The 288358-nt window shown below is 39.2% G+C and overlaps 1 protein-coding gene across 1 annotated transcript; it reads right to left on the bottom strand.

Annotated features, from left to right (window-relative positions):
• Positions 1-49209: 49209 nt before the first annotated feature.
• SPON1 (spondin 1) lies at positions 49210-274035 on the bottom strand. Its single transcript, XM_069857516.1, has 16 exons — positions 273798-274035; positions 267083-267189; positions 233657-233790; positions 180481-180554; positions 179725-179847; positions 174852-175000; positions 84002-84066; positions 61061-61262; positions 60140-60280; positions 59717-59792; positions 59099-59281; positions 58616-58786; positions 58336-58503; positions 57262-57426; positions 53563-53826; positions 49210-52705 (listed from the first exon to the last, which is right to left on the bottom strand). Exons 1-16 carry the CDS (start codon positions 274018-274020, stop codon positions 52542-52544), a joined length of 2409 nt encoding a protein of 802 aa, XP_069713617.1. The 5' UTR covers positions 274021-274035; the 3' UTR covers positions 49210-52541.
• Positions 274036-288358: the final 14323 nt, after the last annotated feature.

Raw genomic sequence — 288358 nt, 5'->3', positions numbered from 1 at the left:
AGAGCTGGGGTTGTTCAGCCTGGAGAAGAGGAGGCTGAGGGGAGACCTCATTGCTTTCTACAACTACCTGAAAGGCGGTTGTAGAGAGGAGGGTGCTGGCTTCTTCTCCCAAGTGGCAGGAGACAGGACGAGAGGGAATGGCCTCAAGCTCCGCCAGGGCAGGTTTAGGCTGGACATTAGGAAAAAAATTTTTCACGGAAAGGGTCATTGGGCACTGGAACAGGCTGCCCAGGGAGGTGGTTGAGTCACCTTCCCTGGAGGTGTTTAAGGCTCAGGTGGATGAGGTGCTAAGGGGCATGGTTTAGTGTTTGATAGGAATGGTTGGACTCGATGATCCGGTGGGTCTCTTCCAACCTGGTGATTCTGTGAAGGGAGAACACCCCCATGGTGAGATAAGGCGCAAAGCAGTGCTTTACTTATGGCATAATATTTTGACAGAAATTCGCGTAAAAAAATAATCTTCTGCACATGTTAAAATTGGTGCATTGAGTAGAGCATTTCTGGTTTACCCATGACACATAATTAGTGTTTGCTGAAAGGGAAATGGAAGTCCTCTCCTGAAATTCACTGATGGTGGCATTGGCTCCTGCTCTGGCTGTTACTGTTGCGCCTACAACCACGTCAGGCAGTAATGCCTTGTGCTTGGAAACCACAGCAGGTCAGCAAGAACTGCTTCTGTGAGATGCCAGCAGCCTCCTAGGGTAAATTCCAGATCCAAAGCAAGCCAGAATCTATTGCACTCGGTATCGTAACGTATGCTGACATGAATGATAATTTCAGTAAATCACTTTGTCGCTATTGATTTTCTTTCATTGGATCAATGCAGCCAGACTTAATGTGAGAATGAAAGAGAAGAGCTGCAAGTAATAACCTACAGAATATTCCAGCAGTTGAACTTGCTGTACAAATGCCAGATTTTGATCAAAGCATATCTTCATATTATTGGATTGTAAGGAAGTTTTAAGATGACTTGAACAGAAGGTCTCATTATTTTTGCTTGAAATAAATACACGGATTATTTCCTTTAAGAAGAACAGAATGTTATGTTTGTGCTTTTTTTCTATGTCCATGCTGGAAGAGTGAATATTACATAAATATTGGTTGAAGCAAGCCTTTTTTAATTTTTGTACTCCTTTTGAATTCTAGGTTTTCAGCATGAGAATTAAAACACCTGTATATTCTTCTTCAGGTATACCAGTCAGAAAAGGAAGGTCAAAGAAGCATAGCCACCAAGAAACTTGTAAACTGGAACAACAGACAAGGAGAAGGCTGAGGTACTCAACAATTTTTTGCCTCAATCTTCTCTGGCAACCTCTCTTCCCACACTCTCGAGTGGATGGACCAAAAGATGGGGGCTGCAGGAGCAAAGTCTCTCCCACTGTAAGAGGAAATCAGGTTTCCAGCTAAGAGGTAAGTTTCATGGCAACTTCTGATCTGCTATAACGAACCCACCAAACGCACAAATACTGATGTGTACAGTTTTTATTAAAATGTCCGCTTTGAGTGAGAGTGCTGAGATATAGTCTACAAGTAGTTGCTGACCCTCAACTGAAAATTAGATTCTGATTTGGATCCATTTGGATTCTGTTTTAACAGCGCACAATTCATATCTTTGTTTCCTGCTCTAAGCATGTGTATGGGAAGTTAGATGTGTGAAATGCAAAAAGCATCAATATAGCTTGGGGATAATTTTTGCAGCATCTTAAAACCCAAGATGCCACTTGTCAGTGTGGAGAAAACCCAGTTATCTCATTATTGCTTCTGCATTGCATAGGCAAGGCTGGCAGAGGATGCTGGAAAAAGCAGCACAGCCTGCTTGCCAGAACATTATTCCCATTCCTGGGTACCCATTGCTGGAGGCAGAAGACAGGGATTAGATGGATTTAGGATCTAATGGAGTATACTTATTCTTATGTGCTCGCGCTCATATGATTGCAAATGTGACAGTAAACTCTAATCTCTTTTTCCTCTTCACTTCTGTATAATAAATCATGGTTACTACTAATTTTTCCTTGTTTGTGTACATTGAAATTAACTGTAAAAAATGGAGTACATAAATCAGTATTTATTGAGCTGAAGGTTGATATTTACTCCAGTTGTCCCATTTAAAATGTATTTATTTATAAGGCTGTCATATTTGAAGATAACAAATAGGCTTGAGTGGGTTCTTTTTAGGTTTTTAATTTTACTTATTTTCTGCTTAATTTTATATGTGTGACTCAAATATTCTAAACTTAGAGTAAATCAAAAACTAGATATGCATAGCTCTGTGTGTGTGTGCATGCATATGCAATGCCCTGATTATGTTGTTTTTTCTGCTGTGGGTCTGGACACAGGATATTCTTAGTCTAGGATATTCTTAGTTTTTGTTTTGCTTCCATGCTGATGTGTGTGACTGGCTAATGTTTCTGAGGGCCTTTCATATAAATCAGACTGTCAGAAGCAGAATCTTTGAGGGGGTTTATTGAGTCTATTGTTCTTCCTGTTTAAAGTAAACTTTTATTGGAATCAGATTTTACTTTATTTGTTTCAGGAATTGAAAAATATTTTACTTTTTCTTATTGAAAGATGATGTTTTCAAGCATTACAGTGGTGAACACCAAAAGCATCATAATAGCTAAACCTCGGATACTGAGGCTCCATAATTTATATAGCGTTAAAATACACCTGGTGCACCAGCGTCTCATCTGTAAATGTGTCTTTATTTTCATTGATACCCAGCAGAACAATCTTTCCTCATACAGACTTAAACAGCTCCCAGTTACCTTTGTCAAAAATTACTGTGTTTTTTCTGACTGAAAAGAAATGTTTGTCTTAAGTAAATTTTGAAGTGGGTAACTGCAGGAGTTCTTCCAGGCAATTGGCTTCTATTATATCTAGAAGAATCAGGTGGTAATTTGTATTTTTTATATAAACATGTAAAGTAGACTTGCAGCGGCCAGACTGTTTGTTCGCAGTATGATTCCCACTTGCATTAAGACTCCTGCTGGTAAACAGCCAGATGAAGAGAAAAGCTTAAGCAGTGCATTAGGACAGCAGCCTACAGCCAGGAGAAACAGCCTGTCTTAATTTCTTCAAAAATGCTGTTTGAAGAAGGATGGATTTATTGTCTTTGCTGGCATCAGTGTTAGCCATGCCTAACACAAAATACAAGTTGCACAATGCACATGAGCAATGGCGTAGGAGTGAGTTCACCTCAGAAAAGGAAAATCATATGATTTAAAACTAAAAGTGAACTCATTCCATGGTTACAAATGCTCTCTTAGCTGAAGATGTTGCCCTTGGGAGGACAAACGGGCGCTGTCTCAGCCCAATCACTGTTTCACTGGCAGCCTTACCTGGCCCAGTGCACTGTCAAAGCTTTCAGTCGACTGTAGGGTTTGCATTTGTACTGCATGTTGTGCTAATGAAGTTCTTAAAAATGCTTTGGTTAGGTTCTGTAAGTTTGGCAGTTTGTAATCAGGTTAATATATATATATTCAAATCTTCAATCAGAAGGAAGGAGTCCTTCAGAAGAGGGATTGTAAGTGAAAAAAGAACTTTTGGGCCATGAACTTTTGGGTCAGTCTGACCTCAGTGCCAGGGAGAGTCATGGAGCAGGTGATCTTGAGTGCTATCATGAAGCACATGCAAGAGAACCGGCTGATCAGGCCCAGTCAACATGGGTTCACAAAAGGCAGGTCTTGCCAAACTAACCTGATCGCCTTCTATGACAAAGTGACTCGGCTGCTGGATGAGGGAAAGGCTGTGGATGTATCTTCCTGGACTTAAGTAAAGCCTTTGACACGGTTTCTCACAGCATTCTGCTTCAGAAACTGTCAGCCTCTGGCCTGGACAGGCGCACACTCTCCTGGGTGGAAAACTGGTTGGATGGCCGGGCCCAGAGAGTGGTGGGAAATGGTGTGAAATCCAGCTGGAGGCCAGTGACAAGTGGGGTTCCCCAGGGCTCAGTGCTGGGTCCAGCCCTGTTCAATGTCTTTATCAATGACCTAGATGAAGGCATTGAGTGCACCCTTAGCAAGTTTGCGGACGACACTAAGCTGGGTGGAAGTGTTGATCTGCTGGAGGGTAGGGAGGCTCTGCAAAGGGATCTGAACAGGCTGGACCGCTGGGCGGAGTCCAATGGCATGAGGTTTAACAAGGCCAAATGCCGGGTCCTGCACTTGGGGCACAACAACCCTGTGCAGCGCTACAGACTAGGAGAAGTCTGTCTAGAAAGCTGCCTGGAGGAGAGGGACCTGGGGGTGTTGGTTGACAGCCGACTGAATATGAGCCAGCAGTGTGCCCAGGTGGCCAAGAAGGCCAATGGCATCTTGGCTTGTATCAGAAACGGTATGGCCAGCAGGTCCAGGGAGGTTATCCTCCCTCTGTACTCGGCACTGGTGAGACCGCTCCTCGGATCCTGTGTTCAGTTCTGGGCCCCTCACCACAAGAAGGATGTTGAGGCTCTGGAGAGAGTCCAGAGAAGAGTAATGAAGCTGGTGAGGGGGCTGGAGAACAAATCTTATGAGGAGTGGCTGAGAGAGCTGGGGTTGTTTAGCCTGGAGAAGAGGAGGCTGAGGGGAGACCTCATTGCTCTTTACAAGTACCTGAAAGGAGGTTGTAGAGAGGAGGGTGCTGGCCTCTTCTCCCAAGTGACGGGGGACAGGACAAGAGGGAATGGCCTCAAGCTCCACCAGGGGAGGTTTAGGCTGGACATTAGGAAAAAATTTTTCACGGAAAGGGTCATTGGGCACTGGAACAGGCTGCCCAGGGAGGTGGTTGTGTCAGTATCCCTGGAGGTGTTTAAGGCATGGGTGGACGAGGTGCTAAGGGGCATGGTTTAGTGTTTGATAGGAATGGTTGGACTCGATGATCCGGTGGGTCTCTTCCAACCTGGTTATTCTATGATTCTATGATTTATTACCTACTTTGAGCCAAAATAAGCTGACAAATTAGAACTGAACACATTGAAGATTACTTCGATTATTAGATTTCTTTTATTTATTTTTTTATTCAGAAACAAAAATTCACCGTCTGTTGTATGCTTTCTAAATGCACATGTGGAGTGGTCTGGGTAGCAAAAAGGCTGCAAATGTTATTTTCTCTGATGGCCTGTTTCTTGGATGCTTTTCCCCCAGTCCAGTCCCTCATGGGTTCATTAAAAGGAAATTTCACTGTGTGAACCTAACAGAATTTGCTGGGTCCAGTTGATACTCAGCTTATACAAATTATTCCCCCAAAAAACGCACTAATTCCAGCAGGACAATCAAGTGCTTTTTGTGTCTCCGTTCTTGAAATCAAGTGGCCTGTTCTTAATCAAGTTTCATGCTGAAGCTGTTAATTTTACAATTATCTCATCAGCAAAATTTCTTATAGGCTTTGATAAAAAGACTGACAATCTACATGGATCAAAGAAAAATCATATAAATGTCCTTTTTAAACTATGTGCTGGAAAGAGCATAAGCTCCACATTACTGACAAAGCTGACCTTCAACCCTTACAAAATTTTCTTCATGCTGTATGAGTAATAGTTTGTTTATTTTTTTTAATAAATGAATAGAATGTTACCTTGTTTCCTTATCATCAAAGAGATTTTAGGTTAGTTTTCTTTTCGTGTATTGCAAGCTATCACCTTTAAAAATAATGAGGGAATTTCTTGTGTTTTTCAGAGCTCTTATTCCAGGGGTTCTTTTATACTTGGGTGTTCTGTGTAAGTCCTCCCAAACGTCAAATGAGAAGGAAGGGCATTTGAGCCATGCCGAAATGGACCTGTTCAAGGTCAAAAAAAGAAAAACCTATATCATCATGTCACTGGTGTGTGATCTAACCATTATCTTCTTTTTCCTCAGTGGTGGATGAAAATAACCACCCTGCTTAAACAGAAGGCAAAAATCATAAATCATCTGTTCTTCCTGAAATTTTTTTCTCACTGTTCTTTTACCAGAATTTGAAGAAAACTTTTGTGAACTAAAAGCAAATTGACTGACCCAAAATGTCAACACACCTTCCATCAATGGATTTAAATAGTGAAAGCATACAGATGTTTCTCAGTATTTAGGCACTCAGATTACTAAACTCTGGAAATGCCAGCAATAATGCCAGTTCTTGCCCTGTTTACTTTCTATATTTGAAATCCCGTATAACCTTTGCTGAAACCTTTCAGGAAATTGAAGCAACCTGAGCTTAGCTTCCATTTCCTCAGTGATCATTCAGCATACATGTTTCCCTCCACTCGATCCAACCTATACAAACTGGTTCATTTATCATTCTGCAAAAGTCTGGAGGTAGGATCCAAAACATTTTTATTCATAGAGAAGTTTTGTTTCTGCTAAGTTATTCAATTGGAAGACCATTTATGCTATATTTATTCATAAAGAGAATTAATCATCCTCAAAATACGGCTGCTGCTTTACAGTAACATTCCCATTTAACTAGAGGGACTCCTTTCTCCCTGTTGCCCAGTAGACATACGCTTAATTAAGAGTCAAGAGTTCAGGACTTCTACATTTTGGTCATGTAGTAGTTTTCCTTGAAGTTACCATTTTTAAAATGAGGTTAATATTTCCATGTTCCATAAGAAAAGAAGCAGGCAACAGTGATCTTAAAGCATGATAAATGCATTTGCTTTTTATACTTAGTTTTGTTCCAAATCTTAGCTAGTCCAAAGTTACAATTTTTATAACAAGCAAGATAATTTTTAATATAATAAGTTTGACATAAATTGTATGACCTAGTATTCTCATAGACTAATGATAGAACATTTCAAATTTCCATAGGAAGCTCCCTTTGTCTTGTTACTCTATATCCACTGTTGCCTGACACATGGCAGTGAAATGACATCATGAATTTAAATTCTGGTCTGCTGCTAAAAAACTCCCGATTTTTCTGTCCAGCAGACAACTGCTTAGAATGCCTATAACATTTCAATGTGGCTGAGGTAGTAAGGAGACTCATTGCTTTTGCTCAGAGCACCTGTTCTTTCAGCTTCTTGGGTTTTGATATATTTTAAATCCCTTGTATATACTTGAAAAACAGCTGTTAGTTTCAGGTTTATTTGATTTTAACTTTACTGGAGTATCTTAATGTTCTGTAAGCAGTTATCCTATAAAAAACCTCTTGTGTCTGATAGGTAAAAGGGAATTTTAAAGTGTGTTTCCTGTTTTTTCAGTATATCTGTAGAGAAGAAAACCCTGGGATTTCTGATCTGGGTATATTTCTGTTGCAGCTGTTGTACAAGGAATCAGGAACAGGGAGGACTGTAGGGATAGGTAGTTTATTTTATTATACCATCAGGTATAGCTGGAAGATGCATTGAAGCCGTGGGATTTTCTGTCTTTTTGTCACATCTAAGAAAGAAAGATCGGTCTCCAAAACTAGTAGGCTAACACCCAAAAAGTAGAAAAAGATACGTGCACAGGAGAAGTAGGAAGCTCTAGATTTGGCAGTCACACATACAGCCTGTTACGCTCCACACATAAGCAAAACAATATCCTCCTGAAAGGAGGATTATGCTCTGAAACCCTTCACCTGAAAAAAAAAAACCCTTCCCCTGCAAAAAAAACCCCTTCCCCTGAAAGAAAACCCTTTTATATTTTTTAGTACTGAGAATAATGCAGTTGAAGTTTACTGATCTTTAAATTAAATGTGTATATATTTTTGGAAACTGTGATAATTAAGCAGATATTTGTCTGCTGCATATTTTTATTCTTCTAAGGCGAAGCACTTACAGACCACCGCTGCTTTAACTAGGAAGCTGTAATTTTAAAGAGAAGATGTTTTTTCTTTCAATATATAATTTGTATTTGCATCAAATTTGCCAGCTTTAGTTTTCCCCTGTCCTTTTTATAACGCAGTTTTTACATCAATAATAAAAAGAGAACACAGATGCATATGCTATGGATATAAAAGAAGAAAATGCTACCAAAATTTAATCAATAAACTGACTTTATAACAGAATTTTGAGGAAAATACAAACAATATAGTTCTGTTTTTTCACGGTAGGGCTCACAACTGTCATGAGAGTATTTGTTTTATTATAATCACCTGATTATCAATGATATCGCCACGGAGCAGTTGTATTGCCAAATTAATAATTCCTATTATGTACAATTGCTATAATGCATGTTTATCTTCTTACATGGGGCATGGTTTAGTGTTTGATAGGAATGGTTGGACTCAATGATCCAGTGGGTCTCTTCCAACCTGGTTATTCTATGATTCTGTGATCCCAAGGAGGGTGGCCTTAATTTTCTATCCATCTTTTTTTTTTTAACTATTATTACAATGTTATTTAAATATAAAATGCTTATTTAGACAAAATATGTTATTAACATCACTATCAGGACCAGTCATGGTATCAGGGCTAGGAGGTGGATATGAGGTGATGTCGTGTTTTTAATACAAAAAAGAATGGGTTTTTGCGAACATTACTGAATTAAAGTAGGCTTTCCATTGCACTCACTGCATGGATGCTTCATAACATGACATGGGGCGTTCATCAGACTGTCCTGTTAGAGCAATCCAAGTCCTCACAGATTAGTTACTTCATCCAGGAGAAAAAAAAAAAAAGCATTATTTTCTGTCCTGACCCCACCTCTTGGAGCTCCAGGTGGATTTTCCAGGGCATGCATGGTTGCCAAAGCCATCTCCAGGTCACTGTGTGCTCGAGGCCCTATCCAACCTGGCCTTGAACATTACAAGGGAAACATATTTCACTTTCCTACATTTGTGCTGATGTGCTGTTCTTCCCTCTAACTCTTTTCTGAGCTTGTTGTTCTAGAGATTTCAGAGGAGCATAATTTCCTTCCAGCTGTGTGTTTGTGCACTGCTTCAAGTAAAAATAAAAAAAAAAGCAGACAACCTTCTGATCTTGTTTTGGGATAATATTTTATTCAGTAAAAATTATTTATATGAACTGGAAAGAAGAAACAACTTGGTGTTTAGCACACAGGTGTGTGTTTAGCCTAGAGAAGATGTTCAAAGAATACTTTTCACAGGCTTCGAAGATTTTGGTCTGCTTAGTGTGGTGGGGAGGCCATTGTATTCATTCTTTCATTTTAAGGATGTTGATTTATGAATTGCTGCTTTCTGAAATCAGCTCCTGAGTAATGCTGCATGCACATGGAACTGCTGTTATTTACCCACTATATTGTCTTATAAATAATAATAACAAAAATTACTTAGGGGTTATGTAAAGATTAGATGCTTTTCCCCACAGCAATATGAATATTGACTCTGGAAAGCTCTTTTTGCCAGAATAGAAACTTGCAATTTCATTGCAGCCTCAGAGGTAAATACTGGTATTTGAACAGTGCTTGGGAGGCATAATTAAGTATTTTAGTGACTCTGAGCTTCATTGGTGTGGGTTCAACAATTACTGTTGGAGTTCTCATCATGAAGAGGAAAGCTTTTTCTCCTTCAGAAAATACTTAGTCTTTAAAATGTAGGAATTCTGCTACACCAAAGACTTACATCATAGGCTTACCATTTACATGGTATTCTTTCACATACAAAAGTTAGAATTACAATGAAATTTTGACTAAGCTGGATTCAGATATCTGAACTATCTGTCAAAACATAGCAGGTAGCATAATGCAGGTGAAATGTATGTTTCCTAAGGTGGAAAAAAAATACATAGTTTCCTTCCTCCAGCTATAGCAAATGCACAGTGGGAAGCAAAGCTGAAAGGATGAATGAGTGAAATGGTCGTTAATGTAGGAGACAGGAGTAATGTAGGAGATAGGAATAATAAAGGAGACAGAAGGGGTTTTACTGCATTTCATTAAATGTATGTAATGATACATTGTTCTATATGTAACTAAATCTGGCACAGGAAAACACACCAGACAACTCAGAAAACAGAAGAACACAAAGGTTGCCCTGATTTACAGTGTAAAATTCTGATATTTTTGGGATGCTTTTACCCTTTAGCTGAATCCAGTTAGATACAGAAGTCATGGGGAATGAGAAAGGGTGGCTAATCAAATAAAGTAACAAATAGTTAAAGGCAAGAACAAGTTAAAAGTAAGAAGAGCAGAAGAGACTGAGTGATGCTGGGCAGCAGGAAGCAGGCAGACAAACAGGCTTATGCAAAAGGGCATCTGCAGTGGCTCTGTGACCTTTGGCAGATTGCTTCTCTTTCCTGGTCAGCTTCAGCTACAGCTGGGGATTTCAGAACATGAATTAACTGATGTGGTGCAAGTCTGTTCTTTTCCTGTTATTTTAAGACTAAGGCCTGGATTTGGCGCAGCTACCTTTACATACTCAATTGAGAAAGGCTAAGGAGCTGCCTTTTATAGAGCTCTGTGTAATGAAGTGGAAGATCTGAATCGTGCCCTGGAGGGTCCCGTCTTTCTTTCGTGGTTGACTGTTCATACAACCTAAGACTTCTGAGATAGGTAACTTCTGGTGCCTGGGGCTAGGTGGGATGAATGTGGGTCTAAAAGCTTTGTACTTGGCAACAAAAGAGCAAAGGCTGGTGAGTGTAAGAGCTTTGTGCAGCCCTTATTCCCTTCTGTAGAATCAGGATCACTTACATTGGGCCTGAGATATTATGTGCATTGTGGGCTCATCCTTTTGTCAATGGGGTGTTTTTAGAGTGTAGTACCTCTGAGACAGGTCTGCTTCACAGATTATGGAATCTGAGAGCAATACGTGTCCTGTTCACGTGTTTGTTCAGGATAACAGCAGCTGAAGAACATCTGAAAAAGAGAAGTTCTTTTATTTTTCTGATTGAAAGGCACAGAGATGAAAGATCTTGTACAACTACTGTAGTAGCCTATCCTTTTTATTATTAATCAACATCTCTGTTCTTCACAGAGTAATAGTATACCTATAATGAGTTCAGAATTTACTTCTTAAACTCATTATGTGAGATGTGTATGAGGAAAGAGAGAGTGATTCTAGACAGATAAAAGATACAGAATGATGTCAAATAATATTTCAGAAGTGCTTCAGGTCGAAAAGTATATGATACTATATTACACATGTTGCATAAAACCAGAAAAACTTTGATTACTCTAAGCTGTAGTCGGAATGTCTTTGTTGGAGCTCTAGGTGCTAGGATGTGATACATAATGCTGATCTCCAGCCAGCATCTTCAAAATCAGCCTGTGAGCCATAGTGAACACTATTTCTCAAGAGCAGTTTTTTCTTTCTGAATTAAGGGTTTCAGGATACACAAGTGTGTGTGCAAATGATGAGCCCTTTCCTTGCTGTTCTTATTTCCTTGAACCCAGGTAGTATAAATATTTCCAGTCTTTGTATATTCAGCTGAACTACCTTTTCTAAAGACTTCCTTACATTATTGTTTCAGGAGAAGAAAACCTTGGGTTTTGTCAGCTGTACTCAGCTACTCTGAACAGTAGAGAAGCTTCTATTGCTGATCTCTGTTTAAAATCATTTGTTTGTAACCACATTGCATTTCAAATCAATGAGCTTTTTGCCTATGGGTGTATGGAAAAGGGTGATTTCAGCCAGCATGCTGCTGAAGATGTGGATGCTTTCCTTGAAGACAGTCTGACTGATACAGAAATCAATCAAATCCTACTACTAAGAGCACTCATTAGAACAAAACCACAACTTGCTCAAAGGGTAGTATTTATGTTCTTTATAAAACTTCACTTGACTGAAACTTCGCTAGATCCTAAAAAGTGTTGTGCATCCTTATGAGGGCACAATTTGTTGTAATAATGACGTGAATACTGTTGGTGCATTTAAATAGTCAGTATGAAAACACTTGTGTAGGCATCATGAAAACTTCTGTGTACATCAGACTGGTAGCAGAAACGAAGTCCTGTGTTTGATTTACAGAAAGAAAAAAAAAACAAAACCAAAAAGCAGAAAAAAACCCAGGCCCTGAGTCAATGATATGACAGTATTTTAAGAGCCCTAGACCCTGAAGGGGAGTATAACTAGGGGGCATAGTCCTTTTTTCCGCCCTCTGATCAATAGCTGCTCTGCATGCATTAGGTCTCCTTGTCAGATAACCTCCTTTGTGGGAAGTTGGAGCTCGCTCTTCAGCCCCAGTCTGCCTTCCAAGGTCATACACGTGAAACACCATAAGAATAAGCTTGATAAAAGGGCTGGATGAGGGAATGTGTGCAGAAAGGGGCTGTAGAGTGTGAACTGTCTTTCTTGATTCTAAAAATACCTCTGTTACATGTAATCTTGCCTATGGTACTTATAAGACCAATATGTGTATATGCTGGACCTATTTTATGAAAAATGGATGGTTGGATGTCCAAAAAATACTTTTTTTTTTCCAGAACACATGATTTCCTACTGGTTTATGAGCAGAAGCATGCAGTATCTTCACAGTCAAGTAAATTTTTACTTCTGATGAATGCACTGCTGTGCGTGTTTTTATACACAGCATAAAAACAGCATTTTATCATGATTTTAAAATGTTGAAGAGCAGATAGAGTTATTTCTGCTTTCTGTTTCCTACAGGAGGCATCATATTTTACAGTCTGTCTTCAAAACCATCAGCTAGTACATCCTGAACCTTCATTACGTGAAATTGCAGTATTCATTTTCAAAGCAAATCAATCTCTGAAAATTTAGGTGATGCCAGATTTATGGATGTTTTTACCACAGCAGAGAGAGATTTCCACCTCCACTTTCTCAGTTTGGCAGAAGTAGTCCCTAATTTGCTTAGTGCAATGAAAGCTGCCTCATCTCTTTTTCAGTCTTCTGAAACCAATGTCTGTTAAAGACTGCAAAACATGCTCTGGGGCTTGAGATTCAGTGATGATATGGGCTAGTTGTTTTGAAGTTTTTTTCTATTTATGCAGTTGTAATTATTGTTATATTGGTCAGTGATAAATGATGATGATGAGAAAAGGCCATTTTGTTCTTCATGAGTTCAACCTCATGAGCAGCTAGTCACATCCTGGGAGGTCTTTCAACATATAGATTGTCTGATTTTTCTTAGACTGAATAAATATGGATTTACTACATCCCAGTAGTGATAAATGCAGGTAAAATCCCTGGCTGTTTGAAATTGCACCTTATTTCTACTAGGAATGGAGAAATTAATGAAATTGTTTAGATGAAGCATTATAGAGATCCCTTTAGATAAAATGAATGGCTTTAGCTAATACGGTTCTTCTGGGATGGAAGGGAACAAGTATATTGAAAAACATCATATTTAATCTCATCATTTTCCTGTACTAAAGGCTTTTGTGAGTTATTAGGTGAAGGTATTTGAGTTGAAAACTTGTACATAACAGAAAAATATTTCAGTCAAGTAAGTTATTTATTTTTTGAGAGCCCCGTTACTTATGAACCTGACCAGAATGGTGGATGCACTCAAGAGGGTTAAGCGGCAGCCACTGTTATGTGGAACACCTACCAGAATTGAATTACACTGGAAACAGGGAAAATATGTAGAATGTGAGAATTACTGTCCTCTTGAAAATACGAAAACAATCTTATGAGCATGCTGTTCTGTAGCACTGTAAGAGCTGTTTCAGTGTTAGAGAGAAAATACAACTTCCTTTGATCAGCTGGGAAAACATGACAGAATACTTGGGCACAATTTGAAAGCTACAAAATCCACTTTTTCGATTTAGCAGAGGTGAAATTTCTGCCATTCTTTTTGCACCAAATCTAGCAAGTGATTTCGTCAGTCTAGCACTGCCTGCATCTGCGTTTCATGTCAGTGATAAATATGAGATGTTGACGAGTGACACCAGAGAATAGATGTGAGCTATATAGGAGGGAAGCATGAACATGCCCACAGCTGAGCTCAGCGTATGTAACTGTGGCAGTGTACACAAACCCTGTCTGCAAGGTGATGGATGCAGATTTTTAAAGCAAGCCATTAGTAGTAGCTGCCACATTTGATTAATTGAATAACACACCAAACAAGACACATGGGAGTGTATGTGAAGATACATACTTATCAGAGGCTGTATATAGGTACTATGTCTTTGACAGTCTGAAATCTATTAGCGTGTTGACAGATTGGAATTATCTGTGGAGCAGGAGGAGGAATATATCAGAACCACTCTTACAGGAGAATCAGCACCAGAATGTATGCAAAGGATCTGTGATTCAGTTTCTGTTATTTTCCAATGGTTTTCATATGTATTTATATTGATATGAAAATAAAATCTTTACAGATTCATTTATTCCCTCTAACATAATCCTTCCTGTCTCTTCTGCTGCCTTTACATCATCTGATTTCTTTGCAATTGTAGACAATTTTGCCATGGGCAATGGAAAGCAAAGTAGATGGAACCAATTCTGCCTGAATATGCTAGGAATCTCTTGTATAGAACCAGATTTTTATCTAGGATTTAGGACGTCAGATGAACACTTTTCCTGCTACACCTGATCATGTCCTTTTATTTCAGAGAACTATGAGCTTTTGCTTCAGTGCTTCCCCACTACCTTTTTCAGGATGATACTGTCACCGTGCTGATACTGTTCTGTGAAAACAACTCTCCCTTCTGCTGACTCTTTCTACTTAAGTTTTACGCTTAAACCTGTGTTGCATTTGAAGAGTACGAGATTATTCTTTCTTCCTTTATATCTCTGTCCCCTCTGATCACATCACTGGGTGGAGTAAGTCTCGTCTTGTATAAAAATTAATTTTGTTTCATTCATGACAACAAGCACCGTATTTACAGTGGTTTGGTTATTGCATGACACCACTCTAGGACAGCTTAAAAATTTATCCTAGTGTAGTTGTAGGTTGATATTAGATGTTGGAGATCAGATGGAGCAGAGGAATGGGTAGCATGCCTGAAATGCTACCCTGTTTTCATGGTTCTGTTGTCTAAAAGCAGAATATGTCCACCATCTCCTTCCACAGACTCTTGCCTCCAGTGCTTCCTGTGATGGATGAGATTTTTTTTTCCATCCAACATTTTCTTTAGAATGATTGATTTTGTAGTACTTTACCATTAAATTATACCTATATGCTCATAATTTAACATGATTATAATATATGCGGGGCCAAAATATAGACTGAACAGAGCTGGCAAAAGAAAGAAATTGATGGGATTTGAGTTATAGAGCATCAGATAACATGGTAGCAAATCTTTTCTGATTTTCTCCTGAGGGAAAAGCAGAATATTGTTGCAGAGGTTTCCTGTTTGTTTTTAATGAAGAAAATGCAATTTTGCCCTGCACTTTGTAGCTCTGGGAAGTGAGACAATTAGGAACAGTTTAACCAGAGAAGAAGAAAAAAGCATATCTGTTGCCTCAGCGTGACCCAAATGAAAATAGGATTTCTGAAATTGTAGGCAAAAAAAAAAAAAAAAAATCTGTACTTGATCCACCTAGGAATTAGAGCCTTTATCAGGATTCATAAGGTTTTACATGATTCCTCCTTTTACAACTTGGTTACATGTGTCAGGGTTGGTTTTTGTGAACAACAGTATGGATTTACAAGTAATGAAAAAGTTATTGAATATTTCAATATTTTTTTAAAAGAATGCTGTAGAACAGATTGATGCTTGCTGTTTTTCCACTGGAGTCAGTGGAGTTATGCTATGAATAAACTGAGGACAAAACTTCCTTTTAACTAATTTTGATGTTAAATGTAAGGAGCTTTTAAACTATCAAAAAAAAAAAATCAAGTGTTCAACGTTGTCAATAAAATGTCCTAGTGGAGAAAAGAAGTCTATACATAAGTGAAGAGAAATGTATTCTCCTGACCTACTTTTTCTTCAAAAAACATCTAAAGAAATAACCTCTTTCCCCCTTCCACCCCCCTAGAAAACCCATATCTACAAATTAGAGGGAATATCATGAAAGCTCTTCTTACTACTAGCTGTTTATTCAATTAACTAGATTAGAATCTTGTTCTGGTTTTGGCTGGGATAGAGTCAGTTTTCTTCTCAGGAACTGCATTTCTCAGTAGCTGCAGCATTTTAGGTTTAGTGTGGGAAGAATGTTGATAACACATATGGGTTTTAGTAGTTTTATGCTCAGCTGGGATAGAATTAACTTTCTTCTCAGCAGCTGCTGTTTCTCTAGATTTTGGTATGAAAAGAATGCTGAAAAATATTGGTGTTTATAGATGTTGTTAGGGAAACCAAGGATCCTTTTCAGTTGCTCATGTTTTACTAGTAAACAGGTGTATAACACTGGGAGGAGCAGATGGAAGACGGCTGACCCATATGGACCAAAGTATTCCATACCATAAACATCATGCTCAGTATAAAGTGGGAATCTTTCTGGGGGTGGCCCTCTTCCTCCTCAACCGTTTTTTCTAGGATCCATTGCTCTCATGCTTTTGCTTCCTGTGTCCTGATTCCATGATCTTGGTTTCCATGTCTGGGGATCTCTGTGTCTGCTGTGATGCTCTCATTGTGCTGGAACTGCAGCGCTCACTGTGTTCACCGTTGGGCATTCACTGCTGGAGGTGTGCGTTCCATGGGCTAAGTATCATTCTGTATATTTGATTGTTTTATTGCAGTAACAGTAACAATTATTATCATCATCAGAATTGTCATCCTTTTCCTTTATTGTTTTATTAAAACTGTTTTTGTTTTAACCCACTAGTCTTCCTCCCCTCTTCCTTTCCTCCATCCTCTCTGCCCCCAGTGGGGGAAGGTAAGAGAGCAACTGCCTGCTGTTTAGATGGCAGCCAAAGGCTAAACCATGACATATCTGAATATTGGTTTAAAGACTTAATTGCAAACTTTATTTCCAACCCTTCTAGGACCAGGTTTAGTTCTGGAAACCACTTCTTTATCCAGGGATACAGATGGAAGGGGTTGAAGAGCAACAGGCTGGCATTTTTGGCCTGGCCTGGTTTCAAGAATAGTGGCAGGGGCACATTAGTGCAATTCAGAAAAATATCCGATTGAAATCAAGAGAAGCCGTTACTACCAGTGCTAGCTTATAGTGGTTTAACCCAACAGACAGCTAAATGCCACACAGCCATTGGCTCACACCACTCCCCCAGTGTATCCCCTGTATCTTTTCTTACAGGGCTGTATGAGAAGCTAAAAGATACGGGAGCAATGCCAAATATATGGAAGATTAACTGGGACTAAGATAAAGCATGAAGTTGGAACCAAGCATATTAGAATAAACATTGTTAAAAAGACCAGGCGTTCTGAGCTAGACACACAGGATAACAAATCTTGAATGTGTGAGGCCAGGCTGGAAAAAAACAGCTGGGAATAAATGAACCGAAGACATGATTGAAAACAGTCACTAGAGTGTGGAATAGACAAAGCAAAATATCTGGGTTGTCTTATTACTTTGGGAACCAAAGAGCTATGTAAAATCTGCTTGAAAGAGAGAAGTCAGTGTACTTTGACTTCTGCATGCTGTGCTGATTAAAAGAATATACTCAGAGAAAACTGCAAGGTCTGCTTCTCCTTCCTTGCCACAAGAAAGGTTCTTGACTTAATGTAAGCACTGCTTAGCAACAACTAAAACATTAGTGTGTTATTAACATTATTCTCATCCTAAATCTGAAACACAGAACTATACCAGCTACTAGGAGGTAAATAAACTCTGTCCCACCTGAAACCAGGACGTAGCTACAGAAACGTACAGGTCTGCTCTTCATGGTATCATAGAATAACCAGGTTGGAAGAGACCCACTGGATTATCAAGTCCAACCATTCCTATCAAGTTTGTATAACTATGACTTTTTAAAGTGGGTAGCCTACATTCGAGATGATGTTAAATGTATACAAAAGACAACATTCAACACATCCTAAAAGTAGACACATTGGAGGTGGAAAACCATCTAAGCACAGCATTTCAAGGTATTCATCATTCCTGAGGGCACTGATACCACAGTGGTAAAATACTGTATATATGCAGCTGGATCTGTGTCTCATACAGAAAAAAGCAGAGGACCTGATTCAAGAAATACTGAATAAGTATAATGCTTATTGATCCGCGGGGATTCCTGTGAACCTGCCTACTTTAGAAACATAAAGCTAGTGCTAAACATCATAAAGCTGTTAACTTTTCAGCTGTTACATAAAACAATGGGCTTAGGAAAGAAAGCTAGCACTAATAACACCTACAAAACAAATAATGACCCCTTGGGATAGAAAGAGGTCTAGACTAACCCTTCTTGGAATGTCAGTGGCATTCATGTCCTCTGGCGACTGTTTAAGGGGTTTGCAAATGCATATTGAGAGTATTTTGACAGTAACTGAGAAGCAGTTTTTAAATTAAAGCTTGAATGGGCCCTCATTTTTTTCTTCTATTTCTTTTTTGTAGTCACTAAAACTACTCATGGTATAGTAGCAGATTGTGGGCATATTCTTGCCATTGAAACTGTTAGCCCTCTTTGAGGTCAGCACTCTTATTTGTCTGCTTGTATGTAAATAAGACTATCACTGTATGAAGTGTGTTCCTGGCATAACGAACTAAAAGATCTGTAGAAAAATAACATCAAGAAATGTTTGTGAATAACAGCATGGGTTTTAAAAACTTTTGAAAATATCTGAGTCATCCTTGATTTTTACTGTCAGATTACACATGGAGATGTTAAGGAATAAGTTTATTCTGAATTTGCTTTATTTTCTCCAGCCGTTTAACTTGGTTTGTCATTTCTTTGGCTTTTGTTTTGTTTTATCTTTTTTGGTTTTTCTTACCAACTTTATGGCCAACTAAAACATTGGATTATTGCTGTGGAGATCTAGCACAGATGGGTCAAATCGTGGGCTCAGCACGTGGCTGGAAGGCATGTAGGGAGGGTTGAGATGAGCAACTCTTGCCCTCAGGCAACAGAGAATTCACTAAGCTGCTTCATGGAAGCTGCTTCTTCCATTTGGCTATATGTAGTCCCAGCCCTTTTCCTCAGGCCTTGGGAGAGTAGGATGGGAAGCCAACCCTTCTTGACTGTGTTTTTCCTTTCTTGGATATGCTGTGTTTTTGCTTATGCCGGTACAATGTATAATGTCTTTCCCACACTTCTACAAGGGAAGTTGCTCAGTTATGATGAGAAGAACCTCTTAATGAGAGGGGAAGGGACGTGGACTGCATTTCTGTACATTCTAGTCACAAATGCTTGTGAATAAAGCTTGCAGGTTCAGCCCTCTGGCAGAGAAAGGTGTCTATACACTTAGATACCACCTTTTCTAGCACTAGAACACTAGAAAGGCAAGGTCTCTTCAAGGCTACAAGGAGCACTTTACACAGAGCACTTGTTTCATAAAGAAACATTTGTGTTTTATAATGTGGATTTAAAGTAACCAGAATAAATCCCTCACATACCTTAATTTAAAATCACAAGATTCATACTGTTTTTTTGTGCTGGGAAGGTTGTTTATTTTGTGAAGCAAGCCACTGAAATAGTCCTGTTGAGGAGGGGAAGAAAGATGTTTGCTTTTTTTGCTGTAATTTTGCCTGCTGTTCTCAGTTATTATCTGCAAAGTTGTGAAATTCAGTTAAAGCATTTTAGTCATCTCTTGGCAGCAGGAAATTTATAACTTGGAGATATAAAGAATTATGAATTTGTTGAAGAGTTAAGTATCTGCCATGTAAATGTTATATTTTTATACAATTCTTGCTCACATTATGCACTCCGTTTTGTAGGGTTCCCAGAGAGATTGATTAATATATCTTTGAATATTAAAAAAAAAAGAATGCGAGAGGATAGTGAAGAGTTTTTTAAAGAGCAAACGAGTTCCAAGAAATACTTTTCAAATTTATTTCCTCTTTGACCCACTGAAATCTTATTGAGGTCACTGGGAAGTTTGACTTTCCTTGATTCATGCAACAAATGAACTGAACTAGGTTATGAACATATTCCAAAGTTTGCATGAGAAAACACTAAAATAATCTTGAAAGCACCCACCCATTATTATTCTTGGTAAGATTTTTGAGGAAAAATTTTCCCAGTTCTGAACTGTTGATTTCTTCATTTTGGAAGGGTTTTTTGGAGGGTGAAATAGATTTAGACTCTTCTGCTCACTGCACGGCTGAGCTAGCCACAGTTATAAAATGTCAATACGTGGCACTGTCTTTTGCCAGTACACTGTTTGGAAAAAAATTAACAGCAAATATTCTCTGTCAGAAAAAAACCCAACAAATGAAGCAAAATGCAGCCATGCATAGCATTGTAATGTGTCAGAATTTAAATAGGAGATCAAAATCCTCCCTATTCCTGTCCTTGTATTGTTCAAATGCTGTAGTTATTACAGATGCTGGAGTAGATGAAGCAAACAGCTATGTGTGTTTATTAATATGTAACTTATATTTGGCTTTTATATAGTTCTTCTACATGTTGAGTGTTCTCTACCATTTGTTCGTTGAAGCCATAACAAAGTGTCCTGTGACGATCTCATTTAAGACTGTGTTGGAAACTGTTCCCAGTTTGTCTCTGTACCAGTGCAGTACCATGCAGCCCCTCAATTTTTGCTTTCATTTTAAGCCAGAGCGATACCTGAGCACAATTCAATCCCACAAATAATTGCACCGGCATGACTGGAAGTTTGTCAAAATCAAGGAGTTTTTTTGGTCCATTAAGCCATGGTATGAAACAGCAGTTGGAAGGATCTGTCTTATTAATGATATTCATAATTTCATTTATTCCAAAATGAAGTCTGTGACACACAAATCCTATTTGAACAGCAGACACAGATCTCGAGCAGCTAAGACCCTTCTACTGGCTTCTGTGTCTAGGGGAACTGCAGCACTGGTAGCAGCCAAAGGAGATGGTTCACATACAGCAGTAAATCAACCATGATTCAGTCTGTAACCTTTTGAGAAAATATTATGGGACAAAAATATATAGTTTCGGTAAATGGCATCAAACAAATGTTCCCTATCCATATTTTACCAGCCAGTACTTGGAAGACTGCAGCCTAGTCTGACCTGTAGACAATAAATGCTGTTCTTTTGGTGGGTTGGATGATAATATAATGGAAAAAAAATCTCCTTCAATGTTAAGCATACGTTCAGAGTCATACATGCAAAAAGTATTCTATCTATCTGTAAAGCATTCAGTCAGAAGTACTCTGAACGTATATGATTGTCAAAGAGTGAGTCTGAAATGTGAACTTCCAGAAACTTTTCACTTAAATACAGAGAACATTTTTCCTCTTTTGTTCTTCTTTTCCTTTTAGTGATTTTTAATGATTCCATGAATTTCAGATGAAGTCTGTTTAAGTGGTGGACAGGTTTAACTTATCAGAAGAGAAATGAGGAACAGCACAATCATTAATCACAAAGCAGAAGCCCTGGCTATGGAGTCAAAGTGCATTGTCTGCCAAACAGTTTTCTGCAGATTACTTGATAACGATATTAAGATTGATCACACAGTACTGATCTTTTAGGTGATGTGAGCTAACCTACTTTTAAAGGGGGTTAATTTGCAATTTCACTGTAGCAAATAGAGATGTTGGCTTGTGTAATGTAATTTGCTAGTAGAATTCAAAACATGCACAAGGTTAACCCTATTTTGGGAAGAAAGTATGATCATTTCACCTTGTCAGTCCTCTTTTCTACAGGGAAGAATTGTTTTTGCAGGATCAAGTTTTCAGACATTACTGTTACTACAGCGAAGAAATAAATAGTGAATGAGAAAGTTGTAATGGCTCATTACGCTAAACAGCATACTATAGAATAATACCTCATCTAACCCGTTCCCCAGGCTAATAGGCAAAAAAGTGGGAGGAGAAATTATCAGTCTTTCTTTACAAATAAAGCAGGGAGGCATAGAAAGCTGGTCCCACAAAGTAATTTCAGCTCTGCAGCCCAACAGTTCTCTCTTGTCAGCCCTCCCAAAATGCATGAGGAGAGTTGGGCATCAAAGCACAGTAGTGTGAAGTAAGTGAATCTGTGGAATGCACCATGCAATCAATAGCTGTGCAGTGGTATTGTGGTTCTCCACTGACCTGTCTGTTGAGTATGACAGCAAGTCCACCTACAGCTGTGCATCTTTTCACAGGCGTGCTCCTTTGCAGGCATTGTGTGCTCAGAGCATAACGTTCTGAATTGCAACTGAGGTGCCAAATAAGAAGGGCAGAGCAGGTCTGGTGACAGTAACAAAGGTCAGGCCCAGTTCCAAATCAGTGGACAGGCCTGTGACACAAGACAATCACCACAAGGCATCTCCAAGGCCAGCGTAGTGCAAGAGCAGCCAAGCTCAGGCAAGGGCCCAGGGCAAGGGCTGAGCTTGCACTGCAGCTCACTGGCCAGCAAACCCTCGGGTATGTGGGGGATGGGTATACCTAGGATACTCAGCAAAGGTTCCTTAGGGCAATTAGAGCCTGTTAGTGTACACTGATGTTCATTATATAGCAGTCTAGTTTATCCATTTGTGACTTTTCATGAAGACAGATGATGGTGGGAATGGTTGGACTCGATGATCCGGTGGGTCTCTTCCAACCTGGTGATTCTGTGATTCTATGAGTACCTTCCTTTCACTAGCAATAAAAGGACATCCTCCTTGCTACAATGCATGGTGTGTATCATGGATAGAAATTTTACAAAACTTTGGTGTATGAGTAATTTAGTATTTATTAAGGTAATATTGCAAAATTCCTGTCAACACTTAGTTATCTATTGATTAGCAAAGTGATCAAAGTATTCAATATATATGTTATAATCACATTAATCAGCAGCTTAATCAGATTTGAAAATAAAAGATTTGAACATAAAAAGATTCACTCCTATTTTCTACATGGTGTGATAGGTCAAACATAAAGATATAGAGAGATATATGCATACAAAAATATATCAATATTTAAGCATAAGAGAAGTACAGGTCATGACAGAGAGAAAGAGACACTAGTTTGAAAATTTCCTTCTTGAGATTTGATGAAAGTATTTGCATATAATGAACGCACTAGCATTCCTGGCAGACAATGGTCAGATCTCAAGAGGAGGTAACCTTGCCTAAGACCTTTTTATTTGCTATGCTAGCAAATGAGATCATGTATTACACCTGAGAAGTGTCCCAACAGAGAGAGATTACTGGCTGCAACCTGCTGCAGTCCAGAAGAACTTAAAAAGGCCTTCTATGTAATTGCATACTTACAGGGTTTTGAGATAATTGACTTTCCTCAGATATTTTAATATTCATTTTGATGTTTTAATATTCACTTTGGCTGCACTTGGAAGATGCCATACTAGTGGAACTTTCCACTAAGTGCATCACACCACCTGACTTGGGCCATCATCCAGGTATCGGGTGTCCAGGGGGGTATGACTGATGGTCAGTCTCTCTCAGGCAATGACCGAGCCTCTTCCCAGGCATGCAGGACCCCAAGAACACTGCGGGAGTGCCTGTGTGCTCTGGAGTTGTAACTATGGGTATTGTTTCCCCATTGTGCCTCGTCGAGATGACCGGTTATCAGTCCTGTTCTATAATTAGGCAATTTCCCAATTACAGCAGTTTCAGGAAGGCTGAGGGGCTGCTTTGGTATCCAGGATGACTGCCTCTGCACAATGGGAATTCATCTCCCTATGCAGGCTGCGTTCCACTGGATCAGATGATAGCCCAAATAAGGGTGAGGGGTTGTTTTTCTAAGTGCATCAATGAGGTTGTGCAAAGCAGCATAGTGGTCTGTGTGGCTAGTGGGGTGGGAAGAATTCCCACTACCACAGCAAGTTACAAACATTAAACATAGGCAAAGGAATACATGTTCTCTTAAATGAAATACTGGAATATGTGAACATTTTTAGCGTATGTGAAATCAGGAACATAACATGCAAAACTTAAGATTGAGCTTTAGACTGAAAACATTTTATACAATTAAAAACTAGATTTTTAGGAAAGCAAGTGTCAAGGAGATGTTGATGTGCATTTATTGTAGTCATAGCAACATAGTTCTTTCTTTTGTAACATTCTGGTCTTTTGGGATTTGAGAGAAGGGAAGAGAGGACAGATTTTGTTGTTTCAGTAGCAAAGTTTTTTCAGCTAAGATTGTGCTTTGTTCTGGCTTTTCTGTAGTCATATCACTAAGCATCCAGTTACTTTAATAAAATCACTTCATGCCAGCAGGCATAGCTCAGGGAAGACAGTAGACCTAAAGAAGCAGATTGAAAACTAGTGGTTGAGCAATCAGTACCGTGCTGTTATTTATGGGACCAATTCTGAGAGGCCTGACTCTTCCACAGCTTTCAGCAAGAGATTTCAGGTTCCTAAATTGTTGTTGCAGGTATGTTCTGTAGGATATATACATAGAAATTAAGCTCTAAAATGCTGATGACTTTAACAGTTAAAGTTATTTTTTGGATCTCTACCAAAGTAATATTGCTCAAAAGTACTGTCTTAATTAAAGGAGCAATGTCGCTTTTAAGATGTGGTGATTATTTTAGGGCGCGCAAGAAGTCTGTTCTGAGTTGGAGCTGTGTTCAGTAGGTCCCTGAAGAATGAACTGACCTGAGTTTCTAGAGCCCTGCTGGGTTGCAGCAGCCCATCCTCTTTCATACACACCGACTGACCCACTCTCTTGTTTATTGATGCTTGGTGGGTCTGAATTTGTGCTGCCGAGCCTGATAGCATTTTGCAGCAGATCTAGCTTTATAGCTCTCTTAAATTCAAAATCACTCCACTGATTTACAGGAAGCTCTGCTTACTCCTGTTTATCATCCTGCTCCCTGGTTCAGGTGTGTGCAAGAGCTGCTTGCTGGAGCTTGGATGGGTTGAGAAGAGCAAAGCCGCTGTGTTTGATCACTGCTCTCGTGCTGCCGCCTGCAGACATGGTGGAGGAATCTTAGACAGAGACTCCAGCCTGGTCTGGAGGCAGAGGTTACAGGTTTTCTTTCTGCATATTTCTTTCTTTTGGAAATAGCTTCAAGCAATTAGTTGAAGGATCTTGAGGAATTAATTGAAATTAATTTTCCTGGGATCAGTGAAGCACAAAAATAAACACCCTCTATTTCAATTAGAGGTGTGTTCTGCACAATCAGTTTTGTTTTCTTTTCTTGTAATTTTTCTTTTTAATTATTAACAGGAAACAAAAAGATCACTGCAGCAGGACAGAAATAACCAAGCTGTGCTCAGTTAGAGAAGCTAGTCTGCTTTTGGTCACCACAAAAATAAAAAGCTCTAAAAAATGGATCTGAGAGCAAACTGTTTCAGATAGGTAAACTATTAGTTATGAATGTATTTAAACATATTAAGCAGACATATAGGAGATAGACCTACCAAGCTCCAGGCATGTTTTTGTGTCCTGCTTTAGAATAAATGATGCATTTCAGCTTCTAGCAATATAAAAAAGGCTAAATCTATTCTCCACAGGTTCTGTTAGTCCTCTGCTGAGAGAGGACTGTGTGGAAGAACAGCTTTGCTCACAAATTACTCCTTCAACAACTTTTCTCTTCTTGAAATGTTGCAGGCAGGATGCTTCACAAGCTCGTGCATGCCATAATTTTCCATCTAATGGTCTGAGTACAAACTGAAAAGAGAAAGCTAAGTGAGAAATCTAATATTTTAAAGTGATATTAAGTTGGCTGGAAGTTATATTTTACATTTTAAATTCTAAAGTGAGTGAATAAGCTGTTATATAGTTCATAAAATAAAAATACATTAGGAGTACTCTTTGTGCAATCTAATTGCCAATGTAAAATTCGTACCAGCATCTATTGTAAATAAGAATTAGTTTGGTAACTGTTACCTGGAATAAAATGTGTACTTGTTGTTCTTATTGATAATCAGATTTTGATTCTTTTTCCTAATTGGCAAAAAAGAAGAAAAAGAATACTTAATAATTCATAATTTTGCATAAAGGATTTTAAATGTTCTGCTTTTTTAGGTGACTTGTACTAAAAACATTTTCATATTACATCAGAATAGACAAACCACTGTTCTGATTTCTCAGAATGGTTTAATCTTAGAATGTACTTGAATGTGAAAAAGGAGAGAAAGCTATTTAGAAATAGTTAGCTCATGTGAAATTAAACAATGCATTTAAAATATTTGATGTCAACTGCAGCAAAAATGTAATCAGTACTTGCATATGAAGTTTTAGAAGTTCTGTTTAACCCTTAAAAGACTGATTTTTTAGATTTCTTTCCCCTTTTCTGATTCTGAGCCAATAGCCTTGATGTATTATACCCAACTGGTAGCACAAGCTAATGTTTAAATTTTTTTTTTTCAAGAAAGACATACAGCATTTTGAACCTAGGCCTCCTTGCTCTAGAAACCCCCAAACCCCAAAACCTTTAAAGTGTTCTTTTGTCATCAGTCTCTTTTAGATGATGTGGCATACAGCTTTACTTCTGCAGGTTATGCTTACAAGAGGACATGCAGCCTGGCAGCATGAAGCTGGACATGGCTTTGGACATGACTTAAAACTTGTACAAAATAAGTATTACTGATTTTTCTCTCTCTTTTTTTTTTTTTTGGCATTATTTATGTTACATGGTGAAGAGTATTTTGCCATTTGTTAATAATGAGTGGGTCGTTGTACATAATACTGTAATTCTTTTTTTCACAAAGGCAATGCTTTCTAAATGCTTTTCAACAAGAGAAAAGCTTTCCTGTCCTGTAAGCTTCACTTTATATGAGCACAGAAGAGATTTTAAGTAGGTAGGAGTCTGTGCGGTACAACTGCCTGTTACACTCAAACCAACCTGTGAAGGCTGGGGAGGTGCATGGTCTGTAATAAGGCATTCAGGTTTCTTAGTGATTCTAAACCATTTTCACCTCCAAAATGTTTATCTTTACAGAATAGTTGTGAATAAAATAGTGCCAGCGCAACTATAAAAAGTGCTTGAGTAGGTCTTGAGTGCAGAAAAACATTACTCAAGAAGAAACTGGGCACTGAAAAGGCTTTTGAGTCACACCAGCCTCAAAACCCCATGTGTGGTTCTGACCCTGGCTTCAGCCAATGTGTTTTCCTCCATGCCAGCCCTGTGGGTGAGTTGTGAAGCCCAGCTACAGCCCCAGGGTCAGCTTGGTCACCAGCCCCTGTACCCCAGCACAACCACTCAGGCTGGCTGACTTTAAGCCTCATCTCCTTGTCCTCCCTTGCAGGAGTTTTTGAAGCCTTAGGCCTCCTGTGTGCTAGCCAAGTAGTTTATTCGCTGGTCTGTAGGATTTCTAAAATGTAGGTACTTCTGAAGATTCATAAAACCACTTTAGGGGAAGGTATGGATGACTCACTGGAAGAGCAGTCTACAGGGGTCTGTGGCTTCATGAACGGAAAAGAGACTGTTAGTTCATTTCATCACCTCCCCAGCCAATATTTCCCATCCAATTTGTGTCCGATAGCACTTCTACACCTAATTAAAGAAGGTCAAGACAAGATTCATGTCTCTCCGTTTAGTGCCTAGCGTGTCTGGATGCAGCTAAGCCATGGTAAGGTTCTCACTGCCAGCAGTTGTGAGCTGTCAGATACAGAGAGAAGAATGCTGACTTACACCCTGTGCAGATCCTTTCCATCCATGATACTGTGCATATAGGCTTTATTGCTTAGTTGGGGTGTTAGTATTCTTTTTAAACATGCAGTTGTGTGTGTTGGCTTCCATTGCCATCTAGTGGAATTTGCTTTTATTTCTCTAGTAGGTAGGTTTCCAGTAAAGACATTTCAAGCCTGTGGATGTATGTGCATTGACATACTTTTCTATACAGCACTGTGTCCCTGAGGAATGATCCATCTACAGATGTTTATGTTCAGTCCTGATATTTAATGTACATATAAGCTAAAAGCTGAAGCATGTTGTAGAAAAGTAAACAGAACTATATGTTTGCAGGCTGATGGTGTGAAAAAAATACACCTTTGTCATTAATGAAGACTTCTGACATAGAGCATAAATGTTTTTAACTTTTCTAAGTGGTATGGCTGCTTGTTTGCATGTGGAAGTGCTGTTCCTATACCTGTACGTCTTGTTGTCCACGTATTTTTTTATGTAAGTGGCATAAATATTGTATTTTCCTTAAATAATATTTTATCCATTTTGAAATCATGATATAAATCACATTTAATTTTTTTAATTAGAATATAAATTGGACCCCTTCTTTTCTTTTTGAGACATTGGTTTGGTTCCTTTATTGCTCAAGTGGGTTTAAAGTTTCTGTAAGTACAAACCTACAGTTTTGTTGGTTTTAAATTCTGAAAGATGTTAAAGTACTGTGGGCAAGTAATACCTATTACCTCAACCTTTTATGGATGAATACTTATATATTTTTTCAGCTGTTCCCCCAACTACCTTGGCTCATTGCTTCTATTGATACAAGAAAAGCATAAATCCTAACCTTAACCTCATTAGTCCTATCTGGGGGAGTTACTTAAGAAGAATTGTGGATGCACCACTGGCTACTCCTATATTGTCATCCTTCTAAGTCCCCAGGAGCTTTAGGGTTCTATTAGGACCCCTCATTCTCCTGGCCTGACTGTTAATCTCTTCCGATGCAGGGTAAATCCTCTGGTTCTCCCCAGGTGGTGCTCAAGCTGATCTGCAAGAAAGTCAGCTCTGGGATGCATTTACTCTCCTAACTCTGGCATCAGTCCTGCCCAGTCTAGTTTTACAGGCACTATTGGCAGAGGAACTGTAGTTGAGGTACTGGTGCTTTCTGCATAGACTCAGTCATACTGCCTTCTCGGTGACAGCTCCAGCCACCACAGGCACAGGCAGGGGAGAACTTCTTTGCGGCATCATCTCTGTGTGTAGGTGGAAGAGGTCACTTGGAAAAGATTCTGTGATTTAGTCACACATCCCATTTTGTGCCCATCTGTTGCCTTCGGAGGGCGTTACCTTCGGAGGCGTGGCGACCTGGTTCAGGAACGGCACCGTGACCAACCCCAGGCCACTCGGTCCATGAGCTCACAAACACCAATGTGGTGGATGGCAAATGGCGTTTATTGATACGTAGCACAGCCTTATATAGCCTGGGCTTGCGACGTCACTTCCGTCCGCTTACATCATGAACTAATACGCAATTGGCTACCCGGAGGGGGTCCTACCTTTCCGTACATCGCGAGATCTTCCGACCGCCGGGCCTTAGCTACCCACATTTCCCCCCTCCCTATGCTTAACGAAATAGCGAAAAAATTATAAAATATAAAAATCTTAGCAAATATAAAATCTTAACAATATATAATCTTACCAAATTTAAATAAATTAACAAATATAAAAATCTCAACAAGTCTCAAATATAACATCAAAAGTCTAAATTTAAAATATAAAGTCTAAAAAGGTGTAAACAACAGTTTCATAGTAACAAACACTTGGCACACTTGGGCCAATGGTAACTTGAATGTAACTGGGTGTAATGCTAACCAAATACCTTCTTAAAGCAGCTGCTGGTGTTCTACAAACATGTTAACCTTCGCTGGCCAGCTCTTAACAAACGACACAAGCTTACTCAATATACAGGGTCTAAAGACCAATACCAATATGATTATTATAATCAGCCCTAAAATCAAAATTACACAAAGGGATAGCAGCCCCTCCCCATAGAGGCTGTGTCGTCATTGTTTGGATTCTGCCGGTGTGGAACTCTCAGGTGCAGACAGGATGCTTGTCGACTTGTCGTCCTCTCCTGCCACCGTGGTGTACGGGTTACAAGGGCATCTGATAATCTGATCCTGTGGACAGAAACTCACAGTTTTCGTTAGCTTTATTCTGTAAGTCCGGTTTAATAGACTTAAGCGGGCACCACTTAATTTTACTATCTTTCTTGATAGCAGCATACCCTTGCCGTGTCAGGACTAGCCTCCACCCTTGTTCCCATTCTCCCAGCTCATTTCTAATTGTGACCAACGGGCCTTCCTCTAATGCTCCAGTGGCCCAATGTTTTTGGGTGGGGCTATTCACCTCTTCCCCCCGGGGGAACTGATTTAGTGCTAGCAGAGCAGTCGCTAGCAGGCGTGCTTGGTCTCCCAGGGGAACGGCATTGACAAAACCTTCCATTTTTGCTAATACCTCTAATTAAGATTTCAGCGTTTGATTTGCTCGTTTGACTATGGCTTGTCCTGTGCTATTATACGGGATGCCGTGTATTAAGGTGATACCCCACTTCCAAGCAAATGCCTGGACTGATTTGGAGACAAAGTTCAGACCATTGTCCGTTTTGATCTGATTAGGGATGCCAAGCCATGCCATAGCCGTCAGCCAATGTTGGATGGTCGCTTTGGAGTCGGTCTTAAGGTGTTGCGTAGCTACAATGACTCCGCTATATGTGTCTACGGTTACTGCTAGCCATGCTTGAGGTTTCAGCAACTGACAGAGCGTGAAATCCGTCTGCCACACCTCGGAGGCCTTAAGGCCTCTGGGGTTGACTCCACTGGACCACAATGGCGCTTTCTGACAGTGGGGACACGTGGCTACTATGTGTTTCGCGTCAGTAACTGAAATCCCGCACCTCTTTGCTAGCACTTTAGCTCCAATATGGAGAGACTCATGCAGCTGACGGGCATCTCTTAGCGTCCACAGTCCTTTCGCTGCGGCGTCTGCTTTGTCATTACTGGTTTGGAAGAACCCTTTGATTGGGTTATGGCTATTGACGTGGATGACCGATATGGTACCCTTTCGGGAAAAAAGTGCTTCTTCTAACATTAAAGCTGCTGTGGATGTTGACACGCCAGGCCCCGTCATGGCTAAGCAAAGCTTGGCCACGAACATTGAGTCAGTCACTATGTTGAGGTGTTCCATTGGGAACAGTCCGCATGCTAGTACTACGGCCATCACTTCTAGCTGCTGGACTGAAAGCGCACGATCAGTCATTTTAATGCAGTGCGTTGGTGCTTGTTGGGGTCGGTCCATGATTTTCTGTGGGAGGTCGATGTCGACAATTGCCAGCATTTGAGTCCAGAGGGGCTTTGTAGCATACCGGACTTCTCCGCCGAATCCGACAAGGGCTATGGCCAGATACTCTGACATTGCTACTGATTGCATTGGGAGCTGTTTGCGGAAAGGTAGGTATATCCTGGCGGGTTCGATACCTAGGTGTCTTAGGGCAAGTTTTCTGCCTTTCATGATGAGGTTACCAAGGCACTCGATTCCTGGAGAGAATGCACGTGACCGTTTTCCTAGGACTATCCATTGTATAGGTTGAGCTTTATCAGGGGGAGCCTGGGCTAGTGCCCCTACTCCCCCTCCTTCCGTGAAATGTACATACAGGTCAAGTGGTAAATTCGGGTTCCATCTGGCAAGTGTGCTTGACGATACCTGTTGTTCGATGAAGTCGAGAGAGTTCATTGCTTCCGTCGTCAGTGTTTTTTGCTCCCATGGGTGCTTTCCTTTTAGAAGATCATGCAGAGGGGCCATGGTTTCAGGAGCGATCAGGACGATATTACGGAGCCATTGCAAAGACCCCACTAGCTGTTGCATATCATGGAGTGTTTTGATGCGTCGACGGATTTTTATTTGGGGGGGGGTCACATAAGAACTTGTGATCCCCACTCCCAAAAAACTGACACATGGCCCTCTTTTAATTTTCGCGCTCGCAATCTCGAACCCGTTTATTTTTAGAGTTTCTGAGACTGTCGACACTAGCTGGTCCACCTGACTTTCTAACAGCGCAGCGATCAAAATATCGTCCATGTATTGAATGATTGTCACGGTCGGGTCACTGCGCCGAACCGGTGCTAACGCTCGATCCCCTGTAATTTGGCAAATAGTAGGCGAGTTGATCATTCCCTGAGACAGCACTTTCCACTGAAAGCGCAAGTTGGGGCGTTGGCTATTTGGGAACACGACAGAAAAAGCAAACCGCTCCTTATCTGCCTCATGTAGAGGTATCGAGAAAAAACAGTCCTTAATATCAAGGACAGCACAAGGTTGTCCTTCTGGTATCATAGAGTTCATAGGCAACAGCGTTTGGACAGAACCCATTGGTTGAATTTTCTTGTTTACCTCACGCAGGTCATGGAGGAGATGAAACCCCTCGCCGGCTCGTTTGGGTATTACGAAAACTGGGGTGTTCCATGGGCTAGTGGAAGGCTCTATATGACCTCGTTGTAGTTCACGGTCAATTAGCTCAAGAAGAGCATCCATTCGAGGCTTCGACAGGGGCCACTGCTCGACCCATACTGGGTTGGACGGTTTCCACTTCAGTTTAAGTGGTGGAAGTGGGTATGCGGCAGTGGCCCTTATGGTAAATTTGTCACTCTGGCTTTTAATAGGGCCAGAGCGTCCCTTCCCAGCAGGGGTGGGACTCCCGACACAACATATGGGAAGAGGATAATAGTTTTCTCCGGCCCCTTTTCAGTGTGAAGCGTTATTGCTATCGGTTGAGCGCTCTTCCGAGCTCGGGTTAATCCCCCAACTCCACCCACCATAGGGGCGTCTTCCAATTTCCAACGTGGGGGCCAACTCGTCTCGGGAATAACTGTAACGTCTGCTCTGGTATCGATCAAAAAGGAGACACTAATGGTGGTGCCATTTAGGGTATTATAAAGGGAACAAGTTCCCCACACCACTGGTGGGTTATCACACTTCACTGCCAGGGCCACCCTAGGGTCTCACCCCCAGGGGGTGGTCCTTGCTGTCCCTGAGATAAGGGCAGGTTCGACTGGACCGCTGGTTGAGCCATAAAGTTGGTTGCTTCTCGGGGGGGCAGCAGGTTCGGGGGCACTTCGCCCCATTCGGGGTTGGCATAGTTGGGCCGCCTGGCGTCCCAAGTGGGAGAGGGCCGTGCGCGGCCCAGGTGCCCTCTCCCCCTCCTGTTTCCCTGAGTTTTAGATCTGCATTCCTTGGCAAAATGCCCTTTATCCGCAATTGCTTTAACAATTGCTTGTATGTCCTTAGGGTTTATTGGTGAGTGGATCCTCTGTCCCCCATCTGTCACCTGGACCGGGAATGCTAGCGTGGCCGATGGGGCCCAATCGGCACATGCTATCATTATTTTTCTCCAATCCGTGAGAGGGATTTGTCCCCCTCTCGGCTTTTCTTTAATTCGAGTGGGGATGTGTCGGCTTTCAACTCTATGCACCCCCACTTCCTCCTCCTCTGAGCTTGAGTCGGTTCTGAGCCACCGGCTCCAACTAGTATCCGAGCCTGAGTCAGAACTCGACTGACCGGTCACTTCTGGTCCCCGATCTGTTTTTGTTGGGCCCCAGCCCCGCCCACCTCCCTTGCGGGCGGGGCCGCTCCCTCTCCCCGGCTCGCCCCGCCTGCTGCTCGGAGCAGACGGACGCTGACTGGCTCTCCGCCCCTCGCGCGCACCACCCTTCTCTTTCACGGTCTCCTCCCCCTCACGCTCGCACGCGCCATTCAATTCCATCGCTATCTCCGTGTTCCCGCCGCGAGCGTTCTCACCCCGCCTTTCCCTTTCCCGCTCGGCGCCGTCTTGGGGCGCATAAGGTGCCGGTCTCTCCGAGGTCTCCTCGGGCTCCGCTTTCCCAGCGGCGTCCCGGCCTCCTCGGCCAACCCAGCCCAGAAGGATTCTGCTCGTTTCTGTCCCTCTGTAAGCGGGTCGGGGTTTGGGGATTGAGGGGACGTATCACCCTCTCACAAACATTTAGACTCTGCATAATCATCACCACGTGGGGGGTGCAGAGTCCGTGTGGCCGCCCCAACCCCCAATTCTGGGCTGGCCGACAAACAGTCCCTTGCCGCCCTCCAGGTCTCCTGCGTGGCCTCCTGCAGGGCCTGTACGACTTTCCCCCACGACTTAAGGCTTTTCGCGCAACCCGAGGACATCGCCTCCTCGGCTAACGCTTTGGTGCATTCATCCCGCGCCTCGGGGTGGAGAATATCCACCGGCTGGTCAATGACCCCAAGCTCTAAAAGTCTCGCAATTGCGAGAATAAAATCTTTAGGCTTACAATCTCTCTTATATAATTGTGATACGACCTTCCCAAGGGCTTCCATCTTCCTTGCGGGTCCGAGAGCGTCCTCCCCGCCAGGCTGGTCCAGCTGCACTGGCCGTCGTTCACCCGATTCCAAGCGACTTCCCGATTCCCAGAGCTCCTTCCCGGCTCCCGGGTTTCGGCACCACTTGTTGCCTTCGGAGGGCGTTACCTTCGGAGGCGTGGCGACCTGGTTCAGGAACGGCACCGTGACCAACCCCAGGCCACTCGGTCCATGAGCTCACAAACACCAATGTGGTGGATGGCAAATGCCGTTTATTGATACGTAGCACAGCCTTATATAGCCTGGGCTTGCGACGTCACTTCCGTCCGCTTACATCATGAACTAATACGCAATTGGCTACCCGGAGGGGGTCCTACCTTTCCGTACATCGCGAGATCTTCCGACCGCCGGGCCTTAGCTACCCACACCCATCTACAAGAAGGGTCGCAGGGAGGATCCAGGAAACTACAAGCCTGTCAGTCTGACCTCAGTGCCAGGGAAAGTCATGGAGCAGGTGATCTTGAGTGCTATCATGAAGCACATGCAAGAGAACCGGGTGATCAGGCCCAGTCAACATGGGTTCACAAAAGGCAGGTCTTGCCGGACTAACCTGATCGCCTTCTATGACAAAGTCACTCAGCTGCTGGATGAGGGAAAGGCTGTGGATGTATCTTCCTGGACTTCAGTAAAGCCTTTGACACGGTTTCTCACAGCATTCTGCTTGGGAAACTGTCAGCCTCTGGCCTGGACAGGCGCACACTCTCCTGGGTGGAGAACTGGTTGGATAGCCGGGCCCAGAGAGTGGTGGGAAATGGTGTGAAATCCAGCTGGAGGCCAGTGACAAGTGGGGTTCCCCAGGGCTCAGTGCTGGGTCCAGCCCTGTTCAATGTCTTTATCAATGACCTGGATGAAGGCATTGAGTGCACCCTTAGCAAGTTTGCGGACGACACTGAGCTGGGTGGAAGTGTCGATCTGCTGGAGGGTAGGGAGGCTCTGCAAAGGGATCTGAACAGGCTGGACCGCTGGGCAGAGTCCAATGGCATGAGGTTTAACAAGGCCAAATGCCGGGTCCTGCACTTGGGGCACAACAACCCTGTGCAGTGCTACAGACTAGGAGAAGTCTGTCTAGAAAGCTGCCTGGAGGAGAGGGACCTGGGGGTGTTGGTTGACAGCGACTGAATATGAGCCAGCAGTGTGCCCAGGTGGCCAAGAAGGCCAGTGGCATCTTGGCTTGTATCAGAAACGGTATGGCCAGCAGGTCCAGGGAGGTTATTCTCCCTCTGTACTCGGCACTGGTGAGACCACTCCTTGAGTACTGTGTTCAGTTCTGGGCCCCTCACCACAAGAAGGATGTTGAGGCTCTGGAGCGAGTCCAGAGAAGAGCAACAAAGCTGGTGAAGGGGCTGGAGAACAGGCCTTATGAGGAGCAGCTGAGAGAGCTGGGGTTGTTTAGCCTGGAGAAGAGGAGGCTGAGGGGAGACCTTATTGCTCTTTACAAGTACCTGAAAGGAGGTTGTAGAGAGGAGGGTGCTGGCCTCTTCTCCCAAGTGACGGGGGACAGGACAAGAGGGAATGGCCTCAAGCTCCGCGAGGGGAGGTTTAGGCTGGACATTAGGAAAAAATTTTTCACGGAAAGGGTCATTGGGCGCTGGGACAGGCTGCCCAGGGAGGTGGTTGATTCACCTTCCCTGGAGGTGTTTAAGGCATGGGTGGATGAGGTGCTAAGGGGCATGATTTAGTGTTTGATGGGAATGGTTGGACTCGATGATCCGGTGGGTCTCTTCCAACCTGGTTATTCTATGATTCTATGATTTGCTCTCCTTTTCTGTATATTCAGGTGCACTTGCTCTCTGTTTTAAGGTCAAAGGCAGTTTAAGTAAGGCTAGTTTGGTGCACACCATGGTGCTTTGGAGTTCTTTCTGCATTTGAGACTTGGGTGGGTGAGTGTTTAAGGGCTTTGGTCATTTATGGTGTGAATGATTGAGGACCAAGAGTGTGATTGCTCACCAAGTCTGGGGATTCATAGTCCAGCCTGTTGTGCCTAAAACCAGAACTTGTGATACACCCTAAAAAGCAGGTGTTGTACTGATCCCTTAACAGCTGCTCCTGCTGTGCTGCAGAGGTGGATGTGTATTGGATATACAGGACTGTAATTACCACCCAACTTGAAACATATGACTCCAAATATGGAGTATCGTTTCCCTGTCCAGGCAATGGATCCTTCAAAGCATCTCCATATCCCAAATTCCTGTGAGAACCTGCTGAACCATATTTGTAAGTTCTTTACTGGAAGAAGACACATATGGGAATAAATGACTGAATATTCAATAAATGTAATTGAAAGAGCAAAGAAAACAAAATAAGAACGCCCAGCAAAGCTCAGATGAACATGCAGGAAGACACATACGTTTTACATAGTCACACAAATTTTTTTATAGTTTTTCATACAATAAAATAACAAGAAACATTCATTCATAGACCAAAACCTTACCTACCCCTACGAACAATACAAGCTAATACTTATAGACTAGTATCCTAAGAACTTATCTAAGTTTAAAACAACATTAAAAAGCCTAAAGAAAAATCTTAACTCTACCACCCACTTAACTCTACTAACACCCCATAAAAACCCTATCCCACCTCCCCCGTCTCCCGCTCATCCAGCTGTATTTAACCATACATTCCCACCCCAGAGCTCCCTGCCACGGCCCTGCGCTTGCTGGGGGGAGCTGGAATGGCAGATGTCTGATTTTCCCTGACCCTTTTGGCTGTTCCATGCTGGGGCTGTGGCAGGTAGCTCCCTAAAACTTGAAGTGGCTGCTGAGGCCCCATCCCAATGATTTTCTTTTGGCCTGTGCTCTGTCCGGCACTGGAGCTCTTCGGGCAGGTGTCTTCAAGAGAGAGCTGCTGGAGGCAAAGTGACACGGCATTGATGTCAACACGGCAAATTTTGTTCAGGGCGCATCCAAGCTGCCTCTTCACTGTTACATGAGGCACAGCACAGTGGCTAAAGGTGTTTGTTCCACGTGTGGTGTTGTTGCCATTTGCCAGACCCGCAGAGATGTTTCTTTCTGAGATGCTGAGTCTGGCAAACATTTTCTCCAGCTCCTGCACCCCTGGAAAAGCACGCAGCAGCACCGGGTGAGTCTTAGTGCCCAGGATCTCCCTAGGGGTCTCTGATTGGCCCTGGGGTTTCCCAGGGTCTACCCAGATGAGGGGAACTTTGGAGCCCCAGGGATCCTGCAGGGCAGCACCTGGATGAGACCCAGAGCTGCAGCGGAGCCTGGTGGTGGTGGCTGGTGGGGGCGGGTTGGTGTTCCTCCACTGGATAAGGCTAAGCCAGGGGATGGAAAGGTAGCCATATGGGGCCATGGGCAGGCCTGCAGAGGGGAGTGGGAGCTGTGCTACACTGGGGAGAGTCTCCAGAGTCCCCTGCCGAGCTGGCTCTCACGGCCATCTCCCCCGACTCTGCACCAGCTTGGGGCTGGGGCACTCCCCACAGGGTGAACTGGTGTGTCTGTGGGTTGGGGTTGCAGATGGTGAAGGAGACTCGCTTGCAGGATATCAAAGAGGAGCAGTGGCCTCTAGCTTTGGGGAATTGTCAATTGTGTTTCCTGGGCATGCAGCACTCAGGAGAGGGCAGGGAGAGTTGCAGAGGATTGCTGAAGGCTTGTTCCCAGAATGCCAGGTGGACAGTGTGTGCTGAGGATGCTGAAGGTGCCCGGGTGTCAGGGATGGGGAAGGTGATGGGGTGCCAGAGCAGATGGGGGTGCCATACCTGCTGGGATTGATTGTGCTGCCACCACCACTGGAAGAGCCCAGGCTGCAGGAAAGCGCTGTGCCTGTTGGTAAATGCTGGACCGGTTAATGGAGCCTGAAAGAGAGACAAGAGCCATTGCTGGGGGTCATCTCTGCTCTTTCCCTCAAGAGCATCTTCACGCTCCAGGGATGAGTCCCTACCTCGGATGTAGGATGCTTTGGGGTTGAGGGAGGACCGCAGAAACCAAGACATGTTGGAGCTGCTTCCACTCAGACCGCTGGTCTGCTAGGTCTGTTGGTTGCTAAGGACTCTTGGGGCTCCCTGTGTTCAGCCCCGCCTCCAACTGACACCCCAGGTCCTCGTGGGTAGGGAAATGGTTAAGGGTGGGTATAAATAGGTTGGATGGTTGTATCCAGCAGGTGGTGGTGGACAATTCAATGTCTGGATGAAGATGAGTGACAAGTGGCATCCCTTGAAGGTCTGCATTGGGACCAGTACCATACAATATTTTCAGCAATGACAGTGGGGTTGAGTGCACCGTCAGCTAACTCACAGTCAAGGTGAAGCTAAGTAGCGCAGTTAACTTGCCTAAGGGACAAGTACAATATCTGCTGAGAAACGATGTCCCTCCTGAACTTGTTCTGTCCTGCCAACTCTCTTTTTAACCTTTACGTAGCTCCTCAGAAGATTATTGTTTCACACACTCGGTTCTTCTTGTTAACTTTGTTTTTTTCGTGTGTGCTTCCATTCTGATCTCAATGTGACCATCAGTCACCAGCTTCTAGGAAAGGTATTCTGATGTTTGCTACAATTCCTGAGACATGATCTCAGCTCTCTTCTCAGTGCTTTTTCTCTGCTCCAGCATCAGGGTGAAGCGTGGGATTTATTACCTACATTTTTTTTTCAGCTGTTGCCCCAACTACCTTGACTTATTGCTTCTATTGATACAACAAAGGTATAAACCCTAATCTCAACCAGTGCCCCCCCTACCCTCTTGTCCCAAAAACCCCTTCTAGGATGTGAAGTTTTGTAGAAAGTTGTCTCTTGGTTCAGACAGTGAGGCATGCAGGAATAAGATCTTTGTGTCAATAATAACCAAATGAGTGGAGTGTAGCTGCTGTCTCTGTTGCCTGCTTTTCGGACAGCCTGTTACTTGACTGCCTTGTTTCAGCATTAAAACTGGGCACATTAGCAGATTACTGGGCAGTGCTCTCTGTATTGAAATGACTGTATGCTCTGGGTCTGCTTTGGAGCCTGGTGGCTGGTATGATGTTTGCGTTTTTGTGGATACATTAATGGCAGGAACAATCTTCAGCCTTGAAGTGTCTGTGGACAGTGTCTTCTTGGTCGTTTCAGCACCTGATTAGCAGGTGCAAACCCATACTTAGGTGTCTAAAACCTTGGCTAATGGTAGGCATAAACTGTGACTTCAAACTAGATACTACTCACTTAATGAAGCAGCCTGTATTCAGTGGGTGGTGTTCTTTGTAGAGAGGATTACCTTGCATTACCTTAAGGTTCCAATGTTAACCTTGTATTGCCTGATATGCGTTTGTTTGGTTTCAAAAAACTTAGAGGGCATTAGTTGTTTCATCACTGGTCTGAGTCTGCAGGTCGCAGTCCCAGCTTTATGGGCATCACGAGAGTGTGTTACATACAAATGGTAACTGTCTGGCTTATTCCTAATGACCTCACAGAATCACTAGGTTGGAAAAGACCCACTGGATCATTGACCAAGAACTTGCCTTTTTGTTTGAGGTAGCGGTTATTCTAAACACAATAAGTACATTTGAATTGTCCTGAATGGTTCCTTGGGCTCAGAGGAAGAGGGTGTGCGACTGTGCCCAGACTGGATATAAAACCCACTGTCTCGGGTGCTCCAGGTACAGAGGAGGGGGAGCAAGGGCCACGGGCTGTCTTCCTGGGCAAGGCAGGGACTCCTCTGAGTTGGGGAGCATTGTTGCCCTTCTTCGGTCATGGTCCAGCACATAATACGGAGCGTGGTGATGCACAGGTTGCATGTGTTAGAAAGAACTGCAAGTGTAGGAAAGCCAGCAAAGTCCAGCTTAGCAAAGCTCGGATTTTCTTCCAAAACCCACAAACTGCCTCACATTGCAGGGACTAATATTTATTTTCTTTTAAACAAACAAACACACAAGCAAACAAACAAGCAAACAGAGAATTATTCACAAGTTTGGGATTTAAAATTGTGAATCTGGGAAAAATTGAGTATCTTCTGGTTTGGCTGCATCTGTCATTGATGAGCTGGTGGGGCTGTGGTAGTATCAGAGGTTACTCAAGGTCTGTGTCCTCTTTGAGTTTGTAGAGTGCCCTGAATTTCTGCATGTATTTCTCAATGTATTCCTTTGCTTTGCATTTCACATTTTTGTTGCATTCCAGATGATGTGGGTTGTTGCCGTATTTCAGCTTCTTGTTCATGACACCGTAAGCCAGCTTGCCTGAGAGGTGTTTGAAGTTCCCAGTGGAGGTTATCAGCCCTACCTTGCAGTCGGGTTTATGTTAGGGTTCAGGCAAGGCACAATGAAATGTGGTATTTCTTTACTGAACCGCCTCCATGCTGCTGTTGGCTATGTGGCTCCGCAAATCCACTTCTGCCATCTTGAGCTTCTTGGAAGACATCATGGGATTTTTTGTTGTATGTTGAAATCCCAAGGTCCCTTTCAGCTTTGGGTTGAATGCTGGAGTCACCCGCTGTGCTGTCACAGGTAAGAGTGTCCCACCGGAATTGCCATGTTCTTGCCTTGTGGTAGTAAATATTTTCCTCTATATCTTGGCCTGTTTCCTAGTTGAGTGGGAGGACTATGGGTTTTCTTTTTAGAGGAGATGTTGGAGGCTAGTTGAGGAGGTAATTGCTTACCTCAGGCTGTGGCTGCTGGACAGGCTGCAGCTACCTGGCTGTGAGAGTCACTGTCACCACTGTTGGTGGCTGCTTGGTCTCTCCCTGTGGATAATCCGTGTCAATTTGTTGGCCTTGGATGTTCTGGAGACCTGGGTGGCTGTAGGTCTCCACAGTCGGTGGGGTCATTTACGAGCAGGGTAATAGGTCAGTGCTTCTTAATGCCAGGCTGGTTGGCACTGGGCTGGCACGTAATGCGGTTGTGGGGCTACAGTCTGCTGGCTGCAGTCCCAGACCCCAGAGCTCTGTCTCTGCACCCAAGTCTGCGGGTGCTCGTCTGCCACCAGCAAGCCCATGGAACCCATGCTGGGTGTGGGCAGCAGCATCTTGCCAGCATTGGGGTTGCTGGGGTCTCTGTGGGCTTGTGTGGGGTAGCCCCAGGTGTAGCCGTTGCAGCTGTTGTGAGGTGCGCCGTAGCCCATGGAGTTGTAGAGCAGGGTGTGCGCCATCGCCCAGTTTTGCTGTTGCTGTTTCTGGGCCTCTTGCTGGATGAACTGCTGCTCAAAGAGCTTCCTGCGCTCTGCTAGGGACAGCCCATGGTGGCGCTCAAATCGGCCTCTCTTGTTCCAAGGCGTTGGAGTGTCATATGTGTCTACTGGCCTCTTCCTTTCTCACTCATATGCTGAGGGCAGTGGTGATGACTCTCTCTGTCTCTTTCCCCAGCTCTGCCTCTTGGGTTCCTGCTGTCCACTGAGGATGTGCTGTTTGGGAGCAGGCCTCTCATCCCTGTGGCTGATGGTCTCTCTGCCACAACTGGTGCTGTTGTCCTTTTCTGCTGGCCTCTTCTTTGGGATCCAATACACGTGCTTGAGCTGCTTCCAGGTGCTGAGCAGCCTGGTGGCTATGTTGGTCACATCCTGTATTTTGTCTGTTTGGTTTTGGCTTTCCTTGGTCTGCACCCAGCGCTCGATGATGGGAATCACTTTGCTCTCTTCCAGCCTGTTCTTAGTGGTTATGGGCAGGAGCTCCAGTGTCTTTAGAATCTCCAGCTGCAGCTGCGGGTTGTTAGCCGTGCTTCCGTTCCCATAATCCATCTCCACCTCCTTCATCCAAATCCAGAGGAGAGATAGGCCATCATGCTTCAGGAAGGATTTCAGGCCAGATTGTGAGCGCATGTTCTGTATGATTCTGAGGCAGGTGAGCTTCTGCTCCAGAGTTCTACTTTGAAGCATCAGCCAGATTAACGTGAGACCTTGGTTCTCATTGCTGTCAGTGTCTCCATTCTCCAGCAGCACTTGCAGCTCCCTGTCCACCGAATGCCTCTTACGGGAGCGTGCCTTTTCCATTGTTCTTTTGGCAGGTCTGATGATGACCCTCTTCTCTCCTCCCAGGTAACCCCAGCAGTTAGCTGAGCGGCAGAAGCATTTCTGAGCCTCTTTGCCGTAGTGCTGGAAGTGGTAATCAAATGTCAGCTCTGAGCCCGATGGGACTAGTTTGGTGGTGAAAAGTCCAACTCGGAGCTGCCCATTCACCATCCAGTTTTGTGCCTTACAGTTTGGTTCGCAGCTGTGGTTCATGAAGCGAGAGCAGTTTCCTTTCTGGCTAGCATCAATGGTCTCCTTTTCCTTCATGGCTGTGAAATAAGAATGAATGTTCTTGTTGCAGGCATATTCCTTCCTGCGAGCCTTGAACTCCTTGTGATCCAGCACTTCACAGTACTCCAAGATGAAGGTGTCTGGTGGCAGATCTTTGGCAGCCCTCAGCCCCCAGCCTTTGTCTTCAGTGAGGATCACTTCAACGTCTGCATAGTGTTTCTTCTGGATGCGCCTGTTGGAGCAGTAGTTGCCATTTGGGCACTGGGAAGAACACTCTATCAGGAGCAGGCGATTGAGACAACGTTCTTCGCAAGAAACTGCTCCCTTAGCTCGCTGCTCTTTAGAGAGAGGAGGGCATTGGCACACTATGTGCTTCATATCCTGGTGAGATGTTTTGTTCTTCCTTTCTGTCACGTACATGTTCTCGTCAATCAGCTCAAAGTAAGGGGGCATCTTTCCTTGCTTGGCTAACTCCTTCCAGCGCTGGGGGAAGACTTCTCCTAGTCTGTAGCTGCACAGGGTTGTTGTGCCCCAAGTGCAGGACCCGGCATTTGGCCTTGTTAAAGCTCGTGCCATTGGTCTCAGCCCAGGGGTCCAGCCTGTTCATATCTCATACTTCTTGATGATAATCCATGAATAAGGCAAACAAGTGTTATAATCCTGCACTGGTGCACTGAGATTTTGATTTATCTTTGGGTAGGTTGGTGGTACCATGTACAAACTCTTCAGTTGGGACAGGAAGGGTAGGAGAGGAGGTGGGGTAGCCCTCTATGTAAGAGAGGACTTGGAGACCGTTGAGCTGGATAAGTAGAAGTAGTAAGGAGATCGAGTAGTGATAAGGAGATCGAGTGCCTGTGTGTTAAAATCAGAGTAGTCCAATGGAAGTCAGATTTTGTGATGGGAGTCTGTTACAGACCACCCAGCCAAGAAGAAGCAGCTGATGAGCTGTTCTAGAAAGAGCTGGGGATAGCCTCTAGATCAATGCCTCTTGTTCTCGGGGAAGACTTCAATCTTCCAGTTATCTGCTGGAAGTACAATACAGCAGAAAGGAAGCAGTCCAGGAGGTTTCTGAAGTGTGTGGAAGACAACTTCCACGCACAACTGGTGAGTGATCCGACAAGGGAAGGTGCCCTCCTGGACCTGCTGTTTGTGAACAGAGAAGGCCTTGTGGAGGATACGGTGGTAGGAGGACGTGTGGGAAAAGGGATCAGGAGATGTTAGGGTTTTCATTTCTAGGTGAGGTTAAGAGAGTGATTAGCAGGACAGTCACATTAAACTTCCAGAGGCCAGACTCTGGACTGTTCAGAAGGCTGGTTGGCAAAGTCCCATAGGAGACAGTCCTTAAGGGCAAGGGAGCCCACGAGGACTGGGAGCTCTTCAAGAAGGCAATCCTAGCAGCTCAGGAGAAAGCCATCCCCATGTTCCGGAAAAAGAGCCAGCGGTGGAAAAAAAGTCTTGGTTGAATAAGGAGATCTTGAGAGATATCAAAAAGCCCTTCCTGTCCCGACTGAAGAGTTTGTACATGGTACCACCATCCTACTTGAAGTTAAATCAAAATCTCAGTGCACTAGTGCGGCATTATAACACTTGTTTGCCTTATTCATGGGTTATCATCAAGAAGTATGAGATCTGAACAGGCTGGACCCCTGGGCTGAGACCAATGGCATGAGCTTTAACAAGGCCACACACTTCAGGAACCTCCTGGACTGCTTCCTTTCTGCTGCATTGTACTTCCAGCAGATAACTGGAAGATTGAAGTCTTCCCCGAGAACAAGAGGCATTGATCTAGAGGCTATCCCCAGCTCTTTCTAGAACAGCTCATCAGCTGCTTCTTCTTGGCTGGGTGGTCTGTAACAGACTCCCATCACAAAATCTGACTTCCATTGGACTACTCTGATTTTAACCCACAGGCACTCGATCTCCTTATCACTACTCGATCTCCTTACTACTACTACTTATCCAGCTCAACGGTCTCCAAGTCCTCTCTTACATAGAGGGCTACCCCACCTCCTCTCCTACCCTTCCTGTCCCAACTGAAGAGTTTGTACATGGTACCACCAACCTACCCAAAGATAAATCAAAATCTCAGTGCACCAGTGCAGGATTATAACACTTGTTTGCCTTATTCATGGATTATCATCAAGAAGTATGAGATATGAACAGGCTGGACCCCTGGGCTGAGGCCAATGGCATGAGCTTTAACAAGGCCAAATGCCGGGTCCTGCACTTGGGGCACAACAACCCTGTGCAGCTACAGACTAGGAGAAGTCTGGCTGAAAAGCTGCCTGGAGGAGAGGGACCTGGGGGTGTTGGTTGACAGTGACTGAACAGCAGCCAGCAGTGTGCCCAGGTGGCCAAGAAGGCCAATGGCATCTTGGCTTGTATCAGAAACGGCGTGGCCAGCAGGTCCAGGGAGGTTATTCTCCCTCTGTACTCAGCACTGGTGAGACCGCTCCTCAAATCCTATGTTCAGTTCTGCGCCCCTCACCACAAGAAGGGTGTTGAGGCTCTGGAGTGAGTCCAGAGAAGAGCAACAAAGCTGGTGAAGGGGCTGGAGAACAGGCCTTATGTGGAGCAGCTGAGGGAGCTGGGGTTGTTTAGCCTGGAGAAGAGGAGGCTGAGGGGAGATTTTATTGCTGTCTATAACTACCTAAAGGGAAGTTGTGGAGAGGAGGGAGCTGGCTTCTTTTCCCAAGTGCCAGGGGACAAGACGAGAGGGAATGGCCTCAACCTCCACGAGGGGAGGTTTAGAGTGAACATTAGAAAAAAAAAATTTCACAGAAGGGGTCATTGGGCACTGGGACAGGCTGCCCAGGGAGGTGGTTAGTCACATTCTCTGGAGGTATTTAAGGGATGGGTGGACGAGGTGCTGAGGGGCATGGTTTAGTGATTGATAGGAATGGTTGGACTCAATGATCCGGTGGCTCTTTTCAAACCTGGTGATTCTATGATTCTATGATTCTATGATTGCAGCGACGAGGGAAAAGTATAAACGCTAACCTCAACCTCATTAGTCCTATCTGGGGGAGTTACTTAAGAAGAATTTGTGGATGCACCACTGGCTACTCCTATATTGTCATCCTTCTAAGTCCCCAGGAGCCTTAGGGTGCTGTTAGGACCCCTTATTCTCCTGGCCTGAGTGCTAAGCTGTTCAGATGCAAGGTAAATCCTCTGGTTCTCCCCAGGTGGTGCTCAAGCTGATCTGCAAGAAAATCAGCCTTGGATGCTTTTATACTCTGAACCCTGGCATCAGTCCTGCCCAGTCTAGTTTTACAGGCACTATTGGCAGAAGAACTGTAGTTGAGGTACTGATGCTTTCTGCATAGACTCAGTCATACTGCCTTCTCAGTGACAGCTCCAGCCACCACAGGCACAGGCAGGGGAGAACTTCTTTGCGGCATCATCTCTGTGTGTGAGCAAAGCTCAGAACCCACAGGAAAACACACACATCTTACATAGTCACACAATTTTTTTTTAATAATTTTTTATACAATAAAATAACAAGAAACATTCATACATAGACGAAAAACCTTACCTACCCCTACGAACAATATTTCTATTAAGATATGAGCTAATACTTATAGATTGTTATCCTAATCCTAAGAACCTATCTAAGTTTAAAACAACATTAAAAAGCCTGAGGAAAATTCTTAACTCCACCCGCCCAGTTTACTCTGCTAATACCCCACAACAACCCTATCCCACCTCCCCCATCTCCCACTTAGCCAGCTGTATTTAAGCCCGCATTCCCACCCCAGAGCTCCCTGCCACAGCCCTGCGCTTGCTGGGGGGAGCTGGAATTGCAGATGTATGATCTTCCTCGATTCTTTTGGCTGTTCCATGCTGGGGCTGTGGCAGGTAGCTCCCTAAACCCTTATGTGGCTGCTGTGGCCGCGTCCCAGTGATGTTCTTCTGGCGACAGCTCTGTCCGGCACTGGAGCTCCTCGGGTGGGTGTCATCAAGAGAGAGCTGCTGGAGACGAATTGATAGTGCGTTGATGTCAACATGGATCACTTTCTTTGTGGTGCTTCCGAGCTGCCTCTTTGCAGTTACGTGAGGCACAGCGCAGCGGCTGAAAGTGTTTGTTCCTTGGGTGGTGTTGGTTCCATTTGCCAGACCCGCAGAGATGTTTCTTGCTGAGATGCTGAGTCTGGCAAACATTTTCTCCAGCTCCTGCACCCCTAGAAAAGCAGGCAGCAGCACCGGGTGAGTCTTAGTGCCCAGGATCTCCCTAGGGGTCTCTGATTGGCCCTGGGGTTTCCCAGGGTCTACCCAGATGAGGGGAACTTTGGAGCCCCAGGGATCCTGCAGGGCAGCACCTGGATGAGACCCAGAGCTGCAGCGGAGCCTGGTGGTGGTGGCTGGTGGGGGCAGGTTGGTGTTCCTCCACTGGATAAGGCTAAGCCAGGGGATGGAAAGGCAGCCGCATGGGGCCATGGGCAGGCCTGCAGAGGGGAGTGGGAGCTGTGCTACACTGGGGAGAGTCTCCAGAGTCCCCTGCCGAGCTGGCTCTCACGGCCATCTCCCCCGACTCTGCACCAGCTTGGGGCTGGGGCACTCCCCGCAGGGTGAACTGGTGTGTCTGTGGGATGGGGTTGCAGATGGTGAAGGAGACTCGCTTGCAGGATATCAAAGAGGAGCAGTGGCCTCTAGCTTTGGGGAATTGTCAATTGTGTTTCCTGGGCATGCAGCACTCAGGAGAGGGCAGGGAGAGTTGCAGAGGATTGCTGAAGGCTTGTTCCCAGAATGCCAGGTGGACAGTGTGTGCTGAGGATGCTGAAGGTGCCCGGGTGTCAGGGATGGGGAAGGTGATGGGGTGCCAGAGCAGATGGGGGTGCCATACCTGCTGGGATCGATTGGGCTGCCACCACCACTGGAAGAGCCCAGGCTGCAGGAAAGCGCTGTGCCTGTTGGTAAATGCTGGACCGGTTGATGGAGCCTGAAAGAGAGACAAGAGCCATTGCTGGGGGTCATCTCTGCTCTTTCCCTCAAGAGCATCTTCACGCTCCAGGGATCAGTCCCTACCTCGGATGTAGGAGGCTTTGGGGTTGAGGGAGGACTGCAGAAACCAAGACATGTTGCAGCTGCTTCTGCTCAGAGTGCTGGTCTGCTAGGACTGTTGGTTGCTAAGGTCTCTTGGGGCTCCCTGTGTTCAGCCCCGCCTCCAACTGACACCCCAGGTCCTCATGGGTAGGGAAATGGTTAAGGGTGGGTATGAATTGGGTGGATGGTTGTATCCAGCAGGAGGTGGTGAACAATTCAATGTCGAGATGCAGATGAGTGACAGGTGGCATCCCTTGAAGGCCTGTATTGGGACCAGTACCATACAATATTTTCAGCAATGATAGTGGGGTTGAGTGCACCCTCAGCAACCTTACAGTCAACTTGAAGCTAACTAGAACAGTTGAGTTCCCTAAGGGACAAATACCATTATCTGCTGAGAAACAATGTTCCTCCTGAACTTGTGCTGTCCTGCCAACTCTTTTTAACCTTCACGTAGCTCCTCAGAAGATTCTTGTTTCACACACTCGGTTCTTCTTGTTAACTTTGCTTTTTTAGCGTGTGCTTCCATTCTGATCTCAACGCAACCATCAGTCACCAGCTTCTAGGAAATGTGTTCTGATGTTTCCTACAATTCCTGAGACATGATCTCAGCTCTCTTCTCAGTGCTTTTTCTCTGCTCCTGCATCAGGCCTCAGTGGGCTGCAGTCACTCGGGGATACTCGTGCTCTGGGTGTGTGGCCTATAGTCTGCCAGCCCTTTGAGGTGTCCCTGTCCTCACGTGAATGATTCATTCCTACAGCCCCAGCAACAATGCCCAACTTCAGCACCTAACACATCCTTGCAAGAGCACATTTCTAACCATCTTTACCACAGCACATCTTCAACAGTGAATGTCCAAGACCATTTCCTTCATTTCTGCAACTGCATCTTCCTGTCCTTCTTTGTTAAATAGGCCTTAATATGGATACCACAGAGTCCCTGAACTGGTTGCACCGTTGCTGTGTCATGGCATCTTTACATCAGCCTTGGAGATAACAGGAACTGGCAAAAGCAGCACACATGGTACTTTGTGGCCTCATCCCATGCAGGGCACTCCTGCAGAGTCCTTCTACCAAAACCTTACCAATCATGCCCACACAAGCTGGGAGGAGAGTCATAAATGGTCCCTAATAGTTTGATTGCAATTTGTATCAACACATCATGCAGCAGGTGTCTCTGATACAAACTAAATAAATATATAATGCAGTGGATGCTCTGCATTTTGCTAGGCCCTTCCCATTGCCCAACAAGGAAGGCAACATGCCAGCTTCAGTTAAGCATGTAATGGTTAACAGTGGAATATTTGCTTTTGATCTGTCAGTATCTCCTCGCCCTTCCCTCCACACATTTTCTTTTGATAAAGGCATGGACAGGGTCAGGAAGAGGTTCTCTAAAAGATAAAATCCTTCTGTGTTTATAAGGAAAGTGATTACTCTTGATGCCTGCTGGAACAGGGTTTTTCCATGATCATGCTGGTAGCTTCTAGCTACCTGCAAGATACTTAGAACCATGTTTCTACAGCACCAGCACTGGGAAGTGTCTCCCCCTAACTGCTGTACTTGTCTGTGTAATTATCAGTGACATTCTAAAACTACCAGCATACCTGAATACTCCTCTAGTAGCACAAAATACCCGTTGACAGTTTCAGAAAATCTCAGCTTTTTTGAATGCTCATTTCTAACAACTTTTCCATTCATGTATCATCAGACTTTAAAATGTGTTCTTTTAAATAGGTTCTCTTTTATTAAAATTCAACAAGACCAGCAACAAAACCAGCATGAGAGTAACACAGGGCAATTTCAGTAATGATCCTAAGTTACCCTGTTATTTCTAAAGGACGAGAAGCTATTTGACAAAAATCTTCATGCAAATAATTTCGAAGTGGAAAGAGTGATTTGCTGTAGTAAAATCCTGCTCATTTTAGACATCCCATTAGCTTGAATGGGAGTAAAATGTAAATAGAAGCGTGACTTGACTTCTAATACTGATAAGCATGTGGATTTTTCAGGGAACATAACCATATTAGTTGAATAGAAACTCATACAAGTGTAAAATTCATAGTAAAGATGTCTTTATTCCAAAATAATAATAATGTGTTAGCCAGAGAGCTACAAAACATCTACACAAGACTTTGGTAAGAAATATTCATGGTAGCTTTTTCATAATTCCACAGCAAACAAACAACAAAGGAAATCTAAAAATGCAAACAAAATTTTGTTTAAATTGTATGCTGCACACACAGAGTCCTACTGTACATTTGTTAAGCCCCTAGCTTTTCTTTTTTATCATGTGTAAAGCGTCTACAATTTGTATGTTAGAAAAAAAAACCATACACACAATGCTAAAATCTGATCGCTGAGGTCTACAAAACTGGAGTGACATCTGTGCTTTCATTTTAGCAGTATTATTCAGGAAATAAGAGAGATAACAGTTCTCATTTTTATTGACTGATAATCAGTGGCTATTACACTACTAGAAAGTTTACAGTAACAATGCAATACTTCTACACATCGTATATCAGAGCTTTTTTCCTGAATAGAAAATCAACCTCTAATTTTTTCTTCATTTGTTTGTTTTTGTGTTTTTTTTTACAAAAAGCTTAAATATTATCTTGTATCAAGTTAGAAGAAAGACAAGTGACTTGTAAAATGTTTCAACAGAAAAACTGTGAAAAGCTGAACATAAGCAGGAATGATCACATGTTTTTGACCCAGTGCAATTTATGTTATCATTTCTTGTATTATCAAGGTGTGGGGGGAGAAATTTCCGACATTCATAATGTTTATAAGCCTAAGAGAAATGACTGGAAATCAGATTTAACAGCCTCCAGAGAGAAAAACAAAGTGTATGGAGAATCAAATTAGTAGGAGCCACAGTGAAAGGAATGCTAGATTGTTTTAATGGACAATTTTGTGGACACGTTCAGAAAGATGTTACATATTTCCTACGTAACTAAATGTGTATTTGGACAATATTGCCTTTGGCCAGGGAGTAATTAAAAGACAAAACAGCTTGATGAACTGGAACAAACATGAAAATGAAAATAACATTTGTTTTAATTGATTATTTGCAGAAACAGGCACAGTTCAAGATTAGCCTGAATAAGTGGCAAGAGTTGATGAGATAAAATATAGTGCATAAAATCTTAGCATTTTTTTTTCCATTCAGGAGAAACCGTCTGCTGCTGCTCCCTCTGCCCCAAACATATATCTAAGCCTGTCACACATTTCTTAGTCAAGGTTATGTTCTGAATGATTAGCCTCAGCTGGGATAGCCTCTGTCAGGCTCAGCAAGAGCAGCTCACAGAAGTAGGTGGTGTGTGGGTCTTGATTGCATATGTAGCTCTGCCCTGGCTTAGTGCCTGGCATAAATTGCTATAGCCCTTCCCTGCAGCCATTTGTTTCTTCACCTGAAATACGTTCAGCTGGTCACTCCTCCAGTATCATTCCACTGTTTCTTCATAGTGTTTTTTGGTCATAAGAGGGTTATGTGCAAGGTAAGATCATGAATACATCACCTAGGGACAGTCTTGCAGCTATACTGTAATGACAGTGCAATAGAGACATAAACTGCAGAATTTTTGAACAGGCACAAGGAGGCAAACTATCTGAATTAATATTATTAAATGAGCCAAGCTGTGCAAAATGTAAAATGTTTGGTTTTAGCATTAAACCCAGTTGTATTCTTTTTTCTCCTGGTTTGGTTCACTATGGGCTTGCATCCATTTCATTTAGCAGTGGTGGGGGAGGCTAAATACTGTGGTTGGTCCCATTATTTCTCTGTTCCACCCTTCATTCCAGGTCTGAAAAAAGAAAAAGCTGTAAAATACCTTAAAGGGGTGGGATGCAACAGCTGTGGAAGTCCTGAGCAGTCCTTGCAGTGTTCAGTGGAGAAATGGTGATGAAAAGTCCTACAGAGTAATGCAACCAGCCTATCTGTCCTGTTCAGGTACAGGGAGGTCATGAGAGGATCCGCAGGATAGTGATGGTGATGGTGAAGTTAAACTCAGTGGGTTGTGGTCCATAGTAAATTCAGACACTTAAAACCTGAGTGTCAGGTTCTCAGGATTGTGACCAAGTGTTAAGGAAGTGAGTAAATTACTTAGGGCTGGTTTAAAAAGACTATAAAATGAATTTATCTCCATTCATTTCTCTCAAGCTTTTTTTTTTTAAGCGTCAGCATCAACAGTCTTTATTTTCAGTGCATTGTTATTACTTATGTAGAGACATAGGTGTATGCTGTCTTTCTTGGACCAAAAGATAACCCATCCTCTTCATCTCTCATCACTACTGTTAACTTCTTGAACTTAGAGGGAAGTATTATATCACAATACAAAGTGAAGCCCAAGGTCTCAGTGGTCCTACACCTGTATATGTGCAGGGATGAGAGCTAAATTCTACAGGAGATGGTGTAAAATAGTAAAAGCAATTAGAACGGTGAGGAGCTATTTTCTATTTTCAGGCATTTTGTTGACTGCTCAAGTGGTCAGGAGAGATATTTATCCTGGCTAGTTTACCTAGAAATGAGTAATTCTCACAAATTTAGTAATTTTAGTAATTTAGTAATGTTATAGTAGATTACAAATAAAAAAACCCCATACACTGCTGTAAATATCATCTTGTGTAAATCTGTTATTAATATTTTAAGATGCTGTCATTGTCTTATTTCAGAAGCTCCCTTCCCTTTGTTGGTTAGAAGGGATGCATGAGAACTGGGCTCACCTCTTCTCTACTATTTTTATATTATAAATCTCTTTCTCTCTTCATCTGTGAATAACATCCTCACAACACTGCATCTAATTTTTTAGTATTTCTCATATGGAAGCCTTTCCATGACACAGTTGCTGCGACTGTGGTTGGACCAATTTCTATTATTTCTTTATCCTTTCTAAGAGGCAGTGGGTAGACCCCATAGAAGAATATGGCATCTAAATATTTTATGACATTCACACATTTTCTCTGTTTGCTGTTTTAACTGTAACTATTTAGTGGGCTGACATCACTATTGAGCTGCTCAAATTGCTTCCTTTTTAAGTTTTAAAGACACAAAGACCATTTTGGATGGTGGCACGTGAAGAAAAGTATATAGGATAATTACCATAACTATCAGCTTAACCCAACAGTGTAAAAGGATAAAACATGCACCTTTGATATTATTGAACCAGCATCACTGAAATTACTCCTTGGCATAGTTGTGTAATCACATAGGCACTGCGCTTTGGATTTTCAAAATCAAATTGAGAGAGAAATCCTCCCATGTATGAAACATGTCACTTTAACACAGTTATTTTAATATGCATGCATCCCATGTCTTTACAAGTAGTATTTCTATATGGCTATTCCGTGTCCACAGATATGTCTGTATTTTAGTTAAATGATTCATAATGACTTACTATTTTTTATGCATTAAGGGCTGGCTGGAGTACCAAAGATTTACTCTCAGCATAAATTTGTGAGGAAATATTTATAAAATATATTTCTTGCACCAGCAAGACTAAAAAGCAAACCACACTGAAAAAATGAAACTAATATACATTTTATATTTTTTCTGTTTTAAAAACCAAACCAAGGTTGACTTTCCATTTAGCTCAGAGTGCATCACTTGGAATCCTGGTGTATTGTTAACAAGGATGAACATTACATGCTCTTAGCTCCTTTTTGTCTTTGCAGCTGGTAAACTGAGTGCTTTTGGACCTCTTCTTTACCATCATGTAGCGTTCCTGAATTCCACCTCCACAGAGTGTAGAACATTCTGTCCAAGAAGTCCATGGTTTCAGCCTACAAACTAAAAAAATAAGTAATTTGATTAAGTTTTAGTTTTTTGGTTTAACCTACATATCTCAATATGTGTGCCACTATGCACATGTACACGCTTCCATCTTTTGAATGTAAGATACCATATTGCCTTGTTTACTACCGCAGGAATTAAGAAACCCCACTTAAATATAATCAAGGTGCATTACTCAAACACTGAAAAAATATATTCAATAATAAATTGACCGTCTTCATTATAAGACACAGATAAAGTTAAGAAACTGTTAAATGTCAGACAAGCATGAATCACAGCTTAGCAGTAATTCATATCCTGATAATGTAAACCGTACCACAAGATATTATGTTTTATTGATTTGAGTCATTAGTGCTTGATAATACTGCTCTTTATTGAAAAAGCAGCCTGAGCAGATCCCTCAGACCAGTCCGAGTCTGAATCAGATTATTGAGGTGGAAATCAATTCAATTTTGAAAATCAGTACTCGATTCAGAAACAAATACTTTCAAAGTGCAAAAGTAACTGGATGCAAGATCGTCACCCTGTTCTGCTGAATTTGCTAGCAGTCATTTTCCAGGTCAAAATACTAGATTTTTCATATTCCACACTTTGTAGTGAAGAAGCTAAAATGTTCTCAATGATGGGACATAGACAGATGTAGACCTTTCTCCCTTGTGCCCTAAACTTACGTCCTGCATTAATGATGACAGGCAAACACTGAAAGTAGCTCTACTTTACTTTATTACTGAAACTTTCCCTAGACTGAAATGCTGAAAATGTTCTCACAGCATGAAGGGGAGCTACTCACAAACTCCTGTTATGCAGAAAACACAAACAGACACGAGCATTCTAAATAACAGTTTAACACTCACCTGGATATTGCTCACTATCTATATTTTTTTTCGCTTGTTCACTTCTCCTTTTCTCCCGGGCCTCTTTCCAGCGTCTTTTTTCCATACCTGGGCCTCTCAGGCATTTCCTTAGTCGACATTTTGTACGTTGGACAGTTTCTGGGCATGCTGCTCCTCCAAACTGTGGTTCTATTTTAATCATTCTTGTCCTGATCATATGGCCCTTTCCACATGAGGTATTGCATTCAGACCACTGGGACCACTCTGTTAGTTCACAGTCGATGGCTGCAAAGAATCAGAAATATTACACAAAATCCATGAGATCTAAACATAGGGTCAAGAAGAAACATACAGAGATGTACCTACCGAGTTTTTACATACTAAATACATAAATGCAACTTAAGACTCCAGTCTTTTCAGCAAATTTTATGAGGCTACACATCAAAATTTTCTGAGACCATTTCTAGCAGAAATATTATTTGACACTTTCCTCAATTACTATTTCAAGAACGGTGCTGGCAGATCACTAAAATTACAGTAAAAAATATAAATAATTCTCCTGTGCCCCCACAGGCTGGTCCCGCGCGGTGCCTGATGGGAGGGGGCAGTCCCGGCGGCTGCCGCGGGAGATTTAAACAGTCCCCTGGGAGCCCCGCGACGAGGAGTGGGGCAGTTTGAGCGGGCAGGGCGAGAAGGCAGGGTGCAGAGAGGACCTAGGGACTAGACTGAAGACACCGAAGACCATGGTGGCCACCTGGCAGAAGGTTAAAGCTGCTCTGTGTGCTGCAGCAGGCAGGATGGATGCTGCTACTCAGGCAGAGCCACAGTGGGTGCAGGCAGCTCCCCAGACCCTGGGCTGCAGGCAGGGCCCCCCTCTCACACCAGCTTGTGCCTCTGGTACTGGCTCCACTTGTGAAAGCTGCGCTTGAGTCGGGGAACTCCTTCACATGGTGGAGGAGTTAAGGGAGGAGGTAAGGAGGCTGAGGACCATCAGGGAGTGTGAGAGGGAGATAGACCAGTGGAGCAGTGACCTCTCACTAACTCAGCAGGCTGCTGGAGCTGGTGTGTCCAAACACCATCCACCTGCAAACTGCAAGGTTGGGGGAACAAGAGATGGGGAATGGCAGCAAGTTCCTGCCAGACGAAGGAAACCTGCTCCCCTCACCCAGACACCAAAACTCCAGATCCCCCTGGTGAACAAGTACCAGGTGCTCCAGGTGGAATCTAACCCTGAGGATGAGGGTGATGGTTCCCACAGCCTAGAATCCTTCCCTAGGCCACACCATCCTCAGAAAAAGATAAAAACATACCTCCATCAAGAAGAAGGGAAGGGTGATTGTTGTAGGGGACTCCCTCCTAAAAGGAACGGAGGGACCCATTTGCAGACCGGACCTGCTCCACAGAGAGGTCTGCTGCTTACCGGGGGCATCAGTGAAGGAGGTAGCTAGAAAACTTCCTTCCCTGGTCCACGAGACAGACTACTATCCTCTGATAGTAGTCCAAATTGGTAACGATGGTCTAGTAAACAAAAAGACCAAAACCATCTAGAATGACTTCAGGGCCATTGGGAAAATGATAGAGGGCTCTGGGGCACAAATAGTATTCTGCTCCATCCCAAGGCTAAATAGAGAGGAGGAGGAGGCCAGGAAGAAGAATTCGATTAATGCCTGGCTCTGAGCCTGGTGTGAGGAGAGGAGCTTTGGCTTCTTTGATCATGGGGTGGCTCACGCACCCCCAGGCTTTCTTGCTAAGGATGGGACACGTGGGTCTCCTAGGGGGACTAAAGCCCTTGCTAGAAACCTATCTAAGCTCATAAATTGAGCTTTAAACTAGATGTGAAGGCGGAGGGGGTTGAGCCCAGGCTAGACAGGAGCGAGCCTGGACGTGGGGCGCTGGTGATTGGGAGAGGGTGTGCTGGTGAGGACCACCAGTACATCACCACACAGAAAGTGGGGGAGAACACACCTGGGGTTGCCAAGGGAGATACGGGCACTCTGGTGCTAGCTACTCCAGTTACCAGGCAATTGGGAATGAACTCTGTTCCCTCTAAGAGGGCTGAAGGGTCGGCAGCTCAGCTGAAGTGCATTTACACCAATGCACGCAGCATGGGGAATAAGAAGGAAGAGCTGGAAGCTGTTGTAGGGCAAGGAGCCTATGATGTCGTTGCCATCACGGAAACCTGGTGGGACGACTCATATAACTGGAGTACGGCTATGGTGGGGTACAAGCTCTTCAGGCAGGATAGGAAGGGTAGGAGAGGAGGCGGGGTAGCCCTCTTTGTAAGGGAGGACAAAGCTGATGAGGGGGCTGGAGAGCAGGTCTTATGAGGAACAGCTGAGAGAGCTGGGGTTGTTTAGCCTGGAGAAGAGGAGGCTGAGGGGAGACCTCATTGCTCTCTACAACTGCCTGAAAGGAGGTTGTAGAGAGGAGGGTGCTGGCCTCTTCTCCCAAGTGACAGGGGACAGGACAAGAGGGAATGGCCTCATGCTCCGCCAGGGGAGATTTAGGCTGGACATTAGGAAAAAATTCTTCACAGAAAGGGTCATTGGGCACTGGGACAGGCTGCCCAGGGAGGTGATTGAGTCACCTTCCCTGGAGGTGTTTAAGGCACGGGTGGACGAGGTGCTGAGGGGCATGGTTTAGTGTTTGATAGGAATGGTTGGACTCGATGATCCGGTGGGTCTCTTCCAACCTGGTTATTCTATGATTCTATGATTCTTCAATTTTCCATTCTGATACACCCATATGACTACTCTATAATGAAAAGATGTGAAAAATTGTGTTCTATTTACAAAGAATTTGATAATTCTAAGTGTTGCTTTACTGGTAGTGTTATGCAATATGCAAGATTCACTAATACCATTAGGTTTTAAAGGTTTTTGTCTTTCAGCACTGTAAAACTTACAGCTCCAATGAATAAGAATCAAAATGATATTTCACATTATTTTGGATAATCCAAATTAGCAAATTATAGTGTAAAAGCCTTTTTAACCAATACTTTCTGTGGAAAATAATGTAATTAGTTATAAAGTCTCGTAAATGAGCTGGCAACAGGACACTAAAATCCATCATATCTTATTCAGTACGCAGTCCCTTAGGATATCATGCTTCACAAAGACTGCAGAGCAACTAGAAATTTGTACCACCCAAGTAGTGGGGGATTTTAGTGGAGTAAGGTAAAAAATCAATGTGGCTTTCTCTACACCATCCACTGGCTGATGTGCTATTCTAGATTTCAAAGGGATGCAGGTCAGTAAAAAGGCTATGATACCGTTCAGAGATGCATGAAAGATGAACCAAGCTTCTTTTGTGCTCTTTCTGTGAGCTAAAAGAATCACTTAGGTGACTTTAATCCTTCTTTCCTTCCTTCCTTGTATGCCTTCTGCATTTGAGTGAAAAATAGGTTTTATAATTCTGACTGACTTACTGCTAGGAAGTGCACAAAGTGTTCCCTGAAGTTGTAGTGTGTTAAATACACAGCAACTGTATACCCAGAGCAATACTGGTCATCAGTGTACAGTTACGTAAGGTAAAGCTGAAATTAAGACATGGTCATATTCCAGCTCTCACTAGATGAAAATGCATAATAATAATATATTCCACAGTTGTTATCACTTTTGTCTAAGAAGTGATGCCAAAAAAATGGTGATAAAAGTTTTGACCCATAGACCGTGACACACATAATTAGCCTCTTCTTTCCAGAGTGTTCTCCACACTTACGGCATTCAGGCAACATGCATTTTTCGGCTTGTTCCAGTTCTTCATTGCAGTCTCCAAGCTCAGCAGCAGATTTCAGCATCCTTTGCCGAGTTCTCATTCCTTTCCCACATGTCACACTGCAGTCACTCCATTCAGACCAAGGAGAGAGCAGACACGGGATGGTATCTAATACATAAAAAAGGTGATAAATGCTTGTTCTATATAAATTATGAAGGTATACGTCTTGAAAATAATACAGGTGAAAAATGTGCTATGTTTTATCTGTCATCAACCAATTACCCTTTGTTGTCACTTTGGACAAAATGAATCACAAGCAGAATGATATTACTGAAGAAACTCAGAAAATGCTATATTAAATTGAAAGGCTTGCTTGATTTTAATACCTTTCCTTTGGTATCTTTTTCTATATCTTATTCATATCTACAGAGTCCCAGTGCTTCCAGGTAATAAATAGTTTAAGAAGCTATGTTTCAATCATAACTCACGTAAAAAAACCTGGTTTTGTTGCAGTGGACAGAACTGAAAGTAAAATTGATATAATCTAAAATGCAATATTTTCACATTTTATCTACTAAAAATCTTTTTTTAAATTAATTCTTTCTGTCTTTGATGAAAATCTTAACATTTATTGAAGAAATTAAAAGCAATATTAACACTGTTTTTATTTTCTTCTTTTATTGTACCCCACAAGGGTAACTGTAGTTGACTGCACAAAAGGAGCACCTCAGTTTCTGAACTGTTCATGGGCTAAAAGGAGAGAGCACCCTTTTATTCTAGCCTTATGATTAGATATACCTCACATTCCATAAATAAGAGTTGCTTAGGTATGGTTTGCTAACATACACATCACTGTATGGGTAATACAGCAAAAAGATACCACTGAGTATTTTTTACTGATACTCTCATCCTGATGGTGAATATGGATCTTCATGCACGTTCCCTAAGGGATCGAATTTTAAGGAGAAGAAAAAGCAACATTGCTTCTGATTTAGATATATTCTTTGTGTGATGGCGCAACATATCAGAAAGAATGCCTCGCTTTAAGGCAGAGGAGATAAACTTAAGGACACTTACGGCACTCAGGCATCATGCATTTCTCTGCCTCTGTAGTTTCTGCCTTGCACATGGATCCATCAGCGGGAGTCATCTTGATCATCCTGTGTCGTCTCTTCATCCCCATGCCACAGCTAGCACTGCATTCATCCCACTCTCCCCATTCAGTGACAAGGCAGCTGCTAGGGGCTATTCAAAATGGAGAGAGAAAATAATTTGCTAGTAGAGTTCATATGAAAAAATAGTTTGGGCAGCGTTCCTGCTGTTGACTGAATTCCACAAAGCTAAATAAAGTACTTACAACACTCCTCATTTACAATACATTTCTCAGTCTCTTCAGTTGGCACTTTGCACATAGAGCCATCTTCAGGGAATTGTTTTACATATCTCTCTCTAGATCGTGTTCCCATTCCACAGGAAACACTACAGGGGGACCATGTAATCCAGTCAGACATCATGCAAGTGGAACCATCTAAAATACAGAGAAGCATTTCAATTGCTATCATTAACAGAATTGTTGATAAATCTGTAGCTGTGCATTTGTGTGCAATATCACTTTTATGCTGTCCCTCACATTGTCTTCTCCTTTACTGCTTACTTTACTTTATATTCTGTGTACTGCATGCACTGACTCAGATGAACTGCAGAACTGACCAGAGATAGCTTCAATTATTCCTCTGTTTGCCATAACCCAAGTTACACTACAGCAACCAACAGTTTCAAGATCTATAAAAGAAAACTAAACCCTACAAAGTGTCCTCCTCTACCTCTTCCTCTTGGTTACCTTCATCACTGCAGCCTGGACCCATGCACGGCTGAAAATCTTGGGTATCTGGGCAGGGCACACTGAGGTCCAGCTGGGCTTTAAGCATTCTCTGCCTCATCCTCTTGCCCTTTTCACAGGTAGAAGAGCTGCAGGCTGACCATGGGGACCAGTTTGAATATATGCAGGTCTCAGGAGTGTCATCTGAAAAGTAAGAAAAGGCAGCAAAGATTAAATATACATTGTCCTCCGTTTGCTTCTTTTTACTTGGGTGGTCATCACTTTAGATACTAATAGGATACATTCTTCCCTCCTGCACTTTAACCTAAAAGAAAAAGACAAGACCAATTGCCAACTTTATTTAAGAAAAAAAAAATCCCAGCAACTTTTTATTTGAACCTCAAAAGGCTTATTTTATTGTTTTTAGTGTTATTGTAATCTTTCAGGTATAGGTGCAATTTCTTTGTTGTATAAAGAAAGGCTAATAGCAGATACCAGAAAAAGATGAAAATCTTAATCAATTTTTGTCAGTGAGTGGGAGTTTTCACTTCTAGGTCAGTTTTGTATTTTACCCAGAAAGGACAGTGGAGAATGGAACAAAATATAAATTAGCACAACACAAACTAATTTAAAAAGTACCTTCTTCTTTTTCCTCTGGTGCTAGATCTGCCACAATATCATCTATGTTATCAGGTACGATATTGCATTGCTCCCCCTGCAAAGAAATTATTGTGGAGATTGGATATAGAAAACTCATATATGTACACACCAAGACAGACTAAAACAGTATACTGTGAGGCATTAGTGCATCAGCAGCATTTTTTTCTCTTCACACTTTTAAAAAAGTCCCCATTAAGCAGATGTAGTAATTATCAGAAGTAGGAAAAATAATACTTTAAGACAGTTTTAAATTTAAGACACAGTTTTAGTAATATTCTTTCACTATCCTTCTTGTTGGTGAGTTAGGGAGTGTAAGTTGCAGTGGCAGAGAGGAAGGCTTGTTTTTTTTTGTTTATGAAATAGGTTATTTTTGCTTGCCTGAGACTTTTATATAAATTATACCTTGCGTGCAATTCTCTCAATGACAACTCTGGCTACCAGCTTGATAGATCCTCCTTCTGGATCATAAAATGGACTTTGTGGATGATCTAAGCTTGTAAGTGGTCTGATCTTCTCTTGAGGCACTGTAGGCTTGTTAGGAGACTGCAATCAAAAAGAAAAAAATACGTTTAGAAAGAAACATGGCATGGTTTAGTGTTTGATAGGAATGGTTGGACTCAATGATCCGGTGGGTCTCTTCCAACCTGGTTACTCTATGATTCTATGAAACCAAACATTATTAATAATAAGATAATTAACATGCAGAAATTAAAACTTACCAAAAATGCTGAACTAGTAAATTCTAAAATTCTAAGAGAAGATAAACTGGATATATTTATACGTAATGGTAGGGTGGGTTTGTTGTTGTTTTTTTAAGAAACACTTCTCTAACACTTTGGGGTTCAACCCTGAAGCTGAGTTCACAATAAGATGTGCATCTTGTAGTGTGGTTAATAAAATATTCTTCAATATGCCTCCAGAGTTTCATTGTAACTGCAGAAATTCATTAGGTTCTAAAGACATTAAATCTGCAAGAATAAAACAACCATCTCCTGTGATCTGAAAAGCGAATATGCATGGTATTTGAGTATATGACTAATCTTGTCTGACTTCAGCTTTAATGCTTAGTTTAGAGCAAACTAAGTCCTCCACTTATTCAATAGGTGAATATAACGATATCACAGGTAAATGTAATACTGTCCTCTTAATAATGCTCAGGGAATTCTAACACAATGACTGACACTAATGTAGCTAGCATATGTCTAAATTACTTTTAATTCATTTTAATGCATATGTGGCGGTATCATGCATCAAATAGCTTTCATTGTTTGCTGCTTTGAAGTAAACTTTACATTTTGAGTATACTGCAAATAGCCCACATACCTCATAGGTAACACCACTGTCTGTGCCAGCATCCCAGGGTATTAAATCCTGAACGACTTTCTGAACCCAGCCACAGTCCTTGGTGCAGAGGTCTTCAGCAGACAGACCCACGTTCCAGTCCGGGCTGGGACCAAGCATGGTGAGGAAGGACATCAGGTGCCGGTGCCGATCAACAGAAAACTCAGCAGAGGGAGCAGCTCTCCTGCAAATTGGCCATAAGGCAACTTAACAACTGATTTCAAGTTTGCTGTTAGAGGGTAATGAAACTGGTATTTCAGAGTGGGAAGTACTGAACACTGGCATGACAGGCGTTTGGTATGCAGAGGTGAAAAAGCAGGACAAGGAGAGGACTCTTGCTTGGCACTCTGTATCTTAGCCTCCGTGAACCACCTGAGAGACAATTTTGACATCATTCAAGGAGATTTACAGTTTAATGGGTGAGAGAGATGTAGCAAGAGCTGCAGCAGCATGCTTATGTCTTAGTCGTCTAGTAATAAGAAGAAATACTGTCACAACATTTTAAAAAAATTAAAGTAAAAGAGCAGAGAAATACTTTGAAGTTTTGATTGCTGGGATGCTTTTAACCCCACAAAAGATAATTCAGATTTCAATGCCAAAAGTGCTTGGAAGTGCTACTGTGCGTATGTGTGCGAAAAAGCACTCATTAATAGAGTTTTAGTGTTCGTGTAAGTGAGAGATTAACGGCCATTGCCAGCACTAGAGAGTTCAGCCAAGACTTTTGCAGGTTTCTGCCAGCGTATGTGAAAACGCCTCTATTCATCCAGCCTTTGTCAGCCGTTCCCTTGGGAAGAATTTGTGCTGAATCATGCAGTAGTTTTCAATGCTGATGAGCAACTATCACGCTCCTATGCAAACAGACAGTAAAATCAGGCCTGAACTGGAGGTTTCTGTTCACCAGTGAAAACGCAGACCTGGAGTTATTTCAAATATGATTTTGGCAATTCTGCTCTGCCAAATACTGGTCTGACGTCAACCCAAGATTTCTTCAGTTACAAGTTACAGGACTTGGATCAATACAGAGTTAAGTTCGGGGCAGGGCGGGAGGTGGGGGTGTCAATTTTATGCCAAAACACACTGCTTTATGAGCATCTAAAGACCATGTTTATTTTTCATGTGAGTGGTTTTTACAATGTTATTAATATCTTCCCTTTTTGGGTTAGGTAGCTGTACATATATAAATAAAATGAATATACACTGTTCTTCTCTAGTCATAAGGCGTTTATTCTTCCTATAAATGCTTGCCTGACTGTAAAAATGTGGCATTTCCTATGTTTACTTTTTTTTCTGTCTCATAGCACTCTCAGTGCATTAAAAAAAATAGAATAGCCCAAAGACAGTGATTTTGAGCAGTTATCACACAGATTCAAATATAGATGTCTAAGTTAACATATCTAGTTCCCCTTCAGAAGGCAACTTGCAGAAGTAGGCATTTGCTAATGGGTAAAATGTTCTGGCCATTTCTGTTCCAGAATCTTTAGAAGTTGTTTCTGACTGTGTAAATAATATTACATTGAATTAAATACTTTGAGTAGAAGAGTTTATAAGCGTTTGATGGCATTAATCCTGCCTTTCCCAGAGAGAGATGTAAATGACTCCTTTTTGTGAAAGATAGAACTGATTTCAATGGTACAATTTATCTAATGCAATGTAATAAAATACTGAATGATGGTATCAGCTCTGCTCTGTGAATAAAGTATCCTGATATATTTGTCAAGTACATAGCAGTGCTTATTCTTAAAAAGCCTGCTAACTGACTTCAGTTAACTAAAGGATTTACTGCATTATAAGGGTTTCTAAGAATTCCCTAATGGAATTTTATATTTAAAACTGTACACAGCAGAAATCTAAACAGTACACAGAAAAAACAGCAGAGAGAAACGTGTTTGTATACTTGATCTTTAGATTAAGTCTAATATGGACTAATTGCAGAATTATTGCAGAATAGAGATGCAGGTCAGCTTTTTCAAGGGGAACAGATGAGCAGTGTGGACCTGCTCGCTACTGTGTTTGGCACCTGAGCTGATACTATGTTGGTTCATATGTATTGCAAAACATTACATTTCAATGTTTTGTGCACACATTCACTCAGAAAGGACGAGAGCAGCAGATGCAAACGCACCATGTAAAGGCAGAAGGTTGGAAATCACCTGAATACCTTAGACACGTTATAATTGAAATCTTTTGCCACCTGTTATTCCTGTGATAGGTGTGTACAATTAAAGCTTTGAATGGTTTGTATTAACCATGTTATTAATATAAATCAAAATTAATTGTGTATTTAAATTATAACTATATCATTATTGAAACTATGTAAAGGAACACTTCAGCAAGAGATACTTTTTGCTTACAAGCCTTTGCTTGTTTAGATCAGTAAACCCCAGCGTCCCATAATTTCCAACTTCAGAGCATTTCACAAAAATTACCTATCTCCTGCTTCTTCTTTAAGACAGAGTTTCCTGGCCACTTCTATTTTATTTTATCACATAATTGTTTAACATAGAAATTTACAGATTAATAGAGGACAAACAGAAGCAAGTTTTCTCCTCTTCCTCCCTCTGCTCTTGTGCAGACACGTACACAATGCACATACACTTTGCCTGCAGTGCAGGATAACGTGCTAGGTTAGGCATTTAGAAATTTTTGATATGAAGGTTTAAGAATGAAGAATTTAAAATATATATTATCAAAAAAATTATTCGTTGCACATGCTGCTTTATTGTATTAAGTAATTTCTGTGTGGATATTTGTTAGCAGTAAGCATAGAGATTTGAACCGCAATTGTACAATGTTGCCCAACTTTCACAGTCCTTCTTGAGCTGCTGTAATTAAGGAAGAGAAATGGAACGATATAAGCACCATCAATAACTACTAGGTAGCCATAGGGATAAGCACTGTTTGGGCTTATACAATAGAGATATTTGGTGTGGTTTTGGTTTTTGTTCGTTGATTATTTTTTTTTTTAAATAAAATGACAAATTTCAGATGTTTCCAGTATCCACATGAATGACGAATTTATGAAGCTGGCAGGAACCGAAGTACTTCCATGCATACCTCAACAAAATATCTGGTTCTTGTATGCCAAGACTGACGTATGGATCTCCCTGAAGGAGAACAGTGTAACAGCATACCCAAGTGCACCCTAAAGGTGACATTTTTCATCTGTATTGTCAGCATATCTGATGAAATCGGAATCTAGATCATCAACTTTATCTCTGCTTTCAATACAATATTGCCATCTTAAGGCTTTTAAATTTTAAGGAAGGTTGAACATATTTGGTAATGCTCACTGGACAAGCCCAGAGTTTGAAACTGATGTGAATTTCCTGTAAGAGACAACTATGTCCCTTTTTCTTCCCCTACACATATACATGCATAAAAACAGTGGCAAATATGAGTTGCAAAGCAAATCTGAAACATTAGTTAAGTTGTAGGTGACAACCTCAAGGGCTGGGGAATCCTGCTTGTCCTGGTTGAAGCAGACAGTACTTTTCCACTGTGAGCCTGATGAGCCTGCTGACAATTCCTGTCACATACTACAGAGTGAAGCAAAGTACTACATAAGTGTCCTGCATCCTAATGTTTTCTGTTTTCTCTTTGGTAGCATGATTATCCAGCTATAGGGAAGCCATATACTGAGCAGTATAAGAAAATGCTCTTTCCTGGCCACCCCCTGCCCCACACCACTGGGTTGTTTAATGTTTTTTCTGAAGTTAAGAGCACAAACATGATGTTGCTTTGTAAGTTTTTCCCCTAAGTGACAATCTAGTTGCTATCACTATAAGCATGCGTGTGTGTTAAGAAAGTCTTTGACAAACCAACAGAAAGCTTAACTTGCTGCAAGACATATTTCTGAGTGTTGAATCAATAATGTTGTGTTCTACTGATATCCTTCTCAAAGGTAATACAGCACACATAAGGAAGATGTTTGTTAAGAGTTACTGTATAGAAATAGTAAAAAAAAATATTTTGCAGAATAAAACTTTAAGGTTGCTTTTAGTTTAATATGATTGGTATATAAGTAAGAGAAGTAGAAAAAAGCAGCCTAAATATGTAACCTATGATACCAACTAGCTCAACAAATAAGACCATTCATAAGGCTGAGCTTGTACCATTAAAATATATGTGAATTTTACTACTGGATGCTATGTGTATTTTATTCATTTAAGAAAGCCATTTGTTTCATCCATGCATAAAGAATTTTCCAGCAACACAAAAGCTTATTATATTAGGACAGATTTGAACATGAAGAGCATCTGTATTTCCACTGCAAAGTGCAGTGTAGTGCAGAGGATCTCTTGCTAGCTGTTAAACTCACCAGGCTGTCTATTAGAAGTGATTCTAGCTGTGGAAGCACAAATGCAAATCATTTTTTCAAATAAATTAAAGCAATGTATTAGATGCTTGTTATGCAGCAGTGGAGGAAAAGCCAACAACATGAAACATATACATAAATATGGAATTTGTTCAGTGCCTCACCTTTATCAAAGTTCTGATTTTGTTTGTGGGTTAAAAATAATGTTGTGATTAAGTGGGCATATTAAAGAGAACAGGAGAGCATAAACCACTAGTTTTTAAGACAGCTGTTTGGAATTCAGTTGGTCTTATATATTTTATGCTGGGGGAAAAAAAATGATTGATTCCATGGATTTAATAACTATATGAAGAGTATGGTAGTTTGAAATAGCTTAAACCTCTCCAGGTTTCTTCACAGAGCTTCATTAAGCTATAATCATACTAAGACTCTTATTAGAGCCCGGATACTAGATTCATTGGGCATACCAGGATCTGATCTCACTTGTGCTAAGGATAACGTAATTGCCTTTTCAGGAAGAAAAAAGTGTAAACTCCAGAGAAACCAGTCCAAGTCTGGTGTTTGTTGGAGGTGCTAGGTAGTTATGAATGCTGTGGGCCACATTGGGACTGGTTTAGTGTCACTTCTGAGTGGTGCTGATGATGTGAAAACACTTTTTTTTTTTTTTAAGCTGAGAATTCAGCTGCTACATAGATTATGAAAACTGCATATTTTAGGAAAATAGTAAAGGATTTGCCTATTATACCTCTAGTCAGTAAAAGTTACATCCTTCTTTTTTAGAGCCTTGCACTACATCACATATACACTTGCCATGCTGAATGATCTATTTATTCATCTTGAGAACTTATTGCTCTTGATACAAATATCATGACGAGCATGGGAACACATTTCACACCCTTGAACTTCCAACTCTGCAAATCCTGCCTACCAGCAGCACCTAAAAAATATCTATTCTATTGAATAAACTTTAAAATCATAACATCTTGGAAGGGCACTTAGCTTTAAAGACAATAAATTAAGAAAATTAAGATCTAAAACTGAACAAAAAATAATACTCTCTTAGAAGTCTGCAAATAACAAAACAAATTAGAGGGTATATTTAGATGACCTATTATTAAAAAACACATTTATAAAGTGAAGCAAAATTATTAAGACAATTCCAAGGACAAAAAAGTTTTATGCACAGGTATCAACACCTGAATATAAAAGCAGAAGCTCAGAGCTGCACAGAAAGAGAGGGAGAACTCAAGAAGAGTTATGCTTAAATGTAGGGCAGGTAAGACTTTAACCTAATGAATAATTTAAACACGTGCACATCCCAAAAGACTCAGGGAAAAGAAAACTACAATAAAATGAATACTAAATCAATGAAATTTGACTGACATACAGATAAAAAAGTCAAAAAGTGCTTTAATGCCAAGCTGTTATTGTCTATGAGCAACAAATCAGAGAAGGAGACAGTAAGAGTCTGGCTGTTTTATTTCATAATGAAAGACAAAAGCAAGGTGCAACAAATTTATACATTTACGTTTTGGACTACAAAATGGCCTGCATAACAATCTCTTTACTTTGCTGTACGTAAGTGCTTAAAATGAGAATGTTGCCCATAACCAGCTAAAAGTGACGGCTATGTAATTGCATACAGAACTAAGGGATTACATCATTACCACTGACGTTAACAAATGCTAAAATGCTAAAACAGCACTAATCTGAGTATTTTTTAAAATCATTACAAAAGGAAGGGACTTTGTGCAATGCATTTTTCAGACATTTTTATATTGTCATTGAAATATACCTGGAATGCTGCTTTACATAATAATGATATGTTATTCATTAATATACCAGCTATTTTATTTAATACCTTCAGAATGGGCATACCTTACTGATAGGCTTAATAAATGTGAACAGGCTTTTCTCACTGAAAAATATTCTCAGCTAATTCAAGTTAGGACTGCCGTTTCTGAAAACTGCTGCGTGTGTTCTTTGCAGGTTGTCACAAACCAAGATAGGTGTGGTTATACCACAGGATGCTGTCAATATTTGCTCCTATTTAGAAAAGCTTCGTGTCACTTTTCAGATAATTTACTGTGCATTTGCAATCAAACCATTTTTCATGAATCCTTTTGCAACATATGGCATTACTGTGTTTATTTTATACAGGCCAGGCTGATTACATCTTACCCAGGCCAGTCTGGCTACGAAGCTAAAGGACTCTGCCTGGGTGAATTCAGGAAACTTCTCTGTTCTTCACTTCCTAGGAGATTTGGGGCTACAAATTGTCTCTCCAGAGTAATTACAACTATATTTAGAAAGGAGAGCCTACAAGATGTTGTAAGAGCACACTTGGTTTGTATCTTCTTTTCACCTGGCTAAGCTACAAAGCTCTCACCATGCTTTCTTCTTCCTGAGAAACAGTGATGAGAGATCAGTTCTTCAACCCAAAATAAGAACTATCACAGCCAGATTTCTGATCCTTTCCTCTCCCTTTAACAGTATCAAACAAACAGCATAGACTTATTTACGATACTGTTTTAGCAATGAACTTTGGTTCAATTTAATTTATTAACAAAAAATTGAGGCTATTTACTGGAATATCTACAAAATGTAGACACTCAGATTCACAGAATTGTTTAGCCTGGAAAGACCTTTAATATCATTGAGTCCACCTGTAAACCTAACACTGCCAAGTTCAACGCTAAGCCACGTTCGTAAGTACCACATCTACACATCTGTTAAATACCTCCAGGGATGGTGACGCAACCACTTCCTTCAAATTAATTTCAAAGATTTTAAAATAGCATTGTCATGCATTTCAAAATAATTTATTTTACAAGTGTCAAAAGCTCAGAATTGCATTTTACATTTCCCTGGTCCCTGTGTAACCTCTAAAGATTCCAAAATCTCACCATCTGTATTAATATGATACATATTCCATTTCATTTGGCATCTATGTACATCTAAGCTACATACACCTTTCGGTGTCTGAAGAGGTAGAGTAAATGTTTAATTATTTTTATATTCATAACAATGCAAAGAGATAAAAATTGAAAGTTTGAAATTTTGCATACAGATTTCTGTTCACTAGAAATTTAAATGGCAGTTGTTCCAGTTAATCGGTGTTTACACAAGAATGAGGAGCTAGGATTAGTAAGTAGACATATAATTGCGTGAAAATAATCCATACACGATTACTCATGAAATTATAAAGGGAAATTATTTTGGCACAAGGAAAGACAACAGATGGTAGGGAAATAATCATAAAACAGTAACTACCAGTGTAAGTCACATGTAAAGAAAACAATAGCAAGTATAGAATTGGTTAAGTATGTTCAATTTAATTGGTTTGTCATTAATTTCCATGAACAATTACTGTAAAGTTCTTGTAGTCATTGTTCTTAATTAAATCTTTTCTATGTTTCAATATCCAACTTTTTTCTTTGCCTAGTGACATTTGAATTTTAAATAGAGAGTAGATGGTACGTGATAGAAAATGGAACTGCCATATGTGCTTGCTCTGACAAAAACCTGATTGATACAATTTTTTTTCTTTTCCAAAAAACACAAGTCCTGCCTTACTTTTTGAGATTGAATTATAAATTTCTTAATGTGGGCGTCAGGCCATCTGTCAGACAATGAAGTTTCCCTATGTCTCAACAATACATGTAACACTTAAGACATTAATTCTTTTTATAAGTGTTGTGAATAGGTATTTTAGTCATACAACTATAAATGCAAAGAGTTGGGTAAATGCAGTACTTTACAACAGCATGTGACTGCATGCTAGGAGAAGCAGAAATTTACAGCCTTGAGCTGCTAGTATACAACCCAGCATTGCTGAGTCCTGTTTTCTGTGAAAAATAAAGAGACTTTGTTCTTTGCTCATTTAAATGAATCTCTGTAGAGTCATTAAAGTAGAATAACCAAGTTGCTAGGGCAGCATATGGCGTTAGGTTTACTGATTCTTGTTAAGTTCTTAAAATATTATTAAAATGAAATTCATATAATTAAAGGTTTTATATTAATTATCCAAGTATATACATGCATTTTGAGCGCAATAACATCCAATCTCACATTTAGATCAAATAGCAAAACTAGTAAAAATGCAATTATTATATAGATTTTTAAAATATTTTTTTTCCAAGATTTACTTCAAGGATTCCTTTTGGATAAAATTTAGAATTTATACTAAAACACTCTAAAAAACACTAAAAAGATTTTTCTGTTTTCAATGTGAAACCATAAATTTACCACTTAGATCTGATTCTTATGTGAAAGCTTTCATTTTTAAGTCAAAGCCTTTTAACAAAAGTGTTTTGATTAGCTTTGCTGATGGATGAACTCCTCATTCAACGTAAATTACTCCTGCACACAGCTGTCAGGAGCTTACTGACACATCTGTGAAACTTCCAAAGAAGTTCAAGTCATATGAGCATGGATCATCTCACAATTTAGGGAAAATAGTGATGCTTAAGACAGCACATCAACAGTGCAGAGAAGTTATATACTGCAGGAAGTTTTCTGACCTAAAATATAGTTTAACCATTATCCAGATGCAAAGCTGGAACACTCAGAATTGTTTTGCAGCTCCAGAAAGAAATATGTATTTGCTGTTATATTATCAAAACTCCCAACTGACTTTTTCAGTATATATAGTTTTCTACATCAGATTGTTCTTTATGCATTACTCTTTCTGAAAAGATCAAGGGTCGAATTCTTCTATTTTTTTACAATATTAAATTTCACTGGATTAACCCCAACTACCTATGAAATTATAAAAGGAAAAAATAGCTGAGCTAGACACACCATTGTGTTGCCATAGAAACAAGGAACTCTGTCTGGCTTTCTCTTTCTTCTCATTTTGTACATAAAATCCCCGAATTTAAAAAATATTTCCTAGTAACTATACTGTAATTTTGTGGAAGGAAACTTCATCTACACCTGGTTTGAGAGATATTGTCTTTTACCCCATTTAAGGATAGATAGCATATCATGAGAGTGGGAGATAACAAGAGAGATAAGGATCTGGGGCAGGGGAAAGAGAACTCCAGAAATGTACAGACATAAAAAGTAAAGCCACACATGCTGTAGTGGCACTATCAAAATAAAATGTTACCATGCAAGAATAAAAATATATAATTTACAGAACACTATATTTGTAGGTGGGGGGAAGAAATAGAAATCTTTACAGTCTATGATAATCATATTCTACTCCTGGGATGCATGTCATCAAACTAACTTAATATGACCCTTAAATATAAGGCTCAAATAGTACATCCACGCTAGCAAAGGATTACACTTAAGAAGCACCTAGCTACCAGAACATGGTTTTTATAATTTTTTTTATGACTATATCACTTTGTAGAAAAAGATATGGAATGCCTAGAAAGTTTTGCCAGAATTTATTGTTACTACTGCAGCTTATGGCTAACTAGATTTTTTTTTTAAATCCTAAACACAGAAATATTAATTATTAAAATTTCACTCCTATCCCCTTGTGAGCAGATGAATAGGAAACCTTTATCTTTTAAAGACAAAGCATTTTCATTATAATTTTCATAATACTCATCAAGAAAGCATTTTTCCATATATGGCTATAACAAGAGATCTCATCCAAAAAATTAAGTTCATAAATCTGAACAAGATGATTGTTTTAGTTGAGGTGCTAGCATTTAATCTACAGATAATGTATTTTCCCTCTGAAAAATGGCTTCTTCTTGCCTTTGTTATATTTCCTATGAAAGCTTTTACTTTGAAGAAATTAGTTTCTAAGATTGTCGGTTGGAATTTGACAATCTCTTAGATTTAGGACTTCAAGATATTTTTTTTTCCTTATAAGTAATGTTAGGAAATATCACTTATTATGGAAACAGTAAAGAAGGAGTGTTCCACATTTACATCTGCCTATGTGTTATATAAACTCGGGTCTCAATTGGTTCTTGAACGATTAATACTGTTGGCCATGCTACAGTGAGCAAATGCCAATTCATATGTGCCATTTTCCTCCACTTCTTCCTGCAGGTTCACTAAAATATCTCACTTTTAACTATTTCAAATTATTTTACACTCCAAAAGGCTTTGATCTGAAAATGTTTCCTCCATCAGTCTGAGCTCTGCATTCTGATTTTTTTATCACTGCATTTTACTGGCTTCCATAGTGGGGGCTTTTGCAAAACTTTTTTCGTTCATTTATGTTTTACATGGTATTACAAATAAGGTCAGTTTCTGAAGAAATAATGAGCTACCAGATGATACCAACTGATTATAGGAATACTGAGATCTTTGTACATTTGTTAAACTTGGTTGGATGCAGCTGAGTTTTTCCAGAACATGGCAATACAAGACCATCATAGTTACACAGCCACACAAAGGAAAACAGCACGAAAATTTCAGTCTAAACACTTAACATGCAGTGAAATTCAACCAAGGTATCATAATGGGCACCCTTCAAGGTGAACTTTAATTGAGATATAATGTTTCTAACATTTTACACGTGTTAAAAAAAAAGAATCCATTGATCAAATTCACTCAGATAAGGAAATGACTGAATATGCAATTTTCCTCTTTTAAGACAAACCCTGAAATCACTTTCTCCTCTTCTGTGCCAGCAATGAATTGTGACCTGTAATGACACTGCATGGGATCCCGTATGAGAACATACGGATGAGTATATGGGTGTTTTAGTTGAGATCAGAGGTGCACTGTTGAAGTGAATTTCGCATTGTGCTTTGGTTTGCATCCCAGAGCAATCTCGGCGTGCAGACCTTATTTCTTTCTGATCAACCTAGCCTGGATCTTTTCCCCTGTGCTCCTGCTGCCAGCAGGCAGCCACACTCCATGTGACCAGCGCAGTGTCCACTCAAAGCAATCTTCCATCCCCAAAATGTGTTTCATTCTGCTTTCACACAGTACTGTTTCACTCTGCTGATCTACTCCCCTTGTAGTGTATTTCTTATGGATGCAGACAACTCAGGTATCTATTCATTATGAAGACTCTTCATGGTTATAAATACATACACTATAGAGATTGTAATGCTTTCACCGTAGAATTAAAGAAGGGGTTTACATTTAGACAAGACATACCTCACAGAGAATCTTTTTAAAATAGTCCCAGAGCACCTATTTAAGGCAAAATATGGGACATACAATACAACATTACAACTCTTACTCTTATAAAAGCATATCTGTACTTGGAGAGAGACACTTAGGGATTTAAAAGAATACTTTCAAGTATCTCAAAATTTAAATCACCTCATCTGTCAAGAGAAAAATGTATCACAATTCTTCAGCAAAAACCTTATATATTTTCTTTTAGGATAACATAGATCCAGTGAGGTGTCAAATATAACCACATTTCACTCATCCCACTTCATTAAAATGGCAAGTTACTGAGAATAAATTTGTAACTCAGACAGTTCATCAGCCTATTCCTTATTTCAATCCTTCATTCTTTAGCTACTAGCAATTTTATGGCCTTTTATTTTCAGTTGCTCACGATGAGTTGTTATCAATGAGACAGACAAATTTAATTATTTCTTTGCAGGAAGTTTTATATTCGTAGATGCAGCTGTTACTGACGGAAAATCTTGTTATTGTGAATTCAGTGCATGAGGAGTACAGTAATGTTGCTGTTAGAACATCAATGACTGGTTTGGTTTTTATGGCAAACTTCCCAACCATGTGTTAGCCAAGCAATGTTCACACTATGGTCAAAGACCTGGTGATATTTTAAGCTATTAGCTGCAGTTAACAACATGCTATTTTACCCCCCTCAAGAATCCCCCAAATGGTCATTAATGTTTGCTTCAGGCAACAATTTGAAACTATCTTAGCATGATAGATCATTTAAGTTCCATTTTTAATCAGTTATTCTTTTTGAACTATTCATGCTATCCACTTTGCTGTATGGAGAGAGACTACTCTCACAAATCATATTTAGATAACTATTCACATGAGGGAAGTCAAATGCATGAAATTGTTCCATATGCTAAATGAATAGTTACACACCAATGAAATTATTTGCACCTTAACTTTGAAGTAAATCTAACTAACATTAATGGCCTTACCATGCATACTGACAGAAGAATTTATCTGTAGTACAGATATTAATTGAATTATTTTTTTTTTAGAAAATAATCTAAAACTGAAGGAATGATGAACTCCATGAGATAAATGTAGCATTCAATTAGGAGAAAATGTCTAACAAGCATGCAAGAAAAATGAATGTTATAAGGAATATAAGGGATAGCAACAAATAATAAGCTTTCTTATTTGTATATAGCCCTCTACTGACTCTTAGTCACACTAGGTGAAATTATACATGCATGATTTATTTTTCAAATCATTAGGTGGAACACTGTTTATAAGCAATTTGTATAATCAAATGTTAATGATATACAGTGCATAGATGATTAAAGGACCGTGATCTGAGCTTTTCTTATCACTTTGGAGAAAACAACAAATGAAATTGAAACTATGTCCATTACAGCTGGTTAATTGCAGTTCAGTCTGTATTTTGCCATTTGGAATGCCGGTTAAACCCAAATACAAGTATGAATGTTCAAACATGTCTTCTTTTTTTTTAATTCTCAGCTGGGTAGTCTGAGGACTTGATTAATTAGGCAACTGAATAATTTATTCATTTCTGATGTGTGTTTTTATAAATTACATTCTGATACCAATACCAGCTATTTATGGGCAGCCCATTGCATGGCAGGACAGGAAATCATTTCAGCATTCTAAATTGGAAAAGAGTCACGTAACTGAAAGTGAGCAACTAACCTCAGAATTTGTTCACCTGGACATCACAGAAAACAAAACTTCTGTGACTACATAATATTTTAGAAAGACTAAATGCACAGTTTCATTTCATGTGAAATACTTTAAGTGGACGAATAGGAACTGGAATGACTGCAAAATTCAAACCCCCTTCCTCTCTGTTGAAGTTGATTAAAGAAAGTTAGTAGATACTTTTCAATGACTTTTACCTTGTGTGCTATGAGGAGTTTGATGTGGTACTTGTGAAAAATTCTGTAAACCCTTAATAAGATGTTCTAGGAAGACTAATTCACAGAATTAACTTACAGACGTTGTCTGGTCTCTAGGGCTCTGAGCATTTCATTATTTTTTATCTAAAGCCTCTCTGTTAGCAAAGCTGAAAGGTGAACTGATTTGAATCTTCCCCTCTCAATGCTGATTAATATAGATTTAGTAGGGAACAGCATTTGGCTCTGATATCGGGCTTCTGAATTGCACACAGCAAAATGTCTGGCTCCAGAGAAAGACAGTAAGAGAGGAGTTCTGGTGTGGTTTAGTGCATAGGTGTGTCCACGCTGAGCCAGGAGGTGGGAGTAAATTACTCAAACAGAGGGTACGGCCTCTTACTGGCACAGAGCGTACAGAATAAGGGATGTGCAAACAGATGGGCTTATTTTATAAGGACACAACAAAATGGACTATATTTTAATTGTGTGGATTTCCTAACAGTTAAAGAAAAACTATCAGATCTGAAGATGTCATGTTTTTTCTGTCCTTACAGAAAGGGTAACATTCTCTGCAGAAAGTGAAAGAATTTTTGTAGGAAGGTTATTTAAGTTGCAATTATATGCAGTTGAGGTGGTTTTATTTCAGTGCATTCAAGCAGCAGCTGCTGCAAGACTTGGGAGCAAGTGTGTCGGTGTGAGCTCGTGCTGAACACATGTTGGGGTCTAATCTGATCGAAAAGCTGCACAACTGTACCTTCTTTGCTCTTTCTGTTCAGACTGGCTCAGACCTGTGCTGCTGTCATGCATGATTTAAGCACATACTGACCTTATCAGAAATACCTTAAAAAATGTAGCTGGTATACACTGCTTAACTATTTTAACTTTATTATTTATAATAATTAACTGCAGTGGAGGATGTCAAAATTAAAACCTGGTAACATGATACAAGGGAAGAAGCAAGTTATTTACACTAACTTGTTTTTTTCCAAAACCAGAGGCAGCAAATAAAAGGGGAGAAAACAGGAATCTTTTTTTCCTCTGGTAAGATCACCAGTCGAGGCAATGAAACTACCTGTAACAATCTCCGTATTAAGCTCTCCAAAACACATTATTCCAAACATAGGTAGTGCAATAAGGCACTGATCTTGGATATATTCTATAAATATTTTTAATATAGGTCTTCCTAAAAAAAAATGCCAGCTTTAGTTGTGCCATGTGTGCATGTACATTTTATCTACATATGCAGTTTAGAAGGAGATAATTCACATGGATAAGGAGCTTAATTTCTCAAATTCTTCAGGTACATAGATGTAAAGATCAGTTACATAAATCCTAAAAAATATTGCTTCTAAAATATTTTCAGAAAACCTTAAAATGATCCCTCAAATAATATATATATTTTTATAGGACAACACAAAAGGAAATGTCTACTTGAAATCTTCATTCTAAAAAACTTACTCCTTTTATTACAAATGTAATGCAAATGTATGTAACTTTGTCCTTCTTCTAGGACAGAGAAATTAACCAAGTAATGGAAGATCAATATTTGCAAATTATAATTTCTTTTAAAACTGCATTTTTAGGTGAATGGAAACATTGTCTTTTAAATTGAGTTCATCTAATACCAGTCAAAAAAAAGGAGAAATCTAAGTGTTTTCTTTTCCAAAATGTACCTAATTCTTGTATTCTAGTTTAAGGAATGTGATGGTGTTTAAAAAAAAAAATAAATCTAAAACTGCAATAAAGTATTTTGTTGGCCAGGAACAGTGTCTCTTCCAAGGCTGCCAGGGACCTGAAAAGGCTATAATCATTGCATAAGTGCCATAAAATAGTGATTTCTAATTAATGGGACCATGAGACTGATCTGTACTTACTCCACACATACCCTTCCCCTCTCTTACAATGCTGGTTAACTCACTGTTTACCAAACATTTTAGCTGTTAATATCCACCACAGAACTCTTCTGTCTTGCCTCCCTTTTCTTGAGGGGCAAATTTTAGTGACTGCTTTCGTTTTCTGGCTAATAAATATTTAATTATTCTATGTAAAATAGCAAGGCTTGAGCTACAAGAATATGATATGTAATAGAAAAAGGGCTCATTGTGCAGGTTGCTGGTTTGCATTTTATATTCAGAGCATTGACATTCAGATCTCGTCAGGAGAAAAGGAGCATTAAACCTAGATCTTCCAAGTATCAGGAAAGTCTTCTCCATATTGGGGGACATCATTTAATTTGCTGACCATATGTATCTAATTTAAATGATATGCTTGAAGAGGAGGCCCTCACCAATAAAACACGCAGGGCAATAAGTAAATGATGGAAGTTAACAAGGTTTAGTTGTGATCTGTGATCCCTTCTGTCTTTGGAAAATATAATGAGCTTTCTCAACCCTGAAAGTCGATGGTATTTTTATGCATTTAGTAATGTTACTAGTAGCTATTTAGGTATGTAAACATTTCAGGAAGTGGAAGCTTACAGCAAATGATTGCCTAAATGCCTTCCAATGTCTTTTTGTAAATTAACCTCTCTCTTGAACCTCACAAAACTTGCAACATGTGAGAGGATCAAGAGAGAGGTTCAGCAACACACTGTTTTTACAGGCATAGAGTTTATGTTTCAGCTCTCTGTCATCTGATGGAACTTGATTAGATAATATCAGTAACATTAATGAAGTATCAAAATGTTAGTAAAGCTGTTTTCACTGCTGAAAATTTCTTTTAAGTATGCAACTGTATATATAACCTTGGCTAGTTTTACACAAGGGCATTTATCAGTAAGACAACATCACATTAAGGCTGTGTGAGTAATAAAGAGTTGAATACCAGACACAGTAAATACAGATTTTTAACAACGATGCATAAGATGGGAAGAGAGAGTTCACTCACGACATTCAGAAGATAGTAGAATTCCATTTATTACTTATTGGTTCTCCGTGTAACAACATCTAAGTAATCACTCAATGACCTAAATGTGAAGGCTTACATTAAGGAAGAGAAGTTTTGTGTGCACAGGAGTAGCAGAAGATTACAATATACTAAAAAAGCCCCAATAAGTAAAAAATGATAATAAAAAAGAAGTAGAAAAAAGAAACAAAGAAATTCTAAAACCTTAAAGCGATGTGATTCCCTACTCATCTGTGACTTGGCTGTCAATCCCCAGATGCTGTAATGAAGACTCATTGATCATAGCAAATTCACTGAAGGATCAAAACATACAACAAACACTTATTGCTTGAATTGCGGCAGAATAATTTTGGAAGAAAGCAAAGACTGAAAGAGCTTTCACTCAAGAACAAAGGAAGGAAAATGCAAAAGAGTATGTCAATATTTTTTTTCTCCAGCTAGTATGATCCATCAACTAAAACATATTTTGGATCAGAGCATTTTTGCATCTTCCATCACATTTCTATAGCATACTCTTTGTCTGATTTCTCGAACAGTTTACTTTGTTGCCTAGTTTCATCCTCCTATGTATCTCCATGCTGAAAACCATATTTAGGAATATCCTTTCGCATTTTCTGATATCCTCCTTGCCACCTAGGAAAAAAACCCCTGGAAATGGAAGGGGATTGATGGAATAATTTATATGGGATGATGAGGCAACCATACTAACTTATAAACTGTTTGGACCAAACAGTTGTATCCATCTGAAGTGAAAAGGAATAGGCCTCCTTTTTTTTTGCTAAGCTTCACTTTCAAGTGCTTACTGGAGTGTTTTCAGGTAATCTTCTAATAAATGGGAAAGAGAAAAAAGTAGTCTCTCTGCATGGAAAAGAAAAAAGTACGCTCTGCACACACTTAAGAGGCAGAGGAAAATCACAGGACCATGACTGCTTGCTCAAACACCATGGAAAGATGAAATGGAAACAGGACAGACATAAGAAAGGAGGGGGTAATTTTCCAAACTTCAAATAGTTCAGCATTATAATAAAGAAAAATGACTTGGTTGTAAAATCAAATGTACTGAGGAGTTAAAAGATTGGAAAGCAGTGTTTTCGCAAAAAAGAAAAAAAAAAATGGGAGGAGAGGATGAAAAGTAATGTTTGTGAATATATCAGAAAAGCCTAACCTTGCGATGTAGGCTACTCTAACTATGCTGTTTTCCTAGATAAAATACTTTGAATTTTAGCAATGAAATATATTGTCCATAGGTTGACCTACTAAGCATAAAATAATTAGACAAACTGCAAAAAATAATAATTAGAAAATTCATGAGGTTCTTAGTAATAATGCCAGGGACGCCTATCCAAACATATTCTTTCTACTAACTAGGGCTGCAAACTGAAACTGTAGCAGGAAAAGACAGGAAAATAAGCAGTCAATTTATGTAGGAAGTGAGTTGTCCTTGCTGGTTTTTTTTTAGAATCTGAAAGCTTTTAGCACAGAAAGTTAAAGCTACTTTTTCTATTAATATACTTTTTTTTTTAATCAATATTGTGGGTTTATGTATCAGGAAAAGCCAGAATGAATATATGAAAATGAACATATAGATGCACTACCTGTAGCAGTATTTAATAATTTATAAGGAACTCAATGTTTAATAATGGACATACAGGAGAATAAAATTTCCTTTCTATGTCTGATTTGTACTTATATTTAGTAGCATTAGGTTCTATGTACATGTAAGTCCACACTCCATAGTGATGAATGGAGTTGAATGCTTTCCTGGTTTACCAGAACTACAAAATAGTAATTAGATACAAGAGTTACAATTCAAGTATTTCTCTCTTTGCCTGTATTAAGAGCCGTGTACTTATATGAGGCATCTTTTTGAAATGTCAGGAACTACCCAGAGTGATGTCTATTAATGTGTGACTTCTGTTCCAACTATCCATTTTCAATTCCAGTTTTTGTTTGGTTTTTTTTTTCTCCAGAGAGCTGAGAGCTGTATGACGTGATATTCCTTATTCTGATGCTTGGAGGTCCTGCCACTTTTGAAAATCAAAGATCCATCTGGAGGATCTGCTTTCTCCTGTTCACCAATCATCACAACAAACATGCTGCTACATAAATGAAAGTTATGTGCATGATAATGCCTTTCCCTGATGCTGAGGAGTCACAGAGGACATAGTGACTGTGAAAAAACAGGCAGCTGTAAAAACAGCAAGTGAGCTGACAACACTGCATGTCTTGGAATTCACCATTTTGAAGACAATCCAGCTTATGCCAAGATGTGGAATTGACAGCTCTTTCCCATTTTTCTTCTTGTAACTGACTCTGTAATTCACATTATAGAGTGGGACTAATTGATCAGGATTTATACTTATTTTCTTCTTGTGAATTATTCTGGGAAGCTCTTATTTAGATAAAAGTGTTTGTTGAATGAAACAGGCGTTCTCACTGTAGAGACACCTGGATTTGAAATAAAGGCCCACTCCCCTCCCCCTAAAACCCTCCCCCAGCCCCACAAAAAAAGGAAGCATCCATTTGGGGAAGGGGAATACAAGGCAAGATAATTACAGGTTTTAGCTCCAATGAAATCTGATGCATACCACATTTAAAAGTCTTCCCTTCTTTATCCCTAAATTCCTCTGTCATGGCTTGATTATTTTACAGGTGCCAGATATGCAGATTTGGATACTGGTTCTACTATCTGTACTTGCTGGGTTTTATCCTCCATACTGCCAAAGGCCAAGAATTTGCAGATGAATATAAAAGTAACATTTGATTCTGCCTGAAACACAGATGAGCGGAAGGAAGCAATGAGCTGTGCTCTTGTATATACAAGTAAGATAAGACAAACTACTTTCATTTGACAGCATGCTGTATCCTGCTACCATTACACTCAAGGAAGAATGCATTCCCTGGGAGTACTTTAAAGTCAGAATTTCAGACACATAACTTGGTAATGCAAATATAAGCCACAGGAAATTGTTTATTACTTGGTCTGGCTGTCCTTCTCATGCTACCAATACTGCTCTCTTGGTTGGGTAACCATTCAAAAAGATCATCCAAAACTGTCTCCTGCATGCAACGACTCTGAACAATTTTCTGCATGGCAGTGCCTTGGGTAAAAAAGTGAATGGAGGATAATGAAAATGAGTGATAGGAAAAAACCCAAAAAACAGTAACAAAGAGTAAGCATATATAGAAACAGAAGAGAGGAATGATAAAAGACAACAAAGTGTTAAGTCCATGGTAGGATATACGTGCCACAGCACTATACTGTAGTGGCGGATGACAATATCTTAAAGTGCACTGGCCTTACCTGTAATTAACAGAAAGCATTTAAGAAAATTACTTAGTGCCATTAAATGCTTCCCTGCTTAGGACTGGCAACTTGTCTCAGACCCTTCTGTGATGTCCTACATCTAAACTCACATCTGAAGACAAGGACCTCTCCCAGGGGAGGCACTTTTTGTCCACTAGATCTGCACTGAGAAGTCTCTATTTTCTTCTTCCTAAGCAGAAGAAATGCTCTCAGTTATATTTCCCTTCTTATCTCTGGTGTCAAAAGCCAAAAGCATCACTGTCAGATTTAGACATAGGCTTACAAACTTCCATGCCCTCAGTCCACACAGAGCTTGAAACATTACTTAATGAGGTACAACTGGCCTCAGGAGTCTGAGCTTCAGTGACTGATATCAACAGAGTAGAGGAAAAGCCATCTAACTCCATGATGAATCCTTGAGAGATGCCCAGCCAAGACCATCATCTCACACGTTACTACAGATGACAGGAGTAGAAATACAAGGGATCACCAATTGGTCAAGATGACGTCAAGAATTAGCAGCCTGCCTTGCTACAACCTCTGTACAGCAAGGAGGAGATGCTATAGTCTACCTTGCTGTTTTGGAAAGACAGGAGAGGACCTGGAAGTCTGAGGTGCAGGTGTGGTGCCCATCCTAGCTGGCTGGAGATTACCTCATGTAGGCAGTAGGACTGGTGCCCAGAGCTGTGCTGAACCTTGGTCCATGCTCCCATGGGGTTTCATTTCTCTTGGGTTTCCCCTGAAAGAGATGGGTCTGCCTACGACAAGCAAATACTGAGCCTGTAACTCTCCCTGCCATGATAGTATGTGACTGTCAGCTACACTTGAGCCCCGTTAACTGTGGGTTGTTACTCTCAGATAACCTGGGGGCAGCCTCCATAAATTGGCTCGCTAGTATTACACATTTTATAATTGCTGTAAAACACATTCGGGAAGGTTTTTTGGCTGTGCTTATTGTGACACATTGTGACACTGCTATCACACTGTATTTTGTACGTTGGATTATATAATTAATGATTAGGCAAAAGAAGGTTACTCGTGGCTTTTAGTCAATTCTTGATGAGGAAGGTAGCTCTGTTATGCATAATAATAAATCAAATGTTTATCCAATACTTCCAAAACTCTAATTTAAATTCCAAAAACCATCCATACCAGGAAATGGGAAATTAACATCAGAAGTCAATGACTATTGAAAGTTTTGTTTTCTTTGAAGCTTAGTTCACATTTTAGAATGGAATCAAAATGAAGGACATAATGACAAAACATGATTAAAAATTATTTAAAAGCCCAAATTCTAACAGTACCTGTAAAGTGAAGGAACATTGGTTAAGGGAACACTTGCACAGCATTTGAAAGCAGAAATACCAAGACTTACTCCTTTTGATGTTACTGAAAGGTGAGAATTGCCATACAGAAAAGGTAAGAACTGACTGAAAGAACATCTGGAGGATGTTGCAGAAGCATTTGCAGGTGTGTCTATGAAAGAATGTGTCTAGGAAATATCTGAAGTTGTTTACTGTCAACTTTTTTTGTGAAATTTCTCAGTGCTATATAAAACCAGCTATTATGACCAGGGGCAACATACTTTAATTAGCTTTGCTTTTTGTTATGTAATATATTCAGTGTATTTGGAAGATGATGGATTGAGACTCTGGAGCAGGAGATCCTTTCTCTGTCTTTCTGTGAACAAAATACAAACCTGCTCTCCTGCCAGTGCCAAAACCTTCCAAGCACCCAGAGCAGTCAATTAATAGTAGTATCGGTCACTTTGATAGAGAACGCCATACAGAAATGTTACTTCAGGAAAGCAACCAAAATTAGAAGGAAAAAACCCAATTGGCTTGTTTCGGTCAGAAACTTAAACATAGTAGAAGAGAGAAGTGGATAAAAGTTTCCACTTTAAAATGTTGATTTGGAGTATAGAAAAAAAGGTAGCAGCAACAAAAAATGCTTTTCAGGACTACTATACGGCAAACACTACCAAATCCGAATATTGAAGATTTCATGTGAATAAGACTATAACTAAAGAATGCTTACTGTCACCTTGACTGACCAATTACAAAAAAAACAGTAAAAAAAAAAAAGAAAGGATAACCCACAATTCCTGTGCAAAGCCTAAAACTGTGTCAGGGCTAAAATATATTCAAGTGATGGAAATCCATCTCATGTTCAGGTAAGCTACTCTGAAGGTTAGTCACTCTGTTAAAGCCTTTTCCCATACCTTTAGTAAGAATTTTCTTGTCACAAATTTCCTTAGCTTCCATGCTATGAAGGATTTCATAGGGTTTTTTTTTTTTTTCTAGATTAAAGAAGGATCAGCTATCAGAAATCTTTTCACTATTTAAGCTGCACTCACCTTCTAACCTTTTTTTTTTTTTTTTTTCAGGAGGGGAAGGAATAAACTGAATAGCTTAAGTCGTAAGCTGCTTAAGACTTTCTAAGCCTCTTACAGTAGGGGATGTTTCCTAAAAAATGAACTCTTTAGCAGCTTTTTTCTGACTAACCTCCAAATTTTCACATATTTTCCAAAATACAGATGACAAAACCAGATGCAGTTCTCCACTAGCTGCTTCCCTCATCCTTTTTACAGAGGAAACAGGTCTACCTGGTCTGTTCAGTCCTGCAGTAGACTAACTGCCCTGCTTTCTAAGGGCTTCATTTGACTCTCAGCTAATGGGGTGACCCTTTATAATGCATTCTCACCTTTAGTCACTTCTTGTAAGTCTCATCCATTTGGGCCTGGATAATTAGCATAAACTTTGGACTAAGCACAGATAAATTCTGTAGGAACCACCACTCCAACCCTCACACACATACACACACACACCTGCCCAAGAAAACTAGTAAGTTCAAGAGTGTCATGAAAGAAGAGTTCTGTCTTTTTTTCTGCTGAAGTGAGGAACCTGGGAAGCTTGGTAGGTTTCTTACTTGGAAAAAAAGACATGGCTATACTACCGTCAGGATCAGGATGCTATCGTAGAGTATTTCAGAGAAGCATGTTAAAGAATTAGTCCTTTAAGAGTTTTTTTGTTAGTAGATTGAGGATTTGTGGTATTGACACAGTTTGCTGTCACAGTGTGGGACACAGGATGCTAATACTACTACGTGTAGGATTGTATAATATATATTCAAGCAAACATTGAATAAACACAACGTTCAATGAAGGCACGAACTCCATGGGATAATCCTTCTGCAGTAACAGTGAACCAGAGCATGTAAAAAAACGAAGAGATGCTAAAGAGGAAAGAAAGAGAATCAGTTGGCAAAAGAAAAAAAAAGATTAAAAACTCATCTATCAGAATATTTTTAGATTGTTTCTTTACAAGAGTGAATGATTATATGAGACAAACAGTTTAGAGCGTTCCATTAGCCAACACTCAACACAAGGCTATTGAGACATACTATTCCCTACTTACACATTCAGAGGTTGCCAGGCAGGCCACTGTGCTTTTGCCTTGATGACTGTTAAAACCTCATCACTCTGTGAAGAGAAACAAAACAAGAAAGTGATTGGGACAATTTTACAATGAGAATTACATGATTTACAGCAAAAAGTAAGAGGCAATAGATCAAACGGTGCCTCCAAATTCTGACTGTGAGAAATGTGCTTTGTCCTTTTTGTTATCTGGTGTTATCTCATATCCTCAGCTGCACAGGGTTCATCAAGGAGCCTATATGAATGCAGGAGGCAAGAGCAGAAAGAAAAGGCAGTCACATGTTGGGCAGAATCTCTTCCACCTCAGCATGAACTGAAATTAGCTTAAAACACCAACAGTAGTTTGCAGACCATGTTATTTTTGCACCATGAGCTGAAGGGAAAGCTTTCAGAGTGGTGCGCAGTGAAGACAGCTATAAATAAGGACGACTCTGCACTGGGGAAACACCTCAAGCCAATATGACCAAACTGATTTTGTCCTGGTAACGCTTATCATAGAAAGACGAACTGTATCCTGGGCTGTTGGTCCACATGTGGTAGTTCATTGACAAAAAGTACATCTTGGGCTGTTGATTTTGTTTTTTGACAATCCCCGTGGCCAGAGAAATTTATCAGGTTAAAGCAAGCGAAGGCAGAAAAATTGCTGTTAAGGTGGGCCAAGATGCAGGCAAGAACTAGAAGATGCTGCTCTAGGCGATCAAACACACCCTGTGAGCATGTATATTATTTAATATCTTCATATATGTAAGGATGTAAAGAGGATACGCGGTGGGTGCACTGCAATCTCCTCCAAGTCAAGTAACTGATAGCACTTCTCTTTGTTCTCCATTTACTCATGTAAAAATTACAGAGTGAAACATAGCTTGCACCTGTGGAAACCCATACTGTGGCAAAGTATTGTACAAACTTTATTTCCTAAAGTCTGTAGGAACTCCTGCATCAGCAGTTCTCAACTTTATATTGGTACAGTAAAACCAGGACAAAGGCAGGAGATCGCTAACAAGGCTCTGATGCCCAGAAGACATCTATCACACTTTTTTAGAAGTATTTTCCCCAAATCCCTTAGGAATCCACCTTGGTAGTTTGCCTAGAGGAACACAAAGTTCACAACTCACTCACATGATTTTGACTGTCTTTTAAAAATTTTTCCCAATTAGACTAAGAAACCCACCTCATACGTTACCAGTAATTGGCACTTCCAACACAGCTGGCCTTTCAGTTTAGTGATAATAGTTTCCTGCTTGATAGCAACAGTTCTGACACCCTAGGTGAGCTCTAGTTCATATACAACCCTGTTTAAAGAAAATACTTTTCACTGGTTGCTTCTACTACTCTCAATATTGTCTGACCCCCTGTTTTTATGAAAACAAGGTAATTACAGGACTGATGGGCCCTCTCTGTAACACACAAGCTTTTTAGTCTTGGGAACACATCTGTGACATGATCTCTTCCTTAACCTGAGTGGAAGGATAAGCCGTTTCTTGAAAATCCTTTTTAAAAATACTTGACGCTTGGCCAAAGTCTATACTGCTTTAAACATCCTGAGCTAAGACAGCTGAACATTTGACTCTATAAATGCAAGTAAGTAACAAAGGGTTTAATCAAACTCCCCTATTACTAATGTAGTTCCAGTAAAGAGAACTTTAGGATGGAGGGGAGCAATCACAGCCTTAATTTTTCATTTTCCTTGTTTAACACCCTAAGACTTTCCAGCCAGGCATAACTTAATTTATTTGCCTGGAGAACACATTTGCATTCAAAATCATTAACTGTGTGTTGTACATCCCAAAGAAAGTTATGTTTATTATAATAATACATCTCTTATTTAATAGAAGCCAATAATTATGTCAGCAAAATCCAAATCACTTGTGCCTGAAAGCATTTTAACATCTGCTATTCAAATTAAAAATGCATACCAAGAGTGGATGAACCACAATTAATAGTTCAGTAGTAACTGCAGAAGAAGGAAATAAGGAACAAAGCATAGTGCATTCAGACATCCCTGAACTTCTAAATAAGGTTAAGATTCAGACACAAGAGCTGAATTCATCACCACTTCCTGAACAGTAACCAAAATCAAAAGATAGAGAATCCAGCTTTATGATAGGCCTGGAATGAAAGCATGCATTGTTGATACCTACAGCTCCTTGACAATTCCACAAGATAAAGCTGCAACTTGAATCAAATCATTATTATTCCAGACTGATATTCTAATTATGCAGTCATCTCTAGCATGGAGATTTATATTGTTTTAATTATTAAAAAATGTAACAGTTACACTGTTACTATTGCCAGTGTGTATTTACTTCTATGTGCACTGACAGACTGACAGATGCCTGAATAGATGAATTCTACAACGAAGAGTTTTCCTTAGATTAGTGTTTATGTCAAGCAAATGAAATCCTGAGAAACAATACCGTAAATTCTGCTTGCCATCTCCTTGGTGTGTGAGGCTGTTGTCATGTGAGGTCTGGCTGCTAGGTTTTGTGCCAGCTTGGGAAACCCAGTTCCACTCACTACCCTACTTGTGGTGTCACCAGCTCACATCTCTCCAATCTCCTGCAGGGCGCAGGCTCAGGGCATTCCTCCAGAAAAGCAGTGACCTTCTCCTGCTTCCAGCTGACCTTCGCATTTTTAAAGGAATGTGATAAACTTAAAACAGCCCAGAGAAACAGATATTATCCATGACACAAATTCACACCTATGTGAACAATCTATAGATAGACAGCAATCTATAGAAAAGATACAGTGCTTGGATTTGTTGGCCAACTTAGGGCTTGGTGTATTAGATTTGTATCCATGTTTCCCTCCTCTTCATATTCCCAAAGTTTGCTTTGATTTTTAAAGTAAGCAAACTCTCAAATTCACAAAATATGGCAAAGGAATTAAAATGTTTTACTGTTGTACATTGTAAGCTGTCTTGTCATCATTTATGTATTTGGCTGGGAAGCAATGATTCCCAAGTAATGAAACTTAGATTTTGAAAAACAAAACTACACCATTTGCTAATGAGTGTCTAAATGTTACAATGCCAGAACGAGTTGATGGGAAGGGCACCAATGCACTTGCTTGGAGCTGCTGAAAACCATAGAATCATAGAATCACCAGGTTGGAAGAGACCTACTGGATCATTGAGTCCAACCATTCCCACCAATCTCTAAACCATGCCCCTCAGCACCTCATCCACCCGCACCTTAAACACCTCCAGGGAAGGCAACTCAACCACCCCCCTGGGCAGACCGTTCCATTGCCTAATGACCCTTTCAGTGAAGAATTTTTTCCTTATGTCAAGCCTGAATCTCCCCTGGCGGAGCTTAAGGCCATTCCCTCTTGTCCTGTCCCTTGTCACCTGGGAGAAGAGGCCAGCTCCCTCCTCTCCACAACCTCCCTTCAGGTAGTTGTAGAGAGCAATGAGGTCTCCCCTCAGCCTCCTCTTCTCCAGGCTAAACAACCTCAGCTCTCCCAGCCGCTCCTCATAAGGCCTGTTCTCCAGCCCCTTCACCAGCTTTGTTGCTCTTCTCTGGACTCGCTCCAGAGCCTCAACATCCTTCTTGTGGTGAGGGGCCCAGAACTGAACACAGGATTCGAGGAGCGGTCTCACCAGTGCTGAGTACAGAGGGAGAATAACCTCCCTGGACCTGCTGGTCACACCGTTTCTGATACAAGCCAAGATGCCACTGGCCTTCTTGGCCACCTGGGCACACTGCTGGCTCCTTTTCAGTCACTGTCAACCAACACCCCCAGGTCTCTCTCCTCCAGGCAGCTTTCTAGCCACACTTCTCCTAGTCTGTAGCACTGCAAAGGGTTCTTGTGCCCCAAGTGCAGGACCCAGCATTTGGCCTTGTTAAACCTCATGCCATTGGACTCTGCCCAGGGGGTCCAGCCTGTTCAGATCCCTTTGCAGAGCCTCCCTGCCCTCCAGCAGATCCATACTTCCACCCAGCTTAGTGTCGTCTGCAAACTTGCTAAAGGTGCACTCAATGCCTTCATCCAGGTCATTAATAAAGACATTGAACAGGGAGTCCTTTAGGGAAAGTCTGAAACACAAATCTTCCAACAATAAAAGTTAAAACAAAAAAAAGGAGAGGAGGGGGGGAAGAAAACTGTGAAGCCTATGATATGCCTCTGTGCGAGTGGAAGTTGTCAAGGAGTGAATTTGGGACTACCCACCAATTGTTACAGAGAGAAAGTTGCTACCCTCTTTCCTTTTCACATTTAAAAGACTTTCCTTTGTCAATAAAAATCACAGAATTGATACTTGCGAATTTGCAATTGCATTTTTTTATCAGTTTCTTCTGGGCAGATTGATATCATGCAATGGAGTACAGGTGCGAAACTCTCCCGTGAGAGAAATGAGGGTGCAAGGCACCATGCAGTCCCAGCACACCACAGCCATGTGCAGGCAGCTCCTCATGGAAGCAATTAGCCCTCCTCCTCATGGCTGTGGTTCTACTTACTGTAGGAACATGCTACCCTTGATGCGGCATCTCCGCTTCTCCTGTATATAGGAAGTCAAGATTTAATAATTAAATTAGTATAAGCTCTCGGGAGTCCTCGTGGTAACTCAAATTGAAAAGTGTATTTAGGTAAACTCACAAACCCTTGTAGAGCCTACTGAAGTCACCTTTTCAACTTCAGTTAATAGCTCAATTTTATGATTTCAGTTTCCAGTTCAAATATAATGACCCACTCTCTACAAGCTTAAGGCTTACTCAAAAAGCCCAGTGGAGCTAAAGTAGTTTCTAGATAGACTTCAATATTTTTTGATTATGGCCTAAATGAAAACATCCAAAAATTGAAAACAATTATGCTGTTTTCTAGATCCCCTTTCTATATTTGTGCTTCAGGCAGAGGGTGGGTGGTTGACTCAGTAGCTCTTCCCTATGGAAATACTGTCCTCCAAAAAGTCCTAATAGTGTGATTTTTATAAGTCTATAATGTCATTAAAATACAGACAGCCTTACTGACATTTTGAAGTTGGTAAAAATTAATTGTTCCCTTTATGTCCATTTGTTTCTGCAACGCAGAAATGAAGGCACACACAGAAAAAAGTCATTAAATGGCAACAGACAGAATCCTGTGGCATGAAACTAAAGCTAAATTAGATCTTTCAGCTGTGCACTTTACAAATGATTAAAAAGATTTCCCATTTCCTCATTTTGAAGAACAGAAAGCAGGACAAAGCTCAAAAAAGCAGCACTGAAGAGAGAATTTGAAGTCTTTCTCAACCAAGGGGATTTAAAACAACTCATTTAAAGGGTAACATCCATCAAAATGTAGTGAAAGCTTTCAGCAAAAGTTTTAACTATCATCTGAATACCTTCAGAAAAAAAAGAGATTAATAGAATCTGGAAAGCCACATAAACTATTTCATGCGCTCCTGCTGCTCTTTGGTAACCAGCATGATTAGTATCTTTTCTCGACTGGAAGTTATTTTTACAAGTAATTGTTAAAATTATTTTTATGTGTGCCAAATAACATTACAAAATATTACTGTGCAGATCACTTAGCACTTCGTAATATCAATTTGATTCAGTTCAGCTAAACAAATGACAGCGTATTATCTGACATCAAAATCAGAGTCAGAGTCAATGAACTGTGGGAATACAAAACACCTGGTTTGAGCCAGAGCTTAATTTCAGTCATTTCATATCACCACTGCTTGGCATTCATTCGATTGTTTTAGAATGGAGAACATTTAATTCCTTCCACCACACTCATCCTCATAATATTGGAATGCCTTTCAATCCACAGTGGACTCATTTTCACAAGATTCTTAGAAAGCAGAAAAAGCAAAATCATCCTCAATACACAGATGACGAATTGAATGTCTTCTGGAAACAAACCTAGATATCTGAGTTTTAAGATAGCATCTCCACTGCAGGATCATCCTTTCCCTCAAAAAATAATTTGTGATTGAAGAGGAAAGAGATAAGCTGAGAATGAAAAACTATATTGTGCAGTACGTCTTCTGAGGAGAATCGAATGCTATGAAAATGTGAATGATATAGTGCTTTGGAGGGATAGCTGGGTGCTCATAAAAGCTGATCAGTCTTCTATGATGAGTATAAATATACTTTATTCCACCTCCACACTATGCAGACACACATAAATCAGTTTAGGATGTCAAAAGTGTGTCTGGTATCCCTAAATTCTTCAGTTTATGAAAATAGTTCCAGACTAACAGAAGCCTTCCAAATCTCAAATTTTGGCACCTTGTTCCTACACACACTGTATAGTTTGGTGTCTTGTTAAAAAATGGTGTTAGAAGGAAATATTTAAGAGATGATACAAACATCTGCTTGTGTTCTGAGCAGCCAGGTAGTCCACAAGGAAGCCTGAAAGCATCAAAGTCAAGAGGATGCTATAGTTATTCCTTTTGTGGGCTTATGTACCTCACTCATTAATAAAAGGACATGTTTACTTGGGACTGATAGCACGAAGCTCCCTTCTGAAAGAAGACCCCTTTCTTTGCTGATAGAGTTTAATGGCAATAGCATTTCCTGCAATATTCTAGTAGTGTTTATACCTTTATATCGGTAAAATTTTCTACCAAGGGTCTTATATTTACAACTGTCTTCCAACTGTCCCTGCTGAGTGAAAGACTATGTAGATGACATTGCTGTCTACTGATGAGACTACCAGAGCTGGAAAAAGGCTTCAGTTTTGGGGCCAGACTACAAAATTCACAGTTAGGCTACTTGCTGCAGAAGGAGGAGTTCTGAGCTCTGGACTATATTTTTTTCATCTAATCACCACTTAATGCTAGAAATATGTTATCAGATACGAGAGAAGTGTCTGTTACTGTATGTGCATGTACTTAAATTCTACTTAAGTTATGAGTGAGGTGTACTTTGATGTCATAGGGTTGTTATGATTCAATCACATAGCTTTCTGTAGAAGGTGAATTGCACGATATACATGAAAAATTCAAGCACAGCAACAGATGTGCCAGAAGGTACATTAAAAGACCAGAGTAAGAGAAAAAGTTCTGTTTAACCCCAATACAAACACATACTTTCCTTTCAGGTTGAGAGAAGAATAAAGACCAATCTTGTCTTTAAAGTATTAACACAAAATACCTGGTTAATGAATGTGCAACACATTCCATGGTTATTAGTTGAAATATGACATGTTTTCTCCTGGTTGATAAAATCTGTAGACATCTTGCCTATCTCAGTTTTACAGATTTATTTGAATAAAAAGGAGACATTGGTGTAGGCTTATTATCAAAGTGTGTAAAAACTTTTTTTTAAAAAAAAGGAAGACGTTTTCTGCTCTGTAGTAACAAAATATTTCTGGGATAAAAGTAGCTACATACAGCTTTATTAGCTCTGGAGTTCATATTCACATAAATATACACATTTGCTTTATAGCAATTGTGAATGGGATCTCCTGTAATGCACTCTGAATGGGTATGTTTTATTAATTCCATAACCGATCAGGCTGCTTTAAGTCTGCCCAGGTTTCTCAGGATTTCTTGTTTATGTGGAGCATGTCAGAAGTTTCCCGTAACTATTAGTACGGTCATTAAAAAATCTTACTTGCAAGGCTACTATCGTGAGCTGGTAATACGTTCTGCAAGGTATCTATTTTCCTGTGGATTCAGCCAAGCGGTTGCTGAAGTTGCTCTAGGCCTCAGTGCTAAGATACAGTTCTTTTTAACACGCAGAAAGCATGTTCATTTCATGAAAGAATGTGCAGAAGCTGTTTTTTTCCAGTTTTTTAAAAAGAGTATTTTTGTAAAGGTTAAGCTTTTAGTTACAAATTACTTAGTTTGGAAGAAAAAAATATCCCATAATTAAAAACAAAGACTTATTTTTACAATTTGATGACAACTAAATTCTGTTTAATTCTATGACTGACTTAGATTCAAGCAGATTATACTTAAAGGCAGTAGCACAGATTTACAGTTACTTTAAGCAACAGCAAAAATACATTTCAGTCAGTGGAATTATACTGGGATTGTGCTTGCCATTTTATTTTGGCTTCTCTATCTTTATGATAGCAATTTTGTGGCAGCTGAGAAAATCACGCATATATATGAATACGACTGAATAAAATTCATTTTTTGATCAGAGTGCATACAAATTCAATATTTTCCTGTATAAATAGCTGTTTCTTTAATTAAAAAGTCTTATTTCTTTTCTTCAAAAACATTTAAGAGAACATAAAATTTGTGGTTTTCAATTCACCAAATATGAAAGTCTGGAGGAAGTTCCAGGCTTTTAATCAGATCCACTGAATCACAAAAGCACAGTTTTGGGGATGAGGTAAATAAAGAAATAATGTTGGGGTGCAACTGAAGACAAATGGAAGGAAAGATGAACAGATAAATGCAGTCCCAAATTGTTACTATCTGAACAGGTCCCGTTTCAAGCAAGCAAGTAATTGAGTGCTTCATACAGTCCAAGCTTAACTGCTATGCTGTACAGGAAAGTTTTCCCGAATTGGACCCAGCAATTCTGTATTCACTTTTATAAAGAAACACCCCTGTGATAGATAATAAGGCTGAGATTTTTCCTATAATGTGGATATTGTGCATGTTTTCCACAGAACATGGATGTATTTGTTAAAGCTACGATTTCAGGATGGTGACTGCACAGACGCTAGCTGACAATGCACATTTAAAAAAAGATTTTAAAAGGGAATTATAGGAATTAGAATACTTGATTTGGTTAAAAATTACTAAGTTCTGATGCAAAAATAATAATTATTATTATTATTCTTAGTATATGTCCCAAAAGCACTTATTCACTTTGCAATAATAATTTGCTGCATTACCCCACAGGTTTTATTTCAAAGCGGCTGTTTCAGGAGGCGAAGGTAGGATAAAATTTGTAACAGAACTGTTGCTAACAGCAACAGTGAAAATCATGAGCTTTGTTTTACTTCCATCAAGGTGCAGTTACATAATCTAGGGTGTCCCCATAAAGCGATAATTCATTTTTGCATAGTATAAAGCTTAGCAGTCTGTGTTAATGAACCTAGGTATGCTTCGAGTATTTGAGCTCCCATTTTCTGTGGATGAGTAGATTCTATAGGAAAATGATCTCCCTTGTGAATCCACTTCTTGATAACATGTTGATTTTCTATTATATATTTTGCTTTCTACATAGAATGCTTTACTATCTCTGGGATCACAGAAGAATTTTGGAATCCTAAATTATTTTGCAAAAAAAGGGAATCTTTTTACTATGCTTAGCAATGTCTACTTTTTAAAGTAGGGGATTAAATCAAATTTTGAAGGTGACCATGACTGGTCATGGTCATCCCACCCTCTGCTCAGTTGGTTTATTCACTAGATACCGTTTTGTCCTCCTTCTATCTTAACTTTCCCAATTTCATCAATCATTTACATTAAACTAGATTTTAAACCTATTTGAAGTGCTATAAAGCTACTGTTATTTTAAACTCACAAATGATCTGGAAATGGTGAGCACACCAAAAAAAAACCACCCCAAACTGATGCAAACCTAAAAACAATCCAGCACACCAACGCATTCTACGTATAACAAAGCAAACATATGAAACTTAATGGCAACCTGCAAGCAGCTGCATTCATTGGAGTTAATGATAAAAAGTGTTTTAAAGCACTGGGTTCACTCAGTAGACTCACACTCAGGCTAACTACAGAATTTTTGTGCTCAGACTCCCTCAAATAGTTTCAAAGGAGTCAGCGATGAAAGTTCTTAGGCTTACTACGAATAAGTGAGTTTCAACTGCTCATATATCAGCAGGAAACCTCAGGAGAAGGTTGGGTGTGGTCTGAGAAACAGCTCAGAGAATGAGGACAGAGAACAGTCTGTCTTCTGGTAAATCTGGTAAATGTTGGTTGTAAGACTTCAACTATCACGATTATTCATCCTGCTGCTCCTCTCATACGTTAGCCAAATGCAGTAACTTGAACAGAGGATAAACAATTATTCAGATAATAGAAAGTGATTTTAAATAAGACCAGCAAATTAGTTCAGGAGGCGAGTTTCCTGACCCTTGATAGCATTTTGATGAATCAATGTTGGGTTGTTTTTTTTCATTCAGTATGTACAACACAAATATTCTAAATGTAGTCTTTAAACAAATTAAGGAACTGAGGATCATATCGTACGTTTTCTATAATCTGGAAATGAGTATTCTTTTAGAGAAATCAGTTTCACATCTCTTACTCCCCCCATACACTTTCAGCCATTGCTGTGACAAGCAGATTGCTGCCCTGTGGACCATTTCTCTAGCTCTGTGTGTAGTCTCATGGTTTATGCTTTGACATTAACCTGTCTCAGAATTTAATGACCAAAACACATTTGTCCCAGATTTTGGATAAAGTCATCTCAATCTCTAGCAGGACTTACAAGAGCAGGATTTTAAAAGGAATGTCAGAGATTTCTCCAATGAGTGGAAATGTTGCCTTTTTTCCCATCAGAGGCTGCCTTTACCATCTCCTTCCTCTCCTTGCAACCCCCTTCCCTTTGAAAAACAGTTTAGCCTAGACTGTGTGACTCAAAGGTCTATCTACATAGCCCTCCATGCATACCGGGTCCAGTCTAATATGCCTGATTCTGCCTATGGACTTCAATTTTGCTGTATCTTTGCTCCTGCACTCCTGTAAGTAAGGACAGACAGACAGAGAAGGCAAGCGAATGCGCTACCCATCCTGAGGGCACGGTTAGCTCTTATGGGAGAGGATAGTTTTTGTTTTTCTCAGACAAGGAACTCTCTTGTCTCATGTTCTCCATGGTGGATTTGTACATATTTAGAAAGATATTGTTTAGGTAGATGGTACATGGAGGCAAATCCAGAAACTGAGACTGACCCAGAAAAGTTTCCTTGCTACTCCTTATAAATTTCAGGGGCCTGGGTTAGGTAACATTGTCTCCCATCTGTGATGGTTCACTATGGCTTTCCAGCAGTTAGACAGCTGGGAAATGCTATTATGATTCTTTCTTTTTTATTATTTTTTTTTGTAAGCTATTTAGCACCAACTGTTCTCTCAGAACAGTAGGGGAGGTCAGATGAAGGTTATCTCCCTACCTGGTGCCCACACTACATGTTGCTTAAAAAGCCTCAGATATCTTTGGATCAGTTAATATGGCTATACTTTACATGTGCCATTAAGCAGAAATAATATTAGAAAAGGAATTACATAAGACTTACAGCTTTAAAAACAGTAGGAGTTGCTATTAGAGTGACATCTGCAATTGATGTAATTAACATACCAGGGAAGAGCTATTAATTCCACTGTAGCAAATACTGCTTTGGTTTCTGGTTGCTTACTTAGAAGAGCAAAAACAGAACAGAGAAATAAGAATCAAACCTCATAGCCACAATACTATATGTCATCCTATAGTAATCAGAGATAAATGGGTGATGTCTCTGCAATAAGACAGGTATGAGGAGTTGTGTTTGTCTTAAGAGCATCTCTGAAGTACCCTGGGAAATTCCTAGGACATCAAATTGTCGAGTGTAGCATTCATGTAGTTATTTTATGATTAGAATAATTCAAAATTAAGGAACCTAAACAGATGCTTGCAATCTAAAAGAATATATTCACCATATTGCACGGTACTTGCTTGCCACAATATTAATTCTAAAAAGAATAAAATAGTGAGAAACAATCAGTGCAGTGATGTCAGGATAAATGTAAGTGTTTTCCTTTTAGCTGTAAAATAACGCTAAGTGGTAAGGACACACCTTAGAGCTGTGTCTTTAAGTGTATGGCTAAAAATGCTTGTTGTGATATACATGCCTTGCTGTTTCCCATGGTTGTTTCAAAATTAATATACAGTGACCTATTTATATGCTTAGCTCTAAAGTTTAGGTGGTGAAGGTGGGTTTAAATTTTAGAGTTTAGCTGTTAGTCATGTTATCATGAAATGACACATTGCATTATTATGCCATGAAACAGGCATTTTGAATATTCCATGACATGTTCAGAGTCAAAAAAAGCATGCTTCTCATTCCAGTATTAAAGCACATATTTTTGTTGTGATCATCTCATTTGTATTCCTGTAGGCATCTAATAAACTCTTTTCTAATAACTCCATAATCAGAACTGTACAGTATTAGTATCGTTCTCAGTTCTTTTAAATCAGGAATATTGTGTACAGATATTTATTTTCCTTCATCCTTTTTTTTCTCACTCTCTCAAGCCCCCTCTCATATCAGACTTCTGCTGGGTGATTTCCAGAAGAACACTGAACACAAACATCATCCCCTTCTTTATCTGCACAAAAGTCGCAGGCCAGACTGGTGCCCATGAAGGTCCAAATTTCAGATATTAAGCCACATTATTAAAATCATTTACCATCCCTTAAAATAAAATTAGGTTGTTGTCTTTCTACTAATGTCTAAAGAGGCTAGAACTGCTCCATTATTGCACGGCAGACTTCCAAAGTGGTTAATAATCACAGCAGCACAGCATGGCAAATACCAGGACTCATTATGAAGCCAGTGCTTGGACTATATTCACTGGAGTAAGCTTAAAGGTACGTCATCCTTTGGTTAATCAGGATGAATGTTTTTAGCATTCACATTTCAAATGCACAAGTATGCAAAATTCACAAGGTCATTCCATCTTGTCTTCTCCTGGCACTGTAATTGTACACTGAAAGGAACCGATGGAAATGTTCCCTTATAACAGAGCTGACAAGATGTTGCACCACAGCAACTACTGAAAGACTATTAAATATGCAATTACAGTGGCATTCTCTAAAGTCTGATGAGCCAATTAATAGCACTTGGTATTTTCATGGCACCTTGCCTCAAGGAATTTAAAAATGGTTTTAAATAATAATTAAGTTTAGAGCTCTTCTGTAAATCACTTTCACCATTGTACAGACACAGAAACTATGGCAAAGTTAGCAGACCAAATAAACTACTCACAGCCCAGAAAGTTCTTTCCCAAGCATATTCACTGACTTTCAGTGCTATGATGATAGAACAACATGCCTTGCAAGAAATAAGACTGCCAGTCATACCACCAGTGGTCTTATCCACAACTCTGAAGAAGTGAGACCTGCTAATCCACAAGTAAAGGTGGAGACAGCAGGTTTTCTCTATAATACTGAATGACTCGATGATCGACCTTCTAGTGATCTAACTAATTACATACAAACATGGCACCATCTGCAATCTGGACTGTCGATTTGAATTTGTGGTTAAAACATTAATTAATCCAGCAAGCACAATCAAGCTGTCTGTGAGATACATTAACTTTGTATTAACTAACAAACAAAAATAATCTATGGTTCCAATGACATTTTTCACAAAATTAAAACACATGCAAAACCAACCTAATAGGCATTGTATACACCAGGCCCTAGGCAGGCATGCAGTTGACTTTGAAGAACAAATGTGTGTTTTTCCAATATGCATCTGACTATAATGGGCTTATAAGTGAGGACACTTGTCAAAAAAAACGAGGACTCCTCAAAAGTGAGAGGAGTATTTGGCACAATTCCTTTCCCCAATACCATCTACAAAATTGGAAGCTTGTTACATCTCATCCTGTTCTGGAATCATTGCATAATAATCTATGCTTGAAAAAAAGTGTATCACCCCTCAAAATAATTTCTCTCAAACTATGAATTCAGCCTTATCTATCACTACCCCAAAAACCAAACGGCCTTTTGCCACTCCATCCAGTCCTGACAACTGTAATTTCAAAACTAAGTTTTCTGTGTACCAACAAGCTTCACGAAGTGCTACTTGCTGTGCCAAAACCCCAAGAGAAGTCATAATATTTCACAGGAACTACATCTCCTCCCCATCACCCAGCTATATAATAAATTAAATGCTGTCAGTGTTCAAACTTTAAATTACCTTAAATTTTGAACACTATCTCTTCCTGTAAAATTTCCTCCTTTTTCAGACACACATTTCTGAAAAGTCTGGGAACAAAACCCAGTACTAGTGAGCTAAGGTTTAATGGTCTTAACCACCCAGCTTCAATTTCTCCATAAACTTCTGCTCATTTTATAGATTAAAACAAACTTCTTTCTCATGGAAAGATCTGAAAAGATTCTAATTGCTTGTAGGCTTACACTTTACCAATTATTCATTTTCTGAGTCAGATTTGCTCTCTACAACAGGCAAGAACATTTGCAAGTGCAGATATTATTCATGAATAATGTTAGCTTATTCTCAAATAACTTAATTATACAAAAGTTATGGCTGTTTTTGAAGGAAGGTACTACTTACTATAAAAATGGCCAGGTGAATCTGAATTTAACACTTTATAAGATATGATCTGACTACTAAAGTAATTAAGAATTTTTTTCCCACCTATTTTAAGTATAATTCTTTGCACCTTGCCCAGATGCAGACATTTGTACATTATTCTGAGTACTTCTTTCTTGCTTATAGGAATACAGTCTTGATTGTGCCAGCCTTTCTCAAAGACTGTTCTCTTAATCACTACTTCCTATGGCTCCACAAGAATTTACAAAAAAAAGCCTTAATATTCACAGTTGCTTTTTTTCCTGTTTTCAGGTCCACATTTCTACTGATTTGTTCTGTACCTTTCTTCTACACTAAATCATCCAGAATTATTGGTCCAATGTAGCTGCATGTTTTTCATTTTTGTGAACTAAAATCCAACTATCTTATTGACTGCAATTGCTTTTAAATATACTCTGGCGTCAGCAGTGATTTACTTTTTTAATTATATTATTTTATTTTAGATGAGTGGCTCTGTTGTTTTCTTAACAGCTCCTTTAAAGGCATTGCTTAAATAAATGAAACCACAGCATTTGAGCAAGGAAAACAAGTTAATTCACAATTCCTTGACAAAAGAATTTCCTACAATAACATTCTTGATGGAACTATCACCACACTTCCTGAATCTTTTACATTTTAGCATGATGATTAAAGCAGTCATTTACTTGAAGTATGCACTCACTGAACATTCTTGGGAGATTCCTGATAAAAAGACCAGCAGGGACAGTACAATGATAAGATTATTTCTATCTCTCTTCCAAAAGCCTGAGAGACTTTTTTTACTGGTTGCTTATTTCACCTGCAGAGACAAGTTCTGAATCCAGTGCTCACCAAAATTAAAGACTAGGGATTTGATCTTAGTTGAAAGCCCATTTTGGGGTATGCGTCTGATATGCGTATGTAATTTCCGTTGTCTGTAGGAGCAGATTTATGCTTTATCTGCGGCAAAATTGAGCATATAGGTAAGCTGGTATTTCTCCAGGGAGAGATTATAATCAGTAAAAACAAAAACATACAATCCATGGCAAAAAGGTACTCTGTGCATTGAAAATGTTAAGCAAGAAAACATTCATGAATGTGAAAGGTACATGTTTATCCATGTTCTTCTGAGTGGTTTTTGACCAGTATTTCTTGAAATAAACATCCTAGGAATGCAGGAAGTATATTGTTTGTTTGATACATGCATTAAGCAAAAGATATTAAAATATTTATGTAATTTTATAAAATATTTGATGCACTTTATGACTACAAAATATAAACATGTCCAGTGGTTTCAGAGCAGGTAAATGCGCTCCAATTCTATACTACTGGCCACTATTAATCTGGCCACTATTAATCTGTCTGAATGAAGCACAGGGAATTGTACATTTTTGTAACAATATTTTTGCTGACAGAACTGAAAAGTAGCAAAAATAATAAAGATGGCCCACAATTCCTTCTGATTCTATGTATTTGATCAGAAAACATCCCAGTGCAGTGCAAGGCTAGCTTCATAGTGAGGCAATGGGGTTTTTTTTGGTTGTTTTTTTTTTTTTCCAGTTACCTTTGTCAGTCTGAAGGACTTCTGCTGTTCCTTGCATTTTCAAAGAACAGAAAGGAGGGCAGAAAGGGAAGGAGCAGATGTTCTAGGCTAATGAGCAAATAATAACAAAGTAGTTACCACAGGGGTCTTAACATTACTTTGAATCTGGGCTTTGTTTATTCAGTACTAGAAACCTGCTTGGTTGCTGAAGAATATGTGACGACGGGTCAAGATATCTTTCAAGGAGCAGTTTGCAACCCTTGTCCTTCTACGCGACTGAACTCTGAAGGAGCACGTCCAGAAAGAAGCCCATTGAGACCACCCCAAGAGAACATCAACCACCAGTACCTCCATTTACTGATTAACCAACACAACTCTGGTTGAAACTGAGTTGTGACAGTCACCTCCTTACTCTTCTGGAGATGGTCAATCTGTAAGTGCCCTCCTGCTCTCCTTGTAGCCATGTTCAGAACAGCAATGATCTGTTTTAAAATGCGTCCTGACAGCTTTCAAAGAGTGCACCGCTATGGACTGAAAATAGAAACAAGCCAAAAAAATAATTCTAAACATAGTCAATTCAATTTCGCATCTAAACAGTTCCTTTTAGAGATAACCAGCTATCTGCTGAAACCAAAAGCGTTACCATCACTTCTGAGGCTGGGATGTAACTTTTATTCCTAAAAACAGGAGACTAAGCATTTATTCCTACTGCAATCTCTTGCTAGTATTAGGGCAGGGAGCTCTTAGGAGTGTCCATTAGCTATGCATGTTTTGCTTTCTTCAGCTGTTTGCTTACCTAGGCAAAGAAGGGAAGGTCTATTTAGGAGCTTCATCATTCTGCAGCCCACAGAAGGCTTCATGAATGCACTGTGCCAGCGTTTCAGAATCTATACCCTCCATATACCACTTAATTTCATTATCTTTACTACAACATTACCTCTGATGTACCACAGAAATCTCTAGGGCCTAGAAATGACTAATGAATTAATTACCTGAAGCATAATAATTAAGAAAATAAATTTAAACATCATGATTTCACACTCTATTTCATTAACATTCTGAAAAAAAGGAACATTCAGCAAGTTTTCACGTCCACATGCATGCATTTTTATGCCAGGACAACACACTGAAGGTGAAAAAAAAGAGCCTTGTGAGGATTTCAGTGAATACAGATTTTCAGTCACATGGATTTATATTGAGCACCATAATACCTCGTTCCATGGAGTGAGACAAATTCACTAACAAAATGTCATGGATTTTTTGTTAGCAATGACATAAAGTCCAAGACAGGAGCCGTCTCTGTGTTTGGAAAGTACCTGGAGCATTTTGGGCTTTAAGCCTGATAAAATAAAATGGATGCGCACAGCACCTCCGGGCAATTGCAACTTTGAGGTCTTTAGACAGTCAAATACCAGATGATATTCATTCATATATTTCAAGTGCAAAGAACCTCCTGGTTACATGCATATAACTTAGTTATATTTGTAATTATCATGGTTAAAAGAACTATGACAGATTCTTTAAGATCGTATCCTCTTCTCTCCCTTATTATGCTACAGATCTCTCTGAATCTTCTGAACAGCTTCTAAAACTATATCACCTTGATTCATCTGCAGAGAAAAAGTAGAAGCAGGAAACAAGATTGAGAGAAGTGTTAAGGTTATTGCTGAAATCTCCAGAAAATTTTAAAGGGAGGGAAATAGTGTATCCATTTACCTCAAAGGGAAACTTGTAAAATATATTGCTAAGCATTTCCATGAGTCAAAAAGGACCATTCTAGAAAGAGGCTGGAAAAAGGGTATAATAATCTTCAGTCTCACAATTGGAGAGCCAGATGCCGTGGGACATGCTACACTTTCTACCAAAGATGGGGAAATCTATTGGTTTAATTTCCAGATCTCATTGAAAACAGACCTCCAGAACAAACATCTAATAGGAATCACTTGTTACACACTGTCATACCTGTTCATAAACTTATGTTTGTTTGTATTTTGTGCATCTGCACTCTCTTCAGAAGCAAGAAGCCTATCTTGATTATAGAACCCCTGGTATTTAGTGTGTTTTTCCAAAAACTTGGGCTTTTATTCCAGGCTGTGAAATTAAAATGCTTTACAAGGAATTTGGCCTTCGGAAATCTGGTTCTGAAAATCATCACAAGCTACTGTAACAATTAAGGTGTTACTGAAGAAATTCCAAGACCCTTATTAGCTTACAATGCTGGAAGATGAGATTTTCCATGTTAGTAGGAGACAGCTTTCCTTAAAATAACTTAAGTGAAAGCAATCAATTGCTCATTCATCTTTGAAGCATAATTTCTTCTGGAATACATTATAACTGAAAGACTTATTGCTAAACAAAATGTCTGAATTAATTTTCCTACCATATTAATTACACGGATTTCTGTCTATATCAGCAGGCTTCTGATGTCTCGGTCAGTGTATGTAGAACAATCTCTTCTCAACACTGTCAACAGATCAATTAGCATGAAACTGGCTGATACTTTTTCCAGTCTTTTCTTATCCATGCATTTCTTCTTTAACTTTATCTGCCTGACAGGTGATCCATATTTTATGTCATGGCAGTAAAGGACTTATTCTTATCAATGTATGCAGGATTTGAGAGAACTAACATTCAGTAAGAGCTTATATATCAAAATGTTTGACATCTCTAGGCTGTTTTTTAAGTGAGGATCCCTGCACAATAAAGAATATAATATTGTTATCTGGTAAAAAATATTCATTTATTCATTATACACACATATCTGTAGGTAAAGTTCTTGCCATAAAGTTCTTATTGTCTGATGAATGGAGAGCTGACTTCTGAATTACAGCTCATCTTGTGCAAACTCATGTGGAGTATAGTACTTCTCATACATTGCCTTAAGAAGAAAGCAATCATACCAATAGCTTTAGAAATTATTTTAAAAGAACCAGATCTCTATTTATTGCAATAATACTGCTAGCCATTAACAGTATTTAAAAATTACCATTACTGTTCTAATTCTGCTACTTTATAGATAAACTATACAACCAGCTTTTCAATAATGTGTTTCAACCTGCAGTTGAATGCTGCAATTCCTTACACATATTCAGCCAGTCAGTATATTATGTAGCTTAAATACATAATTTTATCACACAGCAATTACAGCATATGAGTGCTTTTATTATTTTATTTGTATAAATAGGGTTCTGAAACCCTCTGAACACTCACAAATGTTGGTATTTTAAACAATAATGAATAGAAAATGGTTGGTTTCTTTTCTACTGTACTTCACATGTGTAGCATAAATACCTTAATTCAAGTATTTGCCCTTCTTATTTAACATAGTATGTTTTTGTTATAAATTGAACTTTAATAAGTGGTTGATCCTTTTGCCATGAAAACATGGAAAACAAAGAAAACAAAGCATGTATGAAGACTGGAAGACTGAGTCAATGAGGGGTAAGGTATGACTTTTAAAGAATAAAAAAGGAAGATATTAATTCAAAGAATACATTAATTCAATGAAAACAAAAATTATTTGCTACTACATGCTATAAAGATGCAGCCTGTGTATATACACTTAAAATCTGCAAGTCCTAATCTAGTTTCTAACATATCCTAAAACCACAGATAATCTGCGCATGAAATAAAAGTGCAAAGATATATTCAGACTAGGCACAAGACTGATAACTGAAGCTTAAAAATAGAATCTTATCTCTCTTGACAGAATTTTTCTGAGATGACTAAGACTGGGGAATGCCTGCTTCTGTGGGAACATGTCACCAGTGATTCAACCCACTGATTGCCTTGACCCATCTATTGTTGTGCTTTCATGCTGGTCAGGCTCAGATACCTTCCTGGTGCTCCTAGTGAAGGCCAGTGTTACTGACTCAGCTGTGAGAACATTAAAAGAAAAAGGAAGACAAAGAAGAGACATTCATATGCAATTACACTAATTGAATAAATGAGAAGCAAAGATTAAAATCAATATTCCAGTGTTCTAAGGCAGAGTAATAACACAATTTTACAAGGTGCATATTTCTATTGTTGATCAAAGACAACTGAAACATGGATTTCCAGGAGAAATGGATTTGACCTGGGAGGCTTGTATAAGTGCACCTGCAGTGATTATCAAAACAATAATTGTTAGCTGAAATTAACCCTGCTAAATTACACTACCTTCATTGTGGAGCCTCCTTTTAAGCAGCCACATCAGCAGCCCTTTGAGCCATGAATACATGCTGTGATGCAGAATAAAAATTCTTGCTTTTTGTTTCAGATACTTCTAATAGCATTTAAAACACTGTCTGCTACCTTGTCTCAGCTAACTAATATCACAAAACATGACGAAAGCACACCAGTGTTGATTCACTAAGAAGATGCTATTTGGTGTGTCTATAGCGACCTGTTGTATGCCAGTTCCAAAACCAAGCAAATCTTTTGTTAATGAACGCATTCACATTATAAGCACTAAAATCACTTTTTTATCCTATGAAGCTGCAGTGATTAACAATAATTAATTTTCACACATGGTATGGGGTATGGGAGAAATAATAATGCAACCTCACCCTCCTGTTTAAGTATTACTACTTCTTGTCTATTGGTTCACGTGCAGTTTTAGTGTCTTGATACTTCTCCTTTCTCCCCATATATTTCTGACAACCTGTTATCTTTTGACTTGATAGTTGCCTAGGGCATGGATTGTCTCTGTCTTACACACATATAAAAATATAACACATCTATGCCTAGAGGCACTGATCAGGTTTATAAGGCGCTGCTGCTGTAGCAAAAATCAATAACACTTGGTATAGACAAAATGAATTAAGGTTGTTATACGTGAAACCATTTAGGAATTAATAGCTTTGTAGATATGGCAACGAAGTTCCTTCCCAAATCCCTTCCCTTGTCTCTGTTGATTGTCCAACAGAGGGACAGGTGATGGTTTCTCTCCGCAGGATAAATTAGTTTGTGCAGATCTCTCTGTTGCCATAGCTAGACTACTTTACAGCTAGTTTGGGCATTTCTGCACTACACTACAATTACTGAACTGTGGGATAGACACACGCAAGTAAGATTTACTTCACAGTAGTCATCTATGGGGGGTACTTAGTTCCTGTCTGCACAGTTAAACTCCTGTTGCTTTGGAATCATCTTAAGTCATTGCATGCTGATCACAGTGTGTTCAAAGCCACTGTGTCTTCAGAGGAAGCATCGTTACAGGTCTTATTCCCACACATTCCTTACAGTTACTGGTCAGTGATACAATACTTGGTTAGAAGGACTTTCAGTATAACTGAGCCATTAGCTATTTTGCTGCTAAATCCCAGAAACTGACAGAAAGGACCAGCCAGTTGCACAACAAACACAAGATTTTGCCATCTTATCTAAAGCCACAACCATAGGCTGCTGTCAGGAAAGAACAAGTTGTATCCCATGATGATAAACAGGGCAAAACAGAAAGAGGAGGAAGAAGAGATGGTATTTTGATTAAGGCAATATGTTATATATTATTCTTCTATTAGGGTAACTCATTATACCTCTGTAAGTAGTATACATTGCACAACAGGAAATCTGTTCTGAAATGTGCAAGACACTATGTAAATCAAGTGTTAATATCCTTACAGCTGGATGACAGTTTTTCAGGGAAACAATATAAATTTGCTGAGGTAGAAAGAGACTGTAGAAGTACCTATTTGATTTGGTGAATTCCTTCAAAGTCTGGGCAGCTTTCTGATGGAAATGCACTTGGTTTCCCATCTAGCAAGCTGGTTGGGAGCCTGGGATTTCATTTTAATTTGTTCATGGCTGGTACTTGAAGGTCTCACAAATCCAGGAGCATGCTCATATGTTTTTTAGGGGGATTCAGCTTTTTGCTCAAGCCATGACGTTCAGGGGTTTTTATCTCCCTGCCACGGAATTGAAATGAGGTTGATTCTCCCTGTCACATCTCTTGGTCTCCAAGCTGCCTTCTATGTGTGCTGCCAGTTGGCAGTGGCAGCTGTTCAGGCAAGTGAGCTGAGGAATCATAGGCTTCTTGCAGCACTGGGAGCCTTGCCTGAATTGGCTCTTCCACTGCCCTGGCCTATTTTCTGAGAGTTGAAGACAGCCAGTACTCTCTCACTTTTGGAAAACAAACATACAAACAAAACCCCTGAACACAAACCAGCCAAACAGAACTAGAAAAACTATTCCAGTTCACTGGAAAAGCAAATATTGTACAACTGAACAGCTACAAACAGCTTATATGGCTGTCCTAGGCTACATACTTATTTTAGGCCACTCTTTGAGTTCAGTCACTATTCTAATCACCCACAGATGTCAGAGTGAACTGAACTCCTTGGATAGATGAACTGAAATACTTGAGATACTGGAAAAGCATCTTAAAATATTTCATGCTTTCTATAAAATCATGTATGAGTACTTAGGAATATCCCTCTTAAAAATATCACCATGCCTCTATACTTCCATAGCCTATTGCTGTTGATTAGGAGATTAAAATGCAGAAAGAGCTTTTATCAAGAAGAAAAAGTAGTTTTGTTCCATTCTTAAGCAAAATAGCATCCTAACTTGGATTTCTAAGAACATTTTAAAACAGCTGTTATTGAGCCACTAGATATTTTGGCTTAAAATGGACAAAAAAGTAGGCAATAGTCTCATTTAAACAGGATGCAAAATACATGTGGGAAACAGTATTATACTCTACATTATGTATGACTGAAAAGCAAGCTCCAATTCTTACACGCCTAAACCCCATTCAGCGGAGAGACATAGTCACGAACAGGTGCAAGAAGAATATGTTAGAGTTGTCTTGCTTTGGGTCCTCTGCAGACTTTCTGAGTAGCATGTAGGTCTATCTTGCATGAACAGTGCAATCTGCCAGTGACACACCCCCTTCAAAAAGATACTTCATGTGTATTTTTCTAAGCGACACCAACATACTTGAGAAAATCAAACTTCTAACTGAGATTTTTTAGTATCCCCTACTAGTCAATAGAAGTTCAATTGTTCCTGTCTTCTGCTGGTGTAAAGTAATACCTTGAATGCTTAAACCTACATATTTTATTTTCCTAATGTAAGTCTGCAGTAAGAGGGAGTTTATATACATGTAAATAAAATTATTTGTATAGTCAGCTTATACATACACATATGGAAGCCTATCTGAAAATCTGGCCCTTAGAGTTCACGCTAGTTAAATGAAAAGATATATGTACTGAACTTGGAAACCCAATTTTCCAATAAGTAAAAATCTTACTGAAAACAGTATTTCATTATTTTCATTTTGGAAAAGGTTGTAATGCATCACTCTACTACAAGAGCATAAGCCATTTTCACCCTGTCGGCCCAAACACTATGGTTTGTCATGTTTAGGTGCAAAACTATCTCGAGTGAAAATCAGGTTGACCGTTGAACAGTTACATTCAGAGATTCTAATAAATGTGTACATGCTTACAGATGTGTTTTGTTGACAGTCTTTAAATATTTAATTCCCTCATTTGACTAAAAATCATTCTGCTCTCTGAAGAAAGAAAACCCTTAGCTTGCAACTCTTTCAGTCTGAGTGAAAAAAATTGAACTCTCCAACTCAATACTCCCTTACTTTGACCTTTAGTAAATCCACTGAAAATTCAATTTTTCACAGCTGGTCATTCACTGAGTAACATAACACAACCTCCTCTTTGTTCTGCATTGTGACTTATTAGATTTTACACTGCTCATGAAAATGAACATTGATTATTACTGTGCACTTTGTTTATGAGTTTGCTTTCACTGCTAAGCTTACTGTACCTATCATCCGTGTGTACACTAATTTATAATATTGTAAATGGATTCAGTGAAGATGTGCCGTAAATGGGTAAATGTGGGTGCTGCTCATATATGGAGATATTCACAAATGAGATGCGTGTGCTTGAACTGAACTGTCAATTAAAACATCTTGGATGCTTTTCCTTTGGCAAAGAGCTATACTCAGTAAGATGTTTATAAAAAGATTTACATAGCTTTTAATATTCTGTTTTTCCCAGATGATGCAGTAAACATTAAAATACATTAGTGATGAGCCATACATATAAACAAAATAAAACTTGCAATTAAAAAAAAAAGTACAAAACCAAACATAAATAAAAAAACAATGGAGCGGAAAAACTAAACCATCAGCCATATGCTGACTTAGAATATACCAGATTCATTGGCAGTTTCTGTGACTTTGCAAAAGTCATCTGACCATACCTCAGTAGAGGGGCATTCAGGCCACCAGCCTGGGCTCTGGCAGATCTGAGACTGCAAGAAAGCAAATAAAAACCAATGTCCCCTTTCCCACATTATTCTCATTTTTGTATTGAATGCACTTTGCCTGCACATTCAGAACAAACCTTATATTAAAACACTGAAGAGTAGGAAGGTTTTGACGTTGATCTAAAATAGCTTTTATGGGTTTCATTACAGTCCCTTAATGTTTGTTACAGCATTTACAGAACACCAGGATTAACTAAGGTTCCTTTTCAACAATAAAAGTACTGAAAGGCATCACTATGCATTAATATATAGCAATGCTGGAGTGAGATACCACTTACAAACAACACTTCGGGAAAAACTTATAAATCAAAGTGATGCCAAAAATTTTGGTAGCCTTTGCAGAAAAGCTGTCTGATGTGAGTGGTTTTCCTTTTATTATGTTCTTCAGGTGGCACCATGAGATTTGGTAAAATTTAAGGATTGCTATATTGATTGCTATATCCTCATAAGACTCCTCCCATCTCTTTCCATTCTAAGGATGCCAGAGCTCTTTAAGCAACTTCAAGAAATGAACAGGTTTGAACAGGTCCTTGCCCATGGCAGGGGGATGGAACTAGATGATCTTTAAGATCCCTTCCAACCCTAACTATTCTATGATTCTATGACAGTTTTTGCCTGAAGTTATTGCTTATGTCTCAGGTCTTTGTCAGTAACAAATACTTCCATTAATTCACCTCAGAAACACTGAATAGATGGGGTAATGGGGCTTTGGGGATTTTGATGGCCCTTTTTTAAACCTTTTGTACTGTATTATTGTACTGACCTATAGAGTATATTGTAGCTGCAATAAGATAAGCACACTGTTTTCACGGAGTAGATGGATCAAGGCTTGTTTTATCTCATATAAAGAGAATATAAAGCTTCTAAGTGCTGTTGTATGCAAAAACGCTATTTGTAGGTGGAGAATCTTTTTAATGGACCTCTTTTCAAAGCATCTAGTGAATACACCTATAATGTGCACTCAAAGAAAAATACCTATTTTCTCTATAGCACACTTCTGAAAGTGCCCTCCCTGGTTTCTTAAGCTAGAGGAGGATACAAGTCAGTTTGAAATAGCTCTCTTACAAATGTAAACTATGTTCATGTATGACCATCTTCTCTCTTTCTGAGAGCTAAGAAGTATTTTCCTTTATAAGCTGCAACCATGTTTGTGTTAAATGCCTCTCCTGGAATGAGCCATAAACCAGAATATTCTGGTTTTGATACTCTGGAGAGTGCGAGATTGAAGTGGAAGTGAAAAAATAAAAAAAAAATCTCCCCAAAAGTCTTCTACAGGAAATCAAAGTCTCTCACCTAATATGCTCTCAATCTGGTAACTGCTTTCATGTGTGTAATTATTCATATTTTACCCAGCTTTTGAGAGCTGAGGTACTAGCAGCCTAGACATTATGAAAAACAGGGCAGTTAAGACCAAATCAATGATGTCTTAGTGAAGGAAAATGCAGTTGAGAGTTAATTCTGAAATAGCTACAGATTTCAGCTCCATGCCAGAACATTACCTTACTCAAATGATGGCAGCATTTATAAAGGTATATAAATGCTTTACTCCCACCACAACTAGTTTCTAAAAAGTAAGGATAATGCTTGTCTTGTAGAAATCTTTTGTATGCAAGTACTGTAAGGATATTACGTGCTTGGAAAATGTAATAATAAGAGTTGTATGAGTGAATAGCACATTTCTCCTCTTGTACAGCTGGCACAACCGGCTGGTGGATCACATAGGTGTGCTACCATTCAGAGAGACCTCAATAGGCTGGAGAAATGGATTGAAAGGAACATTATAAAGTAACAGAGTCCTACATCTCAGATTTCAAAATCAAGGAACTATAAGGTACAATTCTGCACTGATAGAGTAACATAAAAAGATTACTTCCAAACTGGAGCACAGCTGCAGTACCAGAAAAAAATGTATATATGTATGAAATTTATATTCAGTTTCCACATAGCCAGATGTGTTTAAAGGCCACTTTCAGAATGTGTTGTAAATGTAAATGTCTGTTAATAGAGTGGAGATGGTCAAGGCAACATATGCTTAAAGACTAGTTCAAACTGTGAATCTGCAGATAAGGGAACATTATTTGAATCTCACTTGGGCCCATCCAAAAATATTCAAGTATTCCATCCATCCTTCAGAGAATGTCCTATGTGGATGAAAATGTACTGACAACAGTAAGGCACTGAGTAGCGACATGGTGTTGGTGTCCCTCAGTGACAGCAAATCCCACAAAACGCATCTAGACAATTGCTTTGAGTATTTTGTCCAAAATATCTTATCATATCTAGCAGGTTTCTTCGGAGAAACTATAAACACCCTGTTAAAATTCCTCTTCAATTGTTTTCATGTACTTTTATCACTGCTACTGGACAGTAGGTAATTAAAAAAAAAAACCAAACCAGAAAATGGCAAGCCATTTTCAGCCATTTCACCAGAGCAATACTAATAAGCTTCCTAAGTATGAACATAACATTTGTATTCATTAATTTTTGTGCCAGGTGGTAGTCTTTAGGTTATTGCACAACATAATGGATATAGAGTACCAATAATTAATATGTATTTTTACTCTAAAACTGTTTTTTTTCCCCCAATACACAGTCATTTTCTCTACAGGTTTTACAATGTGTCCTTAGATAATTTACCTAAGTATTCTCCACTCTTTCATTACAGAAGACTTGAGAACTCTACAGAAGATACTTGGTTGTCAATGGAAAATAGCAAGTTATTACAACTGAACACTTGTGCTATGATTAGCTGTTGCGGATTCTGCTTGCAGTTTAAAAAACTCCTCTAGAAAACATTCATATTGAGAACTATACCTCTGGCAAAAGTAAAAATCATTCTGTTGACTCAAAAGAAACTATGAAAGCTCAGAAATTAGTGTAATCTGTGGGGTTTTTTGTTAGTTCCTTTCGTTCATCCTGCTACTCTATGTTCAATCTTTACTTACTCCTTACCAATGAAGTATTGAGGCATGTGGACAAAAAAAAAAAAAACAAAAAAAACCCCACAAAATCCCCCCAAAACTGTGCTATTAGTTTACCTGCTGACAAAATTTATTTCTCACAAATGTTTTGCCAGTAGGCGACTGTAAGACAATAGTAAGGAGATAAGAAAGATCTTTCTTCTGTTAAACTTTTCTTTTGGTAGGTAACTCCATGTCCACTGTAGACTGATGATTGCAGACACTGAGTTTTTCTAAGCCATCAACAAGCCAGAGAACGTGAAAAGATAGCATCATTTTTCTAATACCCAGTACATCATCAGTCTTGAACTGGCAGCACGAAGCAGAGCAAAGAAATAATTCACTCCTCAATGCCAAAGTAGTCTTTGTAATCCCAAAAAGCAGAAGAGAAAAGACAATGAGATTTTGCGTTGTGCATACTTGACTATTTAAAAATGAGTTGATGTCAGCAGCTCATTTTAGCCCAATTTGTGAATAGTTATAATTCCTGATAGTTTCCCATTTGGCTTATGTTGAGTTGGGACCCATAAGGTTAAGTACTCTGAGGAAACAAATAACTTCAGCAACCTTACTTCATCTCAGCAACTAACAATTATAAATATTTATAGACAGTAACAGGCTTAAAATTTAAAAGAAGATATGATGAACTAGCAAGAAACTTTACCTCAGTCCTTGACTTGCCTTTGTTTTCCTGATAAAGTACATTTCTTTCGACAAATGTAAGTTCACACAGCTTTGCAGGTTTTATGTTGTCACTATGCCAGGAATAAAAGGGTAAATCTCTATTGTTCATCTCTCAGCATTACTGTTCATTGGGAGTTCATATGTAGTCTAAAGAGACTAACATACTACAGAAATACTACATTTACGGGACAAGTCATTGGGTCAAAGTCAGGATGGAGGCTGTTAATGGACAGGTTGACTATGTTTAATGTTTAGAAGTACCAAGCTGTTGCAGCTCCAGTTAAGGCCAAAGACAGACATTTTTATTAAAAAATTAATGAGGCAAAGGATCAATTAATGTTGTAATTATCTCTGTCCTGTTTTCTCAGATTGTGTGTGTGTCTTAATGATTTAACAGCAGAGACAGCACAGGTGGCCACGGGGCAGAGGGGAATAGGGTGACTATGGCCATTACTCCAGAGAAATCAAAGCTGTGAGAGAAAGAAATGTGTACTTAGAAAAAAAGAGAGAGAATCTGGCAGCCAGTGGGGCAAAAGGGATATAAAGCCTCTTTCCAACTGAATTGGCAGAAAGACAAGGCCTGTCAAAGCAATAACTGCAGTAAAACTGAAATTGTCAGGCACTGTTAGTCACTGTGTTCATATGCTAGTACTACAGGAAGCATTTAAAGGAAGTGCCGACCACCACTATTTAAAACTACAACCCCTGCTCTACCCACTCCAGCCCACTTCAACCACAAAATGATTTTTTTAAAAATACTCTATTTTCACTTTCATCCTGTGGCTGTCAGACAGGGTTAGGAAGGAGACTGTTCAGGTTGTGTTTTATGCAAGAGATGCAGAATAATGCTCCTCCAGAATGATTAGCTACACGTTGGAGACAAGAATATTGAAGAAAAGCATTATTTGAAGGCTGTGTACAAATACATATCCATTACTTTGTAGATGGATATTGTAAAGATTTTTTAGATCACTCTGGCATTTTAGCCTTTCTGAAACTGCATAATTTATTTCTAAGTCATAGTATTCTTCCTAATTTTTCTCCTCCGTGACCTCACTAGTGAAGACACTTCCGAAATATATCTGGGAAAATAAAAAAGTCATGAGATGCCACTCATGCCTGGAGCTACCACTTACTGATGGTCAAACCTACAACCTCTCCTTTGGGGACAGTACAAAACAAGTACTACGTCTCATCCCTGAAATGTGTATCTAATTAATAAAAGGGATAATGGTACTTTCCTAATAAAAAGACAATATCACAATTCATTAAAAAATTGATACAACAGATCCTTGTATGCTACAATGATAAGCACTCTGTAAGATTATAAATAATGTGATAAATAAATGTAGTGCCTTTGATCACACTACTGTTAAAATTAATAAATAAAAATTATGTATTCTCAAACTCAGTACAATAAAAGAATGTAGATCTGCTGACTCAGATAGCATGTTCTGTTCTGCACATTTCCTCCTTCTCACAGAAATTTCAAGATATAATAGGAAATCATCAGTCTTGGGGTCATATTTAGAAGGTACGATAAGCATGTGTCCTCAGCAGACAGCTAGGTATAACCCTGGCAGTAACTTGGAAAAAAATATATGGAACCTTTGCTAAAAAAAAAAATCGTATGTGTAAAATACGGCAATGTGTTGCAGAAAGCTAAGAACACTTGGTAAGTTAAACTCATTCACTGCATAGGTTTATAAATACATTTAATTATAAAACCTGAAGTTTAGGAACAAAGCATATAGAATATATAATCAAAGGAACAGGATCCTAGAAAACTAATTCTGGAAATGGTTTAGGAGACTGTGTCTAATCAAGTAAAATGAACCATGACGATTACTAATTCAGATTTTTATGTATAATCAGGTAAATAACAAGTAGGAGAAGGGAAATCACAGTATTTGTCACCACATTACTAGTATTGGCTTCCGGACACAGAAAAACAAATCAAAAGTTTGAAGGTGAGAGGTCCTTTAAGACCTTCACTTATCCAAAGAAATGGATACCAAAGTTAACATTGGTTCTGCGTGTGTTACTGCCTTTTGGCAAAAAAAAGGTAGGCTCATTCAATCAATAGGATTTATAATGTACTCAAAGGTAAAGCAAAATTTTCAGGAACAGGAACAAGTAAACACACATGTACAGGAACTGAATGCTAAGAAGTAAAAAGGACATTGAAAAACATTCTTTTAAAGCTTCTGAATGTATCTGTAAGGAGCTACTTAGGCCTAAGTGGGCAGTCTTGCTGGTTTCTGACCTGACCTTTTGGTCTGTATAGTCAAAAATTCATTTTACTGCATATTTCTTCCCTCCCCAAAACTGGCAAGATGTCCTTGTGAGTCAGAGATTTCAGTATCTTTTTCAACAAACCACTCTTCTGAGTTCATTATGTCCTTTAGTGAGCAGTGGATGGAAATCATCTTCTCTAAGAATTAATGGGCATAAAACAAACTCATGATGTTCAGGTTCAAAACTGACACAAAGAAGTGATGTGTCACCCGAAGGGCATCAAACGTGTGGCTAGTGTCATAGAACCCATTAAATCATTCAAGGGGAGACAGGGTAAGTTTATGGAGAAGGAATTAATTTGGAATAACTAATTAATCGGAAAACATGGGAAGTTGTGTTCTTGAAAACACTTTCAGGCTGGGAGAACACCAGAAGGAGGAATCACAGTCACGCCCAGCCTTCCTGTGGCAATGGGGGCTACTCATGACTGTTCCTTGTCTCACAGCCTATTGCTGGAGAGGGGGCACCGGGGACACAGGCACAGGTGGATCTTTGGTCTCACCCAGTGTTCCTGTCTTGACATGCCCTGACACCATCAACTGCATCACTGTCACCATTCTCAACATGACTTTTTTCCTATTATGTAACCCAGTGAAACTTCTGGATGCTGAGACTCCAAGAATGGTCCTTCACCAAGCATTGCCAAATCCAATCTTTTCAGCAGAAATAATGTGATGAAAGAGGCACATTTTGCAAGTAAACAGATTGGTTGTTTTGTTGTTTTTTTTTTAAAGGGCAGCTTTAGCAGACACATTACAGCACATGCAATGCATGGGCAAAAATTAAAACAAAAAAGTTTCCAAACACCTTGTGCATCATTGAAATTTCAGCAAATTTTACTCAATATGTAGAAAGCAAGTCCAAATGCTTCTTAATCAGGTATCTTGCACATAATTCTCCATGCTTCATCCTAAAATTATCTTTTGGAAAAGCTGAAGTAACTATTCTCTCACTCAAGGTTTTGCATAGACATGAATGAGTGTACAACTTTTTAGTTCTATATCTGCCCAGTGTCCAACATTTATGCCTGATTTTTACACACATCAGATAGTAATGTTGCAATAAGGCATGTTTTAAAATAAATATGCATTTCAGGTCTAAAATAAAAAAAAAAAATAACTGCAGCTGCTGTTGATGCATGATGTAACTTATCTAACAGCATCTTTGAAAGTGAGGACTACCCAACTGCTCTGCTCTCTGCCTGCTCAATTTATACAGGACCTTGTTTTTCCATGGGCAAAATGTAATAATTGCTCCCTCTGACAAAACAGATATATTCTGAGATCTAAGAATCACATTAATAGACAATACCTATTTGAAAAAAAACATATAACCATGAAGAATACAGTGAAATGAGAACAGCTGTCTACAGTACTACACTGTTTTTTTTCTTGGACAACAGTTAACTAAATTAATTACCTTGCTGCTGAGTTAATTAGGTAATATCAGTACATAAATACCCCAATTAATTATCCTAAGCTAATAAAAAGACAACTGCTGTCAAACTTGCTTGACACAACTGTATATGTTGAATGTAAATTTTCTTATTTGCTTTCCAATCCAATTTTAATTAAAAAATTATAAATATGTCATTCTCATAAATTAGTTTTATAGCATCACAAGCTAATCACTCCAGAAAAATAAATGAAGAGACAATAATCCCTTGCGTAATTACACTGCCAGATAGAAAGAGTGGCTATAACAAATACCTCATCAATTTCAGAATTTTAAAGTAAAATGTTCACCAACCAAATGAATGCATCTGCAGTCTAATTGCCTGAAAATGAGCCCAGAAAGATTTGAAGAAAATATATTTCTTCATCAGCCTCACAATTCCTCATTTCGGCAACTTCTTTTCTGCTTTCCCAGGAACCATTTTTATAATGTTAGTTATTAATGAAGACAAATGTTAGTAACGAAGACATAGCTTGATTGCTATCATCCCCTTCTAGGCTTCTCGATATTGTCTAGTATTTATTTTACTGTTTTAAAAGTGAAGATTCAGTTTTATAAGTATCAAGTTTTGTTATTTAATAACAGTGTGATTTATAAGAGGAAAATCAGCAGGCTTAGGCCAATACTAGTCAGTATTTGAGACAAAATTTACCAGCTAAAAGCTTATAAAATGGATAAAGGAAGATAACAAAAAGCTAGATAAATGCCCATAAAGTGCCTTTTTCCAATGCCTCTGGAAAGAAAAAAGATTTTTTGACAGTCAGGAGTTCATAGCCAAGGGCATTAAAAGCTCTTTTTTTTTTTAGGGAAATATTTTGAAAGTCTGTAAAAAGAACAAGGTAATTTTTCTTCTGTTAAGAACGTGGATGGACAAATTAACTATTTCAGCATATCTTTTCACCCACTGTTTACAGAACTACGCAAAATTAAAAAGAATTAACAATAAATACTATATGAGCTGGAGAAAATAGACCTAAAAGAAAATATGTTCAAAGTTACATTCGCAACTTCCTGTCGTTTCAGCTAGCACCAGGAAAATATTAATCATGTTCAGCAAACACTTCCAAGATTTGCATTAGGAGTTTCCTGTAATGTTATGGTCTAAATGAATAAACAATTATTTGCATTTTTTTGTAAATTAAAACATTTAAATTATTTAATTTTAACCATTTGAAACAACAAAATATAATCCTTTTTGACCTTGTGTTCCTTATTTCTGTCTTTGATTGATCAAACATTATTTCTATGATTCAAGAAGCTTAAGACTATTTAAAAGATCAGACACATTCTCTGGTTGCCACTGATATCAACACAAGAGGATTTAATTTTCTGCCAGTATCGCTGCACTTTTCAATTTGTGACCTAGTCCTGCACTTTTGACACGATGAAATCTTTAAAGAAATAATTCTAGACTACGCAAATCTAAGTCATAAGAACACAAATTCCTAAATTTCAGACTCCTCTTTGGACCAAGGTTTATTCAGCTTTTAAGGAATATAGCCCTGTAGGCAGGTTTCAATACATCCCTTCTTCTCAGATCCCCAGTATTTAGTCCAAAACCTTATCACAAGCCCATCTTCATATGTATTTTAAGCAAGTATATTATTTGCAGATGGAGAATCAGATGTTCGGTAAATATGCCTTTATGCCATGCTCTCTTCTGTATCAGGAGGTCAGGCAGACTACTGATGACAGCAATACCTTTAAACCAAACCAGTGAGAATTCACTGTGAAACATCATGCTCACATTAGTACATCAAAAAAAACCCCAAATAATCAAGTGTCATCTCAGGTTGGAGTCATGTCTATTTATTGTCCTATGGAGAAAAGGAGGTAGCACACTTACGTACGAAAGGAAGTTCTATGTCATCTCTTGATTAAGCCCAAAATATCCCAAATTTTGGTTATATGGTGTAAAGAATGCTGACATTTGCCCTGATTTTATTTGAAAATTCTGCAAATCTTAGAACCTTAGAATCATTTAGCTTAGAAAAGGCTTTCAAGATCAAGTCCACCATAAAGCTAACTGTGCCAAGTCCACCACTAAACCATGTCCCTAAGCACCACTACACGTCTTTTAAATACCCTCAGGGATAGTGATTCAACCAGTTCCCTGGGCAGCCTGTTCCAATGTTTGATAATCCTATATATAAATAATAGTTCTTCTAGTTCTTCTGCAGAAGTATGCCTTTTTTGTTTTTAAACTAGCTTCGTTAATTTGCTTGAAGGTAACTTCTAAACAAGTAACTTCTTGAAAGTAACTTGAAAGTGAATTCTAAGCAAACAGACGATAAGCAGAAAAAAGCAATATGGCCCAGTCTTTGCAGTGATTATCTTTCAAATCCCAAAAATGCTGTCTGACAGGAAGACCTATGTTTGAGTTTTAGAGAGAGATGCCTAGCCAGTGACATGGAAAGATTTTAGAACATAAGTTCTTTTCTTTTTTCCAGTAATTAAAGGGCTAAGAACAAAGAATTATCTGCTCCAAATTTTCCTTCCAGATGCTGTTTCATCAAACCAAGTATTTTTAACTCTCTAAAGAGGCTTTTGCTGCTTCTGTCTCTTCAAAAGAGGGAGAGGAATGGAAGGCGAGCAGGAAAATAAAGTTGTTGCATTCATAGGAAGAACATCTCAAAGAGATGTGTCCTTCATTTCTAGGTCTCCAGAGAAGAATAAAAAAGTAAGATTAGGACCCAAATGAACACCCCTGTTCACATGACTTGGTTAAGGATCATTTTTCCTTGTTAAACAGAAGCAAAGGAAGGAGAACAAAAACCCCAAAGCTTCCTACATATATGTAGGGAAAATATTGCTTGCTGCTTTCAAAGATTCAGAGGTCTGCAGCCTCATGGCTTGATCTGAGTATAGGGCTGCAGGTATGCATGCGTGGTAGGACTTACCTGTCTCATCTCTAGGAAGCAAGGAGGATACTGTTCTAGAGAAGATCATGTCTTCAAAATAATGTAACATTGAAGTTGTGGGTGGCATTCATACAGCAGGGGACAAGCGCATTTCTATCTATCTGGATTTCATTGCACAGAAGTCAGGCGTGACCTTGCTCTAAGTTACCTGGATAAAATTGTTCAACAAAGTCAATATGGTTATGAATCCTATTACATTTTCTGCAGAATTATTTCTTTCTAGTAATAGATCTCTTATTTTCAGGGTTTCTTTCCCCCATAGGCAGTCTTTTGCTGTTTTTCTACATTTACGTTAGTTTATCTTTAAGTAAACCTGTTCAGACTCATAATAGATAAAGGTGGACACGTGGGTGCCCTGAATACTGAACCTCACAGCAGGGGTGGGAAAGTAGAGGGAATAAAAAGTATATGTTTACTTATCAGTACTTAAGCACAACCAAATGGATGGCATCACGCTATTATTCTGATAATAGGATTTGCTATGGACCAGTGACATATTTCTTTATGAAATGCAGTGGGAACTGAAAAATATAGACTGATTTCAAAATGTTGCAGACAGTGCACCCCTGATTTTATTCTGAGTTTATAGCATTAAAAAATGTAGCAGGAGATAAAGATCCCCAGCGTGCGGCAGCACCAAGTTTAATGGCATGTCACTACCACTCACTTTCACTGTGATTATCTGAAACAGGCAGAGCTGGGGAGCTAAACTGGGAACCCTTTTTCACTGAGCAGATATCAGTACAACATCTGCCCCATCATGTATTTATGAAAATCTCCCTGCTGTTCCGGGAATCACTTGAGCATGAAATAGCTGAGTTCCAGTAAGTTAGTATTTCTGGCATAACTGATGCTACCATAAAACTCCTGCAGAAACTTGGTAAAGATTATTCTAGCATAGAGGAAGTGAGCAAAATGAGTAGCTTTATGTTCTGTTCTACTCCTAACATATATTAAATGTGCCATCAGTATATCTGAGAAATCTAAAATCTATTTCTTAAATGATTTTGTGTTTTCTAGATACACACAAGTCCTGTATTTCTTTGCCAAAAAAAATGCTGCACTTTCACTTAGATAATTCTATGTTTAAATCAAGATTGCTGCCCTATTTTGTCACTGGTAAGAAAGAAAAGAAGCACCTAAAATAATTTCCGTGCTAGACTGCCTTAAGTTGAAATCACTTTGAAACTCAGTTCTGGTAGTTTATATATTGTGCCTATTTACCAGACAGCAAGAATGCACCAGGCATTTCTAACTGAGAAGATTTTATTAGTAGGGACTACAAATTAAACTTTTTGTCTTAATGCTTTGTTTTATACCAGTAATACAAACTCAAATATGAGTCAGATTTCTACACTATTTCTGCTCGGTAACATCACATAGAAAAAAATATTTTCTCAGTGGCATTCTTCTTTCTAAATACATGAGGTCTAAACGGATTCAAATTGACCTTTTTCTTAGAGAAAGATAATTTTCCACAGAAAACTCATTCATTTATGTTTTGAACTAAAAATCAGCTTTTGAACTTGATAAAACTGGATATAATAGTTTGATTGTTGTAATCCTCTAAGAAATTTGGATCAAATACAAGCATGCTGAACAGTTTTGACCAGAAAACATAAAGGAGCAACAAAGGGTCCCAGTTTCAGCTGTTTCCAGGAGCCAACTGTCCATCATGACTGTGGCCCTTTTGTGGTCTCAGTGACATTGTGGCTCATCCCTTGACCCTCCTGGAGCATTTCAGGAATGGCTGAGATCCAGCAGCACCAAAGATCTGCTTTGCTCTCCAGTAGGGTTTTCTGCCAAGCTCTGAACAAGTCCCTACCCTCCAGAAACAGACTAATTCACACGCACGATGTCAGCCTTGATACCTCTGGCCCCACGAGGACACATCACCCGTTTGACAAGCAAGATATTTTGAAAATCATATCTGAGGAGGAACTGGGAACTACAAGCCCTTAGCACCACCAGAGACAGGACCGGCAGGAGTCCTCTTCTTTATGCAGGAAGTGTGCTTGGGCACATCTGTGTCTGCGCCAACAAATAAATCCCATCTTTCTAGCAGACCTGATTCCTGTCTTTATGAAAGCACTGGTATGCCTGTTCCCAGCAGATGCCTAAGCATAAGGCCTCGGGAGTCACACTTAGGCTCTCACCCAATTCAATGAAAGAAGGAGAATTGCAGCAGGAGATTGATGGAGATCTCCTCCAATACTTTATATGTCCTGACAAATGGAACCATTTCCTCAGAAGGAAAAAATGTTGCTTATCCAATGTGGCAAATAAAGCCCAAAAAATATCCAATGTCTAAAAGCTGTCATGGGAGATATCCAACTCCGAATTAAGATAAAAATTCCTACCCAGACAGCTATTAGACATGAGAATTACTTATCTCTTATCTGACAGTTTTGTTGGGACTTGAAATATTTGGGGTGTGAACATATATAGTTCAAAAATATAGGCATAAACTGAGGGTCTTCTAAATTCTGTGGGCTATGCAGACAGATATCAAACTAGAAAACAGTTTTGCTCCTTTCTGGTCACAGCTTCTGAATTAATATCAAATGCTGCATTATTTAGTTAGGTTATTTGATGTGGTAAAAACTGTCATGAAGGGCTTCTTCTGGTTAGATAAGAACAACAGATGTGAAACTAGAGCCTCCTCCTCCACTGCTAGATTATTTCAGCTGTATTTATTCCATGTGTTCAGCACTCCCTTGCATCAAACCTTCTGTTGTCATCCATGTGCCAAAAAGTTCCAAGCCTTTTACTCTACTGAGCTTTGGAAAGAAGAGGTAGAATTTTGACTCCAGATATTGTTCATGATACAGATCCAATTTCCTGACATTTCTAGACCTAAATACAAACCACATTCATCATATCATATCATATCATATCATGTCATGTCATGTCATGTCATGTCATGTCATATCATACCAGGTCTTCTGCATGTGCAAGATGGGGATTTTTCAGTCTTTAAAACTGGATTCTCGGTGTTCCTCTCCCATTAAATTCGTTCTCAGAGATGGCCATTTCTCTTACACAATTCAGCTTTTCATTTTAAATAGCAGAATCACAGGTGTTAGTTGTAAAGCTGGGGAGATGATTTAGGAATTTGAGGATACAAAACTTGTTTCCCAGATAGCCATCACCTCCCATTTGATGCACCATTTCCCAGCACAGCTGCCTTGCTGAATTCCAGCTGGGACTACGCCTATCAGTGGCATTTTCTGTTTTATCTCAGTCACCTGAGTTACCCATCACCCTAACACAAGATTTATCATTTCGTGTTATTTCTGTACACGCACACACATTATTTGTATACTCCATATGGAAATAACATTTTAGGGCAAAATAGATCATTGTCATAATTTAATACAGATAAACCGAAACATTTTATACAATTAGATCTCCCTATTTGATAGCCCACAAAAACCTGCATTGCCATCTCACCAAATAGGCAGCATACTCAGTATGCAGGTATTTCCTTCACAAATAAGAAAACAAACATGCAGAACATGTGGATGTTTAATGGGATGAAAGACATATTGGTTTTGAATTGTTCACTAAGTGAATGTTATTCCATATGCCAAAAATACTATGACAGGTCCCCTTGAAACATAATTTCAGTTATGTATGCCTCTGCTCTCAAAAACTATACTGTAAACATTAGACAGCTTCACTCAGTGGGTCTCATCCCCTGTGGTGCATATATTCCAATTTTCTGATTGAAGAGTTAAGAATGTGTTTGCTTATAATTTCTGTTAGTTCAGTTTAAGTGATCTAAGGACACTTCTTTATAACTTCCTTTTTAACAGGAACGTTTACAGATTTTTTTTTAGATACGTTTATTTTTTGGGGGTGCAGCCAAACCAACAAAGGGTTTAGATCAGTGAAATCAGTGCCATAATTTAGCGAAAAATCAGACTGCTCAGTGCCAGGGACAGTCTTATTTATACAGGAGAATATAGAAGTTAAAGAAGTGTAAGACTGCATGCAAACTGCAGGTAGAGCAAATGGGAAAAAAAGGCTTTATATTTACATACTAAATATAGAATTCACTGAATGAGTCCAGAACTCCACAAGCCCCTGTTTCAGAACATGACTTCTTTTTAAAGGAAATTTCTTTTATAAAACCTTACATAGGGGAGAGGTGGCACTGAAAACGATCAATATATCTGTGCAAACTACTTGCTATAGGCATATATTATGTGAACTATGATTTTCTGATGCTTCTCCTTACCTTAATTATCTCCTAAGACAAATTTGCTTATCTAGATTTATTTCCTGTATTCAGAGCTCCTATACTCACAGAATTATTAAATTCTCTTGCCTCATGCTTTAGACTGTTTCTGAAGTCCATTGAAATCTTCCACTGAAATCAACATTTTTCCCACAATGTAGACTGCAAATGAAGTATATAGAGCTTTCAGATTACATGCAGATTGAATTCACTACCAAGGCACACAATTAAGTCTTACACAACAAAAACAGAATTCATGAGCAACAAAACCAGAATTCTTGAGCAGTGAACATTTCTCCAGAGTTTGCAACAGCTTCTTTCAGGAATAGGCTAGCACAGGCATTCTTCAGGTAAGAAACTCCACTAACTAGGCATAGGGAAATATTCCTTATTCCAATTGTCTAAAAATGAATACAGATAACACTAGATATAATCCTTCCATAAGGTAGATTTGGCTGTGCACTGAAAGAGGCCCAGCATTTAGACATTTATATCATATAGTTAAGGATCTAAAACTTGAGGTGGGGGTTGAATTTGAGCCAATTCATGAGACCTAATCAGGAGCTTTTGCTCCTGTCTTCAAGAAGAGGTCATTTGAGTCCTAATCTGTTTACTTGGCAGTGAGGCAAGTTGCTTAGTGGTGCTCGCTACAAAATTCAAATCAATGCTCTACATTTCTGGAATTGGGACAACACTTCCTTTTTAGTCCACCCAGAACTATATTAAAAATGTATAAGTTCAAGATTGCCATTGCCCCTGCAGTCAAGCACAGGCATCAGTTAGAAAACTATCACTTGCAGCTCAGAGGCTCAAGCAGGATTGTATAAGTCCAGGTAGGTGGTGTCCAGAAATGGATGAAAAGGCTTGGGCTGAGCTGGTGACTATTTACTTAGGTTGGGAAACAGGGATGATAAAGGCTGTTCCCACAGGCACTGCCTTTATCTCAGCATGGGTTCACAGCGTCTGGGATCCCTGGTGCTGAGTGTGCTGCTCTTCCTCATGCTCCCTCTGGTGCCTGAGCAGAGCTCCTTCAAAGGGCTTTCAGCTCTTCTCTGCTTCCTCTCAGCTTATACGTGTGGTGAATTACTTTTATTTAGGAAGAAAATTAATTCCTGTAGTTCAGGAGGTCCCCGAGTGCCCCGAGACCTTAGTATTTGAACCATCTGAACTGGAAGCAAATCAATGCTCAAAATTAGACTCCAGCTCAGGCTTTATGTATCATATAAACATACCTAGAAAAATGAAATCAGGTCCATAATTTAGAAAAAAATCAGATTGCTCACTGTCAAGGATAAAGGACTACTCATAAAGGATGTTACAAGGTTAGAAGAACAACTCCTGACATCTTTACTCAGTTTTCAAATGACCCTTTAGTCCACTAAATCTTCCAGAAGTTGGCTTAATTAGGATAGGAGGGTGAGGGAACAGAGGCAGAAGGAGTCCTAGGTCAATGCCCTTCCTCCTAACTATTTTTCTTACCAGCATTATTAGAAACATAACTTCCTTGTCTGCAACAGCTACAAAAATTGGGTAGCACTGCAAGATGGACAGATAGTTCACGAAATGCCCGGAGACAAAGCTTTTAGATTACCTGGCACTATCTTATTTTTATACATAACACATAACTCAAGAAGCAAAGAGAATGCCTGTTGAATCAACATCTTCAAGCATTGTGTATGCAAAATAACAGACTGTGTAAAAATGCCTGGAAATGTCAGTATGGACCACGTGCTTATGTGGATCTGATGATCTGACACGGGAGCTGGGATGATATGACTATCCAAAGAAACACTTGTTTACAGAGCCACTGTGCTGAGAACATGCACTCAATTCACAGTGACAAGGAAGAGCCCATGTGGCTCTACTAGTTTTCATACACATTTGTCAAGAAATAACAGGTCCTGGATTAATAAGTAACAAACATGGTTACAGAAAGTTTTCTCAGAAGGCCCTAATGGAACGTTAGCAAATGAACAGTCAAATCTGTGAATTAGTAATAGGACTATAATGCAGTCTTCTAATCAGGGATATCACACTGGTGTATGTTTTATCTTGCTACTCATGCATAGTTGATCACGGTGCAAATAAAAGCATTTTTAGTCCAAATACAAAATATTGCTATGCTCTGTAACGGTCCTAAGCACAACAGTATCCTTTTGACACCTATGAACCATTTTCTTGGTCCCCTTCTTCCACTGCACACCAAGTACTCTACCAGTTTTTCTTATTTTTTAGTTTTCCTTACCTGTGTTTTACTTCCTTTTGGATCACTCCTTCCAAAGGCATCTGTTCTGTTGCTTCTAAAACTTGGAGAGAAGAACTGTCAAGGTTTCATTTTTCTTCCTCCTTGGTGCTATTTTTACCCTTCCTGTATGTGCAACCTGCTGATAGGAAGCTGGGTTCTTTCCTCTGACTCTTCTTACTAGCTCTATTCCATCCTCCTCTGCCACAAAAGACAATTTATATTTGTTTGTTGTCTATTAAGCTGTCTTACAAAGCAGAATTGGGAAGCACCAAGGCTGCACTGAACACATCATACATTTTTGTGGCAGAGAATGGTCTTTATATTCCCTCTATCATAGTTGAAGTGTTATCTCCTGCCTTCCCTCTCTATAATCAGTGCATTCTTTATCAACAGGCAGAGCCTCTTAAAGGAAGTAAAAAAGGTAGAAAAATAACCCCCAAATATTACTAATTTTTGCACTAGCCATTTTTGAGGGCTGCCTATTATTATACCCATACATATCTTACCATAGAAACAATACTGTAGCTGCTAAAAGAAATTATGCAATAAAAAAATATAGGGGGACATAATGTGTGGGCCCAGAAACAAATGGAAACTCAGGCAGAAGGGCAGAAGTAAGTCATAAAACAGCCTTTTGTCATCTCCCCTCCCCTTAAGATAAGGTCCATGAAATGGACAAGAGTGCTCATGGATTGGGTAATGGATTGCTACAAATCTAGAGAAATTAATAAGGAAAACCTTCCCATGTAAAAGGAAGACCAGCCATTTGGATGAGTTAATTACAGTGTAATTTTGCTAATTGATATCAATGTACCTATTCTTTTTTAGCACTGCCATAAAAACATAATATTATTTTTACATGTAGAGAATTTGCCAACTGTTCCCTTTCTACCTGGAGAAAGACTACACACAGCTTACTGTAAATGATGTAAAGGAATTTAAAAACAGAATAACAAAACTGCTAGAGGGAAGAGCAGGAGAAAGTCTGCTGTAAACATGAGACTATAATGGAAAAAGGGAATAAGAAACCATGTAAAACTACTTTCACCTGGTTCTTTGAAAAGTCATGCCTGGTATAAAGCTAGTAATGGCACTAAGAGGAACAAAACAAAATTAATCCTTTAAAAACTTCCTGTAAGACAGAGAAAAAACGTTTGTTGCTCCTGCTATTAACGAAGACTTACTTTTGTATATGCAAAACATCATTTCAAATTGTTACACTTCAACAAGCAATCAAATTCTAAGCACAGGGTCAGTTTCTGCCATTATGTCTCAGCACTCTAGCAATGCTCTTGGGGTTAGAAGACATAGGAAAGTTGCTCTATTTCAAATACCCGCCTAAGTGAGACAGGAAAATGAAATATTTGAGGATCACAAGACTATTTTTGAGGAAATTGGAAATGCCAGGATAATTTTTTTGTGATGTTCACTAATTACTGCATGCTGATAGTTGGAAATTAAACAACCAGGTTGTTGAGTACAGTTACTCCACTTCATTACACTAAAGGTAAATGTCCAGATGTCCATCCACCTTGCCAGTTTGCATTTGACAGTCTCCCATGATCCATTCTCAGACAAATAAGATTTCTAACTCCTACTGTTTTCTCACACTATCCTTTCTCTTTCCAAGAAAGGCTTAAAGAGTTACTGCAACTCAGGAATATATTTTTTAGAGATGTTGCAGGAAATAGGGAAAAGAGAATGGATAAGTTGCTGAATTTATACTTTCCCTTTTGCACTCTTCTAGGTTTGTGGTAAAGAAAGGCTAAGGAAGTTTGACATGATTGGTTATAGCTCTTTCATTCTCTTGTTATTGGAAGCAAACTTCACTCTCGCTCCCTGTCCCTCTGCCAGAAACAGTCTCCTACTACCAGGACTGCCATGTGAGAACAGTCAGCCAAGTACTTCTGGGGGCTAGGATGCAAGTATGACTGAGATGAGGCTCGGCCCTACCATCAAGAAAGTGTCTGGTTCCCCAAACTATATGAAATTATTTGGAACAAACAGCAGAGTGGAGCAGATACATTAGTGAGAAGTCAGGGAATCATACTACACACAGAAGTTAAATATTTCCACAATTTGCGTAACTTGTTTCAATTCCCTATCTAAATTTTTATGCAGTAATTTGGCTGCTATCTTTTGTCTAATTAGAACTAAATGTAAACTGTACTTTAACTCTACTAATTCCCTTAATGTTATTATCTTGAGTTTGCAGAGGTACTCAGTAATGTCTGCCCTGCTGTCCTTTACATAAGGTTCATTTATTTTCCAAGTAATAACACAGACTGAGAATTCACAGGGTGATTTAGTTAAAGCTAAATAAGAACAACTTGAGTTTAAAGAGAGGTTTCTTAATTTGCACTTTAATTTTTTTCTTCTGTTTGTGTTATCATTGCTTTTCCATCTTTCCTTTAATAAGATGTCTCTCCCTCCTCCCTGGTATCTGTCTACTTGCAAGGACCTCTGCATCTATCTTTTTCTTGTCCTATTTTTAGTGCACATCTGTTCCTGTTCTGACCTCAATTCTCTCTCGTCTGGAAGGGACTCTCTCATCTCTTCATTTTTCTATGTTTCCCTACTGCCAGATCTTCTCACAGCTGTCAGATCCCTTCTTTGTTGCTGATCCATAATCTTTCTGTTGGTGGTCAGTGACTGGACTCCCTGCATGCACTGCCTGCTAGGAGAAGGCAGCTCTCCAGGAAGCCCCTGTTCAGCTGTGCCATCTCCTTCACCCAACTCTTCATTTCTAAATACTCTCCCTGTGGGCAAGTTGCAAAGGCTGTAACTTGCATTTTATTTCCTCCCTGCACTTCTTTTACATTTTTCTAATATCTTAGATTTTTTCCAACAACTGTGAATTAAACTTACTAGCCTTCATAAGCATGACAATAAATGCCACTTTGTTAATTTTGTAGGTTGTATTTCAGTTTTCTTTAGATCAGTAATTATGAAATTTGGTTTGTTCCACCTTATTTTTCCCTTCTTGTGTCATGTCTTCATTCATTTTTTATTTTATTGTTGTACAGCTGTTATTTTCATCACTCTGTTCTCTCTTTGCTAGGTTTTCCTCCCCTCCCTTTCACGTTTCTTGTGTGTGTGTGCACAGTTGACATTTTTGCTATCTTTAACTTCCTGCCATCATCTTGTTTGGAGACCTGAGTATGTGTCACCGCCTCAGATTAAATAGCGATCATTAACTAGTTGTTGCTTACAGGGTGAGCTCTGGCTTTGGGAAGCAGCTGGCTGCTTGGCTGGCCCTCAGGCATCAGGGACAGGGATGCTTCAGGCATCAGAGTCCACATCCAAATGCCTCCTGGCAGCAGAATTAAAGAGCATGATCAAGGAGATGGAGGGTCTTTACTGCTTTATCCTCATCCATAGGAACATGTTTGTAGAGGAAAGTGTTTGTACACGTCTTCTAAGGTGCATCTCCTGGTGCAGCTAGCGTTGCTCTAAATCACAGGAGTGTCAACATAAGCATTGGAAGATGTTGACAGTCAATGATGCCTCCTAGCACTTGGCCCTACCAGCAAGCTCCAATGACTGTGAGTAAAGCAGACAAAGCCCTTTGCTTCCTCTCCTCATCATTAGTGAGACAACTAATGCAGTTGCCCCATTTAATAAAAAAAAATAAAAAAAGAAGTGTCATGGTAGTGCAAACAAGGATTAGCTAACATAAATATTTTCCCTGTTTAGTTGACATGTGCTATACTTTTGTTCCAGTCAAGCATCTATGGAGTTTCAGTGTTATAAAGCAGAGTCATTGTAAAAGAATACATTAACATTTAAATAAGACAATCAGGATAATATTTTGAAAAATTGAATTAAAAAAAATTACTCCAGACCAAATGCATATTATCCAAAGGCCACATATACCTTTAGAAAATTCAGATTAGCTAGTAAACACGTCATTGATAGAAACACCTACTTCTGATTACCTATAATACTGTAGGAAAGAGATATCCACACTGCAAACAGTGCTCAACTGAAATGTTAAAAATTATCCCTTTTGCTTTTCCTCCTTCTTAGAGCACAAAGAGAATCTAATTAACATGCTTAGTATCTCTCCAAAATTCAATTCAAACACCAAGTATGCTATCAAAGGCTGAATATCAGGCAAAAAAGTAATTTGGGATGACTGAGCTCTCTCTACAAATACACTAATTTAACTCTAATGGGTCCATATGAAAAATCATACTGAATGCAGTTAAAAGAATTTTACCTGCTTTTAAGAGATAATAATAAAGTCATTAGGAATTTTTGTTAACCTTAAAGCTGTCTTGCAATTGTTGAGTATGAATGTGTAACTTGATAAATGCAGCAAATCACACAGTATCTTGTGAGAAGACTTGTACGTGACATTTTTCTCTTCAGTGATCTTTTCTCAATGAAGAAAGCTTTCTCTCTGTCTTAGAGAAACAGAATCTTTCTGTTTCAGGTTCTCTCAAATTTAAGAGAAAAGTGTCATTTAGAGGCTTTGCATTCTTTTCTCTTTTTAAAGAAAATTCTGTACATTAGACTTCAAGCTACCCTGATAGCATTTACCATCCAAGCCATTTCTTTGCTGCAGTGTTCTGCACCTCTGTGTTGCAGATGATAAAGCAGGTTTCAGCATTTTTTACCATGTGCCTAGGCCTGGTGTGTCGTTTCAGTGAACGTAGGATGGTAATCAGCTAAATCGTAAAGAAAGAAAGACACATAAATAGCTGTTTCTTTCAAAATCCCTTTACAGATTGGAATAAAGCAGTCCCTCCCACATTCAGTACAGTAAATTAATACCTCACTATCACGCTTCAATTTTCTGTTTTTATATGAGCACATTAAAGCAATGCTGATAAGGGTAAAATGGTGAGGTTTTTTTAGTCTAGATTTCAGAGAAATGTTCTTAAGAAGGAAGGTATGTCTAAGGAGCAGTGCCTTATCACAGTACTCTCATTAGCATTTCTTCAAAGATACCTTCTTCTTGGACCCAGCTACAAAGACAAAATCTGCATTTGAATACAGATATTCAAAATGAAGTTGAAAATTGTCAGTCTTACGGAAAAGATGGACATAAGCCAGAAAACTGAATTGTAGCAAAAGGAATAAGATAGTAAGTATACACAGATGAGTAGCTCTTGTGTGTTACGTATGAAATTAGAAAAAAACCTGCCTATGTTTCAGAAGCTTCATGCAGATCACAAAAAAAAAATGCAAATTCCACCAATTACCACTAGTGCTAATGCCAAAATGATCTCATACTTTATGAAACTATCAAGTCTTTCAGTGTCTTTAAGTAATTACTGCCAAAATCACTGAAATGCAGGTTTTAATATATCCAGGCCTGTGAGCTGAGACCCTGGTCCTTCACAAAAGTATAAAACAAACCCAGGAAGGATAAAATTATGGATTGTTTATGAGACAATTCTTCTTAGTAAACTCAGGCAATTAGCGTTCAAATCACAGTGTTGTCCTTTTATTCAGTATAGGTTGCCAAATGTCTATAGAGAAATAAATATTAATCAGAGCTTTTGAAATAATTGTTTAGAACAGGACGTAGAAAGGGTCACGAGATATTTCTCACTAAAAAATTAACTAGTCCAGTTAATGAAAAAGTGCTACTTTATGTTTAAATATGGCAATGTTAGTGTTTATCTTCCAGAAATATAACCGGCTTCGATTACAACTCATACAGTTTTGCTAGCATCCTTGTGACTTAACTCGTAACCTTCCTTACTTAAAAATGACTACTCTCAGACATGACGGCTTATTGTAATTTAGACATACCAGTTAAGTCTAAGCTCTCCAGGACTTAATAATCAATATATTAATGTTTGGATTAAAATACTTGTAAAGAATACATGTCAGATAGAATCATAGAATAACCAGGTTGGAAGAGACCCACCGGATCATCGAGTCCAACCATTCCTATCAAACACTAAACCATTCCCCTTAGCTCCTCGTCCACCCGTGCCTTAAACACCTCCAGGGAAGGTGAATCAACCACCTCCCTGGGCAACCTGTTCCAGTGCCCAATGACCCTTGCTGTGAAGAATTTTTTCCTAATGTCCAGCCTAAATCTCCCCTGGCGGAGCTTAAGGCCATTCCCTCTTGTCCTGTCCCCTGGCACTTGGGAGAAGAGGCCAGCACCCTCCTCTCTACAACCTCCTTTCAGGTACTTGTAAAGAGCAATGAGGTCTCCCCTCAGCCTCCTCTTCTCCAGGCTAAACAACCCCAGCTCTCTCAGCCGCTCCTCGTAAGACCTGCTCTCCAGCCCCCTCACCAGCTTTGTTACTCTTCTCTGGACTCACTCCAGAGCCTCAACATCCTTCTTGTGGTGAGGGGCCCAGAACTGAACACAGGATTCGAGGAGCGGTCTCACCAGTGCCGAGTACAGAGGGAGAATAACCTCCCTGGACCTGCTGGTCACAATGTTTCTGATACAAGCCAAGATGCCATTGGCCTTCTTGGCCACCTGGGCACACTGCTGGCTCATATTCAGTCGGCTGTCAACCAACACCCCCAGGTCCCTCTCCTCCAGGCAGCTTTCTAGACAGACTTCTCCTAGTCTGTAGCACTGCACAGGGTTGTTGTGCCCCAAGTGCAGGACCCAGCACTTGGCTTTGTTAAACCTCACCCCGTTGGACTCAGTCCAGCGGTCCAGCCTTCCTCCTCTTGCCTGTAGTGAAAACCAATGAAGACATTTGGTTCCCTTACTGATTAGCTATCTAGTAATATTTAGGGTTTTCTTTCACAGAGACATATTTACCTTTTTTTCAGCGTGCTTTCCTGGTCTGCAAAATTACCTTTTTTGTCCCCTTAACCTATTGCACATTTCCTTTGCCTCAGTTTATGTTCCCATGGACAATCTTTCTTCATTTTCTTTTTTAAAGATTTAATTTTGATTCACTAACACTTTTTAAGAACTGCATGTCATTATTTAGCCAAGCTTGTCTTCCTCGCCTTTGTCTTCCTTTCTGCCAAGGATAAACACTTCTTGTTGAAAGAAAATACTGGAGTTCACATATAATGACTTTGGAAGTAAACACTTCTGAATAGCTTTAAACAAAATCTTCTACTGTAATTTAAAGTACCATTTATGTCTGATCTTGAAAAAAAAAAAAAAAGAACATGTTTATGGCCTATCAAGTCTGATTTACTGTTTACCTTTGAAGTCTTCTTAGGTGTAGTTCTTTCAGGAGACTTGAAGAAACCGGCTCACATTTCTAGAAGTCTATCTGTGATTAACCACTACGGTGACCTACCAAGCAATGCAGTAGGTTCCCTGCACCTTGTCTCCAACTGAAGCCTGGACTGGAAGGATCTATAGATCCTGCAAGATTCAGCTCTACCAAGAATTTGTTATGGCAGGCATTTTCCCCTTTTTATTGGTCAGTTCTTTATAGGTGGACCCATGATATGTTTGTCAGTCAAAGTTACATTGTAACTGGAAGTTTATGTAAGATTTGCATAATATTGTCCTTTAGAGTACACAGCTGCTACAGAAGATGTACCTCTCCTGAACCCTCCTCTAAAAGATCAATTCTTTAAAGATACCTCCCTTGGAGTAAACCAATGAGGCATACCTTATCCTTTTAAAATGTATGTATATATACTTATTTAACAGTTATTCACTGCTAGTTGCTCACTATATAAGTACTGAGTTAGTTTCTAATTACAATGTTGATGGAAGTCTTCTAGTCTTGGATTGCAAAATTTAGACTTTTGGACTTCTAACTTTTTCAACTTGAAAGAAGCAACATAAACCAAGAACAAATTTTAAAAATCTCCACTGGAGAAAGAGAAAACAGAACATTTCAACAAATTTACACACAGCAGGAAGCAAACACTGTTAAACATTATTTGGAATCAGGCAGATAAAATGAGCATTGTTTATATCCTAGTTCCTTAACTGTAATGCTTATGTACACTTTCACACATCATTACACACCACTCAATGTAAAAACAAATAAAATAAAAAAATAAAAATACAGCTCATCATAAACCTCAGTCCAATATTCATACCAAATTCAGGCCTTACTGTGCAACAGTTAAATATGAATAGGTCAGATTTAACATGAATAGGATGGAATTGTGCACCAGTTACAAAAAAAGCCAGGCCCAAATAAAATATGATAACTTTATCTGTCTGGAGACCAGAAATCCAATGACTGAGATATTCTGTGTTATAACTCCAGATACTTTATAAAGATATGTTATTGTAGTAAACATGGCAGGAATTATCTTTGTCATAAAACATCAAATTATATTTTCTTCTTTTAGACAGGGTGGATTTATTTGCAGAGATCTTAATTCAAAATATGTAACACTGAGTGTGCTCAGAAGGTAACAGGCTGTGAAAAATACAGGAAACAAATATAGTGATGTTCTGTTAAGGAGGAAGGCATGCAGGCAGTATAATCTTAAAATAGGTTTGGAAAGGGAAGCAGCATCACTGGTAAAGTTCTCAGCCTCTAATTAGCATTGCATGGGCTGAACCATTACTCTGCTTATTGCAAGTCATTAACATTATCTTAATATTTGTATTATTGCTTTTTATAAGCTGCAGAGACAAATTATAAAGCTGCACTAATATAAAAGATTTGTTATACCTAACTGTTATTGTCATCGCTCCTTCATCCATATAGGCTGAGAAATACTAACTCCATCAAACTTTATACTATGTCCACTCTATACGGTTACAGAAAAACAAGAATAAAGAACAAAGGGAAAAGCCACAATTTATCTCATGACTTTTCCTTTTGTGGCTTAATATAATGGTAACCATGCTACCTTGTCGAGCTGGAGATAAATGGAACAGTTGGATCTCAAAGCCTAAAACAGTTTCAAGCCTGGCTGTGCTTACATATTAAGAAATGACTGAAGCAGCAAAGCTCAAGGAGAAGCAAGTGCTTTGAGAGAGGCCGTTAGTCAAAAAAAAAAAAAGTACACTCTCCAGCTATTCTTTCTTTCTTTCTCTTTTTTTTTCCCTCCCATCGTTGTTAAAATGTTAGAATCAGTTGGCACCCTTCCTGCTCCCTATCTCCCAATGTTCCAGTAAAACTTTGACTATTCTGATGAGAAAGGTTAAAAAAATCATCAGGTTCAAACAGGAAGTTGTATAAAAGTTCATGCATGATTCGGTATCCTGCAGGGCCTTTTAGTCTACAGCCTAAATGTCTACAGCTAAAACGTAATGGAGAAGAAAAACAGTGCAGGAAAATTAGTCCTAAAACTTTAAAGACCACATTTCACCTGTTTTTCACACAGAGCAATACCTAACCCACTGCTTCAATTTGAATAAAAAAACAGATAGTTTCCAAAGAAGCAACAGGGAAAACTTTAGTGTCATATGAATACAAGTATTTGTAAAATCACAGAATCATAAAACCACCAGGTTGGAAAAGACCTCTTGGAACACTGAGTCCAACCATTCCAATCTGCCACTAAACCACGTCCCTCAGCACCTCGTCTACCTGTCTTTTAAACATCTCCAGGGATGGTGACTAAACCACCTCCCTGGGCAGCCTCTGCCAGTGCTCAGTGACCCTTTCTGTGAATTTTTTTTTCCTGATATCCAGCCTAAACCTCTTCTGGTGCAGCTTAAGGCCATTCCCTCTTGTCCTGTCCCCTGTCACCTGGGAGAAGAGGCCAGCACCCTCCTCTCTACAACCTCCTTTCAGGTAGTTGTAGAGCGCAGTAAGGTCTCCCCTCAGCCTCCTCTTCTCCAGGCATGTTTAGCTCAGCTCTCCAGCTGAGTTAAACAGCTCTCCAGCTCTCTCTTAGCACCTCTTCATAAGACTTGTTCTCCAGCCCCTTCACCAGCTTCATTGCTCTTCTCTGGACACACTCCAGAGACTCAACATCCTTCTTGCGGTGAGGGACTGAGAACTGTGTATTCGAGTTGCGGTCTCACCAGTGCTGAGTACAGAGGGAGAATAACCTCCCTGGACCTGCTGGTCACACCATTTCTGACACAGGCAAGATGCCATTGTCCTTCTTGGCCACCTGGGCACACTGCTGGCTCATGTTCAGATGGCTGTTAACCAACACCCCCAGGTCCTTCTCCTCCAGGCAGCTTTCTAGACAGACTTCTCCTAGTCTGTAGCACTGCTCAGGGTTGTTGTGCCCCAAGTGCAGGACCCGGCATTTCGTCTTGTTAAACCTCATACCATTGTTCTCAGAGTACAGTGGCTAGCAATGTACAGTGGCTAGCAATAGCATAATTTTAATGCTAAAGTTTTAATTTCTAATATGTTTTAATTCTAAATGTAGAAGAATCAAATATATGTGGGTTGTAAGAGAACGGCCCTTCAGCATTACAAGTGTCACCCAGCTCGTCTCTTAAACTTACAATTTTGGTTGTAGCACTCTAAGTGCAGCCTTCATCAGGCAGACTTCATTTGGGCATTTCTGCAGTGGATCAAGGAATCCTTCTCCTCAACAGATCAGGAAAGACATCTTCAGTTCAGTGCAGAAGGGGCTCCAACCTGTAGCACCTTGTCCCAGATCCAGGACCTTAATAGACTCCGTGCCATTCACAGCCTTTATCTGACCCTCTCTTGCTGAGCAAGTTGACATAGCCCCACAGGCAGCATTGCTATCACAACCCAAGAAGTGCAGAACAGCTTGTTTGAAGATGCTGAAGAACACTTCGAGGTTATGTTCCTGGTCAGACATTATCATAGGTTCTAATGTAGCAAAAAGAGAAGTTTTCCAATTAAACAGAAAAGAAAAATTATAACCCTAAATCCTCTTTGTATGTAAACTTAAGGCAAAATCCCAAAACAAAAGAAGCAACAAATTTTAAATTGGAGAAAAACCTAAAACAAATAGTTTAGAAACAGAAGATATTTTAGAGTCAGGAGGCATCATAATCAGAAATGGCAAGAAATTGTCTGACTTTCAGTGACGATGTTGTTAAAATATTGTCTTTACCCAGCAAGACCTTTGCAGCTCTCTTACTCAACTTACGGTCTACAAAGCAGTATGTATACAATTTTTTTATACTTTTTAATGATTTCCAAAAGAACTAGTACAGTATGTAGTAACATTGATCCAAAAGTCTAAATTATAAACAGGTGAGAGAGGAAAGAAAGAAGAGAACTGATTTGCTTTTGTGTGGAAATGAACAGCTGGTAGGCAACTTAGAAATGGCTAATTTATTAGTAAGGTAATCTATTTAAAAGAATGTTCAGAGAACAGTAGCAGATTCTAGATTGTTCTTTTATTTTCAGGCAATAAAAGCCTTTAATGTGCCATCTTTGGCTATTGGAAGTTGAAGAACTGTTTTAAAACCAAGTAAAAGTTAATTGCTTAAGTAACTGTTAAGTAATAAAATTCATTTAGACTGCAGTATTAAATGTTTATATAGGTGTTTGCTTGTGCGTTGGGTGGCTATATACCTACACTATGTAGAATAGTAAAAAAAGAGCTTTAAAATCTCTGAGAAAAAAGTTACAACATCTTTCTTCTCTGATGACACAAAACAATTTAGTACCTTAAGAGCTTTCCTCACTGAAAAACCAGAGCCCTCCATTTTTTATGAGCTCTTTTATACTTTCTTATAAACAAAGAACAACATTCTAACTGTAAATTTCTCCAATCTGTCCTTTTCCCTTTAAAATATGAATTAATCCTGTGGAGACGCTTGCTATCTAATGGGCATCAGAAATGTCTCTCCAAACTTAGGTGTTTTAGGGAAGTGCACAAAATAAGGAAGAAAGAACATAGACCCAATTAGGAAAAAAATTATCTCTGTTCTTCTGTAATGCAGAAAACATTATCTAGCTTTGATTATGTCCTTCAGAAGTCTAACAGCCTTAAAAAACCCTCTCTCACCCTTAACACTTCCCCTCTACATTCTGAAGAAATGCATTAAACGCAGACATGATTACAAAGCCACTTTTCTGAGTTGCACTAAGAGCATTTAAAGATTAGCTTTCAAGTCATGCAAAATGTCTTCCTTTTCATGGCATAAAGTTTATAATGTATTTTCTTTTTTCAAGCCACCTATTATATGAATGTTATTTAAACTAGAGGTTAATGCTAAGCTAGCATAATACAGCTATTTGCTGTGCAAGATAGCTCTACATCACTGCTGTAGTTGTTTGTAGTATCAGTCCTGAATAGAGGATGGCAATCTGGTCAAAAGGTAGCTGTTTTGAAAGCTCAAGGATAAAGACTGGTTTGACTGAAATTTTGGGCTTGTGGCTTTGGAGGCAAAAGTTCAATGAAATACCTCACTGCACAAATCGCTATCACAGTTGGAGCTATTCTCATATAAAGACTTGGTTCTCCATTTTTGACTGTGGTAAAGAAAAACATATGTCTGCAGAGGACTTTTAGGCCTCTTTTAAATGCCTGTATACTGTCAACATTTAAGTTAACTAATTAAAACACTTAAAAAAACCCAACAAACTCTTTTAAGTTATTCCTACAGAAGTATACTTACAACTGTAAGGCCTGCTGCTCAAATGAATGGATACTAATTCAGAAAAAGGGATGATACACAATGCTACTTGCAGTTGTATGTATAGTAAGAGAAAACACAAAAAGAAAAAATACTATTTTTGACTCTCTGAATGACTGCCACCACTGGGTAGCAGTTTGGTTATGAAGAATTACTTTAAGCTGCCAGTATTTGATCAATAGCTTATCTCCTTAGAACAGCTGCACACAGTTTTGAGTGAGTACCAAGAGCTGGTGCATTGCCAGAGGTGCTCGCTCTGCTTTGAGATGCATAAACCGACTTCCACTCCAAGTACATGGGAAAAGTACATGCAGTTAGTGTGAAAGCACCTGGGAGAGAAAAATTCCACCCAAGCAAAGCTGCTGGACATTAACTCATGCGGACAAGCTCCTTTGTTCTGCAAAAGAGAGGGTTTGTAGTCCTGCCTCACTGGCAGGTACTGCAGGTGCTCACACATTTCATGCAACACTAATTAAAGGTCTGCTCTCTCTGCTTCACCAGTATTTTACTTCTGTGCTGCTAAGCATTCCCACGTTGAGAGTTTATTTTGTTGACTGATTTTAGGCACACGGGCAACTTTTCCTGTAATTAGGCAAGAGACATATGGCTGTTAGACTGTACCTGTCACAAGTTGCCACGTTGATTTTGAAAAGATATCAGATGAATTCTGCAGGGAGCATTTGCTGGATCTCCTACAGCACTCATGCTTACCGTGGGAATGCCACAGTAGTGAGGACGTGTGCACAGCATGTCAGATCACATTAACAGACTGCTGTCCATTCATCTCCCAGCAGACCTACGCCTAAGTCCATCTGGAGGGAACCAGCTGCTGCTCACTGCAGCATGTTGAGACACAGCGGTTTGCGCTCTCCCAGGCTCTCCCACTGGTCCTCCAGTGCAGGCAGCACAGATCTTACTCCCTACCTAAACCAAAAGCTGGGATTAAACTTGGTCACCTCCCACTTGCAACAGACCTGACCCTAGTTTCACCCAGTTTCAGAATGGAAAAGCTGAATCTGGATAGCAAGAATGTCTAAGATGCCCACCCTATTCCCTTACTTATCTTTTTCTTCTAATTCCTTGGCCCCAAAATAAAAAAGATAGTACATTCAAAAAGACATATTTAGCACAAAAGAATCCACAGGATAACATTAGTATTTCTGTAGATAATCTCAGATAAATCATACTCTCTGCTACTTATCTGAGATTTGCTTGATAGATCTAATAGGATAATTTTCACTTTTAATGTGTGTCTGTTTCTAGACAGGCAATGTGATTACCCAACGTTGGATTTCCAGTGTAAAATTAAACTTGCTTTCCCATATGGCAGTAATTGCAGTACAGGATCTCAGTAGGCGTATAAAACAGAGAGTACAAGAAAGATACATAGGAAAAGCAAACTATGCCAATTCGGAAAACATTTTTGTGCAAATTGAAAGCTAAAACCAGCATTTTTAACTACAGAGTGCAAGTGTATTTTCAGGGTTGTGACTAAAAACAGATTTAGGTATTATGCTTAGGTTTACAGGTATATAGACCTATTATCTCACTGCTTATTTTAAGAAAACTATGTGTAACAGAGTCAAAACAATGCAAGATTATTAAAATCTTACTAAATGTTAAAGGAGATAGCCTTAATTTCTGCAGACATTGAATATTCCTATAGCTTCTTCTTCATTCCTTAATTTGAATCTTTGTCAATAACAGTGAATCAATAAGATTGGGCTCAAACAATACTGGGAAGCTTTAAACAAGCTGGGAGGAGAGGGGCAGTAAAAAAGATTAATGCAGTTGATTTTCCTCTTTCAAAGCCTTTATGTCAAGAAATAGAAAAGCAGTTCAGAGAGCACATGAATTTAGAATGATCAAAAAGTTAGGGTTTTACTAGGAAATACTAAGGGCTACATAAGCCAATATAATTTTTTTTTATGTGCAGATGTGATAAGAATTTTTGTGTATATATGTGTATGTTTATATATATATAAACATAAAACGGGTCCAGTTTTTCTCTGCAGTTCTACTGGGTGTGTTCTGAGAGGCATTTCTGCAATAAATAGCTTTTTATTGCTTCTCCCTGCCGCTAATACAGCAAAGCTACTTCAGAAAATGAGATAGATTTTACTTGATCTCACATAGCAATTCAATTCTTACTGAAGCCCACTGTTGATGACATTTTGCACATGATGACACTTAGTGATGATACTAGCAGTCTGAATAAGCCTCAACCGAATTTTTGGGCTTGGATTGAGTTTTCAAAGATAAAAGTTTAGAAAACTGTGTGATGTATGCATGCATTTCTTGACGGAAGTATAGGTATTTGCTAATAAAAGAAGTCTGCCGACTATACAACCTGCTTAGGTTTTCATTCAGTTTCATTATCATGTGTTCAGTGTTTCAAAGGTAAAGATGAAATTTGAGAATTCTATTTTGATAATATTTTTTCATAGAGACTCTATAGATTCTATTTCATAAATCTCTGAAAAATAAGGTTCCAAAATTATAGTCATAATCATAAACCATTGGGAAAAAAAACACCATACATTTTTTCCTCTAAATCTTGTTGTAAAGGTCTTAAAGATTTAGTATTCCTTTAACTCAGTCTCTTGTCTACTGCAGGAAGTTCTTGGTTTAGTCGAAAATACTTCGAAAACCTTACTAAATCACTGTTAGTTTGCTCACTATAGACTGATGTTTCCTCTATCAAACGCAATATGTTGCACTAAAAATGTGAATTGGAAAGTCTGCCAGACGTGAGATAATTTCTTAGTAAATACTGTATACTTCCTTTTTCCTCTTACAGATGTTTGGGATAGAAACTTATTGCCTAAATAACTATTTAAGCTTAAAAAATGCTTTTTTTTGTAAGATCAAAACCTATTTTCTCTAACCTTAAAAACATAGCTGTAGGAAAAGCCCCATTAAAGGAAGATACTTCTGAATTAAGAAGAAACAGAAGATTATTAGAAATGTTCTCCTGTTTAAACCTTCTCAATATTGGGGAAAAAAACATACTAGTAAAGTACTAAGCTTTTAATACTTTACAGTATAAACTAGTTCAGCTGTTCCATCAAACTTGTTGCTAAAAGGTAGTTCTCCATCCAAACGTTATTTAAATACAATGTAGTGTGCTAAGAAGTAAGAAAGTAATAAATCACAGTGTCTCCACATTTGTAATTAGAAAGCCATCAATTCAAAACAAATGAGAGGTTATTTGCTTCTCATACACGTATGCATATGTGTGTGTTCAAATAAACACAGATACATTACTACTGTGCCGTAAGAAAATCCTGCAGCACACTGAAATCTGCCTCCAGAGGGGAGCAACGATGGTCTGCTTGCTATGACAGGCTTTATTTATATAGAGACCACAGAAATTCTTCTCTGGCTCTGAGAGTAATGCCTGGTTATGGTAAGATCATTGTACATTGGCATTGTTAAATTCATTTATTGAAATAGCTCCGAGCTCTACATGCAGAACCTCAGTCCAACCTTCCTCCAAGACAAAACCAAAAACTAAATAACTTGAAGTGCACGGCAACAATGAGATGTACATGCAAAGAATAGCAAGTTAGATGGACAACTATTTAAAATATTAGCAAATTAGCATGTGGCCCTCACAAGAAGGGACATGTCGATTCCCTTCTTTTCCTCATTTTCTCTTGTTCTTTCAGAGGGATGAAGCCAACTCAATCAAACACAGCATTTATTTTGCATTAGGAAAGGTATTAGTTTAACTGAGAGCTCGGGGAATTCTCAAGCACAGGACAGATCACTCATGAAGTTGGTGGCACATAAGTGAAAGCTATATTTATCAGTCTGGCATCTTATGGAGAAAACTTCATTTTTTAAGCAATAAATGTAAATAACCTTGCAAAGTGAATTCTGAGATCTCAAGGCATCCCATTATGACTCAATACATTCCTATAAATGATATTGTGTTTCCATTCTCTTAATAAGCTTATGTACGATAGTTTAGGCAAGGCACACACAACATGCAAAAATTAGTTATACTGTTCTGAAAATCATTTAAGGAGTTATATAGAGTAAAGAAGTAATATACAGCAAATTAGCTTATAAAAGGCAAAACATATGCAGGATGACTAGAACAGTAATGCAGAAAAATAAGCCTATCAGTACTGTACTCAATAGTAATACTCCATTCAGAAGTACTTTAATTAACACCAGTTCTTGAATGCGTGTGGTAACTGAAACAAAGGAACATATTATTATGAGGTGCCAATGTTTTTTTGCCCTAAGTAAATCCTCACATGATTATTTATGATGCTTTAATTGTCTGAGGAGAAACCACTGCTTTTGATTTTACTACACTCTTAATTTGTTCATGCCTTTCCAAGTATTATTTCAACAGCAATGCTGGTAATGGTCCAGCCTTGAGAAATACCTACATGAGTCCTGTAGAAGCCAGAGTAGGTGATGAATGGCTTGGTCATATATGAAACAGAGCTGGGCTGCACAAAATATCCTGAGGGAAAAACATCAGACAGAAAAATTCTCCCAGGCTTCTTCCTTCTAAAAGAATGCTTTTATTCTACGTGCTGAAATAATTAAGAAACAGTTCTACTAATAGCTTTTTCCATCTACTTGTGACTGCTACTCTGCATAGTAAACTCCTGCCAGCATAAATGCTGTCAAATCTCCCATGGTCCTATTTCCTATACATGGCTCTACAATCAAGTTAGCAACAAGCTTTCTTCACAGTAAATAGAAAACAAATTTTCACAAACTGAGTGTTGTTGCATCAGTTTAATTTTTGCACTTCATGAGCAAATATTCACTGCCCACACACTCCCCCTGCACGTTACATCATGCTTCCTCCATAGTAAAGTTTACACAGATCTACACATTTTCATCTTTCATAAGCTACACTCTAGCACTAAGCGGAAATTTAAACAGAAAATGCATAATTCAACAGCTCCCCAAACTTTCCTGTTCACAGCCACATTACATATGTTTCTGCTTCAATTCAACACCATGAGGATATTTGATAGACAAGTGTGTTACTCCTGCAAACTTACACATAAAAACAGATCTTTCAGACATTTTCAGCACTCACTTTTCTTAGGATGCTGGTATTTGCATGATCTGATCTTCCCAATTGCAGTTCTCAATTCACAGCTACCCTCACACTGAATCAATATTGAAACAATCTTCACACCAAGCTGGTCTTTCCCCTAGTACCAGAATATGTGAAAGTAGGATCTCCTTGAACAATTTGATTCTCCTAAAAATGCACCCTTGTCTCCATCCCAGGAAGGAAAGCCCAAAAAACAGTCTGACACTACTGATGATGCACCTGGAAGAAAAAACTGCTTAGTGCAGCTAAGTAGCCAAAGAGAAGCACGCAGTAGAGCCAGCAAGCTTCTTTGAGTCCATGGCTGCTAGGACCCATTTTTCCCACCCAGTTATCCCCTAAATAATGCATGCAGTGGGGAAACAGAAAAGGAAAATAAACTATGACTTCCTCTGAAGGGCCTCAGAGACAATTCCAGCTTTCAACACAATCTCTTCTAGCTTCTATACTCCTGGCCTTTTCCAAAGTTTGTGTCCCCACTGAATACCCTGGTGTCTCTTTGTCCCTGGGTCCCCAGAGGGGAGACACTGCAAAGCTGCTCTTCTTTCCTGCCCCAGAGCTGCCTGGATTTCTACACAGCATCCCAGCATTCAGCACATGTGTTACACTTAATCACATTGACTGTAATTTTTGAGCTGGTGGAAAGAGTTAAAGAAACATTAGATAATTTTCTTAATTTGAAAAGAGAAAAAAAGGAAATAAGGGAAGCTCCTGTGAGTGTCAGCAGAAACTGGATGATGAGGGAAGTTATCTTGATCCTTTGAGATGCCCAGCTTATAAACATGTCAGAGGCAGCGTAGTAATGAAACTCAAATTTCTGAAACAAGATCAGCAACTGGAATAAACACCAGCTCTAAGAAATGGGAACAATGCTCTGAGAAGTTCCTCTGTTTTACAGAATGGTCACAACTACTCTTCCAAAGGGGGCATTTCTGCTTATTAAATACTGAGCAGAAAAGTATTTAGTACATTCAATTCTGCCAAGCCACCCAGACAAAACTGACTATTTCTATGAGATCACAGGTCAAGTCTATAATATTTTCTTTTATTCTTTTCAGGAGACAGAGATTATATAAAATCCATCTATTCTGTTAGCACTGTCAGACTTCAGCAATACACAGGTGCTTGATGTATGGTATTAGCTTTCCAGACATTTTGATACCCTGTCGTTCCAATAAGCTATTGGGATTGAAAAGTGAATTGAGAAGAGAGGAGGAAAATGCCTCGACTCCTCTGACAGCCAAGAAGAATTTGACAAAAGCTCTAATACCCCAGCAGCAGAGGTATCACCAGATAAGCACGAGCTCTATTTCTATTCAGCTGGCACTTGCTCTGTGATACTGCTGGTTGTCACAAGAATGAAGATGTGCTACGTTCTTGAGACTGCCACAAGAAAATGCAACAAATCATAAAAGGTCATCAAGAAAATGTGCACTCACCTCTGTGACCATAAACACATTGATTCCACAGCTGGAGCTTTTTTGCACAAGACAGTGTAAAAAAATGCATTTAGACAGAACTGTAGCAGTGGGGAGCACTTTCAAAGAGTTTGAGATCTGGGTATTGGTGCTCAGTGATCATACCTAGTAGACTAGATGTCACTGGGAAACCTTGTTTCCTTGTGAAGTTGTGCTGTTTTATTTGAATGTTTCAAACTACATAGTTTGTTCCTATAAAGCTGTACAGGACTGTTCTATGTAGATGACCCCATTTAAAAAGAACGAGCAAATAGGTACTTTCAAAGCTTATTGGAAGATGGAAGCATTAATAGGTCATCTCTAACTGCTGCTGGCGAGAAAGAGTTTCAAGTGGGCATGAAACCACACACAGCAGAAAGCCCAATGGAACTCTGAGAAGAGATAACTTTGCAGTACAGCTTGCTGAAGTCTCTTCAGTGCCATCTGCAACCCAGCATAGGGTAGCTCAAATTAGCCCTGCCTTCTGAAATGAGCAGACCTCAAAGAACCTCACACAGAAACATCAGGTTGTCTCACTGTCGTGATTCCTGGTTAAATTATGCCCTCACAGTTTTAGCTTGAGCAGAAATGCATCATGATGGAGGGAAAAACACAGGATTTTTTCCCACCCACAAGGATAAAACATCAGATTTTGCTTCATACTTTTGTATTTTTGATGCAAGAGCAGTAGAAGGAAAACAGGCAGCAATAGGCAATATTTCCTAGATCCACTCTACACAAGATCTCAAGGCGGCACGTTTTAATGTATATCCAGCCATTTTCTGCACGGTTTTCAACTTCACTAGGTACAGATGAAACTCCACCTACTCACTTATCCACATTCCCCTGCATTTCTCTTGTGAGCTACTGCATGCCATGAGCAGAGTTCTCCTAAAATCTCCTAAAACAAATCACAGGTGGTTTTCTGTTTATAGTAGGCAAAGGGAAATGTGGGTGCTCCTTAGCAGAGCTGATTTTAGAGACCAACCACCAGGAAAAATTACTCTGAGGAATGAGGAAAAGATGAAGAAGAGTGGACTGTAACTTTAGGTTACATAAAGCTGCAGAGCATGTCAAACCACATGTGGGCAGGATGGCTTGGCACTCACACCTCTGTTCAGAGTCCCTGTCAATCAAAATTCTCCTTTTATGAATTAGCTTTTCTATTCACCTCTACTGATCTTCCCGTACTCCTGGTAGGGGTGCACAGCAGCCAGGGGTCTAAATTTACCCAAGCAATTGCAAGTTTATAGCATTCTGGCCCTCTTTGTCTTCTTTCCTTATGTTCCCCATACAGGAATCCTCACTAGGCAGTTGTGTTGCATCTGCCTTGCTCCTAGCCCTGAGTGAAGAAGACTCAGCAATCTCCTTGCTGCGCTGCTGTAGGAAGAGAGGCGGTGTGCTCAGGAGTAAATAGGAGGATTACTGAGAATGAAAATTAATTGCTAAGATTTTGGGATGCTGAATTGACTAAGATGAGAACAGACTAGGGAAGAGATAATGGGAATCTTAGAGAATGAGCTATCAGACTCTAAGCAGTGCAGAAGCCTCCAAAATGTCATACAGGGATATATTATCATTATTATGCAGAGTTTAAAACGTCTTTGTTCTGTAAAAAGGTGTTAGGGACATTTCAGCTGCTCTATGCCACTGCTACCACTTTTCTTCATGGAAATTCAGGGAAGCTTCCCTGGTGCTAGTACACAACAATAGGATACAGTAGAAAAATAACCATTCAGTTAAGATACCTCTGATGGCATAAAGCTCTTCAACTAAGCTTCCTGCACTCAGGCTTTACCCTCAAGGATTAGAGCTATCATCCACTGAAAGGAACCTGTTGAAGATTCAGACATTATTGAACAGTTCATCTAACTCTCCCTGGTATGATCTCAAAATGTAATTTTCAACAGATTTTGAACAGATCTGTTAGTCAATGGGCTGGGTTTTATTTCTAAAAATAGGAAATTGTCCCTTTATTAAAATTGAAAGGCCAGTAATTCTTTGAATAAAACTTTTTTTTTTGCTTATTTAAAAATTGGAATGGAATAGCAAGATGAAGCAGACTAGAATGTCAGACCTACCACCACAAGATTCTCCTCTCTCGGTCTCATCAGATTTCCTTTTCTCTTTTCGTTAAATTCTCCATGATATGCAAAAATATTACATTCAGTTTGAAGAATAACTAAAATGTGTTCTTCTGTTATTTTTTCCTTCAGCCCTAAAATAATTTGCCACCAATGCTACCATAATAAAACACCAGCTTTACAACATATTGCACATACCGAAACAAGGAGTTTTATCATTATAAATTCAGTTGTTCATTGGATTAGACACAGGGTTCATCTTATGCTTGTAAAATTTTATCAAGATTCCCTTCTTTATAATATACAAAGAAATCAATTTTTAGGCTACCCAGTAGACTGCCTGAAAGATGCTATAAAATTTCACAGATTCCATGTGTATTATTTGGTAATAACAGCACAGTTAAGTCACTGCATTGTAAAAATGTAATTAATTCTAGTTAATCAAATGGGTTTTAATTCTTACGGACCACCATACCAAATATTTGATATATTCATGTTTTCCACATAAATATATCAACCTTTTTATCAGAAAGACTAACCAATCATTAGCATCCAGTTACATTATTTTCCTAACATTTAGTTAAAGATATTTTACACCATGTATTTTCTCAAATCTATGGATTCTTCAGCCCGTAATATGTATTTCAACATCAGAAACATTAGCACCTTTTTACTCCAGGCTATTAGAATTAAAGCTTTACATTTTATTCAGCTGGTGAATTCTATGGAGTGATGCTTTTAGAAATACAGTTTAGTTAAGCCTAAATAGAGTTTTGATTCTTTTTCCACAATTATTTAATTGACTAGATTGATTAATTACAAAGGAGGAAACATGAGATTACATGCACCAAGAAGCCAGGACAGAAATGACAACTTTTTCACGCTACATTTGCAAAAGAAAGAAATCCTACAAGGTTTCCTACTATGTCTAATTTGACTTTATGACTTCTATATTAGTTTGACTATTTCTTGCCATTAAAATAAGAACTCATATGTCTGAAATAATACTATATATGACTGCATTAAGATGTTCAATGAATTATCCTGAATTATTTCGGTGGTCGTCACCTTACAGAAGGGAAACAGAAACAGCGACCCAAGTTATTTGGCCACAACATAAAGCAGAGGAAATAAACTTAGGTTTCTAACTTAGTACTGCTCCCCTAATTACTCTCCCATACCTACAGTGTGTCAGGTTCTCCCTGACTTCTTCAATCTACTGTTCAGACGTTTTTGAAAGAAACTGAGAAAGGAAGAAAGGCTACAATTACATATTTTTCTAAATGGTTTTGCAGGAAACCTGAATAAAAGTGTGTAGTCTGCTGAGTGCACTGAACATCAGTCTTGCAGCCCACAGCACTAAACAGAAAGACAAGCAAATTTTGGCACTTGGATTAAACCTATTAGGGTCATTCAAATAAAAATACATTAGACTAGAATACGAAAGTACCAATTATAAGTAAGTATTTTGGAAGTGTATATATACACATATAAGCTGCAAGGCAAAGAAGCATTTAAAGGTAGTTGATAATCTTATTACATTAAGACTGTGCTCCCTCTTCTAGAGAAACATGATGACTCCTACCCTCAGCAAAGCATCCATAGGAAAAGCTCCCTTATTCTGGTAGATAAAACAGCGTGTATTTATAGACTTAGATAAAACTAAGCATGATATTATTGCCAAATGTGTCTATATATATCATGGGATGTATGCCAAAAGAAGAATTTTGAAGAGTACTATACAACAGAGCTGTTGTAAATTCTTTCACAGAAAATTAAAGGTTCAGTGTGATGTAGAACAAAATGGAACAATTCATGTAAAACAATAGATAAAAACAGGAACAAGATAGTTAATATTCCTATTAATATTGGGAAGGGTAAAAGAAGAAGAAGAAATTATTACAGGACAGAATGTAAAAATAAATAGTACTGATACAGACCTTATGGATATTAAATGCTGCACTGAGAAACCTGATGCTTGAATGTGTCATGGACTCTCTGTAGGGGATGAATAGGCCATGAAATGATTATTTTTAAAGCCTGTACAAGGCGATAGTGGTAGGAAAATAAAATATTTTATACACACCCTCAGAGGATTCCTGATTCAAATTACAATAATAAATATAGGCGGACAAGATTGTTGTTTGCTTGATCATAAATGAAGAGAAGACCCAATATCAGGAGTGATATGACTTTAGGCATATTTAGCATTGAGAACAGAAGAGAGTAGTGAACCTTAGGATTTACTGTTACTTTAATGACAATGAAAGGAAAATTAATAAAGCTAAGAAAATTAGATTACCATACAGAAATTAAAAGGTCTAATTTTAATTACCATTAATGTTTTAGATTTAACGCAAGCAAATCTTGGGCTAGCTTAAATCAGCATTACCTCAGTGAGTCATATTTTTGCACTGACTGTAAATCTGACTCTAAATTCAACCATCTAGAGGACACCACAATATAGTTATTGGAGGAACATAAATCTTGACAAATAATACTGATATATCTGAGAATTATAGATGACCTGAACATGCTGACTAAAGAAACTGAAAGCTCTTACCTGAAGCACAAGAAACATACTAAAATGCTGACCTATGACATTAACATTCAGTGTCCATAATTTTGCCATTTTGCATTGTTGGAGATAAATAGCAATGTTCCATAATTCTTCAGAAGATGCAAGGAAAATAGAAAAAAATTGTTAGTGTCCAAATTGATACATGGACAACTCATGAGATCAGATGCTCGCTGATTTGCTTTATTGGTTCTGAGGCAGTTGAGAAATCCATATATCAATCTAACAGGCTATCTCACGTAAACTTGACAATACTTGCATAGTGAGATGGTAACAATCTGAAGTAGCTCTGCCCTTCAAGAAAGTTTAAGTATTTTCTGTTAGGAGATTCAAGTTTTCTTACATGGAAAAAATCTGAGACTCCTTCAGTTAAGTTAGGAGAGGAGTTTATTTTAGCTCAGTTCCACTTAGCAAAAGCACTGATGCCGTGATGGGGATCCATCCTAAGCTGACAAACCTATGCCTGCTCTCCAATACAGAGCACACCACCAAGGACACACTGTGAAGGCAGCTTTGCATCGGCTACCTTGGTGAAAGCTACAGCTAGAGACAGTCTCACAATAAGGTGCTCTTAAACTGTGATATTCTCACGATGTTCACAGCGGTGAAGGGAGGACGGTTGTAATGCTGTTCACATATCTTAGCAAACTTCAAAATGAGATTCTACCTTCATCTGTGCAGAAAAATGAGAGCATTGGAAGATGCTCACATTGCTCAAGCTCTGCTTGGAAACATGACGTGAAAAAGCAGAAATCTTTCACTGGCATTTCAGGAAAGTTTTCCACATTGTTATGACAGGAAATATTAACATTGTAAGTGTCTGAACACCAGTACTGCAAGAAGGCAAATTTGAAGTTTGCTTAGTTGGTTTGCACTAAGCACAAAGAGCCTGAAAGGGAGCATCTATGTCGTGCCTGCCTGCCCTTCTCTCAGAGGAAGATATTCATCTGCATCTTTCCCCTCTAACCTCCTGACAATGTGCCCTAATTATTTTCTTCTAATACAATGCTATTTGTTTTCAGTTTTTACCTGTTGTTCAAATTTGCTCAGAAGTTTTCAGCTCTGGAGCTGACAGATTAAGAGTATAATCACATAAACTTCAGTGTCTTAGGAAACCAACCCAACAATGAATATCTATGCTTTTCATATACTTTAACCAAAATGTTACAGTTCAAGACCCATGTTAAAGACGCATAAATACATGCGACTAAAGGAAAAGTAAGCATTTATATTCTACGAAAAGCTGAGATCTCATTTATGTTCACATGCCTTAGCTTCTGCAATTTACGTATGCAAAACACAGCAGTATAGATGCTGTAGAGAATATAAAATTCAACAAATATAAGGAAGGAGCAACAGTGCACTGAAGATACATATAATATCTGAGCCAGCTGGAGGCAAGCTGCTTTCTAGTCCTATTTCACCCTAAAATACTTTGTGATAAACACAGGGATCAGTCTTGGTTTTAACTGATGAAAAGGCAGTAGCTGGGATATAACATCACTAAAGACTAGTTTAGATAGTAAAGAAGGGTATAAAATATGGACAGATAGAAGGTTATATGATGCTGAAAATCTCACAGTTTTCATAAAACTATTACAATAGTTGAAGTTTTACTTAAAACATCAAGAAGAGTAGTGACTTAAAATTTACTTTTTTAAACAACTGTTGTTCTTGCACCTATAGTGCAATAATGGGAAATATAACCCTAATTACACAAAAATTAGTATATATACCAATTGCAGAAAAAGTTCAGTTCTTCTACGTCTCAATTTTCCCAGTTCTTATAAAGTGATTTTAAAACTACTTTCATGAAACTGAGGGTTTCAATAATTTGAAGGTAGATGAAAATCATATCCTGGCAATACAGAGAAATAAAATGGTATACAACCAGCTCCATGATCACTCTTTCAGCTTTGTGTCTCATCAGAGCATAACAGAAACCCTGCTTTAATTCCCAGGTAATCTCCACTAGGGTGTTCCCAGTCCGAACTGCAGAAGAAGGAAAGGACATCTGGCTAGCACCATATCTGATCCCACATCAAAAATTTAACATGAGTGAACTACTCATAGTTGTCAGTGGTAGATACTAATTCAGTACCAAGAGACAGGGTTTGGCAGACACAGAAGGCAGCACTGACTGCAGAATTTTGTTACATTTAAAGCACAGTGAAGCTCAGTAAATACTAAGTGCCAGCAATGATAAACAGCATTCTTCTCATAAAAACACACTCATACTTAGCACTTTCCGTAACGTAGTACCTGGCCAGAGAAACATATCTACTAATGGAAATATATTTACTAACAGGCTGAAGGGCTTCTTAAAGTACTTCAGCAGCAAAAGAAATGCTAGGGAAAATGATGGCCCACTGCTGAATGAGGTGAGTGCCCTCATGACAAGGGATGCAAAGAAGACAAAGTTGCTGAATGCCTTCTTTCCTTTCTTTACTGCTAAGGTTAGCCCTCAGGAATCCCAGGACCCGGAGGGAAGAGAAAAAGTCTGGAGAAAGAAAGACTCCCCTTTGGTTAAAGAGGATTGGGTTTGAGATCATTTTAGGTAAACTGAACACACACATATCTGTGGACTCAGATTACAGTTCTTCACAAACTACTCTAGTGTGGGTCCCTTTCACAGGGTGCAGTCCTTCAGAAACAAGACTGCTCCAGCACAGGTCTCCCATGAGGTCACAAGTCCTGACAACGCACCGGCTCCAGCACTGTCTCCTCTTTCCACAGGGCCACAGGTCCTTCCAGAAGCCTACTTCAGAGCAGGCTCTCCACAGAGCCACAGCCTCCTCCAGGAATCCACCTGCTGCAACACGGAATCATCTCCGAGTTGCAGGTGTATATCTGCCCCACTGCTAAACTTGATGGGCTGCAGGGGGACAGGCTGCCTCACCACAGTCTTCACCATGGGCTGCATGGGTTCCATCACCTGGAGCACCTCCTCCCTCTCCTTCTTCATTGACCTTGATGAGTCGTTCCTCCCACTCCTCTCTTCCAGCTGCTGTTGCACATGAGTTTTTTTCCCCTTCTCAAATATGTTATCACAGAAGCACTGCCACCATCACTAATTCATAAGCTTTGGCCAGCAGTGGGTCCACTTTGGAGCCAGATGGCCACTGGCTCTATTGGCCATAGGGGAAGCTTCTAGCAGCTTCTCACAGAAGCCACCCTTGTAGTCCCCCTGCTACCAAAAGCTTGCCACACAAGCCCAATACACTATTTCATTGTCTTATTTAGTTATTTTAGCCATGGAATAAAACTTATGCTGGATATTAATAATGCAAAATACTGCATTTCAGCATAAACAATGTACCTCCACTGCTGCATTAAGGCACATTTTATTTTTAGATAATGCGGGAGCTAACTCAGAAGAAATGGGTGATTAAACTTCAGCCTAATTGATCATTAATTTTACATTCAAAATAATAATTGTTTCAAAAAGAAGGTAGCTAAAGCAGTATCTAAATAACAGACTAGAGATATAGACAATTTAAATGCCTTAACTTCACAGTGATGGTATTTTTATAGTTCAGACTTCTTATGGTTCAGACAGTTTCCTGGGAAACATGTTTGGAAAAATATTCAACAGCAATTAGGTCTACAGATTTATGTATGTTTAGAAACTCCCCGTCAAGGTGGAAGATAAGGTATCTGGAGTACAGACAGGTTCTAGCAGCCCGACAGAATGGGGACAGATAAAGGCATGAAAATTTGCTGAAGCCTTTTAAAATTAAGTAATTCCTCACACAGTAGCATTACAGTCATATTGCTATTAGGCTGCATTGTCAGCAAACACCTTAACGAGTCAGAAGCTTGCAGCCAAGCTACTTTAACTCTAAAGGTACCCTTAAGTCTACTAAATTTATTCCCACTTTATTGGCAAAATTTTTGCATTTGAAAGCAGGTACCAATGGAATTAAGCCACTTAAATTTTATTAAAATTTAAACAAAAGTCTAATTTCACAGGAAGTCAAAAGTTCTGAAGATAAAAATCAGTCTTATTACAGAGGTGTATATGCATCACAGAATCACAGAATCACAGAATAACCAGGTTGGAAGAGACCCACCGGATCACCGAGTCCAACCGTTCCTACCAAACACTAAACCATATCCCTCAGCACCTCGTCCACCCGTGCCTTAAACACCTCCAGGGAAGGTGACTCAACCACCTCCCTGGGCAGCCTGTTCCAGTGCCCAATGACCCTTTCTGTAAAGAATTTTTTCCTAACGTCTAGCCTAAACCTCCCCTGTCGGAGCTTGAGGCCATTCCCTCTTGTCCTGTCCCCAATAACGCTTCCAGAGAAAAAAACCCCACTCATCTGGCTATAATGTCTGATGACACAGGCTGAAAACAGGCTGACATGTTAAGCTTACAGCTCCATACGTTTAGATGCCTGTAGTGATCAGAGCTGTACGCACTGTGAGGCAGCAGTTAACCAAGGATATACCCGCATAACTACTCTACACATTTTCTTCTGATGCCAAGAAAAGCAGGGCTCAGCATTGGCCTCACCCACTTGGTTCATAAAAAGCAGCAAGAGGAGCGCAACTACAAAGATAACACAAAAGCTTAAAAGCCCGATGATGGTGAAGACAACGTGTACGTAATATTTCACTGTGTAACAACGGAAGCTAAGCAGAGTATGATACTTTCAACACAAGAAATTTAAATAAATACATAAATAAACTATATAAATGTTAGAAGAAATTATTTTAAATTTTATTGCCTCAGAATTGGCAGGGACCATCAGGTCTGAAACATTCTCATGGGAAATTCAAAGAGAAATCTATTGACATTTTCAAAGATCTTAATCTAAAATTGTGACTGGCAATGCAGAAGTTGTTTCTTTTCTGAAACAAAAGAAAAGCATTTGACTAACCAAGTTTTTCCTGTGTTTATGAAAGTCTCTTCATTCTGTTTTTTCCTGGGTTTCAAAGCATTATTTGGGAAGAATGTGTGTATTGGAAAAAAGAAGGGAAGAATAGCTTCCAAGATAGAAGAGAAATGTTCCCTTAGTTTTGATTTAGGAGCATCAACGCTGTTGGCAGAGGCTGATCTTTTGTGATTCAGGATATTTGCTTAGGGGAATCCTGCCTATCAAAAATTAAAATTAGTTCCTTCTGCAAAGATTGGAAATATGCTGTTTGCCTGCATAGTTTTGTTTTTCATTAATATGACATGATTCTAGTAGTGTGCTTCTTCAGCAGGAACAGACTTGTCCTTATCTGTCTTCCCTCATCTGTCAGAGAGAGTTCATCTTCCTTGATACAGATTTTGTTCTAGTACCCATAATGTTTTGATTCCTTTTCTGTCTCATGTTAACTGTTTGGATTCTTAGTATTGGTCTTACAGGAGGGGCATGACATTTTTCATTCACATTCCTTCTGTTGGCTATTTCAACATATGAAATAGAAACATTTTCTAATCCCATCACAATAAAGATGTCAGTTTACCCAAAAAATTAATTTAGGAAGAAAATAAGAACCTTTTTGAATCATCATATTTCAATTTTTTAAAATAAAATATTTATATTCTTAATTTGAAGTGGTTTTTTTATTTGTTTGAAATCACTAATTGTATGTATTTCTTCATTATATAGTTGGGCCGCCTACTATCACATAGTAGTGATAGTACATTTTCAGATGCTCCTTTGATAAAAATATGTTCAATGTAACACCAAACCCACAGAAATCCATCAGAAACAAAAAAAAGCAATCTATTTTACCAAAATGAAACCTTTTGAATAAGCTCGGAAAAATTAGTTTAAGAATTTTTCTGCTCATAAAATTGCAGAATTTTATGATTTTTCTCAAATTCATTAAAAACCACATGTGGTTTCTTGTTCTTTTAACAAAACTGCTCGCTCTGCATTGCAAATCTCCACAGAAAGTACAAGAGAGAAGTTATGAAACAATACTGCTTTTGTGGATCTTAAGTCAAGAGATAAAACTACAGTACTACAGGAATCACACACTGCTAATTCATGTAAATTAAATAGCACCATATTTGTATAACTCCAGCATAGCAGGAATAGTTAATTCAACTATATTCTTTCAGTTTTTTTCTTTCCAGAAAACAATGAAATTTTAAAAGAAGGAAGGAGAAAGTGAGTGACATGGGCGTACAAGGAAGACATGTAAATAAATACAAGAAAATAAAAAGTAAAAAAAGGAAAAAACCAAATCAATGAGAATTTAAAAAAAGAAAAAAAACACAACAAAACCAAACAACAAAGGAAATTGACTCCTTTGAAGGAAGTTAAGGTAAAAGAAAAGATACAAATAAGGCAGAGATGGAGTTACATCTGTTCAGGGCAGGAACCAAGGCCTCCAGCCAAGGAGTCTGGGCTTTTACTCTGCACATTCAAATTCTCAGAGGTATCCTTAGATAACAAGCAAGGGAGTAATTTTGTGTTCCACCAAAGACTTCCCACACATCTTTTCAACACACCACTTTATCTGTGCCTACTTCTTCATATATACATCGGGGATAAGAGCATGTCCTAGCCTTCAAGATATGCCATAAGATAAAAGAGATTGTGAGCTGGGTCTTCAGATGACAGCACTAGCACTGGTCATCAAATAAATCCTGCAAGTAACATATGGATATTGAAAGAAACTAAGCAATTAAGGAGACAGGCTTGAATTCCTCTCTCCTGTGCCCAAGTCCTAAGTAATTATAAGGAGAGCAAAAGCAGAACCATATCAAAGACCTATGGTGTGCTGTGATCCAAATAAAACAATTAGGAATCAAGGAATTAATAAAGACTTCATTTGTGTCAGATCTGAAATATCTAACCAATATAAGTGGCTTTAATTTGACATTTTTTTCTGGGGCATATGACAGAAATTTAATTAAATCAATACATTTCTCCTCAATGTTAACTATTGCTTTTTTTTCATGTCTATACTTGCCTCTTGACTGTTATTAAAGTCCGTAACTCAAGTCAAGCAAATGTGAAAACTTAAAGGAGATGCCTATGTTAAGTAGCCAATTAAATACGGGGGATATTTTTTTTTCCTTTTTTAAAACAGTATCTTTATTTTAAATAAGTAAATGTCAACAGGTCCAACTTCTAGAGCTATACATAAAGACAAAGGATATTAGGGAATAAATTGTGTGGAAATAATCTACAAATGGATGACTAATTAGTTGAAAGTTTTCTGATAAATACTTTGTCTTGTTTGAAAAATTTATGGGTACATTTTGAAAATGTGTACAAGACAACCTGAACTGCTACAGCTGAACATTTTGATGGACATATTAGAAGCTTTCTCTGAATTTTGCACAAGCAATTTTAATCCTACATGCTATGAAAGATTTTTCGTTATGGAAAATGCCTCTTAAAATAGTTACTTCTTAAGAAATATACCTGAAGAGAGAAACTCTTTAATTTAGTATGGAGAGGGGCTTGAGGTTCTGTTAATTCAATGAAAGCATACTTATGTGTCAACAAATGCCCACATCCACAAAACTCGCAGCAATGCACTGTGAATCTCCCTCTAAGATCTTGCTCGGTATAAACAGAGTCCCCAGAAAAGGGAAAATAAAGGTAACAACAGCTCTATTCTTTACTTCCAAGAGAATGAAACAAGATGGGGTCCTTATTGCCACACTAGAGGAGAGTATAAAATCTCATTGGAAAGGGAAACAAAAGCTGGAGTTTTAAATATCCAGTCATAACTGAACATGTGGATGCAAAAGCTGGGGGTTCCCTCCTACCATCAACCAAAACAGCTGTAGAAAAACCTATGATCAGTGCTTTTATCAGACAGACTGTTGGATTAAGTCCTTGTAAAACCACTATACTCTTGAATTTGGGGATATTGCCTTTTTCTAATAATTCTATCTCTAAATTAATTTTAATTAATTTATAACCATCTTCTAATAAGAATCTTTCACTGGTATTAATCTATGATTTGATATGAAAAGACTCAACCTATCTATTCCTTAGCAACGAGTTTACTCCGTGTATAAAGCAGCACTATTTCTAGCATCAAAACTGATTGCAGCAATCTGTGTCGTTCCTGATGAGAACTTCTGATTTTTTTGTCATTTGCAAAATAACTTTTTGCCAGCTTTGCATTTCACAAGTGCAACATAAAGAAGAATGCTGTTTTTTTTCCTGTATTTCCACCCAGCCTGATCAGCCTTTCTGCTTAAAAAGAGATAATTTTTTTTTAATTTTCTATTGAAACCTAAATCAAGCTAAAAGGACTATAAGAAGCATTCTTGAAAAAACAATCTGCTGCATTCTTCACCATTTAAACAGATCAGTTGAACGAAGTCACCTCAGTAAGAAAAAGACTAAGAGAATAGTGGGCTGAATTATGTTTTTTACTTTAAAAGTGATCGTTGTGTTTACCTTCAGAGAGCATTCTGAGATAAATGGCTGCTATTAAAGTGATGATCTCATCAGCACATGGCAGCCTTTCTCTTCCCATACACTGTGAACAAATAGAATTATCCCACTGCTTGGAACCCATCTTATTTTCTCATGCCTCACAAACTGAGAGAAATGAAAGCAGTGTCATCAAGTCTTAGCTGTTGTATAAAGAACAGGTCAAATTCCTTTCATTCACACTCACAGATGGGCAAAATTATTAAAAGGATTCCAAATTATTCTCCTCTTTCTCCTCAAATGACAATCAAATTATTTATCTTTTACCTTAAAAACATCCAGATGGTCCAGTCCTTCCAATTTCTCCTTCACTGCCAGCCTCCTCCTGCATGGGGTGCGGTATTAAGAGTAACAGCACAAACATTCCCTTTCTTGACAACTAAAAGCACTTTACAGTATTTTATAAGTGCTTTACAAAAGCATGTACAATATTAACTGTCACAACATATACATGTTCTGCCTAACATTACAGTTAATTCACAGACTGCCTGTCTGTCACAGGTACTAAAAGAGACTGAAGTGCCCAGTGTTGCAGGATGCAATAGCACTACCACAACCAAGGAATCCTGACTGCTAGCTTTCTGCCTTAGACAGTCATCAAGCCACTTTTCTGTGACCTAATAAAAAAGGTAACAAAATACATTCTACATCATACATCCTATCTTACTAGGTAATATTCTCGCTAAGTCCTCAGTAGCAGGTTCCTGTGCAAATTACGCTTTAAATACAGTTCTTTCAGCATTATCTCATAATTAGAGTTTAGTTTGAAGCAACTCTGAAAGTCATGTACAGTCAAAATCACTACTGAAAGGCACTGTCTAACAAAAAGAGCCTTTGACTTAGCTTTTGAACAGAATCTTCTTTCACAATTCAGTCTAGAGATAACACACAATGGAGGGACATCAACATAAAAATACTTATTGACAGAGGTTATGAAGTACTTTTCCATAGCTGCCAAGAGAAGCTTTACAAACACATTTGTTCTTAAATTGGTTCAAAGATTAATTCCCAGATTAGTCATTGCTTTATAACATATGTAAGGCACTTAACCACTCTACACTGATAAAATCTCTACCTAACTTGTCTGAGTATTACAAAGTTTCTTTTCTTAAATATTTTTACATTGTTCTGAAACAATGAGATGCATGCTAGTAGCCCATAGTGCCAACTGCATCCTGGGCCACATCAAAAGAAGCCTGGCCAGCAGGTCAAGGGAGGTGATTCTGCCCCTCTGCTGGGCTTGTGAGACGTCACCTGGAGTATTGTGTCCAATTCTGAAATGCTCAACATAAGAAGGATATGGAGCTGTTGGAATGAGTCCAGAGGAGGGCTACAAAGATGATCAGAGGGCTGGAGCACCTCCCATACAAGGACTGGCTGAGAGAGTTGGGGTTGTTCAGCCTGGAGAAGAAAAGGCTCCAAAGAGACCTTATAGCGACCTTCCAGTTACTGAAAAAGGAGTACAAGAAAGCTGGGGAGGGACTTTTTACAAATGCATGTAGTGATAGGACTAGGGGGAATGGCTATAAATTGGAGAGGGGAAGATTTAGGCTAGACAATAGGAGGAAATTCTTCACAATGATGGTGAGGCACTGATACAAGTTGCCCAGGGAAGCTGTGGATGCCCCAGACCTGGAGGTGTTCAAGGCCAGGTTGGATGGGACCTTGAGCAGCCTGATCTAGCGGGACGTGTCCCTGCTCATGGCAGAGGGGTTGGAACTAGATGAACTTCAAGGTCCCAACTCAAACCTTCTGTAAATAGAAAATAGAAAATATTACTAGAGACCACTGTAAGAAAATAATTCATGTCTTAATAATTACATTGAGGAAATATGTCATCAGTTAAGCAAATTGTATAAAATAAATTACAAGCCAGACCCTCCCCTTGCATTTTTATGTGCTTCATCAACGTGAACTAAATGAATATATTTAAATTTATTCTGTTAACACTTTAACGAGGAAAGCATTTACCAATAACCTCTTTTTCCAGAGAGGATCTAAGTTTCAAGGGACATAAATGACTAGCTCAAGGAAAAAGCAATGTCAGGCACAATGACTGAGCCAAGTGTAAGCCTACTGCCTTATCTGAAACTGGCCATTATTCTTATTCCTTTATTCCTCTATATTTTCGGCTCTCTCTTCTAAATCCTTTAAAACAACCGGGGTCTACTGTAGGTCTAATGGAAAACAACAGGCTCGTCTAAGAGGAAAAGAACAGGTAGGAATCAGACCTACTGCCTAACTAATATATCCACCAGTATTTATGTTATTTCACCCCAGTAACAGAGTGTTAGGAAAACAATAAGATCTTTGACTATAAATATTCGGATAAGAGAGCTATTGCTTGTCTCAATCATCCTTACTCCAGAGATTTCTCTCTTAGGTTGAAGTCTGACTGCGGATGCTTCAAGCACAAAGGCAACACTGTATTAGGTGCATAAGGCCTCATCTATTCTGCTACTAGGAAAATAAAATTTTACATGATCAAGAAGTTCTAACATTTTCTGTAAGAACAAGATATTTTTCCTGCTTTATCAAACAGACAACAGACCTATGGCATTTGAAAAGCAGTACATTTTACTGTTATTTGTTGGGAAATTTTTGTACTACTGTTTTTGTTTCTCTTTAAAGTCACCAGCACATGGGAAAGTTAAGGGGCTTTAGTTAACATTTGGACAGTCAAAACATATTAGCAGTATACCGGAATTTGTATAATTTACTCATAAATCTAATAATGGTTCACAATACGTTTTCAGCATACGCTGGCCAAAACAACAGTGGAACTGAAACAAAGCTGGGTCTTACTGAAACAGATGTTAAAAAGACAAGAAGGCAGAAATAAAAACTGACAAGGGACTCACTAGCTAGTTTATTACACATTATTAAATGTATTTATTTTCTTCCACAGAAAAAAAAGAGGGTGAAAAATTTTCACATATAACATTATTGATGAATAAATGACCTGCAACTGAATTCCTCCACTTAATTTGAACAGCTATTTAAATTAAACAAATATATACCCTGAAGAGTCTGCAAAGTCCTATAATTTAAGTACAGAAGAATTGACCGGATAATGGCATATGATCTGGGGCAGGATAAAACAAAGGTTTTCTTTAAGAGAAACCTGGAAAACAATTTCAGGAATTGATACATGTTTACTAACATGCTTTTCTGTGCAATTACAAGAAGATTAGAAGGAAAGATGAGATGAAAAGTAAAGGCAGGACTGAACATGTAAGAAACTAATTTCCTCTACTTTGCAAAACAAATACACAAGAAATGGCACTGCTACTGAGCTGAGTATAGGCTGGCAGAGAACATTTAAAGATAAGTGTCAAAGGAGGAAATTATCTCCAGTGGAGCTCCACTGAGATGATCAAGGGTACTTACGGCAGCTGTTAGTCTTTGGTTAGGAGGGGAGGCAGGAGCAGTGACAGGCTTAGGTCAGGTAGATGCAACTGTCCAAAGCCATAAAAAGAAAAGCCAGTCGCTGATAGTGGGACCCACTCAAGGACTCCAGCAGAGAGTGAGAAGGGCTTCTGGGATACTGAAGGTAACACTGCAGGAACACGTTCTGAGCAAACTGCCCTCTTCTCAAGATTATACTACAACACTGCTGAGAGTGATACATATCCAATCATGCTGCTAAGTGGAGCACAAGTAATCAGCTAATTACCTGCCTACATAATAAGTGAGGGATGTGAAAGTAAGAATGTTTTCATCCAGGGAAAACTGATAGAAAGAAGAAATAACTTTTCCTATAAGCATCACAGGGGCTGTGTTCCCAATCAAATGACAAGGCACACCAAACTTCAGAGACGCATGTCAAAACACTGAGACAAGTGGAAAAGAGCACCTTCCTTCCCAGACTGCAGTGCTGAGTTCAGAGCAGCACTTCAACTGAACTGCTAATGTGGGTAGCTGACCCAGTGCTGGAGATCTGGTGGCACTTGAGAAGGTATCTATAGCTAACCAAACTAAAGCACTACTGAAAGAAAATGGTGGCTTTCATGCCAAAGAATTGTTGCCTTACAGGCTAAGTTTCTGACTGAAAAAATGAAAGCCTTAATCTAACCAGAGATATAGTTGGTTAATAAATAAGGTATTGTACAACATCTCCTGACTATTTTAGTTTACAAGTCTAAAACAGCCATACTTATTAATCTTTCTGTGAACTCTACTAAAACTACTTCTTTTAAAATAGATTGAATATCATGTCATTTTGCCAGTCCCTGTAACTAAAAACATAGAATGACATTGTAGCACACCTGACTCCTTGAGAAAAGGGCTATTTCTTTGAAAGATCTTGTGTGATAGAAACTAGCAAGATCATTTTAAAAACTAAAGAAATAACCACAAGCAAGAGTACCCTAAAGCTTATCATTATGATTCTGAATGACAGCCATACCTTAAATAATTCCAGTAATATCGGGGCAGACAGAAAAATGCCCCAGAACCAAGCAGTGGTGGAGAGACCTCACTGTCAGTAACAATCCAAACTACTGAATATTGTTACCTCTTCAGTTGTCTGTGAACACCGACTTTAGAACCATGACACCGTTAATAATGAAATAATCAATAAAATAAATTAGTCCAGTTTCTCCTGATAAAATTAATCAGTCATTAATACCATACTCCTTCATATTTGTTTTGCAACCTTTGTCTAGTTCAGTGGACAGTAAATACGACCGTTACTGGCAAGAACAGCTTTGCAGTTATGCTGCTACATATCTTCCATGTATTTTACACCTGTTAATAATAAAATAGCAGTGACCTCTGTGTTCCCTGATGCCTTTTAAAAAGACTTTCACCATTTGAACATTATTGTTTTCTCTCAGAAGAAAAGAACAGTGGAAAAAGTAGTGAGGAACTACAGAGAATAAGGGAAAAACATACCATTCTGCAAGCCTAAATTTCTAAGAATAAAATTTTCATTTTGTTTCACGTTTGAGCATCCTCTTTGCAAATGCAGTTTATGCTCACACACTGAAAAATGGGTTACTCCATATCTCTACAAACTCATATTTCCACTGTTATTTAAACAAGAAATATATATATATGATTATATTTGACATTTTAATTAAAACCTATTAAAAAGTCTATAGCAAGCAATAAAGTATAAATCGTCCCCTTAATTTTAACCGGCATTGCAACTGTGTCATGAATTCAGATAACCATGGATAAAAATCTTTCACAGCTAAGAGCATGAGCTGAGCAAAAAATTCTGGGGCTGACATCTAATTAAGATATACTTCCCCCTGATGAAGAAAGTTCTTAATCTTTTACTATGTGTTACAGTGGTTCAGGGTTATATTTAAAAAGCCATTATAAAAGTACCTGACAGCAAAGTTAATCTTTATATTTGACAGATAATAGCAGCTTTTTTTGCAGTAAGTAGCAAAGTGAATATTTTATTTCTTTATAATCTAATGACCATTCTGTTTAATCTTAATGGAGTAAAGACGAACAAGAAAATATGCTTAGGGGATGTACTAATACATCAATTATAGAGAGTGGGTAAGTACTTTAAAAAGTAGCAGTAATCTATTGTAAATGAAGATCTCAATAAGCACTCCTAGCCACGGGGAGAGCTAAAAAAGATGCATTAAAAATCTATTCAGATTCTACTCATTATAGATGTGTTCTTCTCAGCTCTTAAGTAATGCAGCAATCACATAATTAACTTTTGAAAAAGAAAGCATTTAAAACAACTAAGTATCTATGGAACACTGTAGGCTTTGCCCTTATTTTGCTCAGTGAAAATGAATTTTTCCTCTCTACTCTCCTTAAACATTGTTGCAGAAGTGCTGAGACTCAAAAGCATTTCTTCTGAAGGTACTGAAAAAGTATAAATCCAATTCCACAAACAAATCAGACATTAATTTTTGGTCAAAGGAACAAGATAAGTAAAGAACACCATGTAAACAAACTCTGTCCCCACTTCAGTACAAACATCTATGTATCCCATATATAACTGGGCACTCATTTCCTCTGGAATTTCACTCTGAAATGCAGATTTGAATTTTGCATAGGAAGCTTTTTTTTTTTTTCCTGTAAAATAACTGAATGTTTTGATTTAGACCTTCTCCTGTGAGGTGTCTTTAGGTGATGCACCCCAAAAGTTCTGGATGTCCCAAACCCCCACACTAACTCCAGGAAGAAAGCTTACAGAATTTTCCAAATTAAGTCATTGGGAATAAAACCAACTAAGGATTTTGGCTGTGAAAATGTAGAGGGCTGATTCGACTCCCATTAAAGTAATGAGGAGCCTTTCAATTTAATCTAATGAGCATCAGTACTATATGCAGTAATTTCAAAGAAAGATGTTCCTACTCAGTAACTCTCAGGACAAAGCACTGTGGAAACTTATCTTCTCATAGATATGTCCTTGTAACTTTGAATTTGCCTACAAAAGTCCCAATGGTCTACTGCAGAACAGATCATATATGAAGACTGTTACTCTGACAGGAGTCTTTTGTGTGGTTCTCTTCCTTTGTTTGGCTATCTTTCAGCGTGCTGGAACATTACCAAGCTAAAATGCAAGAACACCACCTCTCCAGAACAACAGTTTCCACCTGGGGAGTTAATGCAGCATAACTATTGTCTGTTAAACTCAAACCATTCCTTATATTGTTGCCTCAGGCAGATGAGTCCCAAGTGTCCAAAGATAAACTGACTTTCACATAAGCAGGCTTCGGACTAAATATAAGACACATGAACATCATTGATATTACATGAATAATCCAGGAGTAACCTGTCTTTCACATTCTTAACATTGCTGAAATGATGTAAAATTCAGAACTAAGAAAGTATAGTCACCTACAGAAACTCATATGCACACATACAAAATATAAGTAGTAATTTGTAAAAATGCCTGTTTCAAAAGGTTCTCTACAAAAACTCAGGTCTGGGGTTTTCTGAACTCACGGCAGTGCTTGTATCTGATCAAAACCACTCTGAACAGCTTTGGGGCAACACGGTTGCTAATGGCAGCAAAAGCACTGAAGTACTGTTTGTGGCAGAGCTGTCTAAACCCAGGTGGGAATACAGGGCTGAGAAGGACTACAGACATGCAAACGTGCATTAGATAGTGATGCAGTGAAACATAGAGTCCTTACACTGTGATTTATATAAACTAAATCATTAAAGATTCTCATATAAATGCTGTTAGATTATATTCTAGCATTTAACACTTCAGTAAAAGTGATGAAGGTTATCCCTTCCTGAGCCTTTCTTTCCCTTTAGTCTATGTACATACACAAAAATGGCAGAGCAGAACAGAGGGAGAAAAAGCACAACAGGATTGCACATATGCACCAATCCTGGCCAATCTTTTGTGTAAAAAAAGAAAGAGGAAATGCCAAAGTGGCAGTTGACAGACAATTTACTGACAGCTTTTATATCTTACGATAGGTGTTTACTGCGGGCATTTCTCTGCTTACATAACCCAAATGAAACATTTTTATTTGACTACTGACTTGGCAACACTTTATAACTTAATTTTAGGGGGTGACTATTAAAGTTAATTTACATGGGGTATAGAAAAAATGAATTTCATTTGCAAAATGAAAAGAAACTACTCCTGTACTACATTTCCAAGAAGTTCCCTGTGTGGGATTCAAACTCCTATACTTAAAAGGAAATCATGCTTTTTCAATTTGCCATCAACACAAGCTGTTTCATGAGTATTACCGTACAAAGCCTTGTCATATAGTTTAAATAACCCAGAGATTTCATTTATTTGCAGTACTGTAGCTTTTTTGAGCCAAGAAGAAATGAAAAGATAACAACAAACCTTGGCTGCAAATTATTTTTCAGAACTTCTTGATGCCCTTCTTAATCTAAAGATTGGGGGGATGCATGGATATTGTGTTTTAAGAAAAAAGAATACTGCTATTCATGGCTGTATATTAGTCAATGACAACTTAGCCCCTTGATAAAATGTCTCAAGAGGAAAAGCTAACAATACTCAGGCAGATTTTAGATAGTGTATATATCTCGTTACATAGGTATGGATAGCTACAGGTTTTTGATGTAGTTTACATGGATAAGAAAATTATCATTGACAGCCTTCTCATGTGTAAATTTTAACCTATACATATCAAATGGCCATAAGTATCTTCATATATAATATATATTTTTATACACACACATTCTGCTTTGTATATATTGCTTTAAAACTAAGGATGAGAAAGATATATTTAATCCTTTGTTCTTTATTTTAAAGCACACAAGTTGCATAGTCAAGTTTTCAGCAGAATGAATGAGATAAAATTATTGAAAACTGCTTTTAGAGCAGATGTAAGAGGAATGCAAGCAAAATATCATACATGTAACAAACTATGTTCTGAAAATTGCTGTAAGAAACTGACGCTGCAAAAATAGAATGACAGTGATGATTCAGCTGAGTATTTGAACTGACCTACTTGTTCTGGAAGAACACTAGAAACATGCTGCATTTTGATGTTTTGGAGCATGAATGTAAGTAACAAGAAAAAGCCCACTGAAAAGACTCCATAGATATTAATTAGTATAGTATTAGGTTCATATTTGACTATACATATTTACAAAATTTAAACTAGAATGTACATTGCTCATGTTAGAAATAAAGGAGTTTGTCTTCAAAGCACAGCCCCAAAGCACACTTTCTTCCTCTTAGCAACTTGAACATGACATGAACAATAAACCATCATTTTCCAGACCTTCACCCCCAAGAATACAAAACCAAATGAAGATTTCATTATAGATTAAAGAACTGAACAAAGTTATAACTTCTTCCTCTGTGGACAAAAACATCATTTCCCCTCTCTTCATTCCCCTTATTCTGATAGGAAGAATTCTCTCTCAAACTGAAAAAGTAGGTACAGTTAATAGATATATAGAAAGGCTGTTTTAAAGAGTTGTTTTCTATGTTGGTATTTATTCTTAAATAAGGCATTTTTGAAGTATTTAACACATTAAAAGTACTGAAACCATTCAAAAAGTCAATTATAAAGGAATAGGAGTGGTGCAAAATCATTGCACCCACATCTAAATCAGTATTATCTACTTATAGGGAATAGAGCACAGATAGTCATTTTAAGATGCATTCCATTTCTGTAAATATAATAATTTATCCAGTCACCTAGCTTATTTTTTTTCTTTCACAAGATTGGCTATTATCATATAAAACAAAATGTGATTAGAGGAATATGCTAACTTGTCGAAACTGCATTACTTGCTGTACAGGTAAGTTATATCTACTCTTGATTCTCTCCTTTCCAATAACTTCTGTGTAACATTTTTTCACAGAACGTTCTTGGAATAGCAGATATAAGCAATGGATAAGCCCATGATATAAGCAATGATATTTATTTGAGGATATCAGTGACTGAAGCAAGAATATAATGAATGAGTTGTGTTATGTTTAAAGGAGAGAGCCGAGAGAATGCAAGAACATCTCTTTAAAAGGAACCTAAAGAGTCTGTAAGCAGCAATTAAGGACAATAACAGACATTTTCATTTGAGCCCTGTGTTAATTTGATAATCCTTTTCAGGTCACAGCATATATTATAGCTCCTAAACTACTCCATGTTTTATTTTATGTCAATGTTTGACTGACGAACTTCAAAGAAACATACAATCTGCAAGTATGCCATTCTTTCCTGAGCTGAAGACTAGTCAAGAGCATTAATCTCCCACCTCCTAAAAATAAGTAATCCTGCTTTTGGTTTTGACTGACATAAAAACTACAACATGTTACAGTGATTTCAGATACAGACTAGAAAAGAAATCTAAAAAAATAAAGTTAAAAACTGACGTAAAGACTGACGCTTATCCTCCCTATTTAGAGCCTCAGGCTAGTTGATTCATTACATATTAATACATATGTAACATAATATCTGGTTATATCTGTTCATTGCACATTAAATGCAATAAAAATAGATTTTTTGAAAACAGTATCTGTAACCTAGATTTGTGAGAGAAGCTGTCCTATAAAATGACACAGGTGAAGTAATATTCATGTATTTGCCTCCATATTTAGGTTTGGAAATAGATATGATATTTGCACATGGTGTTTTTCTGAATGTTCTGCTGGAATTCAAGTGGAAGCAAGCATTTGATATAATCGCAGTAAGAGAGTTCTGCACTGAGGTTCCTAAACAAACAAAAAAAGCCCTAAAAACCTAATGCCAGAACTATGAACTTGGCAGTGTAAGGGTTTTTTCCTTAGTCTTTGTTTAAGTTGAAAAAATATCTGAATAATTAAGCATTTGCAAGTCAAATGAGCTAGTAGGACTCTTCAGCTTCAGCTGTTACATCGTGCTGTTCCTTTGAACAATATTTACACTGCAACAAGAGAGAAAGCAGGGGAAGATCATGTGGTTCCTGACAAATGCCACTAATGAGAGTTCAGGCACTTCTTTAGTATTTGCAGCACCTCCTTAACAAGCAGCTAAACGCCACTGGCTATGCAGCCACTGCATTTTAATCACAGGTTGAGCCACTGCAGATGAAAAGTGTTCAGGGAGAAGTTAACTCGTCCCTAATTTAATTTTTAGTAGTACTCTGACCCATAAAATACAAACTTTGTTAAAGCCAGCAGGAGTTTCGGCAACGTTTCCCAGAGGAGGAGGAGCCCAAGCATCTGGTCTACATGCCTGTCAAACAATTTAACGTTCTTGGTGTAAGCTCTTTTACAGATGTTTTGCTTAACATTCTGCTAGCATTGCTCCAAGACAGTTCCTGAGTGCCTTAGTGTGGGCCCTCCAAGGCATCTGCTGTGTCTTTTTAGGATTTAGAGCTGACAGTCCAAGACAGAGTTGTTTCAAGCTATAAGACTGATTTCTCTGACCAAAGCCTGGTGTTAGGAGTGCTGAACTTCTGCTATCAGATGGAGCTTTTCCCTCAGTATTAGAAGCACAAGAAGAATCAATTCATCTGAAATGTTTGTGTTTTAAAAATACTGCTGTGGTAGACTGAAGAAAAATAATTTTAAAGTCATTCCAGGGTGTCTTTCCACTGGATGAATCTGCTACAAGATGGTAATAATTTTGTGACAGCAGAACAGTATGATAAAATCTAACTGCAGGAAATTAAAAAGCAAGATATTTTAAAAGACTTTAAAATTAGCAAATAATGTCTAGCAATACAATTATATTAGCTTGAACAGATGACATTTCCTAGTGAATTTTATGTCTCTGTACTGGAAAGCTGAAATTATTGCATACTGTCCAAATGAATGAAACTACCAGAAGCAGAAGCAACCGTTTCTCTCTTCTAGCATTGCTTCACTGCAATCCAGGCAGTCATTAAAGAGGCAGAGAAGCTTTGATGGGTCTCTCAATTGTAACAGACGTTAGAAAAGGTTAGGAATTCTTGTTGGTCCCAATTCTACAAGATTTAGCATCAGAATTCACTGAGGGAAGACTAGTATTTGACATAAAACTGATTTTTTTTTTTTGAAGGGTCTGTTTGCTGCAAAAAGAACTTTACCTCTTTTAAAAGTTTTTATTCAAAGAGAACCTGATTATTGGCTTTTACTGAAAAGCTGTATTTCCTCCTGGTTTAATATTAGAAATCTGTGATAATTGGAAGGAAATAAGCAACAAGGCAAATTAAGGTAAATTAAAGAGAGACTAGCTGTTGAGATACCTGATAGAACTTTAACTCATTGTTTAGTCATACAAGTTGTTTCAGAAGGATGAGAGGTCACAAAATGGAGTTTTAAAAATCAAGCTGCCTTATGTATTATCAAACAGTACTGCAGTTAAAAGCACAGAAAACAAAAAAAAAAGGAATTTTTTTTTTTAAAATGTGTCTTTTCAAAATGAATGCTGTAATTTGACCAACATTAGCATCGTGCTTGCAGCAATTAATCATGTAGCCAAAAAGAGCAAACTGGCATATCTTTATTATTGTCGAGTACTAAAAAAAATAATGCAATTGTGATGTAGAGGTTTTGTTTGTGTGTTTGCTAAAGAAAGCAGCACAAACTGTGAATCATCCTAATGATGGTTTCTGTAGAGGCTTACTAAAAGACAGAAACCACCCTAGATAAAGTGTTCTGAACCATGTTGCATGAGTTATGCACTGGTAAATAAAGCTTCCCTTTATGACATAAATAAACTGCAATTTCTTTCTGGCATACATTTAGCATAGTAAACAGGCATTTCAAAATTTATAACTACCAACATACCAGAGATTTAAAATTATTAATGTATATCTTCCAAAAGCAAAAGGATGAAGTCTACCACTTAACATTTTCAAAAAGCATAAAAAGTACCACAATTCACAATAGAGGTGTATGCACAGAGCAGGAGAGGAGTCTAACAAAGCAAACAAAAGTCTAGATGCAAATTTATGATCAAGTAGCTTGATCTGCCCAGACTTAGATTACACATAGCATTAAAAATATGCAGTCAGAGTGCAATTGAAGTAAAAGCATTCTGGGATAGTGTTTACCATTTCTCTGTTAGATCAAGTCCAAATCTACTTAAAATCTCTGTGGGCTTTGCACAGAATCCTAAAGGGCTTTTGGACTGTTTATAAGAATGATGATTGTACTTTTCATATTAGAATTTATGGCCATACAAGCATTTCCAAAGTGTTCCTGTCTTTTCAACAGAGGCTTGTGCTTCTGCAACCTGAATGGGAACTCAAATCCCCTCCTGCTCACAGAGGAGGAAGGGGACTCTGGTTATGTTGACACTATTCACCAAAAGATTGGGTAAGCAAAGGCAGACAACCCAGCTGGCAATTTCTTCAAGTTTCCATGAGTAACAACAGTAGCAGAAATACTAACAGTAATACGTGCAGAATAATCTAAGATCCTGTGTATGTTTTAATCTCTACCAGAAACAAAGGCTAAATCATCACGTTCTCACTAATTTTTTTAGCTACTTCAATCTAGCACAGACTAACTACTTCTGCAGCAATCACTTTTTTCAGGTGCAAAGTTCCCTTATTCTCAAACATTGTTAGGGGTTTCATGGTCTCTGGAGCTCAAATGTTCAGGAACAATTTTTAGCTGTTCTAGCTGGTTAGCTAATTTTAACTTATATAAGCACACTGTAACAGATAAGTCAAAAAGCAAACTTTTGAGCCTGTTTCAGTAAACATGATAATAATTTGCCTAGCACTATAACAAAAAGTAATCAATATACTGCAGATTCCTCTTTGTAATTCAGGTGATTTACCACCTTCAGTCAGAAAAATATAATGACCCCATTTTTCTGCAAAGAAGAACATAGTGCTGTGCTACAAAAGAGATAAAGAAATGGTAACTATTGAAGTGAAATGCTGAAGATTACACTTCTCAAAAATATCAATCAATCAAGATCAATCCAACAATGAAATTACTTTAACTTTGGCTCCCTTTCCTTCTTTAATTTTTATTAAATGGATATATTTAAAAAAATCCAAACCAGAAATATTTTGTAAAAATAAATATTTGGATAGACTCATAACAACTACATATTCTATTCTGTAGAAAGTTTTGGATATTTCAGGTTTTATCTTCAATTTATAAATTGTCTTCACACTTTATAAATTATCATGTGTCAAAAAATTTATTAACATCTTACTGGAAAGCAGAACTTTCTCTTCTCAAAGGTCTGGAGGTATAATCAGCTCTAATCTGTGGCCGCTGAAGACAATGGAAAAGTCATCCCACTTACTGACATTTCAGACAGCATTAAACCAAACCTGTAAGAACGTCATTTCTGTGAGCACAAACTGAATTTCCTGGAAATAGTGCCAAGGTACAGAATATTATTTATCCTGGTTTCAAAAAAAGGGTGATAAAATGACTTAGTATTTCTCCTAAATCAATTAGGCAAACCTAAATTAGCTCTTTTCAGGTATGAAACATTGAAATCAAAGAGGTATGATTATGTCTCTATTTTAACCTTCTTTCATCTGCCTAAGACATGATATTTAGCATTGCACTTTATTATTTTTGATTCATGTTTCAACCCTCTTGTTTGTTTGTTTGTTTAAACAGAGCAATCACATCCTGGACACAGAATTCCCCTTTCATATTCTGCATTTGTTTCTGCCCAAGCAGTTTATCAAATAACAGGTTCTGGACAAATCAGACTTTCTGCAAACAAAGTGAGAGAGGGAATATATTTCAGACATACACGAGGTCAGTGAACATTCTTTTGCTCACATAATTCCTTTTCCATCCTTTGTTTGGTCATTTATAACCCCTGAAGTATAACGCATGAATTATCCTATTGAACACATCAACCACTTGACAGATTGTTTTAGTAAAACTCTTATGAGCTGTGGCTTTCCTTCCAGGCTGCCAGGAAATCTTGAACAAAAAGGCTGATTAGTTTCTTTAAGTTCTCCCAGATAAACAAACTACAAAGCAAGTTTACAGTACCCAGGATCACCCATGCAAAAATATCACAATGGCTCTTTACAGTAACAACACAAATCAGAGCATCCGAAGGTGCTCAGTCAAGAAGAAAAGCTGATGATGAATCAGCAGTCTGTCAAATGGGGAGCAGAAATTTTCATGCTTGAGAATCTTTACCTAATGACATACAATTGTTAGGACATTTCTTTAACAAAGGTCTGTTTAAAGAAGGCCCTTTTTTCTTTTTTCATACATGGGTTTTTTAAAATAAAAATTAATTAAAATAATTAGATTTTTTTTCTTAATAAAACCTTAGCTAATGTCAATGACACAGATGCCAGTTACATAAACATGTCCTAGGTACTCATTAAGTAATTGCGCACAAAACAGAGAAGACATACAGCAGATTTCAAACCCAAGTCAAACCTTGTAAGAACTGCATTATCCGCTGTGAGCACGCTGCAGGCAAGTGGCCCCAGCCCTGGGCTGCTGCACAGAGCTCTAGGCCAGGCAGGCACCAGAATTAAGCACAAAAATTGCCCTTCTTCTGTTTTCAAAAACCTCAAAAGCAGCTTGGGAGGGTGATTTTAATCAACTCCATCCTCCCATCATCCCACAACAGAAAGCTGGGAAGATGGAAAGGGGGATATGGATCCTGGGATAGATTAGCAAATGTGGGGTAGGAAACAATGCTACCAATTTTCAAGGCAGGCAGGGATGTTGCAAGGGAGAAAGCTCATTTTAAAAAAATAAAAAAAAGGGAAAAGCACTCTGTCTCGGTGGTAGAACTTCACCTTAGTATCTCCTAAAAATATTAGCACAGCCTAAACACGTGATAAAAAGAACAGAAAGTCAAGTAAAGTAGATAAAAACATTATGGCATTGTTCTAGGTAATAATCAGTTACAACACTAGCTCATTGCTTGGATTAGACTGAATTAGGAATATCAGGGGAACTACTGCAGGTTTGACAAGATCAGATCACCCTGACGCTGAAATGAACTGTGATATTCTTCAATTTCATGTGCGATTTTAGCACCCACTGAAATTGTAGCCAGTTAGTGAAAAGTCACAATCACCTCTAATTTGTGTCTGGTTTATAAATAAATACATCTGCTTTCTGCAAATACATGGCACATAATGAAAAAGAATACAGAATTTGGAAAGAAAGAGTCATGATTTTCATTCTTTTCCATGTTTCTTTCAAATGCACTGCTTCTGCCACCAGTGCTCAGTATGACTTTTCACAGCTGCACCCCTACTTGCACTTCATCCCATACCTTCCCCATGCCCCTGCTGCTTCTGGACCAGACCTAATCTTTGCTTAGCTACAATTCAGATGCACCAAACCCTTACTTATAAAGTATTTGTGAAGACTGTGCAAAGAAATTCTCTCTTTTTTAGAGCAAAGAAAATAATTAAGAACATTTTCTTTATTTCATGTGGACATACTACGAGAAAATCTTGATTTCCCAAGCAAGCAGCAAAAATGATAAATTACATGTGGTATACAGAATACATTGCTATAACTGTAATCCTTCTATGTTTATACAGTACTGCTAGGATAAAATCCAGCTACTTCTAAGTAAAGGTGCAAAAGCAAGTTATCTAGCATCAAGGCCTACTTTTTATTCCCATGTGCACCAAGGCTTATTGTAGGAAAACGAGAATAACATACCCACCATCACATCTCGCCCCTGACATTCAACTTGTTTTTTCCCATTCATATTCCTTATACATCCGTTTCATGTATTGAATTATAAGCTGGTTTTATTTTATTTTTCTTGGGTTTGTGAGTTTCTTGTCAAACACACCAGCTGTTCTTGTACCGTGACTATATACACTGCAGCATCACTAAACAGCAAATGAAATTTAGTATGTAAAGCCTTTTACTGTACAAGTTTACTTGTGGGCAAAACAGTCCTTGAGATTGTTGTATGCTCTCTATATAAATATAATTGATTATTTTCTTGTCTCTCTCTCTGTAATTCTGTAGATAAGCTAAGTGTTATCTAGGTGGTGTCAAAATACTGTCTTTTTAACATGCAGCAGTTACCATAAGTGAATGTTATTAATCAACAATATCACCTTAAATAGTGCTTTAAGTTTTGCTGACCTCATATTCAGAAGTATCAAATAAAGGAAAGATCACATAAACGCAGCAGAACCTATTGAAGATAGAGATGGTTTCTTATATGTGTTCAAAATTAAGGAATAGATTATTTTCTCTGAAAACAGATAATTGAGGAAAGCATGCTTATGATACTTGAATAATGATTAGAAGGGAAAGACATTACTGAAGTGTAAAGTACTATTTTCCATTCTCAAAATATATCTGTACATTTTGATAAAGCAAAAAGTGTCCCAGAAATACAATAAGAATATTGCATAACAATTAAATATTAAGTCACGCCTCTCACAACATGCTAAAGGCTGGCAGAGCAAAGCAGGAGCACAAAAAGGCCGTTAGCTCTCATTTTGCTCTCCCCTGCAGTGTGTCCCTGCTACACCACCTGACTATTCTGCCTCGGACTAGGTCTCCTCGCTTGTATTACTTTATCAGTCTTGGGGGAAAGTCAGGAAAGCAGAATCCGACAGTGACTTCAGTAACCAAGATCAGTCTTTAACTTTTCTTACTGAATGCAGTTTCCCTTCTGCTCCTGTTTGCCTGTACAGGGTGATAAGCTGTTGGGAGCAATTTCTGCTTTCTCTCCCATGTAGAGCTATCATAACTACCTATTATATATGCACTTACATGCACACATACATCTACATAAAATTGTACATATAGCTTTATTATATGTAATATCACATATGTCTTATAACTGAGCTCAGTTTCCAGTGACTCCTTAAATTTCACAGAGGTAGGTGTCCTAATAATAACCATCACCATGTCCTGGGATATTTTATTTGGTTCCTTGTTCCTTGATGTAATAAAATGAAAATAATCCATAAAATATTTGAAAGATTGATTTCTGTTCAGTTGAATCAATCCCCTGTGAGACGATACACTGTAAAGGCTCTTTTGCCCTTAAACCATAATCCTGATTCATCACATTTTATTAATGCAGTTGTGTAAAGTTTTCCTGCTCAGCAACAAAAATCACCTCCCTCTCCTGTAAGAGCATTTCTAATCTGGATGAATCTGCATAAAATTACAAATAAGGTGCTTGCCAGGAAAACAAAAACCAAAAACATACATCTATCTATATATATATGAACACTAAAATATACTATAAACTAAAAATCACTACTTCAGAAAAGAATAAAGCATACTGCTTGTCATCTTCAAGGTATTCCTTTAGCAAATGCTTAGTGTCTTCATGATTAAGTCTGGAAGGATTAATTTTACTTTTCTACCTCTGATTTATGCCTTGCATGGCATATAGATTTTCTAAGGTCAGAATACCACAACTTACTTGTCCTTTCACAGACAACAGCTTTTGGCAGAGTTCAATGAGTCTAAAAAGACAAGCAGATCTCTTAACCTGCTTAAATGAAAATTAGCCAGCAAAATTACATCTACAGACATTGTCAACGACAAATAACTCACAGGATAAGGCAGCTTTTTAAAATGTATGAACCAAATTACACCTACTTGCTGTCGAATTTCTTCTTCCATCTTAACTGGGGACCCCAGCTCTGCAACTTGTTTAACACCTTCACTAGCATATCCTCCGTACTCCCAAAGGATGTAGTTCTTTGAGTGAGAACCACCAATGATCGCAGACCAGTGGTTGGTGCGTCCTTCGAGGGGGAAAAAAAAGAAATTACAAATCAGCCATCTAGACAGCTGCAAAGCATAATTCCTAATCTTTTATTAAAGTGAAAGGTTTGAAGTGTCCAGTTTTCACCAGTATCAAGCATGTGTTGCATGCTGTCAGTTCTCACTAAGCCACTATCTTCACAGTAATAAGAACAAGATAGTGAACTACAGAAATATAGCATAAAATTATTGGATATAACATGGGCTGAAAAGTATTCCAGACTGTATTCCAGCTGATCAAGCAACTCCTACAAACAGATAGGCTTAGTATAGTCTTTCTTCAGCAAAGACTTCACTTCTCCAGGAAGTTTAAAGATCATTTTATTTTAGTTTTCCATGCGAAATATTTACAGGATGAGAGAAGATAGCTTCAAAGTGCACGAGGGGAGGTTTAGATTAGATAACAGGAAACATTTCTTCACTCAAAGGGTTCTCAAGCATTGGAACAGGCTACCCAGGGAAGTGGTTAAGTCACAGTCCATGGAGGTATTTAGAAGATGTATAGATGTGGTGCATCTGCATACTTAAGTTATACATGTATCATAACTCATTCCCGCACTCTCACCCTGACTTTTATAGGAGGGGTTCCATTTAATTTAGGGAGGGAATGAAGAAGTTAATTTTCATGCTTCTGTGTTCAGCTGAGTTTGCTTGCTCAAATTTCTCAGTGAATGAGTTGTGGAGTTATGCTTGTTTCTTGTTTGTTGGATAGAAAAAGAAACAAAATTAAAAGATTAAGGAGAAAATGTTAGAGAAGTCTGATGGAATTGAAAAGAGTGTTGAGTAGAAATAAGGAGTCACAGAAGTCCCACAGTTCTGGAAATAAAAATGAATTCACTTAAGTGCCAAATATATTCTGCAAAGATACGAGCTTAAAGGAAGAGGGTGAGAAAATTAACTGTTCACATAAGCAGACAGTCTGGTAACAGTGCAAAGACTGTGGAAGATGAAGGAGACAGAATGATGGAGTGAGAAAATATTTAACATTTTTCTTTGCAATACAAAAGGTATAGAGTAGCAGTAAAAACAGCTGAAAATTAGAATAAATGAATGAAAAATGAATAAAGAAGTAAACAAAAGGAATGCAAATTTAAGATGTGAAAGGTAGGAAAATGAAATTGAAAAAGACAGTGTAGAAAATTGAATAGATAAACTGAGATGCAGGAACCTAATCGCAGGAGAATAGAAAATAGATTAGAAATAAAAAATGAACTCCAGTGGTAGGGGAAAAAAGCTAGAAAAGTATAGCAAGCAGAATAGATAGATGAGGGAGATGGCCTAGCAACACAGCAAATAGAGACTCCATAGTTTCCTTAGTGCTAAACTTGGACCAAAATACACTTTCTGAGTTCTGACTGTAGCAACCTTGACTTTTTTCAGAAACCATGAAAGTCATTCAGTAACTGAGACCCAAACAGAGAAAAAAAACCCCAAAATATAATAAAATAACACTCCTCCCCCACAGGTAATACCTGAAAAGACTACAGTGTCAGAACATGGTTTCATCATCTAAGATCTAGTAATTATTCCTTAAATATACATCAGCCCCTTGTCAAACCAGAGAGATACTGTCATTCAGGGCCAGTAATGGGATCACCAGTTTCGCTCATTTTTTCTTCCTAGCACACAGGTCTAACTACCTCACATGTCATAGACAACAGCTTTCCCTTTCATAGTAAGTGACACTGAAACTTATTGAAGGAGAAGGTTCAACATAGTCCTTTCAAAAGAAAAATGTGTCAGAGGAACCAGGAGTGACTTTTAAGGTTTTAGTAAAATGGATAATGGATTGTTCAACATGCTCCAAAGCTTCCCACACTCCCTATACTGAACAGATCAAGAACATCTGATGTCTTCGCAACCAGAGCCCAGCCTTTTTCACCAAACAACTCTCCCTATACATATTTGCTCTGTGCAGAAAGCAACTGGGTCCATCTACTTGCCCAAATAAACTATTTGCCCTAAATCTTTTACAAAATCTCTGCAGCATTTGCAAATGTTTCACTCCTCACCTTGAACCTCCCATTTTTATGGGAGCAAAGAGACAATTCAGTATAGTTTCTTAAGCCTTTTCCTCTAAACATCAAAGAAACTTCTCTACATGAAATAATCTGGGCAGTACAAGGCCAAAGCTATTCTACATCACCAGTCCAGTGTCACTATCCAATTCTGTAAGAAGAGCAAACAGAATATCGACAGCTTTCCAATGGTGTTATCTCACTTCCTTTTTGTATGAGTAGTTTCTCAATTTAAAAATTTACATGTGTATTTTTGTGTAAAGATCAAGGTGTCACCACAATGTGAGAATGTATCGTCTGACGTATTTCATAGATGAGCCATATAAAATCATGATGGAGAGTATATATATTTCTGTTATCATGATTCCCACAGAGAATAAATGCTTTTAAGCCGCAGGGTGTAAACACAAATCTTTCTGACTGGCAAAATGTGATAGAAAATTTAATAGTTCCTCTTGAGATTTAATAGCAAATTAAATAGTTCCCATCCAGATTTAATAACAAATGAAATACTCGGCTTCTACCAGTCCTGTCATCATGAGCTGTGTTACCTGAAAAGCATGCTCACTTTCTTTGAGCCTTAGTTTGTAAATCAGTTTAAATTTTATTTTACCAGTCTGCCTGAGGTCCATGAAAGCAAAATTGTTTTAAGAATTAGTTTCTGAATCCTTTCTACAGCTTTGGTACATCTTTCTCTGTTCATTTCATGGCTGGCACACTCAGAACAAGACTGCGCTGCAATCATTTCATTCTCAACAATGCTTTATAGAGTAAAAGCATCTGATAACTTCTAAACAGACAATATACTTTTAAATTTAAAGAAACTGAGGTATTTTATTTTCATTGGTATAATAGATGTAAAATTCCTTCTAATGCATAGAAGCTGTGAAAACGTCAAAATAGTTTCCCAGAATTAAAAGTTTTGCACTATACCTTCCAGAAACATTTCTGTATAAGAGCAAAAGAAAACTCTTTATTTAGCAAAAGCAGCTCTTTGGAGAAAAGTTAAGCAAAACATTCCATATTATTTAGGGATATTTAAAGCAAGTCAGATGATATATTAGAGAAAGGACACAAAATATAAGTTTTATGATCTGCTTTCTATTTCAGCCATATTGATGATACAAGAGCGGAGTAGAATTTTTTTATGTGATAGCTTGGCAAATAATTACTGATTTACCACAGTCCATGATGAATAGCATTTTATTTTAATTTAATTACTGCACAATTTCAACATTTTAAAGGATAATGTTAGGATAACTAATTCTCATTTTTAACACCACATCTGGATGAGATCTTTTTCTCAGCTTTCAGAAATTTCAATGTAAAATCTTATCAGTTGATATTACTGGGCTTAGTCCTGCTAGTATTATATCGTTACCTTTTCATTTTTCCAGTTTTTTACAGTAAACCATTAATATAATTCACCCCTTGTACCTAGGGAGAGATAGCAGGATACAGAATCCTCTACTGTGGCAGACTTGCTTACTCTTAGTCATGCACCTGAACTCTTCATGTGTTCACTGACTTGGATTTAAAAGAAAAGTCACAGTAGTTTTATAGTTTTCAATCATTTTCTCATGACCTATTTCTAACCACCAGCTGAATCCATCCAAATAATGCATATACAGCGTCAGCAGATATATAAATCCTCCAATAGCCTAAAAGAGCATTCCTGCAATTACTGGTTTTGTCTCATTTTATCTTCCATGTATTATGCTGACAAATAATATTTGAACAATGTTACATTCAACTTAAAATGCATGAGAGACTCAACATAAAACTATGAGCTGACTGACAAACCACATTCGAGTTACGTGATGATGATCTGACACTGTGATAATAATAAAAAATATTTCAGCTTATAAAGTCTATATAATAAACATCAACCACAAACAACACAACAAAGACCAGTAAATGTGACTCATTCTCAAACCACTTTCTAGCCTTTATTTCCACAGACTGTGAAGTCAGTAATAAGAGCACAAATACATAATACAGGTTTTTGTAACTCTAGGTTTTTAAAGTTACTCAGGCTATTGCAATAACTGATACTGTACCTCAGAAAATTTAAAACCACAGACAGGCAAAGCTCACAATGTGTATTTTACCTGTCTCTTCAAGCAACAAAGATGAAGAAGACAGAATAGTCTAAGGTGTATGCATCTAGTTAACATCCTTGGACAGCAAGGTTCAGGACTTATCAACAACTAACTGTAATCTTTCAAAAGACTCTGAAAGAAAACATTCTGGCTAGATTGGCAAGGTTGTAAAATCAAAATGTCAGTGTGTTGCTTAACTTTTGTTACCTTTTTCTTAAACTCTCACTTCCTAGCTCTTTATTACAAGCCTGTCTAGGCTTTCACAAAAAAAAAATAAATCAAAAAACACAAAAACCCCCCAACCAAACAAAATTAAAAATTAACATTTTTTTAGCACAAAGAAATCTTGAAAATGTGATCTCATACACACCTCAGTTCAAAATGTCAGGCAAATCAATAATATTTATTTGTAATGTATAGCCTTAGCAGAAAGATCCATGGATTTTCAATACTGAATATTAGCAGTAGTCGATATGCAACATAATTTACACTGCTGAGCTGTAAATAACTAATGTTGTTTCATACAAGCTCCAACCCTCTTCACACTCCCTCATGGTACAGTAATAGTAAAAGAATGATACTCACGTGGAAAATCTTTGGGATGTGTCTTTTCTGACCAGTTTCCATAGAAAGTTAGCCTGTATTTAGCAGTTCCACAGGCACAACAATCTAAAATTGGTTTGTCAGTCACACCTTCTGAGGCTGAGTCTGAAAAACAGCATTACATTGACAATGGTAACAACAGCATAGTTGCCATAAGTACTCCAGTAAATAAGTATGATTTAAATGCGTTTTTTTGTTGTCTATTTTTAGTTTGGGCTCCACTAAACTAAAGCAGAACTCTGAAATACCTGGATCCTATTTATAAGTGGGTGCAATGAATTAAATATACATTTTTAAATAAGAATGCACAACTATTTCAGTTCGCTCCAGATTCAAAATGGGTTTCTTTCTCGTAATCTCAGTTGACCTCAAAACCTAGTAGGCTTGAAATTTCTGGACAGTCAAAGCATACAAATTCTCCAGTGTGATGCAATAAGGAACTGCAATTAAGTTTAGGAAAGGATGAAATAGCCCAGGATTCAATAAATTAAGCGGCCTGAAGACACTGGTTTCACACAAAGACCAGGCAAAAAGGTGCAAGTATCACAACTATGGTAAAGTAAGGAAGACTGTAGGAAGAGTATATGTGATGTGGAAGAACATAATTAAATAGGAGATCCCAAATTTGAACCTGGATGAAACTTTTCAAAGCCTCAGAATTTGACTTTGATGTAATGAGTTAGGACAAATAAGTAGGACACAACAGGGAGATCATAAACATGTTTTACTTTACCTTACCTTGTTCACAAATTTTTTTGGTGAGAGAACCCTCATCTTGAAAATAAATTATGCGCTTCTGCACAATACTGGCTCTATACAGAGAAAAAAAAAGTTTAAAATATATTTATTCCCTAAAGGAAGAAGAAAATGCATCATAAATTAGTAAAAGAACAGAATAGGACTGCTAAGACCAAAGCATATTTCCCTCTTCTGACAATACATATACACAATACAGGACTACAGACAGAATATTCTAATTGCAATTTGCATTTGAATTTCATTACATTTTACAGAAAGTTGGAATGTTATTAACGTCAACAAGTGATCATAACATAGGCTGAGGATCTGTGCTTTTTAAATGCATGATGGTCAATTTAGTATTCAGTATTTTAATCAAATCTTATATTAAAATACCAAAATTATATTTGATTCCAGAAAAATAACACAGTGAAAGCAAGCAGCTGTATGTAAGAAATTAAATGGCATTTTGATGACATAAATGCTTGATATATGACACCAATTCAGTGCAAATACTATGTAAAAAAGAAGTTAGAAAAAGAGCTAGCATATGCTAAATTCTCTAAAAGCAAATCAAAGGTTCCAAAAGACAAGCCACTTTGAAATTACTTAGATCTAGACTATTTTATTAAGACTTATAGTTCAAACAATATGTAAGTTTATAAGCCTGAGTTGGAGGGGGGTAGAGGGAGAGGAAGAAGAGAGGTTGAATCTGGAAACAATACAGGGAAAAACAGACCTATTGTGCAATTTTATTTTTTACAGCTGGAATTGCACAGTTGAAATTTAGTTGAATTTTAACTTCTCATTTGAGAGACGATAAATTTAATTTTGCACCAAAGAATTTTAAGACACCAAATCACCAAGCCCATGTTCTTCTTGCACATTGGTATCTTAACCATCATATGGTATATCGCAAAATCAGTAATCAATTGGAAAATAGGTTCCAATGTTACAGGTGATCCTTTCCAGTCCAAAATAAAATTAACTAGATTCTTTGACCATTTTTTAATCATAAAAATTTAATTCATATCTAAACTCTATCTTTTTTTGTATAAGACAGCAGAATTTGGTTAAATTCAAAGACATTCTTTGGATTGAGAGTTTTCTGAGGAGACCAAGATTTGGGGGCTGGCACTCTTCTTTGTTTACCAGTAAGGGCGCACATTCTTCTAGCAACATTTTGTACCATCACTCATATTTAAAACTCTAAATAGCAAGAGCCAGATTCTTTTCTTACCTCAACTTTACAGACAAATAATTATCTTGATCTCAGTAGAGTTACTCCTCAATCATACGAGTTGAAGTGAGAAAAAATATAAGACTCTGTGCTTCAAAATGTTGTTGTAGTGATGTAAATATTTCTATGGCAATATCTCACACCATAAAATTATAAAAAAAAAAAAAAAAGTAATTTCACTGTGCTTTCTTTGCCAAGACACAAAGCCAAAGTAGGCAGGAAGCTATCCTTCATTTCACATTACAAAGCACCCAGAAGAATAACTGGGATTTGTAAATCTCTTAAAGCTAGATCAAACTGGAAAGGGTGCAGAAACTAGAGCTTGCTCTCATCTTTAATATGCCTGCTATATTCTAAAGAAAGATGCGGTGAAGGACAATACAGGTAATCAACCAAAGCTGTGAAAAAACACTGGGAAACACAGAAGAAAAAAAAGCAAGGGCATGATCTGCCAGTATTTGGTGAAGGGGAACACCTCGGCCTCATCTTTATAAGGGAGTCTTTACACTAAAGATAAATATGAGCCCGTAGCAAATAACAGGAAGTTCATGAAACCTACCATTAGTTAAATCTATCTTTCATCAATGTGAGAACTGTCAGGACAATTTAAATGGCACCAGAAAAGACTGACCAAGTATGAGAGAAGCAGGATGGAAGCTTTCTGAGAAACCTTTTTCAGAATATCTAACAAGAAACAACATGAAAAAATAAAACAAACAAAACCATCTAAACTACAAGCAAGCACATGAGCCCAAAAGCCTGTGAAAGTGGCCTGCTACCTTAGTTTTTCCTGCCTTCACATTAAAAACCAAAGACACTGTTAAAGACAACTGAGAACCAATACTTTCTCACAGAATCAATGAAATACTTGTAATTTTTTATATACCAGGAATCATGGTTCTTCAAACACCGTATCATAAAATTGTAAACCAGTCATGTAGGATGATTAATAAAATGTTAAGTGAGAGCAACCTGAGTGGAAATCTATATGCATCATGACAACTCACATATTGTCAAGATGCTTTAATTTCTGATACACTGCCAAGCTACCAGCAGCCACCTTCCAGGACTGCAACTAGTAGGACCAACAGCATCTTCATTCATGTCCTGCATAAGGAGGTGGAATGCAACCACAACAAGTTTGTAGATGGTACTAAATTAGGCAAACAGGTGACATGCTAGAGGGTAAAGCTACTATATAGACAGGCAGATCCTGATAGACATGAGAAATGGGTTGGCATGAACCCCATGAAAAATCAAAAGCACTCTTGCACGTGGGATGGAAAAATGCATTTACAACAGTACAGTACAGGGTACCAGCTAGCCAGAGAGCGCCTCTGAAGAAAACATATAGGTGGTCCTGGTGGACAAGCTGACCATAAGCCAGCGTCATGCCATTGCAACTAAGGCAGCCATAAGCCTCCTGGGTTGTTTCACCAAAAGCACAGCAGCCAAAGAACGAAATTTATTCCCCTCCATTTGGTATCTGTGAGACCACATCTGGAGTACTATAGCCAGTTTCAGGCTGCTCAGTTAGAGAAAAACATTGCATTACTAGACAAAGTCCAGTGAAGGATCATCAAGATGATTAGAGGAATAGAGCCCATGATGTCTGAGGAGAGCCTGAGAGAACTGGGTTCACTCATGCTAAAGGAGAAAATGCAAAGAAAGGACATTACTGCTTGTTGTCTTCCACCACCTATTGGAAAGACACAGAAAAAGTAGAGTCAGATGCTTCTCAGGAGCGCATGGTGGTAGGACGCAGGGGAACAGGCACGCAAGGACACAAGAAAGGCCAGGCAGATACCAGGAAAACTTTTCTCACCATAAGGATTGTTCAAGTGTACTGGAACAGGCTGCCTAGATATACTGTGCAATCTCTACTCCTGGAGATAGTCAAAACTTCATCAGACACATCCTCAAGGATCCTACTCAACCCACTTGATACAACAAGACCTACTGCAACTAGGCAGGTGGACTACACTGCTCCCAGAGGTCACTTCCAACTTAAATTATTATTTTGTGATTCTGTGCTTTAAATATAATTTTAAAAGATTTTCCAAAGCTTACTCAAAAAGGAAAAAAAACAAAAAACCAAAGGCAAAAAACCCCCACGCTCCTAGAAAATCCAAACAAACAAGAAATCAGCTCCTTGATAAAGGAAGTTTCAAAATCTGCAGATAACAAAGATATTGCAAGTATTTAATTTCAGATGCAGTTATTTTAGAAACAAAATGTAGAAAACTGTTTGAAGCCTGACATGTACTTATAGTACTTTTTTTGCAGCAGTTAGATCGTCACTGTGAAATGTCAAGGGACCAGTTCCTTTTCTAACAACAAAAGCTTCACAGCTTTCTGAGTCTTTGTCTCTTCAGCTGTGTTCAAAATGATATAGGAAACCAATAATCTAAATGGGAGTTTCATTACTGATTCCCAGTGGAACAGAACTGGTATATTGGATGGCTGTATAAACATGAAAAGCAGGCACACAACTTTACAAATACTCAGACAGAAAAAAATATTAAATTAATTTTAAAATATTCATTGTTTTAATAATCAGCTTCTAGACTGAAGACAGGCTAAAGCACCTGATCAATATACTTGCTTAATTTTTTTCACTACCTTTTGTTCCCTTATTAATTATGTCTTTGACATAATATTTATTCCTCTATAAAAATTCTAATTTGGACTAAAGATTCTTTCCTTCAGTTCTGAGGCTTACAAAAACAGCTTACAATTACAATGGCTAAGTTTTGCAGGGAGTTAAGAAAGCTTTTAAGAATTTACATAAGGTACATATCTGCCTAGTCTGTATAAATCCTTCCCAACACTTAACAACATTCAGTGTTGTCTGTAATTTATGGGAAGAGGATATCCGACTGCTTTCCTCTACATGTTAACAGATTAAAGTGGATCTGTAGTTGACTTGTTTCTCCCTTTTACTCTCAGCATAACATGGAACAAAAATGAAGGAGGAAACAAATATCGCTCCAAAAATTGGTTTGTTTCCCTTTATATTTAAAGAGATGCTTCTGGAATTGTGTTACATCTTCATCACCAAACTGAGGAGTAAAATTGTGTGTTTCAGGCATATATATATACACCTAGCAGAACCTGCTTTAGAAAAAAAAATCAAACAACTCCTATTTATGTTTTGTAGTTCTCTCAGCAAAATCAAGGACTATCTGGTAGCGTCTCTAATATCTATTTTGGCAATACCACTTTGGAATGTTGCAAGTTAGATACAAGCAAGGCAGAATTTCACTCCTGTCTCAGTCTGGTGAGACTACATCTGAGCACGAGGAGAGTCAGACCTGCACTAAAAGACTTCTCTGGAATAGGAAGGTCTTTTTCCAGCACAGTTCCAATTGCTGGATGCTCCACCAAACAATGCTCTACCGAAGATGCATAAACTGCACTTGGGATATTAACAAACCGGAAATGTCATAAAGTATAAAAATTCAGAGCAGTCCTGGGAATGCTCCTAGTCATATCATAAGTAGAGTTTGTTGGGTGGTTCCCCCTCCTTTCTTCCATAGAAATATCTTTAGATTATCTTCCTTACTCCTTTTCTCAAATCCTAGCATCAAGAGAAATAGTCTTCTCTTAAATTGCCTCTGTGGGTGTAATGATGTGACAAAAGAAGCAAGGAAGAGAAACTGTAAGAATTGTTCCTATGACATTTTTTAAGCGTATACTCAAACCATTAAGTACAATATTACAGTTACATTTTAATAAAACAGATTTTGGCAGAGCTGGTAACGATACCCTAAGTTTTTCCTGGGTAGTGAGAAATAATCATGAACTACTGGACTGCAGATAAGATTTTTTTTCTGTTCTATGTTACCTATGAATTAACCTTTTCTTGCCCTTCCAGCTACCAAAATGATTTTCTTTAGCTATTCCACACTTTTCTGATTACATTAAATTATTATGAGTTATTGCTCATCCCAGAAAGCTATCAGAACAATTATACTTAATAGGATGTTAAGTTTATCTGCTTTTTTGGGTTTGTTGTCTTTTCAAGAGACAGACTTCCTAAATGTACCATTTACCTCAGCACTATGAAGTGAGGTGAAAAACAAATTTACATCCACTGTAATTTTGTTGATGCTAGTGTTTTTTGTAATTCTAATGCATTATTTAGAATGTTCTCATTTTATTTCCTTCTATGTTATCTTAGAAAAAAAACAACCCTACATTTCTGTCAAGTACTAATAAGGTCAGAAAATGTGCAAACTCCCAGAAATTTACCAATAACATTTACTTTTCTTTCTAATATTTAGGAAGGTCCTATTAAAAACAAATTAAAATGCCTCTGAAAGCTTCTACAACCTTTCAGCCATTAGAAGCTCAGCAATTTTTACACTGGTAGAGTATTTGACAGTTATGCTCCTCAAAATAATCTTCAACTAGGAAACTGTGCTCAGTCTCACCAAAGAAGTAGCTCTATCTACACAAGAACCTAATTTTATCACCCATCACTGACAATGGTCAGTAATAGTAAAAACTTGCATGAAACTATTTCTTTCCTGATGTCTCTCTTAGGAGATAACACAGATAGTGCATTTTCTCTTCTAATTTTGTTTGGTTTGTTCATTTATTTGTTTTTCAAATATGTTGTTAAAAAGGTTTGAGCAAATCAACCAGACGATAATTGACATTGAATAAAACAGTAGTATTAATGTGAAGTTTATCAATGTTGCCATAATTCAACACTTATATCCCTACACAAGAAGGCTGCCTTTTCTCTAATAGCATAATCAGATTAAAAATAATGAAAGCTGCTCACTTCTAAAAAAATAAGTGCATTCATATTCACCAGAATACCCTTCTTCAGTTTTATTTTTCAACATTTCACTCATATTGTCAGAAAATATAATTGAGAGAAATCACACAGCAAAAGTAAAGTACTCTGAACTTGTCTTACTTATTTACTCTGGCTTCAAACCCTTGTGGTTGTCCTTCATATCATACTCGGATCTACCATCACATGCCCACAGGGGACTTCAGTGACTTCAGGACTGATTTGGCTATCATATAAAATACAACTAAAAGCTCTAAGGGACAATTTTATATGCTGCTATCTTGTATTTCTCCTCAAAAAATCTCTCTGTTATTTGCTTGAATGTTCACAGGACATAAATATTAAATCTAAAATCTTCACAATAAAAACTCGGCTGACAAAATCATTTCTGACATGTACACTATACCTATTACTTGGGGAAAAAAAAGAAAAATACCAAACAAACAACCACCAAAGCAAAAAAAAGGATGGAAGAATGACTTTGCATAGGACTCAAGAAAATTTCACATTGCTATTTGTGGACTGTATCTTCACAGGGTATTTAGCTATTCTGCTAGTCACCATTTCTTGTAGCAAGTACAATCTTCTTGAATTTCAAAACTAAGCATTATAAATTATACTGCAAAGAAAAGTCATAAAAGACTGAATGGTACTAGATGGTTGGAGGATATATTTATTTTGCTATTCTGAGTCCTGGTTTTGTATAGTAGATGGAAATAATCTATGAAAGGAGAGAGTATAGTTTTTATCAAACTAGTGAGCCCAAATTCATATTACCTGATAGCCATATTCATTGAGCTAACTTGTAATAAGAACTGATGTTCAACATCTGTGTATTAACCAACAACTCCTAAAATCAAAATGAAAAATTAAACCAGAAAGTAAAACTTGTCAAGCATTGTTTTATTTGTGCTTATAAGGTCGGTGCAACCTGCATGACACTCACTTGCACAAGGAACAAAAAGACTTAATTCCTCTGGGTGTTCAAGAGAAGCAAGAAAAGAAAGACGTAACCATGCTCGCACTTCCCGAGTTGGTAGCCTGCTTCACTTGCTAGGCCAGTGCATGACAGGAAACAAACCACACGGGCAAAGGTCACATTTCAAATCCTTCCACCTGTGCTACTTCCCACCAGTCCTCAAGTTCCCCACTGGCACTACCTGACCTCTGTTGATTTTGCTATTATTGCATAGCAAGCAGCCACGACACAGTAAAGAGCATATTTGCCCTTTTACAATATTTCTTTTAATATCTGTACCTTGCATATATTTTCCCTTCAACTCTTGAACCACCTTCACCCATTTCAGGTTGGACAGATTAAAAAAAAAAAATTAGTATATTGTATTATTGGAATGAATTATTTGATGTTTTCAAATCCAGAAAAATCTCATTTCAAGTGACAATAGCCTGAATGTTAAAGCGTCACAAAGGGTGACAGAACAAAATACAGCCACTGAAACTAGGCTAATTTGATTTGATACTAAACTGTTTAGTATTACTTCTTAAAAGAGACTTTAATACTATGAACATATTTGCCTAAGGAAGTTTAATTTTGATGCAGTACCCTTAGTACTTGAGGTTGACACCACAAATCTACTGGAAAAGGATCCAGAAGCATCAGAAGAAGAGACTTGCCATTTCCTTAGTGCAGTAGAGACACATTTCAGCTTTCAGGAATTAATATCTTTAACAACTGACACTCTTCTGCCTGGTCTTTTCTAAGAGCTTTTGCTGACAGCTGAGATCGCAGCCTAGTGAACGTTCAGACAGCTAATGCCAGGAGATATTGGTTGTTTACACTGCAAGATATAATTGCGGATAAGTGAAAAAAACCAAAGGACCAATAAAGATAGAAGGACTGAGATCTGTAACTTTTCCACTTCCCTCATTCTGAAGGGACAGCAGACGGGAAGAAGGCACGTTCAAACTGTATTTTGGAAATAGCTGAAAGACCACCTCAATCATGCAACACATAATTATCAAAGAATGATCAAATTAATCCATGAAATTATGCTACATCATTAGGCAGGTTTTCATCAAGCTTCTCTTCTTACTCTGCTAAACGTCTACTGCGACAAGTTTGTGGCTGAGGACAGTGTTAGGGTACTGTCTCTACTTTATACAATTATTCCAGTTGCAAAAATTAATTGCAGTAAGGTTTCATAGCAAGTATTTTGGCACAAGTTTGGTATGTAGATTTTTTGAGAATGCAATGGCAGGAAATCTGTAGAGCAGGGGGTTTGCTCTTCCTGCTTTAGTCCTAAAAATGCCAAATTCAATACAACTGTCATGTGTCTGATTAACCATCACACAAGTAGCACTGGCAGCAGTTTTCCTACAACAGGTCAAAGGAACAAGCTGGCCCCAGTAAGCTTTGAATAGATAAAAAGGTCAATACCAGAGCTGTGCTATTCAGTCTGTGCTGAAGAAGGCTTAGCAACTGCTTGGACAACATAAAAATCAAATATTCACATGGTCCCTATCGTGATGCAAATAAAATGTCTAATTTTAAAATATACTCTGCCAGGAAGAGTGACAGGAAGCATAGAGCTTCCAATACTCCTACTGCTCTCTGGACGTTAATATTAATAAACCACAGATTAGCATCAGCAACTTTCAGTAAGCTGTTCTCTTTTATTGTGCCCTAATCAATATGGGAACAGAAGGCCAATGTCCAATCATTTACAAACATCTACACATGAGATGTAGGAAGATTTTGAAGGATTTCAGTACAAAATTACAGTACAAATCACCTTTGGTTCACAGGAATTTCAAAGTCTACGGATGAAACGGTGCCCAAGGCATGCACGCCTTGAACCTGAATGGGACAATGCACAAGGAACAACTCAAGCATGCCAGCCCAGCAAATAGACTACAGTAATCCCTGATGTTTAAAGACAACAAAAGGCTGGGTAGGTTGTGATCTTACTGGATTCAGATTATTGTATGAAGGGAACACAGATGTTTGGTTAGGTTAGGACAGGGTATAGCATGGCCAACGGGTATTTTTGAATAAGGATTGGTGGAGAAAAGGTTTATAAACAAGGAAGTTTTCATGAGGATCAGTTGTGAATGAGATGTCTAAAGGCTCAACGGAGTAAGAATAAGGATGTTGAATGGGATGATAAGAAAGATTCAAAAGCTAAACCAGCAGCAGACCTGGGATATACAAAGTAAACAGTAATGGCAAGGAACAGAAGGACCAAGGAAGTAAATAGAGAAAGAAGAGAGAATTGTTAAATGCTACATGAAAATCAGAAGAAACACTCTTAATGAAATAGCAGTGTTGAAAGGTACAGAAAAGGGCATTAGGAAAATCTACCAAAAATTGTCTGAGACATGCATGGGAAGGTCAAGAACAAAGTCTAGTCGTATCTCTTTGCTGCAGCAGCAGGTTGTTTGGATTTGACTATCCAGACTATGGATTTTATAGAATCATAGAATAGTTAGGGTCAGAAGGGACCTTAAAGATCATCTAGTTCCAACTCCCTGCCATGGGCAGGGATATCCCACTAGATCAGGCTGCCCAAGGCCCCATCCAACCTGGGCTTAAACACCTCCAGGGATGGGGCAGCCACAACTTCCCTTGGCAACCTGTTCCAGTGTCTCACCACTCTCATGGTGAAGAAATTCTTCCTAATGTCTAGTCTAAATCTGCCCTTCTCTATTTTATACCCATTCACACTCGTCCTATCACCACAAGCCTTTATGAATAGTCCCTCTCCAGCTTTCTTGTAGGCTCCCTTCAGGTACTGGAAGGTCACTATAAGATCTCCTCAGAGCCTTCTCCAGGCTCAACAACCCCAATTCTTTCAGCCTGTCCTCATATGGGAGGTGCTCCAGCCCTCTGATCATCTTTGTAGCCCTCCTCTGGACCCAATCCAACAGCTCCATCTCCTTTTTACATTGAGGATTCCAGAACTGGACACAGTACTCCAGATGCAGTCTCACAAGAGAGGAACCACTTCCCTTGACCTGCTGGCCACACTTCCTTTGATGCAGCCCAGGATATGGTTGGCTGTCTGGGCTGCAAGTGCACACTGCCAGCTCATGTCAAGCTTCTCATTGACCAGCACTCCCAAGTCCTCCTCTGCAGGGCAGCTCTCAATCATGTTATCCCCCATCGTGTACTGAAAACGGGGATTGCCCTCACCCAGGTGCAGGACCTTGCAATTGGCCCTTCTGAACCTCATGAGGTTCTCAGAGGCCCACTTATCCAGCCTGTCCAGGTCCCTCTGGATGACATCCCATCCCTCCTGTGTGGTAACTGCACCACTCAGCTTGGTGTCACCTGCAAACTTGCTGAGGATGCACTCAGTCTCCCTGTCAATATCATTGATGAAGACATTAAACAGCACTGGTCCTAGTACAGACCTCTGAGGGACACCACTTCTCACGGATCTCCATCTGGACTTTGAGCCATTGACCACTACTGTCTGAATACGACCATCGAACCAGTTTCTTATCCACCGTACCGTCCGCCCATCAAATCCATATCTCTACAATTTGGAGAGGAGTATGGTGTGGGGGACCATGTCAAAGGCTTTACAGAAGTATAGATAGATCACATCCGTTGTTTTACCTGTGTCCACTGCTGCAGTCACCCCATCATAGAAAGCCACTAAGCTGGTCATACAGGATTTGCCCCTGGTGAAGCCGTGCTGACTGCCATTACTCACCCCTGTGCCCTCCATGTGCTTTAGCACAGCTTCTAGGACTTGTGTATGGATTATATACATTAGCTCTCCAAAACTGCCTGAGGTAATGAAACTCTTTAGAAGTAAATGGTTCCTTCTTAAGGCGGTTTGAAGCCTTTTTATATAAAACAAGACACAGCAGCAGGAAGAAGGTAAAAACTCAAAAGTATCAAGAAGTCTTTTACCTCTGTGGGATTCTAGAAGTCTTTCTGACCCAGATAAAGGTCATCTTTTCATAGAGGAAGCGGTTACAACTACGCTTAAAGGATCAGGGATTAAGCAAAAGCTGCAGTCTGTATCTCCCTCAGTCATCAGGACAAGAAGAGCATCTGAACAGAACTATTAAGGGAGCATTGTGAACAGTAGTAACTAGTCATGGAAAGGATTAACACGCTAAATTACACTTCATATTAGCAGCTTTAAGAAGCAGGCATAGGCTAGGAGCTGGAATCCAGCCCTACCAACTTTTATTTGGAACAAAAGGGCAGTTAATTAGATTCTTAACTTCATTAGAAACTCTGAGAGGGTGATGTTTTGCATGGATAATTGAGATACACCAGGTGCGATTAGAGATCTAGGAGGAAACAGAGCAACAAATCAGGCATTGCAGAGAAAACCACAGGTGCTCCTTCAAATATGTATATGGGGAAATAGGTGAATTGAATATGTTTTTGAGATTGATACCTGAGCAGCGCAACTTGAACTTTTCCAATAACTGGTTTAGACGTGGAAACTGCAGCTACAAGGAAAACAAATCTGATCTTCCAGACAAAAACATAAGATGTACCTGTCTGAGTTTGTCTTTTATGGTGGGGAGCCATTTGCTGCCACCAAACATTTTCACAGAAAAAAGAGACAGGAAAAAATACATGCTTTGAAAATGAAAAATATACAGTTATCAGATACACTTGTGTTGAGGGTGTTTTGATAACCTAAGTGTGCCCTGCAATCATATTCCGCTGTTGATTGTGAGATGACACTCCATTGAGAACTGATCAACCTTCTACTAAATAAATTGCCAACTTCAGTTTCACTTAATCAGAAGAGAATCACAGCCTGAATTTCTTCTGATGCATGAGTAGCCACTAGAAAACTAGAAAATTATAACAACAGCACTTAAAATTTTCTCCTTACTGAATCAATCTTAATGATAAGGACAATGCAGAAAGCTCATATCCCTGAAATCTGAAATTTGGCTCTTCTTCTGAGTTTAGCTTTATTTTATTTCCTTGCCTGATTATTTTTAGTACTTTGTTAGTAGAACTATATGTGGCAGAAATAAAGACTACTACAATAAAACTTGCAGGAATGAAGAGATATTCAGGTTTCTTCGCTATATTCAAGACAACAGTTTGTTCATAATTTATTCAGAGAAAGTAGATAAATGCCTGTTCATTAATATTTACTATCTAAATTAATTCCAATGAACAAGAGAATTTCCTTAAGAACCATCATGAAATGGTACTACCTCAATACAGGGCATCATCTTAGCAGTAGGCAACATTTTTCTAGTTTGTGTGAGTTCTTAGTCTCGTCATGTAGTTACTTCAGCAAACAATTGCAAGGTAATCGCAGCACAAGAGAGACCAAAACATTTTTTTTTTCCTATGGGCAGAACAAGCATATATCCCACTTTCAGAGAAATCTATAGCAAGAAACATTATGATGAGTAATCTGTAGAATGTAAACCACAGTTCCTCTGCCAATATTGCCTGTAAAACTAGACTGGCAGGACTGATGCCAGGTTTATGAGAGTAAAAGCATCCCAGAGTTGACTTCCTTGCAGATCAGCTTGAGCACCACATGGGGGGAACCAGAGGATTTACCTTGCACCTGGACAACTTAGCACTCAGGCCACGAGAATAAGGGGTCCCAACAGCACCATAAAGCTCCTGGGGACTTAGAAGGATGACAATATAGGAGTAGCCAGTGGTGCATCCACAAATTCTTCTTAAGTAACTCCCCTAGATAGGACTAATGAGGTTGAAGTTGGGATTTATGCTTTTCTTGTATCAATAGAAGCATTGAGCCAAGGTCGTTGGGGCAACAGCTGAAAAAAAATGTAGGTAATAAATCCCATACTTCACCCTGATGCTGGAGCAGAGAAAAAGCACTGAGAAGAGAGCTGAGATCATGTCTCAGGAATTGTAGGAAACGTCAGAACACCATTCCTAGAAGCTGGTGGCTGATGGTCGTGTTGAGATCAGAATGGAAGCACACTCTCAAAAAGCAAAGTTAACAAGAAGAACTGCACGTGCAAAATAAGAAACTTCTGAGGGGCTCAGTGAAGGATTAAAAAAAAGTTGGCAGGACAACACAAGTTCAGGAGGGACATCATTTCTCAGCAGATATTGTACTTGTCCCCTAGGCAAGTTAACTGCGCTAGTTACCTTCACCTTGACGGTGAGGTATCTGAGGGCGCACTCAACCCCACTGTCATTGCTGAAAATATTGTATGGTACTGGTCCCAATGCAGACCTTCAAGGGATGCCACCTGTCACTCATCTGCATCTGGACATTGAATTGTTCACCACCACCCTCTGGATACAACCATCCAACCTATTTATACCCACCCTTAACCATTTCCCTACCCATGAGGACCTGGGGTGTCAGTTGGAGGCGGGGCTGAACACAGGGAGCCCCAAGAGTCGTTAGCAACCAACAGTCCTAGCAGACCAGCACACTGAGCAGAAGCAGCTGCAACATGTCCTGGTTCCTGCGGCCCTCCCTCAACCCCAAAGCCTCCTACATCCGAGGTAGGGACTGATCCCTGGAGCCTGAAGATGCTCTTGAGGGCAAGAGCAGAGATGACCCCCTGCAATGGCTCCTGTCTCTCTTTCAGGCTCCATCAACCGGTCCAGTGTGCACCAGCAGGCACAGCCCCTTCTTGCAGCCTGGGCTCTTCCAGTGGCGCTGGCAGCACAATCGATCCCAGCAGGTATGGCACCCCCATCTGCTCTGGCACCCCATCACCTTCCCCATCCCTGACACCCGGGCACCTTCAGCATCCTCAGCACACACTGTCCACCTGGCATTCTGGGAACAAGCCTTCAGCAATCCTCTGCAACTCTCCCTGCCCTCTCCGGAGTGCTGTGCACCCAGGAAACACAATTGACAATTCCCCAAAGCTAGAGGCCACTACTCAACTCTGACCTCCTGCAAGCGAGTCTCCTTCACCATCGGCAACCCCATCCCACAGACACACCAGTTCATCCTGTGGGGACTGCCCCAGCCCCAAGCTGGTGCAGAGTCGGGGGAGATGGCCGTGAGAGCCAGCTCGGCAGGGGACTCTGGAGACTCTCCCCAGTGTAGCACAGCTCCCACTCCCCTCTGCAGGCCTGCCCATGCCTCCATGCGGCTGCCTTTCCATCCCCTGGCTTAGCCTTATCCAGTGGAGGAACACCAACCTGCCCCCACCAGCCACCACCACCAGGCTCCGCTGCAGCTCTGGCTCTCATCCAGGTGCTGCCCTGCAGGACCCCTGGGGCTCCAAAGTTCCCCTGATCTGGGTAGACCCTGGGACACCCCAGGGCACACCAGGGCCCCCTAGGGAGGTCCTGGGCACTAAGACTCACCCGATGCTGCTGCCTGCTTTTCCAGGGGTGCAGGAGCTGGAGAAAATGTTTGCCAGACTCAGCATCTCAGATAGGAACATCTCTGCGGGTCTGGCACACGGAAACAACAGCACGCGTGGAATAAACACCTTTAGCCGCTGTGCAGTGCCTCACATAACATCAAAGAGGCAGTTGGGACACACTCCAAACAAAATTTGCCGTGGTGACATCGATGCCCTGTCACTTTGCCTCCAGCACCTCTGCCTTGACGACACCCGCCCAAAGAGCTCCAGTGCCGGACACAGCAGTGGCCAGAAGAATATCCCTGGGATGGGGCCTCAGCAGCCACATCAAGTTTTAGGGAGCTACCTGCCACAGCCCCAGCCTGTAATGGCCAAAAGGGTCAGGGAAAATCAGACATCTGCCATTCCAGCTCCCCCCAGCAAGCGCAGGGCTGTGGCAGGGAGCTCTGGGGTGGGAATGTGGAGGTAAATACAGTCGGGTGAGCGGGAGATGGGATAGGATTGTTGTTTGGTGTTAGCAGAGTTAACTGGGTGGGTAGAGTTAGGATAGTTCCTTAGGCTTTTATTGTTGTTTTATATGTAGGTAGGTTCTTACAATTAGGATAATAGTCTGTAGGCATTAGCTTGTAGCTTAATAGAAATATTGTTTGTAGGTGTATGTAAGGTTTTTGGTCTATGTATGAATGTTTCTTGTTATTTTACTGTATGAAAAATTATAAAATATTTGTGCAAGTATGTAAAATGTATGTGTCTCCCTGCATGTTCTTCTGAGCTTTGCTGGGCGTTCTTATTTTGTTTTCCTTGCTCTTTCGATTACATTTATTGAATATTCAGTCGTTTATTCCCATATGTGACTTCTTCCAGTAAAGAACTTACAAATATGGTTCAGCAGGTTCTCACAGGAATTTGGGATATGGAGATGCTTTGAAGGATCCATTGCCTAGACAGGGAAACGATACTCCGTATTTGGAGTCATATGTTTAAAGTTGGGTGGTAATTACAGTCCTGTATATCCAATACACATCCACCTCTGCAGCACAGCAGGAGCAGCTGTTAAGGGATCAGTACAACACCTGCTTTTTAGGGTTTATCACAAGTTCTGGTTTTAGGCACAACAGGCTGGACTGTGAATCTTCAGACTTGGTGAGCAATCACACTCTTGGTCCTTACTCATTCACACCATAAATAACCAAAGCCCTTAAACACTCACCCACCCAAGTCCCAAATGCAGAAAGAACTAAAAAGCACCATGGTGTGCACCAAACTAGCCTTACTTAAACTGCCTTTGACCTTAAAACAGAGAGCAAGTGCACGTGCATATAAAGAAAAGGAGAGCAAATGGGACGTGTGACTAAATCACAGAATCTTTTCCAAGCAATCTCTTCCACCTACACACAGAGATGATGTCGCAAAGAAGTTCTCCCCTGCCTGTGCCTGTGGTGGCTGGAGCTGTCACCGAGAAGGTAGTATGACTGAGCGTATGCAGAAAGCACCAGTACGGGTATTAAGGGTATTGCCAGGCTACACATACCGTCTGCACAATGAGCAAGCATCAAGCTCATTATCCTCCTAGTGAACAGAGCTGATTCCTTCTCTAGACACAGAACCCTACGTCTGCAAGCCTATCCTTTCTGCAGCAAACGAAAATCCAACCACTACTAAAGAAATCAAGTGTGCTTTCTGGGGTATTGCAAGACTTTAAAACTACATTCTGTTGAAGCAGTGAACTGTCTTAGCAAGGAATCCATTTTTTCAGGAAAGCAGTGAAAAAAGCATTCAGACTGCTGCTGTTCAGATAGCAAAGATACTTAAAGCGTATCTAATGAAGCAGAAAATATAGAAAAAGTAAATATCTAATTACTGCAAGGAAAAGAAAGGAATGACCCACCCAGTTATTGGTTGGAGTTTATATTTCAATCCTTTCACCAAATCCCTTCAAAAAATTGTCAAACCAGATAAGTAGAAAGACAACAAGAATCAATTTAATAGTCAGTTCACATGAAGAGCAATTCCATTTCTGGGTGGTTTTTTTTTTCCTTCCATAATTTCTAAAGAATTCATTAATACACATAGTTTGTCCTTTCAGGAAACAAATCAGAATTTATTTTGTGGCACTTTCAATGAAAAAAGAATCAAGATAAATATCATGGCCGCATTGTGACACCCTTACTTATGTAATAGGTCACTCTTAGAGAATCTCCAGTTAACATATTTAAATCCACATGAGAATTTAAATATAAGCAAGAATGGCAGAATCTGACACTTTGTTAATTCAGCCATTTGCATTTCATACTGAAATATAGCTGTGCTTGAAATTTCAACTGTAAAATGTGCTATGGAGAGGAGTACTTTGTATGGGCATGCAGACAGTTCAGCAAATATTGAACTCCGCATGCTAGAAAAACTTTGCTAACACAGAAAATTTCATACAGCTTCTTAAATTTAACTGAAGGTTTACTTATATACAGTCATAGAAATACAGTCTCAAAATACCTGAACAGATTAAATTAGCAAAATGAGCAAATGACGAATAAGAAATGCCTTATTTACGACTAATTTAATTTAGACTTTATAAAATCTAAGAACTGCCAAAGTGGTGCAGGACTGAGACCATACACTGCTAATTTTACCTCTCTTGTCTGGGTCTGTAGACATTTTGAATAACCACTATTAACACATTTTATCAAAGTTTCCTAGTGACTGGGCACATACTGAATAAGATAATTGACTACTAAAAGTAAAAAGTAACCACATTATGTTACTTAGCTTTTTCATTATCTTATTTGATCATTACTGGATCCTACTTGCCCTTCACTTGTGTTGATGGGAAATGAGAATACTATTACACTACAGTAAATAACATTATGTTTGTATGACAGGGGGCCCACTGGTACCCCATTTCTAATAGAAAGACAAAAATCTCTTTATCTGTAAACCATAGAAATAGAATGACATTTTGGTTCATAAATAAAATACATATTTTATAAAATATGTAGCACACTACATTAAAATAATGCCTTCAATTCCTGACACAAGACAAATCACTTCCTTTAAATGAGCTACCATGCACTGAGAAAGCTTCATGTCAGTTCATGCAGTTATAAAAAAAAACTCATTTAAAACATCCAGTAATAAAAAGAAAACACTTCCGATATCATCAATAGTGACTCTGCTTTATGTTTTGAAAGGAAATCAAATTATTACTATCATGATTATTTCTATTCTTTTCCTCTCTTTGTTCCTCCTCAAAAATTGACAATGGCATTGAAGTCAAATTAAACATCTGTTTGTAAAATAAACTGGAGTACTACTGACAGCTGCTGCCAAATGGCAAATGTTCTACAGCTGTCAGACTCCTAAATTAACAATGATTTTCATTTACAAACAGCAAATAACAAGAAAATTATGAAGTCCTTTTTTTTTATCCCACTACTTGAAATTTATGAAAATAAAGTCTCTGCTAGAGACTAAGCCAGAAAGAAATCAGAGTTTACTGGTTTATTTCCTCACTTACTGGGAGCAAAAGTCAGAAATTAGAATTCAGTGCAAGATACTTCAGAGACTTTCCCTCCTTACATGTCTTAAATCCTTTAGAATTCCTCTCCAGGATATGTAAATAAAATATAATAATTCTTTAAGCGCTTATCTTACTGGAACATAAACTTTGTCCTGGGCATAGTGATCATGAAGTGATAGTTTTCGATTCTTGGAGAAGTAAGAATGGGGCTCAGCAGAACTGCTACCTCAGACTTCTGGAGGACAGACTTTGGCCTGTTTAGAAGCCTCGTAGACAGGCTTGAGCCCCTTGGGAGTCAGTCCAAGAGAGCAAAGGAGTGCAAGGACAGGTGGACATTCTTCAAGGAGGAAATTTTAAAGGTGCAAGAGCAGGACATCCCCATGTGCTGAAAAGATTGGCTTGGCTGAACAGAGAGCTTTGGCTGGAACTCAGGAAAAAAAGCAGAGTTTAAAATGTTTGGAAGAAGAGGCAGGCAACTCAGAAGGACTACAAACTTGTCCTGAGGTCACACAGGAAGAAAATAAGGAGGGCCAAAGCCCAAATAGAACTTCACCTGGCTACTGTCGTAGAGGACAATAAAAAATATTTCTATAAATACATTAGCAACAAAAAGAGAGCTAAAGAGAATCTCCAGCTTTTACTGGATGTGACAAAGTAGAGGAAGAGGCTGAGGTACTTAACGTGTCCTTTGCCTCAGTTTTGACCAGTTGTTCTCTGGGTACCCTGCCCCTGAGCTGAGAGACAGGGACGGGGAGCAGAAGGGAGCCCCATAATAAGGGGAAATGGCCAGCAACCTGCTACTCCGCTTAGACACACACAAGTCTACGGAGTCGGATGGAATCCACCAAAAGGTACTAAGGGAGCTGGCAGAAGTGCTTGCCAAGCCACTTTCAATCATTTATTAGGAGTCTTGGCTAACTGGGGAGGTCCCAGTTGACTGGGCGTTAGAAAATGTGATGCCCGTCTACAAAATAGACTGGAAGGAGGATCCATAGAATTATAAGCCCGTCAGTCTGACCTCAGTGCTGAAGAAGTTTACGAAGCAGAGTGGCTAGAAGGCTGCCTGGTGGAAAAGGACCTGGGGGTGCTGGTTGATAGTCACCTGAATATTAGCCAGCAGCGTGCCCGGGTGGCCAAGAAGGCCAAACCCATCCTGGCTGGTATAAGAAACAGAGTGGCCAGCAGGACTAGAATGATTGTCCCACTGTACTCAGAGCTGGTGACACCACATCTCTTATACTGTGTTCAGTTTTGGCATCCTGACTGCAAGAAAGCCATTGAGGTGCTGGATGGCATCCAGAGAAGGACAACAAAGCTGGTGAAAGGTCTAGAGCACAAACCTTATGAGGAGCACCTGAGGGAACTGGGGTCGTTCAGTCTGGAGAAAAAGGAGGCTGAGGGGAGACCTTATCACTCTCTACAACTGCCTGACAGGAGGTTGCAGCAAGGGTGTTGGTCTCTTTTCCCAAGTAACTAGTGACAGGATGAGAGGAAATGGCCTCAATTTGTGCCAGGGGAGGTTTAGATTGGGTATTAGTAAAGATTTCTTCACTCAAATGGTTGCTAAGCAGTGGAACAGGCTGCCCAGGGATGTGGCGGTCACCATCCCTGGAGCTATTTAAGACTGTAGATTTGGTGCTTAAGGACATGGTTGAGTGGTGGACCTGGCAGTGTTAGGTTTATGGTTGGTCTCAATGGTCTTAAAGTTCTTTTCCAACCTAAACAATACTATGATTCTATGATTCCATAAAAAATACTATTAAATAAAAACAATAATTTTTCATACATCTTTTTAGATTTGTAGATATCTAGATATACCAAATCAGCAGATTTTTCCAGACTTTTATTTAAAACGTTTACCTATTTAAAACAACAGAACTAGATGGCAGAATTTTTTAGACAGTAACGTTCATACATTTGGAACAAATGAATTCGCTTTTTCATACGTTTAAAACCAACCTAGAACTCACCGAAGAGTTTTAAATTCAGTGTGGCAATGCATACATCAATATTTTCATTAATAACTTAAATGATGGAATAGAGAACAAGTTACTGAATGCAGATAGTATCATGTTGCACTTGCTTAAAATATAAATACCTCATAAATCTGAGGAATTCTGAAAAATCAGTAATTAAATAATATTAAACACAGTCCTTGTTCTAGATAAGACTGATTACTTGCACAAAGACAGAAAAGAAAATGTCAATGACACAAGTATTTGATAGCAGGATGAAGTAAGTCTGTTGTATCAGGAGTTTAAAACAAATAAATGTTATGCTCTTACGAAAAACAGCAAACACTACAGTCTAAGCATATAGAAAAAGACTTGAGCTATATATTACTCAGGTAAGTATCCTGGCAAACCAAGGAAAATTGCACATACTGGGGTAAATACGGCCTAGCTAAGAAAAGAAAATGTTTTAGTGGTAACGGCATCAGAGAAGAGCAAAGAATCTATTTATACCGCGTAATCACCTTAGTCTAGTAACCTGAATAACTTGCCCCACTGCTCCTCCCTCAGCCACCTCGTAGATACTGATAGGAATTTGGGACAAGCCTAAAAAGTAACACAAATTTGTGAACTCTAATGGTACATCGTTCTTTTTTCTTGATTGTTTTTTAAATTCTACTCTGGTCATCTATCAAACATTCATTTTATATGACTGGAAATAATTTCAGAGGCAGCACTGTACCTTCCTTCCCTTTAAAGGAGTCTGACTGATGCAGAACCACTCTGTAGCTCACTGACCACTGAAACTTTGTTCTGCCAGAAGTAAACCTGTGCAACTTCTTTCTCTGATCCAGAATCATAACATCAACGTGTCAAGTAAGAGAGACTAATTCTGATATTAATTTCTTCTGACCACTTCAGTTTGGCATTTCTTATAAATACCTTTCTTAATGCAGTGTAATTGAGTTGGTCATATAGTAATTTAGTCACCACAGAGCTGCTCCTGTATTTTGTGGGGCTTGTTACCCAGATGTCTTGGTGCTGTGTTTCTGGTCAAAGGACAAACAGGCTGGATCTCATCATGGGTTTAGAGAACAGAGAAAAGATCTGGCTGCATAACGAGACAATTTCTGTACGCATATGTATTTATGAACTCATGGGGCTTTGAGGCATTTGGTTCCTCTGAATTTGGTTCTTCTTTTGGTCTTTCTGACAACACATTTCACTGTAGTGTTTCAAGACATCAAAAAGTACATACTCCAAAACCTGTTGCTGGAGTTCATTCACCCTGAGAGCTTTGAAGGCTCGAGAGCAAGAGGACCCTCAGAATCCATGTGGAGGGTAGAAACTATCCAAGGCATCATGGACTAGAATTAAAGTTGTCCTTGTAGGTATAATCTTTGCTACAATAGCACAACTACTTAGAAGATTTTTGCCAATACATACTTAATATACTAAATAGATTAATTTTTATATGGAGGACTGCAATTTAAAATTTTTCTATTCTTTTTTTGACTACATACAAACAATGTAATTAAAATCATGAAGATAATTACATGTGTAGGAAAACAATAATTTCCACACTTCTCTTCAAAACTTACAAAATGCTTCCCTGGAGATGGGTTCAAAAACATTTCCAGAAACAAACAGCAGAGACATAATGACAAATACAGGGGATTCCTGCAAGTAGCAAAGCTAATAAATACGGATTACAGATACCGTAGAGCAGAGATCATGTCTCAGGAATTGTAGGAAACGTCAGAACACCATTCCTAGAAGCTGGTGGCTGATGGTCGTGTTGAGATCAGAATGGAAGCACACTCTCAAAAAGCAAAGTTAACAAGAACAACTGCACGTGCAAAATAAGAAACTTCTGAGGAGCTCAGTGAAGGATTAAAAAAAAGTTGGCAGGACAACACAAGTTCAGGAGGGACATCATTTCTCAGCAGATATTGTACTTGTCCCCTAGGCAAGTTAACTGCGCTAGTTACCTTCACCTTGACGGTGAGGTATCTGAGGGCGCACTCAACCCCACTGTCATTGCTGAAAATATTGTATGGTACTGGTCCCAATGCAGACCTTCAAGGGATGCCACCTGTCACTCATCTGCATCTAGACATTGAATTGTTCACCACCACCCGCTGGATACAACCATCCAACCTATTTATACCCACCCTTAACCATTTCCCTACCCATGAGGACCTGGGGTGTCAGTTGGAGGCGGGGCTGAACACAGGGAGCCCCAAGAGTCGTTAGCAACCAACAGTCCTAGCAGACCAGCACGCTGAGCAGAAGCAGCTGCAACATGTCCTGGTTCCTGCGGCCCTCCCTCAACCCCAAAGCCTCCTACATCCAAGGTAGGGACTGATCCCTGGAGCCTGAAGATGCTCTTGAGGGCAAGAGCAGAGATGACCCCCAGCAATGGCTCCTGTCTCTCTTTCAGGCTCCATCAACCGGTCCAGTGTGCACCAGCAGGCACAGCCCCTTCTTGCAGCCTGGGCTCTTCCAGTGGTGCTGGCAGCACAATCGATCCCAGCAGGTATGGCACCCCCATCTGCTCTGGCACCCCATCACCTTCCCCATCCCTGACACCCGGGCACCTTCAGCATCCTCAGCACACACTGTCCACCTGGCATTCTGGGAACAAGCCTTCAGCAATCCTCTGCAACTCTCCCTGCCCTCTCCGGAGTGCTGTGCACCCAGGAAACACAATTGACAATTCCCCAAAGCTAGAGGCCACTACTCAACTTTGACCTCCTGCAAGCGAGTCTCCTTCACCATCGGCAACCCCATCCCACAGACACACCAGTTCATCCTGTGGGGACTGCCCCAGCCCCAAGCTGGTGCAGAGTCGGGGGAGATGGCCGTGAGACCCAGCTCGGCAGGGGACTCTGGAGACGCTCCCCAGTGTAGCACAGCTCCCACTCCCCTCTGCAGGCCTGCCCATGCCTCCATGCGGCTGCCTTTCCATCCCCTGGCTTAGCCTTATCCAGTGGAGGAACACCAACCTGCCCCCACCAGCCACCACCACCAGGCTCCGCTGCAGCTCTGGCTCTCATCCAGGTGCTGCCCTGCAGGACCCCTGGGGCTCCAAAGTTTCCCTCATCTGGGTAGACCCTGGGACACCCCAGGGCACACCAGGGCCCCCTAGGGAGGTCCTGGGCACTAAGACTCACCCGGTGCTGCTGCCTGCTTTTCCAGGGGTGCAGGAGCTGGAGAAAATGTTTGCCAGACTCAGCATCTCAGAAAGGAACATCTCTGCGGGTCTGGCACACGGAAACAACAGCACGCGTGGAATAAACACCTTTAGCCGCTGTGCAGTGCCTCACATAACATCAAAGAGGCAGTTGGGACACACTCCAAACAAAATTTGCCGTGGTGACATCGATGCCCTGTCACTTTGCCTCCAGCACCTCTGCCTTGACGACACCCGCCCAAAGAGCTCCAGTGCCGGACACAGCAGTGGCCAGAAGAATATCCCTGGGATGGGGCCTCAGCAGCCACATCAAGTTTTAGGGAGCTACCTGCCACAGCCCCAGCCTGTAATGGCCAAAAGGGTCAGGGAAAATCAGACATCTGCCATTCCAGCTCCCCCCAGCAAGCGCAGGGCTGTGGCAGGGAGCTCTGGGGTGGGAATGTGGAGATAAATACAGTCGGGTGAGCGGGAGATGGGATAGGATTGTTGTTTGGTGTTAGCAGAGTTAACTGGGTGGGTAGAGTTAGGATAGTTCCTTAGGCTTTTATTGTTGTTTTAAATGTAGGTAGGTTCTTACAATTAGGATAATAGTCTGTAGGCATTAGCTTGTAGCTTAATAGAAATATTGTTTGTAGGTGTATGTAAGGTTTTTGGTCTATGTATGAATGTTTCTTGTTATTTTACTGTATGAAAAATTATAAAATATTTGTGCAAGTATGTAAAATGTATGTGTCTCCCTGCATGTTCTTCTGAGCTTTGCTGGGCATTCTTATTTTGTTTTCCTTGCTCTTTCGATTACATTTATTGAATATTCAGTCGTTTATTCCCATATGTGACTTCTTCCAGTAAAGAACTTACAAATATGGTTCAGCAGGTTCTCACAGGAATTTGGGATATGGAGATGCTTTGAAGGATCCATTGCCTAGACAGGGAAACGATACTCCGTATTTGGAGTCATATGTTTAAAGTTGGGTGGTAATTACAGTCCTGTATATCCAATACACATCCACCTCTGCAGCACAGCAGGAGCAGCTGTTAAGGGATTAGTACAACACCTGCTTTTTAGGGTGTATCACAAGTTCTGGTTTTAGGCACAACAGGCTGGACTGTGAATCTTCAGACTTGGTGAGCAATCACACTCTTGGTCCTTACTCATTCACACCATAAATAACCAAAGCCCTTAAACACTCACCCACCCAAGTCCCAAATGCAGAAAGAACTAAAAAGCACCATGGTGTGCACCAAACTAGCCTTACTTAAACTGCCTTTGACCTTAAAACAGAGAGCAAGTGCACGTGCATATAAAGAAAAGGAGAGCAAATGGGACGTGTGACTAAATCACAGAATCTTTTCCAAGCAATCTCTTCCACCTACACACAGAGATGATGTCGCAAAGAAGTTCTCCCCTGCCTGTGCCTGTGGTGGCTGGAGCTGTCACCGAGAAGGTAGTATGACTGAGCGTATGCAGAAAGCACCAGTACGGGTATTAAGGGTATTGCCAGGCTACACATACCGTCTGCACAATGAGCAAGCATCAAGCTCATTATCCTCCTAGTGAACAGAGCTGATTCCTTCTCTAGACACAGAACCCTATGTCTGCAAGCCTATCCTTTCTGCAGCAAGCGAAAATCCAACCACTACTAAAGAAATCAAGTGTGCTTTCTGGGGTATTGCAAGACTTTAAAACTACATTCTGTTGAAGCAGTGAACTGTCTTAGCAAGGAATCCATTTTTTCAGGAAAGCAGTGAAAAAAGCATTCAGACTGCTGCTGTTCAGATAGCAAAGATACTTAAAGCGTATCTAATGAAGCAGAAAATATAGAAAAAGTAAATATCTAATTACTGCAAGGAAAAGAAAGGAATGACCCACCCAGTTATTGGTTGGAGTTTATATTTCAATCCTTTCACCAAATCCCTTCAAAAAATTGTCAAACCAGATAAGTAGAAAGACAACAAGAATCAATTTAATAGTCAGTTCACATGAAGAGCAATTCCATTTCTGGGTGTTTTTTTTTTTCCTTCCGTAATTTCTAAAGAATTCATTAATACACATAGTTTGTCCTTTCAGGAAACAAATCAGAATTTATTTTGTGGCACTTTCAATGAAAAAAGAATCAAGATAAATATCATGGCCGCATTGTGACACCCTTACTTATGTAATAGGTCACTCTTAGAGAATCTCCAGTTAACATATTTAAATCCACATGAGAATTTAAATATAAGCAAGAATGGCAGAATCTGACACTTTGTTAATTCAGCCATTTGCATTTCATACTGAAATATAGCTGTGCTTGAAATTTCAACTGTAAAATGTGCTATGGAGAGGAGTACTTTGTATGGGCATGCAGACAGTTCAGCAAATATTGAACTCCGCATGCTAGAAAAACTTTGCTAACACAGAAAATTTCATACAGCTTCTTAAATTTAACTGAAGGTTTACTTATATACAGTCATAGAAATACAGTCTCAAAATACCTGAACAGATTAAATTAGCAAAATGAGCAAATGACGACTAAGAAATGCCTTATTTACGACTAATTTAATTTAGACTTTATAAACATGTGGAGGGTAGAAACTATCCAAGGCATCATGGACTAGAATTAAAGTTGTCCTTGTAGGTATATCTTTCTACAATAGCACAACTACTTAGAAGATTTTTGCCAATACATACTTAATATACTAAATAGATTAATTTTTATATGGAGGACTGCAATTTAAAATTTTTCTATTCTTTTTTTGACTACATACAAACAATGTAATTAAAATCATGAAGATAATTACATGTGTAGGAAAACAATAATTTCCACACTTCTCTTCAAAACTTACAAAATGCTTCCCTGGAGATGGGTTCAAAAACATTTCCAGAAACAAACAGCAGAGACATAATGACAAATACAGGGGATTCCTGCAAGTAGCAAAGCTAATAAATACGGATTACAGATACCGTAGAGCAGAGATCATGTCTCAGGAATTGTAGGAAACGTCAGAACACCATTCCTAGAAGCTGGTGGCTGATGGTCGTGTTGAGATCAGAATGGAAGCACACTCTCAAAAAGCAAAGTTAACAAGAACAACTGCACGTGCAAAATAAGAAACTTCTGAGGAGCTCAGTGAAGAATAAAAAGAGAGTTGGCAGGACAGCACAAGTTCAGGAGGGACATCATTTCTCAGCAGATATTGTACTTGTCCCCTAGGCAAGTTAACTGCGCTAGTTACCTTCACCTTGACGGTGAGGTATCTGAGGGCGCACTCAACCCCACTGCCATTGCTGAAAATATTGTATGGTACTGGTCCCAATGCAGACCTTCAAGGGATGCCACCTGTCACTCATCTGCATCTAGACATTGAATTGTTCACCACCACCCTCTGGATACAACCATCCAACCTATTTATACCCACCCTTAACCATTTCCCTACCCATGAGGACCTGGGGTGTCAGTTGGAGGCGGGGCTGAACACAGGGAGCCCCAAGAGTCGTTAGCAACCAACAGTCCTAGCAGACCAGCACGCTGAGCAGAAGCAGCTGCAACATGTCCTGGTTCCTGCGGCCCTCCCTCAACCCCAAAGCCTCCTACATCCGAGGTAGGGACTGATCCCTGGAGCCTGAAGATGCTCTTGAGGGCAAGAGCAGAGATGACCCCCTGCAATGGCTCCTGTCTCTCTTTCAGGCTCCATCAACCGGTCCAGTGTGCACCAGCAGGCACAGCCCCTTCTTGCAGCCTGGGCTCTTCCAGTGGCGCTGGCAGCACAATCGATCCCAGCAGGTATGGCACCCCCATCTGCTCTGGCACCCCATCACCTTCCCCATCCCTGACACCCGGGCACCTTCAGCATCCTCAGCACACACTGTCCACCTGGCATTCTGGGAACAAGCCTTCAGCAATCCTCTGCAACTCTCCCTGCCCTCTCCGGAGTGCTGCGCACCCAGGAAACACAATTGACAATTCCCCAAAGCTAGAGGCCACTACTCAACTTTGACCTCCTGCAAGCGAGTCTCCTTCACCATCGGCAACCCCATCCTACAGACACACCAGTTCACCCTGCGGGGAGTGCCCCAGCCCCAAGCTGGTGCAGAGTCGGGGGAGATGGCCATGAGAGCCAGCTCGGCAGGGGACTCTGGAGACTCTCCCCAGTGTAGCACAGCTCCCACTCCCCTCTGCAGGCCTGCCCATGCCTCCATGCGGCTGCCTTTCCATCCCCTGGCTTAGCCTTATCCAGTGGAGGAACACCAACCTGCCCCCACCAGCCACCACCACCAGGCTCCGCTGCAGCTCTGGCTCTCATCCAGGTGCTGCCCTGCAGGACCCCTGGGGCTCCAAAGTTTCCCTCATCTGGGTAGACCCTGGGACACCCCAGGGCACACCAGGGCCCCCTAGGGAGGTCCTGGGCACTAAGACTCACCCGATGCTGCTGCCTGCTTTTCCAGGGGTGCAGGAGCTGGAGAAAATGTTTGCCAGACTCAGCATCTCAGAAAGGAACATCTCTGCGGGTCTGGCACACGGAAACAACAGCACGCGTGGAATAAACACCTTTAGCCGCTGTGCAGTGCCTCACATAACATCAAAGAGGCAGTTGGGACACACTCCAAACAAAATTTGCCGTGGTGACATCGATGCCCTGTCACTTTGCCTCCAGCACCTCTGCCTTGACGACACCCGCCCAAAGAGCTCCAGTGCCGGACACAGCAGTGGCCAGAAGAATATCCCTGGGATGGGGCCTCAGCAGCCACATCAAGTTTTAGGGAGCTACCTGCCACAGCCCCAGCCTGTAATGGCCAAAAGGGTCAGGGAAAATCAGACATCTGCCATTCCAGCTCCCCCCAGCAAGCGCAGGGCTGTGGCAGGGAGCTCTGGGGTGGGAATGTGGAGATAAATACAGTCGGGTGAGCGGGAGATGGGATAGGATTGTTGTTTGGTGTTAGCAGAGTTAACTGGGTGGGTAGAGTTAGGATAGTTCCTTAGGCTTTTATTGTTGTTTTAAATGTAGGTAGGTTCTTACAATTAGGATAATAGTCTGTAGGCATTAGCTTGTAGCTTAATAGAAATATTGTTTGTAGGTGTATGTAAGGTTTTTGGTCTATGTATGAATGTTTCTTGTTATTTTACTGTATGAAAAATTATAAAATATTTGTGCAAGTATGTAAAATGTATGTGTCTCCCTGCATGTTCTTCTGAGCTTTGCTGGGCATTCTTATTTTGTTTTCCTTGCTCTTTCGATTACATTTATTGAATATTCAGTCGTTTATTCCCATATGTGACTTCTTCCAGTAAAGAACTTACAAATATGGTTCAGCAGGTTCTCACAGGAATTTGGGATATGGAGATGCTTTGAAGGATCCATTGCCTGGACAGGGAAACGATACTCCGTATTTGGAGTCATGTGTTTAAAGTTGGGTGGTAATTACAGTCCTGTATATCCAATACACATCCACCTCTGCAGCACAGCAGGAGCAGCTGTTAAGGGATCAGTACAACACCTGCTTTTTAGGGTGTATCACAAGTTCTGGTTTTAGGCACAACAGGCTGGACTGTGAATCTTCAGACTTGGTGAGCAATCACACTCTTGGTCCTTACTCATTCACACCATAAATAACCAAAGCCCTTAAACACTCACCCACCCAAGTCCCAAATGCAGAAAGAACTAAAAAGCACCATGGTGTGCACCAAACTAGCCTTACTTAAACTGCCTTTGACCTTAAAACAGAGAGCAAGTGCACGTGCATATAAAGAAAAGGAGAGCAAATGGGACGTGTGACTAAATCACAGAATCTTTTCCAAGCAATCTCTTCCACCTACACACAGAGATGATGTCGCAAAGAAGTTCTCCCCTGCCTGTGCCTGTGGTGGCTGGAGCTGTCACCGAGAAGGTAGTATGACTGAGCGTATGCAGAAAGCACCAGTACGGGTATTAAGGGTATTGCCAGGCTACACATACCGTCTGCACAATGAGCAAGCATCAAGCTCATTATCCTCCTAGTGAACAGAGCTGATTCCTTCTCTAGACACAGAACCCTATGTCTGCAAGCCTATCCTTTCTGCAGCAAGCGAAAATCCAACCACTACTAAAGAAATCAAGTGTGCTTTCTGGGGTATTGCAAGACTTTAAAACTACATTCTGTTGAAGCAGTGAACTGTCTTAGCAAGGAATCCATTTTTTCAGGAAAGCAGTGAAAAAAGCATTCAGACTGCTGCTGTTCAGATAGCAAAGATACTTAAAGCGTATCTAATGAAGCAGAAAATATAGAAAAAGTAAATATCTAATTACTGCAAGGAAAAGAAAGGAATGACCCACCCAGTTATTGGTTGGAGTTTATATTTCAATCCTTTCACCAAATCCCTTCAAAAAATTGTCAAACCAGATAAGTAGAAAGACAACAAGAATCAATTTAATAGTCAGTTCACATGAAGAGCAATTCCATTTCTGGGTGGTTTTTTTTTTCCTTCCGTAATTTCTAAAGAATTCATTAATACACACAGTTTGTCCTTTCAGGAAACAAATCAGAATTTATTTTGTGGCACTTTCAATGAAAAAAGAATCAAGATAAATATCATGGTCGCATTGTGACACCCTTACTTATGTAATAGGTCACTCTTAGAGAATCTCCAGTTAACATATTTAAATCCACATGAGAATTTAAATATAAGCAAGAATGGCAGAATCTGACACTTTGTTAATTCAGCCATTTGCATTTCATACTGAAATATAGCTGTGCTTGAAATTTCAACTGTAAAATGTGCTATGGAGAGGAGTACTTTGTATGGGCATGCAGACAGTTCAGCAAATATTGAACTCCGCATGCTAGAAAAACTTTGCTAACACAGAAAATTTCATACAGCTTCTTAAATTTAACTGAAGGTTTACTTATATACAGTCATAGAAATACAGTCTCAAAATACCTGAACAGATTAAATTAGCAAAATGAGCAAATGACGACTAAGAAATGCCTTATTTACGACTAATTTAATTTAGACTTTATAAACATGTGGAGGGTAGAAACTATCCAAGGCATCATGGACTAGAATTAAAGTTGTCCTTGTAGGTATATCTTTCTACAATAGCACAACTACTTAGAAGATTTTTGCCAATACATACTTAATATACTAAATAGATTAATTTTTATATGGAGGACTGCAATTTAAAATTTTTCTATTCTTTTTTTGACTACATACAAACAATGTAATTAAAATCATGAAGATAATTACATGTGTAGGAAAACAATAATTTCCACACTTCTCTTCAAAACTTACAAAATGCTTCCCTGGAGATGGGTTCAAAAACATTTCCAGAAACAAACAGCAGAGACATAATGACAAATACAGGGGATTCCTGCAAGTAGCAAAGCTAATAAATACGGATTACAGATACCGTAGAGCAGAGATCATGTCTCAGGAATTGTAGGAAACGTCAGAACACCATTCCTAGAAGCTGGTGGCTGATGGTCGTGTTGAGATCAGAATGGAAGCACACTCTCAAAAAGCAAAGTTAACAAGAACAACTGCACGTGCAAAATAAGAAACTTCTGAGGAGCTCAGTGAAGAATAAAAAGAGAGTTGGCAGGACAGCACAAGTTCAGGAGGGACATCATTTCTCAGCAGATATTGTACTTGTCCCCTAGGCAAGTTAACTGCGCTAGTTACCTTCACCTTGACGGTGAGGTATCTGAGGGCGCACTCAACCCCACTGTCATTGCTGAAAATATTGTATGGTACTGGTCCCAATGCAGACCTTCAAGGGATGCCACCTGTCACTCATCTGCATCTAGACATTGAATTGTTCACCACCACCCTCTGGATACAACCATCCAACCTATTTATACCCACCCTTAACCATTTCCCTACCCATGAGGACCTGGGGTGTCAGTTGGAGGCGGGGCTGAACACAGGGAGCCCCAAGAGTCGTTAGCAACCAACAGTCCTAGCAGACCAGCACACTGAGCAGAAGCAGCTGCAACATGTCCTGGTTCCTGCGGCCCTCCCTCAACCCCAAAGCCTCCTACATCCGAGGTAGGGACTGATCCCTGGAGCCTGAAGATGCTCTTGAGGGCAAGAGCAGAGATGACCCCCTGCAATGGCTCCTGTCTCTCTTTCAGGCTCCATCAACCGGTCCAGTGTGCACCAGCAGGCACAGCCCCTTCTTGCAGCCTGGGCTCTTCCAGTGGCGCTGGCAGCACAATCGATCCCAGCAGGTATGGCACCCCCATCTGCTCTGGCACCCCATCACCTTCCCCATCCCTGACACCCGGGCACCTTCAGCATCCTCAGCACACACTGTCCACCTGGCATTCTGGGAACAAGCCTTCAGCAATCCTCTGCAACTCTCCCTGCCCTCTCCGGAGTGCTGCGCACCCAGGAAACACAATTGACAATTCCCCAAAGCTAGAGGCCACTACTCAACTTTGACCTCCTGCAAGCGAGTCTCCTTCACCATCGGCAACCCCATCCCACAGACACACCAGTTCATCCTGTGGGGAGTGCCCCAGCCCCAAGCTGGTGCAGAGTCGGGGGAGATGGCCATGAGAGCCAGCTCGGCAGGGGACTCTGGAGACTCTCCCCAGTGTAGCACAGCTCCCACTCCCCTCTGCAGGCCTGCCCATGCCTCCATGCGGCTGCCTTTCCATCCCCTGGCTTAGCCTTATCCAGTGGAGGAACACCAACCTGCCCCCACCAGCCACCACCACCAGGCTCCGCTGCAGCTCTGGCTCTCATCCAGGTGCTGCCCTGCAGGACCCCTGGGGCTCCAAAGTTTCCCTCATCTGGGTAGACCCTGGGACACCCCAGGGCACACCAGGGCCCCCTAGGGAGGTCCTGGGCACTAAGACTCACCCGGTGCTGCTGCCTGCTTTTCCAGGGGTGCAGGAGCTGGAGAAAATGTTTGCCAGACTCAGCATCTCAGATAGGAACATCTCTGCGGGTCTGGCACACGGAAACAACAGCACGCGTGGAATAAACACCTTTAGCCGCTGTGCAGTGCCTCACATAACATCAAAGAGGCAGTTGGGACACACTCCAAACAAAATTTGCCGTGGTGACATCGATGCCCTGTCACTTTGCCTCCAGCACCTCTGCCTTGACGACACCCGCCCAAAGAGCTCCAGTGCCGGACACAGCAGTGGCCAGAAGAATATCCCTGGGATGGGGCCTCAGCAGCCACATCAAGTTTTAGGGAGCTACCTGCCACAGCCCCAGCCTGTAATGGCCAAAAGGGTCAGGGAAAATCAGACATCTGCCATTTCAGCTCCCCCCAGCAAGCGCAGGGCTGTGGCAGGGAGCTCTGGGGTGGGAATGTGGAGATAAATACAGCTGGGTGAGCGGGAGATGGGATAGGATTGTTGTTTGGTGTTAGCAGAGTTAACTGGGTGGGTAGAGTTAGGATAGTTCCTTAGGCTTTTATTGTTGTTTTAAATGTTGGTAGGTTCTTACAATTAGGATAATAGTCTGTAGGCATTAGCTTGTAGCTTAATAGAAATATTGTTTGTAGGTGTATGTAAGGTTTTTGGTCTATGTATGAATGTTTCTTGTTATTTTACTGTATGAAAAATTATAAAATATTTGTGCAAGTATGTAAAATGTATGTGTCTCCCTGCATGTTCTTCTGAGCTTTGCTGGGCATTCTTATTTTGTTTTCCTTGCTCTTTCGATTACATTTATTGAATATTCAGTCGTTTATTCCCATATGTGACTTCTTCCAGTAAAGAACTTACAAATATGGTTCAGCAGGTTCTCACAGGAATTTGGGATATGGAGATGCTTTGAAGGATCCATTGCCTGGACAGGGAAACGATACTCCGTATTTGGAGTCATATGTTTAAAGTTGGGTGGTAATTACAGTCCTGTATATCCAATACACATCCACCTCTGCAGCACAGCAGGAGCAGCTGTTAAGGGATCAGTACAACACCTGCTTTTTAGGGTGTATCACAAGTTCTGGTTTTAGGCACAACAGGCTGGACTGTGAATCTTCAGACTTGGTGAGCAATCACACTCTTGGTCCTTACTCATTCACACCATAAATAACCAAAGCCCTTAAACACTCACCCACCCAAGTCCCAAATGCAGAAAGAACTAAAAAGCACCATGGTGTGCACCAAACTAGCCTTACTTAAACTGCCTTTGACCTTAAAACAGAGAGCAAGTGCACGTGCATATAAAGAAAAGGAGAGCAAATGGGACGTGTGACTAAATCACAGAATCTTTTCCAAGCAATCTCTTCCACCTACACACAGAGATGATGTTGCAAAGAAGTTCTCCCCTGCCTGTGCCTGTGGTGGCTGGAGCTGTCACCGAGAAGGTAGTATGACTGAGCGTATGCAGAAAGCACCAGTACGGGTATTAAGGGTATTGCCAGGCTACACATACCGTCTGCACAATGAGCAAGCATCAAGCTCATTATCCTCCTAGTGAACAGAGCTTATTCCTTCTCTAGACACAGAACCCTATGTCTGCAAGCCTATCCTTTCTGCAGCAAGCGAAAATCCAACCACTACTAAAGAAATCAAGTGTGCTTTCTGGGGTATTGCAAGACTTTAAAACTACATTCTGTTGAAGCAGTGAACTGTCTTAGCAAGGAATCCATTTTTTCAGGAAAGCAGTGAAAAAAGCATTCAGACTGCTGCTGTTCAGATAGCAAAGATACTTAAAGCGTATCTAATGAAGCAGAAAATATAGAAAAAGTAAATATCTAATTACTGCAAGGAAAAGAAAGGAATGACCCACCCAGTTATTGGTTGGAGTTTATATTTCAATCCTTTCACCAAATCCCTTCAAAAAATTGTCAAACCAGATAAGTAGAAAGACAACAAGAATCAATTTAATAGTCAGTTCACATGAAGAGCAATTCCATTTCTGGGTGGTTTTTTTTTTCCTTCCGTAATTTCTAAAGAATTCATTAATACACACAGTTTGTCCTTTCAGGAAACAAATCAGAATTTATTTTGTGGCACTTTCAATGAAAAAAGAATCAAGATAAATATCATGGTCGCATTGTGACACCCTTACTTATGTAATAGGTCACTCTTAGAGAATCTCCAGTTAACATATTTAAATCCACATGAGAATTTAAATATAAGCAAGAATGGCAGAATCTGACACTTTGTTAATTCAGCCATTTGCATTTCATACTGAAATATAGCTGTGCTTGAAATTTCAACTGTAAAATGTGCTATGGAGAGGAGTACTTTGTATGGGCATGCAGACAGTTCAGCAAATATTGAACTCCGCATGCTAGAAAAACTTTGCTAACACAGAAAATTTCATACAGCTTCTTAAATTTAACTGAAGGTTTACTTATATACAGTCATAGAAATACAGTCTCAAAATACCTGAACAGATTAAATTAGCAAAATGAGCAAATGACGAATAAGAAATGCCTTATTTACGACTAATTTAATTTAGACTTTATAAACATGTGGAGGGTAGAAACTATCCAAGGCATCATGGACTAGAATTAAAGTTGTCCTTGTAGGTATATCTTTCTACAATAGCACAACTACTTAGAAGATTTTTGCCAATACATACTTAATATACTAAATAGATTAATTTTTATATGGAGGACTGCAATTTAAAATTTTTCTATTCTTTTTTTGACTACATACAAACAATGTAATTAAAATCATGAAGATAATTACATGTGTAGGAAAACAATAATTTCCACACTTCTCTTCAAAACTTACAAAATGCTTCCCTGGAGATGGGTTCAAAAACATTTCCAGAAACAAACAGCAGAGACATAATGACAAATACAGGGGATTCCTGCAAGTAGCAAAGCTAATAAATACGGATTACAGATACCGTAGAGCAGAGATCATGTCTCAGGAATTGTAGGAAACGTCAGAACACCATTCCTAGAAGCTGGTGGCTGATGGTCGTGTTGAGATCAGAATGGAAGCACACTCTCAAAAAGCAAAGTTAACAAGAACAACTGCACGTGCAAAATAAGAAACTTCTGAGGGGCTCAGTGAAGAATAAAAAGAGAGTTGGCAGGACAGCACAAGTTCAGGAGGGACATCATTTCTCAGCAGATATTGTACTTGTCCCCTAGGCAAGTTAACTGCGCTAGTTACCTTCACCTTGACGGTGAGGTATCTGAGGGCGCACTCAACCCCACTGTCATTGCTGAAAATATTGTATGGTACTGGTCCCAATGCAGACCTTCAAGGGATGCCACCTGTCACTCATCTGCATCTAGACATTGAATTGTTCACCACCACCCTCTGGATACAACCATCCAACCTATTTATACCCACCCTTAACCATTTCCCTACCCATGAGGACCTGGGGTGTCAGTTGGAGGCGGGGCTGAACACAGGGAGCCCCAAGAGTCGTTAGCAACCAACAGTCCTAGCAGACCAGCACGCTGAGCAGAAGCAGCTGCAACATGTCCTGGTTCCTGCGGCCCTCCCTCAACCCCAAAGCCTCCTACATCCGAGGTAGGGACTGATCCCTGGAGCCTGAAGATGCTCTTGAGGGCAAGAGCAGAGATGACCCCCTGCAATGGCTCCTGTCTCTCTTTCAGGCTCCATCAACCGGTCCAGTGTGCACCAGCAGGCACAGCCCCTTCTTGCAGCCTGGGCTCTTCCAGTGGCGCTGGCAGCACAATCGATCCCAGCAGGTATGGCACCCCCATCTGCTCTGGCACCCCATCACCTTCCCCATCCCTGACACCCGGGCACCTTCAGCATCCTCAGCACACACTGTCCACCTGGCATTCTGGGAACAAGCCTTCAGCAATCCTCTGCAACTCTCCCTGCCCTCTCCGGAGTGCTGCGCACCCAGGAAACACAATTGACAATTCCCCAAAGCTAGAGGCCACTACTCAACTTTGACCTCCTGCAAGCGAGTCTCCTTCACCATCGGCAACCCCATCCCACAGACACACCAGTTCATCCTGTGGGGAGTGCCCCAGCCCCAAGCTGGTGCAGAGTCGGGGGAGATGGCCATGAGAGCCAGCTCGGCAGGGGACTCTGGAGACTCTCCCCAGTGTAGCACAGCTCCCACTCCCCTCTGCAGGCCTGCCCATGCCTCCATGCGGCTGCCTTTCCATCCCCTGGCTTAGCCTTATCCAGTGGAGGAACACCAACCTGCCCCCACCAGCCACCACCACCAGGCTCCGCTGCAGCTCTGGCTCTCATCCAGGTGCTGCCCTGCAGGACCCCTGGGGCTCCAAAGTTTCCCTCATCTGGGTAGACCCTGGGACACCCCAGGGCACACCAGGGCCCCCTAGGGAGGTCCTGGGCACTAAGACTCACCCGGTGCTGCTGCCTGCTTTTCCAGGGGTGCAGGAGCTGGAGAAAATGTTTGCCAGACTCAGCATCTCAGATAGGAACATCTCTGCGGGTCTGGCACACGGAAACAACAGCACGCGTGGAATAAACACCTTTAGCCGCTGTGCAGTGCCTCACATAACATCAAAGAGGCAGTTGGGACACACTCCAAACAAAATTTGCCGTGGTGACATCGATGCCCTGTCACTTTGCCTCCAGCACCTCTGCCTTGACGACACCCGCCCAAAGAGCTCCAGTGCCGGACACAGCAGTGGCCAGAATATCCCTGGGATGGGGCCTCAGCAGCCACATCAAGTTTTAGGGAGCTACCTGCCACAGCCCCAGCCTGTAATGGCCAAAAGGGTCAGGGAAAATCAGACATCTGCCATTCCAGCTCCCCCCAGCAAGCGCAGGGCTGTGGCAGGGAGCTCTGGGGTGGGAATGTGGAGATAAATACAGCTGGGTGAGCGGGAGATGGGCTAGGATTGTTGTTTGGTGTTAGCAGAGTTAACTGGGTGGGTAGAGTTAGGATAGTTCCTTAGGCTTTTATTGTTGTTTTAAATGTAGGTAGGTTCTTACAATTAGGATAATAGTCTGTAGGCATTAGCTTGTAGCTTAATAGAAATATTGTTTGTAGGTGTATGTAAGGTTTTTGGTCTATGTATGAATGTTTCTTGTTATTTTACTGTATGAAAAATTATAAAATATTTGTGCAAGTATGTAAAATGTATGTGTCTCCCTGCGTGTTCTTCTGAGCTTTGCTGGGCATTCTTATTTTGTTTTCCTTGCTCTTTCGATTACATTTATTGAATATTCAGTCGTTTATTCCCATATGTGACTTCTTCCAGTAAAGAACTTACCAATATGGTTCAGCAGGTTCTCACAGGAATTTGGGATATGGAGATGCTTTGAAGGATCCATTGCCTGGACAGGGAAACGATACTCCGTATTTGGAGTTATATGTTTAAAGTTGGGTGGTAATTACAGTCCTGTATATCCAATACACATCCACCTCTGCAGCACAGCAGGAGCAGCTGTTAAGGGATCAGTACAACACCTGCTTTTTAGGGTGTATCACAAGTTCTGGTTTTAGGCACAACAGGCTGGACTGTGAATCTTCAGACTTGGTGAGCAATCACACTCTTGGTCCTTACTCATTCACACCATAAATAACCAAAGCCCTTAAACACTCACCCACCCAAGTCCCAAATGCAGAAAGAACTAAAAAGCACCATGGTGTGCACCAAACTAGCCTTACTTAAACTGCCTTTGACCTTAAAACAGAGAGCAAGTGCACGTGCATATAAAGAAAAGGAGAGCAAATGGGACGTGTGACTAAATCACAGAATCTTTTCCAAGCAATCTCTTCCACCTACACACAGAGATGATGTTGCAAAGAAGTTCTCCCCTGCCTGTGCCTGTGGTGGCTGGAGCTGTCACCGAGAAGGTAGTATGACTGAGCGTATGCAGAAAGCACCAGTACGGGTATTAAGGGTATTGCCAGGCTACACATACCGTCTGCACAATGAGCAAGCATCAAGCTCATTATCCTCCTAGTGAACAGAGCTGATTCCTTCTCTAGACGCAGAACCCTACGTCTGCAAGCCTATCCTTTCTGCAGCAAACGAAAATCCAACCACTACTAAAGAAATCAAGTGTGCTTTCTGGGGTATTGCAAGACTTTAAAACTACATTCTGTTGAAGCAGTGAACTGTCTTAGCAAGGAATCCATTTTTTCAGGAAAGCAGTGAAAAAAGCATTCAGACTGCTGCTGTTCAGATAGCAAAGATACTTAAAGCGTATCTAATGAAGCAGAAAATATAGAAAAAGTAAATATCTAATTACTGCAAGGAAAAGAAAGGAATGACCCACCCAGTTATTGGGTGGAGTTTATATTTCAATCCTTTCACCAAATCCCTTCAAAAAATTGTCAAACCAGATAAGTAGAAAGACAACAAGAATCAATTTAATAGTCAGTTCACATGAAGAGCAATTCCATTTCTGGGTGGTTTTTTTTTTCCTTCCGTAATTTCTAAAGAATTCATTAATACACATAGTTTGTCCTTTCAGGAAACAAATCAGAATTTATTTTGTGGCACTTTCAATGAAAAAAGAATCAAGATAAATATCATGGTCGCATTGTGACACCCTTACTTATGTAATAGGTCACTCTTAGAGAATCTCCAGTTAACATATTTAAATCCACATGAGAATTTAAATATAAGCAAGAATGGCAGAATCTGACACTTTGTTAATTCAGCCATTTGCATTTCATACTGAAATATAGCTGTGCTTGAAATTTCAACTGTAAAATGTGCTATGGAGAGGAGTACTTTGTATGGGCATGCAGACAGTTCAGCAAATATTGAACTCCGCATGCTAGAAAAACTTTGCTAACACAGAAAATTTCATACAGCTTCTTAAATTTAACTGAAGGTTTACTTATATACAGTCATAGAAATACAGTCTCAAAATACCTGAACAGATTAAATTAGCAAAATGAGCAAATGACGAATAAGAAATGCCTTATTTACGACTAATTTAATTTAGACTTTATAAAATCTAAGAACTGCCAAAGTGGTGCAGGACTGAGACCATACACTGCCAATTTTATCTCTCTTGTCTGGGTCTGTAGACGTTTTGAATAACCACTATTAACACATTTTATCAAAGTTTCCTAGTGACTGGGCACATACTGAATAAGATAATTGACTACTAAAAGTAAAACATAACCACATTATGTTACTTAGCTTTTTCATTATCTTATTTGATCATTACTGGATCCTACTTGCCCTTCACTTGTGCTGATGGGAAATGAGAATACTATTACACTACAGTAAATAACATTATGTTTGTATGACAGGGGGCCCACTGGTACCCCATTTCTAATAGAAAGACAAAAATCTCTTTATCTGTAAACCATAGAAATAGAATGACATTTTGGTTCATAAATAAAATACATATTTTATAAAATATGTAGCACACTACATTAAAATAATGCCTTCAATTCCTGACACAAGACAAATCACTTCCTTTAAATGAGCTACCATGCACTGAGAAAGCTTCATGTCAGTTCATGCAGTTATAAAAAAGAACTCATTTAAAACATCCAGTAATAAAAAGAAAACACTTCTGACATCATCAATAGTGACTCTGCTTTATGTTTTGAAAGGAAATCAAATTATTACTATCATGATTATTTCTATTCTTTTCCTCTCTTTGTTCCTCCTCAAAAATTGACAATGGCATTGAAGTCAAATTAAACATCTGTTTGTAAAATAAACTGGAGTACTACTGACAGCTGCTGCCAAATGGCAAATGTTCTACAGCTGTCAGACTCCTAAATTAACAATGATTTTCATTTACAAACAGCAAATAACAAGAAAATTATGAAGTCCTTTTTTTTTAATCCCACTACTTGAAATTTATGAAAATAAAGTCTCTGCTAGAGACTAAGCCAGAAAGAAATCAGAGTTTACTGGTTTATTTCCTCACTTACTGGGAGCAAAAGTCAGAAATTAGAATTCAGTGCAAGATACTTCAGAGACTTTCCCTCCTTACATGTCTTAAATCCTTTAGAATTCCTCTCCAGGATATGTAAATAAAATATAATAATTCTTTAAGCACTTATCTTACTGGAACATAAACTTTGTCCTGGGCATAGTGATCATGAAGTGATAGTTTTCAATTCTTGGAGAAGTAAGAATGGGGCTCAGCAGAACTGCTACCTCAGACTTCTGGAGGACAGACTTTGGCCTGTTTAGAAGCCTCGTAGACAGGCTTGAGCCCCTTGGGAGTCAGTCCAAGAGAGCAAAGGAGTGCAAGGACAGGTGGACATTCTTCAAGGAGGAAATTTTAAAGGTGCAAGAGCAGGACATCCCCATGTGCTGAAAAGATTGGCTTGGCTGAACAGAGAGCTTTGGCTGGAACTCAGGAAAAAAAGCAGAGTTTAAAATGTTTGGAAGAAGAGGCAGGCAACTCAGAAGGACTACAAACTTGTCCTGAGGTCACACAGGAAGAAAATAAGGAGGGCCAAAGCCCAAATAGAACTTCACCTGGCTACTGTCGTAGAGGACAATAAAAAATATTTCTATAAATACATTAGCAACAAAAAGAGAGCTAAAGAGAATCTCCAGCTTTTACTGGATGTGACAAAGTAGAGGAAGAGGCTGAGGTACTTAACGTGTTCTTTGCCTCAGTTTTGACCAGTTGTTCTCTGGGTACCCTGCCCCTGAGCTGAGAGACAGGGACGGGGAGCAGAAGGGAGCCCCATAATAAGGGGAAATGGCCAGCAACCTGCTACTCCGCTTAGACACACACAAGTCTACGGAGTCGGATGGAATCCACCAAAAGGTACTAAGGGAGCTGGCAGAAGTGCTTGCCAAGCCACTTTCAATCATTTATTAGGAGTCTTGGCTAACTGGGGAGGTCCCAGTTGACTGGGCGTTAGAAAATGTGACGCCCGTCTACAAAATAGACTGGAAGGAGGATCCATAGAATTATAAGCCCGTCAGTCTGACCTCAGTGCTGAAGAAGTTTACGAAGCAGAGTGGCTAGAAAGCTGCCTAGTGGAAAAGGACCTGGGGGTGCTGGTTGATAGTCACCTGAATATTAGCCAGCAGCGTGCCCGGGTGGCCAAGAAGGCCAAACCCATCCTGGCTGGTATAAGAAACAGAGTGGCCAGCAGGACTAGAATGATTGTCCCACTGTACTCAGAGCTGGTGACACCACATCTCTTATACTGTGTTCAGTTTTGGCATCCTGACTGCAAGAAAGCCATTGAGGTGCTGGATGGCATCCAGAGAAGGACAACAAAGCTGGTGAAAGGTCTAGAGCACAAACCTTATGAGGAGCACCTGAGGGAACTGGGGTCGTTCAGTCTGGAGAAAAAGGAGGCTGAGGGGAGACCTTATCACTCTCTACAACTGCCTGACAGGAGGTTGCAGCAAGGGTGTTGGTCTCTTTTCCCAAGTAACTAGTGACAGGATGAGAGGAAATGGCCTCAATTTGTGCCAGGGGAGGTTTAGATTGGGTATTAGTAAAGATTTCTTCACTCAAATGGTTGCTAAGCAGTGGAACAGGCTGCCCAGGGATGTGGCGGTCACCATCCCTGGAGCTATTTAAGACTGTAGATTTGGTGCTTAAGGACATGGTTGAGTGGTGGACCTGGCAGTGTTAGGTTTATGGTTGGTCTCAATGGTCTTAAAGTTCTTTTCCAACCTAAACAATACTATGATTCTATGATTCCATAAAAAATACTATTAAATAAAAACAATAATTTTTCATACATCTTTTTAGATTTGTAGATATCTAGATATACCAAATCAGCAGATTTTTCCAGACTTTTATTTAAAACGTTTACCTATTTAAAACAACAGAACTAGATGGCAGAATTTTTTAGACAGTAACGTTCATACATTTGGAACAAATGAATTCGCTTTTTCATACGTTTAAAACCAACCTAGAACTCACCGAAGAGTTTTAAATTCAGTGTGGCAATGCATACATCAATATTTTCATTAATAACTTAAATGATGGAATAGAGAACAAGTTACTGAATGCAGATAGTATCATGTTGCACTTGCTTAAAATATAAATACCTCATAAATCTGAGGAATTCTGAAAAATCAGTAATTAAATAATATTAAACACAGTCCTTGTTCTAGATAAGATTGATTACTTGCACAAAGACAGAAAAGAAAATGTCAATGACACAAGTATTTGATAGCAGGATGAAGTAAGTCTGTTGTATCAGGAGTTTAAAACAAATAAATGTTATGCTCTTACGAAAAACAGCAAACACTACAGTCTAAGCATATAGAAAAAGACTTGAGCTATATATTACTCAGGTAAGTATCCTGGCAAACCAAGGAAAATTGCACATACTGGGGTAAATACGGCCTAGCTAAGAAAAGAAAATGTTTTAGTGGTAACGGCATCAGAGAAGAGCAAAGAATCTATTTATACCGCGTAATCACCTTAGTCTAGTAACCTGAATAACTTGCCCCACTGCTCCTCCCTCAGCCACCTCGTAGATACTGATAGGAATTTGGGACAAGCCTAAAAAGTAACACAAATTTGTGAACTCTAATGGTACATCGTTCTTTTTTCTTGATTGTTTTTTAAATTCTACTCTGGTCATCTATCAAACATTCATTTTATATGACTGGAAATAATTTCAGAGGCAGCACTGTACCTTCCTTCCCTTTAAAGGAGTCTGACTGATGCAGAACCACTCTGTAGCTCACTGACCACTGAAACTTTGTTCTGCCAGAAGTAAACCTGTGCAACTTCTTTCTCTGATCCAGAATCATAACATCAACGTGTCAAGTAAGAGAGACTAATTCTGATATTCATTTCTTCTGACCACTTCAGTTTGGCATTTCTTATAAATACCTTTCTTAATGCAGTGTAATTGAGTTGGTCATATAGTAATTTAGACACCACAGAGCTGCTCCTGTATTTTGTGGGGCTTGTTACCCAGATGTCTTGGTGCTCTGTTTCTGGTCAAAGGACAAACAGGCTGGATCTCATCATGGGTTTAGAGAACAGAGAAAAGATCTGGCTGCATAACGAGACAATTTCTGTATGCATATGTATTTATGAACTCATGGGGCTTTGAGGCATTTGGTTCCTCTGAATTTGGTTCTTCTTTTGGTCTTTCTGACAACACATTTCACTGTAGTGTTTCAAGACATCAAAAAGTACATACTCCAAAACCTGTTGCTGGAGTTCATTCACCCTGAGAGCTTTGAAGGCTCGAGAGCAAGAGGACCCTCAGAATCCATGTGGAGGGTAGAAACTATCCAAGGCATCATGGACTAGAATTAAAGTTGTCCTTGTAGGTATAATCTTTGCTACAATAGCACAACTACTTAGAAGATTTTTGCCAATACATACTTAATATACTAAATAGATTAATTTTTATATGGAGGACTGCAATTTAAAATTTTTCTATTCTTTTTTTGACTACATACAAACAATGTAATTAAAATCATGAAGATAATTACATGTGTAGGAAAACAATAATTTCCACACTTCTCTTCAAAACTTACAAAATGCTTCCCTGGAGATGGGTTCAAAAACATTTCCAGAAACAAACAGCAGAGACATAATGACAAATACAGGGGATTCCTGCAAGTAGCAAAGCTAATAAATACGGATTACAGATACCGTAGAGCAGAGATCATGTCTCAGGAATTGTAGGAAACGCCAGAACACCATTCCTAGAAGCTGGTGGCTGATGGTCGTGTTGAGATCAGAATGGAAGCACACTCTCAAAAAGCAAAGTTAACAAGAACAACTGCGCGTGCAAAATAAGAAACTTCTGAGGAGCTCAGTGAAGGATAAAAAGAGAGTTGGCAGGACAGCACAAGTTCAGGAGGGACATCATTTCTCAGCAGATATTGTACTTGTCCCCTAGGCAAGTTAACTGTGCTAGTTACCTTCACCTTGACGGTGAGGTATCTGAGGGCGCACTCAACCCCACTGTCATTGCTGAAAATATTGTATGGTACTGGTCCCAATGCAGACCTTCAAGGGATGCCACCTGTCACTCATCTGCATCTAGACATTGAATTGTTCACCACCACCCGCTGGATACAACCATCCAACCTATTTATACCCACCCTTAACCATTTCCCTACCCATGAGGACCTGGGGTGTCAGTTGGAGGCGGGGCTGAACACAGGGAGCCCCAAGAGTCGTTAGCAACCAACAGTCCTAGCAGACCAGCACTCTGAGCAGAAGCAGCTGCAACATGTCCTGGTTCCTGCGGCCCTCCCTCAACCCCAAAGCCTCCTACATCCGAGGTAGGGACTGATCCCTGGAGCCTGAAGATGCTCTTGAGGGCAAGAGCAGAGATGACCCCCTGCAATGGCTCCTGTCTCTCTTTCAGGCTCCATCAACCGGTCCAGTGTGCACCAGCAGGCACAGCCCCTTCTTGCAGCCTGGGCTCTTCCAGTGGCGCTGGCAGCACAATCGATCCCAGCAGGTATGGCACCCCCATCTGCTCTGGCACCCCATCACCTTCCCCATCCCTGACACCCGGGCACCTTCAGCATCCTCAGCACACACTGTCCACCTGGCATTCTGGGAACAAGCCTTCAGCAATCCTCTGCAACTCTCCCTGCCCTCTCCGGAGTGCTGCGCACCCAGGAAACACAATTGACAATTCCCCAAAGCTAGAGGCCACTACTCAACTCTGACCTCCTGCAAGCGAGTCTCCTTCACCATCGGCAACCCCATCCCACAGACACACCAGTTCATCCTGTGGGGAGTGCCCCAGCCCCAAGCTGGTGCAGAGTCGGGGGAGATGGCCGTGAGAGCCAGCTCGGCAGGGGACTCTGGAGATGCTCCCCAGTGTAGCACAGCTCCCACTCCCCTCTGCAGGCCTGCCCATGCCTCCATGCGGCTGCCTTTCCATCCCCTGGCTTAGCCTTATCCAGTGGAGAAACACCAACCTGCCCCCACCAGCCACCACCACCAGGCTCCGCTGCAGCTCTGGCTCTCATCCAGGTGCTGCCCTGCAGGACCCCTGGGGCTCCAAAGTTCCCCTGATCTGGGTAGACCCTGGGACACCCCAGGGCCAACAAGAGCCCCCTAGGGAGATCCTGGGCACTAAGACTCACCCGGTGCTGCTGCCTGCTTTTCCAGGGGTGCAGGAGCTGGAGAAAATGTTTGCCAGACTCAGCATCTCAGAAAGGAACATCTCTGCGGGTCTGGCACACGGAAACAACAGCACGCGTGGAATAAACACCTTTAGCCGCTGTGCAGTGCCTCACATAACATCAAAGAGGCAGTTGGGACACACTCCAAACAAAATTTGCTGTGGTGACATCGATGCCCTGTCACTTTGCCTCCAGCACCTCTGCCTTGATGACACCCGCCCAAAGAGCTCCAGTGCCGGACACAGCAGTGGCCAGAAGAATATCACTGGGATGGGGCCTCAGCAGCCACATCAAGTTTTAGGGAGCTACCTGCCACAGCCCCAGCCTGTAATGGCCAAAAGGGTCAGGGAAAATCAGACATCTGCCATTCCAGCTCCCCCCAGCAAGCGCAGGGCTGTGGCAGGGAGCTCTGGGGTGGGAACGTGGAGATAAATACAGCTGGGTGAGCGGGAGATGGGATAGGATTGTTGTTTGGTGGTAGCAGAGTTAACTGGGTGGGTAGAGTTAGGATAGTTCCTTAGGCTTTTATTGTTGTTTTAAATGTAGGTAGGTTCTTACAATTAGGATAATAGTCTGTAGGCATTAGCTTGTAGCTTAATAGAAATATTGTTTGTAGGTGTATGTAAGGTTTTTGGTCTATGTATGAATGTTTCTTGTTATTTTACTGTATGAAAAATTATAAAATATTTGTGCAAGTATGTAAAATGTATGTGTCTCCCTGCATGTTCTTCTGAGCTTTGCTGGGCATTCTTATTTTGTTTTCCTTGCTCTTTCGATTACATTTATTGAATATTCAGTCGTTTATTCCCATATGTGACTTCTTCCAGTAAAGAACTTACAAATATGGTTCAGCAGGTTCTCACAGGAATTTGGGATATGGAGATGCTTTGAAGGATCCATTGCCTGGACAGGGAAACGATACTCCGTATTTGGAGTCATATGTTTAAAGTTGGGTGGTAATTACAGTCCTGTATATCCAATACACATCCACCTCTGCAGCACAGCAGGAGCAGCTGTTAAGGGATCAGTACAACACCTGCTTTTTAGGGTGTATCACAAGTTCTGGTTTTAGGCACAACAGGCTGGACTGTGAATCTTCAGACTTGGTGAGCAATCACACTCTTGGTCCTTACTCATTCACACCATAAATAACCAAAGCCCTTAAACACTCACCCACCCAAGTCCCAAATGCAGAAAGAACTAAAAAGCACCATGGTGTGCACCAAACTAGCCTTACTTAAACTGCCTTTGACCTTAAAACAGAGAGCAAGTGCACGTGCATATAAAGAAAAGGAGAGCAAATGGGACGTGTGACTAAATCACAGAATCTTTTCCAAGCAATCTCTTCCACCTACACACAGAGATGATGTCGCAAAGAAGTTCTCCCCTGCCTGTGCCTGTGGTGGCTGGAGCTGTCACCGAGAAGGTAGTATGACTGAGCGTATGCAGAAAGCACCAGTAAGGGTATTAAGGGTATTGCCAGGCTACACATACCGTCTGCACAATGAGCAAGCATCAAGCTCATTATCCTCCTAGTGAACAGAGCTGATTCCTTCTCTAGACGCAGAACCCTACGTCTGCAAGCCTATCCTTTCTGCAGCAAACGAAAATCCAACCACTACTAAAGAAATCAAGTGTGCTTTCTGGGGTATTGCAAGACTTTAAAACTACATTCTGTTGAAGCAGTGAACTGTCTTAGCAAGGAATCCATTTTTTCAGGAAAGCAGTGAAAAAAGCATTCAGACTGCTGCTGTTCAGATAGCAAAGATACTTAAAGCGTATCTAATGAAGCAGAAAATATAGAAAAAGTAAATATCTAATTACTGCAAGGAAAAGAAAGGAATGACCCACCCAGTTATTGGTTGGAGTTTATATTTCAATCCTTTCACCAAATCCCTTCAAAAAATTGTCAAACCAGATAAGTAGAAAGACAACAAGAATCAATTTAATAGTCAGTTCACATGAAGAGCAATTCCATTTCTGGGTGGTTTTTTTTTTCCTTCCGTAATTTCTAAAGAATTCATTAATACACATAGTTTGTCCTTTCAGGAAACAAATCAGAATTTATTTTGTGGCACTTTCAATGAAAAAAGAATCAAGATAAATATCATGGTCGCATTGTGACACCCTTACTTATGTAATAGGTCACTCTTAGAGAATCTCCAGTTAACATATTTAAATCCACATGAGAATTTAAATATAAGCAAGAATGGCAGAATCTGACACTTTGTTAATTCAGCCATTTGCATTTCATACTGAAATATAGCTGTGCTTGAAATTTCAACTGTAAAATGTGCTATGGAGAGGAGTACTTTGTATGGGCATGCAGACAGTTCAGCAAATATTGAACTCCGCATGCTAGAAAAACTTTGCTAACACAGAAAATTTCATACAGCTTCTTAAATTTAACTGAAGGTTTACTTATATACAGTCATAGAAATACAGTCTCAAAATACCTGAACAGATTAAATTAGCAAAATGAGCAAATGACGAATAAGAAATGCCTTATTTACGACTAATTTAATTTAGACTTTATAAACATGTGGAGGGTAGAAACTATCCAAGGCATCATGGACTAGAATTAAAGTTGTCCTTGTAGGTATATCTTTCTACAATAGCACAACTACTTAGAAGATTTTTGCCAATATATACTTAATATACTAAATAGATTAATTTTTATATGGAGGACTGCAATTTAAAATTTTTCTATTCTTTTTTGACTACATACAAACAATGTAACTAAAATCATGAAGATAATTACATGTGTAGGAAAACAATAATTTCCACACTTCTCTTCAAAACTTACAAAATACTTCCCTGGAGATGGGTTCAAAAACATTTCCAGAAACAAACAGCCGAGACATAGTGACAAATGCAGGGGATTCCTGCAAGTAGCAAAGCTAATAAATACGGATTACAGATACTGTATTTTAATTTGTTGGTTGTTTAGAGCATATGTATATCAGAAATAACTAACTTGTCATCAAGAAGTTTTGTTACATTTACTACGCAAGACATATCCTTTGCCTGAGAACTCATTTATTCCATGAGCCAATTAGAGAACTGCGGTTTCTTTTCTAAATGATAAATTGAAAATAACTTATCTGCATGTGCCCATAATTTACTACATTAACAATTAATCCCAGGCTCAGTGAAAATCACCAAATGCTAAAGGAGGAAAAGATAATTACCATCTAGCAATACTTGACTCTTCATGAGATCTACACAAACTGACAGATTTAATCTATCTGGGTATTAACAGGATTCTCCCTACCATGAAATTTTAATGTGACAAGCTAAGACAAATATCAAAATTTTCTTTACTCTTGTTTTATATTACAGAATTCTAAAAGTACTTGCAGAAAACTGTTTTGTTCTATGTTTAGTATCAATTACATGAGTCATATCTTCACCTGTTTGTTCAGTACCACATTGACTTGTATCACTTTCTCTTGAGGAACACAACTGACCGGTTGACTTAGTGATCTTAGAGGTCTTTTCCAACCTCTAACTATTTATTTTTCTAAGAATCATTTCTAGAAACCTGGGGCTGAAAAAACAGCCTAAAAGAAGTGTTACTCCATCACTACTAAGAAACTCTTAAAAAACATTTATTGTCTATATTTTTTGACAATGGTTTAAATCACTTGGCAAAATCCATACTTAAGACCTTCCTTGTTAAACTAGACATCTTCATTACCTGGTTGATTTCTTTACATAAGTAAGGATGGCTCTGAATATTAGCTTTCAGATATAAAAATGGAATGAATGTGTGCTGTTCCACTTTTGCTGAAAAGCAGAACCTGCTAAACCAAATGCAGAAAAGAGTTAAAAAAACTAATCAAAACAGTTTTCAGTCTCTTGTAGAAAATATTAAAAGATTGACTCAGACCCCTGAAAATTAGTCCACTTCCACTTGATTATATAATTATCACCAGATTCGGCCACTGCTCAATTATCTATATGCTAGAAAGCAAATGCATTCTGAAGAGCCTAGAAATCTAGCAAACAAGTTTCAGAACATAAACTTTTGTCAAAAGATGAAGGAAATTATCTGGTCCTCCCATATTGCCACATGGCACCTTAGCATCCAATCAATCACAAGGAACAAGGGGAAGTAAACAAGGACAGGAAGATTAGATGTTCCATTGCGAACATGAAAGCAAGCAGACTGCACATCAGTATGACAGCTCAGAGTGGTCCAAATAGATATCTTTAACCATAGAAGCAAGAAAGATATTGCTGGAAGAATTTTCCTACTCACACTTATATTTGGGTAGCGTCTGAAGCTAGCACAGATGCTGAGGCAGCCAAGTGAATCCTCATTAGTAAGTAAGATCCAAGTGCATTCTGTTGATTTACCTTGTTATAACAACTTCGTTCCACACAGCAAAACTTCCTATTCAAGTACCTTGTGCTGTGATGAGGCTGCCTATGCTATCTGACAGCTGAAAATACATTCAATTTCTATTAGGTCATTCTAAAAATTAAGGTGCTTAAAATAATCTTCTAGTGTCTGTGGTCATTCCCAAAGTTATATACAGTTTTTCCATTTCATCCATCTGCAGAAGTCCTTTTAAGAGCTAGTATGCAGGAATTTGTGCACCTTCCTATAACTGGACTTTGCTGCACAATGTTCCTAGTGTAAATCAGACAAATGGAAAGAGGACTTAAACTTCGAGGCTCTCCCAAGCAGTGTGCAAAATGTAAGTGAAGCCTTCTGTCTTATGTTTAGTGACATTCAAGCATATGCTAAAAAGCTTGGACAAACAAAGCCTCAGGTAGTGTTTGCATCTCGGAAGTACCAGTATGCTGGCAGTTTCAATAAAGAGTCCAGATGGATTCAAACCTTTAGGCTATTTCACTGTCAGCACTTAGTGAGAACGAAAAGAATACATGAATTGTTCTCAACTAAGCAATGACAGCGCAACATCATATGTTAGTTCATCTCCCTCTTTTTATTTATTTTTTCCCCTCAATTCTAAGTTTTCATGCAGAAAGAGATGCTTCAGAAAGCAAAGTAGCGATAAATTTAATTCAAATACACATTAACTCTCCTAAACTTTGTATTTTGCCAGAAAGCTGGCCTTATACACATAGGTGCTTTATGTCAAAAGATTTAACATCCCTTGCCGAACCCTAGAACTACAGATTACCATTTTGCCTGTGTCATTTTATGCTTGTCATAACCAAACTGATCGCATGCACTATTGCCTAGGAAGCACTTGGAAGACTACTACAAAAATGTGGGAAATCAAGTGTCTCTATTAAAGGTATCCGACTTTACAAAACACGGAAAACAAAATGATCCCAGACCTCAGTACTAGACTAGGAAAAACTTCCTGAAAGCCTCTATACTTAACTGTAGCATCATAAATCTAAAAAAACCCAATATTTGACACTAAAATTATAAGTCTCTATGGATCAGTTATGTTTAACTTACGACTACATTGAACTTTTATTTATATTGAAGTCAGTAGACAAGGGCATAGTGAAAAGGAAGAAACATAAGCTTATGATTCAGAACAGGCTCCAAAATGCTGCCATTCTGTTATGGAAATTCTAAAGAAAATTACCAGATAGTCTCAAAGGATTTAAACAGATATGCATTGATAAAAAAAAAAAAATATTTGCACCGCATCACACACAGAAAAAAAAGAAAAATACAGCAGGCTTCTATTTCCTCTAAAGTTCAAAGTTTCAGAATTTTTCCATGATGAGTTTGAACTTAACTACTTAAATTAATAACTGCTTTTAGACTTTTGTTTTTACCGTATCATTAAAGCTCTCAGAAATTACAGAATAATTTTTTAAAACTGTATTCAACATTTCTATGCTATTCTTTGGGAGCTGACCATAAAGAACATTTATAAAGAATGCTGACTGCAAACTTAGTTCAGATGTGGTCAAAGCTTTACATACAAAAGAAAAAATGTAAATGTTGTTAATGCCAAAACCACACCAGTGATTGCTGTGTATGGTGCCATCGAGGACCGCACTGCAGAGCAAACAAATGTCACATTATGATGTTAATTTCTAGTGTCAGCAATTCCTAATAATGGTGGCCGTTTTGTTTTGTCTTTGAACTTCCATCAGAGTTAGTTTCCCTCTCAGATCAATAACACAAGCATTGGGAACAAGCTTGTATTTTTCACACCACTTCTACTGGAAAGTACTTAACAACTTCCTTGCACTTTCACCAGCACATATGCACCTAAGGCAGGTTCACACACTGTAAAAAGGTGGTCAAAACACCAATTTTTTTTTCCTTTCCCCAGGAACTTCTATTTCTAAGACTCTGTTTTAGCTGTTCAAACAGATTATGGGAACTGGTGCCAGTCAAGTAATATAACTCTGTATCAGCACTACATTGTTTTGTTGGCACTACTGATGTACATCCAGCAGTCTGAGAAGCCTGTATGCTGCTGATTTAATCTGTACATTCTCTAAGGCATATTCATAGTTTTCTGTGTATAACATCAGAACTGCAGTTCTGACTGTTACTTTTTGGTGCCTCTCTTGTTTTTTCTGCAATAATGTGAGTACTTCACAGTGTGAAAATAAGCGTTAAAAATCCAGAATGACCTGACCCAGCAGAAAGGAGAGAGAAGAAACATTTATCAAGGTTCCTGCAGCTGGTGGTGCTTTCCTACATTCCTTTGCTGACAAGCCCCAGGCAGGCACCTGAAACAGCTTCAGCCATAGATGTTTAAGTTGCAGTAAGAAAAGTGTAAGTCTTGGCTCATTTGTTTTGGTAATGGCAATTCTACTTAGAACTTATGAAAAAATCCATCACTTTGTGTTGTTGCAGATCATTATTAGATTAAAGTTTAAATCCTGTCTCTTTAAAGGTATGTATAAAATATCATCACCTTATTATTAGACTACTGAAGCAGTAAGTGTCTCAAGCAATATTTGTTATGCAACTAAGAGGGAGGTAATCCTGAGGGGAAAAGCAAATAGCCTTACTGATAAACAGCTCAGCAATACTGAAAGAATCTCCTTGAGTGCTGAAGGAATTCACTCAAGAAAAATTCCTCGTATAAATTTTAACACACAATATGTCTGGCCATCCAGCAAGCAGCAGGTTTCACAGTTTTGCTGCAGTCTGATGTACACTTGTCTGTCCCAAGCTTGAGAAAGACTTTAGTGCACATTACAAATGATCTTAAACAAAACTGTTTTGCCAATACAGGTAGCAGGTAGAAGCGCACTGCCAAAGACTGTTCCACAGCCAGTGTCAGAGTCGAGGCTAGATCATTCTCACAGATGTGGAAAAGGAGGTTGTTTATCTCTTGTGCTAATCAGCAAAAGAAGAAGGAAGTGAAGCACAAGGCAAGAGGAGAGCAACCATAGGCCAGTTTTGCTGGTTGCAATTTTGCAGCCTGTTCAGACATCTGCTGCAATTTTAACAACACATTTTCCTGAACTGGTATGAACTTCCTTCAGCACAACTTTTGCGCTAACATCTCCTAAGAAGCCTAGAGGTGTTTTACGTCTCTAAAGGCATCCCCACTACTGATAAAACTCTGAAATTCTTTGGTCTACTGCAAGGCTCATCTTAGCAATTGTAAAGGCTTACCCCAAACATAGATTCAAAGCAAGCAAAGAAATCCCTGTTGTCCTTGCATATTTGACCAATCTGTTCTATTAAATACGACAAGCAAAATCTTAGCAGACAGCACATTGTTTCTCTACTGGTTTCCTCTGCTACTCTCCACAGTAGGTTTTTTACAGACAAATGAGTGACCCTAAAGCGAAGTGCACCTACCCAATGTTATCTTTGACTGTTGCTTAAAAAGCATGAATACACAAACTTTAGGAACAGACTGTAGAAATAATAGGAAAACATCAGTAAAAGATCACCAGTTCTAAAATTAAAGCATTCACTGGTTTTAGTCATAAAGGTTTATTTAGAAAATCTAGACTCTAATACCCAAATCTCAACCAGATAAATGCAATTTTGATCTTAACAATTCAGATTTTTTTTTCAATTTTTAGAGGAAATAAATGGCTGAGAACCAGACAAGTTTAATAAGCGTTATCAAGTCAATGGTTACTGAAGCCTTGGAGTAACACTGGAACACGTGTGCTTTTAAAGTTGTTAATATTAAACTGTGCAAGTAGAACTATCCTTGGTCAGGCATGTCAAAAGAGAGAAAAGCACTAAAGAACTCCAGTAGTTCTTAATCTAATAAACATTAGAATTATTCTGACTGAATTTTACTTTAATGGTTAGTTGAATATGTTTTAAAATACTTACTTAAGAATTACACAGCCTGTACCAGTAGGAGGAGCCGTCCAAAACACCTGAATCCGTGTTCTCCTTCTAGGTGTGCTCTCAGTAACAGCAACAGGACAATTACTCATGAACTGTGTTTCTTCTTCATCAATGATCTAAAGAAATATAAAAAGAAGAATGTGAAAAGATAAGGACATACATAGCCAATGTCTCTCAAAGACATTTTGTTAGTTCACATTTGCCTTCAGCAGGATTATTTATAATACTCTCTGCTTCGTTCAGCACTACTTTGGTAAATTAATTTACAACATGCAGATCACTCATTTAAATGAAGACAAAAAGTCCACAAAATAAAGACAGAAGAATAATGCAGTTCTAGGTGAACAGAAGTTAGTCCTTTCTGAGCATGGCTGCAGTTAACCTTTTTTGTAGATCCTGATTACTGGAGCTTCCTGTAAATGTTAATAAACTGAAAATAATAATATATATATAATTTCATTTTTATTAATAATATGGTAACTGGTTAGGGCAGGTGTAACATGCTAGAGGAGAAAGGGGTTTCGTACGTCTGTGTTTTGTTTGCTTTTTAAACTAACCTTTGTTTAAACAGTATTATTCCTCAGGCACCAAAATAAACTCCAGCACAAAAAAGGTAATAAGTGAATCATGTATAATTCAGAAAATCATTATTTAGTCCAACCTGCACACATTTTTCTTTTTTTGATTGGCTGATGTTTGACAGAAAGGTTTAAGTGGTATAAGTCTACAAAAAAACAGAGAGGCTGACTTGGAGCCAGTGTTGTCTTAAGTATTTTACCCAAAGTGGTCCGTGACAAAATAGCTTACTACACATGTACTTCATGGATTTTACTTTAAGCCTTCAGATCTCAAAGAAAATTCATCAGAAGCTGTCAAGTGTTACTTGGAAACAGGAAATGCTGTAATATTGCAAAATCTCTCTTCGAAATTACTCAGTGGTCCAATACCATTCGATGAAAACAAATTTCACTCTATATTGGGTCAAGATTCAGGCAATGAAATACGAACCTCACTATTTTGAGAAAGAAGCTGTATTTCTTTGTTTATAATAAGACTCAGCTCTGAAGGAGCTTTTCCAGAGTTTTGGTTCTAATAATAACACACACACTTTTACCAGATAACAATTAAAAAAAAAAATCTTCTGCCCAGAAGTATAACTTTAAACAAGTATTTCTACCAAAAAAAAAAATACTAGTTTACATTCTGAAAAAAAGTGGCAATATCTATAGTTTGACAATATCTGCTTTAGTAAGCGGGTATCCATGTTGTCTCACTCAATGACACTCCCCGCACTCTCAACTGCTTTTAGTTAAGCAAACAAACATTTCTGGTTTTCCATAACAGAATGAAGGGGTATTGGCCCAGAGGAGTGTTGTGAAACTCTACAATTCATAGCACTTAAGCATCAAGAAATTCCTAATCTACAATTCTGTCTTTGCCATCAACTGTATTCTGTCTTCTTCCTGCAACAGTAAAATAAAGAAATAAAGCTGTTTACTTATCTCTCTTAAAGGTCATCTCAGTTATTCAGGACCATATCAATTCACCTCTTATCCATATCTCACAGTAAGTCATTCTCAATCAAAACCCAGTTTTGGTGGAAGTTTTGAGTGAAGAATAGGTTATTTTATATCATCTTATACACAATAAAATATTACTGTATATTACATAAAAGCAGGGTAATTCCCATTGAGAGAGCTCTTAGGAGGTCATTTTAAAGTTCTTGCAAAGGACAACTTGCCTAGAAAAGCAGAAAAATTGCCAATTACTGTACAAGTTACACTAGCTTCAGATTCTCTTTTCAGATGCATACCGCTGCTATAGTATCATAATTCACACCATTGAATAAAAGCCTTAAAAATATGTTCAATTCAGGTCACGAAAGATTAAGTAATTACAGGCAAGTGCAAATGTTTTACAACTGACCAAATAAAAGCTATTCAACAATGATCAATGAACATTTCGCATATGTTGATTTTTCCAAATCTAGTTTAGCTCATCTGACCCACACATCATCAACGACTCTTTCTTTAGAACCCCAACTAAAACGAACCCATGTTCTCAAAGTAGAGAGTTGCTACTTTCAGTTAACAAGAACTTAGCTGCTTTCATATCATTAAATATCATTCATCTAGCAGTCATCATTGTAGATTCATCTTTGATGCATTTGCATTCTAAGTAAATCCTTGTCTCTAGGTAAGTCAATCCTGCTTTTAACCTCAACAACAAACGGAATCACACGAAACACCAAAACCAAATCCAACAACTAATTCTTAAGGAAGGAGTTGTGAGCAACTGTGAGTGGTCATCACAAGTCAAATTTCTGGCTACTGCAAAACCAGAACCTGAAATACTTGTTTGAATCCTAGAGAGTCATTAGGTTGAAGCACATCTGTGCCCTTTTCCAGTAGTAAGAAATGAACACAGAAATGCAGATATTTGTGGCATTTATGCAGCCAACCACACTCCTGCACCCTAGCAAGTTATGAATTTTCTCAAGGAATAGAGATGGCTACAATGAAACAATTTAAAAGTTCTGGTTGTATTTTAGAACATAGCCCTCGAAGAAGAAGAGGTGTTGAACCTTAAGGCTATATCACAATTTCTTGCATCACTAACCATCAAAGCAAGAAGCCTTATGCAATACATATCTACTGGGAAAACCTGACCATAAAAGAATAAGGTCCTCCAAAGGAGTTGCTCTGAAGAAGAATTAGACAAACACTTTATTAAGAAAGACTCCCAATGTTGACAGAATACAGTAAAAACTAAATGAGTTGGAAAAGCTCAAATGCCAGTTGATCTGAGAAGATGAAAGAAAGTTATTTAAAGACATTTTATAGAAATAAGAATTATCCAGATTCTAGGAATTCTGATAAATATAAACCCATCTTAGATATATGCTAAAAAGATGACGGGTTTTCCGTATTCATGAAAGTTTGATTCTCTTTAAAAGTTCATAGGGGTGATGCTGAAAGAGTTCACTACTTATACAATAGGATTTCAAACGACACAATATTTTAGGGTGGTGGATAATATTATTGCACTCGCACATAACAGAAGAGAATGCAATAGTATCCTGGCCAACCGTGGGGGGAAAAACAGAAACATAATCTCAGAAAATAATACAATCCTGATTTTTCTTCTGGAATCAAGTCAGACCACATAGGCATTAAGGAAAGAATTGGCAGGGAAAAGGCATGCAGATTAAAACGTAGCATTTGCAAAATTATAGCTTCTAAACCCCATGTTATCTGTAATGGGAAGCCTTACATTTTCAGGAATGGGCCAGCAAATTAACTACATCTTGGACAAAAGTCCTAAAAACTAAAATAAACCCACAGCCGAAGAATCTGAAGTCTCAGAGAGGGGAGAGAACACTATGTGACTAATTCTTTTGAATCCACAAATGCAATGACATCAAGTCTTAATGTTCTATTTAGGTTTTGGTGTGTTGATTCTAATGTTATTGGACCAATTTATTCCTTCGGGGAAACTAACGTAAATCGTGAACAAGGCTCTTCGAGTTAACCTGGATTTGAGTGAAAGTCACAAAGTATAATTTGGCTGAACTTCAGAATATCTACAAACATGGAAGTAAAGATAGTAAAAGAGAGAATTTACCAACTCCAGGCTCAGTCTTGCATTCTTTGCATATTCCAAACATTGACAACACTGAAGACAAGTTTTGGGTGTTCCTAAAAAGCAGGACTGGTAATTACTTAGTTGTTAACAGAGGAATGCTTTTGTTTTCTCAGATTTGGAACATTTTGTGCTGAGTGTTAGAGCTTGCTATCTCTTTCTGATTTCTATAAACTGTTAATCAAAAAACCAAAACCAGGCAGTTATCCTCTCTACCATTAAATTTATATCAGTATTTAAAAAAAAAACAAGTCAAAATGCTTTACACCACAAAAATAAATTACTATAAAGTGCAAATGGAGATGAAGTAACAAAAATCCTCTACTGACTTGTGTCCTCTTCCACCCTTCCTTACTTTAGATCACTGGTCAGGATCTTCAGCACCATTTCTTGTTCTGTGGAAACATGGTCACTTTCCACCCACTGAAACAGCTGTGTTCTTCCAGAAAAAATAAATTTAAAAAAACAAAACCCACATACAAACTTCACAAGAAGTTTTCTTCTGTGAAATTGCTAATATGGAGTCTGACTTTCAGAATATTGCAAAGCTATCTTTTCCTTGAGGAAACTTTCCCATTGTAAAAAACCACATTTTTTTATACATAATGGTAATAATATTTGGCCTTAAGAGATTAATATAATACAGAATTTATTATATGAAAGGGACAACTAATGATGTACAAAGTCAGGTTACAAAAACCTACCTTGAAGATATACCTCACAACCAGTGTCTTTGACTAAAGGACACAGTATTTCCTTCAGAGTCAGTGCTTAGAATCAGAACTGGGACTTTTTATGAAGTGTTAGTAATCAGTCTTGATGTAAACTATGATATAAAGCTCTATAGCCCCATTCAGCATTGCTGGGGTCTCAATAAGATTTGCCATCTTTACCACTGCACCAGAAGCCTGGAGTTGTCTGATAACCAGCCAAACCTTGGAGCACTGGAGAAAAGTACGCAAATCTACTGATGAAAGGCATTGGTGAAATACACCATCACATACATTATCACTATGTTCTGATAACTTCTAGCACATACTGACTATATATATATCTATATATCCTACAATATTGTAATTGGAAACCAAATATAGTTCTATAATCATTACCCAAGCACAGACTTTATCAAGTAAAGATGAAACGCCTTAGATAACATGATGGTACGTTAAGCAGTATCAGTAAAAGTTATATGCCTCTCCACCATGATGGCAGTCACCATCCCTGGAGTTGCTCAAAGAATGTGTAGCTATGGTGCTTCAGGATATGGTATAGTAAGCATATTGGTGTTGTGTTGATGGTTGGATTTGATCCTCTTAGAGGTCTTTTTCAACCTTAATGATTCTATGAGTCTATGACCTACCTGCCTCTATAGGTTCATCTACCTACTCATTTTACATCCCAGAAACAAAGTAGTTTGAATTATGGGGGGAGGAGAGGAGAGGGAGAGGAAAGACCCCTCCAGTTCTACAAAGAACAGTCAGATCAAGTTGTCAATGTATATTAGCAAAAGGAGAAGAAGAAGTAAAGGAGAGGAAAAAATACAGGATTTATAAATCCTCTTCCAAGAAATGGAAAAATAATAACCCAAATCCTTAAACATTCGTGTGTGAGATGTTTTAAGGAAAAGTATCTGAATCCTGTCCAACTGTACTTCTTTGAAACAAGCAATTTGAATAGAGTATTCAAAAAAATGCTGTGTTGGACGATCAAAAGGAAAAAACAAGCTACCTAGAGAATCCTGTATGAGAATCTTATGCATTAAAACTGTCTCAAAGGATTTTGCTATCAAGAATTTTGCTATCTTATAGTCATACTGTACTACATGCTGGTTTTCAGTCTAAACAAACCTAAGAAGTATGTTATGCTTACTGTAGGGTAAGCAGTAGGGTTTATTCTAAGGTGCAATTCAAACAAAAGGAGGAAGAAAGCAGTTCAATGTGACAAGAACCTGAAGTGTATTGAAGATAAAGCACTGCACTGTCAGCTTTTACACTGAGCAGCCTTTCCTGCCTGAGAGACTGTCTATGGAAAGCTTAAAAAACCATCAATTTCCTCTTAACATAATCCAATACATATGAAAAGAGATGTATATTGACAGAGACAGATTACAATAAACTTGACAGCATTTAGTACATGTAAAATGTTATATCATTTTTTTTTTTGAGTTTGAATCACTCTCAGTTAACTTAATCTTATAACGTGAAATTATGAGGCTTACGCTGAAGGCTTATGCTTGTAAATTGGTAATGGCCAATTAAGTAAAAGTTGTCCATGAAATTTAAAAGATGAACGGACATAGATTGTTGTGATTTGAGACAGTTTTCATCTAATTAGTCAAAGGGTAGACCTAAGGTCCAATGTTTAATCTTTGTTTCCTCCAAATTTTTCTCCTTGACTGTAACACTAACATTTCTATGAAAACACTTCGGTAAACTGATTCAAGCTACTTTATCAGACTATATTGCTAGTATTTTTGACAGATGACCCTTCTTTTCAAAGAACTCTCTCTAACAAACTGTATGAGGCACAGAAATCTGTATAAATCTCACTGGGTTCCACCTATAACTTCTTTAAAAAGTAGCTGTTTTGACTAAGAAAAATCTTTTTATTTCATATTTGAAAGGCTGTTAATAAGTTATTACTTCCAGCAGGGAAAGGGCAAAATCTTTAAATAGTATCACCTTATGAAATCCCTGAAAAGATTCTAGTTTCTTAACACATCCAATATTATATGACAAAATGGGAAATTATTTTGGAGACTGAACTTGCTTTTCATACCTTGGCACGTAAGAATTCAAATTGCACCAGTTGACTCTTGCCCAAGAGAGTGCCCTGGCACAAGCATCAGTACACACAAAACGGTCACAGCATTAGGGACATCAACACAAATAAATTGTGTAAAGGAACTTCTTGTGATGTTTCGTACGAAAGCAATGAGTCACTCTGTGCCTTGCACAACAAATGGTTTAACTTTATCCTTCATGCTTTGTGTTCAGTCAACACAGCTCCTTTTACAACATCGGATATTATGTATAAGGATTCTGGGCAAGACTGAAAGTTTTAGTTTCCAAGAAACAGGACTTTTGGCTCACCTTGACGTATAATTTAATCAAGTTAGACCTAAATCTAGAGTGAATTTATTGAGGTCAGACTCTATACTGAACAATTCAAACACATTAACTTGTGGTTTGGGGGCTTTTTTCATCACATTCAGACAGCAGCTAAAGGATTGAACTTGCTTTTCAACAAAATCAAGGTTCATTTATATTCTAACTATAGTTTACTTTTGGAAGCACAAAACAAGGACATGAAAAAAGGGTAAATTTTATGAACGCTTAGTCAAATGAAAGTGAAGAAATATTACTTTCAAAACTCTGTTACAAGGATTAGGAAGTAGAACTGTCCTATTGCAGCCCTATGACAGAAAAATAACCAGTGAGGATGATGGGGACACCGAGCAATGCTATTATGTGGCAAACCTTTGCTGGCCCCCCAGGATTAATCAGAGCAGTCCACTAGCTGCAGTTCCCTTCACCTAAGCCAAGGGCAATCCAATAAACCAGCTGAAAAGAATTAAATCCAATATTAAAAAATATAATAAGATACAAAAAAAATAGAGCACAACCACTTAGGCTTCTCATTGGCTGTTATGGATTTCTCATTTCTCTCCACGTAACTGGAAGATCAGAGTGCAAATCATTCTTCCAAGACTGCAAAACTAACATACTTATTTCAGATAAGATATAACCACCGTAAACTTCAACAAAGATAGATGCAGGCTTCACTATGTAATAGTTTCACAGAGGGTTATTTATACTCAGCGTTATTGTCAAACTATTTCAGGATGAATATTATTTATTTGGAAAAAAAATCCTATTTCAATCTAATAAGAAATTTTCACAGGGGAAAAAAATTTTGATAGGTGGTGTCTCAAGTGCTTTCAGCCTGGGAAAAAATGTTGCTTGTAGAAGAGGGTGTTTTATAAAAATCAACCTCACAATCAAGGATTTTTAGATAACAGACACTTGAAAGCTGTATAAACTTAAGGATTCTGTATTTTTCCTGTGCAGTCACTACAGTTAGGATCTTTCATTTACACTTATAATAATATACACATTTGTTTGGAAAGAGAAAAAGCTTGTATCACTCCTAAATATATTTGCTGCCATTTTATCTAGTTACATATAATGCAATTAGCTACCTCGTATTTAAGAGCCCATTTTAATCTGATTTTCTAGATGGATAAAAGGCATTGCAAGGTTGCGCAAAGAAAGAAATGTTCTCACAGCCTCAAAAAATAAAGTGATACAACACTTGGCTGGAAGTGTGATGTGACTTTCATTGCTGAGCAACCGTTCTCAAATCACTTTATTGTAGTCTGTTTCCCAATTATGAAATGGGGTTATTGACGTTAAGCTCCTTTTTTAAAACAATACATTAAATGCTCTATAAAAACATGCTTATTATTATCCTTAACATCTTGTTATATCTCAAATTGGCCTCAGACTTCACAAACAGGAGTTTTTTGGAAGGAGACTAAATACGAGATGCCAAATCTTCAGCCTGCTCTGTGATGTGTCAATAGCTCAAATTAGACGGAAAAGTGGCTTGGAGAATCAACTAGGAATTTAAATCAGAGAAATCCAGGGAAGCCATAAAGTTGGGTTGGCCCCCCTTTGTCTCACTTTTGTAAAACAAACAGCCAAATTCTGTCAAAGATCTCCCAGCTTGGTGCACTGATGCTCACCGAACCCAGGAAGCAGAACAAAAACAAATCTGGCAGAGCTCCAGTTTGAAAATTGCATCTTTTACACATGAGCTTGCTTTTTCAGCATATCAAGGGATTGTAACACAATTAATTTAAAATGGAAATTTAAATAATGCTAAAAAATAAGAACCTTGCTGCACAAAAAAAATGTTTCTATTTTCCTTTGGCTGCACACTGGGATTGGAAGACAAACCTTATTTACTAACTTATCTTGCAAAAACTGAGACACATTCTAGTAGAGCATGCTCTGGGACCAGCATTAGAGAGTCTCCTGATATGTGCATTCATATATCCATTCTGAATCAGGCAGTTCACTGTCAGTGTGAGATTTTACCAAAAGAGTAACCTTCAAGCCAGTCTGTTTTCTCATTAGTTCTACTTCTCATACACTCATAGAACCAAGGGGAAAAACTGGTTTGACAGTCAAGTCAGGAAAGCACTGATGCATCTTGGAATCTCTGCTCTGTTTAGTTTGATGACTTTACCTCCAAGTAGCAAAGCCAGTCTCTTCCCTCTTGTCCTAGTGAAGTGTTTTGCTAGTTTTACAAAGAAGAGGGATGCAAGAGGAAAAGACTGAGAAATCAATCCTGAAATACTATTGCTGCATGGAAGAGCACTCTTTAGGGCTGCAGCGCATTCCCTGTTCTAATGACTCAAGACACTTGAACCACCTCTCTCTCAATCTAGATTGAAAACCTTTTGTCACTTGTGATAGACCTGCTGACTGGAAATTATGTTTCCCAGACAAAAATCTTGTGAAAACAGATATATTCCATTAAAAGGCACAATATACCAGTGTTTATTTCTGGAGAGATAAGAGAGCACAATATTTCCCCAAAATATTGGGAATTGCTTCTAGTATTGATTTGCTAGTCCAGAACAGAGATCCGTATCAGTTCCAAGTGTGCTAATGTTCAGTTAAAAACAAATATCAAACCTCTTTCGGCATTTATTTCTGACTCTCACAAATAACCCTGCTTGAAGAGGAACAAAACAGACACCTTCCCAGACTTGGCCTTGTATGTCAACTTGAACTAGGGTTCATCAATAGTCTCTTATAACACATCTCTATCAAGAATTTATGTTTAAGCCAGCGGAAGCATTTTGGCCACATTACTACAGCACATGTGCACACACACACACTCTCACGTGCACAGTCCTGCACCTGGCAGCACCAAAACTCCATTAAAACCTTCCTGTGAATAAAAGATCAACCCCTGCTTGACACAGTGGACAACTCATGCATGCAGAGGCACATGCACATAAAACAAACTCTGACTATATATAAAAAAAAATATTTTTTCCCCCCCATTTTCCCAATCCGTAGCGTAATAAATTTATTTGGATTCTTCCTGTCTCAACACAAAACAAAGATTTATAAATACACACCTAAATCAACTTCCAGATCTTATGCTAACTATGCATTTAAGGTTACTAAAACGTCAGAGGCAGAGTGCTCAGTACCTTGCACGACTGAAACCAGGACCAATTAGAATCATGTTTATGGGCATGTATGTGGAAAGCAAAGGACTATCTTGATTGCTGTGAGCACATTTTTCTGCTATATTTGTAAACTTGGCTAAAAAATAGTATTCACTTTTTTTGCTATAAGCAAATGAAAATTTTGTCAGCACATTCTTAATGACTGGTCAAAACTATGTGAAACTTTTCATACTAATATCCATTTCTGCAGCAACTATCTTTTCCAGCCCAAGCTCATGTGTTTTTTCTTCTGTCAATGCATACAATTCTTTGAGTGAAAATACCATTTATAAATGCTTGAAAGGATGTCTTCACTGTGACTAACATATTTCAATTAGTAAGGACTGACAGTCATCACTAAAGCAGAGCCAAAAACATATATTAAGTTCAGCGGTCCAGAACTTCTGTTCACCAGAAAAAAAAGCTATAAGAACTCAAACAGATAAGAAATGCAAATAACCAGATAACTATTCATAATAAAACAATCTCTGAGAGAGAAAACATAATCTAGTCCTAAATTTACTGTTCTTATCATCAGTTCTGAAGTGCTTAACTAAGAGCAGTCAAGAAAATCTGACCTTCATATCACAACAGACCACAAGGACCGAGTGAGAGTTGTTACCTACTCATTCCTGCTTTTCAGTAGTTTCATAAAGTTAGTGTTAAAAGATACTGTTGAGGTATACCTCTTCCCTTTGACATTAATTACACTATTATCTCTTGATAAGATTCTCATTCTTAATGCACAGTTGCCACAATTGTGTACATATAGAAATATATTAGTACACATTGTGTATGTATAGATATCTTTAGCAATGTAATAAGCAATGCACAAATAATGTGAGAAATATTTGCTGTTGGCTCACATGGAAGACACGGACCTTATCTTCTGCTCACACAGGCACTTTTCATTTACATTTCTGTGGCAAGGAACTCCAGATTCATTGTCAATACAATTTAAAACTCAGGAACTGCTATCTTTATTTCAGGAACAATATCCCAGATAGAAACAGAGGAGCAAGCCCAGTCAATCAAAGGAAAAGGAATGTTAAATTTGAGGAGACACACAGAACTTAATGAAGAAATTTTATAGTGGCTAGTCAAATGACATACCTCTTCTACTGAAGACACTTTTCTGTGTCTCAGGTTCTCCCTGCAGAGTGATGATAACTGCCTGCCTTCCTCCTCAACCCTTTTCTCTCTTGCATTCATCAGAGCACTACTTGTCAACCAAAGGAACCTTTTCTAACTACAATTTTGCTGGGTACGAAGTGCAACATGAGTTTAAACACAGATGGGGCTTCCTTACAAACATAATCAATATTAATGTTACTGTAGAGGTGACACTCTTCTAAAATATAATATAACATTTGATAGTAAAGTACAAAGAAAACACCGCTTTTGCTATTAAGTACACCAGAATTGATGAAAGTCATTTGAAATACATAGTAAAATGCACATTTTACTAGATCAGCATTTCTCAGTTACTGAGTTTGTTCAGGCTTTTCATTTAGCCTTCATTTTAGAAAATATTACACTACTCAGCATTATGGATATACTGCCAAGAATAGCTAACTCACTTGGAGCTCCTCATTTAAGTTAAGAAGGGATTTAAGGATTACAGAAAATACATATTTTTAATAGTATTATTGTCCCGCTTGGTGTTGGAGCTTTGAAGCATCAGCAGCTCTGGCATATGTGCTATTCATTTTCCTCATGAATGTCTCAATGCCAAAATATACATCATAACCTAGTTCAAGTAGATTCCAAACAAATTCCCTTAGCCTTCAGATGACTATGTACAGAACATAATCTATGAGAGACTTAATCCATTGCTAAAACCACATTTAGAGCAAAAATAGTGGTGATCTGGAAGTACAGGCTTTAAGCAGATAAATTTAAGAAGGCATTTACGTCCTTAAAAGAGCTCTCAAATCTTTTCCTTAACAACTTGCATCAACTGTTGGATCAGGAATACTGTCCATACAGAAGAGCTGCAGAAAGTCAGGGAAGGTTTGTGGCAGCCCTGACAGTAGTTCTGAGCAATTACAAAGTCACCACGTTCTTTGTGTCTGTATGAGTGTGTGTCAGCACTTTAAGCAGAGTCAAGACAGAATAATCAGGCTATGGCTCCTTTTCACTTTTGATATGCTGATGAACCACTAATGCAAAGATTCTCAAACTCTTTCCTTACTTAGAGGACATAACATGTTATACAGTCTCTTATCATAGAGCCACAGAATGGTTTGGGTTGAATGGGACCCAGTTCTAACGCCCCTGCCATGGGCAGGGACACCTCCCACTAAACCAGGCTGCTAAAGGCCCCATCCAACCCGGCCTTGAACACCGCCAGGGATGGGGTATCACCACGCTCAAAATGAAGAGTTTCTTCCTAATGTCTGATCTAAATCCTCCGTCTTCCAATTTAAAGCCATTCTTCCTCATCCTATCACCTCACACCTTTGTAAAAAGTCTTTCCCCAGCTTTCTTGTAGCCCCCTTCCGATGCTGGAAGGCTGCCATAAGGTCTCCTCAGAGCCTTCTCTTCTCCTGACTGAACAACCCCAACTCTCTCAGCCTGTCCTCATAGAAGAGGTGCTTTGGCCCTCTGATCAACTTCATGACCTCCTCTGAACCCTTTCCAAGAATTCCATATCCTTCTTATGTTGGGGATTCCAGACCTGGACACGATACTCCAGCTGGGGTCTCTCAACAGCAGAGTAGAGGGGGAGAATCCTCTCCCTCGACCTGGTGGCCATGCTTCTTCTGACATAGCCCAGGATAAAAGCAGCATCAACAACTGCCTAAATAATTTTTCTGCCTGCCTCTATGTCCAAGATTTTCTATAAAGCCTAATTTCACATTACGTAGAGTACCTACCCTTCCGTTAATTAAACCTGCTTGCTGAGATTTTTCAGGGAAATAAAAAAGTTCTTTTCTCCCTTCCAGTATGAGAGGATTCTGCTTCATACAGACACACTGCAGTCAGTCAGCAGTGAAGCCACAGTTTGGCAACAAGCAGAGTCCTGTGGGCAGACTTCAGATTTCTTTTCAAGAGATTGGTAGGCTCTCTTCAAACGCTGAATGAAGTCCAAGTTGGTTACGTGCTGTGACTAAACGAAAACCAAACAACGACAAATATTCAAACTGCATCTGTATGAAAACATGGTTTGCACACTTCTTCTGAATAGTCTTGCACTAAATGTTCACTATGGGAACAAGACAATAACATGAGTATCAGGAAAGAAAAGCAATTTAAAGCTTCAAAGGCTGTGTAGGGTTTTGTTTTGTTTTCAAAGAAGTTCTATATTTTCTTGAATATAGCAGTATATTTCATCATGGTATAAGATGTCTAGTGGAGAACTGCACAATCTTCATAAAGGAAATAAATATGCAGAAAAGGATTCTGAAAAAAAAAACCCAGGGTAACAAAGAATTCCGGTGAAGTCTTATTTTTTTCATAGCTTTGTAAATTAAACCATGAAAAAAATGAGCTGTAAACTGAAATGGAACTGTATCAAATTTTACTTGTACATAGATCAACACTATAAGAATAACAACCTTTGCCAGGCTTTAAAAAATGTGGTATCTTGCTTTCATATTAATTCCATATAGGGTAAAGCTGTGGTTTGTTCAGTGTAACCCACTCACAAAACCTGGCACGGCAATCAGAAGCCACAATGAACCACAATGAAGAGGCTTCCTCCTATGCAGGAGACTCAAGAAATTTTACACTACTATGATTAGAGAAATGAATCTAACAAACTAAGTGACACCTTTTCATGCAGATATCAGATATCAGCTACAAAACACTTCTAAAACCTAATTAACTCTGCTGCTACATCAGGGCTTAAAACAGTATTCACTCCTCCCATTAATACAGTCACTCTTCACAATCCTCAGTGGATACACTGCTTTTGTTTTGCCTCAAGTGATAGGCTGAATAAAACGTTCCCTTAGTTTTACTTCCCTATTAATGTGTGGAACATGAATTTTGTCAAGTACTTGGCGCACAACATTTTTTTAATACCAATTTATTAGAGGCAGTGATTTTGATAAATCTTTTTCTGAACTTATTTGTATATTCTAAGTGCATTTCCAAGAAAAAATTGTATAAGAGACAGAAAATTTCTGAAGGACAGAAACACCATAAGACTGAGGTAAGGAGGGCATGTAAGAAACCAGATCCTGCCAAGAGGGTGCCAGACAGAAGCCCAGACACTCGCACTCTGTGCCACAGCCACTTCAGCTGCTGCCACTGCCACTTCCCAAGGCTGCCAGCTCTGCCTTGGTTCAATGAAGAAGGAGCAGGAGGAGCAATAAGAAGTCTGAGGAAGAAGGTAGGACATGACTTGCCTACATCCCTTGCCTTGAAATTTCATTAAAGTAGAAATTCAATATACACAGTCATAGAGTGAGAGGGTGTTAAGCACATTTTCTTTGGGGGAAAGAACCCATCTTTTTGTGCTATCCATTAAGAAACTAAAAAATTCATTTCAAAATCAATTTGACACATAAGTAAGGAAAATGGAAAATTGCAGATCTCTAGCATCAACAAACTTTTTAGTGATATTCCATCACTGTGTAACAGGCAAATGTGTGAGGAATCAAAAACATGAAGAATGAAATAACCTATAACATGAATTATGCAAGCAAAAACTGTATTTATGCTGGCTGTATTTCCAAGGCTTTACTTCATGCTTTTAAGTAAACCCACTTCAAATACAATATATAAAAATACAATATATAAAAAAAGACATTCTGTTATTTCAAAGGTACATTTAAAAATAATCTAAGTTTCTAATTGAGTTAGTAGCATTTCTTGCTACACTGAAATTTAGGCTGCAGTATTCCTAGCACTGCAAACTACAAGCAGTAGGAAAATTGTTATTTTACACAATTTCCAGTTTCAAAACACTATTTTATCAAAATCTTTTTTCTTCCAGAAACATGTCATTTTTGTGAAATATCACTTTAAAGCATTGAGAAAAATTTAAATGCATTCAAAATAATCCATTCTGAAATTAAATGTTTTGATTTTTCATCATTTCAGGTATAGTTTCTTCACTATTTAACTTGTTATATTTATCTATTGTAAATAATGTAATAAAAAGCATAGTAACCTTCAGTTTTATCTGCTTATAAAGTGCTGATGACCTTTCTGTAGGAAACTCCCAAATTATTTAATTGTTTAATTAGCTAACACTGTGGCATAACTTGAAAAGGAAAATTTCTCATGTCAATTTCATTTTTTATGTTGCTCAAAGATTTCTCTGTGTAGCCTTCTTTTAGGACAGGCTCTGATTGGTGAAAATAAACACTGTTTCTGCATTGCTTGGGTAAGCCTTTCATACAGTAGCAACAGAAGAAAATAGTAACATTAATTGTAAAAGAGGCAAAATTGCCTATACCTTCAGCTGCTGATCAAAACTGTCTCAAATACACTCACTGTGCACTCACTGTGTTCATGTGCTCTAATAGTCAGACAGTGACAAGATATAAACCTTCTATTTATCTGTAGCTTGATATTACACATGATTCTGAAAAGTTGTGAAACCTTATTCTTTGCGGTCAGCTCCCACATTGTCCTGATCATCCAAATACGAAGAGACAACAATAGTTATGAGGCAAGAGGCAGCTGCAAAGGTGTTATGCTCAAAGCATCAAGCAGTCATTTTCCTTTTGGCAAACAATCAGTTTTCCATGAAATAAAAGAAATTACACCCTTCTACTGCACTTCCAAGAGCCACCTGAAAAGAATGACAACACTGAGGTCCCAGGCAGCTCAACTTCACCTATATGTGCTCTCATTCATGTTTTTCAGAGAGACAAAGATTCAGATACTCCCTGGAAATGCACACAGTAGCAGAGTACGTCTACAGAGTTTAAATGGCAGCATACAGGAATTGAAAATGGATAGGCATAGGCTCCTGAGAACCACAGTCCTTTTGTGCTCATCTTGTGCACTTCAGCACGATGTACGCTATTTATGAGCATACTGAATGGCTTAATTCACATGGGCAATTCCAGCCATAAGTAACGTTGCAAAGTAGCATGTGGGCTCAGAGTCGCTTTACAACTCTAGCTATATTTTAATAGATGTCAGCGATGAGAGCTTCTAGCAAAGGGGAGAGATAGCAAAGGCTCAGGTCCTTCCACACTTTGCTGGAAACTTTTAACAGGAAAATCAAGATAAGCAATTAAGAGACTGAGAAAAGAAACAGAAGCAACTCCTACAGTTTTGCATTAGAATTTCTAAAATTGCAAAATAATGGTAAAACAAGTGGTTTGGGTTTTTTAAAATATATATTAGCTTTTTCTTACTGGCAGACAGAACTGCCCAAGAATCTCATCATAAAGAATATATACAGAGACACAATGAAATACTGAACCCCACGCTGCTCAGTATCTTCAAAAGTTATCTGCATGATGGGACTGAAAGCACCCTTAACATGTGCTGATGACGTTAAACGGGGTGGTGAGGTGGACACATCAGAAGGGACTTGGAGAAAGACATTGATAGGCTGGAAGGGTGAGCAAAAGAGGCTAGAAGAGTGGGCAAGCAAGAACTGTATGAAGTTTAAGGAAGACAAGCGCATCCTGCACCAGGGGATAACATAACCAAAGAGCTCAGCACAGGTGAGGGGCTGTGTGGTTGGGAGCAAGTTGGCTGAAAGGTACCTGGGGTTTCTGGTGGACAAGAAGCCGAAAATGAGTCAGCAAGCACTGCAGCAACTGAGGTAAACTGGATCCTGGACTGCATCTGCAGGGGCGTTACTAGCACACAGAGAATCATAGAATCACAGAATCATAGAATAACCAGGTTGGAAGAGACCCACCGGATCATCGAGTCCAACCATTCCTATCAAACACTAAACCATTCCCCTTAGCACCTCGTCCACCCGTGCCTTAAACACCTCCAGGGAAGGTGAATCAACCACCTCCCTGGGCAGCCTGTTCCAGTGCCCAATGACCCTTTCTGTGAAAAATTCTTTCCTAATGTCCAGCCTAAACCTCCCCTGGCAGAGATTGAGGCCATTCCCTCTTGTCCTGTCCCCTGTCACTTGGGAGAAGAGGCTAGCACCCTCCTCTCTACAACCTCCTTTCAGGTAGTTGTAGAGAGCAATGAGGTCTCCCCTCAGCCTCCTCTTCTCCAGGCTAAACAACCCCAGCTCCCTCAGCTGCTCCTCATAAGGCCTGTTCTCCACCCCCCTCACCAGCTTTGTTGCTCTTCTCTGGACTCGCTCCAGAGCCTCAACATCCTTCTTGTGGTGAGGGGCCCAGAACTGAACACAGTACTCGAGGAGAGACATTATTATATCATTCCACTCTACACTTCTCAGGCCACGCTTAGAATAATTGGCCCAGTTCTGTCTAAATTCAAGAAAAAAAAGCGAACAGGTGGGAAAGGGACCAAAGAAGGCCACAAAGATGATCAATACAATGAAGCATCTGCCTTATGAGGAAAAACTGAAGGCGTTAGGTCTCCTCTCAGTTCTTCCACTGATGAAGTGAAAGCTCATGCGGGACCTCATCACAATAAAAGGTCCAACACATAAAAAAAAGTGAGACTAACCCAATAGCTTGGGAACCAGGAGTGGAAGGGGAGAGACAAAGAGATGGGTAGAGAATATGCTCTAACCTGTCATAGTGAGACAAGGTTCAACTCAATCACTTCACTCAGTACAAGTGGACGCGTGTTCAAATACACGTTTTCTTACCCAGGGTCAGAAAATGTCAGTGTATGCCAGCCCACAATGCTTTGTCTGTAAAGCAGTTTTTAAACAATAACAACATGACTGTGCTTGAGCACCTACTCTCTTTGCCAGGCCTGGCTCCCTGCAATTTTGACCTCTTACCAAAGACCAAGTTGGTGCTCAAAGGAACCAGGTTTTTTGCTGGTAGAAGATGTGAAAGCAAAAACAACAGAGATCCTCAACAGCCTTTCAGAAAACCTGTGGAATTGCTTTGAACATCAGCAGCATCGCATGCAGATGTGTGCCAACTCAGAAGGCAACTGTTTAGAAAGTGATCATAGCTGATTTTCTTAATTTGTTAAATAAGAAGAGTTAAAGGCATAGACTCAGGTTTTTGTGTTGCACCATGTATTCCACTGCTTAAACGGCAGCTACAAATAGGACAGAGGCTCCCTTCTGCACAAGGAGCCACACGGAGAAGACAAGGGGCAATGGATACAAGTTGCACCAGCAGAAGTTTCGTGTTTATATAAGAAAAAAAATGTTCACACTGAGACCAATCAATCAATCACCAGAACAACTTCCTCAGGGGTGTGGTAGAGCCCCCATCACTGGTGGTTTTCAAGATGAGATTGGACAAAGTAATCTTATTCAGGCTCCCTTTCCCATGCAAGGTTGGACACCTTCCAAACTAGGCTGCTCTATGATTTTACAAAGTACGCAGTCAACGAATTTCTGTTTATGATTTTTTATACGTATTACAAAAAGTTTCTTTCCCCTTCCTTGTGTTTACTACACAATCTGCTACAGGTACTTTTTCCAACCGTGAATAAAGTTTCTTTCAGTCACATGACTTTATACGTATTTGGGGGAAGGTCCCGTAAGAAATAAGTATAACGAAAACAACTAAGTTCACCTCCAAATAAATCCAGACAATACCATCTTATCTTAAACTGATGAAGTATCAGCATGCAGGAATTTGAACAGCTGTCACTTTCTTCTAGATTCCCTTGTGATAATCTGAAGCATCTAACAACTCTGAACGCTTTATTCTGAGAACAGAAAGTACCAAAAATCCTGTAATTTCAACATAAGTGACACAAATAGTCTAACCTGCCTATGTAAACATTTGAAGAACATGAGCTGAGAAACACTAAAAGGAACAGAGATTTTCACTACAGAAATTAAATATAGTCCATCTGGTCCTCTCTAGCTCATGAAAGGTCTCATGCTACCTTTCACTTCCGAAGCTGAATTTTGGTGATATAGGAAATCCACCTCAGTGGTTGTAGATGGCCAGTCACGCCTATGTTTAGTCAGACTTGCATTTGGTAGTTTTAATGCTTTGAATTATTCTCAATAAATTTTAATTAAAAGCTGTATAAAGCTCAAAGTCAGCACTCTGGATAACTCTCAGTTACTTTTCTGTGCTTTTCCATCTTTTTCAGTCTAACCTTACAAATATCACGCAAATACTTGAGAAAACAATCCTCTGAGGTATGTGACTGTGAAGCGACTTTAACAAAGAAGTATAGAACTAAACTGACTCAAAAAAGGGAAAAGCCACTTCTGATGGTCAGAAATTCAACCACATATAAAAGAAAAATTTATTTGCACGAGATACCAGTACTTGATAAATGATAGCTTATCTCCATATGAACCACCTACTAATAGAAGTACTAAAATTAAAGGCCAGGAATCATATTTAATAGATGAGATGTGTATTACTTCTGGGATTATTTTAACTGTTTTCAAATACACAATACTTCTATATTATACAGAGCTCAGTAGGCTTTACACTACCCAGTTTACTAATTCAAAATACATGTTAATGCTGCTGTGTCCTATTCTGTGCCAGCAGCAGGAAGAAATAAAACATGATATACATCCAAACCTATTTATTGGTGTAAGTGCCTGAGCCTAGACAGCCAAGTAAGGTAGTATTTGGAAGGGCTTTGTCCCTTTAATCCTGTAGTGGGAAGGACTTTCTTATCTTTCTGATAAATATCAGCACAATAGCTATAATTACAGGGATTGTTTTTACAGACCCCACCGAAGGTTGTGTTCCTAGTATTTTAAAATGCCCATGTTAACTTTTGCACTCACGGCTGGAATGTTATACGTTTTACAGATCTTTGTTATTTTATGCATGGACAGTATTTACATGCAAGAGGAAAGAGGACTATTTAAACATTCCTGACTTAGGAGGCAAACACTTGTATGTGAAGAGCAGAATCTCTAAAGTTTAATTGTGGCTGAAGTGTGATATGTGATCTTGAGTAAGTTGCTTCAACATTTACTATTCTGCTGGATACGGTAAATTGACACTCTACAAAAATGTTTATGGAATTTAATTATAAAATATAAAAGCACATTCGAAAGCTGCACAATATCCATAAATGCAAATCCAAATCAGGTAGCAATGAAAACAGAAAATCATTAGGACAAGATTCAGTAAATTAAACTGGAAAAAAAATTTAGTCCTGATTTCTCTAAATTCATACAAGAGGTGTATATCAAGAGTCAAGTATCTTAACAGCAGCGAGTTCAGCATTTTATCCTGCCTTTATATGTTTACCATATATTTAATGTTGTAATGTTCCTTCCCATATTTATGTAGTTTTGGCTTATTTGGCTCAGGCATAAACTAACTTTTTTTTGCATATGAATGTAAAAATAAGAATAGGAATTGTCACACTTCAAGACCAGCTTCTGCATAGGTTGTTATCAGGTTGGTTATTCCTGAAAAGAAATGCCAAATTTCTTTCATAGTGAGCAGTTAGATGCAAATGGGCTTAGAAACCTACGAATACATTGTGTACGCTGTGTTCTTTCTGTGGAAGGTGGCAGTTGCATAATGTCTGCACCACATACAAAGTTTATTATGTGGTTTTAATACATTTTTCAACTAATGTAATCAGATGAGCTGGTGAGCATCAGGTGAACTAAAAGAAGAAATAGAGGAATACACAGAAAGTGTATTTTGAGTGGGTAGCATTGAGGTCTCTTTCATCCTTTAATCCTACACAAACTTAAAGAAAAAGTTTCAAATTATTGTTTGCAGCATACTGTATTTGAAGCTAAGGCCATTATATAAACCCATGTCTAAATATATCATAACCCAATTCTAATTCATACAAGTACTTCATATAACCTTTATGGATAATAAAAGTAGGTTACTGAAAGAATCTCCAGGGAAGTAAAGAAACTTCACACAGCCAAAAAAATGCACTGGTCCTATGCATGCAACATACATAAAACATTTATGATTATCTTAATAATGCCGAGATTTATCACAATGTGTAGAAAGATTTTCTTAACAGGTAGAATTAGTGTGAGGGTTAATACATTAACTGCAGGTTCTTGCTTTATTCCACATCTGGGATTCCTATATTATCACATACAGAGAGGCCAGAGCAAAAGGACCACCAATAAGAGGCAAACTGCTGCCTTAGCAACCATTTAAAAATACCTCCTCGAATCTCCCAGAAAGCATTCTTCTATTAGTGGTATAAAAATGGTAGCTAATTTTCCTACGAAAGTGACCTATTGCTCAAGAGAGGCTGCAGCATAAAGCGTTTCTTCATGTTCAGCATTTGTTTGCTATTTTATGTGTCCCCTCTCCTGATCCCTGTTTTCCTCCACTATGAAAAAGCAGCAGGTTAGCTAAAATAAGTTTGTGAAAAACAGGCTAAATCAAGCAACATCAGGTATAGTTGTCTCCCATACAAGCAGAGTCTGCTTCCCTCACACAATTGGAATCAGAAAAAAAAAAAAAAAAAATTACATGAGTTCCAAAAGAACAAAACCCTGGTGCGTGCCTGACAAATCATGAATAAACACTGTCAGTGCCCTAAGGAACCTCTCACTACTCACTGTATTGAAATATATAATCATTAAAGTTATAGAACAGTAAGTGCTAAAACTACTTCTTACATACTCATTCTTTTAAATGTTTCTTCTGAAAAGAAATGCAGGTCCAAATGAGCTATGCCCACCCACAAGGCAAAAAAAAGAGGCAAGAGCAACAACAGTGCCTCAATTCACACAGATGAGAATAATTGGAGCCCAGTTCAATCTGTGAAGTAAACAGAAGCAGGATGAAGGCTTTTCAATTTACACCTACAGCCTACAAATTAGTAAGCAGTCTGGTAGGATGAGCTTGCCAGAGATTGCATAATAACCCTACCCACAGTGACAATGCAGGGAATGGAGAACAAAATGGTAGCTCTATACCAGCAGGGAATTTCCCTTTCTAATTACCAAGTACTACCAAAAGCATTCTTAAGAACCAAACATTAGCTTTTGTGCAACTGGATCAGGAATTTCTTCATTATTCTCGACGTATTTTCATGTGAAAAATAATTTTAATATGCTGCTGGTTTAATAATCAAAAGCAGCTATGCATAAAAAAATACAAAATATTGTCCTGCAAATATTGCTTGGGAATTTATTTCTATACAAAAAAAAAATTATTTTACCTAAGTAAACAGGTTGCCAGTAATAACAGCTTCTTGAAATGTCTTGTCTATAAAAGTACTCATTATATACTCACTTGCCTATACCAATTGAAATTAAAAGTACCTAAGGCAGAAAATTCTGGTTTTGTAGTATGTGTAGGTTATTATTGATATCCTGCCCTTTATACAGCCATAAGAAAACTAAAGTAGAACACATTATTTTCAGTTTTGCTCACAGTAACTGGAACAGGAGGCAAAACAGCAGAAGAGGGCATGGGTGGAGTTAAATAGTTAAAAAAAAAGGAATGCAACCCACCTCTGAAGGATGCAATTACTCCCAAGTAACTTTTCTGTCCCCTTATAATGATTGACATACAGATTTCCACCATGCTTGATTCCATGAGCACAATTACTTGGGGTAGGAGTCAAGAATCATTTCAGAAAACAAAACTGTGTAACTATATTAGAAGCGGTGTGTCATTTCCAGATGTATTCTTGCACTTGTAGTGCTCCATTAGTACGTCAAGATCCTGTAAGTCAATCCTATAAGTAAGTAGCTGTCCTGATGCTATCTAGGGTGGTAACATCCATACTACAGCTTGAGAAATAACCTGACACGGAAGCAGTCTGTGGTGACACCGTATCTACTTACAGCTATAAGTAGTATCTCTGCTATCCTCTGGTATCTCCCTGCTGGAGACACACAAAAATGAGAGGTTGAGGAGAGGACCTGACTCAGCCAGTGTAGAAGGCAAGAGGAAGAAATATTAAGGAAGGTCTCAGAACTAAAGAAGCAAGTCAGGGAGGGGGCAGGGCAGAGATAACCTTATCTCCTGCTTAAAGTGAAAGCTACATCACCTGGCTTTGTCTGCTAATTAAGATGACAGTCCTGCACAGGTACCTGAGCAATTCTGTCACAGAAAAATTTATTTTTTCTCTTATTTATTCTGTCAGAGAGCAATTGACTCTTACAGCAGTGATGATCATAGCTGGGAAATCCACACAGATAAGAGATGCGGAGGGCAGTCTGGGATCAGTGTGAGTGGTTAACAGAAATGTTGCAGGAGAATAGACAGGACTGAAAACAAGTTTTGCTGGTGGAACTGCTCACTGGGACAGTGCTTCAAGAGGCCTTTGAAAAATTATAGTTAGGTAGTAGATGAACACCGAGAACCTCTCCAGCAAGGCTTTACATTAGCAGAAGGAGAAAGCATTGAGGTAATCATTAAGCAGAGGCTGAGGTGGACAGCAAGCAATTGGAGAAAATTGGGCTGAGGGGTGACTAGGAGAAATTCTGATGACTGAACTTCGTCTGAAGCGATCCTTCTATATAAGTCCTTTCAGGTAGTGCTATCCTTATAATCCCAGACTTCACAAATCAGGGATGAACAAGGTCAATTCACACTGAAGTGATCCAGCATCATGCTGGGTGAGACAAGGTCTCAGAGTTCTGCAAGAATAGGTGTGAGAATAAAAGCAACATTATATGGCTCTTAAGCAAAGACTGGCATCGAACCAAAACATGCATTTAGGATGAGAAGTTATATTTTTCAATTATATGAGTCCTTACATATCATTCCAAGGACATCATTATGGATTTCCATTCATGAATGCATGAAGTGAAATGACTAAAAACATCTATGAAGCTATATTAGGATAAAGCACCAGAAGGCTTGAATACACCAGAATCAAAAGTTGTGGTTGTTTCCCTGTAACCAGATGATTAATGAATCCAGGTTGTTAGGTCACGAGAAAGAGCTATCACAGCAAAAAAAAGAATAATCTATTACAACTGTTTAGGCCAGCAATGCCAGCTGGAAAAAGTATTCCTTTGCTAACACCTAGAGGTGTCTATCATCATTAGAAGGGAAGCAGTTGTAAAGGAGGAGGACTGACAGACTGGACAGCATCTAGGTCTGAGAAGGGTATACACACAGTCTAGAATAATAAAAGCTAAATATAATGCTACTTTGGTAATTCAAAACTGCCTTCTGAATTCAGGAAGTAGTTCTCAAGACAACTAGCATAGCAAGCAGTACATTTAGTATGGTAGCAATAATTCAGCAGTAAGTTGTGATGAGAACTGACTTGCTTTACTTGACTATAAAGCCTGGCAGAAGGATTTTCCCTACAACATCCATTCATGAATGAGTCAGGTAGGTGAATTCCAAAATTTAAAAGTCATTCCATTTCTAAGTCACCATTTATATTTAATTGAGAGACTTTCTATTAGCATATGTGCACCCTTCCTGTAAAGTCCAACAGATTGACAACAGGATTTTCTTAAAGCAGTAAAGTCCATACAGCCTGAAGAAACTGTCAAGTTGAGCCTCAGCCTTTATCATCACCTTCATTGCACCTTCCCCTTGCTCTTCCCTGCCCCAAATCACTTGAAGGTGAAAAAAAGCACATTATCAGAAGACTTTCAAATACAGATGTAATTTTACACTCCTACAGTCTAGTCACTGTAGTCTGGTAGCTGGCAGTGCTCATTTGGAGAGAAGTGTCAGAATGAGCACATTTCCCCACAGTAACCCCTCTCTTAAAAAGCCCTGGGTCATTATGGGAGTAGTGTGGCTGTCCAGATCCATAGCTATCGCAGTCGGGATTACAGGCAGTGATAGACGAAGAAGTCCAGATCAGTAGGGAATACCTGATACAAGCTTTGTAACCTGTTGTAAAGTGGAAATGGAAAGAACATATACTTGCTCTAAGGCCCCATTGATTGGAACATGCACATACGCTGAGGGTTTTCTGATGCTGCAGAATGGCAAATAACCGCATCAGAGGTAATTCCTGGAGCATTAAAGAAGGCTAATGAGAGCTAATGAGATAAGTGCAGATCTTTCTCAGTAGAGTAACAAAGAATCTAGTGTAATTGATGAGTGCTTTAGATGAAGCTGGTAAATAATGAGGAGACTAAAAGGGAAATCTAGGAGAGAAAGCCTGATAGCAACATTATGAATGAAGAAAGAAATGCTGAACAGACGTTTCAATGAAGGTGGAGCTTCTAGAGTTATAATCCATGATAGTTACCCAATGGTGACTGTAAAATATCTGGCTGTTGCCAGAAGGCTAAAGGTCTTTCCTAAAATTTCTGGCCTGGATGAGTTGCCATCTGAAGAAAGACTGACACTGGAATAACAGTGAGTTTGGTAGATTATCTGAGAAAAGGGGTATTGAAATACATTCCTTTAGAGTCACTAAGAGACATACGTCCTCTTAAACATTGCTTGGAGGAAGAACATAAACTTCTATTCATCGACAAAAGAAAGTTAGTAGGATCTTCACTCCCTGAACCAGACTTTGGCTCAGCATGAAATAATTGCAAATGCAAAACTGTCCTCAAATCTGGAAGCAAAACCTGAACAGAGAACCCTTACAAGGTGTCAAATAGTCCCAAGTCCCAAAAGGCCTAGAAGGGGTCTCCCAGTACTGATGTATCTGAAGAGTAGACTGAAGGGACAGAAGGGCAGAAAGGGACAGTGCTTCCTATGTCATTTCCTCTCTTTACTTCTTCCCATAGTGTAGAGCTGATTCACTGTCAGTGTCAAATCCTAGGAAACAATTCTTTGATGCCCTTCTTCAGGAGCATCTTACACCCAGTCTTGCAGTTTAGTGATAATCCAAGGAGCAGAATAAACTAGTAGACATTCTTTTTTTAACAGAGGATTTAATTAGGCAAATCTGATATCTTACTATGACATAATCTGGCACTGCAGAAGTAGGCTGCACGCACTGGCAGACTGCAAGGCAGGGCAGAAGTTAGACTTAAGATAACCTGACTCTGATAAGCCTTGGATCTGAAAAGGAGCCTGGACTTTTAGCCAGCATGTCTCGAGGCATACTTCCTTGTTTGGGGATATTTAAGGTTGGGGGAGGTGATTTTGTGGTTTGTGGTTTGGTGTTTGTTTAGTGGTTGTGGGTTGCATTTTGTTTTTTTTTAAAGCAGAACTTGAAAACTTAGCAAATAAAATATTTGGTTAAGCATAACCCTTTCCAAAAAACATAAGCTCTTACTGTGACACAATCATTGTTTGAAGTCATTCTCAAGAAAGTGCATTTTCCCAGCAGGCAAGAAAAAAAAAAAAAGGCAGATATAAAGAAAAGAGAATAAATAAGATTATATTAAACAAAGAAAGGGAACTGAAAACTACATGGCCAGAAGCTAAATGATCTTTTCCACAGCCAAACAGAGACAGGAAAAAGGGTGAAGAAAGAAAGAAAAATAAAGGGTGAAGAAGAGAAACTAAAGCCAAAAGAATAAAATAAAAAAGAATTCGAAGTTTTAAAAGCGATGGTAGTGACATACCAAGAAAACACTAGCAAAAGGCACACCAGAATATTTAAAATTAAGCTGGCTGAGAGGGAGTCAGGGTTACACAACTGACCTCCCAACAGTGTGAATACGCCCTATGAAAGAAGGGCTGGGGAGAAGAGGTCTCTGGTTTGAGGGCTCAGGGTATATTTAGTACAAAGGTACATCTAGGCAAGTTTTTGACATGAAATCAATGGTTATGAACTTGTTCAGAATGATTCAAATGCCCATGTAAGAGAATATTTGTACACATCTCTCAGTACAGATTGTGGGTAACTCTACTGGACCATGAATGTAGCTGAGACTGGGTAGTACTGTATGCATTGGCATCTGTTCATAACTCCCATTATCAAAATGCATTAGTAGAAACACAAATACTTGTAACCAGGTAAGCCTTCAAAACCCCCAACAGTGGAGACTGCACAGTCCTCTCTGGGCAATCTCTGCCACTGCCTAACTGTCCTTATAAGGAAGGACTCACTCTCTACATCTGGTCTTACCCTGCCTTGTTTCAGCTTGTACCTGTTGACTCATCCTTGCAGCATCTGTGGCTGAAGAGTCAGGGCTGCATAAATCCCACAGAGGTTTCTCAGAAAGCTACACGAAAATTAGCAGAGTTAAGATAAACAAGTTGTCAACAGAAGTAAGAGCCTAGGCTGAGAAACTTAAATCCATTTTCGTTCATTAGTGAACAACTACACGGTTGCACTCTACTTTGGCTTTTCTACAGCCTCATTGGTAGCAAATCATCACCATCACAGAGATGTTTCTCTTCTGAAAGTTCAGAAGCTCATTACTCTTATTTTAAATCACTACCTTGTACCACCTGAAGCAAGACATAACTATCTCCTGATAAAACTTTTAACCAAAACCTTGCAAATAAGTGATTCAAGTTAAGGTTTCTCCAGTGTACTGGGGATTTTTGCATTTAATCTTACTCAAAGCATTCACATTTTCCAATCTATGCTAGAACTATATGTAACAGGTACCTTCTTTTTTTTTTAAAGCTCATAATTAATCCCTGAGTATCATGATATGGGGGCCAGTTCTAGAAAAATGTGTGGAAGTTTTTATCAAGGACAATCAAGTCCATCCTATAAGAAGGGTGAAAAGGTGAACTAGAGCTTGTTTTACCATTATAAAATTATTTCTTTTTTTCTTTCTATAATAATATATGAAATTATTTTTATAGAAAGAAAATTCAAGAATACTCTTGCAATTGCAAAAGACCGGGAGACTTATTTTTACAGACTCAGAATTCATGGTTACATCTTGGTCTCCAAATCCTGGCATATTCTTATTCTTTCATATTTAACATACTCCTACAATTATAACACTGGATTATGAATGTAATAACTGTGCACACCTATTTCACATTGATTTATCTCCTGCTGATAGTAGAATTGCTAATCAATGCTTCAAAAAAGAATTTTCATTTAGCAGTTTCTATGCAACTGTATTCTGCTTCCCTCCTCCTTTTTTGGGTATACAACATGTCTCTCTCTGAAATCAACATACAGAGCTTTGTATTGTTTTCTGTTTGATAAATGTAAAGCATGTATGTATGTCATGGCTACATAATTACCAGGTTTAAAGCCACAAATAAATAGTGTCCATTCTTTCTTTTTTTCTTTTCACCTCACATCATCCGTCACTTGAGGATTATGTTTCCTTCTCGTAATGTCTCAGCCCTTGTTCATGAAAACCCTGAAGAATTTTTTAAATTTGAAAATTGAATTAGATAGGAACATGGTTTTCATTTACTGGTGCAAAGAAGCTTTAGCTGTGTGGCTTCACTGTGGATTGGAAATTAATCCACCCTTGATTTACAAACCACTGGTGATTGAATGTTTCACATCAAAACAGAGTAAAAATGCATCACTTTCATATATTTATGAGCAGTAAAATGACAGACTGTTTCAGTGATAAGATGCTGGGAAAGGGAATGTACAGAATACAAACATGAGCAAAATATTTGAAAGTGCTGAATATTTGTTAAACAAAACTACATAGTTTCATACATTTCAGAATAAGACATTTACTAAGTAGCCTGTTGTCTTACATGGGGATATAAGGTTAAAAAAACCATATAAGTTGAGTGCAACATCAAGACTACATAAGTATAGCTTAATTTTTAATATAAAAAGGTTAATAAATAATTAGTCATTAATTTTTGAAAAAATACAAATAAACTTTGCTTATAAATACTCTAATAAATCATGAGACCTGGCAAAACGCCTTTTAAGACTGCTTCTTTCAAAATGCAGTATATCAACTGCTTAAAAAGACATAAGATTCCTATAAAATGCTGCAACACAGCAATTGAGGAACCACATTTCTGAGAGCTTGTTTAAAAAAAAATATCTAAAAGCTTTGGTAAGCACATCAGTCAGCTAAACAGCATCAAAAGAAATGGTCACCAGTCAGCAAGTCTCCAAAACAAAGGCAATGTCTGGGACTATTGTTTCAGGGTAAACCTAGAGAAAGAGGATTTAGAGTAGAGGGCCAGTTACCTAACTTATCTCATTACTACTCCTATTTTTCTTAAGTGTTTTCCTTTTCAGCACAGGTCCCTAGCTTTTATAAATGCCATACTTCTAATGAAACTTTCACTCGTGGTACTGCCATGCCTGCTTAAGTTCTTACATTGGTTATGCGGTGGTGGGTTGTTAAATTCAGTGACCTAAACTAAGAATTTCTTGAATCCCTCTAGAGCAAAGAAAGTCAAAAGGACAACTCCAGTAACACTACTATGATGAATGCCTTTAACACTAAATTACCACAAATAAAAGTGGACATAAGAATCTAACCACTGATTATGCCAAAACAACACAGATATGTGCCTAATTTTGAGTCTTTATGACTCAGTTTATCACTGAGAAAAGGTCGCATTTGCACACAATATTTTATATTGACTGCTTAATTGCCAAGTGCATATTTATGAAGACCACAAATAGCACTAATGTTTGGAGGAATGGCAAGCACTTTGAAGGATAGGATTGTAGTTCAGAACTTTCCTGATAAATTGAAGATGCAGTCAAGATTAAACTAACTAAGACAAATACAAAGCTTTACACGTAGGAGTGAAATAGAGAGGCAGAACATGAGGAATCCTGCGGTACACACAGGAATAGATTTAGGACTTTGTTGTGGACCTTGCGTACACTACTTGAGGTGCTCTTGCAGCAAAGGAAAGTTGCAGACAGTTACTGGATTCTGCATGAAGCAAAGGGAAGTACTTGCGATGCTCCAAAGGATTATTGTATCTAAATTCTACATGATTGTACACTGAGGGTCCAGATTGACTTTCATGTACAGTTCTGGGCAAAATAGATAAGCCCAAACTCTCAACTTGACTGCTGAAATGGCAAAAATGAAACAGATCACCTACAATGAAAATATATCTATTTTTTTAATAAGAAACAGGTAGAAAGTGTGTGGAATTAGCGAGAAAATAAGAGAAACTTCAGAATAACTGTTTCATAAGATACTGAGGAAATTCTTAAATTAGGAAGATAATCTGATAAGAGAGCAATTTAATCATTATTAGAGAAGACTCAGTTTAGACAGAAGTAAAAGCTCAATAAAGTTTTCCTTAAATTCTCTATAAAATATAATATATTTAAGCGTTTGAACAGGCCACTTGGAGAGATGATTTTTTTTGTTGTCGAACACTTCTTCAGAACAGATTCAGAAAATATCTACCAAGAATTTTCTCAGAATAGTTATACTTCCTCAGAGAATGAGGAAAATAGATGAGATGAGGCTCAGCACTAAATTTCTATTATTCTACATTATTTATCAGACTAAATCTATTGCTTTGCATACATATGTTGATTTAAATGGTCTGTATAGATACCGTTCTACAGTCAATCTGTGCTTGACTGTTGCCCGCGAGTATAATTTGCCTTCAAACAATTTGCAGACTGTTGCTAAACATTCCAAAAGAGAAAGATCAGCAGTCTGCATGACAACAGTTGGGAATGGCTTGTGTAAAGCGGCCAATGGAACATGATATGCAAAGCTTTCAGAGTGCTGCACTGCACCTCTGCGTTGTACAATTACCACTGGCATAAGTAAGAGCGGTACTACTATATCCCTAAACTTCTGTGACTGAATTTGGCATCTTTAATTCCCCGACCATATTTTAATTTAGCTACTTAACATATGTTTGCATGTTTGTGGGGGACAATAGGAGTTGTTTATTTTAAAGCCAAGCTGTGCCCTGGGTGTGCTACAAGGACAAAGTAAAAGAAGTTTGGCTGAATTAAACAAACACACAACAGTAAAATCAGATTTTAAAGTCTTCATTTTCTCAGAGGAAACAGCTTTAGAATGGTGGAGTCAAAACTACACTTCCCTAAAACTCTCTACTCCCTGGCAAGTATAAAGGTAACCAAAAACAGTACATAAAAAATACCTGTACAACCAAGAATTTTAACAGCTGTGCTATTTATAGGCTCAAGATCAGGTAGCTTAATGATTAATGAAGATTGACCATACCTGCAGAGTCAGACAAGAGTAAATGAGCCATGAGGAGGCTGTAAAAGGCCCAGCAAAGCCCCTGCAGGGCAAACTCATGTCAGCTGCTTACTGCACGTCCATCCTTTGCAATGGGCTGCAAGCCTCAACCTGCTGCAGCAGGACTGGCTGTGACCACTGAGAACAACGTTTTTTCCAATCTCAATGTACCATATCATATTAGTCACTGAAATGTTAGTCCTTATTTAACAGGTTGCTACTCTAGCACATGAGTGCTACAGTACTTTGAGGCATTACACCTGTTGACCAGTGTAACACTCAAAGCCACAGCCCCAATGGGAACTAGACCCAGGACAGGGTGGATTCATGTTTTCCATGTGATAGACATTGCAACCAATATGTCATTATTTGAAAGTAGCATTCACAGGCTTGAAAATATGGTGGTTTACAGTCTCTGAGGCATGGAAGGAAAGAATATGTCTTATTTGGTCAACTTTCATTTCCTTCTATCCTTGTTATAATGCAAAGTCTTACTAATATGAATGAGGCACTTAGCTTCATGCAGTGCATTCATGTGCTTTGTTTTGACTATTATTTGAACAGAAAATATGCCTCCTCATGGAAGCCACGGGTTATGGCAATAGTCAGAAGTGGCATTTAGTCTTTTGCTGCTTCTAAGGAATTTTCACTAAGTTCTATTCCATTAGGTAATTCTTGCAATAACATACTCTCCATCTGAGCAGACAAAAATGCATAACTGAGTGGCACACAAGTTATTGTACATGCAAGTTATCGTACGCATAGGTTTTTCTTACTCATCAGAGATGTTTAGACAACATTAGGTTCTTCGTGTTGTAATAAAAACACAGTCCAAACCCTTGAATTACACATCTTTTTTCCTCTCCTAATTACTAGCACCTAGCCATGATACAGGAGAGACCGGCATTTATCACTGTGAGAACTCATTGGATGCTTAAATAAGAATCTTAAATCTGTTTCAACACAAGCAGAACTGGCAGGCAGTATTTGAATGAACTTCAGTTAATGTGCTCAGGTGGGATGAGCACAATGAGTACTGTTTGTGCCACAGAAATACAAATCTAGTTATGCATGAAAAATGAAACTCATCTGCCAAGCAGAATACTGATTTCAGATTGCAATCCATACAATAAAGCTAATTAAACAATCTTCCCTGAACTGAGATCCACTGGGCTTTTTTTGATCTATACAGAATTTCTATTTGGATCCCACTCTCAGCTGACTTTAAAATTCCAGTGTACCTCAGCAAGACTTAGTAAGTTTCTCACTACATTACGAGGTAGACATGCCCAGCCATAAGGGCAAAACTCAAGCCAAGTCCTTCCTGTTAGCCACAGCTAACAACTGAAAAACAGACATGAATGGTGACACCTTTCGTTTAAAATTAGATGAACACCGCCAGTTCTATTTCTGAGCAATAGCTCATGCTTTAATGCTAGCTTATTCTTAAGAAAAACCCTGTCCTTATTAAAGAGATTTCTCCCAAGTAATATTAGGAAATTGTTAAATTTTAAGGAAGGTAGAGCTATTCCAGCATCAAGTAAGTTCTCACTTATTCTAGATTTTCTTATAAACGTATGAAAAACAGAAAGAAAAATCTAAACAAACTCAAACAGAAAACAGGGCAAATACAGATTAAGTTTGTGCACCATATTTGCTAGACACAAAAAACAGAAGACACTTCAGGAAGAGATGCTGGGATTATGTTGATTTGTCGCTATAGATCACCAAAATTAGAACTTTTGAATATTTCCCTTGAAAACACAGAAATGATTCTTTGAGGAAAATGAAATCTTTTACCTACTAATCATCATTAAAATTAGTAACAATATTATTGTCCATTAGGTAAACCATAATCGCTATCACTTAACAACATTTCTAAGTCTGGAGAATCAAAAAGCAAACAATACCTTATCTGAGAGTTGACAACAATGAACCCACATAAATTCTACACACTTTCATAAATATGACATGTATTTTCAATTTCCATAATTTTGAACTTGCTGGAAATACTATTTTGTGAATAATCGCTCTAGATTCTGTTCCTTTTAGTAATGATCAACAACATTTCATCCCACTGAATATGTTTGTTAAGTGAAGTACTACTGAGCATCAATAAAACAGCAGAATCTAATTTATGGCTGATAAAACAGTCATTATAGCTGCAGCAAACACACTTCTCAGAGTGATAATCTGCATCTGAATGGGCAAAAGTATCTAGGCAAAGAAATACAAAAATCAAAATGTGAATAGAACAATTTTCATATTCACTTTGGCTAACAAATTCAGGTGTCCTAAACTCTAAGAATGTGGGAAGGCAAGCTGAAGTCAAGGAACAAAAGCCTTGAACTCTTGCAGAGGTTGCATAAAATAACAAATATGCTATGTTGTTCTCATGTCCACATCCATTTATTCATACTTAAGTATACTCTGCATTCTGCTGTGCACATAACATCCCTCTTTGGGCCAAGCATACAGTAAGTATACTCTTAAGGATATAGGTCAGGGAAAGTTCTCTCACCTGAAAAGTTCCTGCATGGTCTTCTTCTTTGTCACCTTCTTTTCCTTCCTTAAGAGCAATCAATGTGAATCCTCGAAAGTAAGCAGGAGTCGCAGCAGAAAGTGTCACTAAAATATAACAGAGAAATAATGAATACATAATATTAACTGTGAAAACAGTTACCTGCATATCATTTCGCAGTTCAGCTTCAAAGTTGCATGTTTTAAGTTGGTATTAACAAAAGTTAGAGCATTAGCAACATGGAGCAGTGCCAGCCAGAATACAAAAATGTTCAGTCCAAGTTTCGACATAAACAGAAAAACACTGTCATGATGCAAAATACGTCAGATATTTTTTCCCCTTTCTTCTTTTTAAAAAAAGCCGATTTCCAATGTGCTCGGATCTACAGGAGGGTGGTTTTGTTGTTGGTTTGAGAGTAGGGACAAACATGTTTGGGGTTCTTTTCTTTGGGTGGGGTGGGGGGTGGAGGGCAGGGGTTTGGTTTGTTTTTTAATTGTAGGGGAACTTCTGAATATCTGCTTCAGTTTTTGTGCTGCTCTGAGCATGAACAAGGATCTAGGCATTTTAGTACACAGAAAGTTTCTTTAACTGTAAAGCAAGATGACCATATTACCTGCTCCAGCTCAGCTACGCTCAGCACGGTACTCCAGTTGACAGAGATGTTTGCTCTAAAACTATCTTTCCTCTCTCTTAACCTCAGGGCAGAACAGTACACAAAGTTAAACTCATGGCTAAAGCTGACCTCTTAAGATTATGCTGCCAGCTTTAATTGCCAAAGCATCCTACACATCAGCAGAACATCCTTTTACACACACCCCAGTCCTGACAAGGAAAGCATCACTGGATTCACCAGCAGAGAACGAATAACGTAATGCTGACCAATCTAATTTTACCATCCTCAACATCAGGACTACATCCCTCATTTTCAGCTAGTGCAAGATAACATTTGTATGACTGTTTTTCTATTTACCATCATCGGTACCTCATCATCACCCAGCAACACTTACTTACATGATCTGTGGCTCTTTTGAACACTACTGGAAAGATGGAATGAGGCAGAGATTTGAGGCAGGACTTTTGGGAGTTTTAAAATTATTGAACCCTTTTCAATACTTTATTGGAATCTTTTTTCTTTTTTTTTGAAACCAGTACATTTTAGGGAAAAATTCTTTTTGAATTAAAGGAAAAGAGAAAGAAAATTGAACTCCTAATGCTTTCAAGTAGCTTTTACTCTAAGCATAATGCAGATGGCACTGCTTGTAGTTCACTATTGTTACACTCTCAAGCCCTGACTGGCACAATAAAAACTGAAGACCACCCAGAGTTTTCATGAGCAAACTGCTGCTACCAATGCTGTTTCACAGAAGAGAATTCACAAGAGACTCAAAAAAATAGGCCAAGAGGAGTTGAAACACATTACTAAAAATGACAGATTGCCCTTAAAAGATAGGGATTTCAGAATATGTCAAGAGTTCACATGGAGAGCTCTTTGATCTAGAAGTTTAATAGTGGAAAAATAAAAGATATTCGAAGGTCTCCAGTATGCAGCTTTATTTGGGTCTAAGAATCACTGTGTTTATACCAATACATAATGTTTCTGATTATGTACGAACAAAAAAGAGGATTGGAGGGATACAGAAGAGGTTAAAAATTGACATGGAAGTGTCATGTTTAGACCGGTACACCTGCAAACACCTGTACAAATCTAGAGTAGTGATGGGCATAATAGCAAATCCCCCAATTCTAAAGATTTTCAGTACACTTTTCATTATGTGGAGCCTTATTATGAGCCTCATCACTTTTGAGGAGAAAGAATCTTTCACATTTTATATACAGGAATTGAGTAGCAGCATAACAGCATTACAAATTCTGATTGCGTTTCTAAATACTGTTCCAATTCATTAATTCATTATCTGCCCAATAATTAGTATTATTAGCCCAATTTTGTGAACTTTTTCAGCTCTATTATAAATGAAAATCCACAGCCAACCTCAGTTGCAGTAATTGAGAACAGCACACTCTTAAACTCAACAAAGATGAACGCATTACACTTGCTTGAACACTGATTCTTAGAAACTAATTGCCATAAAGGTCTTTTACATGCAACAATTTTTTCCATCCATTATATGTAATTCAAAAGTCTGAATCACTAGGAGTAAAAGCTTACACCAGAAGTACTTGAATACATATGCAAGCAAACAGAGATTCCAGCTGTGAATTGACTCAACAGTTTTCATCATTTTCCTCAAAAATTTGCAGATCAAACCAAACAGTTGTCGAAATTCTAAACAAAACACCTACCTATAAAATGCAGGACATCTGAAATGCTACAAAAGGCATCCACAAAAACAAAAAACAGAGGACAAGAATTCCAAACCCTGACTCATAGTTTTTGAATGCCTGGAGTTAGCACTACTCAAGCTGTGGTTGCACAGTCGTTTTAACCCAGAATAATTCCATCCTTCCTCCAACATGAGTGATCCTGCCCTCCCCCACCCCACACTGCTCATACAGCAGCCACATCCAGGCAGCTGTGTTGTCAGCAGAACTAAGGAACACATCCAGCTGAACAGTAAAACATAACAGAAAACCCCAAGCAGTGAGTTCAGCTGGGTCCAGTCCCTGAGAGGCTGCGCTGTGCAACCCCAGCACTGCTTCTGCCAGTGGTGGGGAAACCCATGTACAAGTGAGGGACCATGAGGGTGATGATCTGCAAGAGCAGAGAGGACTGATGTGGGATTTAAGTATCCATGCAACCTCTGCTCAGGGATACCAAGATGACTGTGTGCTTTTGATCACCCCTAAGCTAGACCAGAACGAACGCTAACATCTGAGCTGAAGGGATTTCTGTCAGTTCTCTGAACTATCCAGTGTGCTCAGATAACATTGCAGCGCAAGACTTTGCTTGAAGCACTCCTAAACACAGAGCCTTGCCAGGGTGATGGTATTATAGTCAGTGGCTCTGGACTGGCTATTTCTGCACAGGAGGAGGTTTGCCTTGCACGGGCAGCAGTGGGAAGCTGTTGGACTACATCTGGTTTTCACAAGAGACAGCGACTTCTCGGTGCATAAATTGAGAGTTCTTCTTGGGCTAAACTCTGCCCTATTAAAGAACAGCTGAGTATTTCTCACACCACATTCACATTAATTAACGTTCACTGAACAACATGAACTTCCTGTAAAGATCAGTTAATTCTCAGTGTAAATCTCAAAGTTAAGAATTTTACTTTAAAGGAAAGATTACATAGCAAAAGTTACTTTTGTCTTTTTCCATCCCCTCCGGCAAACCTCCGATTACCTTACAAAGTGCACTTTGGCACACACCTTCAATGAGCACTCCTCTTTCCTCAGCATCCTCAGCTAAAGGTGGGGTGATCAAAGCAATTGCTCCTTTGGTCTCAGGCAGGAAATCTGACTTTCCATATCCCACACTACAGCACATCCTGTGTTGTACATTGCACAAGTACCAACAAATACACTTTTAATATCTACTTCTATCCATCATTTATGAAATGAAAGAATTCCTAAAGTATTTAAAGAATGAAAGTTTGTTTGTAAAATAGAAAAAGGAGCGCTTGCATGTTGGGGGAAGGAATAAATCGATAGAAAAAGTTTCAATATTCCTTATAAGTCCACAAACCAACACAATGGAGTGTGAAACATTACATGAGCTTTTCCTTGAACACTGAGGTGAACAGACTTACAAGTGGAAATTCCATTAGAAACATTATCCACATAGAAGTTCTACCTAAGGACTATACTAGTCAAATCTTAATTTTCTTCATCAGAATAACAATGTCACAATATTATGGATGAAACTATGTCCATTGTATGTTAGCACATGAAATGGATATACTACTGCCCTTTTTAGAAACAATTTAATTTATATTTCAATAGGATTAAACGTAGTTTTTCATGAAAGCCTTATGGAAACATTAATCTAACTCTACAGATCAATAAAGCTACGACTGGGGATCATTGTCCTGAACTTAAAGTGCATTTCTGCTCTTTGAATGCAACAATAACTGTGACCTTCGGTGGAAGTAAGAGCAGCTACATCAAGGTCTAAGTTAACCAGCAGGTAGAGAGGACCTCAAACCAGGATGGTCTGCCCACAAACCTAGTGCTACTGAAAGACTTGCCTACCACACACATTTGGCTGCCAGCTCCACATGGGGATACCACAATATCTCAGCCTTAAAGACCTGTCAGATGAAGGCCGCTTGCATCAAAAGTTCCAAATAAGATCTTAGACATCAGTTACGTCACCTGCCCTGTGGAACACCATGTGTTCTTTGCTGCTGCCGGTGTTTGCAGACCAGAAGAAGGGCATACTCATTCAAATACATTACTTAGTACTTCAGGCCATTTTCCTCTACTGTAGCACCAGAGAGGTAGAAAACCAAAACTTACATACTCACAGATCCACCCAGGATTTCCTCTTAGGGCAAATAGATCCTGCTTGATCTAAAGGTGAGTAACTGCAGGAAAGCCATAAAAAGTTTCCCAAAGACAAATGGCAGCCATGAAATGTGGTCTTCCAATTCCCACACTACAAGAGTGATGCAATGTTTCCTCCATTCATTGCAGTTTGAGGGTCTTGCAGGGGTGCCACAACCACCAATGACTGTGAGAGTCAAACATAAATGGATGCCTTTATACCATCGATTTGGTGGAGCACAGCATCTCTGTGTTTCTGTATTATCCACCCTGCATAAATACTAGTTTATTCCAGGAGCCTGCTAGGGAATGTGCCAAGGATCCAGACTGCATTAAATCAAACAAGGGCCATGGAAACAGGCACATTTGGCTCCAACACAACAGAGATAGTGCAAATCTTCTGCAGTGTTGTACACGTAGTAATTTACAGATTAAAAAAAAAAACCCAAAACCCCACCTTTTTTTTTATCATTATCATTTATCATTTGGATTTTCTAACCTTTATACAAAACAGTAATAGAGTTCCAGAAGTACTACAGAATTCCCTTTGAAAATGAGCTCTTGAAACTTTCTGTTATACTGGTGGTTTTAACTACTGTCATAGATAATGTATATGTTAAAGTAACATTCATTTATGCTTTTCCAACCACTCAGACAGCGTCCTTAAAGGACTATTTAAATAAGCTTATGTGCCACCTGAATACTTCAATCTTAAACACCTAAAATTTGGGCACGTATTTTCATCTAAATTTTAACCTTTTTTGTGTTAGCTGTTATTTTCTCACTTCCAAGTAGCTACAATAAACTAATGTGATTTTATTAACTGAGTTCCTATTACCAAGACCTAATATCTCCACAAAATTAGTTCTGTTAATCCATCTGGGAGCTCCTTTCCTTCTACATTTCCATGTAATAGAAACTTCTTTCATAGATGACTGAAAATATCCAATAATGCTTTCACAGAAATAAATTCCAGAACTTTTTAAGAGCATTCATGTTTGCCACCAATAAAGAACTTGACACTTATCTTTATCCTGCTTAGTAAGCATTTAAAACTGACACACAACATGAAATCTTTCAGACTCAAGATGCTAAGCCTAATGTCAGGAACAGTAAATCAATCTGTGGGAAACGTGCATTTCCTCACACTACATCAAAATTAGTCATACCTTGAGGAAAAAAAAAAATCAAAGTTACAGGCTGATGCTTAAAACAGATCAATCACTGCTGCAGATGTGTTTTTCAACCTTTAAGAGAACCATGATTATGCTATATGCACACTTTTTTTCTCCCTATCCACACAAGGATTTCCATGCTCATGCAACAGGAAAACATTGCTCTTTACGCTGAATCTAAGGAAGGTCAGGAAAAACACTTAGAAGAAACTCTTAAAATATGTTTTCCAAAGTGATGTCTATATAGTTCATTAGTTATGATACCTAGAAATGTCCAAATTAGTTTCAAAATGCTTTTAAAATATGAATTTAACAGCATAGCCCAAGATGGTCTATTTCCTAAGGCATTCTGTGGCTAGAAGTGACCAAAACCTACCTTTGCACTTTTCTAATTAATATTAAAAAAAATACTGATATGTTAATTTCAAGGATTGTGTGTGAAATGCTCAGCGAAGAACGCTTTCATCTCTTATTTACAGTGGTCACTTGCACCATCTCTGTCCCCTTCCTGTTTGAACCTTCTGTTCATTTCCCCAGGAAAAAAAAAATAAGAAGAACAAGAAAAAAAGGAGGTGGGATAAACATAAGTGGAAAATGTGAGAAGTTGGCAGTGTGCTGCATCACTGTTTGCCCATATGCTAACTCATTATATTAATATTCATATTTCAGGGCAAGAACACTTAGTTTCGAGTTTCCTCTCCTTCCTGCTGAACGTTAATATTCACTGTGTTACGTTTAAAGGGATAGGAAGTAGGTAAAGGGGGGGAAGAGAGTGCTTTTTGTATCACATCAACTTGTGATCTTGTGCTAGCGCTGAGCCGGTAGAGAAGATTCATAAAAGAAAGGAAAATCCTCTTAATACCGAGTTAACGTTCGGGAGTAAAGCGATACCGTGAAATCCAGCTCCCTCTCACTTGTCATCAAAGCATCCCCAATAAAGTAACGCGGGGGAGTGAATTACCCCGTCTTAACCCACACAGTCACACACACGCACGCCAAAAGGGATACAGGGATGACAGGCAGAGGCACGTTACAGTTTCAGAGACGCCTGTCCTGACCATTACGGTTTGTATGGGAAGCAGAGGATGAAGCCAACTTACCCCGGTAACTGTTTCCAGGCTTGTAAAATTCCGGATCGCCCTCCACCCTGAGGCTAAATTCATTATATCCTTCTCTCCGGGTGCCTTGGGCTCGCAGGATCCGACTGCAATATCCCTCGGATTTGGCGGCTTTCTCCAAGGTTTCGTCGGAAAAGCCCTTGGCCACCAAGGGGAAGGTGAGGGCCAGCAGGCGCAGGGCGAGGGGCCGCAGATGCGCTGCCATCCTCGCCGCTCCGCGCAACTTTGGGGGCTCGCTCAGCCCCGGGGCGGGGGACCGGCTCGGCGGGGGAGAGGGAGGGAGGGAGGGGGGAGGCGGGGAGGGCGGGGAGGAAAGGAGAAAGGAAAAAAAAAAAAAAAAAAAGAGGAGGGAGGGAGGGAAGTCCGATCTCGCCCAGATCGCGAAGTGAAGCGGCGCTTCGTTTCGGAGCGGCTCGGTTGGTGTTTATTGAGCTCAATTCGCAGCGTTTGGGGGAAAAGCGCCGGGGACGCTGCTGTCTCCTAGACAGCCGGAGCGGCTAAACCCACAGACCTGAGATTAATCACCCGCATTCCTGCCAAAGTCTATAGTTACTGTAGGGATAACAGGGCTCAAAGAATTTCCCGGCGCCCCGCCGCCCCCGTCTTCCTCCAAACTAACAGACGCGGTAAACATTAGCGACTAAACCAGCCCAGATGGACCCAGGCGACCGCTTGCTCTCCGCAAGCCTGAGCGAGGAGCGTCAGCTGCGGGTTCTTGGGTGCGAGCGTCTCGAGTGCCACAGAGGAGAGGGATGCGGAGAGGTGGATGTGCAAGGAGACGTGGGATTCAGTTCTAGCTCCAGCAGCATCTGGACAAGTCGGAGTCGCAGGCTGTGCCGGCGCACACGCAGCTGCGAGCACAGGTCACCTAAGCAAACACGGGAGGTCTGCTCTGATACTTGAAAAAATCCAAGCAGATGCGAACAGGACAAAACAAGGAGGGAGCGGATCTCATTATTTCGCCTCTATACAGGGCATGCCGAGGCACAATGACACTTTTCTAAACCCACAAAAGAAGTTTACAGCAGTGGAATAAAAAGTGAACCTAGACACTGCAGTGTTTTGATCCCCAAAGGCTGCTCTTCTGTCCCTCCCTCCATTGCTCGATAAGCGGAGGGAACAATTGGAAAGGCATGTCCTTGATCAGGACCTGAGAATTTTCGGGATGCCAGATGTACAAGAGGACACAACCCCTTTCCTAACAGCTTTCTCTGGAACAAGGGTGTAGCAGGTGATGAATATAACTGCGTTTAAGCACAACTTCCAAGGAGGTATGGGGAATCGCAAGCAGCTTGAAACTCTCCTGGTACCCGCTAAGGCATTTGCTAGTGTCAGAGTTGTAAATTCTGGGGTTCCAAACTTACGTTTTGAAGTTGTGTAGCAACAACCTAGTATTGTGTGTCAAATAAAAATATTTCTTCATCAAGGTCTCTGTGTAGATACTGAACCTTCTACTTTCTGAGAGGTTACTTGCCAAGAGCTGTACTACCGTGAGCTTGTCTACATTTTAGTCTCTATGTTACATGTTTATAAAGAATGTGAACCAACACAGCCTCAAAATATATATGTTCAGTAAACATGATGTAAACAGTTGGATGAGATTTTAGCTTTTATTGCAAACATGGAATTATTGACAATGTCCATCCATATGCTTGTGAAGAGGTGGCAGTCAAAGCTTTTGTAACCACGCTGAATAATAGCATCCAATTCTTAAACACACATCGGCTTAGACATCTGCAACAGCAGTCATGATACTATCTATGTTGCTTTCGTCAGACCATTTGGTGAACTAGGGTGACTGGAGAGACTTCGAACACAGAGAAAAGGGTTCCAAAAAAGAGAGGATAAATGGTCTTTGTAGCACAGGCTGCTTTTTCTGTTTTTCTCATCCTGCTGAATGAGGCAGAAAGAGCAACCCTGACTTCCCAATGTAATCTGCTAGGTCATCTGCCTCCACACAGTCCTCTCCCTTCACAGTTCCCCTCTCATCCAACCAGTCAATACAAGGGCATCTTGACCCATCATCTTCAGGGCAACAATATTAGAATCATAGAATCACCAAGTTGTAAAAGACCTCTTGGATCATCAAGTCTAACCATTCCGGTCTGCCACTAAACCATGTTCCTGAGCAAGTCATCTGCGTGTCTTTTAAAAACCTGAGGGATGGTGACTCAACCACGTCCCTGGGCAGCCTGTTCCAGTGCCATTTCTGATACAAGCCAAGATGCCATTGGCCTTCTTGGCCACCTGGGCACACTGCTGGCTCATGTTCAGTCCCTGTCAATCAACACCCCCAGGTCCTTCTCCTCCAGGCAGCTTTCTAACCACTCTTCCCTTAGTCTGTAGCACTGCACAGGGTTGTTGTACCCCAAGCGCAGGACCTGGCATTTGGCCTTGTTAAACTTCATGCCATTGGTCTCAGCCCAGTGGTCCAGCCTGTTTAGATCCTTTTGGGGAGGCTCCCTGTCCTCCAGCAGATTGACAATACCTTCCAGCTTAGTGTCGTCTGCAAAGTTACTAAGGGTGCACTCAATGTCCAGGTCATTGATAAAGACATTGAACAGGGCTGGACCCAGCACTGAGCCCTGGGGACACCACATGTAACTGGCCTCCAGCTGGAATTAACTCCATTTACCACCACTCTCTGGGACCGACCACCCAACCAATTTTCCTTGCAGGAAAGTTTGCGCCTGTCCAGGTAAGTGGCAGCCAGTTGCCTAAGCAGAATACTATGAGAAACAGTGCCAAAGGCTTTACTGAAGTCCAAGAGGACTGCATCCACAGCCTTTCCCTCATCCAGTTAGTGGGTCACCTTGTGATAGAAGATGGTTAGTTTATCAGGACCTGCCTTTCATGAACCTGTGTTGACTGGGCCTGATCACCCAGTTCTCTTGCATGTACTTTATGATAGCACTCAAGATCACCCGTTCAATGACTTTTCCCAGCACTGAGGTCAGACTGACAGGCCTGTAGTTTCCTGGGTCCTCCCTCTCACCCTTCTTGTAGATGGTCATAACGTCAGCCAGCCTGCAGTCAAATGGAACTTCCTAGTCAGCCAGGACTGCTTGAAGATGATGGAAAGAGGTTTGGCCAGCACATTCGCCAACTCCCTTAATACCCATAGGCGGATCCCATCCGGCCCCGTAGACTTGTGAATGTCCAATTGGCCAAGCAAGTCTCTAACCACTTCCTCTTGGATATTGAGTCTACTTTCGTTACTGAAGCTTTGAATCGGCTTGGTTGTGCAGGATATTTAGTTGCATGCTTCCAAAGACTCTTGTTCATTTAGCTGATTAAGTGACTACAGTTCAACAATGTCCTAGGGGGTCATTTGACCGCTATGTACAGCTCATTCATTTTATGAGAACAAAGTTCACTTTGTCCAGGTTCTTCAATCAAATTTATCATTGAAGAAGAGCAAACCAATATGCAACTGAAAATGACAATACAACTGTAGCCATACAGGTGTAAAATGCCTGTGAATTTCCTTCATTCTCCATACTTGACTTCTTATTTCTTTTGCTGAGGTTTATTGAAAAGCAATTACCTGACTGAAGCATACACGGCAGGAACTGCACATGCTTCTGCACAATCTGCCTTTGTTCTGAGCCAGAATTCTGGGTTCTAACTCGACACTTCTTCAAGGATTTAATTTCAAGTCCTCTTCACAATTTTTTGGTTTTTATATGGTACCGAAGTAATTAAATTTTCACTAATCCATCAGTATCTATTGACTCTTTAAACTTAAAATAGATTCTATCTCTTAATTTTTTATCCTTGAATTGGCCTAGCATATTAGCTTTTAAACCAAAAAGAAGTAAAATGCTAGAAAGTTTCCTAGCAAGGTATAATACAGTGTGTCTTGTTAAAAGTGAATGCTTCAACTTAGCAACTGATACAGATAAATTAACTTAAACTGCCTACAGCCATGAAATGAGTAATTTGTCGTAGAGACAGTTTAGAATATGGGCAATGTCATTAAACACGGGCATCCTCAGGGTTTTCTATTTGTTCTACTAATTAGTGTGTGTTTGCCTAAAGCATCCAGCATGATGTATCAGTCAAAGACGCATGCAAACTGATGAATCCAACCATCCATGGCAAATTTAACAGAGCAAGCTTTGTATCTTAGAGACTGCAGGGCTGCTTTTCTTTGTGTACTTTCTAAGATGAATAAAGTGGCTGTCCATGACTATTAGGCATAACAATCATTGCGGGGGTAATATTGCGTTTGATGGAGCTGTAATAGTTGGAGGAAACTCACTCAGTCCTCCTTGCCCCATAAGGTAGGCTTTCCTATCAAACAAAATCATTTCACAGGATCTGTAATCTTTCTCAATTTTAGCTTTTCCAATACGGAGTTCATTTTTAAATGAATTTTAGAAGTCTGCAGTAACTACTGCAGAATATCCCTGTGTTGACTGGAGGATACCATAGGTGGCATTTGAAATTTTTTCTTTCCTTCTGCTTCTATGATTTCAGGTGGCTATTTAAAATCTTGGGAATTACCTACAAGGCAACATGTGCAACACAATGCTTGGCTGTGCAACATCTGATCGGTAAGGACCTTGGCCCCCAAAGTAAACCAGTGCCTTAGATAAATATCCTAACTGATTACAAGATTGTCAGAGCCCTTAGAGGAGTCAGTTCACAGAGCAGAGGCCAACAAAGCTACCCGACAAGAAACATCAATGTGACAGGTGCTCTAAATCTCATGGCCATCAGATGCTTGGTAATTTTACCAGGCTACAGGTTTCACCTTTCCAACCCAGGAGCAAGAAGATTAATCCCAGGTTTAATATATTATATAAATAAACATAGTAGTGATAACAGGGGAATATGACTCTTTCAAAAGATGACTGGCAAGAATGGTGCCTACTCTTTTACACAAGAGCTGGTGATTAAAATATTCATTTAGGATGTCAGAGAGACATGACTTTCAATTCCTTGCTTGGTTTGCAGGTGTTCAAATCCTCATTTCTCAGGAAGCTTCTAACTGTGAAATTAAGTCCTTTGGAAGCACGCTCAGATCCTCATGGAATGTTAGACCTCTAAAGTTGATCCAAAACTCAAATGAATAGCCATAGAGAACAGAAAGTGAGGGTGCCCTATCAATTAGGAAGCATTTTCTGGAGACTGATGTCTAGGGTGCCTTTTCTTCCTCATAAGACATTCATTGTATTGGGATGAATAGCTATTCAGTCTTCAGGTGATCACCTAACATTGGAATTTTGCAGTAAATGCATTCTGAATAGTGCTACCAAATTAAGAAACATAGGTTGAGGAAAGTCCAAGTCCCCAGAAGGTCTTATCCTTGTGAGCTAAATGTTTAGTTGCTCATCACTGCCAAGACTGAGAATACAGCTGTTCAGGCAAGGGAGAAGTGCATCGAATTACTGACAAATAACACTACAAAATGATCTGCAATAAAACCTTTGGTGGCTCTGAGAGAGTAAGCAGGGAATTTGAGCATTGCACTTTCTGATGTGGTGCTTAACCCATTTTCAGACTTTATGCCTTACTATAGATATAGCTGTTAGTCTAATTTGCATCTCTATCTCCTTCGCCCCCAAACCATCCTGCAACCATGATCAGTTTTTCTTAAACAATGTAGAAGCTTCCTCGATTTATTTGGGTAGAATAATAATTCCATTACTGCTAGAGTTCTGCTCTATCTACACTAAGAATAAGGCTTTTCTAATACCAATTGGTCCATGCGGCTTTGAAGCCTGTTCAGAAAATGATCTGGAGTTGTCTGTTGTCCTATTAGACAAAGAAAGGGCTTGTGAGACATTTAAGATGATTTCTTGTGGCCCTGTATCACTGTTCTCAATTTCCTTTCTCTTAGGAATCTAAGTAGTGAAGAATAATGACAGTAAGTGTTTGCAGAGGTCTGTTCACCATTTGTATTACTGTCAGTCAATACAATGCATCTCCAGTATTAATTTTCCCAGTAGCTCAATTACATTTGCTTGTTCAGTCACGCATGTCTTCAGTATATTTTTACACTGACAATACAGAGATTTTTCATTTCTAATACATTTTGTAGAAATATTTGGTTCCTGGCACAATGAGAGTAGCATCATACGTACTATTAGAGAAACACTGAAATGCTGAGAGAAACAGAAGGATAGTGAGGAGCTCTGTTAAGGTTCCTTTTGGGCTGACCTGGGGCAAAACCTGAATGAACCCAGAAAACCATGGGACAAGACATATGTTTCAAATAGCACAGAGGCTGCAAAAGATCTATAAAAGTCTTGCCAGCACCCTGGGTAACGCAGGCAAAAAGAGATTTAAACTAAGGCTGCTCTTGAATGGATCTTTCAAGATCAGATGTTGACAGAAACTCATCTTCCACGTTCAGTCTATTTTGGGGAAGTTGTTTGCTAAGGAATGACCCAGGCTCCTTGGCATATTTAAACCCAGGATTCCTTCCAATACTAGAGAGTAAATATGTCTTAAAAAAATCCCTTTATCCCACACAACAACACAAGAGCTATCTTGGGAATCCCTGACAACTCCAGAGAGTAGATTAAACAGATCCAGTTTCTCCCAGCCAAGCATGAGGCTTCATACCCTCAAGGAAATTCATTGCCATGAATCTGGAGCACAAGAGTCACACTGTCTCCCTCACCAGTCCCTGCCTCTTTTGAACTTCCCAATTTCCATGGCTGGGGAGGAGGGGACATGGTGCCTGGTGCTCCCCTCTAGTGCTTGTGCCAGCCTCCCCTGCTGGACCCATGGTCACCTTGGCTGTAACCTTTTATCACAGAGTACAAGTTCACCTCTAAGAAAAGCAAGTAAAAAAACCTCAAAGAAACCAACCAATCAAACAAACAAAAACAACAAGAAAAACCAAACAAAGGTACCCCACAAAAAAACCCCGAGTAAGTTTATCTACAATTCTTCCAAACTAAACCACACAAAAATAAGTCTTCAAGGGTTTAATTTAAAACCTTAATTCCAACTCAAAATTCAGCGTCTTGGTAATTTATTCAGCACCTCTCACTGATTTTACCATTGCTGGTTCTCTTGCATCAGCCTTGACCTCACTGCCTCTAACTTGACCAAATCTGGCTAAAATACTAACGAACAATAATCCAACTGAATTCAGTTTTTCAGCACCTTTGCTCTTGAGTTAGCTATTCAGCATTTTTTTATCACCATATCTTAGTTTCTTAATTGCCTAACACCTGTAGATTAAGTATTGTTTTTACTTGCTTACTCTGCATTTTTATTCCTTTGAGACATGCGATACATAACAAAGTTTCTGGTTTTTCAGTAGCTGAACTCTGAAATTTGCGCAGCTTCCAAGAATGGCCAGGACAAACATTCAGAGCAAACATTAATATGAATTCAGTTTTGCATACAAGAAGCCTCCTTTTTTCACAAAATTCTCAGGCTGGGCATTTTTCCAGGGAAAACATAAAAGACAACTTATGTAGTCAAAGAGAATGATTGGTTTACATTTGGACAAATAATTTATAAAAGTATTCACAAAACTCTATGCCTATTTAGTCAATCAATCCATCCTCTTTTTTAGAATGCATTTTAATAGCAATATAGTAAGTAAGTAAAGCTTGAATCAGCTCTGGTAAGAACAAGACTTAATTACAGCAATACAGAATACCCACATTACAGCAACAATTAAATCTTAAATGCAGAAAGAAAATGCTCCTTGTGAAGTCACACATCCTATCAACACAAAAGACCCAAAACCAAGAGTTACATCATCTTCAAAGAAAAAAAAAAAAACAAAAACAACCCCAAAAACCCAAAACAACATACCAAAACACCCAAGCAAAACTCAAAACCAACTACAAAATTCCCAAACAAGTAGTGAGGGGATGAAAAGTTCTGTGGAATTTCTGGCACTGACCATTAAAACAAGGCAGAAGAAAAAGAAGAAAACATAAATATAAGATGGTGCCCTCAATGAACTCACTAACACATTTGCTCTCTGGGACTCTAATGAGACTCCACCGGGAGTGCTGTGTCCAGTTCTGGAATCCCCAACATAAGAAAGATATGGAACTGTTGGAACAGGTCCAGAGGAGGACCACAAAGATGATCAAGGAGCTGGAGCATGTCTGCTTTGAGGACAGACCGAGAGAGATGGGTTTGTTCAGCCTGAGCAAGAGCAGGCTCTGGGGAGGCCTTAGAGCAGCCTTCCAGCATCTGAAGGGGACCTACAGAAAAGCTGGGGAGAGACTTTTTACAAGGTTACGTAATGATAGGATGAGGGGGAATGGCTTTAAACTGGAATGGCAAAGATTTAGATTGGGAAGAAATTCTTCAGGCTGAGGGTGGTGAGGCAGTGGAACAGGTTGCCCAGGGAAGCTGTGGATACACTCTCTCTGGAAGAGTTAGAGGCTAGGTAGGATGGTGCCTTGAGCAACCTGATCCAGTGTGAGGGATGTTGGAACTAGATGATCTTTAAGGTCCTTTCCAACCCAAACCATTCAGATTTTGTGAGTTTTGGGAAAGCTATCGAACATTTAAAGACTCATTTCTTTTTCATATAAAAAGAAGTTTTCTGACTGCAATTTAAAAAGGAATCTATACTATCTAACAGCAAAGGAGTAGAAGATACGTGAAAAACTTTCAAATACGCATATTCATACACATGGAAAAAAAATCACACATTAAAAGTTAATATTTCTTGCTTGGTGAACAGAAGAAAGATCAAATAGGCAAAGTTGCCATGCTAATGACTCGCCTTATTGAACGTTCTGTGGACTCGTCATATTATTTTAATTGTCATCCACATATGAGGTCGCAAGCTGGTAATGCAAAACAGCGTTTGTGGGAGAAGGAAATATTTTTTCCCAGACCAGCTGGTATAATTGAAAAAAAAAAAAAGGACAAGCTTTCAAACACACCAGCCTTTCTGCAGGTCTGAAAAAGAACTAATTTACAAAGCTAAATGCATTCTCACAACAATTTCTCAGAGTTTAGTTAGCTACACGTTGATTAGACTGTCTCTCTGAAAAAGATAATGGTACCTGCAAAGCAGAGAATGTTAAAGAGAAGGAAGGAGGGAGGTGTCAGAAAGAGAGGAGGAGGGTGATAAGTAGATGAAAAAGAGAGTTATTTTATAGCCTACAGAATAAACAGAATTTAGTGTGGGAGAGGAATACCAAAGTATGACCTAAACCAACGGCTGTGCCAAGCTCCTGGGTTTTGGTGTCCCATATTGTGCTACATTTTAGTTTGCAGGCTCAACTTTGGAAAGTATTTTGCAAGTTTATCTTGATGTTAAGAACAGAGATGTTAGAGACAGAATGGCTGTTTTCTGGGAAACATTTGGAAATGGCAGCTGGGTGTCTTGTCCTTAATACATCTCCCTAAAGAGGTGCGCCTGGCATACTGGGCGAGAAGGTCACTTTCTTTGAGATGCAATCCATCAGTAACTACAGCAATGGCTGGCAATATGCCAACAAATTAATGGTTTTGATTTCTGTATCAGTTTCACAGGTCACATCTTTTGCCTGAGCAGACTGAGAGCCTCCAAACTGCAGTTGTGTAAATGGCCAGAGGGTCATTTGGAATATTTCTAGATGAATCAGAAGAATTACGAAGAGAAATTCCTGACACTGAAATATGTACACTGCTCCAACCCCACTCCCAAAAAGCCTAGAATCAGATACATCTATGAAATATATGTCTGTTTGTCTGTCCTTTTCTCTCTTTTTTTTAATTAAATCACAGGAGCAGTAAAGAGAATTAATTTCTTGAACTACCAAGTGTCCCACCTTCTCCTGTCCACAGCAAAGTATTGTGTTATACTCTGTTTGATCAATGCCCTTTAGCCATTATGATTTCTTCATCATTACTTTGCACTACCAAATATGAAAATGAACTGTAGAACCCAAGTGTCAAAAAATGTTTGTCACTATCTTTCTTTTTGATGTACACAGCAAAATGTTTCTTTTTGTTAGTAAAGACAATTTTACTGTTAGTAAAATTTACTTATTTTTTAAACCCTCATTATTCAGCATTGCTAAAATATACTTGCAATATTGACTGCAAGTTAACAAAGGTTTTTAGGGTGTCTAGCATTTCCACAGTCACACAGGGAAAAGCAAAGTTCTTGAGACAACCACAGCAAAAGCCAGGCAGTACTAGTGGTTTTTAGCTGATTAAATAATCTTTTGTGATATCTATCACAGTCCCAGCTGTATAAAGGTACAGGAAAAAATGACTAAATGAAGTTATTGGACTTCAGGTAATTATGGTAATTATTTAAGTCCATTAATTTTTAGACAACTGATGAAGTACCATATTAGTCACTCTTGTACTAACACAACAATGTAAAAAAAGAAATTTGATTACACAAGTAGACAAATATATATCAATCATAATGCAAAGACCTGACACTGTAGATATCATTCATGGTTTTGGATTTTGTTTCTTTGGGGACAAACATTGAGAAATTAAGTAATTTTATAATTATATTGTCTGTATCCCCATAACACAGAGCTAAACTGTCTTTCATCCTCTTAATATGACTATATTTCTTTCAGTCCAGAATAACTTTGTATAATAGTTAGAGCATTTTTAAGAATCCATGAAAGTCAAGTACCCTAGTATCTTAGTGTGACAGGAAGACAGTGCTGTATAGGTGGGAGTTTTTTGTTGTTTTTTTTAATGGCACTGTCATACAAGCCCACCATTATCATTTAGAGGTACTGGTCCTTGGTACATAATAGAAATGCAATTATTAACTTGTCAGTGGCTCTAAAACTTTCTCTTTTCTGAAAAAATAATTAAAAATATGTATATACACATATACGTAGCTAACTGACCCTGCTATGCTACTTTAGTTACTGTAGGAACTATGCTCAAAACCATTTTTTTTCTTAATACACCCTTAGGAATAGCTTTTATAGAAATACTATTATGCCACTATAAAATTGTGCTATAAAATTTAAGCCAAATTAGCCTTCTTGCTTTTTTTTCTTCAGTTCCTAAACATGACTGTAATAGACTGGGATTTTTTGTAATCATAAGGAAATCAGTAATACAGGTATACACATAACAGTCTGGATTAAATGAAAGTCTTACTTGTCCAAACCAGGACTTCTGAGAAGCTTGGATGTTCACAGCCACAGTTGCCTTCCTAGGAACTCTTGGCTGGCTGGATATTGCAAAGCTTCCTCTATAGGCACTCTAATTGAGTTCTACAATAGGATATTACATCAGTCTTTTCAAGGCTAAACAGATATCTACAAAGATACTGGACTCTATACCCAGACCTGAGCACAGTTAGGGTTTGGAAATGAGATTTTTCTTCACCGCAACTGCATTTGGGAATATTGAGCTAGCAGGCATTCACACATGTTGTGTTCTCAATATTCCCTAATGCAATTTGGATCATTATTATCTTTTAAGGTACTTTTAGGGCACTAGAAATGTTGAAAATTGTATAATTAAAACCCCAAAACCATAATAAAGGAATAAAAAAACAGTTGTAATGAAGATGCATGCTATACGAGTGTGAGATAATCAGAGAAAGACATCATGCTTGTAGAAATAACTCCAGAGAGGATACTTCTAGGTGCTGCAAGTAAGAATGGCAGAATGTGCTATATGGGCCACAGTAGTCTCAAGAGACTAATAGTATTGACATTAGTTTTTGTGATGATTTTCATAAATCCAAAATAGAAAAAGTGTTAGACGAAGCCTTGATGACTGCAATGCGTAAGCTGGAAAAAACACAGGAACATAAAGGTATCTAGAGACAGCAGTGTACCCTTGGAAAAGTTCCAGTCCCCATAAGAAAACTCAAAACATGACTGATTAAGCTTTTAAATTGGTTATGCGCTCAAGAATTTCAAGAATACTGAGGAAATCAGTCTTCATTTCTTTGACAAAAAATAATTAATACCACAGACTGTGAATAATGCAAAACCATAAACTTGATGAGCTATGCCGAGAGAAGGACATATAACTAGAGAGAATTACTTGATCATTAAATCCAGTCCCCTGTAATTTTAGACAAAAAGGCAATAGATGCTTTTAGTCCCAAACAGATCAAAAAGTTCTATTACAACACCAACATTCTCTGATATTTTGAGAGAAACCTTAAAGCTAGAGTACCCTGCAGTTCCTGTTGATCTGACCTGGAGACCAACATTTTTTTCATCGATTTAATTAATAACACAGAGACAAACATAATAAATTTGAGAAACTGTAAATTAAGATGAAAACATCATTTGATATCAGTGTAGCACAACAGGCAAGATAAATGGGGTAAGAAGGAACCTAAATCAGTTTCATTTACCACCTGTGCCAGTTATGCAATTAGTACTTTAGGACCTAAAGTGCATTTGTAGATTTGTAGTACTAAGAAGAGTTCATATCAGTTTGTGAGGTTTTTAAAATAAAACACTGGAAAGCATAAAAAAAACCTGCTGGAAAGCATAAAAAATACACTGGAAAGGGTCGTTTAAATGCACTAAAGAAGGATCATAATTTTCAAAACTGTTCCTGAACAATCCATATCCTCACGTGCAGGAAAGTGGTACTTCAGAGGCGGATTTTTGTCCTGTGCATATATTTATGTTCATTGTACCCATCATATCCTCCTTCAGCAGTACTGCAGCCTTGCTAGTCATTCCCCATCTTCTACTTTTACAGTTGATTCTTCCCACCTGTCACCTGCTCCATTCATCCTTATAAATTTACATTCTATGTACTTCATATTATTTTGCCAATTTATCTGGAAAGCATAAATCTTATTGACACAAGTTTTACTTTTCACTACTACTGCGTTTGCAAGTCCTCCTATGCTTATCTCTAAAAAGTGTAAGTTTGTCATTTTAGATGTTATTGTGAAAGTAATTAATGCTTATTCTTGAAGAATGTAATGCTAACTCACAAGACCTCCGGTTGATAAAATCTTGTACAGGGCATATGTAAACCAGAACACAGTAAAGTATTGTAAAATTCAGATATGTCTTATTCAAGGTTATCTTATGTCTGTGTAAGACAAGAAAAGAAAGCACAGAAGATCATACACGGAATTTATGAGGTAGCAGACTTTAACAGTAACATAAAAATAAATGTATGACCACATTGTAATAGCTGCAGCTAGCACTGCTGCAGCTAGTCACTTAGAACATGTTTAGTCCTTTCAACAATGTGTTCCAGAACTGTGGAACTATGATGACCAGAAAGTAAGTGAAAATCCAAAGTCAATAAAAATCAAAACCGCTCATATCTAAACATCAGTGGCCAAAACTAGCAAGTTTGTATTAGAGTTTAATATATTCAGCAAGTAGATAAAATACATCGGAAAGTAAGTTCTTACAAAAATGTAACTTACATCTTCCAAAGACCTTTGAGTCCAAAAATTTACATTTACAGAGTATTGCGTATTATTGCAAAAGCTGGACACGTAAGAAGAATGTAGGGATGAATCAGATTGCTTGATCTGCTGCAGAAGAGTATCTTAAAATTTATGAATAACCCAGACAGAAACAGAATAAACTCTGACAGAGAGAATGAATTTAGGCCTGAACAGTGGACCAGTTTACACTGGGATGGCTGGAAAAATTACTCCGCTCTTGTTTCTAGACCTCACAGATGGCAACTTCTATATCCTTCCCCTCACGGCCCTGCTTGTTATCCTGTGGTGTAGGAAATAACATTCAGTGTGTGAGAAAGGAGATAACTATAAATCCTGGAGTCAACAAGCCTAGCTGAGGGCAGGGAGACATGGTTTTTTTTTCTCTATTCCTGTGAATATTTTCACATTATATTAAAATGTATTTATTTTGCTTCCTGACGTCTTATTTCAAAATTTAGTTTGAGGAATTTAACTCCCCCAATATACTATATTTCTATACCAAGCCTAGAAGTTTAACACCAAATTCTGAGTTTCCGTCCTATGGTAGCTCCATTGTACATTGAGAGAGCTTTCCTAAAGAACATGCATAAAACTATGACAAAAAATATTTGCAACTGAATATGATCAAATGAGGCAATTAAGAGTGATAAGTCAGGAATTACCTTCTCTTTGTCCAAGGGGAATATTCCCACCCTGATTATAAAGTATTTCAATGTAATGCAATTCCTATTATTGTTCCATGAGAAAATAGGCATATGATACTGTCACATAGGCTACTTAGCCAAGCTAGTTGAAAACCAGTTTTCATATTGCAGAAACCTACTTTATAGCCTAATACTCCAGTTAGGATCTAGATTTGGAGGTGGGCAGACAGTAATTCAAAGAAAAATTCTAACCTAGGATCAATCTGATATTTTGCTTCATTCTCAGCTTATTTTTTCAAAATTTTCTATTTAATCTTACTTCTAGCCCCTTTACATAATGCCAATGGATACATCTCATAAGCATTGGATTGTCCCTTATGAACAGATTAAAATACTTTTTTAAAAAAAAAACTTTTAAAGAAATAGACAAATATCGAATTCCAGTCATGAAAAACTTGTAACGTATGGAAATTGCATTGTGAGTGAAAATAAAAGAATATCCAAACACGATCCACGTCTTGTGATACTAATAGAGTATATACTAT

This window comes from Phaenicophaeus curvirostris, chromosome 5 (genome assembly GCF_032191515.1).
Source record: "Phaenicophaeus curvirostris isolate KB17595 chromosome 5, BPBGC_Pcur_1.0, whole genome shotgun sequence".
Lineage (NCBI taxonomy): Eukaryota > Metazoa > Chordata > Aves > Cuculiformes > Cuculidae > Phaenicophaeus > Phaenicophaeus curvirostris.
This window is presented reverse-complemented; position numbering and strand designations above follow the sequence as displayed.

What these genes read in the sequence shown, in the direction of transcription:
- SPON1 (XM_069857516.1), bottom strand. Translation starts at nt 274,020, where the DNA reads ATGGCAGCGCATCTGCGGCCCCTCGCCCTGCGCCTGCTGGCCCTCACC. An exon ending in GCCTGGAAACAGTTACCGGG is followed by an intron (nt 267,190 to 273,797) that starts GTAAGTTGGCTT and finishes GTTATATTTTAG; the next exon opens with TGACACTTTCTGCTGCGACT. An exon ending in CAAAAAAATTTGTGAACAAG is followed by an intron (nt 179,848 to 180,480) that starts GTAAGGTAAAGT and finishes GCTGTTTTTCAG; the next exon opens with ACTCAGCCTCAGAAGGTGTG.